At 36.7% G+C, this 223,510-nt stretch overlaps 4 protein-coding genes and 1 non-coding gene across 17 annotated transcripts; 1 reads left to right on the top strand and 4 right to left on the bottom strand.

The window, feature by feature from the left end:
* Nucleotides 1-5,115: 5,115 nt before the first annotated feature.
* On the bottom strand, nt 5,116-81,721 carry C2CD6 (C2 calcium dependent domain containing 6). The gene is made up of 16 exons (XM_014563680.2): nt 81,313-81,721; nt 72,251-72,337; nt 68,633-68,684; nt 66,900-67,045; nt 63,815-63,934; nt 60,670-60,714; nt 59,666-59,734; nt 57,872-57,951; nt 54,508-54,654; nt 48,035-48,140; nt 46,119-46,185; nt 41,645-41,688; nt 40,057-40,350; nt 12,807-12,881; nt 8,232-11,750; nt 5,116-5,600 (listed from the first exon to the last, which is right to left on the bottom strand). The coding sequence occupies exons 1-16, from the start codon at nt 81,547-81,549 to the stop codon at nt 5,310-5,312; spliced, it is 5,379 nt and encodes a 1,792-aa protein (XP_014419166.2). The 5' UTR covers nt 81,550-81,721; the 3' UTR covers nt 5,116-5,309.
* Nucleotides 81,722-85,457: 3,736 nt separating this feature from the next.
* TMEM237 (transmembrane protein 237) lies at nt 85,458-102,490 on the bottom strand. Of its 6 annotated transcripts, XM_014563718.2 has the most exons (14): nt 102,327-102,478; nt 101,548-101,775; nt 100,289-100,320; nt 99,671-99,681; nt 98,692-98,748; nt 96,356-96,493; nt 93,734-93,854; nt 92,796-92,953; nt 91,409-91,532; nt 90,924-91,115; nt 89,763-89,836; nt 89,038-89,131; nt 87,768-87,889; nt 85,458-85,979 (listed from the first exon to the last, which is right to left on the bottom strand). In XM_014563718.2, the coding sequence occupies exons 2-14, from the start codon at nt 101,563-101,565 to the stop codon at nt 85,918-85,920; spliced, it is 1,203 nt and encodes a 400-aa protein (XP_014419204.1). In that variant the 5' UTR covers nt 101,566-101,775; nt 102,327-102,478; the 3' UTR covers nt 85,458-85,917. The 6 variants fall into 6 exon arrangements, with proteins under 6 accessions (XP_014419204.1, XP_006190004.1, XP_006190005.1 ...); XM_006189942.2 differs by lacking the exon at nt 101,548-101,775 and having other exon boundaries at nt 102,327-102,488; XM_006189943.3 differs by lacking the exon at nt 102,327-102,478 and having other exon boundaries at nt 101,548-102,219.
* A 687-nt stretch (nt 102,491-103,177) lies between these two features.
* On the bottom strand, nt 103,178-143,285 carry MPP4 (membrane palmitoylated protein 4). Its single transcript, XM_032479171.1, has 23 exons — nt 143,095-143,285; nt 140,553-140,692; nt 137,636-137,815; nt 136,188-136,408; nt 133,928-134,005; nt 131,722-131,802; nt 130,433-130,564; nt 129,699-129,780; nt 128,434-128,519; nt 127,153-127,224; nt 126,353-126,549; nt 123,544-123,608; nt 121,742-121,759; nt 119,033-119,071; nt 117,069-117,089; nt 115,051-115,065; nt 113,870-113,911; nt 111,623-111,793; nt 110,305-110,385; nt 107,231-107,324; nt 106,722-106,830; nt 105,586-105,720; nt 103,178-103,784 (listed from the first exon to the last, which is right to left on the bottom strand). Exons 1-23 carry the CDS (start codon nt 143,283-143,285, stop codon nt 103,593-103,595), a joined length of 2,442 nt encoding a protein of 813 aa, XP_032335062.1. The 3' UTR covers nt 103,178-103,592.
* Nucleotides 104,702-104,803, top strand: LOC116663953. The gene has a single exon (XR_004320304.1). It is a non-coding gene; the product is annotated as a U6 spliceosomal RNA (small nuclear RNA).
* Nucleotides 143,286-144,196: 911 nt separating the features above from the next.
* Nucleotides 144,197-212,174, bottom strand: ALS2 (alsin Rho guanine nucleotide exchange factor ALS2). 8 transcript variants are annotated; one of them, XM_032480059.1, is made up of 34 exons: nt 212,033-212,171; nt 200,546-200,625; nt 198,974-199,128; nt 195,148-196,070; nt 191,816-192,173; nt 189,191-189,359; nt 188,180-188,276; nt 184,158-184,235; nt 180,999-181,181; nt 179,160-179,331; nt 177,058-177,238; nt 174,905-174,970; nt 170,469-170,631; nt 168,398-168,529; nt 167,876-168,004; nt 167,435-167,505; nt 166,995-167,061; nt 166,529-166,731; nt 166,345-166,410; nt 165,227-165,325; nt 164,489-164,653; nt 163,263-163,374; nt 162,970-163,047; nt 159,108-159,241; nt 158,037-158,204; nt 154,165-154,282; nt 153,205-153,362; nt 151,097-151,219; nt 149,627-149,803; nt 148,803-148,848; nt 148,518-148,579; nt 147,791-147,940; nt 147,539-147,635; nt 144,197-145,561 (listed from the first exon to the last, which is right to left on the bottom strand). In XM_032480059.1, the coding sequence occupies exons 2-34, from the start codon at nt 200,563-200,565 to the stop codon at nt 145,523-145,525; spliced, it is 4,959 nt and encodes a 1,652-aa protein (XP_032335950.1). In that variant the 5' UTR covers nt 200,566-200,625; nt 212,033-212,171; the 3' UTR covers nt 144,197-145,522. The 8 variants fall into 8 exon arrangements, 6 of the variants coding, with proteins under 6 accessions (XP_032335950.1, XP_032335951.1, XP_006190002.1 ...); XM_032480060.1 differs by having other exon boundaries at nt 158,037-158,201; XM_006189940.3 differs by lacking the exon at nt 212,033-212,171 and adding an exon at nt 211,623-212,025.
* Between the last annotated feature and the right edge of the window lie 11,336 nt (nt 212,175-223,510).

The raw sequence follows: 223,510 nt of genomic DNA, 5'->3' as shown, positions 1-223,510 counted from the left end.
AAATTTGTTTTGTATGTCTATGAGTCTGTTTCTGTTTTGTAAATAAGTTCATTTGTATCATTTGTTTTTAGATTCCACATATAAGTGGTATCATTTGATATTTGTCTTTATCTGTCTTACTTCACTTAGTATGGTAATCTCTAGGTCCAGCCATGTTGCTGAAAATGGCATAATTTCATTCCTTTTTTTTGTTTGAGTAGTATTCCATTTGTGTGTGTGTGTGTGTGTGTGTGTGTGTGTGTGTGTGTTTATCCAGTCATCTGTCGATGGCCATTTAGGTTGCTTCCATGTCTTGGCTGTTATAAATAGTGCTACTATGAACATTAAGGTGCATGTATCTTTTCGAATTAGAGTTTTTGTCTTTTCTGGATATATGCCCAGTAGTGGGATTGCTGGATCATATGGTAATTTTATTTTGTTTCTTTGTTAAAAATTTTTTTTTTAAAAAACAGCTTTACTGAAGTATAACTGATACACAAAAAACTGTACATATTTAATGTGTATATTTTGGTGAGTTTAGACATATGCAGACACCCATGATACCATCACCACAATTAAGAAAATAGACATATCCATCCCCTCCCAAAGTCTGCTTGTATCCCTTTGTGTGTATGTGTATGGTAATAACATTTAACATCAGATCTACCCTCTTAACAAATTTTGAAGTGATTTGTACAGCAGATGGGAGTTTTATAACACACAGTTTCAGTTATGCAGCTAGAATGTAAATTCTAATTTACATTCATTAGATTATGATTGAGGCTGATCATATCTTCAAATTTTAAAAGGCTTTGCAGTTTTTCCTCTAAATTCATGTCTTTACATAGTTTTTTTTATCATGTTGTTGATAGTTTCCCTATTGATCTGTGGGCAGTGCATATTTTAAGAAAATTAGCTTATTGGCATTATTTTTCTTCAATTTTTAAAAGTGACTTGATATTTGTATATATTGTGAAATGATCATTACAGTAAGTCTAGTTAATATCTGTCATCCTACATAGTTACAACACAGTTTTTGTTTGTTAACCTTTTTTTTTGAGGTATAGTCAGTTTACAGTGTTGTGTCAGTTTCTGGTATATAGAATAGTTTCCTTTTCATATTCTTTTCATTACAGGTTACTATAAGATATTGAATATAGTTCCCTGTGCTATATATAAGGACTTTGTGATTTATCTATTTTATATATAGTAGTTAGTATCTGCAGATCTCACACTCCCAATTTATCCCTTTACCCCCTGGTAACCGTAAGTTTGTTCTCTATGTCAGTGAGTCTGTTTCTGTTTTGTAAATAAGTTCATTTGTGTCTTTTTTAGATTCCACATATAAGTGATATCATATGGTATTTTCATTTCTCTTTCTGCCTTGCTTCACTTAGAATGACGATCTCCAGGTCCATCCATGTTGCTGCAAATGGCATTATTTTATTCCTTTTTATGACTGAGTAGTATTCCATGGTATATTTGTGCCACACCTTCTTTAATCCTTTCATCTGTCAGTGGATGTTTAGGTTGTTTCCATGTAAATTGTAAATAGTATGCTCCCCAGTTTTTGGAGCAGAAACCCCCAGTTCCAGTTCTAATCAGCGGTGTGAAGTAGGTGGGACTGGCATGCTCCCTTTGGGAAAGGAGCTGCTGTGTATTACTCCCCAGGAGCTGTCCACTGGGATGTGTGCTCCGTGATGTTGCTTGTCATCCAGTGTGCAAGCTCACAAAGTACACTGTTGTTGGCACTGCCCTCGACCCCGCCTCCATTGTGGAAATACTGGTAATCCACCCAGATTTCAGCCCACCTCTGCATATGGACAATCCACCAGTGCTTGTGTGCTTCCAGAGGGGAGCTGTGCCCACTGTGAGCATCAGAGAATAGACTGTTATGGTGAGGCCATGCCCCTCCCTTCTCATGCGCATTGACAGTGGGGCTCCTATGGTGGACCTGGGCTTCGTCCTGTGTGCACCCCCAGACCCCAGGTCCTTTGGAGTCTCCATGCAGCCCAACCAAGGCCTCTCCCTGGGTCTGTCTGCTGAAGCCCATGTTTCAGCACCCAGCCACTGCCCACACCAGTAGGTGTGGATCTCAGGCTGGGCAGTGCAACAGGGTGGCCAGTATAGTGTGTTCTGGTCTCTTTCTGTCTTGCTTGCTTCAAGCCAGCTGCTGCACTCTCCTCTGAACCTCTGAAGCTCCCAGTCTGTCTTGACTGACCCCCCCAGCTAGTGAAAGGGGTTTGCAGGGTGAGGGAACATTTCCCCTTTCACAGCTCCTTCCCAGGGGCACAGGTCTTGTCCTGATTCTTTTTTTTTTTTTTTTTTTTGTCCTACCTGGTTACTTGGTGATCTTTTTTTGCAGCTTTGGTTGTATGAGACCTTTTGCTGGTGTTCTGTTCATGTTCTGTGAGAACTGTTCTATATGAGATGTATTTTTGATGTATTCATAGGAGGGGTGAACTCCATGTCCTTTTATTCCGCCATCTTGAGCTCTGCCCTTCAGTGGATTTTTTTTTATAAGGAAGTGGCTCCCACGATTATAGAGGCTGACAAGCCCCAGCTCTGCAAGATGAGTGGGCAAGCTGGAGACCCAGAATAGCCAACGGTGCAGTTCCAACCCGACGGCTGGCAGGCTGTGGACCCAGGAAGAGCTGATGTTTCAGTTCGCGTCCAGAGTCAGGAAAAAACTGATATCCCCATTTGAAGGCAGTCAAGCAGGAGGAATTCTCTCTTACTCGGGGCAGGCGGGTGGGGTGGGGAGGATCAGCCTTTTTCTTCTATTCAGGGCCACCCACATCAAGGAGGTCAATCTGCTTTATGCAGTCTACAGATTTAGATGATAATTTCATTCAAAAATTCCCTCACAGAAAGAGCCAGAATAATTACTGGGCATCCTGTGGCCCAGTCAAATTGACACACAAAATTAACTATCGCAGACAGTAGATACTGTATGACATCCCCTCCCTGAAAGTCAGTGCATTTAATTTTGCAGCATGGGCTCCTGGCATGTTGTGTCAGTTTTCTATCACTGCTGTGACAGATTACTATAAATTTGGTGACTTAAAACATTACAAGTTTATCATCTTACAGTTTTGGAGGTCAGAACTGTAAAATACACTGGCAGGGCTATGGTCCTTCTGGAGGCTCTAGGGGAGAATTTGCTGCATTTTCCAGCTTCTGGAGGCAACCTGCCTGCCTTTGCTTCACAAGCCAGCGTTTCTTCAGCTTCTGTTGCAGTGGTCACACCTCCCTCTCTGACTAACCCTTCTTGAAAAAACTTGATAAAACTCTTGATTGTATTGGTCTTATCCAGATAATCCAGGATAGTCTCTCCATCTCAAGACCCTTCATTGAATCAAAGCTGCGAAAGTTCCTTTTGCCACATAAGGTAACATAGTCACAGCTTCCTGGGATTTGGACGTGAATGTATTGAGAGGGAAGGTCATCACTGTGCCTCCCACACATGTCTAATCTCACCTTGGTGTCTGCTTTCTGAAGGATTCAAACTAGCACAGCCACCTTAGCTAAAACGCCCTCCTGTGCACGTCTGCAGTACTTTCCCCCACAACGCTGACACAAACAACTCTGTTATAACGGCTTCTGTGTTTATGTTCCTGACAGACTGTGGACTCCTTGAGAATATTGTCTTATTCGTGAGTATATTCCTGGTATGCAGCAAAGTGTTTGGCATATTATAGACATTTAATAAATATTTAAGGAATTCTTCCTTGAATAAAGGGCATGGGTTTTTTCTTTTGTTCTTTTTTAAAAGCCTTTTGAAAAAATTTGAGAGATTTCTATAGTAGGAATATTGCCATTAAAAGTTTAATGAGGCAAAGTGACTTGAGATTTTCCATCCAGTAGATATTTCCTCCTTAACTGCAAGCCAGATCAGTGTTTTTCCACATAAATACTGTTGATCAGATTGCCTGTTAGCTCTCAAATCCATTTCTCCACTCTTCCCCTGCTCTGCTTCACAGGGAACTACATTTTGCATGCCCCCTCACTTTTTGGTTTCCAGAGAGGCAACAGCAGGAGATCAGAAGGCAAGAAGAGAGAGAAGAAACAGTTATTTCTCACCCCTTGACCCACTCCCCCATTTCTTGCGGTGTCTCTCTGGGTGGCTGTGTCTTCTTTGTCTTCTGGCTTTAGGACTCTGGTCACGCCCCTTCCTGCTGTCCCTTCTGTCTGAGGGGTGGTATCAATTTGTGCTCCTGCCAACCCCTGGATTGCCTAACCAACCATCCCTTATGGATTCTTGCCTTGGTTCCATCACCCGTGAAACCAATTCCCTGTGTTCTATTTGAAAGATCCAGAGGTATTTGTGATTTCCCAGTCACACTCTGACTGATACATGTACTAGCAACTTTGAGCAGTACTAGAAATTCTTGGTCTCAAACAACAAATGACTACCTTGGTTATACCGTGAAATGAATGTTCAGGAATTATGTTTCCCTCTGTCAATTCTATTTAAACTCCACAGACTTTATGACTTATGGTAGAAAATGGAAACTGGCAAAAATTCTATAAATTGAAGTTCTCACTTACCAAGTGAACCAAAGTTCAACAAGATCCAAATATTGTACTTGATAAGAATAGAACCAATTCTCAGAAGTCTGATTTAAATCCTATGCTGATTTAGCTAATTTTTTATGCAGTTTCTGTTTTATACAGTTTCTTCCTGAGTTTTGTGTTATTAAGAGGCTCTTTCCTAATTTTTCAAGTAAGTCAGAAAGTCACTCCAGCATAGAAGATGCCTCAGGAGTTAGTATTAAACTTGTTCTTTATTATCTTTATAGTGTAAGAAAATATAATATCAGATGATACTGAAGTTAGTAGACGTTCTGTAGGCCCAGAGAACTGCATACTTTTGAATCTGGAGCTGAAGAGTTAGAATAAATTCATAACAAAAGGCTAAGCATACACACATAAGTACAAGTAGAAACCCTGAAAACTGGGTGGCCAGGGATAATTTAGAGCATAGCAAAGATCTGGGACGTCAGAAAACTGACTTGGAGTGATAGTTATATGGTGAAAAAGGGGGAAAGCTGGAAAATAAAACTTCACTAATAAATATGTATTTCTGAGTTTGTTCCCCTAAGGTTCATAAACAAAAACACATTTACATCAAAAGTGTGTTTCTTTTTCATTTTAATTAAAACAAAATGGTTCTAACAGATGAAATTTGGTTACTGACTTCTATCACACAAAAGGACAGATCTCCAAACCATTTTGTTAATTGGAGAAATGATATTCTAACTGCTGGCCTCACATATCATTTTGAACTGTTTAACATTTGGATAATATCACAAATGAGCGAACGCTTTTCAATATGCTCTTTTAAATTTTTTTTTTGGCCTAATTTTATAGATATCAGAATCTGGGATTGGAGGATTTATATGAACTAAGCCTGCTGAAACCATTCGAGGGCTTGTCAGTTTCCCAGTGTAGCTTTCTCCTCGTTTGTTAACCTCTGGAGCAGTATACGGTCTTGCAGAGTGTTTTAACTGATTATGGCTATCATCTGGGCTGTTTCCTAAAAGCCTTGCTCTTGATTTTGCTTTTTCAAGATGCTTAAATGAAGTCTCGTGTAAATCCTCAAATCCATCCAAACAATCCTAAATATTAAAATAAAAGATCAGGTTGGTGAGTTAGTTTTCCTAAAGAGCACATTTTAGATTTATAAGGACTAAAATTTGTAATATCAACAAAGAAAATGAGAGCATTCAAATGTTTTATAGGAAGTCCCCAAATTTAGACCCTACACTCAATGCCTGTCATTAGATACCACAGAAATTATACTTTAAAAAATCTTTTTGTTTCAAAGGATATTACTTCAATAGGGATGGAAGACATGAAGCTGGAAACCAGGAAAACTTAGTAAGGGAGCTGACCCCAGGGATTAGACTCCTAAGCAAAGCCAGCACTCCTATAATTCTCCTCCTCCAAAATCTCTCTTCCTCAACCTCAAATATAAATTATGAATGCTTATATTTTACTTTTTATATCACCCAAAATTCCATTCTTTAAAAGTTAACAAACATCTTCTTTAATATATACTTAGACACACATACAGAGCCCAGCATCTAAGAATATGTTTATAATGTTTATATTAAAATATTTTTGTATATGGTCTGAGGCTAAGCAAGTAAAACATTTAGAAAAATTGCTGGAAAGATACACACCAAAATAATTTTTTTAAATGATGGTTGTGTTAGGATAGTGAGATTATGGGCTTGGTTTTCTTTCTGTATTTTTTTTTTCAGATTTGTATGACTGTATTTTATTTTAAAAAAATATAGTCATCTACAAGCACTCATAGGAGGGTATGGAGTTATTAGTCATTTCTCAAATTAATGTAAACTTGTTTCCTCTGCAGTTTGAGCAGCTTGTCCCTTAATGCTTTGCAGAGATGGCCACACCAAGGGAAAGGGCCTGCTTTGATTTGGAGAGGAGGTAAAAGTAGATTAATAGAATTGGAGGGTGGGAGGAATTTAGGCATGACCAAGAAGAATTAGGTCAGCAAGAGAGAAGACTTATCAAAAAGGAAGTATGAAGGGTCTACATTTTTGCCTGGATTTGCAAGTAAACATTCTTCTTCCCTCTTAAGTACATGGAAGCAATTAGGTAAGTCACAATATTAAGGGAATTTCTGCTACACTGGTGAGTAACATAATTTTTACTTCACAGCTGATATAAATGATTACTAGAGTGCTAGTGGAGGGGTGTGGAGAACCACACCACTGGTTATTTTTCTGGAAGCTCCTGCAACTCAGTTTCTCTGTCTTCTAACTTGATTGCTTTGGTAGACATCCTGGATTTTTAGAGAATCAGATAAGCAATTCTTTCTGATGATCTGAAATGTGTCCTTACCACTCAATTCTGTTAATTTCACTAGAGAGAATATAGTTTAGGTACTGTTGGTTTAAAAGAGGGAAATAAAGATTATCTCCCTTGACCACTCTTAGGATAAGGGTTCTAAGATCCTTTATGATCCCATACCATATAATATAAACGCAAATTTTTGTTTTGTTTGGAAAGTGATATTACAGACCATTTTCTGAAGAAACTTGGAGAAAATCTTTCCTTTCCAAAAACTATGAATCCATCTTCTACTTCCTTTTCCTTGTTTGTACACATGTGCACAAACACACACACTCACTCACTTACTAAATTACTGAATTTAGAAAAGAGAAATTGAAATTGAGACTATATGCTATATTCATATTTATCCTGCTACAAATCTGCTTTACTATTTACTAAAGCTAATAATTTCCTTTACTATGGAAAACAGTTCAAAGCAACTATTCTGAAATTAGATCTATTTTCTCGTTCAGAGGTAGAGTTCTACACATCAAATTATCAATATAATACCACTTCAGAATTTGTGACTTTTCCCAACTGTGGGTCATGCCTGTTTATATATACTAATAGAGAAGAGTAGTGATCCAGAAAATTAAAACAAGTCCCTTCCATTCCTAGATTTTAACTTTGTTTTAGAATGGTCTATATAAAGAAGTATGGTAGCAGATTTACCTCCCTAATTGTTTTATGTTAATATTAAAAACAGACATGAATCCCTATGTTTCTCAGCACAGGATATGGCAGAGGGGTGGTGGTGAAAGAAGAAAAGAGTAGAAGTTAAACTGAAATTTTGCAATTCTTAATTCAATAGATTGTGAATTTTGCATATCTCTAATGCTTAGCAGAATAACTGGCACATAATAAGAGCTTCATATTTGTTTACTGAAACAAAGGTAATTCAGCTATCTGAAAAAAAGACTTTCTACTTCTACTTGCATGAAAAGAAAACCCCTGTATACTTTTCATAGTATACAGCCACTGCAAGTGTTTGTACAGGTCGTGCCTGTGCAACAGCTCCAGCTGAGTCAGGGCTGGAAGTAGCCAGTTTTCCACAGACACAGCTGTGTGCCCTATCCAGGCTGTCTCAGCCTGCAGTCTGCCCGGAGCAAAGAGTGCTTTTTTCTAATTCATGTTCCAGAGGGGGTCCCCTTTATTTAATACAAAGGCACAGAATGTGTTAATAATCCTTTTGATTTTCTGATTGCATTTTGAATGAGGTGAAGTGATATTTGAATATCAGAAGAATTTTTAAAATCTGAAAATCTGTTTATCTTGGGGCAATTAAGGTTATACACACACTTGCATGCAGACACATATACTCTAAGTAGATTATCTATAGAAGTTTGCCAAATACAGAAATAGAAGACTTGGAAAAACAGTATTACATGTATGGTTCTTCTTGCAGTCCAATGAAGCAGTGTTCTTGGAACAGATTTTCTTAGAATTCTTGTGGTGGGCAGTGTGGTTGGTAGTATCTTAACTATCTTGTTAAATGATTTTTCTTGTTTGCTGCTGGCATGGACTTTTTCTTTTTGGACCCTGGGCTTTAGATGTTCTCTCTTTAATACTTCCGGGAAAAGGGATGGTTTTGAGTTTTTCTCAGCTACCACAACTTTATATTTAAGCAATCGTGATTCAGGGACCTTGGTACATCTTTCGTTGCAAAGTTTGTTTGGTTTTATATAAGGAGTTTGTGTTTCTTCTTTGTAATGTGCATATGTTACTAAATGTCGTTTTTTATTATTGTTATTATTTCCTTTCAATCTCTGACAATACTGGCCCTCTAATTCTGATTCCTCCCCAGCCTCTGAATTGAGACACATTAAAGTGTTATTCTGCCTGGAAGGAAAAGTGAGTTTGGTTATGTAGTCCTCATATTCATTCGGCATTTTGCAGTTAGGAATTCTTGGATACGGTGACAGCGCTGCTTCAGCTTTTTCCTCTACCATCAATTTATAGATGTTATCACACTCCTTTCTGTCAAGGGACTTCATTTTTAGTGTCCTTTCAAAGCAAGGATTTGATCGAGTTATTTTTGATTTACCACTCCAAATATGTGGGTCTTGAATCTCTGTTTTAAAATCAAAATTTTCTGCTCGAGGAAGTTGCACGAAACCATGTCCTTCCCTTTGTTTCCTAAGCAATGTATCTGTCAGTCTTTCTGATGATTTATTTAATGGAATCGCCTGGGTATTTTTGTTGGAAGAAGGTTGTGCTTTAGATAAACTCAGTGTTTTAGCTGCTTCAGGGCAATAATAAATTTTCTGTTCCCTAATTTTTGATGGATTTTCTTCAATATTCTGTAAAGAAAAATGTTCTTTTTCCTCCTTTCTGGTCAACTCTGTTTCTACAAGTCTATCTTCAAGAACTTTTTGTGAAGTGGTTTTTTGAACAGTTTTTGAATATTTATTTTGCTTTTCTGATTGCTTCTCCACAAATTGATTTTCATCTCTTAAAGACAAATCTGGCTTTATACATTTTAATGGTGTGGAACTAGAATTAATCAAATTTATGTGCTGGCTGATCCCCTCTAATTGCCTTTCTGTGATTAGTCCTGATTTTGACAGTTTCTCTATAAAAAGGCTCTGGAGGTGTTTGCTTAAATCAGCTTTTATATTTAAGAGTTCATTTTCTGATAAAGCTGTAAGATATTTTTGTAGGGATTTATTTAAGGGATATTTCATGTTTACTTCAAGCCTTTTACCAAAACTCCCCCTTGAAATATCTTGTCCTAATTTGTTAAAAGACATAGAGGGGCTTTTAGCTCTTAGAAAAGCTACGTTTGAGTGCATAGACTTAGATTCTGCTTCTTTAAATAAACTGTTTTCTGAAAAATTTTTTAGGAAATAGTTTTGGAGAATTTCATTTAAAAAAGACCTTAGCTTTATTTCCAAATGTTTATCTATGAAATGATGATTAAAATTGTTTACAAAAGATATGATTTCTTTTACAGTTCCTGAATATTTCTCTAGAAAAATATTTTGCTCTTTTGGTTCTGCTTTCTCATTCATCAAACACAGATTCTGGTAGATTTTTGGTAAGTCCTCCTTGGTGATATGTCCTGATTCTGAAAGTCTTTCTACAAGGTAATGCTGAATATGTTTACTTAATTCAGATTTTAAATGTTTTATTTCTGACTCTGAGAGTTCTTCTAGAAATACACGCAGGTTTGGACTTAAAATAGGTTTTCTATCTAGTTTGTCTATTTTATCAAAATCCTCTTTGATTTCTTCAAGGTCTTCAGTCTTGTTTGGAAAAGGATGCTCAATTAGTCTTTGTAATTCTTTGTCAGTTTGTCTGCTTTCAGACTTACTATATTTGAAAAAAACATTAAATATGTTTTTCAAAAAGGATTTTAACATTATTACATCAGAGTCATTGAGTTTACCTATTAACGAGTCACTTAAATTTTCTAAAGTAGAACTTAGATCATTTTCTTTTCTATCAAGTTTCTGACTACTACTTGGCAAATCTGTTTTTTTATCTGGTGTTGACTGATATTCTGAATCTCGTGGGGATGTATTTTGGCTTTTGTCTATGAATTCAACTCTATTAAAAGAAGAAGTGGCTTCTTTGGGAATGATGGGTATATTCGGCTCTGAAAGATGTTCTGTTTTGTTTTTGATTTCTGAACAATATTCTATGGACTCCTTTGGCTTTTCTTTAGCAAAGGCTGTCTCTGTATCCAGCAAAAAACTCTTCTGGTATTCTTTATCTAATTCTATTACTTTGATCACCCCAGAATCTAAAAGAGTATCTACAGGAAATGCTTGTATTATCTGGCTTATAACAGATTTGGCTGGAGGAAATTCTGTTTCATTATTGTTTTCTTCATAGTGAACTAGAACATTGGAAGACAAACTCTCCCAAGCTGTGGGTAACAGACCCTGTGAGTTCATCTGTGTCTCACTTGATTTTTTCACTCCTGTCCCCAATTCTGAGAAGATCGGTGCAGTGAATATTTGCTTTATAATATAATCATGTACAAAGCTATTCAAATCTGGTGTGGAGCTAGATACTTCACTATCTAAATGTTTCTTTTTGAAACTACACTTTTTTTTAATTGGAAAATCTATGTTACCAGCATCTAAGTGTTTTTCAGAGACAAATTCCCTTTCTACCTCTGGGGAATTTCCTGGTACACCTTCTGAATGTGAATCTGCAGGACTACCTTGACTTATTTGACTTAAAAGAGACTTTGAATTTAAAATGTCTCTTTCTGAAAGCCAGGTATTTAAATCTTGAATTTTTTCAAATACTTGGTCTTCCAAACTACTTGGTCGTTCATCACGAACACCCAGAAGTGGAAAACTATGACTCTTCTTTCTTGCTTCAGTGTCCATAGGAACTTCCGGTGTAGAAAATAATTTATCTGAAAGGTCTTGCAGATTTTCACTTAAAATTGACTTGAGCACCATTGACTGTTTTAAATTTTCTATGTGGGAAGTAAGACTTAATGATTTTGAGAGGCGACACTTATTTACATTTACTTTTCCAGTCGTCGATGATTCTCCCTCAAAGTTTGGCAAAGATACATTAGGTAGTCTTTCCGGTAACTTATTAGTATCTAAAGTCTTTGTTGTGGTGATACTGGGATGATGCGCTAGATTATTCTTAGTGTCTAATGTCTTTATTGTTATGATCCCAGGATCACGGGCTAACTTATTCTTAGTGTCTAAAGCCTTTACTGCGATGGTATCAAGATCACGAGGCCAGGTTTTGCCAGCAGGTCTCTCAGTTTTTGAATGTGTTGGGTAAGGAGGATCTTGGTCTTCATGCTCTATAACCTCTGCACTTAAAATATTTCTACATTTGAACATATCATGGTCTTTCCTTTTTCTGACTGACATTTTGTTGTTTATATTCCTTAGAAAGGGATCAAAACTGTTCTCGATGTTGAATTTCTGGAACTGTAACATTAAAAAAAAAAGGTAAGAAATTGTATAGCATTTATTTTGAATTTATAATAAAATTTCTAGCTAATTTTCTGTGAGCAATAAGTCAACTTATCTATTCATCTTCCTGCCTTTTACAAAGAGAAAACCAACTTTAATTATTTTACAACATTTGAAATTGGAATAATAATAAGAATTTTCATGCAAATTTAAAAAATTTCTAATTCTGGTACTATTTTGTGTTAAAGAGCTTTTTGCTACCTGGAATATTTTTAAATACCTAAAAGAGACTCAAAGTAGTTTTTTTTAAAGAACTCAATTTCCAGTGTTAGCTGCATTTGGTTAGACAACTGCTAACATCAGGATCTAAGTCCTACCCATATATTTTAGTAGCATGTAGGAAATTTTTAAAAATGCAAAGCAAGTAGTAGATACTCCATCAGAAGTATCATAAATATTCTCTCTTGACTGACTTGAGAGGATAGATCACCTGCCTTTATGTCTGAGAGTTCCAACAATGATGAGTTCCACCCAGTCCTTTGTATGTTACAGTAGAATCTTGCTTTCTGATAAATTTTATATATGCCTCAGAAACGGTAGAGAGCAGTACAAATATTTCTAGATTACAGTGAAATTTCAGTGTAATATCTAAAGGCAGTTTTGTGGCTCTGGGATCAGGCTATTCTATGATTGAAAGAGCCTTCAAACTGAAGTCTCTTATTCAAACTCTTTGTTAATACAACTTTTACATTATCCAACTGAAAAAAGCAAAATGTGAAATAATCAGCCTAGTGTTTTAGTTTATATGATTTTCAAATGTTAGTTGATGTCTCGGTGACAGCATAAGAATCCCTGGGTTTTTTCGGAAATACAGATTCCCAGGGTCCATTTCTAGACTGAGATTCACTTGATCAGAGATGGGACCTGGGAATATGTATTTTTGTAAAGATAAGTGAATGTTTCTAATAGGTAGTCTGGTTTTGGAACCACTGAATTACACAAAGTATTAGAGAACCCTAGTATTTGAGTATAACTGATATTGAGATAAGAAAATTCAGGACTCACCTGATATTTTGGTTTGAATTCTACATATTCTGGTCTGAAAGATGGTGAAATGTATTCTTTTGGTGAAAATACCACCTTGTAGAAAGAGAAATTTTAATTTTAGACTGCTTGTAATGAAAGGATATTTCCTAAGATAATTTTATTCATTCAATAGTTAATAAAGATATTAAATATTTTAAAAACTAAGTATTTTTCTCATAACTACTATAATTTGCCAATCATCAAAGAAATGTATATATGTAATCTTAGCTTCCTTGATACAATATTCACCCTATTGAATATGTAAAATCAAAATAATGCTCAGCAACTTCAAGCAGAAACAAAAGTAGAAAAGAATTGTTAGAACAAATGTAATCTAATTTTAAAAGGTTGTGAAACGCTTTAGATAATAAATGGTGTCTGGTATTATACTGAGATGGCATTTTCAGTAATTCTTCACCTGTAATCATTCAATGGGTACTTAATGCCTAAGGAAATATTTGGTGCTAAATCAAGGTGTGTAGGAAGAATTACAGAATCACAGAACCATTGAATTTTTAGAGATGGAAGACACTTTAGAGAAAATCAAATCCTACTCTTTGTTTTACACAAGAATCTGCAGTTGAAGTTACTGCCCTAAATTATCCAGATGATTACTAGCCTAAATCCTAGGCATCGTAAATTTTCATCTGGTGCTCCTACTACCGACACAAGACTGCAGTGGAGGAGACTGGTGCTTTGGAAGCATCATAATGTGCATCCACATTTCCAACTCATCTGAAGAAAATCTGACATCAACTTTTTGCAGAACACTTTTGGTACTATAAACCACTTTCCTATATATTATATCCTTTAGTCCGTAGAAGTTCTATTATATATCAAGTCAGTAAAAATAATGATTCAATGAATGACGCTTTCATAAGAAATATTTTTGGTTTAAGTGTTCATTAATATTAAGCAGTTAATAACATGACTTTATTCTTAAATCTTCAGCAGCTTTCCATGTTTTGTTATGCATTGTCCTCACATACTGACTATATTATTTCTGCAAGTATCTCAATATTCCCCACTATAGTTTCTCTCCTCCAGGTAAATGTGTCTAACTCTGAATTCTTGAAACACATCTCGTACTTTTCCACACTGGTTTTTTTTGCTCATTTTGTTTTTCTTTGCTTGAATTTCCTAAAATCTCCCTTTAAAAGTTTAAATTCTAACACTTGAAAATTCATTGGTTTAAATGAATTTAGTAGAAAATTAAAATTAAAAATAAATGAAATATGTATAACAAGGAAGTGGAAAAATAAATAGTAGAAAAAAATATACTCTCATTTTTGTGAAAAACACAAAACAAATAAAAACACCCCCCTAATATAGCCATGGAAAAATATATGAAAGGATACAAAATGCTAACATTGTTTTCTCAAAGGAAAGGAAAGAGGACACTGTTAACTTTTACTCTGTTTAATTCTGTATTATTGATTAGATGAACATAAAATACTTTTGTGAATAAAAAATCCAGAACAACTATATTAGAGGGAGATGCTCAGGATGCTAGGGAAAAAACAGTAAAACAAGCCAATACAGGAGATTCAAGATGGTAGGCTGAACATGTGGGTTTAGTTTCTCCTACCTCCCAAGGGTCCAGCAAATTAACAGGAAATAATACTTCAAAAAGACAAATATGATGACAAATTGTCATTATAATGGAGTAATCACAGTTCAGGCATATAAAAGCAGAGTCTGGCGGCCATTGAGGATCTGGTCTCAGACATGGCTCTGCACCACCCAAAATGTGAACTTTCTTTGTACTAGACCCAAGGACACCACCAGCCATATTCAGAACAACACTTGCCAGCTGCAAACTTATGGTCTTAAGGTCTCCTCTTGTTACTATGCAACCATATCAGACCCCAACCAATCCTTACTTTAACAAGCACCCTTACTTTTTGTCAATTCTAATCATAATTCTTGATAAACAACTCATGTAACTAGCTGTAACCTTGAAGTTTTTGCTTTTATAAGCCTCCCCCATCTTGCAGTCTCGCAGAATACAATTCAAGCACTTGAAACTGTGTCTTCCAGGCTGCAGTCCTAACGAACTCCAAATAAACAACTTTTTATTTCAATCAGGTCTCTGTTTCTAAAATTTTGGTTAACAAATCCCATGGCAATACTGGAAATCAGTAAGGTGAGGCACCAAGATCAAGAAAGCTGAGAAAATTCAGAAAATATGAAAGCAGATGAGACTGACTTTAAAAAAAAAAAAACCCATCAAGAAAAGCAGAGCTTTAAACAACAGAAATCAGGAAGACCTGAGAAGCAATAAATTCAAGGTCAGCATATACAAAGAAAATCAGATGATGCTGCAATCATCATAGTTATTAATTAAAAAGCTGCATTTGGAACAGCTGGATCACTTGGACCCTTCTTTATCACTGTTCTCTTTCTCAGTGCAAACAGAATACATTGCTGGCAGCATTGTCTTTCCCCAGTCACTCACCAAACACCAACAAAACACAACAAAATAAAATAAAAAACAACACCTGCTCTCTAAAGAAAATGTGTAATCTCCCTAGGTGGAGATCCTATATGGGTTCTGAGTCTTGGCAGAGAAGCTTGTTGGCACTCACATTTCCACATCAGATAACTGAAGGGGGATAAAAAGAAAGGAAGTTCTACCCAGGAGAGAAATACATTCATTCTTTGGAAATGTTTTAAGATCTCCAGCCATCCTGCCTGTCTTCTTCCATCCCCACACACCCTCAGGGAAGCCTGCCTGTCAAACAGAGCATACCTATACAACCAATGTATTCCTTTATTCACAAATATAAACTGAGCCAATAAAGCTCACCAGATATATGAGAAAAATCAGTACATGTAAGTGAAGGATCAATAAGAATAAACAGAACTAACCCCAGAGTAAACAAAGTTATTTCTGAGGAATGTGGGGGAAGGATGACCCTTGGAAAAGATTCTAAATAGTACCTTCAGAAATAATTCAAAAGGGTATTGATTTCCACTTAGGTGTATAATAGGCAGTTCAAATTTAATGTATGCATAATAGGACTCTAGATTACCACCCTACTCCACTCTACACTTAAAAAACCCACAAAACATTGGCTATTCTGTTTTCCCTCATTGTCAGTTAATGGTACCACCAGCTACTGTTAAGCCAGAAATCTGTGTCACTCTTTTCCTCCTCCTACTTTCCACATCTAACCCAGCATTAAGTCCTGTAGCTCCTGCCTTCAAAATATATCAAGTTTCCAAACACATCCTATCATCAACCCCTCCCTCTACGACTATAGCACAAGCCACCATCATCTCTCCCCAAATAACAGTCTCTTAACTAGTCGTCTTGCTCCTGGTGACTGATAGTTATTTTCCCAAAGTACATATTATCTCAAGAATCTTAATTTTTTTAGGGGCAGAAATGACCCTTACTCAAAAAGCTACATTTTCCAGCCTCCTTTAAAGACAGGAGTGGCTATATGACAAGGTTCTGGCCAACTGCATACAATTGGAAGTTGTTGGGAGAAGCTCCTGAGAGAGTATCTTAAAACAGGGGCAGAATTAAGGAAATAATCCCACTTACCATCACATTAAAAAGAATAAAATACCCAGTAATAAACTTACCTAGGGAGACAAAAGACCTGGACTCTGAAAACTATAAGATGCTGATGAAAGAAACTGAAGACAAAACAAACAGATGGAAAGATATACTATGTTCTTAGATTGGAAGAATCAATACTGTTAAAATGACCATACTCTCCAAGGCAACATACAGATTCAGTGCAATCCCTATCAAATACCAATAGCATTTTCCACAAAATGGGAACAAATAATTTTAAAATTTGTAAGGAAACACAAAAGACTCCAAATCTTGAGAAAGAAGAACAGAGGTAGAGGAATCAGGCCCTCCGATTAAGACTAGACTGCAAAGCTACAGTAATCAAAACAGAAAGGTACTGGTAAAAAAACAGACACATAGATCAATGAAACAGGGTAGAAAGCCTAGAAATAAACCCACACAATTGTGGCCAATTAATCTATGACAAAGAAGGCAAGATTATACAATGGAGAAAATAGTGTCTTCAATAGGTGGTGCTAGGAAAACTGGACAGCTACATGTAAAAGAATGAAATTAGAACATTCCCTAATACCACATACAAAAATAAACTCAAAATGGATTAAAGTTCTAAATGTAAGACCAAATATTCTAAAACTCCTAAAGGGAAAGACAGCCAGAACACTCTTGGACATAAATCACAGAAATATTTTTTTGGGTCAGTCTCTAGAGTAATAGAAATAAAAACAAAAATAAACAAGTGGGACCTAATTAAACTTAAAAGCTTTTGTACAGCAAAAGAAGTTATAAACAAAAAGAACAGACAAGCTACAGAATGGGAGAAAATACTTGCAAATGATGCTACTGACAGGGGCTTAATTTCCAGAATATTCAAACAGCTCATGCAACTTAATAACAACAACAACAAAAAAAACCCCTAAACAACTCAATCAAAAAATGGGCAGAAGACCTAAACAGACATTTCTCCAATGAAGACATACAGATGGCAAATAGGCACATGAAAAGAGGCTCAACATGGCTAATTATTAGAGAAATACAAATCAAAACTACAATGAGGTATCACCTCACATCAGTTAGAATGGTCATCATCAAAAAGTCTACAAATAGTAAATGCTGAATAGTGTGTGGGAAAAAAAGGAAACCTCCTACACTGTTGGTGGGAGTGTAAGTTGGTGTTCTCTATGGAGAACAGTATGGAGGTTCCTTAAAAAACTAAAAATAGAGTTACCATATGATCCAGTAATCCCACTCCTGGTCATAGATCTGGAAAAAACTCTAATTCAAAAAGATATGTGCACCCCAATGTTCATAGCAGCACTATTTACAATTGCTAAGATATGAAAGCAACCTAAATATTCATTGACAGATGAATGGATAAAGAAGATATGGTATATACATACAATGGAACACTACTCAGCCATATAAAGGAATGAAATAATGCCATTTGCAGCAACGTGGATGGATCTAGAGATTATCATACTAAGTTAAGTAAGTCAGACAGACAAAGAGAACTATCATGATATCACTTATATGTGGAATCTAAAAAAATGATAGAAATGAACTTATTTATAAAACAGAAATAGACTTATAGACATTGAAAACAAACTTATGGTAACCAAAGGGGAAAGGGGGAGAAGGGATAAATTAGGAGTTTCGGATTAACAGATACACACTACTGTATATAAAACAGATAAACAGCAAAGATCTACTGTATAACACAGGGAACTATATTCAATACCTTGTAATAACCTATAACAGAAAATATGTAATATGTATATGTATGTGTGTGTGTGTGTGTATATAACTGAATCACTTTGCTCTACACCTGAAACTAACACATTGTAAATCAACTATACATCAATTAAAAGACAAAACAAAATAGAACAGAGGCAGACTGAGCTGACAGGTACTTAATTGACCTTCATCCCTTTCCTTCTTCCTGTCTGGAACAGATTGTGATCTGAAGGTATAGAGTCCATTTTGTGTTACCCTGCAGTAACATGCACATACTGAAGATAGATTCCAGAAAGAAAGGAAACATGGGTCCATGATGACATCATGAAACCACTGCACTACTACTTAAGGCAGTGTTTCTAAGTTTTTGTTACTCATAGATAAACATAATCAGTTAAGACTGATCAAACAACTTCCACACATACTGACTCTATTCTTCCACAATGGAATCAAGCTACAAATCAGTAATAGAAGGAAACTGGAAAATCACAAATATACAGAAATTTAACACAGTAGCAACAAGGACACTCAGTGCCAAGAGCTTGGTTTCTAACTATCATTCTCCAGTAAAATAACTAGAACTACTTGTAGAAATGATTGATTCTAGGACTGGAGTAAGAAAAATACAAGATAAGCCTGGAACATCTTATATTACTAAAGAGTATGAAAGTGCTCACAAAACAAAAGGATGGGGGCATGTCAAAGGGACAAAGGACACACCAAAAGAGGTCCCACTGGCCAAAGCTGGAAAAATTTATAGACAAAATAAATAAAACCATATTGGATTATAACCCAAAATAGAAAATATGTAAGAGTTTATAGTCATAGAAATAAATGATATAAATAAATAGAGAAGAGACAAATCTTCACAGAAGAATTCCAAAAAATACATGTAGATTCTCCCCCATCCAAGAAGTGGAGCTTAATTCTCACCCGCCACCCACCACCACACACATATACACTTGAAAGTGGGCTACACTTATGGATTTGCTTCCAAAAATCAGAGTAGTGAGAGAAAAAACCAGTAACTTCACCATGGAGAAACCTGGCAACCACAACTTTAAACAGGTGGTGAAGGTGAATATCACTAGGGTCATCAAATAGAAATCATGAACCCCAGATGTGATGTGTTGAGGAGCATTTCATCATTGTGGTATTTTCCCCCAAATCTCATAACCCAAGTCAAATCATGAAGAAAAAAAAAAACAAAATCACCAGACAAGCACATATTGGGGGACAGTATACAGGATACCTAGCCAGTGCTCATCAAGATTATTGAAGTAATGAAAAGAAACAAAAACAAGGACAATCAGAGAAACCGTCACAGACCAGAGGAGTCTGGGAAGATATGACAACTAACTGTAATGTGGTGCTCTGTATTAAAACCTGGAACAGAAATAGGACATTAGTAGGAAAAATGGTGAGACTCAAAGTCTGGAGTTTAGTTATCAGTAGTGTACTAATGCTGGTTTCTTAGTTTTGGCAAATGTCACATGGTAATGTAAGATGTTAACACTGGCGGATAACAAGTGTTGATGAGATTGTGGAGAAAAGAGAATGCTGATGCACTGTTGGTGGGAATGCAAACTGGTACAGCCTCTACGGAAAACACTGTGGGTTAAGGGGCAGTAGTTCTGAAATTCCCCAGAATAAAGACTTCTCTTAATATTTTTATATCAAGTTATGTGGTCATCCTTGTAGCCACAGAGGCAGAGTGTCAAGTTTGCCAACTACACCAAGGATTGGAGTTGAGGCAGGGATAATATCCTCAAGAAGGGATATTGACAGACAAAAATATGTTAACTATATGAACAGTTAATAAATAGTATTGAGACAATTGTCGATCCCTTTCAGTAAAAATGCCAAGTCTTACCTCATACAAAGAAAATAAAGTATAGATGGATTAAGTATTTAAATATAAAAAGTATATATAGAAAAACATCTAGGAAAATGCTGACATAATCTTGGAGAGGGGAAGGATGTTCTAAAGAAGATATAAACTAAAAGCCACAAAGGAAAAGGTGCCAGATTTAACCACAGAAACATTACAAATTTCTATAAGGACCCCAAAGAAGTTAAAAAATGTGGTAACAAGCAACATAGATGATAAAGCATTGTTATTCCAAATACATAAAGCATTCTCACACATAAAACACACAACCTAACTAGTAAATATAAGCAGAGATTATAAAGTCAAATAACAAATAAAAATGGATAATACATGAAATTGTTTACTCATTAATTCTCAGGAAAATACAAACTAAAATATCAATGAAATATTTTGTGCATCAAACTGGAAAAACAAAAATGACCAGGCTGTGGGATAATGGGTATTTTCCTACATGTTGGGTGCAAATGCAAATGCAAATTAGTAAATCTGGTTTAAAGGACAATCTGGCAGTATCTATCAGAATTAAATATGCTCATACACTTTGATCCAACAATTCTACTTCTCATATTTATCCTGTAATATATATGTCCTGGTGAATAAAGATTATACTTACCACTTAGAAAGTGACTATTATGTTCCAAGCCCTTTAAAATTATTTGGGATAGATTGACAGTATACTCATTTCGCAGATGAGAAAACTGAAACTCAGATGTAAATTGCCCAGTTATACAACCGGTTAGTGGAAGAATCTCATATGAACCTAGATATTTCTGCTTGGTAAAACCCAAGCTCTTTTTTACTATATTGTACTAGTTCTCTACAATCACCAAACACTGCCTTTCACTGGTAGGTGAAAGTAAATTCCCCATCCCCATTCCTTTCTTGCATCCTGACCTTTAAGGAAATGATTTAGCATCCTGTCATTGTCAGGGTTTAAATAGAAACTTACTAAGCTATATCTTGAACATCTTAATTTATGAAGGGGCTCTAAAAATGTGAAGGAACTATTGAAAGACTGTCACCTGAATCAGCTATGAGTTAAAAGAGATGTTAGTCCTTTCCAATTCAGATTAACACTCCAGAAGTTTGTCTCAAAATACTGCATTTCTTTAACACACTGTCTACCCTGGCTCATAAAAAAACTCTTCTTTTAACTTCAAACTTCAAAGTTTATTTTACCATAGAATTCTGAAGAGTTTGTGACTTGTTTATGAAGCAATTAGCTTAGACTTTCAGGAATTTGTTCTAGAACTCTGATGTATCTTCAATTTACAAGCCTGTTACCCCAGGTGACAGATTCTTTCAACCTTCTAATTCTGTTGACTACATGTAAACTATGATTTATGGGTTACCTACTGAATTTATCTTGTTCAACTTAGTTTAATCTGTCATGTACAGGTCCAACTAACACCCTTAAGAAAAATATTTAAGGTAAATCTTCTTCCTTTTTTAAAAAATTAGATTCTTCGTTTTGAAATAATTGTAGACTTCTGTTCAGTTGAAAGGAATAACATAGAGACCATCCACCTCCTATTCAGTTTCCTATTCAAGAGTAACACCTTGTGAAACTTTCGTAAAACATCACAACCAGGATATAGACATTATACAGTTAAGATGTAGAATATTTCCACAAGGATCCCTAATGGCCCTTTATAGTCACACCCATTTCTTTCCTGCTTTCACCTCCTACTTAATGCTTCGCAACTACTAATCTGTTCTTCATTTTTATAATTTTGTAATTTCAAGAATGTTATATAAATGAAGTCATACAGTAATGTAGGACATTTTGGGATTGGGTTTTTTTTAACTCAGCATAATTCTCAGGAAATCCATCCAGGCTGTTGTATGTATCAGTGTTCCTTTGTATTTACTGTTAAGTATTATTCCATGCACAGTTTATTTAGCCATTCTCCAGTTAAAGAATATTTGAGTTGTTTCCATTTTTTTACTATTATAGTAAGGCTGCTATAAATATCTGTGTTCAGGGTTTTTTTGTGATCATAAGACTTACTTTGCCTGGGATAAATGCCTAAGAGTGTACCTGTTGGGTTATATGGCAGTTGCATATTTGGTATTTTGAAAAACTGCCAAACTGTTTTCAGGAGTGGTTATAAAATTTTACATTTCCATCAGCAATTTCTCCACATTTCATCAGTACTGAATTTTATTACTGTTTTTTTATTTTAGATATAAAACTTAGGTCAAGGTTTGGTTTTGTTTGCCCATCACGTCCAGTTGCTCCAGCACTACTTGAAAAAGCTATCATCCTCCATTAAATTGCTTTTGCATCATTGTCAAAAATCAGTTGGGTGTATTTTTGTGGGTCTATTTCTGTGATGTCTCTTCTGTTGTCTTGATCTGTGTGCCTCTCTCTCCTCTAATACCATACGCTATCTTGATTCTTGATTACTATAGTTACATAGTAGGCCTTCATATAGTAAAATGATTTCTCCTACTTTCTTCTTTTTAAATGTGATTTTAGCTATTCTAGGACTTGTGTCTTTCTATATACATTTTAGAATAATCTTGTCTATGTTTACAAAGAGCTGGAATTTAGATAGAAATTGCATTAAATCTATAGGTCAATCTGAGGAGAGTGGACATCTTTACTATGTTGAGTTTCCCCATTCATGAACATGGTATGTCTATTTATTTAGATCTTTGATTTCTTCCATCAACATTTTATAATTTTATCATCTGGATCCTTTATTTTGTTAGATTTATTATTTATTTGATTTTCTTTGGAATTACTGTAAATGTTATATTTAAAGTTTTTGCTTCCACATGTTAGTACATAGAAATTCTGCTGATTTTTCCATTTTGAATTTTTATCCTTCAATCTGCAGAACTCACTTATTAGTACTACTGATTTGTTTTGTTTTTTGTAGACTCCTTGGTATTTTACATAATTCTTTCATCTGAAAATAGAGACAGTTTATTCCATCTTTCCCTTTCCAATCTGTGTGACTTTTATTTCCTTTTCTTGCTCTATTACAATGGCGAAAACTTGAAGTACTATATTGAAAAAGAATAGTAAGAGCATACATCTTTGCCTTGTTCCTGATCTTGGAAGGAAAGCATTCAGTCTTTCACCATTAAAATAATGTAGTCTCAAGGTTTTTGTAGATGCTCTTTATTATGTTGAGGAAGCGACCCTCTAACACTAGTTTGCTGAGTTTTATATCATGATTGGGTGTTGATTTTGTGAAAAACTTTTTTGATATGTCAATTGATACAATCACATGATTTTTTTTCCTTTAGTCTGCTGATACGGTGCATTACATGGATTGATTTTCAAATGTTGAAACTAACTTGCATATCTGAAATAAATAACAAAGTTTGTCATGGTATATTATTCTTTTTATACAGTATAGTATTGGTGTGCTAATATTTTGTTGAGGATTTATGCATCTAAGTTAATGAGAGATATTAGTCTGTAGTGGGGTTTTTTGTACTTTTTTCCCCAGGATTTGGTCCATTTCTTCTAAATTGTCAAATTTATGAGCATAAAATTTTTTCATTATTCCTTTATTATCTTTTTATTGATTGTAATATATGTAGGGGTACACTAGGTTTCATTCCTGATTTTGATGATTTCTGTCTTCTTTCTTTTTACCTTTGTCAGTCTTGTTAGAGGTTTATCAATTTTATTGATTAAGAACCAGCTTTCTTCCTTGATTTTCTCTATTTTTTATTAGCTTTCCATTTCATTGATTTCTGTTCTTTATTATTTCCTTCCTTCCTTCTTGCTTTGGGTTTATTTTGCTCTTATTTTTCTAAGCTCTTGAGGTGGCAGCTTGGATTACTGATTTGAAAGTTTTCCTCTTCCAGTGTATGCATTTAGAGCTATACATTTCTCTCAGGGATGTTTTAACTGTGTCTTATCAATTTTGATATGTTGTATGTTCACTTTCATTCTGTTCTATTTTTCTTTATTTCATTTGAGATTTCCTCTTTTACCCGTGGATTATTTAGAACTGTGTTGTTTAATTCCCAAGTGTTTGGTTATTTTCCTGTTGTCTATTGTTGATTTCTAGTTTGATTCCATGTTATGTAAGCAAGATAAAGATGGCCTCTGTATATTGCCCTCTTGTTCACAGCAGGCTGAGACCTATTAGCTCAAAAGCCTGCCAGCACTTGACTAAAATTTGAACATACTCAATTATCTTAAATACAACCCAACTAAGCAGATTTTTAGCTCTTTAGTGACTGCCTTCTTTTCATACTCAAGAAATTGTGCCCAGCATATACTAGTCATAGGTAAAATAAACCCCAGGGGTATAAAGACACTAAGACTCTGCTGCACTTTGGAGTTCTCTGACCCAGAGGCTCCCTGACAGGCTGCTGAGTGAAATCACCTAAACATGTAACCCCCTCTCAGATACCCCTCTCCTCTAGGAAATTCCTTGTCCTTCTCTCCTTCTGAGTAGTAGCCTCTGTGCTGTAGCCCCTAGATGGTCTCATGCTGTGACTTGCCCCCACATGCAAACCTGTCAAGATGTCACTCAAATAAAGCTTACATGTACTATTGCCACCTCATGGTTACATATTTTTCCTTGATCAGCCCCCAAATCTCTTGAATCTCTTTTTTCCATTATGGTCAGAGGGCACCACTATATATGGTTTTAACTCTTTTAAATGTGTTGAACTTGGTTTTATGGTGCAGGATGTGGTCTAGGTGAATGTTCAACGTGTACTTGAAAACATGTACTCTGCTTTGTTGGATAGAATGTCAGTTAGATCCTGTTGGTTAATTGTGTTGTCAAGGTGTTCAATATTCTTGCTGATTTTCTGACTAGTAGTTCTATATATTACTGAGAGTAGGGTGTTGACATTCCCAACTATAATTGTGAATTTCATTCCTCTTTCAGCTGTATCACATTTTGCCTTGTGTATTTTCACGCTTTTTTACTTTAGGATTATTACGTCTTCCTGGTGGATTGATACTTTTATTATTATATAACGCCCCTACTTGGCTCTAGTAATTTTCTTTGCACTGAAGTCTATGTACTCTATCTGATATTAATACAGCTATTGCTGAATTTAATGATTACATTTTGCATGACATATCTTTTCCCATTCTTTTGCTTTTAATTTACATATGTTATTGTATTTGATGTTAATTTCTTGTAGGCAGCATATTGTTGGATAATGTTTTTTATTCACACTGCCAACTCTGTCTTCCAAATGGTGTATTTTGACCATTCACCATTTACTTAATGGTGTATTTACATCATTTACCATTTACTAAATTTCCACATCGGTTACTATTGACATATTGGGCTTAAGTCTGCCATTCTGTTATTATTTTCTGCTTGTTTCCTCTATTTCTCATTCCTTTGTTTTTCTTGACTTACCTTCCTGTGAGTTACTTGAATATTTTTTAGGATTCCACATTGATTTACTTACAGTTTTGGAGTATATTGTTTTTTACAGTTTTATTAGTGGTTGTGCCAGGTATTATAATATATTCAGTTAACTTACTATACTCTACTAGTACTGATATTTTACCTCTTCAAGTATAGCAATTTAATTCCAAGTAGGCCCTTTCACTCTCCCTACTTAAAAAAAATAACTGTCTTGAGTATTTCCTCTACTTAACATTGCACATCACAGCAGTAATCTGTGATGTTGTAATCTTTGTTTCAATCATCACATATTATTTAAAAATTCATGAAAAGTAAAATAGTCTATAATATTTGCCCATCTGATATTTCTTTCTTTCTGTAGTTCCAAACCTTCTTCTGTTAATGGTTTTCTTTCTTTTTAGAGACCTTCCTTTAGCCATTCATTAAGAGTATGTTTGCACCAACAAATTCTCTTCGTTTTCATTTGCCTGAGAATGCCTTTATTTCCTCTTCACTCCTGAAGGATATTTTTGCTGGGTGTAGAATTCACAGTTGCCAGTTCATTTCTTTTAGTACTTGAAAAAATGTTGTGCCACATCCTCTGGTTTTCACGATTTTAAGTGAGAAAATCACTGTTACTCAAGTAGGTATTCCCCTATAGGAAATGCAGTGTTTCTCCTGGATGCTTTCAAGATATTTTTTTCTTTAGTTTTTAGAAGTGTAAAAACGTTGTGCCTTGGTATAGATTTCTTTGGGTTTATCCTCTTTGGACTTTGCTCAGCTTCTTTAATCTATAAATTTATGTCTTCCACAAAAGTTGGGATGTTTTCAGCTATTATTTCTTCAAATAATTTCTCCTTCTCCTCCTCCCCTTCCACTTCTTTTTCCTCCTCCTCCTCCTTCTTCTTTTCTTTCTCCCTCTTCCCATTCTCCCTCCCATCTCCACTTCTTCTGGGATTCTAATAATATGAATATTAACTCTTCTGTTATTATTCCACAGGTCCCAGAAATAATGTGGTTTTTTTTTTTCAGCCTGTTTTCTTTCTGTTGTTCAGGTTGGGTAAATTCTATTGATTTCTATTGATAATTCCTCAAGTTCACTGCTTCTGTCCTCAGTCATCTCCACACCACTACTGAGCCCAATCAATGAGATTTTAATTTTGGTTATTATCTTTTTCAGTTCTATAATTTCCATTTGGTCTTTTTTATAACTTGTATTTCTCTGCTGATAATTTTTATTTTTTCATTTGTTTCAGGAGAATTTATGATTGCTTGATGAGGCATTTTTATGGTGGTTGTTTAAAGTCCTTAGATATTTTCAAATCTATTCCTCTTGGTATTGGCTTCTGTTCATTACCTTTTCTCATTGATGTTGTGGATTTCCTGGTTCTTGGTATGACAAGTGATTTTCAATCATATCCTGGACTCTTTGGATCTTACAAGACTCTGGATCTTTCAAAATATTTTTTAGCTGGCAGTCACCCTGTTGAGGTGCTGCGTGGGGGCCAGCCAGGTGGCTCTGCACGTTCAGCTTCCCACCAGGCTCCCCTGACACCGCCCTAGCAAACATGGGGCAATGACTCACACTACCTTGTTGCAGACAAGTAGGATGGACATTGAGCCCCTCCCTCTACCCTGCTGGCATCTTTCCAGGGAAGTGGGGCAGCCACTTGCACCACCTCTTGCTTCCACGTGTGGGTGTAAGGCCATTTCTCCACTAGGCCCCTTGACAACAGGCAGTACAAAGGGAGAAGCGAAGTGCCATGTAGCCTGCCTCTCACCACCTAGTTTTTACTCACTGACGTCAGGTGAGGGTGGAGGCTCAGTTCCCCACTGGATCCTGCTGACACAGTGAGGAGGATGAAGCCTAGTGATGACTAGGACCATACAGCACAGCCTCGTTAAATCTTATTGCCTCTAAGTGCAGATAGGGGCACAGCTGGCTACTGGACCCTGATGGGAGAATCAGAGCATTGCCTGCTTTCACCAGGCAGGGAATGAAAGATAAGCTCCCAGCCTAGCCACACCAACACTGTCCAAGCAGGGGGACTGGTACCATGTGTGGAAAGAGAAGGCATGTGGTTCTTGCATTGGTGTTTGGCTCAAGTAGGGCAGGTATTGCCAAAAGAATTTTCTGCTGTTAGCCCACCCTTTTCTCGGTCCCTTGGCTAGTGGGTAAAGGCTTTCCTTGGAACTCTTTTGTCTATTGGCAGCTTCTAGTTGGAGGCTTCTGCAACACCCTTTTCAGAGTATAGGGGATCCAAAAAAGGAAACTTAAGAGAACTCACCACCATGTCCTCCTCAACTCCTGAGATCCCCAGGCAGTCTACCTTCTTCTTTCCATATTTCAGACTTCTATGCCTGTTTGTTGTGTTATATGTACATTTTTTAGTTGTAAGGGAGAAGACCTGGGAGTAATGGGGCTATTCCATCTTGGCAGAACTGAAGTCTATTCATTTTAATGTAAAACTTCTAAAAATTTGTAGGTTTCTTTAGCATTGCTGTTTAATTTCTCTACACTCTTATAGTAACAATTTTGTACTTTGAACAACAGCAGTACTAGAGTAACAACTTGTAAAGATAAGTTGGGATGTCCTTACCTTAGGAATTAGGAGATCTCATCTTGATTCCTACCTAGTTGGTATATATGAAGGCTATCCTTTCTCCTGCTGTGTTAGCCATTGTGCTTCTCCCTAATGCCGTGATAAATCTTTTTCCTTATCCTCCATTTACCCTTTCTTTTCTTCTTCTGCATACATTTTAAAGTGGTGAACTTTTGTATACCAATTATATAAATTGTATGCATGTGTATGTGTCTGTATGTGTTTCTAACAAAGAAATATACCTATCATTTGCAGGGTTTTCATTGAGTTGAACACCCCTCTCCCCACCTAGGCTTTGACTGTCCCCAGTCTAGACCTTGAGGAGTTATAACATGCAGTTCCCCACATGCACTGGTGGACTTTGACGTTGGCTGCAGGTGATCTTATAGGAAGTGAGGAGTGCAGTATCCCTGAGAATAGGAAAACATATTTAGGGTATACTTGTGAGCATTTGCCTAACACTACCGACACCTTGAGGGGGAAGTTACAGAGCACCTGGTAGACAGAAACTATTAGTGGTAACAGTAATAAACCAAAACCCATATGGTAAATAAGTAAAATACAACATCCACCTGGTGACTACCTTGTACCACTGTGCTAGGTGCCAGAAGATAAAAGATGAGTGAGATAAATACCTTGCCCCAATCTAGTAAAGGCCATGGTCACATAATCAATTATAAAGGATGGGATATTGCTCTAGTGGTAATGTGCCAAATCACCATAGTTAATATGGAGTCAAGCCCAATCTTAACCCAACTGTCAGATCATCTTTATCTGTCAGTTTTACTTTGCTTATGCATACTGTGCTTTATAAATTTATCTCCTTTAGAACAATCGTGTTCCTGTAATGTAATGGTTTATTCCAAGTAAGTCTTTTCCTCTTTCTGGCTATAAAGTCTTTGAAGTCAAGAGCTACATTCTTTTCATTTTTATAGCCACAGTACCTGGCACATAGTAGGCACTTGTTGAAAAACTTGTTGTCAAGTTCCTAGGTTCCAGACATTGTTCTAGATGCTGGGAATACAAGACACAAATTCTTAGCTGTCACGATGCTTACATGCTGGTAAAGGAGATGAACCACTATGATTAAAGATCATAGTGCCCTGTCATTTAGCAGGTGGTTTGTACTTTGCTTAGGAGTCTCTAAGTGAATACTCTGAAGACCCTTAGGGCTGCATATTTCTGATAAAATTTGTCTTTGTTAAAATAGTCAGAGTTGGAATAGACATAAAATCTTTGTTTCTCTAGTTCATTGATCCTATCACAATATGAATTGCTTGAATGGTCCTGCGAATGCCATTCCATGAGGGTTCAGTTCAATTCAACCAACACAATGAAGCTGGCAAGGCACTGGAAAATATTTTACATATATTAATCACACTGAATCACACTTTTTGGTTAAAAAGGCCTTTCATTACCCCCATATCTACCCTCCCTCTCCTGCCCCAGTTCTGTTAGGTACATTCTTCACAGAATGCTCCCAAGGCATCCTATCCACTTATTCAGTATTACAGATGTATTATAATTCCCCTTTTCTGTCAGCTATATTCACTAATACATTTTTAGTTACTTAAGATCAGGGGGGCAGGAGAAGGTGGTTAATCATATGCATTCTAGGGTCAAATCCCAACTCCCTCATCTAAACTTACTGAGCCTCCATTTCCTCATCTGCAAAATGTATACAATAACAATGCCTACTTTGCTGTAAGGATTAAATAAAATAATGCACATAAAAAGCTTAATAGACACCCACCTATAGTATATTATTGTTAACTATTAATCAGCATGGTGCCTGCTATACAGTAGGTAGTCAATAAATGTTACATGAATTAATCTCTGTATAACCCCAGCTAATAGTGAAGAAACTGGTGCCAGAATCCAAATCTTGTGACTCAAAGTCTTGTACTCTTTCTGTAACAATAAGATATCTTGTAGATATTATGCAACTTTTTCCCTAAATAACACTTAGAACAGTAATCAAGTGGGATTTTTGTGCTCTTTTTAGAGCATGAGCCTGGAAAAAGTAGTTTGAAAACCAAAACATTCAATTTCCAGGATATTTTAATAGCTTATTGGGACAACTGGATGGAAGATTAGAATAAGTAATGTCCTGGACAATTGGGATTTCTGTCTTTAAAGTGACTAAGCCCTTTTGCACAGAGTCCAAGACATTCTTATATCAAATTCTACTCTCTACAAAAGAGAGTTAGCATGGTTCTAATGCTTGAATTAAGAAGTCAGTCATTAAAAATTACAAAGAGAAGCACTTACAGGTCTTTTAGGGCTTAGAATCTTTCCCCTGGTGTGAGCATGGTTCATTAACTACTGAGTGCAAAATATGAAGTAGACCAAGTTTTGCTTTCTCTTCTCACCTTTCATCTCTGTGGGTTTTTTTTTTTTTTTTTTTTTTTTTTGCCTGATCCTCACCCTAAGCCACATAACCCTTCTTCCATTTCTGAAATACTGCTGTTAGCCTGCCATGGCATTTAGACAGTTGAACGCTGAACAACTGAAAATTCTTAAGATGCAGAAAAAGGAATCCAGTATAGTTAATTTCAAGTATTAATGGAAAATTGGGATGAGGAGGATGGCTTCTTTAAAAGTGTTAATATCGCAGCAGCTGGGCAGAGATAGTCTATGTTTTCCTGGTACTACTGTGAGTTGCCTATTGAGCAACAGCCATTTGAGGAGAGGCAGAAGCAAAGAATTAAATAGTACATATTGCTAGAGTTAATTTTATATTTGTATTGCTTTATAATAATTTATACATTTATAATAAACTATGATAAAATAAATACAAGTAAAATTAATTTACAATAAATTAATAAGTTCACAATAATAAAGCATATGCTTTCTTGATGACAGAATACTGTCAGTAAATATTAATTAATTCAAAACAATGTAAAATGTTAACAATGGTTTTTAAAGGATATATCAATCTACTCACTGATTTTCCTTTTCTGTTTGTATTTTTCTGTCCAAAGTCTTTATCTTGCATTAACTCAACTGAAAAAGAATTTAAAAATAATATAATTAAGTTAGCATTTGTGGCATTTGACAAGGGTGCTCTATAGACATGTCTCTAACGTGTACAGCACAGCAGTTAAGAGCAGAGGGGGCTGGAACCTGACAGCCTAAGCTCGGTCTCTGCAACTAACTAACCATCTCACAGTGGACAAGTTATCTTCTTGCCTCTCTCTGTCTCAGTTTCATCTGTCAGAGGGTGAAATCCCCTCTCATAGGACTGTGTGGTTTAAAGAGCTAATGCATCTAACACTGTGTCTGGAACCTAATAAACACAACCAAATGTAAATTTCGCTGTTATTGCTACCGTCATTGCTACTCCCTCTCTTCTGACCCCTGACACACTGCCCCCTTGGATCTGTCATCGACTAACTCTGATTGTTAAAATGCATATGTTGTTACTAAAATTAAATGTCATCATGCACTGTATTTTATGTAAATAAAAGATTGTCTTTTAGTCAGATTATAGTCAATGTATTGAATACTTCTACTCTTCTGGTTCTTCCTGCCAGTTCGAAAAGTGAAGTAAAAACTTATAAAAAAAAAAAAAAAGGAAGTCTCATTACTGCACTCTAGGTGGTTCTGAATTGTCTGTGGCTGTTAAAGATTATGCACCTTATTCAAAGCTGAGCTTGACTTGACATTAAAAAGATTACTTTTACTCATCCTTCTCGGAGCCTCAGTTTAGCCTGTCCTCTAGCAGTCATGTGGGTAATCTTCCATCACACATTTGCTATACATAACCAACTCTGAAAGCTGTGTGGACCAACAGTCTACATCCTAGATACCTTTCATGAATAATTATGTATTTCCTCAATTCAATTCATAACCCTAGAGAGGAATCTTACATAATAAACTCAAGAGAATGTATAAAGTATGGAGAGGAGCGACCACGGTCTTCAATGAATTGTGCTGCTGGGCTAAGATAAATGTGCATAAACATCAGAGCCAGAGGGTGTCTATGAAAATAGCTCCCAAGTAACTGGGCGAGGCATATGCCTCTAATTTGCTTAAAGGTAATGCTAATTTAAGAAATTTAGCAAGAGTGCTGTATGAACCCTACTAAATGAACTCTTTAATGTACTGCATTTTATTTTATATAATGTATCTATAGAAGTATTAGGTTAATTATGTAAGACTAGTCTGCATAAGTAAACCGAAAAGTGTAATGCAAAATATAATAAAGCCATTTTAAAATAGATTTAGGAATCTTGAATAGTTTTTAAAAGACTCTGATCAGATATAAATTTAGGAATATAGATTTTTAGAGAAACTGGAGACCAAACAGTCTTAAAACCATCTCCCTCATTTTAAATAGGAGAAAAATCCAAAAAAGTTAATAACCTGACCAAGAGCAAATAGGAGTGAGCAATAAAAAAACCACTGTTTTTAACTCTAAGCATTAACTTTTTCAAAGGTACACCATTGATGTTTTTTCCAATTCTGATTTTGTTTTGACGCTGCTTATAAAGTGTCCTCTTTACTCTTCAGAGGAGAGTGGACCACTGGCTTGTCTCACAGACTTCTTTTATAGAATTTTCAAACTAGTTAGCCTTTCTATGCCTCAGTTGCCTCATCTATAAAACTAGGATAATAGTGTCAATTTCACAGGGTCGTATGACTATTAAATAAATTAATACATGTAAAATGTTTACAAAGCTATGAAGATTAAAGAAGGCAATGTAAGACAACCGCAAGGGAGTACTGAAATATTTTCTCAATATCTAGCTTCATTCTTTCATTTTTAAAATGGGAAAATCAAGGCTTTTGTAAGACAAATGGTTGCCTAAAGTCACAAGGCTAGTTAGTGGCAAGGCAGGGGTGAGATCCAATTTATCCCCTCATTAATATTTTCTATTACTTGATAGATAATTTCTCCTTTTCAAGGAATAGTCAGAAATAATAAAATAAGGAGTTTTCCTGCTATTCTATTAGATTTACTCCAAAAGTTCTTTTATGATTAGATTGCAAAGGATATTAGAATGAAAGTCTTGTAGGAATCATATCATGGGTACCCAAGTATCCTAGTCTTCCAGGATGTCTTATTATTCCTAAATGCTATTCCAAATGGTAACTTTTTCTTCTAGAATAAATTGTAAGTTAGGTGTACTTTAAATTTTTCCTGATATTTAAAGTATTCCTAAAACTAACATCCTATGTTTTCAAAAAGCTTCCTGCACCCAATATATGTTCTTAGAATTGTTAGTATTCTACAGAACAGATGTATAAATACATATACATATGTATGCATATGTATAAATACAAAGACATATATGGCTAAAGCATTAATTTGTAATCATTTTCATTTCACTACATTTAACTATTCAAGATAAGCCCAACCTCCCTTTTTGGGGGATTCTTCTAAAAGGATACTTCTCAGTCACACTTTCATCAGATATTTTCCCTGTATGTCCTTTTTAAAAATATATATATATATATTTTTTCCATCTTCTATTCCCCAGTAAGTTCTTAATTAGAGGACACTCTCTACAGCTCAAGGATGCTTTCAGATTACAAAGAAATGTGCTTGCTGCTCATCTTCCCTGTCAAGGGTTTTCATTATCTTATTTTCTCCTCATTTTAATTAGATTACTAATCTCCTCTGGATGAATATTCAGTTACTACACAGCCATGTTCCACTTGTTAAATATTAAACCAGCTCTGTACTAAACTGTAAAAAGTTGTTGCCTCAAGATGTCCAAGTGTCCATCTCACATTCATTGCCCTGGCTACCTTGAATCCCTTAGGAACCTCCCATTTCCTTCAACCCCAACATGGCACAGCAAGGGACCTCCAGAATCCTGGTCCAACAGCGTTGTCTGGTCTGGATGCTCCCTGCTTATACTATACTGGTTGTTAAGTAATTTGAATATCACCTTTGGCTTTATTGATATGTCAAATGTGTCTTCATTAATGATACCTCAGAACTCCTTAAATTTTTCATGCATGTAAAATAAATATCTAGGATCTTAAGGCCACCTGTATTTTGTTTTGCTTGATCTCCTACTAATATTATAATTCCATAGGTTTTCATGTCAGTAATCACAAATATCTTAGTGTAATTTGAAGGAATATCTTGATAATAATTATTTTACATGAGTTCATGTTCTTAATTCACTGAATATTTGAAAATTACAGCTATATATACAAACCATTACTTACCTACACTATTAGGGATATTTAAATTTTCATTCACTGAGCTAAAGGAACAATATGAACTCTGAAATAAAAACAGATGAGAGAAGGCAAATAGAAAAACAATTAAATATCAATATGATTTTTAAACTTGGCATTACTGATGGCTATAAATAATAATAAAGTGAGATCCAGTGTTACCATTTGGCTTTATTTTACATAAGGAAAATAATTCTCTTATTTATATAATATTAGTAGGCTGTTGAGGTAGGAAATGGCAAGCATCAAAAAAAAAAATGACATTACTTTGTATATAACTGACTTCTTATTCTCTCTAAGCCCTAGGGAACAAAAATAGTAACTTCAAAGATAAAATAAAAATAAGGTTAATATCAAAGAAAACATATCAAAAGTGAATGGAGAAGTGATATCATGAAAAATGGTAGGGTAAGGTGGTCAAAGAATTCATCTCTTCACTGAAACATATAAACTATCAAAGATTGACAGATAACTGTTTCAAACTCCATAATCTCATACAAAACTCATAGCAGCCAGGGATTGGTTAATTAAAAAAAAAAAGGACAGCTAAATTTTGGTGTTTTAAGAAATCTGTCAGGTCATTAGCTCACCACTGAGATAATGGAACAGAGATTTCAGTGACTGACCACAAATGACAAGGAATATAGCCTTTGTAAAAAAAAAAAATAGTTTGGATAGGTCACTAAAGAAATGTGACTGCAGCCCTTTAAAATCAACAACAGTAACTCTGGAGAAGAAGAAGAATTTAATTTCCAGAGTTAACATTATAATATTTAAAGTGCCAATTTCTAACAACAACAAAAAACAAGGCATACAAAGAAACAAGAAATATGGCCCATTCATAGGAAGAAAATTCATTGATAGAAATGTCCCATGAGGAAGCCCAGCTATTGGATTTACAAGACAAAGGTTTTAAAACAACTTTCTTTGGCCATCATTTAAAAAGTCCACAAACAATAAATGTTGGAGAAGATGTGGAGAAAGGGGAAACCTCCTATACTGTTTGTGGGAATGCAGTTTGGTGCAGCTATTATGGAAAACAGTATGGAGATTCCTTTAAAAACTAAAAATAGAGTTACCATATGATTCAGCAATCCTACTCCTGGGTATGTATCTGGATGAAACTCTAATTCAAAAAGATACATGCACCCCAATGTTCATAGCAGCACTACTTACAATAGCCAAGACATGGAAACAACCTAAATGTCCATCAACAGATGACTGGATAAAGAAGATGTGGTGTGTGTGTGTGTGTGTGTGTGTGTATATATAATGAAATATTACTCAGCCATAAAAAAGAATGAAATAATGCCATTTGTGGCAACATGGATAGACTTGGAGATTGTCATAGTAAGTGAAGTAAGCCATAAAGAGATATCACATGGTATTTTTCCATGTGAAATCTAAAAAAAATTAGACAAATGAATTTATGTACAGAACAGAAACAGACTCACAGGCATAGAAAACAAACTTTCAGTTACTGGGGTCTAGGCGTGGGGAATGAGGGATAAACTGGCAGTTCGAGTTTTGCAGATACTAACTACTATATAAAAAATAGATATACAGCAGGGTCCTACTGTATAGCACAGGGATCTATATTCAATATCTTGTAATAGCCTATAATGAAAAAGAATATGAAAAGGAATATATATATGTATAACTGAATCACTATGCTGTACACCAGAAATTAACATGATATTGTAAACCAACTATACTTCAATTAAAAAAAAACATTTTTAATAAAATAAAACAACTTTTTAAAATATGCTTAAAGAGCTAAAGGGACTCATGTACAAACAACTAAAGGAAACCAAGAAAACAATGAACAAAAAATATATATAATAAAGAAATAGAAATTAGAAAAAGGAACCAAATAGAAATTCATCAGAGAATATAATAATTGAAATAAAAAAATCTTGAGTTCAAAAGCATATTGAGCAGATAAAAGATGGAATCAGTAAATTGAAGATAGTACATTAAAGTTATCTAGTCTGAGGAGCAGGAAGAAAAAAGAATAAAGAAAAATGAACAGAGCCTAATGGACCTGGGGGACAACAATCAAATATACCAACGTACACATTATAGGAGTCAAAGGAAAAGAGAGAGAAATGGTCAGAAAGAATATTTAAAGAAATAATGGCCAAATACTTCCCAAATTTACTAAAAGGCATGAATCTACATACCCCCAAAGCTCAACAAACTCCAAGGAGGATAAACTCAAAGATATATACATCAAGACATATTATAATCAAACTCACAAAAGACAAAGAGAGAACTTAAAAGCAGCAAGAAAAAGGTGACTCATCACATACAAATTTCATCAATAAGATTAGTAGCCAATTTCTCATCACAAACCATAAGTTAGTAGACAGTGGAAAGAAAAAACTGTCAATCAAGAATCCTACAACAAGTAAAACCATTCTTCAAAAATGAAGAACTAAGATATTCCTGGATCAATAAAAGCTAGAGGGTTTTGTCACTATTATTTCTGCTTTACAAGAAATGATTAGGGAATCTCCCAGGCTGAAAAGAAAGGACACTAGACAATAATTCGAACCCATATTAACAAAGAACCCTGGAAAAAGTAACCATGTGGCTAAATATTATTATTATACTTTGGGCTGTAACTCTTAAAGTTTCCTACATGCTTAAAACATATTTATTTTTATTGAAATATAATTGACATACAATATTGTATTAATTTTAGGTTTATATAAAGATTATGTGTATATATATATGTATATATTGCAGCATGGTTACACAGTAAGTTTAGTTTATATCCATTGCCACACATTTATACTTTTTTTCTTGTGATGAGAACTTTAAAGATTTACTATATGCAACTTTCAAATATATGACACAGTATTGTTAACTACAGTTACTATGCTGTATATTATATCCCAAGGACTTATATCTTGTAACCAACAGGTTAATAATTTTGCCCCGCAAATAATTTTGCCCTGCAAAATGCACCTCTGGTAACCAACAGGTTAATAATTTTGCCCTGCAAAATGCACCTCTGGTAACCACAAATCTGGTCTCTGTATAAATGAGTTTGGTTTTTGTTATTTAAATTCCACATATAAGTGAAACTATGCAGCATTTGTCTTTCTCTGTCTGATTTATTTCACTTACCATAATGCCCTCAAGATCCTTCCATGTTGTTGCAAATCACAGGATTTCCTTCTTTTTTATGGCTGAGTAATACTGCATTGTGTATGTATACTACATTCCCTTTATCCATTCATCTATTGATGGACACTTAGGTTATTCCATATCTTGGCTATTGTAAATAATACTTCAGTCAACATGGGATGCAGATATCTTTTTGAGATAGTGATTCTGTTTTATTCAAATACATACCCAGAAGTGGAATTACTGTACCGTATGACAGTTCTATTTTTAATTTTTTGAGGAAACTTCATATTGTTTTCCATAGTGGCTGCACCAACTTACATTCCCACCTCTTATTTATTTTTAGTATTATTTTGTAATAAGAAAACTTAACATAGCAAAATTTTAAGTATACAACAGAGTATTGATAACTGCACACACTATGCGGTTCAGTAGATCTCCAGGATTTACTCATCTTGTATAATCCAAACCTTGTACCCTTTGACTAATATTTCCATTTCCCCCTCTCCCAAACCCTGCAACCACAATTTCACTCTCTGCTTCTGTGAGTTTGTCTATTTTAGATTCAACACATAAGCACCATCATGTAGTACTTGTTCTCTTTGTCTGGCTTATTTCACTTAACATAACATACTCCAGGTACATCCACATTGTTGCAAAAGGATTTCCCTCTTTCTTTTAACTGAATAATATTCCATTGTATGTTATATATCGTACTTTTAAAATCCATCTGTCAATGGACACTTAGGTAGCATTCATATCTTGGCTATTATGAATAATGCTGTGATGAACATGGGTAGGTAAATATATCTTCGAGATCCTGGTTTCAATTCCTTTGGATATATACCCAGAAGTGGGATTGCTGGATCATACGGTAGTCCTATTTTTAATTTTTTAATCAACTAATTGGGATGTCCATGCATCCCAACTGACCACAGAGCTTTAGCTGTTCCCATCAGGGTGTAGGACACATAAGTGAGCCATCATGAGTGTCCCAGCCCAATCAAGCTCCCAGATAGTTACAGGCAAGCCAAAATCAACTAAGCAAAACAACTGCCTAGCTAAGCACCACACAATCTTGAGAAATATATATAAATGGTAGTTTGTTATGCAGCAATAAATAACTCACTTACCAAATTAAAACTGAATATTTTGGAAGTCAGACTCAATAAAGAAATTAAAAGGCAAACCACAAACTATGAAAAAGTATGTGCCATGAATATACATGGTTAATATCCTTATAATAACCAAGAGAGCTCATTATAAAACCTAAACAACATCACCAGGTACTCAACAGAAAAAGAATGGACATAATCTGTCTACTCACAGGGAAAATCAAAATGGCTAATAAGCATGAAAAAGTTTTCATCATTATTTAAAGTATCAATACGCAAATATCATTGGTGAGAATATAAAGCGGTACAGTCTTTCAGGGAAGCAATTTGTCAACTTGCCATTTCTATAAATATATGAGGAGATAATCACAGGTAGAAATAAACAGGTAAAAGGATATTAATTTCAAGCTTAATGTCCAAAAATATAGAAAATGTTTAAAATTATTGAATATCTGTATTTAATAATAATCTACATCTTCTAAATTTTTTAAAAAATCCAGGTAACATGCTTATAATGTCAAGTTTAAAAAAGGATAATATAAAATTATATATACATATAGTTTAATCCAAGTTTTCAAAAATAAATAAGAGATATATATGTGCATAACAAAGACTGATAGGAAATAAAATTATTAAATGTGGCAGTACAATTATAACTACTTCTATTTTCTCCTTTATGCTTCTATTTTCTAAATTTCCTATGATGATTGTATATTACTTTCATATTCAGTAAAAACAAGAATGTTTTTCTTGTTAAGTTACATTGGTTAGGGTATTGCTCTAGGTAATTAAGAGTAATTCCCCAACTAGAGATATTTAATAAAATTGTATCTTTTGGAATTTGGAAAGGAATTTAGAAAGGACCTAGTATGATCTATACATTCAATAGATGAGAAAATAGAGATTTAGATGCCCAAGCTTGCTGAAGTATTCAGAGGTAGAAACTTACTTAGAACTCAGATGGTTTCCTCACTGACCAGTATATAATTTTAAACTGCTTTAAATAAGACATAAAGATCTAAGTAGAATAACCATCATTTTGAGAAATGCTTTACCCTGATATACCTTTAAATTTACATTCAGATCATTTTCATTTTAAACTATGAAATTATTTGTAACGGGGAGCACACATGCTACTTCCTATAGTTTCATTAAAAACTTCCACTGAAGTACCTTCCCAGACTTCCCTTTGAATTTCGATTTTGTTATGTTACATTTCCAGGTGAACTTCATACCAACCCGTGACACTGCTTTGTATTACTGGTATCTCAGCTCACTTTGCTTTTCCTTCAAGGGTTTTTCCTCCTAACTTGATGAGTAGGGTAGGAATGTTAGATATACTTAGACAGACTTCTGCTTGGAGATATTGAATGCATTTTCAATTTATTTGTATTTAATTTTTTAAATTTATGAATTATTTTGTTTTTCCTAGTCTCGTACTTCTAATATGAGGGCAGATACCTTTAAAGTTCAAGGTCTTCCTTTGGATCATGGCTTTGAAAGCTACCTCTTGATTCTGAATCTGGGGAACCTAAGCTTGTGTTCTTTCTTCAAGCTAAGCTTAGGTTGTTGCTTTGCTACCTAATTTCTATAGGAGATGAATCTAAGTTTCTCCTCTTTATTCTACCTGGATTTGTATTAATATTTTTCAATTTTACCTCTGATGGAGATGAGTCTGTTTTGAAAAGGCTTGGACGTCTATCCTTCAATTTTTCTTCTGATGTAAAGAATACATTTTTCACTTTTCTCTCTGGTATAGCTACTGGCTGGTATTCCTCTAAAGCTGGTATTAAGTCTTCTTCTGTTAATGTCAGGCTAGGAACAGTGGGCAACGGAGTATCTATTTGCTTTGTTGACGCACCACTTTTAGGAGCAACAACACTGGAATCATCTTCACCTGACTGGTTTAAAGTTGGTAGAATCAGGCTTTTCTTACCATCATTATCCAGTAACTAGAAAATATATCAAAAAAAAAAAAAGCCACTGATTAATCATTACCGACTAGGAAATATTTTAAACTAACAAACCAGACTTAAAATCATTTGTACTTTTATCTTTTATCATAACAAGTTACCATCAATATTTGTAAATTATTACATTCTTTATTAAAAGCATTGAGAAATTCTCAGCTTGCCTGAAACCATGGACTACAGAATATTATCCATAAAAATGATCACACTGCATTATAAAGTGGTGGTTCTCATATATTCATATTTTATAAATCAGCAATGTCTCAAAGAAGAAAATTGAGAGGTCTGACATTTTACTGTTACTATACTATCACCAATATATCATAAAAGACGAAAGTTTATTATAGCAAATTGGCACAAAGAACAGTATCATAAAAATCACAATTATGTCATAAAAGAAATTTTAACAGCAAAATAGTACAAAGAATAGTATCATAAGAGAAAGGACAGTCTGTTAAGCCAAGTACATTTAGCCATATGAAAAATTCTCTGTGTTATCTTTTTTTTCTCTCTCCTTGGACTGTGGAAAACAGTTTTAGTTGGAATTTTGGGAGCCCCTGACCCAGGAATAGAAATCATTGTCTTAATTGTCAAGTAGTACAGAAGAATCTTTTTATTTTTTATTAGTTTACATGGGAATCCACTGCCCTATGGAACGACTACCTTCTGTAAAATTAGCTAAAAAGCAAATAATATTATGTGAACTCTACTTAATTCTATTATAAAATATAACTATTATTATAGTTCTATTATAGAGAATATATAGTCCTGTTATAGAGAAAAAACTAAAGAACGTAATTAGGTCTGTGACAACCATTTCTAAGATCATTGTGCAGCACTTCATGCTTTAACTTGTTTCTCCCCTTCTGTTCGTGAATACCTTTTGTCTCCTATATTTGTATGTATTTTAAATGTTACATTTGATGCTGAAACTTCCCTTTTAACAGTGTGATTTAACTTAAATAAATTGTGTAAGTGTAAAGACATTCTTATAACAAAAATAAACATGAAAACGTGAATAACTTCTTTTTTTAATTTTTTAATTTTGAGGGGAAGGTAACCAGGTTTTTAATTATTTTGGTGGAGGTACTGGGGACTTCACCCAGGACCTTGTGCATACTAAGCAAGCGCTCTAACACTGAGCTGTACCCTCACGCCCCTTTAATAACTTCTTGAGTGCTTTTTTCTTTACATCTATAAATATTTCTCCATTTAAAACTATTTCATCCTTTTATAAAATAGTAACTATTAGAAATTCTCTCTCAAGTTCCCTTACCTCACTTGGAATAGTTTCAGCTCCCTTCTTTATAAGAGGGTTATCTGTTAAGAATTAATAGTGTTTTATTATATATAAAACAACCAACACATTATTTATATACACTAATAAAATATTATAATTTTCTCACCAAGAACAATTTAAATCAATGCAGCTATTCAAACATAAACACTACATATTTAGCAAAAATAGGCTGGCGAATCTCTGGAAAGATGAAGGAGTGGTAAATGAGTAAGTGCAGAGATAAAATGAAATGTATAAAATGTTAGGATTTCAGATCCATCAATATAGGACATAAAAACAGGTATATACTGCATTTCGCTAAAAGTCAAGAGGAAATAAAATAAATCCTAGATATTTAGTGACAGAGTTGGGACTGGAAAAAGAGATTAGAATAAAGTTGCATGTAACTGGAGAAAATAGGACCATTCAAGAGAGGCTAACTGAATGCTCCAATCAAAAGACATATGGTGGCTGAATAAACAATAAATAAGACTCATCTACATGTTGCCTACAAGAGACTCTATTCAGAGCTAAAGACAGAGAGAGACTGAAAGAGCAGGTGTTAAAATAATTTGAGTTTGGATAGTTTATGGTGCACATTATAGTTTGGTACAGTCAATCTAGTTTGTGAATCACAATACAGGTGGTTTTTTTTTTTTTGTTTCAATATAGATGTTTTGTTTGTTCCAAAAAAAAAAAAAAAAAAGAGGCTAACTGAAGTACTTGTAAAATTTTCCTAGAAATATAATACATATTTAACAGACAAAAAGGAAAAACCTAAAAGGGAGAGGGAATAAATAACTGAGACACAAAGGAATGCATAAGTCTAGTAAATAACAAAATTTATTAAGGTCACTGTTAGCTTCATGACTGCTCTCAGCTCATTTTTCTGAGCCTTCGTTTTCTCACATGTAAAAAAAGATCAAGATAGCTTATCTCATAGGTATGGTACAAGTTTATATAATATGAGAGCAATATGGTTAGATGTTTGACCTCTTGGGTCAAACAGACTAGGTTCAAATTAATGGCTGTGTGACCTCTGATTGATTTGCTCCTCAGTTTTTTCATCTGTAAAATGTGGATAAATAATAATAGCACCCTCAATTGACTGCTGTGAGGACTGATATATATAATATATATATAATCACACAGTGATCAACAAATGTTAGCTGTAACTATAGGAAGCTACTGGAATAAAAAAAGGAAAGAAGTCACTAAATGATCCAATAGGAGTTGAAATTAACTCTTTGAATAAGTGAAAAAAAGTAAAGAAAAAAAAAAACAGCCCATGGTAACCACCAGTGCAAAAGAGAGGTTAAACTCCAATCTTCAACAGTGATATTGAAGAGGGAAACTGTGATTCTCCTACAAACTAAAACTTGAATGTTTCATTTAAAGAGATTAAAGATGACTATATGTATGTATATGCATAACTGAGGCTCTGTGCTGTATACCAGAAATTGACACACTGTAACTGACTGTACTTCAATTAAAAAAAAAAAGGAGTATGTTAAAGATGCAATAGCTGGGGAAGTAGAATTAGAGAAGTAACCTGCGTCAAAACCCTTATAACAACAAATCATTAATCCATACCAGCAGAATCCAAGATTTTAAAGACAGAGTATTATGCATCTATTTTAACTTACTTTCTAAATGAATCTTTTAACAGAGAGATTTTATTTTCATTGAGTTACAGTCAGTTTACAATGTTGTGTCAATTTCCAGTGTAGAGCACAATTTTTCAGTCATACATGAATATACATCCATTCATTTTCACATTCCTTTTCCCCATGACTTACCACAAGATCTTGTATATATTTCCCTGTGCTATACAGTATAAACTTGTTTATCTATTCTATATATATCTGTCAATATCTACAAATTTCAAACTCCCAATCTGTCCCTTCCCACCCCACTCCCCCTGGCAATACAAGTTTGCATTCTATGTCTGTCAGTCTGTTTCTGTTTTATATTTAAGTTCATTTATTGTCTTCTTTTATTTTTTTAGATTCCACATGAGTGATATCATATGGTATTCTCCCTCTCTTTCTGGCTTACTTCACTTAGAAGGATACTCTTCAGGGACATCCATGTTGCTGTAAATGGCATTATGTTGTCATTTTTATGGCTGAATACTACTCCATTGTATAAATATACCACTTCTTCTTTATCCAGTCATCTGTCGAATGGACATTTAGGCTATTTCCATGACTTGGCTATTGTAAATAGTGCTGCTATGAACATTGGCATGCTGGTGTCTTTTTGAATCAGGGTTCCTTCTGGATATATGCCCAGGAGCAGGATTCCTGGGTCATATGGTAAGTCTATTCCTAGTCTTTTGAGGAGTCTCCATACTGTTTTCCACAATGGCTGCACCAAACTGCATTCCCACCAGCAGTGTAGGAGGGTTCCCTTTTCTCCACAGCTCTCCAGCATTTATCATTTGTGGACTTTTGAATGATGGCCATTCTGATTGGTGTAAGGTGATATCTCATTGTAGTTTTCATTTGCATTTCTCTGATAATTAGTGACATTGAGCATTTTTTCATGTGCCTATTGATCATTCATATGTCTTCAGTGGAGAAGACACTTGTTCTTGTTCAGCTCTTCTGCCCATTTTTGGATTGGGTTGTTTGCTTTTTTCTTATTAAGTTGCATGAGCTGCTCATATATTCTGAAGATCAAGCCTTTCACAGTTTCATATTTTGCAAAAACTTTCTCCCATTCTGTAGGTGGTTGTTTTGTTTTGCTTATGGTTTCCTTTTCTGTGCAAAAGCCTGAAAGTTTAATTAGGTCCCATTTGTTTATTCTTGCTTTTATTTCTATTGCTTGAGTAGACTGCCCTAGGAGAACATTGCTGAGATGTATCTGAGATAATGTTTTGCCTATGTTTTCTTCTAGGAGGTTTATTGTATCTTGTCTTAAGTCTTTGATCCATTTTGAATTTATTTTTGTGTATGATGTGAGTGAGTGTTCTAGCTTCACTGATTTACATGCTGCTGTCCAGTTTTCCCAACACCATTTGCTGAAGAGACTGTCTTTATTCCACTGTATGTTCTTGCCTCCTGTGTCAAAGATTAATTGACCAAAAGTTTGTGGGTTCATTTCTGGGCTCTCTATTCTGCTCCCTTGGTCCATATGTCTGTTTTTGTGCCAATACCACGCTGTTTTGATTACTGTAGCTCTGTAGTATTGTCTGAAGTCTGGGAGGGTTATTCCTCCAGCCTCATTCTTTTTCTTCAGTAACGCTTTGGCAATTCTGGGTCTTTTGTGATTCCATATAAATTTTAGTATGATTTGTTCTAGTTCTGTGAAATATGTCCTGGGTAATTTGATAGGGACTGCATTAAACCTGTAGATAGTCTTGGGCAGTATGACCATTTTAACAATATTGATTCTTCCAATCCAAGAGCATGGGGTATCTTTCCATTTTTTTAAGTCTTCTTTAATTTCTTAAATCAATGATTTATAGTTCTCCATGTATAAGTCTTTCACCTCCTTGGTTAGATTTATTCCTAGGTATTTTATTACTTTGGGTACTATTTTAAAAGGGACTGTTTCTTTACTTTCTTTTCCTGTTGATTTATTATTAGTGTAAAAACGCAACTGATTTTTGTACATTAATCTTGTAACCTGTTACCTTGCTGAATACTTTTATTAGTTCTAGTAGTTTTTGTGTGAAACTTTTAGGGTTTTCTATATATAGTATCATGTCATCTGTATATAGTGACAATTTTACCTCATCTTTTCCAATTTGGATCCCTTTTATTTCTTTCTCTTGCCTGACTGCTGTGGCTAACAGTTTTTTTTTTAAAAGACTGCATGAAGAGTATCTTTTATTAATTAAATATCTTACTGATAATTTGTATGAAGTTCTCAAATTTAATGCTAACTTAATTTCTTGTCCCTCTCTCCTCCTTTCTCTTACCTATACACACATAAACACACATACTCACACATACCATCTACATAAAAGAGACCAATAGTTCTACAGTTAACAATGTTGACCAAAAATATCTTTTCACAGATTACACTTAAGATTTAACTTTTTTCTTGCCTTTAAAAGAGGAAAGGAGTATTAAAAAATAAAAGTAACTCTTAACTGGATCTAAGTCTTTTCTTTGGAGTGTTACAAAATAAACAGTATATACCAAAACTATAATGAAATGTATTTTTTTAACCACTGGCAGGTTAGCACTTTATTGAGACTATTAACATCTTTAACAATGAAATAACACACTTTATTGCAAATAGAAAAAAGGCAGCTTCCCCCAGGAATCTCTGAGAGGCAACACAAGAACAAAAACTCATGCAATTAATGAAATGTATTTTTATTCCCTAAACAAACAAAAAAAAAACCAAAAACAAGCAAAAAAAGAAATCCACTTAAAAAGAAATTACTAGTTTTTTTGTTATTTGTAATTTTTAGTTATTTTTAATAATAAATACAGAAGTAAATTAATTTCTTAACCTGATGTTACAATATTGGCAGGTTTCTCTTCAAATTGGCTTTCAAGTACCTCACTGGTATTACTTTCCTAGATGAAAAAAAAGAAAGAAAACATATTAGAGACATATTTAAAGAGCTAAAAAAAAGTTTTCTTTGCCTTCACAGCTTCTTTCAATACTTTAAAAAAAACTTACAGAAGACAAGAACATGGATTTGTAAGAAAAGCAAATCAAACAGTACTATTTTAAAGAGAGGCACACCCTGGCTAGGAGTTGATGGTCCAGGGAGAGGAGACCCAAGAACTGATAGGGTATTTGAATGACAAATTTGAATGATGAGAGAAGAAGATTACAAGATAAATGACATAATGTTTACCTTCAAGGAGTATTAGAGGATGCCTCCAGGAAACAATCACTTTTTTACTGCAATACATTATGGTCCATCAGTTGCAAAGTGATATGGCTCTTTATAAAATTCCAAGAAGAATTATCAGGTGGGGTGACCACTGGCTCTTATAAAATACTGATTTTTCAATGAGAACCCCAAGTCCAGAGTTTAATGAAAGGCCCCCCAAGTTTTCCATAAAATACTAATTCTGTATTAGTAAATGCTAATCAATTTATCTTATAGCAGCACAACACTGCCCAATTATCTCAGAGGCACTGGAAAACATGAATACATCAATATGTTATGACTACCATTTCAAGGCTGTGATTCTAGTCAATGTTTTTATTTATTCACTGAAATCCCTATGAATCCTTTATTGCCAGGTCAGAATGTATATAGATTAGATCACATTTCTAAATATTAAACCTTACTTATATATCTGATAAGGGTCTCGTATCCAAAATATATAAAATCTCTTAGAACTCAACAATAAAAGTACAAATAACCTAATCAAAAATCAGCAAAAGATACAAATAAAAATTTATTCCAAGAAGATATACAAATGGCCAATAATCACCTAAAAAGATGTTCACATTATTGGTCATTAGAGAAATGCAAATCCAAACCATAATGAGCTATCATTTCAAATCCACTAAGATGACTATGATTGTTTTTTTTAAAAAGGAAAATAACAAATATTGGAGAAGATATGGAACCTTCATACATTGCTAGTTGAATGTAAAATTGTGCAGCTGCTGTGGAAAACAGTTTGGCAGTACCTGAAAAGGTTGAATGGGGAATTATGATGTAATCCAGCAATTCCACTCCCAGGTATATACCCAAGAGAATTAAAAACATACATTCACACAAAAACCTGCACATGAATGTTCACAGCAGCACTATTTGTAACAGCTGAAAAATGGAAACAACCAAATGTCCATCAGCTAATGAGTGGATTTTAAAAAAGCAGTATATCCATACAATGAAATACTTGGCAATGAAATGAAGTATTGATACATACTACAAAAGGGATGAACCTTGAACACACTACACTAAGTAAAGAAGCAAGTCATAAAGGACCATATATTGTATGGTTCCATTTATATGAAATATCTAGAATAAGCAAATCTATAGAGACAGAAAGTAATTAGTTGTTGTCTAGGGCTAGGAGGTCATGGGGCGTTTGAAGGGTATAGGCTAAGAGAAGTGGGGTTTATTTTGGGGGTAATGAGAATGTTCCAAATTGATTGTAGTGATGGATGCACAACTCTGCGAATATACTTAGGGCCACTGAATTGTGCACTTTAAATGGATAAATTGTATAGTATGTGAATTATATCTCAACAAAGCTGTTAAAAAATAAACCTTATAAATTATCAATCAGTATTTACTGAATGTCATATTATCAAAATAGGAAAGTACATGAACTATGAATAGCATTTTACACAGAGGGAACAAATAAGCATTATCTGATAATCATTTTAATTATTATAGTTCTTTAATAAAAAGTAAAAAAAACTATATATAGGCAAATGTATTATATTAATTACCTTAGGTTCTTTAAGTTCCAACTTTGGGTTAAGAACTCCTTCTAAATAGCTAGCTTTTTCTATCCATGTACTCAGATGTCTATATTCTTTTTTCATTTTTTCCAGCCTAAAGAAAGTTACAGATTTAAAAAGCAAGTGCCAAAAGAATATATATGGTATGAATCAAAGAAGAACACATACAATGTGACACACTAATAAGAAGTTCTTAAAGAAGAAAACCAACACTATATTGTTGAAGGATACAAAGGAAAAGGAATGATTACAACAAAAATCAGGGTAGTAGTTACCTGGGGAGAGTTAGGAAGAGGCATGTAATCTCATAAGAGCACATGAAACACATTTATAATATTGGTGGTATTGTATTTCTTAACCTGATTGTAAAATATCTAGGCAATGATCTTATTATCTTTATTTATGTTATAATACATGTTTTAGAAATTATCCTATATATAGGTCTCATTATTTAAACTATATATACATATTTTATAAATTATTCAATATATATGTGATATCTTCTGCAATAAAATAAATGAAAAGAAAGAAAAGAAAATAGGAGTAGTGAAGTAATTACTGTGGCAGGAGGGAGACAGGAGGGCTTAGAGAAGTGTAAGTGAGCTAAATTTTCATTTGCCACAGCAGGAAGTTGATAGACAATGTTTAAAATAGATAATACATAAGAACATGACTAATCTTATGTAGTTTAAAATCTAAAAATAGAAAAATAAAATCATATCAATAGTATCTCTTTTTATAAAATAATTTCCGCTGTCTCTTCACCTAGCTAAAGAAATGTATGAGGAGACATTTATAATAATATTTACTTGATATTTCCAAATGGTGGGATTCAAGGAGAGCTTTTATATTGTTCTTTGTATCTCTTTATTCCTTGAATAATTTATATCATTATATCACTTTTATGATAGTAACATCATTATTTTATTGAAGCCTGGCTGATTTACAATGTTGTATTAGTTCTAGTGTACAGCATAGTGATTCAGTTATGTATATATATTCTTTTTCATAATAGGTTATTACAAGATATTGATTATAGTTTCCTATGCTATACAGTAGAACCTTACTGTTTATCTATTTTATATATAGTAGTGTTTATCTGCTAATCTCAAACTCCTAATTTATCCCTCCCCACCACCTTTCCCCTTTGATAACCACAAGTTTGTTCTCTATGTATAAGTCTGTTTCTGTTTCGTAAATAAGATCATTTGTATCTCTGTTTTAGATTCCACATATAAATGATATCATATGATTAAAAAAAAAGTCCACACTACCCAAAGCAATCTACAGATTTAATGCAATCACTATAAAAATACCTATGATATTTTTCACAGAACTAAAACAAATAATCCTAACATTTATATGGAACCACAAAAGATTTCAAATTGCCAAAGCTATCTTGAGAAAAAAGAAAAAAAGCTAAATGTATCACACCTCCTAACTTCACACTTTACTACAAAGCTACAGTAACCAAAACAGCATGGTACTGGCACAAACACAGACATATATCAGTGGAACAGAATAGAGTGCCCAGAAATAAACCCATGCACTTATGGTCAATTAATCTATGACAAAAGAGGCAAGAATTTACAATGGAGAAAAGACAGCTTCTTCAATAAGTAGTGCTGGGAAAACTGGACAGCTATATGTAAAACAATGAGATTAGAACAGTTCCTTACACCATATAAAAAATAAACTCAAAATGGATTAAAGACCTAAATGTAAGACCTGAAATCATAAAACTCCTAGAAGAGAACCTAGGCAGAACACTCTTTGATGTAAATTGTATCAATATTTTTTTTTGGATCTGCTTCCTAAGGCAAAAGAAATAAAAGCAAAAATAAATAAATGGGACCTAATGAATGGGAGAAAATATTTGCAAATGATATGACCAACAAGGGATTAATATCCAAAATATATAAATAGTTCATACAATTCAACATCAGAAAAACAACCCAGTCAGAAAGTGGGTAGAAGACCAGAGTAGACATTTTTCCAAAGAAGATGTATAGATGGCTAACAGGCACATGAAAGATGCTCAACATTGCTAATTATTAGGGAAATATAAATCAAAACAACAGTGAGATATCACCTCACACCTGTCAGAATGGCTATCATCAAAAAGTCTACAAATAACAAATGTTGGCAAGGATGTGGAGAAAAGGGAATGCTTGCACACCATTGGTGAGAATATAAATTGGTGCAGCCACTATGGAAAAGAGCATAGAGGCTTTTCAAAAAACTAAAGATAGAACTACCATATGATCCAGCAATTCCACTTGAGTATATAACCAAAAAAATGAAAACACTAATTTGAAAAGATATATGAAATCTAATGTTCATAGCAGTACTATTTACGATAGCCAAGATATGAAAGCAACTCAACTGTCCATCAATAGATGAATGAATAAAGAGAATGTGGTATATACACACAATAGAATACTACTCAGCCATAAAAAGAATGAAACTCTGTCATTTGCAGTAACATGGATGGACCTACAGCATATTACGCTGAGTGAAGTCAGACAGAGAAAGATAAATACTGTGTGATATCACTTATTTGTGAAATCTAAACAATAAACGTATCTAGCAAAACAGAAACAGATTCACAGATATCTAGAAAACAAACTAGTGGCTGCCAGTGGGTAGAAGAAATAAAGGAGGAGCAAGATAGGAGTATGGGATTAAGAGATCCCATATACAAACAAAAATGTATAAAATAGATAAGCAACAAGGATATACTGCACTTCACAGGGAATTAGAGCCATTATTTTGTAATAACTTTTAATGGAGTATATTCTATCAAAATACTGAAACACTATGCTATAGACCTGAAGCTAATTCAATATAGTAAATCAACTATACGTCAATTAAAAAAAAAAAAAGAATTCACTGTCAAAGAGAAAAAAAGATAGAAAAAGAAATCTGTCATGATTTATACACTAATAATGAACTATCAGAATGGGAAATTAAGAAAACAATCACATCAAAAAGGATAAAATACCTAGGAAAAAATCTAACTAAGGAGGTCAATGACCTCCTTTGCAAAACAACGCAAACAAATAGAAAGATATACTGTGCTCATAGATTGGAAGAATTAATATTGTTAAAATGACTATACTACCCAAAGCGATCTACAGATTCAATGCAATCCTATCAAAGTAACAATGGCATTTTCCACAGAACTAGAACAAATTCTAAAATTTGTATAGAAACATAAAAGTTCCTAAATAGATAAACAATATTTAGAAAGAATAAAAAAGCTGGAAATATGCTCCCTAATTTCAAACTATATTACAAAGTTACAGTAATCAAAACAGTATGGTACTGGCACAAAAGAGACAAATCAATGGAACAGACTTGAGGGACCAGAAATGAACCCACATTTATATGGTCAATTAATTTATGACAAAGGAGGCAAGAATATACATTGGGGAAAAGACAGCCTCTTCAATAAATGGTGCTGGGAAAACTGGACAGCTACTTGCAAAAGAATCAAACAGGACTACTTCCTCATATCTACATACAAAAAACTTAACTCAGAATGGATTAAAGACTTAAATGTAAGACCTAAAACCATAAATCTCCTAGAAATAAATATAGGCAGTACATTCTCTGACATCGGTCTTAGCAATATTTTTTTGGATATGTCTCCTAATGAAACCTAATTAAACTTAAAAGCTTTTGCACAGCAAAGGAAACCATTAACAAAATGTAAAGACAACCTACTGAATGGGAGAAAATATTTGCAAATGATATGACTGATAAAGGGTTAATATACAAAGAAGTCATACGACTCAACAACAGCAACAAAAACCCAAACAACCTGATTAAAAAATGGGCCAAGGACCTGAGTATACACATTTCCAAAGGAGACGTACAGATGGCCAACAGGCATATTAAAAGATGCTCAGCATCAGTAATCATCAGGGAAATGTAAATCAAAACCACAATGAGATATCACCTCACAGAATGTCAGAATAGCTATTATAAAAATAGACAACAAATAACAAGTGTTGGTGAGGATGGGAGGAAAGGGAACCCCAGTGCACTGTTGATGAGAATGTAAATTGGTACAGCCACTATGGAAAACATCATGGAAGTTCCTCAAAAGATTAAAAACAGAACTACTCCAAGACCCAGCAATTCCACTTCTGGGTATTTTTCCAAAGAAAACAAAAACATTAATTTGAATAGGTATATGCTTCTCTCTGTTCATTGCAGCATTATTCACAATAGCCAAGATGGAAGCAACCTAAGTGTCCACTGATAGATGCATGGATAAAGAAGATGTGGTATATATACATGCAATACCACTCAGCCATAAAAAAAGAATGAAATCTTGCCATTTGCAACAATATGGATGGATCTAGAGTATGTAATGCTATGTGAAAAGAGTCAGACATAGAAAGACAAATACTGTAGGATTTTACTTATATGTGGAATCTAAAAAACAAAACAAATACAACAAATCAGAGACAGAGTCATAGATACAGAGAACAAACAGGTTGTTGCCAGGCTGATGGGGGATGGAGAGGTGAGTGAAATAGATGAGGGAAATTAAGAGGTAGAAGCCCCCAATTACAAAATAAGTCACAGGGATGAAATGTACAACTTGGGGAATATAGTCAACAATAATGTGATATCTCTGTAAGCTGACAGATGGTAACTAGACTTATCATGGTGATCATTTTGTAATGCATAGAAATACCGAATCACTATGTTGTGCACCAGGAACTAATATGGTGTTGTGGGTCAGTAATACTTCAAAACACAAACAAACTAATAGAAAAAGAGATCAGATTTGGGATTACCCAAGGCAGGAGGTGGTGGGACAGGGAATTGTATGAAGGTAGTCAAAAGCTATAAACTTTCCAGTTATAAAATAAATAAGTGCTAGGCATGTAATGTACACATGATTAATATAATTAACACTGCTATATGCTATATATGAAAGTTATTATGAAAGTAAATCCTAAGAGTTCTCCTCACAAGGAAAAATCTTTTTTCTTTTTATTTTATTTTGAGTCTATATGAGATTATGGATGTTCAGTAATCTTATTGTGGTAATCATTTTATGATGTATGTAAGTCAAATCATTGTGCTGTGTAGCTTAAACTAATACAATGCTGTATGTCAATTATATCTCAACAAAACTGGAAAAAAATAAATAAATGTTACTGAATGAATAAAACATAGGACTAGAGGAAAAAGAGGTTCCTTGGTCATCAGCTCAGTGTTTATGAATTAATTTATAACTCTGAGTAAAAAGTTGTTTAGTTATAATTGTTTATACACATAAACAATTATTTAAAAAATATTTGGGAGTTCTGTCTCTAGCAATGATGGAATAGGTTATTTCAGACAAACCATCTCACTGCTCATCTTAAAAAGCTAGAAAAAAGATTTAAAAATTTTTTGTTTGAGATAAGTATATAAGGATGGGGAACAAAAACCAGAATTCAGACCCCGTTAAGGATGAGAAGCCATGGTAAACACCTAGGCTTTCTAAAGCACCACACAAGAAAAAGTGCCTCCTTAAATATTGTACCCTAGTTGCCTCACACTAGTCCCAGTCTTGATGCTAGAAATAAGAGTAAACCAGAAAACGACTAATGCTCACAGGAACTAAAGCCCAAGTCATTTCAAACCATTTCAATCTCATCTCAGTTGAATTAAAATGATCTGGGATCGCTAGTGTTCCTAGGATACCTGGCTGCCATGTAGAAACAAATGTATATATTGTCTGTAAAAACATATAATCAAGAGCCTCAGATTAGTTCTACAGATTTTCAAATACAGTGTTTGGCACTCGATAAAATCAACTAGGCATATGAGAATATATGATTTGACTGAAAACTCTGAGAAAAAAAAACAATAAAAATAGACTTAACAGGAAATTCAAACAATCAAGTTATCAGAGATGAACTCTGAAATAATAATGATTAATATGTTCAAAGAATTAAAAAGTAATACTGAGGATTTTGGTAGACAAATGAGAACTATAAAATAAAGGAAAATTCCATAACTGAAAAGGAAATAACTGAAACTAAGAATTCAGTTGGCTTAACAGCAGGTTAGAAACAAAGAACAAAGAATAGGAATTATAAGACAGACCAGAAAAAAATATCTGGACTAAAACATAGGGAAAAAAGACGGAAAAATACAGAAAAAAGGATGAGACCGATAGAATATATTGTTGAGTGAAGAGGCAGAACAAATATTATACTTTCTCCCTTAAAAATGAGTTCTCATCTCTTTTCTTGACATAGCATTGACTTTTTTAAACAGACACTTAAATATGATAAGCAAAACTCTGAAAGAACCTCTGAAACCCATGAAATATCATGATGAAGGTTTCTGGACCAGTAGCAAGCCCACGTGTCAAAGGAAAAAATTAATCTAAAGAACATATAAGTAAGATGAATTTTTTTGTTTTGTTTTGTTTTGTTGATTTTTACCTTTCCCGAGGTTGTTGCTGAAGTTTTTCAAGTCGCACTACAGGTGACTGGTTGGATTGGGGCACTGTAGTGGATGCCCCAACAGTAACATTCAACTCTGGGGATAAGAATGCTGGATATTCTATTGGCTGTGGTATAATAACATTTCTGCAAAATGATAATAAAGTTAAATATTAAAATTATACAAAAGTACACTTCTAAAATCAGTGTTAGCTATCACTTTTTAAAAACTGAAGTATAGTCAGTTATAATGTGTCAATTTCTGGTGTTCAGCATAATGTTTCAGTCATACATATACATACATATATTCATCTTCATATTCTTTTTCATTAAAGGTTACTACGGGATATTGAATATAGTTCCCTGTGCTATACAGAAGAAATTTGTTTTTTAATCTATTTTTATATAAAGTAGTTAATATTTACAAATCTCAAACTCCCAATTTATCCCTTCCCACCCTCTTTCTCCCTGGTAACCATAAGATTGTTTGCTATGTCAGTGAGTCTGTTTCTGTTTTGTAGATGAGTTCATTAGTGTCTTCTTTTTTCTTTTTTTAGATTCCACATATGAGTGGCATCATACGGTATTTTTCTTTCTCTTTCTGGCTTACTTCACTTAGAATGACGATCTCCAGTTCATTTAGGTTTTCCAGTTCAGTGACTGTGCATCCTACTGTAAGGTCAGGCCTACAAAGAAGAGCAATCACAGGGTTCTACAAGGGTGGCTTCTTTCACAAACTTATTTCTCACAGTCGTGGTGAAAAATGTGTCTTCTGAAACCTCCCAGGGTGAATAAGTAGGTCTTAAGTGACAAATCCACTCTAACACTACAATCTCTCTAAAGTTTTGAATCCCTCCTCTACATTAAATCAAAGTAGGTCTGGCATTTTCAGTTCATTCACAGTGGCTATCTTTTGGTCCATGTTTCAGTAACCAAACTGTTGGGAGTCTTTTTTAACTTCCCAAGCTGCAAATCAAATGCAGAGGCTGACAAACTGCAAGATCTGCAGGATGAGTCAGCAAGCTGGAGACCCAGGGGAGCCAATGGTGTAGTCCCAGTCTAAAAGTCTGCAGACTTGAGATGCAGGAAGAGTTGATGCTTCCATTCAAGTCCAGAGGCAGGAAAAAGCCAATGTTCCAATCAAAGGCAGGAATTTTCTCTCATTCAGGGAAGGGTCAGATTTTTTGTTCTATTCACTTCTTCAACTGATTGGATGAAGCCCACCCACATTAGGGAGAACAATCTGCTTTACTCAGTCTACTTACTTAAATGTTAATCTCATCCAAGAACACCCTCACAGAAACACCCAGAATAATGTCTGACCAAATATCTAGGCACCCTATGGCCTAGTCAATTTGACAGAATTAACTGTCACACCCACCAAGTCATTGCCTTCATTCCAATTGTCAGTATCTCTCATGTACACTAATACAACAGCTACCTCCAATCTTAAACCATTCTGTCCATATTCAATCCTACTGACAGAATCATATAAAAATGCAACTTGATCATGGTATTTCCCCCACTAAAAATTCTTCAATGGCTCTACATCTGAAGCACTTCCAAAATTTTCCAATAAAGACTCCTGCGGGTAGAAGACAACGAAGGTCTTCAGGGGTGTAACTTAATGTAATCAGACACAAACCACATCATTTCTTGGAATCCTTTTGTTATCTTGAAAATGTATGTGACTTTTATATTCCAAGGCATAACATGTAGATGTTAATTTTAAGATAACATTTCCCTCTCAAAATCTCTGAGCAAAATAATGCTCCAGAAAGATGCACTGTATTTTCCAGTGCCTTTGTGTTGCTCTGCCACACTCCTGAGGACTCAGAGGAACAAAATTTACTCACATTTGAGAGCCCTAAACCTTCAATGATGATGATGGTGATGATAAGATATTTATTACTTTAATAAGTAGCCAACAACTAACTAGGAATTTTACCATTTGCTTTCATGTTCTAAGTCTTTATATGTAACTTACTGAATCATCACAGTAACTTAATTGGGTAGTTATTATTTTTATCCCACTTAATAGATAAAGCACAAAGAGTCTAAGTAAGTTGCCTAAGGTTGCACAGCTAGTACATGGCAGAGCCGAAATGGTAAGCCCTTGTAGTCTGGCTCTAGAGTCTGACCACCATATCTTGTCCCCACCTACTGCTCCAGGTCATCTCCCGTTATTCCCCTCCATGCTCCTATGCTCTTAGCAACCCACAACTAACTACTCACTGTTCTCCAATATAACATACCCTCTTGTGGATCCCACCTTTTACTTACGTGTCTTTTGGGGGCAGTGTGTCTCCTCACCCTTATAAAATCAACCCGATGCATTACTATTCATTTTTCAAGTCTTACTTCAAGACTTGAAGTGGAGCCTTACTTGATAATACTTTCCTCCTAACTCCCCTGAGAAGTATGAGAAGCTCCACGGCTGTGTCCCACAGTCCTTTATGTTTACCTCTAGGAAGGCTCTATCTCATCTGTATCATCACATTTCTTTTTACATGTTACCTTTGCTACTTGAGGGCAGGGACCATTTACCTTTGTATTATTACTGCCTCGTGAAGGTAGCAAACATTCAGTAAGTGTTGAATCAGTGGATGGATAAGGAAATAACAATCAATAAACATAAGAAAATCATTCAACTTTACTGTTCCAACAAATCACCAATATTAAGTGAATAAAATTTATTTTAACAATAATACCCAGTGTTGATGAGACTTCAGAACAATATGCACTTCAGAAAATAATTTCCCATTCTATACCTAATTCCCTCAATCTCATTTAAAGTATTTTCCATTCCTTATTCTTGGATAGCACTGTAGATTAAATATCTCTCCCTCAGGTGATCTATTTTTACTGTTGGCATTTCAACACTGTTTGACATACTATATTTTAAGCTTTGGTCTGCTAAAGACATTTTTTGACCATAGACTTTTTGCTGAAGATTTTAAAGTAACAATTGGAGTATGTGGAAGTGGAGGTAACACTACTATACTGCAGAGCAGAAAACTGACAACTATTAGGCACCTTGATCTTAAAAGTTCCTCATGTCTTTCTGCAAAAGGAATATCTCACTGGCCAACCTTCCTCATCAGGTTTCTCCTCTCTTCCCTCCATCAGCCATGAAGTTGGCAACTTCTCTCTTCTTCTTATCTCCAGACTTCCTCAACTCCTCTCTCCAGGGTTACCCCCAGAAACTCAAAATCTCTTCCATCTTAAGCAAAACAATTCACTTTCTTTACATTGGCGTCTAGCCCATTCAAGCCATGCCTTAAGACAACCAAAATGCTCCATCAATGGATTAAATATTTTAAATGCCACATGATATGATTGTGTTAGTAAGACTAACACTTACGTCACAGGGTCTGTTCTTTCTGGAGGCGGTGCAACATTCATAAACATACATGGCTCAATCATTCTCTGAAGAGGTTTTAACTGAAGAAGATAGTAAGTATATATTAACACTGTTTAGTTACCATTACAGTTCACCCTAATGCTACTATCCCCTGGGACTACAGAATAGGCCTTAAATGATACATATATGGAGAAAAGGAATTAAGAGAGGAAGAAAGAATGAACACTGAGCACCAAATATCTGCCAAGAATTTTACAATTTTAATATTATTTAATCCTTTCAATAATCCTGTAAGGTAGATAACTGCAACTATTTTACAGATAATACTGAAGACCAGTTCTTTGTTCAGGGTTACCCAATAGGCATGAGAGGCAGGATTTAAACGCAGCGCTCTCTCCCCCAGTGCAGTAGTCTTCACATGCTATCATGATAGGTAAGTAGGGGACTATATTACTGAAAGGTTCACAGAAATGAACTTTTATGAAGCTGAACTTATATGAAATTTCCCACTCTTTTCCTTACAATACCTTTGCTCTGAGTTTTAGTAGAGTCCACCTACATAAAACAATACAATACTTGCCCAGTCTTACTTGAAATGGATGTATCTCCCTAAGAATGGGATTGTCACATGATATACTTATATTCAGACAGAACACCTACTTCTGAAGTTGGTGCTCATAAACTACGACTGCCACAAAAAGGATTAAACAATTAGGAATCCCTATTAGGCCTAATTCATGACAAGAAAATAAAGAAAATAGGCAGAAAGAAAAGAAAAATAAAAGCAGAAAAAGAAAAGCTCATGCCTAGTATCAGTATATTACTCACTTGTGATTCAAAACGTGTTAAAAAAACATTATGATATATACCACAGGCAAAATTTAAAAACACATTTCACAGGGACTTCCCTGTTACCACAATGGCAGACATACTTAATAAGACTGCTGTATCAACTCTCAATTCATAATCAAAAAACAACCAAGAGAACAAAAAACAGCAAAAACTGAAAATTGAAGATTGTATGTAAAGTATAGGGGTCATTTCCCCTATATACCAGAAGTACTAATGGGACCAGATTTATAAATTCCCAAAAGCTGTGATAATACCCAGGGATAGCAAGAGTTTTTTCAAATGTGAGGTGAAAATATGTGTTGGTACTACTTTTCTAGGACAATTCCTTGGTCATTACTGACAATAACTTCAATTGTCATTACTGACAATTCCTTCTAGGTCATTACTGACAATAACTTCCATTCTAAGAATCCAGCCTAAGACATAATGGAAGAAAATGATATAGGTTAATGTACAAAAATTTTCACTGCAACATGGATATATGTCATAAATTTAAAGGGGCAGGCTAAAGCTAGGAAGGGATCTTCTTTGGGCATATTACTCTCTTGACGAATCAAGAAGGGCTGATGTTGGAATAGTCATGGGGAGAAAGGATTGTATGTGATCAGAGTACAAAATATTAACTGAACAACATCAAGGACTCCATTTCTAATAATTGCTTTTAGATATGAAAATCCACACTCACTTCTTAAATACTTAAATTTTGTTTTCAATGTACATACACACGCAAACAAGTTGTATAGTAAAGACATTTGAATAAAATATCATTATTTTTAAATGTATAAACAAATAATGGAACAGTTTCATTTTTCTTTAGGCCAGAAATGGCATTCCTTAAAAATATTTATTTTAAAGAATTTATCAAACTGGAAAGAACAAAGGCTGAGGAGGATGATTTGACTAAAGAGTTAGAGTAGAATTATTTTCAAAAAGGGAACTAACCTGATGTGAAAATCCATAACCAAAGTTTCCATAGGAGAACATAAATTCCACTACCACCCTGCAGATAAACTAAACATGTGCCAAGTTTATTTTATTGCTTGATCAGAAAGCTATTTTAACAGAGAAGTGATAGCAAGTTATATTTTTACTTCACAAATTTGTAAGTTAGAAAAACCAAAACATGAATCTGTTGATTAAAAAAAAAATTTACACAAGTAACACCTACAGAAGAATCCATGATGTTCCTGAAATGTTAAAAACCTTTTATGCTAAAATTAAGGAATATTATATGATTAAAATATGAAAAATATTCATTTATAATTGTTAATACAATTATGCTGAGACACACTTAAATATATCAGCATTCTTATCCATTATATATATTTAAAGTATTTATTCACACTTTTCCCATCTCCACTTCCATTTTCTGATAAAATTTTGATTTATACAAGTGATTCCTTCTCTCTGAACCCCAGCTTGCTCACATGTGAAATGAAGGAGGCTGTCAGAGGTTGTGACCTCAAATGTCCATCATTCTGTTTTTTATGTCCCTTGTCCCTGATTTAGTTATTGGCAGCAGAAGCTTCTCTGAGTAGAAGATCAATTAATCAAGATAGTAAGTTTTAAGTATTTAAAAAGAAATTCAAGTAAGAACTATAAACAACTCTTTAGAAACTCTTCAAGGAGAAAAACAATACTTCCTCAATTTAGCAAGTGAGGATCCTGAGGTCATGCAGTCAAAGAAGCAGCTGGAGGCATTTCACTCTCCCACCCAACAATTTCTAATTTTCTTGTTCACCATTTGGCAGTAAGATAGCAGCATTTTTAAAAAGGTGGAGATGAAGATTTTCGTGAGCAAATATTATACTCTCTATTTAATACATTTCTATTCATTCAAATAGTCACTGGTAGGGTAACAAAAGAATAAAAACAGTATCGGAGTAAAGTTAGATGAAATGTTAAATGTGTGCACAAAGCTTTGGAAGTTTCAGTAAAGTTCTTACCATGTGTTTATTCAACATTTGGAGTTCTTCAGTAAAGCATCCTTTCTAGAAAACAGTAAGAAATAATAAAATTCTTAAATATAGAATCACTGATGTTGGTCACTTGTATATTATCTAAACCATCTCATAAATTTTAAAAAATTAGGTAATGATTTTAATGTACATATTAATTTAATAGCTAAAATACAAATACAGTGAATGTTTAGAAGAAAATAAAAATTCCAGATTGTACCAGAAATAAATGTTAATATCTACATTTATGTTTTAAAGAAAAATGTTCCTGCTACTTACACTTCCCCTTTTTGGAAGTCTTAGAGGAAGAGCCATGCCTGCACTCCTTTGAGGGGTTACTTAAACATAAGTCTACCTGATAGGCTGACTCATGACAGAACTGTGTGCTTCTCTCATCCTTTGGGGACTGTTGGGATCTTTTTGACCAGGTAAACCTTTGGTATCCCTGGTCATCATTTCTGGTCATCATTTCTGGTCATCCCTGCTGTGCTAATCCAACATCCAATGGTTCCCTTTCTTCCCAGCATTTTCCACTGGGGCTCATGAAATCCCCATTCCACAGTTAACAAACAACTTTACATCTTCAACTGCTCCACTAAACATTCCCCCTTTGCTTTCCCCCAGACCTGACTCATCACTAAGGATGCTGCTCCCCTTTCAGACTCCTCAAGCAAAGGACCACATAGCTCAAGGTCAGGTGGTGGAGTAGGATCCTCCACACTCCCTTCTACTGCTTTCAGATCTTATTATTTTAGGTAGATAGAAAGCTTTCCTCTTTTATGCCTCATGCTATCTGGCATGTCTTTCAGACATTCTGGTCACTAATGCTCACTTGGCAAAAACTTCGGCACCTGGTCTACATGTCCTCTGTACCCGCAAACGTAACAATCCACAAGAAACTATTTATCACCTGCCCTCTCAGCTCCTGGTGAGGCATTATAATGAGGAAAATAACAGGTCTAGAAATTGAATTTGGTTCTTTTTATATTTCCTATTTTTCTGCTTATGTTTATGAAAAAAGAATTAGAAGAAATTTTTGAGAACTTAAATGTTATATTAGAACTGTAGAATAAGGATAATATTTTTCATTTAAAAAATTTACTCTTATAAAAATAAACACTGGAAAGTTTGCCATATAACTATAGTCCAAACATAGCTCCTTCAACAAAACTGTTACTAATAAATTATGTCACATTTTTCTGACACCTAAATTGCCATACAAAGTAAAAGGAATTTTAGTCATTTCCCAGATCTTCTCCCCAGATTCTTCTGAGAACCCTCAGTTGTTTACTCTTATTCATAGTCAATATGTTCTCCTCTGTGATCACCTGATGCCTCTTTGCTAATTTATTAGAAAGCTATCTGATTTCCTAAGCTCTTATCACAAAAGGTTTCAAACATATCAATCAGTTGAAACACTACACGTTCCATATACTTTCCATCTAGATCAAATGTAATTACTTATGCTAAGTTCAAGCTCTTGGTTAAGTGGTGACTATCACTTCTTCTTTTTTTTCACCATAAATTATGAATTTATTATTAGCTTTTAAATTTAGTTTAAAAATCAAAGTAATTCATATAAATAGTTTTAAAAGGAGTTAAATCATAAGTATAGCATTATATTTCCTTTCCTGTAAACTTTTTTCTTAGAGCTAACCTATTTTTTAAATTTTTATTGAAGTATAGTCAGTTAACAATGTGGTGTCAATTTCTGGTGTAAAACACAGTGCTTCAGCCATATAGGAACATACATATATTCATTTTCATATTCTTTTTCACCATAAGTTATAAGATATTGAATATAGTTCCCTCTGACATACAGTATAAACTTATTGTTTATCTATTTTATATATATTAGTTAGTATCTGCAAATCTTGAACTCCCAATTTATCCCTTCCCCCCAGTAACCATAAGTTTGTTTTCTATGTCTGTGAGTCTGTTTCTGTTTTGTAAACAAGTTCATTTGTCTTTTATTTTTTTTAGATTCTACATATAACCGATATCATATGGTATTTTTCTTTCTCTTTCTGGATTACTTCACTTAGAATGACATTCTCCAGGTCCATTCATGTTGCTGCAAATGGCATTATTTTATTCTTTTTTATAGCTGAGTAGTATTCCATTGTATAAATATACTACCAGTTCTATTATAGAGGAACATTTTCCCCTTTGCAAAAATTATTCTATGTGCTGTTACTTTGGTACCATGTAAATATCTTGTCCTCCAATAGCCTAAAATTTTTAGTACCATTACTAAGTCTTAACTGACTTAATCATTACTCACTATGAAGAGTTGCAAAAATGTTGAATTTGTAATTCTATCATCCCTGCCATATTTATTAACTGACATTCTTCTGTTAAAAATGTAAAACTTCCTTTTCTCTTCCCATGCTCTTTTTTTTTCTTTTTTGAAGTTCACCAAGGATTCATCGATTTTTCTTTAATCAGAATTTGTAATGATCTTTTTGGTGGTTAAATTATCCTCAAACAGGCCAGGAGGAACCCCTGCAATCTGGCTCCCATGTCTTTTGAAGGAACTCCATTACTCTTTGAGGGCTTCCTTGCTTTATGTCCTAACAAATACTTCTGAAAACCCTTCAAATTGTTTATACTTGTTCACTAATCAGTTAGTCCTCTTCCTCTGAGTTCAGGGCAACTATGGCTACTGGAAAGTGAAGCAGGGACTCCTAGAAAGGAAAAATCAAGAGGGAAGGTACCACAAAATCTATGTATAAACTCTGCCCCAAACTTTGGCTGACCCCTAAATGACACATGCCCAGGGCAGACCGCAAGCAGCCCAGCTAAGGATAAAGAACTGAAACTGGTGCTGCCAGTTAAGAGAGTTTGTGGTTTGAGTCTTGTTTTAAAACATTTCAGAAAACAAAACAAAACATGCTTAGTCTTTTAGGTTGTATCACTGCCCTTCTAGAAAATAAATTTTTAAAAACATTACGCTGTTACAAACCAACTCTTTTTTTTTTTTTTTGAACCAGAGGGAGATACTGTTTACTAAGCACATGAATTTGATGACAGATAATAAACAAAAGCAGTCCATCAGGTATAAAAAAATCATAACAACAAACATCAACTGGACAATGTGATATCAAGGTGAAAAAATGATTTTGATACATACCTGAATTACTTCATAAAGATGTACCTGAACACTCCCTAAAAAATTAGGCCTTTTTGTATCATCATATCGCATTAGTTCTAAGTAAATATTATTCTTCTCATCATCTTGACGTCTGGGAACCTTCATAAAAAATACATATGAAAAGAATTAAATTTTCAGCCTGAATTTCTGACAGAATTTCTGAATACATCTATAAACTACGTATATATATGTACACACCTAGTGATTAGTTTTTATGTTATTAGCCAATCTCACAGTCATACCCTAATGCCAACAAAAATAAGGTTCTTGTTTATGTCTAATGTCACTTATAGTCTTTTTGAAATATCCACTGCTAACACTCTCTTTTTAACTCTACACAAAAGTTTAGCCTCAATACTCTACTGAAACTACATTTTCAAAGGTAGTCCAATACCCAATATCCAATCCAAAAAATGTAGGTAATCCAAACATCTAATTTCAAAACACATCCAATATCCTTTCCAGTCTTTGCTCTTTAACTTTTCGATAAAATTCATATCATTGTCTCAACTTGAAACTCTCTTCTAACCTTGAACCCTGTAACACAATACCATCATTATGTGACCTTTAAAATTCATACACCCTTTTGCCAATTTGAGTAGTGGAATATTAGTGCCTTTAAATTTTTTAATTGAGATATAATTGACATATCACATTGCATTACTTTTAGGTGTATAACATAATGATTTGCTATTTGTATATAATATTAAGTGATTATCACCATAAGATTAGTTAACATCCATCATTACACAGTTACAATATTTTTCTTATGATGAGAACTTTTAAGATCTACTCTTTTAGCAACTTCCAATTACATAATACAGTATTGTTAACTATAGTCACCATGCTGTGCATTAGATCCCAAGGACTTATTTATCTCATAACTGGAAGTTTGTACCTTTTGACCACCTTCACCCATTTCACACCCCCACCTCGACCAAGCCCCAGCTTTGGCAAACACTAATCCATTCTCTGTGTCTATGAGTTTGGGCGGGGGTGGGGGGAGGAGCGGCTTTATTATACATACAAATGATCAAACAGTATATGTCTTCCTGTGTCCAACCCATTTCACTTAGCATAATACCCTCAAGGTCCAAACATGTTGTTGCAAATAGCAGGATTTTTTTCTTTTTATGGAACATGTTTCTAATCTATTCACTGTGGATGGACACTTAGGTTGTTTCCATGTCTTGGCTATTATAAATGCTGCGATGAACGTGGGGGTGTAGATATCTTTTTGAGATAGTGATTTTGTTTTCTTTGGATAAATACACAGAAGTGGAATTGCTAGGTCATCCGCTGGATGGTATAAGAATCCTCAAGCTTGACACAAAATGGTTAAAGTGATAAATTTTACATTATGTATATTTAACCATTAATACAAATGAACAAAAACTATTTTTTAAAGCCTTCAAGTATGGAATATAAAGTGTTCAAGTGGCACCAAACCGGCAGTGGCCTCAAGTCTCTTAGAGGCAAACACAAGTACTCCTCAGAGATGCTACTTTCATCCTAGGCCTCAAAGAAGGCCCAAAGACAATTTTCCAAGGAAAATGAGTACATAAGGAATGAATTTAATTACTAAGTCACTCCCAAACTTTCCATTAGAGTTTCACTAAAACTCTCCTCTTATTAGACTCAAACTAATGACTCCTATTAAAATAAATACAGGGAAAATATTTTGATTATTCTAATGAAAATAAGTACCCTGTTAATATATATTGTTTTCTGGTATTAATTTAAAGTTTTATTTAAGTGGACATATATCCACAAAATTCTTGAAAACTTTTCAATGAAGCTGAGGAAAATTATTTGCAAAGTAAAAGAAATAACACAGATTTCCCCTAGCAAAACAATGCCTTTTTTAACCTATGTTTAAAGAACTATCTTCAATACTCAATACTTAGGCAAAATGAAATATATATATGGCATAGAGGAAGTGTTTTAGGACTTCACTAAAATTCAACTAATGTAATAAAATTATTAGAAACAATTGGACTAATCAATGAATCCTATGGCTAAATGAAAGTGTTGCTCATTTAAAAGACAGTTCAGATACATTTAAGATTCTAAGAAGCTTAACTATAAACAGAAGCAAACTCAGCACAGCAAGCTCTGTGTGAGAGGGAGTTTAATGAAGTGAGCCTAAAGCCAGATTGCATTCCCGGCTCCACCAATTACTAGTTCTATGACCTTAAGAAAGTTCTTTAAACCTGACACTACCTGTTTCCTCATCTGCAAAACAAGGATGACAGTAAGTGTATAGATATTCTGAGGGTTTGTTATAAAGACTGAACAAGCTAATCCATGCAAAAATAATTAGAGAGAGTATATATAAGAAGAAAGGAGAGAGGGAAAGGAGCAGGAGGCAAAAAAAAAAAAAAAAAAAAGAAAAGGTGTGCTATGGACTGAATGTCTGTGTCACCTCAAAATTCATATGCTGAAGCCTAAATCCCCAATGCGACGGTATTTGTAGTGGGGGTGTTTGGGAGGTAACTAGTTCATAAGAGTGGAGCCCTCGTGAATCTGGTAAGTATCCTTATAAGAAGAGACGCAAGAAAGATGGTCTCTCTTTGCTCTCTGACATGCAATGAGAAGACAACCACTGGCAAACCAGGAAGCAGGTTCTTACCAGACTCCAGATAAGTCAGCACCTTGATCTTGAACTTCCCACCAACCAGAAAGGTGAGAAATAAAGGTCTGTTGTGTAAGTCACCCAATCTATGGTAATTTGCTTTAGCAGCCCAAGCTGACTAAGACAGAGTGGAAGAGGATAGATGGGAAGAGAAGAATATGACAGAGAAAAATGTGTGCCTGCATGATAAACACTCAGAATCACAGACAGCAGGATCTCAGAGAAGAACACCATGATGATGTATTCTAGAGTAAATTATAAAAACATCAACATAGTCTATAATATAGAAGTAGAATACTATAAAATATCAAATAAAAAAACATTGCTTTGGTTTCTTTCCTATCCCCTGGAAAAAAAGATACTGTAAGTGTAGAATATTTGAAACTATAAAAATGCATACTTATATCTAGAAGAGAACTTTAACATTACCTTTACAGAAAAATACTTCACATCATCAAATGTAATTATAGTGTTCTTTTCATTGTTTGAGGATAGCAAGCTATAAGTTTTTGTACATTTCACCATGTTGTTTATAGAGATGCGAATGAATAAATTATTACAATATTGTAAATGGACTGAAAATAGATATTTAGGAAGCAAATCTTGTTGTAACTGATTAATAACACATTACAAAATTAATCCATTAAACAATTGAGGAAGTATATTTTGTTGTTACTGAACAATAATACACTATAAAGTTAATCCATTAAACAATCCAGGCTAAAACCTAAGAATCAATCAAATAAATACATAAATAATAGAGCATATTAAACAATAAGGAAAGTCTTTTAAAAGAGTATTTTTGCCCATCAGTGGTAGGCACAATATAAGGAAAAGGTTGATTCTTCCTTAGATCACTTCTCATTATTATTATCCTCACATTTCCATTATAATTCCTTTGCAATTTTTCCTTTATATTATTTTTAAGGTGACTAAAACATTGGCAATATATACTTGAAAAATTTTTCCCAAGCATAATTATGTAGATATTTAAAAGATATGTCATTTCAGAGTAATTTATTCTTAATTTTAAGACAACAAAATTTAAAACAGCATTCTACTTTTTAACTCATTTCATTATATACTTATACCAGATTGGTCTATATTTTTATCTTTCATAGCACTTCATGCATTTAAAAATTTTGTTTTTATGATTGTCTTCAAAACTCTTTTTATATAGAATTCTCTTCAATAGTTCACTTTATATAAAAAAAAACACCAAGTCTTTATAATGAGACTGGTTTTATGCCATGATAAATCTAATAATAAGCATTCAGCTTATTTAAAGGCACTGAGAAAAATAAATCCTTTAAAGAACGTTTAAGAAAAGCATAGTTATTACTTAGAAATAAATTAGTATTGGGGGGAGGGTATAGCTCAAGTGGTGGAGTACATGCTTAGCATACACAAGGTACTGGGTTCAATCCTCAGCACCTCCTCTAAAAATTAATAAGTAAGTAAACCTGATTACCTACCCTCCAACGAAAAAAAAAAAAAAAAAAGGAAAGAAAGAAATTAGTATTATCATACAAGAAGATATATTTTTTTTAATTTATATGATGATTGGGATGGATTACAGACAGTTAAAAATGTCTTGTCACTCTCCACATCAAAAAGTGGAGTTTATTTTCCTCTGCTCTTGAATATGGCCTGGTCCTGTGACTCCCTTAACATGAGAGGGACATGATCACAGCTGAGACTAGGATAGGCTGAGAGAGGCACCAGCCAGGGTGCAAAATTTAAAGTCACATCAAAGTTTCAGTAATCAAGATCGTATTTCAATGTACTGTTTTTAAAATCAAAATTAATGCAGAATTTTTTTTTAATGATGACAGGTAAGACCCTGAGACTACATGGAAAGAAAGGTCTAACCCTTTCAGCATCCCAGCTAAGTCCAGTCTTTCAGGCATTCTCACCAAAGCACCAGACATGTAAATGAGCCATTTTAGATACTCCAGCCCCCCTGAACTGCCAGATGGCGCAGGCCCGTCTGTGATAACATGAAACAGAAGGACCACCCCGTGAAAGCACAGATAGTGACTGATAATAAAATGGTTAATGCTTTAAGCCACCAAGCTTTGGGTGTTTTTTAATGCAGCAAAATATAACTCAAACAGTCATATATAATCATAGTGTGGTTCTTAAATCAAAAGAAAGGATACTCCTAGGCGTAAAATTTCTGCAGTTCTTTATATTAATAGCCAGACAGCCAACCTGTAACAATCAAAAAAACCACAGTGAATGAATTTTTAAAAGTTAATTTTCCTTCCATTTTACTCTACACAAACTATATTTTTAAAAAGTTTCACTTAGTTTTTCTCATTAGAAATAATGCTTCTTAGGGGGAGAGTGTAGCTCAAGTAGTACAGCGCATGCTCAGCATGCATGAGGTCTTGGGTTCAATCCCCAGTACTTCCCCTAAAAATAAATAAGTAAACCTAATCAACTTCCCCACCAAAAGAAAAGAAAAGAAATATTTTTTTTTATTAGAAATAGCTAATTAATAGAAAACACCAGAAAGCAAAAATACATAAGAAAATAGGCAAGATTTGGTCCAAGTAAACCTAAAATAAACAAGAATACAAAGCAAAAAAAAAAAAAAGTCATTTATTAACTTCAGTCCAACTATCCCCCTTTGAATCATTTTTATTTTACATTAGGTGAGAACTGATAAAAACAATCTTGCATATAATAAGAAATATGACTTGCTTCAGATAAGCTCTTATCCAGCATCCTAAAACCACTTCATTCATTCAACAATCATTCATTGAGTATAATATGTGAAGGGCTATAAAATATTCATTCTCTCTTGTGTAAAGTGTTTGTAAATGTTAAAGAAAATTGTACCCTGTGTTTAACCATAAAATCAAGCACCAAATTAATACAGGAATACTTGAATACTAATATGCAGTATTAGCCAAATATAAGCCATTTGGTCTTCAGTGATGTTTGGTCTTAAAATCCAAGTAAAAACAACAGCAATATTATATTAAATACTGTGAAGCAAAATAAATGTCCCAATAGTAGTTTCAAATGTAATGTTAGTAATTATAAAGATTTGGTTTTAGAATAATACAGAAAAAGAAGTTAGCACTCAATACTTAAAACTACTGTATCTGAATGATGAAATTCTGAAGAAGAAAATATGGTAGTCTATTTCTTAAGGAGACATAAGTACGAAATGTTATGTTCTAATCCAGGTGGTACTTAAAATGGTATTGCCACAGATGAGTCCATGAATCATGGATTATTTCTTAAAATTGAGTGTACACAGGAGGGTAAAACAGAGAAATACAGTTACAATTTTGTACTGCATAGTTCTGTATATCAGCATTCTGTCATACATCACTTACCACTTGCCCAAGAATCTCAACATGAAGCCATTAATGACTACCCTAACTTTCCTTATATTTCAATAGCTTTTATACTTTTACATAAGAGATCCATATAATATAAAAATAGAATAAATTTCTATTGAAGTATAGAAAAAGATTTAACACTCAAAAATACAATGGTGACAAATGACAAATGCTGGAGAAGCTGTGGAGAAAGGGGAACCCTCCTACATTGCTGGTGGGAATGCAGTTTGGTGCAGCCACTATGGAAAACAGTATGGAGATTCCTCAAAAGACTAGGAATAGACTTACCATATGACCCAGGAATCCCGCTCCTGGGCTTATATCCAGAAGGAAGCCTACTTCAGGATGACACCTGCACCCCAATGTTCATAGCAGCACTATTTACAATAGCCAAGACATGGAAACAGCCTAAATGTCCATCAACGGATGACTGGATAAAGATGTGGTATATTTATACAATGGAATACTATTCAGCCATAAAAACCGACAACATAACGCCATTTGCAGCAACATGGATGCTCCTAGAGAATGTCATTCTAAGTGAAGTAAGCCAGAAAGAGAAAGAAAAATACCATATGAGATCGCTCATATGTGGAATCTAAAAAACTAAAACAAAAAAACAAAGCATAAATACAAAACAGAAATAGACTCATAGACATAGAATACAAACTTGTGGTTGCCAAGGAGGTGGAGGGTGGGAAGGGATAGACGGGACTTTAAAATTGTAGAATAGATAAACAAGATTATACTGCAAAGCACAGGGAAATATACACAAGATCTTACGGTAGCTCACAGAGTAAAAAATGTGACAATGAATATATATATGTTCATGTATGACTGAAAAATTGTGCTCTACACTGGAATTTGACACAACATTGTAAAATGATTATAAATCAATAAAAAAATGTTAAAAAAAAATACGATGGTGACCATTCACAGGCTGCGGATAACAGATTCTGAGACACGTCTGTGGCCCAAAGCAGTAACGGCATCAACACCTTCACCCCCAGATGCTCTCAAACGTGCACTTAAAACAGGAAAGCAACCAGAACCCTGTTCACAAAAACACTTCATGTGCCCAATTTTAAGACACGGCTTTTTCACATTTTTTTTTTCTGAAAATGGGATGTGACTTTTAGAAACAGGAGTAGTGGGTTGTGAGGCAGTTATCATGGCCTACATACATCCCAACCTCGCCAAATTGCTGAACGTTCAAAGAGGAGGTGATGTGGCTGAATCATGCACTGAGAGGAGCCATTAGTCACATACCAAACATCTCTCTGTCAAAACTTCCAGCTGGCTCTTAGGAGAAGCTTTTTAATATCTAGCAACATGTAATTCACATGAGGGAAATACAAACTATGAGGTTAGGAACTGTGGGTGAAGTAGAAGTATTCCTCAAAATGTGAGTTCTAAAGAGATGCAGAATCATATTCAAGAGTATGAATTATAGAAATTAGTACATCAACGTAACGACATGCACAATAGTTTATGGACAAAAGTGATTTCAAAGAGCCTTTCCTAAGTTTAGATTTAGACAGTGAAGGCTTATACTCCAGCTTTGATTGCGAAATAGGGAAGAAAGTGTTACATATGAATAAAGGTAGGCCATGGTCATTTAAAAAAAAAAAGTATACATTAATTATTCTTACTCACCCCCCAAAAGGTGGTGTTAAATTCATCATATATTTTTTACTCAAGAAAATGTATTAGTATATGATAAGAGAAGAGAAGAGGGACAAGAAAACTCTCACTTTATACCCATTAACTCTTCTCATGGTGTTCAGAAAGTACAGGTAACTGTAAAAGAATACAATACTTGACAGCCGTAAACGCACACAGATCCTCGTGGCCTGTACTCTTTCTATGGCAACCAAAAGAGAAAACAGGTTTTTCTGGTTCTCAGCCTGGATATTAGGTCCCAGCTGTGTGTTTGTGTGTACACGTATGACTGATAAGTGTGCTTGCTTTTGTTTCTGTGGTTTATTATTTTTGGATGAGGGAGAGTTGTGGGATCAATTTTCACTCAAACTTTCCTAAATCTGACAATATATATAATCATCTGAAGAGTTCAACAAAAATACTGATTCCCAGACTCCAGTCTCAGTTTCTAAGTTATCACATCTTAGGTGGGGCCCAAGAATCACTGTTTTTAAAAAGTATCCCAGGTAATTCTGATGTAACTAGAGTTTGGGAAATTCTAACACAGACAACATTTTTTCAGTGAATCAGGATGTTTTCCATAATTTCAGCAATTATTAGAATGCTTTTTTGACTCCTAAAAATGAAAAATTCATAAATATCTTTATCAGAGGACCATTTTCTATACATACTTTTTTGATGCCAAATAATAAACATTAACCAGTCATCATATGAAATAAGAAATAATTTATAGGTTATTGAGGCTTAATTCATACATACCACATCCCCAAACGGCACCAAGGCTGATGTTTCAGGTGTTACTGCCAGTTCTTTACTTTCAGACCCTTTAAGAGTTTTCCTTAGCATCTACAGTGTAAATAAATTAAGACTTTAGAAGGCAAAGAAGAATACAATTAAAGACTACTTCAATTCAACAAACATTTTATGAGTATCTAGTATGAGGTATTATATATTTTATAATATATATTCTATGACTTGAAAACTCATCCCTATCCTCACTAAGTTTATCAGTAAGTTATCAGAGAAACAAAATGTATACAATTAAATATAAAATCATTAAGGGCGTCACGAGAGAGAAGAGAAGTGCATAATAACATGAGCAATGTGTTCTCCTTGCGAACTACAAAAAATTGTCACTACCACATTCCAGACTCAATCTGATGTGAATTAGGTCCTGTATCCCACAAATGGCAGTAATCCTGCTTGGAAATTATCCCAGTATTCCTTCAGTTAATAGCCACTGAAGGAATGAGAATTTAACCCTTTGGAATATTAGGCACACTGGGAAGGAGCTATGAATAGATGGCTTTTGGTTTTTAGTTGTGTGATTTTGTCCAGAGCAACTTCACTAACTGATACTTGTGGGTTGATATTCAACTTTGTCCTTAAGGGCTCTGGTCACTACACATAATGGTGAGCCTTTAAAAATTACAAGACATTTTAATATACATTTTTAAAATAAAGTAAAGAGAAAGGGAAGGGAGGGGAAAGGTAAAGGGAATCGCAAATAAACTGCCTATTAAAAATCTAACCTGAAAAGAATTATATTTATCCCCAACCTTAGCTGAATTTGAATCAACATGGACTTATTTATGAGCAATAGTTTCTCAGGAATCTTTGTTGTTATATGTCTTTCAAGAATCACTTGTTTAATTTTTATAGTTATAATAAATCCTTAGTTATGCCGAAAACTGTTTTAAAGTATTCAACAAATATGTCAGTTGTACTGAAAACATTTGTTTTACATATCTTGGATCTTTTTGTTATTCTTGCAACTGATTGGTTTAATGTGTTTTACACATGATTAATTCATAGTTTAAGGTAACTGAATGACAATTACTGGACTGTTATTGTCACAAAAATATCAATCTGTATACAGTGTATGTATTTAATACGGAACCTCATACTTTCTAATGATTTAATAACCTTATTATGGAAGTCTACTTTGAATATGCAATTTTAATAGCTACAAAATAATTGGGGGAAAATCCTTTAGAATACTAATACTTAATTTACCCTTAACAACCTGGCATTTTGGTAACAACTCCTCATTTTATTGGCTTTTCACTTTTCCTACCTCATACCGGCAGAGCTCTCTTCAACAGCATCAGCTGAGCAAAACAACTCTGCCAAATTCTATTAGAACCCTGAACAAAATTTCCAAAGACTAGTCTCGTAAAGCCTCTGACACCACCTAGAATTTCTCCTGAACCCACAGAGAATTTTAATTTTAGTTAATCCCACTATGTCTTTCCGCCCTATTGCTTTTGGCCCCACCCTGAACAGAAGTTCCTGGTGGCACTTCTCTTAAAAGGCTGTACCCTCACTCACACTGATCTGTGCTTCCTCCCCAGTGACCTTTCTGGCCCACTCTCCTCCCCTCCACAGTTTTCTCTGAAAGCCCACTAGCCTACATGCCTACCTTGTCCTAGGACGCTCCCACTCCTCTTGCTAAGGGCGACCTCACTATCCTCACAGAGAATTAACATTCACTAATGTGCTGGCACGACTCCTTGCCTGGCACTGCACTGATTTCGGCTTCAAGCGTTCCTGCCCTTGGGAAGTTCAGCCTGGTGTTGAAGGCAGGTAAAAAGCAATGACAATGTGGGGTTTTGCCATCAGTTACTACAGTGTTTTATTTATATTTTGGCTGTATATTGAAATATACAAGAAGAAAGAGTTTTATCTTTACTCATTCTCTGCACAGAATCGTATACATGGAAAAAGAATAATTTATTTGTGATCAGTCAGACCTTGCCATTTATTATAAAAGCTACAGGTAAATGGAATTAAACTCTAAAAGAGATTTTTTCAATTCTTTTTCCCTGCCCGAGCTCAGGAGCAATGACTCCTTTTCACCCTCTGTGGTTCTCTGTCCCTATGAAACAAGGACATTCACAGCAGGGCCCAGGGGTTATCCTCTAGAGTAGTGGGAGAAAATATTAGAATTTTCCATTTTCTTTAACAAATAAGAAAGCAAGCACATACAGCCGACTATGTAAGTATAGAACAAAAATTCTGAGGAAAAGTGAGTTTCATGCTCAGAGAGGTTCATATCAGTGCTCTCCTGCTTTCAGGGTATTGTGTTTGCTAGTTCAGTGGGTTAGCCAATTATATTACCTTGAGTAGTAGAATATTTAGTCTGCTTTGCAAATAGAAAAGAACTGATCATACGAAATCTCACAGTAAGGCATTTTAAAAAGTTGGCAAAGATGCATCATGCACTTCAGTTTTACAAACAGAAAAATGTTCTGATTTGCTAAACTTTTGTGTGATGACTGTCAGTAGTATGTAAACTGGCAAATATTTAAAAATATGTATTTCTTAATCTGTCCTTTCACAGTAAGTAGGTGACCTTTTAATGAATGTGAATATGACTTTCTTTTTAAAATAAACTCATGTTAAGGTGAGAACATTATGAAAACTATTGGAAATATTTATAGTTAATGTTATTTTATGTGCAAAAATGTATTATGAGCAGCATAGAAGGTCATGGTATCTCATATAAAAATCTTAGAAACAATTTTATTATTTGTTTAAAAATCTCATGATGTTTCAGCAGGGTCAGAGACCATTTTTCCTTTGAAATATAAAAAATGCAACGCCCTCCAATTAGCTTACCAGAACTAATTAATCACAGAAGTAACATTTTACTCAAAAAATCTGGACTAAAAACTTTGAATAATATAAATGAAAAATCAGTACTGTAATTTACTAGGCTCACCCAAGATACATCTCTTCCATTTGGAACTTCAAATCTTTGAAGGTATCTTTTTCAATACAGCAGTATTAAAAATCAAATACTGGGTTACCAGGGAAATGAAAGGTTAACACCTCAAAGAGATACAACTACACATCTCTCAGACAGCTAAACATAAAGAGACTGACAATATCAAGTGGCAAGGACATGGAGTAACTAGAACTCTGATACACTGCCAGTGGGAATTTAAATTGCTATACCCTCTTCGAAAACTCTTTGGTATTTTGTACTGAAGTTGAGCATACACACAATAATGACCCAGAAATTCTATTCCTAGATATATCCCCAACAGAATGTAGGCATATGTGTATCAAAAGACATTGCATCATTCACTATAGCCAAAAAGTAGAAACAACCCAAATATCCATTATCAACAGAATGAATAAATACAATGTAATATAATCACACAATATTATAAAGCAAAGAAAATGAGTAACCACCCACACACAACACGAATGAATCTCACAGAAAAAAATATACTGAACAACAACAAAAAAACCAAAATACATATTTTTAAATGCATATAGGACATTCTGCAGGATATACAATATGCTAGACCATAAAATAAGTTTCAATAAATTTTGCAGAATTGAAATCATACAAAGAATGTTCTTCTATTTCAACAAAATAAAAGATAAAGAACACAAGGAAATTTGGGAAATACACAAATCTTGGAAATTAAAGACATATTTGCAAATAAGCCATGGGTCAAAGAAAAAGAAAAAAAACAGAAATCAGAAAGTATTGTGAGCTGAATAAAAATGAAAAAACAACATAAAATTCATGGAATGCAGCTTAAGTGGTACTTAAAAGAAAACTGATAGCATTAAACACCCATGCTTAAATAAGAGCAAGCTAAACCCAAAGTAAGCAGGAGGAAGAAAATAAAGATTAGAACAAAAATCATTGAGATTTTAAAAAATAGAAAATCAATGAAAATGAAGGTGAACTCTTGGAAAGATCACCAAAATTGAAAAACCTTTAGCTAGACTGATGAAGAAAAAAGAGGTCACAAATTACCAAAATCAAGAATGAAAGGGGGACATCACCACTGGCCTTATAAAAATTTATTCTTTCAGAGTTGTGAAGGACAGAAATTTAAAATCAGTACCCCTGGGCCAAAATTGAGGAGCCAGTGGGGCGATACACCCTCCAGAGGCTGTAGGGAAAAATCCATTCTTGCCTCTTCCAGCTTCTGGTAACTGCCAACATTCCTTGGCTTGTGGTCATATTACTCCAATCTCTACCTTTATGATCACATTGCCTTCTCTTCTGAGTGTGCCCAAATCTCCCTCTACCTCTCTGTTATACGGACATTTATGATTATAGGTAGGGTCCATCAGATAATCCAGTATAATCTTCCCACCTCAAAATCCTCAACTTCATTGCATCTGCAAAGTTTATTGCCATATAAGGTAACTACTATAACTATAAACAGTTTCATGCTAACAAGTTAGACAATTTAGATGAAATGGAAAAATTCCTATAAAGACATATATTACAAAAACTGAATCAAGAAGAAAGAATATCTGGAAAGACCTATAACAACTAAAGAAATTGAATTAGTAATTAAAGCTCTTTCTACAAAAACAAAAACAAAACAAACAAAAAAACGTAGGCCCAGATTGTTTCATTGGTGAATTCTATCAAACATGTAAAGAAGAAATAATAACAATCCTTCACAAATTCTTCCAAGGAAAAAAAGGAGAAGAGGAAGGAACACTTCCCAAGTTATTCTATGAAGTCAGTATTACATTAATACCAAAGCCAGGCAGACATCACAAGATGACAAAACAACAACAAATTTGTATCCCTCACAAATAGACGCAAAAATCCTCCACAAAATATTAGTAAACTAAACCCAACAACATATAAGAAGGACCATATACCACGACAAAGTGGGATTTTTCCATCTGAAAATCAATGTAATAAGATTAATGTAATAAGTCATATTAATAAATATGTCCAATAGAGGACAAAAATCACATGATCATTTCAATAGATACAGAAAACGTATTTGACAAAATCCAAAATGCATTCTTAATAAAAACTCTGAACAGACTAGGAATAAATGGGAAATTCTTCAACATCATACTCAAAGGTGAAAGACTAAATGCTTTCCCTCTAAGATTGGTAAGGCAAGAATGTCCACTCTCATTACCTTTAATTAACATTGTACTGAAGGTTCTATCCAGTGCAATCAGACAAGAAAAAGAAATCAAAAGGTATCTATATTTGAAAGAACTATCTCTATTTGCAGGTGACACAATCCTGTATATAGAAATTCCTAAGAAATCCACCAAAAAAAAAAAAAAAAAAAGGGAAGAAAGAAAGAAAAAAGAGAAACTACTAGAACTAATAAATGAGTTCCTCAAGGTCTCAGGGTACAAGAACAAAACGTAAAAACTGCATTTCTATATAATAGCAATGAACAATCTGGAAATGAAGAAAACAATTCTATTAGAAGTAGCATCAAAATAGTAAAATACTTAGGAGTAAATCTAACAGAAGAAATGTAAGTCTGGTACACTGAAAAATACAAAACATTCCTGAGTGAAATTAAAGATCTAAATGAATGGAAAACATTCCATGTTCATGGGTGGAAAGATTCAATACTGTTAAAATATCAGTTCCCAAACTGATCTAACCACTAGCTAGCTTAATCAGTAAATGGGGATAAAACATAAATAAGAAATGACAAGATTTTTAAAAAATCATAGAAGACCAGTTTGCAGAACTATGAATATATTTTAGAACCTAAATGAAATGTATCATTTCCTAAGGAAATACCATTTAACAAAACTGATTCTGCTAGTGTAAACAGCTTAAACAGACCATTTTCCATAAAAGAAATAGAGAAAGTTAGCAACTATCACCACAAAAAAGCACAAAACCTGGGTGGTTTCACAGGGAATTCCACCAAATTAAAAAATTAGATATCCCATGGCACCATTAAAGAAGACTTTCTTATTCTTTTTATGAAGCAAGCATAGCATTGATACCTAAACTCATAAAGAAAATTATAGATGAATATCCCATAAATATGGATACAAAAATACTAAATAGTAAAAACAGAATCTAGACAACTTAAAGAACATAACAACATAAAGAAATTAATATGCAATAACCAAGTGGGATTTATTCTAGGAATTATTAGTAAATTCATTAATATGAAACACCACATCAACAGATGTAAGGAGAAAAATTATATGATTATCTCCATACATGTTTAAATGGCCTCTGACAAAATTCAACACACTTTCCTGTTAAAACGCTCAAGAAAATAAGAATTAAGCCAGTCTTGAAGCTAGTTATTTCATTTGATGGGGAAACACTGAAGGCATTTACTAAGATCAGGAATAAGATTGCCTACTATCTCCATCACTACTCAACAATTAGATAGGAGAAATCAACTAAAGGAAAGTGAGTTGGAAAAATAGAAGTAAAACTATCTCTGTTTGAAGATGACCTAAGAATATACCTAAGACCCTAGAGAATTAATAACAACACTAACTCAAATGTTTTAAAAACTCAATAAGGAAGCAGGATATGAAATCAACACACAGAAATCAATAGTTTTAACATACATAAATAATAACTATAGTTAAGGTGAGGGATAGATTATCCACATTTTCACTACGGTCATCAACTACATATCCCTCGATCTCTGCACTATCTCTACTTAATCCTTCCAGTACTCTCAGTAATTTACATTTGATAAACCATTTTAAAATTCTCATTGAGATCTCCAGTCATTTACCTCTCCTTTTTCTTTCATCCAGTTCATCAGACTCTCCTGGTTCCACCTGCTTCCTTCTGCAGTCTACACCCACAATCTATAATCCTCACATCAGTGCCTAGCTTTTTCTTCTATATGTAGCGATTCTCAAGCATGAATCTAAGCATCACCTGGGATAGTTTGAGAATTGAGCATATTCACAGGGCCCCATCCTTCTGATTCAGCAGGTTTAAGGTGGAGGCCCAGGAATCAACCAGGTTATAAACAAGCACCCCCAGAATATTTGGATACTGGTGATCCAAAGATGAAGTAAACACTGGAAGAAGAGATGCCCTTCTTCCTATCTCAGGAGGATACCTCCACCTGTGCTCCAGAACTCATACTTTTCTACCCTCTCAGAGATCTTACTTTATCGGCCTCACTCTACTATTTCTCTAATCTCACCTTAAATCCTGATAACCAAAACAATTTTTTCAGCAAAGCATATCTGATCTATGTCATCCTCCTGCTTAAAATCCACCAGCTTTTCCTATGACCTGTAGCAGGTTCTCAACTTTGAATATCCTTGAAATCAAACATGTTCGAAGCATTATCTGCAAAGCGCTATTTTCCGAAATGTATTAAGAGATGTGAGACATCTCTGAGAGACATATTTGCCTTAGTTTTGAAAAATTTGTATTTTGTACAGAAAATACTAAACCTACTTATATAGCTGTTCTCATTACCCTATGATAATCCACTTTCAAAAACCATGTGCCATACACACACCAAAAAATTCCAAGAAGTCATAGAAGACATTATCTGTTGCCAAATATATAATGTTCCATCTGTGGTGTACTGATGCATAAACAGAATTTACTACATTGAAGAGGATCACCCATTCCATGTTCAATGATCTCCATCATGTATATTATAGTAGTTGTTATAATAATTTAAATAACATATACTTATCATATTTCTCTAAGTTTACTGTATAATAAACATTTGTACTACATAAACTCATTCCTCTGGGTCTGTTTGTCTGAAAAGAATTCATTTATTAGGTCATTATAACTAAATCCAAGTGCATATTTCCTAAGCTCTTTTTGTTGTTCCATCAAAATATTAAAATATTCTATGGTCAAATAATTTGGGAAATCAAACTTGGATAAACAATATACCTTGCATATATGTGCACTACTCTTTTTTGAATGTATGTAGATGTTATTTTGTCCAAATTTAAGCAAATTTCATTAACAACGCTGTGCCATGGGAGCTTTTTTATCATTATAGATTTTCCCAGTCAGTAGATAGTAAAGAGCCAGCTACTTTCATCGTGGAGAGATTTCTTTTTTCTTTTTTTTTTTTTTTTTACAACAAAAAGGGATCCTCATATTCAAAACAGTTGGAAGTCACCATTCTACAGAATAAAGTCCAAATTCCTTAATAGTACATACAACAAACACCTCCTAAGGCCTAGGTTTCCAAGCACATGTCTTTCAACACAAACTTCACAATTTTTCCTTGTATTATCCTAAAGCTAAAATCCTACTGTGCTCTCAATTTATTGTAACAATGAAGCAAGGGTATCCTAAGTTTTCAGAATTAAGAGGGTGCTTTACACATCAAGTAATTCAACCCCTAAATTTTACAGGAAAGGACATCATCTTTTTGTGTACCATTTGTTGCCTGATAAATATTATACTATTTTAAATAAATTAAAACTAACAGAGAATGTAAAATTTCTTAATAATCCTCTAACAAACTTTGAAAAAGTGAGTTTCAATGTGATTCCCCAATTCCATTTCCTCTATGCTCTGGCAGTACCACTAAATGGTAAACTCAAGAGTTTCCCACATTTCAAATATAAATTTACCTAATTAGGAACAGGAGACCAATAATTCACTCTGCATACATGATGCAGGTTTGGTCCTACAGGTTCATCTGTAAGAACCTCAGGAATTGAAAACACGGGTAACTAACGTTTCAGGAGTGTAGCCCTTTAACCACGTAAATGAAATCCCAATGATGGTGATGACGATAGTGACAACAGCTAACATTAACACTTTACTTGGTGCTTTGCACTGTGTTAAGTACTTTCTATCATTACCTCCTTTAGTTCTTCAGACAGCCCTCTAAAGTAGGTAGTAATTATTGCCTTCATTTAGCAGTTAATTGATAATTACCAGGGTCCCACAAGTAAACTCTTCCTCAGGTGCTACCTCCTCTCTCTCTTCCTCAGGTCTCCCTCCCTCCCATCTGCATGCACTGACCCTTTTGTCCTTTCCGATCTTCTAGGTGGTCGGGTAGAGAACAGACTCTGCCCTCCAGGCCTCAACTCACATTTAGTATCCGGTGCCCAGTGGGCTTCTTGCCCTCGTCCTTGGGCAAATCCGACGTCTTGCCATGCTCCTGGAAGCTAAGGGCTGCGGAAGAAAACTCCGACCCCCTGGTGTGCGTGTTTTCTAAGTTGGTAGGGGGAATCCTCTGAAGTACTGGCTCTGTGTATAGGGAATGGACCCGCCTGTTGTGGTTATCTGCTGTGCTGGAAACCTTAGCCATCTCTTGGGGCGGCTCCATCCCTCCATCCTCGGCTGGGCAGGTCTGCGCCTAACCGACGGCCCGCTACTGCGCAGGCGCAACCCTCTCCCCGCCTGTCCCACACTTTTCCTGCGCACGCGCGGACCCGCGTGACCCGCACGTTCAGGCCAGGCTCCTGGCCCCTGGCGGGCTCGGAGGGCAGACTAGTTAAGCGAGCCTGGGGGGTCAGCTGCAAGCACTTGGCCAGGACATTTCAGTCCCCCTTAGAAGGAAGTCAGAGCATGCTGGTGGACCAGAAACTTTCAGAGTTTCTTTACTGGCCACACAATTTTTGATTCCTTAATATGGAAACCAAGGGACTCCAAAGTGTCCTCTACTGCCTCAGGATCATTACTTGGCGGCAGTTCTGTATGGAATCTATTTTTCTTTTATGCAGAGGCCACCTCAGAGTTAAGCCTTCAGTTAAGTCTTATAACCCTGTACACGTACCCCCAAGCTGATTTAACTGCTGTCTCCAAGCTGCTGCTTGGCATGTCCCTACCAGTGGCCTAACACTATTAGAATTAGTTGAGTTTGGGTGGGGAGGGGTTCTTAATTTCTTATTTAAGTGTAGCTGAATTTTTAGAATTAGTTGTTTCAGAAGATAGAGTTCTTATGTGTCAGGAACCTGATCCTCACCTTTCATTCAGGGTGCATGGCACAATAGCTCCAAACCCTTGATACATGTCTGTGGTCACTTTGGGGTCTGTGATGTGTCGTGTTTAATCACTGTGCCAGAGACTTGCTGTCCATCAGCACAATGACTTCCTTAGGGTTCATGTGATGCAACATTTTAAAAAAAAAACCAAAAAACTAACCTAAATTTCATTAAATCCTCTAGACCTAACATTCTAGTCTACAGGAAATTCAGGAAACAGAGAAACAAATTGAATGATACTTTTAGGGGGGAAAAAAACAAACAAAAAATGGAGGTGGAGCATTTTTGAAAAAACTGGTTGGATTCTTCAAAAAAAAAAATCATGAGGGAAGTTACGGGGAAATGTAGAATGGTACAGCCACTCTAGAAACAGTTCGGCAATTTCTTTAAAAAACTAAACATGTAATTACCATACAATTCAGCAATTACACTCCTGGGTGTTTATCCAGAAAAATAAAAACTTAGATTCACTCAAAAACCTATATACAGATGTTCACAGCAGCTTTACTCATGATAGTCAAAAAGTGGAATCAGCTCAGATGTCCTTAAATAAGTAAACTGCATTATATACGTACCTCGGAATATGACTTAGCAGTAAAAAGGAATGGACTAGGCCATACAGCTTAGATGAATTTCCAGGGAATTATGCTGAGTGAAAAAAAGCTAATCCCCAAAGATTACATAATGAATGATTCAACTTATAACATTTTCAGTTACAAAATTTCACAAATAAAAAGACAGATTAGTGGTTGCCAGGGCTTAGAGTTAGGGGTGCAGGGAGCGGGATGTGGGAAGGAGGTACGTGTATTTGTAAAAGGGCAACATGAGAGATTCTAATGGTTTGGGGGCTTGTTTAGTATCTGGACTATAGTGGTAGATACACAAACCCATACAACTGATAAAATTGTATAGGCTTAATACACACCTACACACACACACCAGTGCATACAAGTATAACTGGAGGAACCTGAACAAGATTGGTGGGTCAAATCAATGTCAATATCCTGGTTGTGATATTACACTATCAATTTGTAAAATGTTATTTGGAGGCACTGGCAAAGTGTACAAAGGATCTCTCTGCATTATTTCTTAAGTTTGCATGAATCTACATTTATCTCAGTAAAATTTTCAATTAAAAATTGTCCTGGGGGAAAAAGATAAGGAGACCATTTTAAATTAAGAGATAACCAAACGAAATGTGTAAAACTTGACTAGATTTTTTTTTTTAACCTTGACTAGATCTTGAGAGACAACTGGGAAACTTTGAGAATGACTTGAAATCATTGTTTCCCAGCTATTTGAATGATGTTGTGCTATGTAGGCAAATTTTCTTTTTGGAGGATGCATACTTAAACATTTGGGTGAAGCAGCATGATGTCAGCAACTTACTTTCAAAAGATTTAGCAAGAAGAAAGGGGGATGTATAAAGAAGGCAAATGTGGCCAAATTTTAACAACTAATAATCTACATTGGTGTAGATTACAGTTGCTGTTACTAGTCTTTCAGCATTTTTACATTTGATAGTTTCCAAATAAAAATCTCTCAGAGCTCGCTCATGTGTATGGCCTTTTCCTTGCCCCCACCTCCTTAAAGGACCTGCACACACCCCTTACCCACAATACTTTCCTAGATCCTTCAACTCCTGTGCCCATCTATGTCTTCTGACCAGATTATGAGCCTCTAAAAAGGCAAGTACCACATTTTATTCATTTCTTCATCTTTTTTGTCCTCTCACAAACCTAGGAAATTTGGTCAAGATCAAATCATCTATCGCAATCCAAGCTTTGTTTCATAATGAATTACAAGTTCTACATGTAGGCCAAAGGTCCCAAATGCTGGCTAGTCTACTGGCTGTAACACAACCACCAGCATATCTTTTCTAAAAGGCAGTGTTCCAGGTACTACCTCAGACCTAATGAATCTGAATCTCTGGGAATGGGGCCTAGCAGTCTATATATGTTTTGTTCTATTTGGGGGGTATTAGTTACTGCATATTTTGTACCCAAAAAAACAATGACAAAAACCCCATGGGGCATCTTACCTTTTGACACTTCAGTAACTCTACTGAGCATATCGCTGTAACCAACATGTGATACATGGAGAAAGGCGAGAAAAATTACGACTTTGAGCCAAACATGGAGACACACATTAGCAGTGAACTTCCCCCAAGTTTCCCAGTCATCATGGCCAAAGGATTTTTGATAGACATCACTGTTCTCTTTGATGATAGATTTGTATGGCTCCACCAAATTCCAGGGACTGGGACATGGACATCTTTGGGGGACATTATTTAGCCTACCATAATCCCTTACATTGGTTCTTTTGGATTTCTCCTTGATGACACTATTCAGGTGTGGTAAGCCTCAGCTCTAATGAGCATGGCTTCCCTGAAGTTTGCTGACGGGGAGGATCACAAACTCCTGGGCTGCCAGCATAGGAACCACTGCTGATCACAGTGAAAGCTGGAACTGGCAGGGTGACTTCAGGATTGCCGGTTGGTTTACAATTCTATGACAGCGGGGGAGTTCCGTTTTCAGCAGATCCAGCCTCACATACACCAAGATGTTCCCTACTAAGGTGTGTGTACCAAATTTAGACCTATTCTCAGAACCAGCTATCTCCAGCATCAATTTCTCAGTCCTCTTCGGTTCCACAACATTCAGTGGCTTGCTGATCAGGAAGGCCCAACAGTTTTACTGAGGTGCTTCAGAGCCTTTGAGACAGATTTTCCCATGGTGAGTCTTATCACTGTCTTGAGCTCTAGGTCTCAGGCCATTTGAGGCACCACTGGGTACAGCTCTGAAGAGACGTCTTCCAGTGCAGGATCCACCTCAAGTGTGGAATTTCCATGAGAGCCAAAGATCTCTGACAAAGAGCTTAGGAATAGGCATGATGTATTTCTACTCATGCTTATTCTTGTGCAAAAAGAGACAAAGGAAAGGGTCTGCAGAGGTCAACTGAGTGTTAGCTTAATAAACTCAGAGGCCTCTGCTTTATTCTCCTGAGTTCTTGGCCTGCTCACCTTCTCTTTTGCTATATATGGTTTTTAATGCTCCCTATATGATTCTGATGTGCAACCAGATATGGGAACCACTGGTATAAGTTTTAGAGGGAAATAAACTTTTATGGTTATAAAATTTTTCAACCAAAAGTTACATTTCATTTTTATTAGCCATAAAGCATCTTTAAAGCTGCATAACATTACATTTATACTTATTACATGATACACAACCACTGGGCCAATTTCAGAAAAGACAAATTTCATATTTCAATTTATTCAGTAAGGAGACATTAAGTAAATAATGAAGATCTTTTCCCCCCTTCTTCCCTATTCCCTAAATTTATGTTGAAACCTGATATATATTTCATAACACTAAAGTTATGGCTTTTAAAAAAACACTGTATTAGTGCTTTTAAAGATAATGATTATAAATGAAACTAACTTGAGAAAACAGGAAAAAACACTTTCACCTGCTGGTTCCTAGTTCATTATCTTTGTCATTAAGACAATAATGCTATAGAAACTCATGTTTGGGTATAAATTACAGATATAGTTTTAACATTTTCCATAATCTTGAGAAATTTTTCAGTATCATGTAATCAAAAAATCAATTCCAAATACATCTGTACATAGCTTATAAAAATACGTTTAAAAACCAGAATGGAAAAAGTTCTAAATACTGGGTCATTCTTCTGAAGGTGAGTTGGCACTATGAAGAGGCTTTGATTCCTTTATCGGGGTAGTCTTCCACATCAGAGGAGAACATCAGCTCTGGGAGAGAAGATGAACAAATCATACTCAAAGTAGTTTCCCAGTATCTCAAAAAGAGTTGTACAGCTTAGTTATAATCAGTCTCTTAAAATACTGATATAATACATGGTAATAGAAAGCCCTCGAGTACAAGTGTAAGAATTACTGATATTGAAATCTGATTTAAAAGGTGAGCTAATGACAAATGTACAAGTTTTGCATTTTGAAATGTACAAGTTTTGAATGTACTGTCAACCCCCCAAAAATAAAACATATACAGTGGAGAAAATATAGTTACTCTTACCAGGAAATTTAAATCATTTAGAGAATCCAGGATCATTTAACAGCTAAGATGTCTAATTCTATAGTGATCATGAAAACTTAAAAAGTAAGAGGTAGATGTAGAGGAGGACCTGGAACTAACATGAGGTGTGTGTGAAATTATTTGTGTAACTTCTGCCAGCAGATAATCTAGTGCACTTATTCGGAGGTCATTATGAAAGGATATCTTAAATATGTTACCACATTTAATCACCATGACAACCCTAAAAGCAAGTACTATCATTCTCATTTTATATTTACTTTTTTTTAATCCACATGGAAATGTTATTTGACTCACATGGCCCTAAAAGAGAGCAGGATTCTGTCAATATTTAGTAAGTAACATACACTTTGTGATATAGACTGAATACTATACAAGCCAGCTGGGTGCACTTCAATCCCAACCACAGTGCAGAATGTTACTAGTTGACATTTCTACATTTAAACTATTACCTAGCATAGACACATAATTTATTAAAATCCCAAGAAATATAAAAAAAGAAAACCTTAGGAACCTAATAGAATAAAGTGCCCTGATGTATTAGGTAAAAAAATCTTTGAATGACTAAAAACTATACTGAGTGAAAGAAAAACAGTGAAATACATAAAGCCTAAGAAGATTTTTTTTAACATTTAAATATATCAAAAGGAATAATTAGTGAAACATCATGAGAAAAGGTACATTCATGAATGAAAATACATAATACAATTACATTTTTCTGTCTCGGTTTTTACAAATGGAAATGTTGGAAAGATTCTCAGTTCCAAGACTTCTGAGACATAGGTTATAATCAGTTGATCAAACTGCAGTTAAATGCTCAGGATGTTTAACAAATCAATAATAAAATAATAACCAAAGTCCAGGAAATATCAGAGTCAATGGTAAAATCGTGGAACACCTGCCCAGGAAATACCACTTACAATACAAATACTAAGCAGTCCCTAAAGCAGTGCTGAAGGACAAGGAGTTTGCTTGTGTGATTCTCCTCCTTCAGGTGTTCTGAGCAGGGTCTGGGGACTAGAGATTAGTAAATCTCACTTCACCCTGGGCACAGTGAAAGTAGGATTACTAAACACTTCATTAGATATTGAAGGGTTAAGAATTTGTGCCAGGTAGAGGAGGAGGTAAGAATAAACTGAATATGTGTCTAATAAAGGCTAATATATGAAGTGTGATTTATTTCAAATTAAGAGATCTTTGATCAGAAAGAGACTCAGAGAAGTGAAGACAGTTCCAAGAGAAGAACTACCTCCAAAATATGCAGGACCACAGAAGCCCCTCGATAAGTACTTTGAGGCTCCAGCTCTCCCACACACTCCTCCCTGCTTCTCTTGACGTTCTGTTTCACTACTTTACTGTTACTCTTCTTGTGTTATTTTATTTTAAATATACCTTTGTTATTGGACTATTATAAGCTCTACTCATTAAAATAAGATTTATAAAGTCATTATAGAAGATTTCATGATACACTATTTTTTCTTTAATACCTTCACTAAGATCCATGCCTGGCCTGTAAGACAAAAATAGCCAAGATAATCCAACCAGAAGGGTCACCACCAGATTCACCACAATCCATGGCTGGAGAACCTGTTCCTCAATTCCTTCTGCCCTAAAGGTACAGAAATAATAATTAGAAATGTCTTCATTTTGGTCCATATATCCAAATACATCTATTTTATAAACTTAAAAAAAAAGTAGGAGGTTCCTCATCTAGAGGAGTAACAAGCATAAAATAAAACTTCTGCTATCAAATACACCATATACACCACGAGAACAAAGGCACAAAGGTTACTGAATTCTAAACAGATTTGCTTTGTACACTGTTGTGAATAGAAATTCAGTGTTGCTAAAAGTTTTCAAGTTTCCTTTCCAACTACTGTAGTGCTACTTGTCAATCTTTTCTTTCTCTCTTTATCTCATGCCCCAGCCACTTTCTCAAAAAAGAATGCCCCTCTGAGTTCTGCGAACTGGAACCTCAGCCGTCCTGTCACCCTCATGCTTGACCACTGATCTGCGGAGGCTGGCTGTCCCTGGTCTGCTTTCCTTCTAGCACCGCTTGGTTTTCTGACTCCGTCTCAGGTACCCACTCCCATCACTATTCTGGGGTATCGGGCTCCCTGATTGTGGGTAACGGGGTAGAGCTCCTCCAGTTCATATGTAATGGTTTATTTTAAAGCCATAACTTGAGATTTTCTCTCTTTTTTTAAAATTGAAGTATAGTTGCTTTACAATGTTGCGTTAATTTCTGGTGTACAGCATAGTGATTTAGTTATGCATATATATTTTTTCCTTTTCATATTCTTTTTCATTATAGGCTATTACAAGGTAGTGAATATAGTTCCCTATGCTATATAATAGGACCCTGCTGTTTATCTATTTTATTTACAGTAGTTAGTATCCGCAAAGCCCGAACTCCCAATTTATCCCTCCCTAACCCATTCCCGCACCCCTACCCCATAATCACAAGTTTGTTTTCTGTGTCTGTGAGTCTGTTTTGTAAATAAGTTTATAACTTGAGATTTAAAAAACAGATTTATAAAAAGCAGACATTTCATTAAAAATGCAGGAGTAAATAACAATAGTTACCCATTAACCAATGGAATAAGGCTTTTTTTGCTATAATTTTGAAAATGAAAAAGGACCTTCATTATTATTTATAGATGAAAAGAAGTAAAAGAGAGGATAAGGACAGTATCATTACTCCCACTGTTGCTGTTATTACCATCAACAGTGACTAATGCTACTGCGAATTCTTACCAGAGGCTGCCGTTAACAGAAGAAGGTGTGTAAAGGTGGATTCTGTCACTTGTCATTTGCTGACTCAGAGATAATATAAGAGCAGTAAAGTACACTGAGAAAAAGACAAATGAATTACTAATAACATATTTTTAACAACCCAGTTTATTTTTTATTTACAGACTAAGGTCAAAAATAATCTGTACTTTGGGGAATGATGATACAAAAGTATTTCACTTGGTCAATCTCAATAGGCTGGATAGTCTTACATTATTTTTTAAGAATACAGGTAAAGAAGGGTCTTTTGATATGCTTACTATTTCATCATTAGACTGACAAGAGTCTAGATCTTTTAAGAAATTAAATGATCTACTCAAGGTCCTAAAATTAGTTTTATTAATATTTTCATAATTAGAACAAAATTTATTGCAAATTATCAAAAAGATATAAAATAGTATTTGTTACTGAAATGCCGTATCAGCTTAATCTGTATAATGTCAAGTAGAAAACACAAAAGTTAAATATTAAGCAATACAGATAGCAAACTTTTAAAAGTTATTTAGATAACCTCTATTGAAAAATAATTCTAACAAAAGTATGCCGACCATGGTTTTTTAATTAAAAATTCCACTGAATATCTATAAGTCATATTTATAAGTAGCAATAATATATAATCATTTTAAAAATAAATTTATACTTTTCCTGATCCAAAGTTACACAGTTATCAAATTAGACTATTTACTTACAGAAAGATGCTAAAGCTGTTGGATCCAGGGCAAGAAAATTTCTGATTGCTACTGATGTTTTAGCAAAGTCGATCCTAGAAAATATAAAAGCCTCCTGTCACAGTGTAACTGTACACTTCTTACAAAACTGCACTCTCTGGACTATATTTTCTTCCTTCTCTATTTTAATGCTACCATATATATTGTCGATTACTGAGCTTTAGCTACAGTTTATTCTTAATACTAAATACTTAATACACAAGAAAGAATCTTATTTACAAAGGCCACATAAAACATTTAACTAGAAGACTATTGTAGCCACCATTCCTTTAGAGTTAAAAAGGAACAATTTAAACTTGACCTGCAAATTTCATCAGATTCTACCTCATCCTATTACCCATATCATTACGGTATAAGTTGTTTTTCTTAATAGGTTGAATTGTGTTCCCAAAAAGATATATTGAACTTCTAGACCCTGTGAACGTGACCTTATTTGGAAACAGGGTCTTTGCAGATGTGATCAAGTTCAGGTGAGACCATTACAATGGGCCCTAATCCAGTATGACTGGTGTCCTTATAACAAAAGACACAGACCCAGAGACACACAGGAAGACTGTCATGTGACAACAGAGGCAGAGAATGGAGTAAAGCATATACAAGCCAAGGAACACCAAGGATTGCCAGCAACCACTGGAAGCCAGGGGAAAGGCACGGAATAAACTCTCCCTTGGAGCCCTGCAAAACCAAATCGACCTTGCTGACACCTTGATCTTAGAGTTCTAGACTCCAGAACTGTGAGAGAATAAATTCTTGTTTCAAGCCACTGAGTTTACAGTACTTTATCACAGCAGCCCTGGGAAACTAGCACAGTACCCAGAGTCCTGTCTATACCTGATCCAGTTTGTTTGGAAGATATCTGGGACTTTTTCAGTTGATTATATCTGGATGAAATTCTCGACTTAGAGTTGATGCAGAAAGGCTTAAGACTTTAGGGGATGTTTTCATCCACAGTAGCCCCATCTCCACCAAAAAGCACAGAAACAGAATGGCTTTTTTAAAAAGTCAAAATAATATTAAATCCTATCATTCTATTTTGAAAATATCATAGTTAGTCAGGGACACATTTTGCTCAACACTTCCTCCTGAAGAAAAGTTAGAGGGATCTGCAGTCACAAGTCTTACCTGTCAAAAGCCGAAATTGTACTCAGAGCCAAAAGCAAGTAGAGAAGACTCTGGAATGGATATGCTAAGGTCTTGTATTGTTGCAGAAGGTTTGAGAGGTTAGAAAGCTGATCTCCTGCTAGAACATATATCACAACAATATTCCACACAGCACAGCCAGCCAAGAAGCCGTGAGAAAAGAGACCGATCATCCTGAATGGAAAAGGGTTTCATCATTATGCGTGCATTACTAAAGTGAAAAGCTAAAATACTCTTTAAAGCTCTTCACATATAAGAATAAAATTCAAGACTTCACAAAAAGTAAAAACAAATTTTTCTTTTTACTACACTGATAGGCAGATCATTTAACTCTAATTGAAAGCTTAAAAAAATATACCCACCCACCATTTCAAGTTTCCAATTTTGTTAAGAGTATTGAACAATCAACACTTTTTTTTTTTTTCACAGAACACTTGTTTTAAGAAAAGCCCAACAAAAAAAGCCACCTGAAAGCACGGTGCACTGACAATGCAACATCTCTAGTAGTCCAGGAAGGCTTCACATCCATGGACACATCTATCTTTTCTGTGGTCTTTATCAGCTCTGAACGATCAGCAGCCTGGAATCGCCCTAAGGACACAAAACACAATTACAAACAACTAGCAAGGGGGAATGCTGGTGGTCTTTTTCATTATTCCACACTTCAGAACCCAAAGACTAAGACTGAAATTTTGCTGTTTTCCTATGTAAAAATTATCCCTGATTCAGTCCCTGTTTCAGAAAGCTCTTTTCTTTTGGTTGCTAAAACATTTTATTTTTTAATCTTTAAGAAAAATAAACAATGTCCATGTACTTTCTCCTCAATCCAAAATAGATATTAAAGTAACAGTCTTAGAAATCAATCACATTTAATGAAATACAATAGTGAACTTGCAACTCAGAAAAAGTCTAGAAACCTTTAACATGACATAGTCTAAAAAAATCCTAATTTATAGACTTTAAAAATATTAAAGTTTAAATTTCAACACTATAAATGTAAGTCAATATTTGAAAACACTTTAAATGTCTTAAGAAAAGATGCCAGTGTGCACAGCACAGTGTTCCGTGATGACAGAAGAGAAATGGGCTGTTTCATACACTTCTCTTAAGAACATTCCCATGCAAAGTATCAGGTCAAGTGCCAGCACTGCAACACTGGGAGCAGAGCTTTATGCTTTTACTGCTGGTGAGGAGGCGCCTTCTCATTTAACTACCGATCCACAAATGGACCTCAGGAAGCAGAAAAGGTTCCACTTCAATTATTCTAGCCAAAGCTGGCTGTTAGATATTTTGGAGAAGAAAAGACAAAGATGCGATACCTAATTTTCCCAAAGAAAAGGCAACTTCTGGGCAGACAACTGGTAACTTTTATGGTCAGTTACTCTAGTGGGTAGATTTCTATGATAAGGGAAGCAAGAATATAAATGAGGATTGTGTGATACTGCTTGAAAATAGACAGAAGTAAATTAAATGGCCTTATGGTATACTAATAAAAGCCCTTAACCAGAAGTCATGAAACCTTAGTTGAGTCCCAGTTCTGCACTAATCAACCGCCAGACCCTGGGTAAGTCAGCCTCTCTGGTTTCTCACTGGCCAACAACTCCAAGATTCCACAGGTGGGCTCTTAAGGAATCAGAGTTCTAAAACAATTTACATAAAATCTTAATTGTAAATTTTAAGGCCTAATCTTTCTACTCTCACGAATAACAATGTGATGATTAGCTTTCTGTACAAATTTGTATCCATATTTTTGTATATTTACTTAGTTTAGATTTCCAGAAGTATAACTTCTAGGTCAAAGGCTATCCCTGCATGATTCTTAAAGAACATGTTCCCAAACAAGGAACTACTTACGGCTTTTTTCCACAAACACTTTGCCCACAGGCTGGCTAACGCCAGTGGGCGCAGTGAACACAGACTGCTGTTCCAGACTGCTCTGCTCATCAGTGATGATGTCTTCATCTTCCACCCCTAGCTCATTGGCGTAATGTAATTCTGCTGGCCGTGTTTTCCTGTACTCCGAGAGAAGATAAGAAAAATGAATGATTATTGACTTTTTACAGACCCAAATAAAGAGGTACCTGTGAGTCTAATGGAAAGAGCCCTGGACTTGGAGTCAAGAAATTTGTTTTTTACTCAAATGGATCCATTATTAACTGCTATGTACAGCAAATCATCTATATTTCTGTGGGCCTCAGCTTTCTCATCTGAAAAATGAAGTGACAACTAGATTTGTCAGGTTCTTCACAGATTCTTCACATAATTCTTAAAATTATGTGATTCTATAATAATACTGATCACTACTTGTAGGGTCATTTCCAAATACAAACAACAGTGTTATAAAACTTCCAGTGTACTTCTTTAAAGAATGCCATTCTATTTTATCTGAGACTTAATTTCCTATGCTAAAATGGACATTTTTATTTACTGCTAAAGTAATCATAAGTTGAATTCTGTTAACATGAGAAAATAAATAGCCTATTTTATTAATACAACCTTTAATTTTTAGTATCTTTTACATGTATTTTTTCTACTTATATAAAATCTTCTATTTGTGTTTCTCTTTTTTAGAGGCAGCGCCTATAATTTTTAATTTAAATACAATATTTTACTTTTCTCAGTGGTTTACTCTTTCCAAATTTATCCTTAGATTGGTTTAATTGATATTTTTGTAATATTCCTTATCCTAGAGATATACAACCACAAGTATTTAATAAGACTTAGTTAGAAGCTACCAAATTAAGCATCAGAGTACCTCTGGAGAAGATTTAGGAGGACAAATAAATTCTTACTTTGTCTTCCTTCGAGGTTTTTGAATAACTGGCTCCTCAGCTGGCTCCACGTTGATACCATTTTCATTTGGTAATAACGATGGACTAGACGTCGTCTTCTGGGTAAAGGCAGTCTCCAATTCTGAAGATAAGGTAGATTAAATTTTCAAATTACTACAGTGTAAAAAGAAAAGTAATGTACAAGACTTCTGTAAAATAACAGAACTCTAAGAATTTTAATTGGCCTCCAAATTTTTAATCACCTTACAAAATTTTTAATTTTTTAAATTTTATACCTCTAAAACACTTAACAGAAAACTTGAAATTGCAATGCCAAACAATATGGAAAAAAATTAAGTAATCCAACACCCAGGGTATGTCAAGAGATCTCCAAGATTACCTCCAGGTTCTGTGATTCACTCAAAGGACTCACAGGACTCAGTCATTACACTCACCATTATGGTTTATTACAGAGGAAAGACATAAAGCAAAATCTGCAAAAGGAAAAAGCTTTGGAGCGTGAATCCAAGTCCAAAAGAAACCAGGTACAAGCCTCCAAGAGTCCTCTATCAATGGAGTCACACAGAATGTGCTAATTCCTCCAGCAGCAAGTGGTGACAACACACGTGGGGCTCTCCCTTCCCGGGAAGCTCATCAGACACTCAGCGCCCAGGGTTTTTATTGGGGGCTGATCACACAGGCATCCTATGCTGAGTGCATAACAAAATTCCAGACTCCCAGAAGGAAAGCAGGTGCTCAGCATAAATCATACTGTGTGCACCCTTATAATTTAGAGAAAGTTTTCTATCAGATGCCAGTCAAGAGGCACCCTTACAAGTGGGCCTTTCCAAGGAGAGCAATCTCAGTCCCACTGTCTTAACTCTTTCCTGCACACAAGGTATTAAGTTCAAGTGAGTCAGTGGAGCCTTCTAGCCCACTAGCAACTCTTCCTACCTCGAAATACAGACAATGGTTCCTGGAATGCCCTCCTAGATTCTATTTTAAAAAACATATTACTAGAAGCAGTAGAATCCACCACAGTTGTTCTGAACAAAACAAAACTCAAGATCCTGCTATCTTCTAAGAGGGCAACGAATTAGTCAGGAAATTATTTTGTAAAAAATTATTCATAGGGGTTGATGTTAACAGGAGAGCTAATCTCTCACTCCTCGTTCTTTACTTTGTTTTACTCTATCAAAACCTGCTGTCTTTTTTCTAATTATTATAAAAACTATACACACATAATATATGAAAATTAGTAAAGTATAAATGAAGAAAGAAAATTTTTTTAAATCCTCCCTAATTCTTCCTCCTAAAACAACTACCACTGTTATTACTTTGCTATATTCCTCTAATCTTTTTACTATATGTGTCTGTACATACGTATGCTCTGGATTGAATTGTGTCTTCCCAAAAGATATGTTCAAGTCCTAACCCCCGATACTGTCAATGAGATTTTAGAAATAGGGGCTGTGCAGATGTAATCAAGTTAAGATGAGGTCATGCTGCATTAGGATGGGCTCTAAATCCAATGACTGGTATCCTTATAAAAAGTGAAACCTGGACACAGAAACACAGGGAAAATGTGAAGACAAAGGCACAGAATGAGTTATGCTATCACAAGCCAAAGGTGCCAAAGATTGCCAACAACTAAAAGGTAGAAGAGGCCAGGATGGGTTCTTTCCTAGAGCCTTCAGAGGGAGCTTGGCTCCACAGATACCTTGATTTTGAACTTCTATCCTCCAGAAATGTCAGAGACTAAATTTCTGTTGTTTTAAGTCAACCACTTTATGGTAATCTGTTATGGCAGCCCTAGGACATTAATAAAACATATTTTACAAAAATGGGATCCCTTGATACATTCTATTTTATAATCTTTGTTCTTAACAATATATCACTGATGGTTTTCCAGGTTACTATTTCACTTTAACAGTCTTTTAATGGGTACTTGGTTTCTATTAAATGGATAAAACATGGTTTGTTTAGCTAGTATCACATTGTTAAATACTTGGTTATTCTCAGTTTCTACTCTTACGCTGCAGTTAGCATCCTTTAATTACTATAGCTATTGTAGTTACTTCTATTCCTAGAGGCTCCGGCAGGCTATGTCAATTTATACTTTCTATCAGCAGTGTACTAGTGTCTGTACCCAATTCTCGTCAATTCTTTCATATCTAACAACAGTTTTGGATTTTATAATTTTTAAAAGCACTGCCAATTTGATAAGCAAAATAAATGATATAATATTGTTTACCTTGCGAATAGTGCCTGGCACACAGCAAGACAAAAAATGTTGGCTGTTGTTTCATTACATTATTGTTAATATAGAATTTATCCTTTCTCCAGTAATTTCAATGTCCATTTCATAATATACTACATTTGCGTACATACCCAGATCTAAGCTTTGTGTTTTGGTTCTGAATTTGTACCCCTTCTCTCATAATCTGTACACATAACGATGAAAAGAGATCCTCTAAAAAAAAAAAAAAAAGAGAGATCCTCTAAAGTATTCTTGACTTAACCCATTGGAGTTACTCTAGTGATTAAAAATTTTAAGCAAAAAAGAAAAAATGGGATATGGATGGGGAAAACTAGGAACAGACAGGTTTTTAAAAATACCCCCCAGTCACAATCTGTACGTACCAAGAGAGAGCCTCGGCTTCCTCTGTCTCTTTTGAACTGGAGCTTCCAGATGTTCTACAGGTTCTTTAGCTGGTGGCTCACTGCCCTCAGATGGCTTATGAATGGCCGTCTGAGCGAGACCTTCTAAAGAAGCGCTAGCTACACAAAAACAGAGTGGAAAAAAATGGGATAACCTGAGCAGGGATGACTGAATCTTAAAAACATGGGGGAAGAGGGAACTGGAATGTTTCCTCCGCAACAACCCCTTCTCTTCCAGAATTAACTGTGCCCCAAATCTTGATTTCCTTCCTCCTCACTTGTAACTTTGGGCTTTAAGCTGAGAAAAGAAATAAATGAGGGGACAAGGAAGACTGAGGAAGAAAAAAAAAAAACAGGGGGCTAGAAAGAAGAACAAAAGGAGAGGAAGCAGAAAACTGCTTAAGACTTTCAAAAAGGTGAAAACATAATGGAAACTGTCACCATAGGAAACTCTCTTACTTGCCGTATGCCTTGAGAATGATCAGCTTCTATATAATTTACCTGTCACTAATACATTAACACATGACAACATCATTATGGATAACTGGAGTTAACAGAACTTATCCTTCCATTTGATCATACATTTCAGTGTCTCCCCTAATCAAATCTTTGAACAGATTTCAACACATTTTGGCAGATTTGAATTTTACTTAACTAAATTAAATTCCCTCGCCCATTTCTTCACAAAAGAAGAAATACAAATAAATGAATAAACAAATGAAAGGATGCTTAACTTCATTAGTATTCAGAGAAATGGAAATTAAAATAAGCTGTTTTTTGCCCACTGGGTTGACAAAAAAATTTTAAAGGTTAATATTGTTCAGTGTTGTCAAGGATTTAGCAAACGTAACACTCGAACTCTGTTGGTGGCAAGAAAATAACCAAAACTCCCTTGATGGCAATTTAGCAGAAGTCAATCATATTAATACTACACAGGTCCTCTGCCTAGTAGTTTCACTGCTAGCAATCCACCCTACAGAAAGATCTCTTCTTCCCCTCCACCTGCTACACTATGCAGAAAAACTGCAAATTGTAGGAGTGAAAATTTTGAAATAACCTAACTGAACAACAATTTTAATAAAAGCCTCAGGATAAATCCCCTTTTTTTGTCTGGAGCTTTGATTTTTTTTTTCTCTTTCTTACAAGGAAAAAAAAACTGGTAGCTGGGATAGAGCCATACCTCCACTCCCTCAACTCTGTCTTTATTGCATCCTTCACTTGTGACCATTCTAAGTCCATATGTACATGTCTCTGTGTATCTGTGAGTAATTTTAGAGCCTAGCATTTCAGTGAGCATCTTTGTGAATCTAAGTCTCTTTGCCTCTCTTTTCTTTTTGACTGTATGTCTTTCCTGCTCTATGCTTCCATCTCCATTTCTCTCTTTTTCTCCACCCACCATCTATTCCTCCATTTGTTAGGCAATGATAAGCTAATACAAGTTTCTGACCAGGTGGAAGGTATGATCAGCTATGAGCTTTAGGAAACTCATACAGCAGTGGTGGGCAGGACCAACTGGAGCAGAAAAAATTCGAATTACAGAGCAATGTCAGAGGCTGCCCCCAGCAGCTCAGGTGAGAAGAGGAAAGGAGCTAAACTAACTACAGCTGTGACAGTGGAAATGAAAGGCAAAAAGAGACACAAAAGATACTATAGAAGAAGCAAGCTTGTGAGAGGCAGCAAGGAGGTGACTTTGAGGTTTCCAGCCTGAGTCACTGGGAGAGTGAGGGTCCATTAACATAAATTTTAAGTGAGAAGTAAAACTTGACTTGTTGAAAGTGATGATAAATTCTGGACATGCTGGGTCTGAGTCACTGACAGAACATCCAGGATTATTAGCAAATAACTAGGATAAAAAGCAGTTCATAGAACTTGGTCATTTTTGGAGCTTTAATACCAGGATGATAATGGCCCTGCCTTCAGATTCATGCTCTAATGTAGAGATTCTCTGGCTGAAATGAGGGATCCAAGAATCTTGTGCCTCTAAATCCAGTATCCTGTTCAAGGGTCTGGAACCAATCACCAACTTATATTACCTAGGGATAAAAGACCTCAAAGAGTCAAAGAATGCTGCAGAAGTAAGATTTGGGGTGGCACAGCTCTTTATAACATGAATGCTTCAGACATTCTTCAGGCTACCCACTGCCTTATCCCTCACTACCACCAAGAATCCCACTGCTTCAAAGTGAATTTGATTCCATCCTCAACACAGCAGTGACGTGGAAATGCGGGAGTCTTGCCTCTTCCTGATCTGTGATGTTTACCATGCTCAAGGTCCTGGAAAAACTTGTGATCCCACAGAACAAAGAACAACTTCTTACCTAGTGTGGTTTTTGTTCTGGGCTTCTTTTTCTTAGGACGACTAAGTGGAATATCATCTATAAAACAGAAAGAACAACAGAAAAGGCTGCCCAAAAGTCAATGCAGGGAACAGTCCAAAGGGAACTTTTAGTAGGGAAGACCTTTCCCTCTCTTCCTTGGGTCCAGCCAACTTCTATACATTAGAGGAAGAAGGCAAGAAATTGACAAAGTCAAAGAGAGCCAACAGTGTGGTACTAGTAGCTCCCTGCTGGTCAGTAATGTTAGAAACTGACAGAAAGTGGGCTCACCAAATATTCATCTGATCCCCTACATTTCCCAGCCCCCTTGCACTCAGGTGGCTTATGACTGGTTCTGGCCAACAGGCTGTGAGCAGAAGTGAGTGGTATGTGTCATCTGGAGGCCAAAAGCTTGAAAGAGCTAGTGAGTTACCCTCCAGCTTTCTCTTCCCTTGCTGTGGCAACTGAGGAGGCCTCATGTTAAGATGGCAGAAACAAAAGAATCAGTAAAAAAAAAAAGATGGTAGAACCACAGCAGGGAAGTAGCCTGAATCACTAGATGATTAGTAAAGAGATAGTGAAAGGTAACTATCCTGGACTGTTGCTACAGTGGACTTTGCATTAACCAGAAAAACCCTGTATGATATTAAGTCATATTAACTGGGATTAGTGTGACATAATCCAGTCTATCCTGATGAAACGAGGCAAAGGAAGATGCAGTCCCTGTTATGAAACCATAAACTAGCCAACAGTAATGATCTGGGGACTCAGTTCAGGGATGAGTGCTTTTATATCTGTAAGGTCAAATAGCAACCATCATTTTTAAATGGCAGTCATAAGAGATTATTATAATTTTTAAAAAGCCCATAGCATTATAAAGTATACTATTCAGATTCAATTTTAAGAGAAAATTAAGGAATCTAACTTTCAAACACCAAATACTGTATTTAGAAAGTTTTACATTAACAGTGAACTAACTCACCTTGATTAGCACTTTACATGACACCGACCAAATTTAATCAGGACAAAGACAAAAAGAGAAATTGTATTAATTAGAAATCTATTATATTCTCAGACTGAAAATTGACTTAAGTCCTTAGAAATTTAAAATAAAATTAGCTTTCACACAAAGTCAGCTAGTTTACAAACCTAGCTTAATATTTATAAGTCATAAGCTGTTAGATAAGATTCCTAACAAAATAACCCCAATATATTCTGAACCTACATATACATATTCTCTACTGTCTATTAATAAAGTGGATTAAACAGATTAAGAACTCTTATTTTGTCACTGATTAAAATCAGCTTAAACTCTGAGGAAACTATTCTAGCAAACAAGAGAGGATCAGAATTCTGATAAACAAGGAACTAAAACATGCAGAATGGATCCATTATCCTACCATGTGGACACTTGGTCTTTGAAATCGAACATTTAATTATAACTGTTACCTTAATGATTCAAGGATTTTTCATCTTTAAACTTTTAGGAAGCCTTTTCTGAATTATTATAGTTGTGTAATGGTACTAGTCAATTTTTTTTCACTTTATTCATTTTGCATTTTTAAAACTCAATAATAAAAGTACTGTAAAGTATTTTTACCTTGGCACAGGTGGAAGGGCTCGTGGAGGACGCTACCAGGATGGGGAAAAAAAAAGAAAACAGCTTGTAAATACAAGTCGTAGAGCATTTTTACTTCAAGGATTTCAAATGTTTGATAACCCTGTTCCTCAAGTGAAACCCAGGAGGTAATGATGGGAATCAGATGGACAATTTTAAGTTTGTTCTATCATTTCTGAATTTCATATAAAATTCCTTCCTTCCTATATTCCCTATCCTCTACAGGCCAGGCCCTGTTCTAAGCATTATGGATACATTAATGAACAAAACAGAGAAATCCTTGCTTTTATGGAACCTACATTCTAGTAGTTATATATTAGAATATTAAAAAAATATATATAATCATATGTATTATTATATATATTATATATATACATATATATATATCATGGCTATAAAATATAAATATAAATAAATGAGGGAGAGTGAGAAGTGCTACTTTAGTTAGGAAAAGTCTCTCTATGAGCTGAGACCTGGAAAAGAAAAGAGCAAAAAGGGGGCAAATATAAAGGCTTTTGGGAAGACTGGGCTTAGAGAGTTCCAGATAAAAGATCAGTAAGAATGAAGCAAGTTATCAAGGCATGAGCAGATCAATTAGGAAAACCAAGGTAAGGAGCCTAGATTTTGTTTTAATTCAATGGGAAGGCAATGGAGGTTTTAAACCATACAGTAACATACTTTTTAAAAACATACTCTGAATACAGCCTGAAGAACGCAATTTAGGGCAGAAAGAATTTATTTAAAACGTAGAAATGCTACTTTACATGAACAAGAAAAGCGTAGTTCAGAGAAATTACAGCTAAGTAGCATTCCGGAAGCTTTCAAAATAAAATACTAACAGAAATGCCTAGAAATGAGTTTAATGTTCCAAGTACCTCAAGCTGCTTGCAGAGGACATTGATTTAAAAGGGATAAATTTTAAACACTCTTGTAGTTTGTTCCACAGCTGTCCCATTTAGTTATCCATTCACTCAAAAAGTGTATTAATACAAATGGTACAAGATTAGGACAAGGCCGGCGGTCTTAACACCATCCAGTAGTCAAAATTCAACTGGAAAAGGAGTTACATGAAAGCGCTATTGTTCTAAAGATGCTATGGACAGCGTTCTAGCCAATTACTCAGTTCACTTATTTTAAAAGTCCCGCAAAAACGACGTGTCATCCATCCAGAAAGCCAACCTCCACACTCCTCAAAAGTAGGACAGCTCAACTGAACTCACAAGTATCTAAGGCTCGCTTACCACCTGCTTCTTCCCCATTCAGTGTAACGCGGACTCCCGGAGGCTGCCGGCTCCCAGGCGCTAGCGGCTCACACCCGGCGGGGGTTCACACCGGCCCGCCCCGCCGCGCGCGCAGGCGCAATGCGTCATCGGGCTGCGCTGCACAGGCCGCTCCCGCCTGCAGCCTCCTCCTAGCGAGGTGGGACCCAGGGGTAGCAGGGGATTTGGTCTGGCCTTTCCAGTCTACGCCTGCAGGAAAGGGGGCGTTGGAGTCGGGGCTGACGTGTCCCGTCAGCTGGAGGAGAGACGCCGGCGGGTGCGGGGCGGCAATCACGATTTTTCAAATGGTTTCCCTAGTGGTTGCGGTGATTTGTTCCCAGGGACGTGAGAAAAGACGAGGATTAAAAGTCCCCGCTGACAAACGGCGATCTCTTTCCCGGGCGGCTAAATGCCCTCCGGGAGGAGTCGATAGGAAGGGCCTCGCTGGCAGCCTCGGTGGCAGCCTCGGAACCCGCAGAAGCCGGGGCCGCAGAGGAGGGAAGTGTCGTCATGGCAACAGGCGCACTCAGGCCCCCGGAAACTCACGCCTGGCTCCTCTGCCCGCTCCTGCTGTTCCGGTCCGGCCTTGGGAGAAACTTCCAGCCCCCACCCCAACCCTACCCTGTGAGCACCCAAGGGGCCGATGCGCGCGCTCCGGGAACTGGGCTCCCGGGTTCTGATCCCCGGAGCTTCGGCGTCCACCCCGCCCCAGGCGTAGCGGCTGCGTTAGAGCAGCGGCCGGCGCGCCCCTCACCGCTCACCGGATGGTCCTCCTCCACCCGAAGTCCCGAGTCGGCCCTCATGGCCCTGTCCCCCCGGGGCTTCCTCGGCGCAACCGCGGCCTGCCCGAGCCTAGTTCACCGCGACGCCGCGGCCTCCAGGACCTGCGGGAGGCGGGGGTTTCCCGGGGCCTGTCTAGGTCGCCGCCCCGGGGCCGGGTCTCCGCCCTGCCAAGATCCTCGATGCCTGGCGTCAGAGTCAGAGACGCACGCGTTTAGCCACCAGGCCCAGCGTTTAGGTTCGGGTGTGTGCGTGTGGGTATGTGTGTATACAGGCAATTCTCAGATTTTCTCCAGTTACTTACTCTCCATCCAAGAAGCGCCACAAAAAATAATCAAATCCGGGCTCACATAAGTGTTTAAAATGACTTAATTCTCTTTGTTTTGTTTCGTTGGATTTCTTAGAAAAATAATACTACAGATACTTTGAAGCTTACGCTCAATCTGTTTTACAGTTAAGACAGAGCAGGGAGATGGCGTGCATCTGGAGAAAGTTAGGGAATGATGTAGAAGAGGAACAGATCGGGGCAGGAAGGGCGCCTGGGTTAGGGAAGAAAGAAAAACAAGACTTCCTGGACTAACATCCTCACCCCATGGTTTTCTCACATATTGGTCTCTAGCACTAAAATCTATTGCTCTTTCCCAATTTAGGCATAAATGTAGATATTGGCTTTGGGGAAAATTAATGATTGTTACAGTTCTGATCAAAAGAAGCATTTTTCCTCGTAGCCTAATGTGTAACATGACGATAACAGTGCTGTTTCTGATGTTAGATGTGAAATGTGTGTATTAACCCTTCTTTCTTGCAGAGTTAGTCAAGTGGGCACTTTATGTAAAACCCATATTCATAAAACAAGTTTCATAAGGTAAATACAGTTTCTGAAATTAAATACTAATTTTATTTCGGGAAGCTCTTTTAATCTGAATCATACAAAGACCATATGAAATCTATGAAAAGTTCTCATAGTCAGGGGCCTTAACATTATTCATATTCCTACCAATTGCTGCATATGAGGTAAAGGAAAACATTTTTTTCTAAAAGCCGAAAAGCCAAACTCTACATAACCATGCAATACACGGTTTTTTTTTTTTTTCAAATAAGATTAATTAACAAACTGCAGCACTTTTGAAGTTGCACGTATTATAATAGGGCAAATACAATACTGCTGTTTTAGTTTACAGCTGTTTTGCCAGCTCTCTGTAACAGATGAACATTCTTAAAACTCCTCTATTAAACAGAAGGCCTCCTTAAGACTCAGTATCAGAGGAAACCCATGTTGCTGGTACCCACTGAGGCTCTTCCTGAGCCTTCTGAACTGCAGACAACAGCTGGGCACGTGCATCATGCAGGTTGTCGTTCACAATCACATGATCAAAAAACTGACCAAACTGAGTCTCCATTTTTTGGGCTAAATCCTCCATCTCTTCTAGATCTTCATCCTTTAGGAGAAATAGAAAAACACGCATAGCACCAACTTAAAGAGATGAATAGACTTAATATGCAGTTTGTTACGCTATTACGTTCCGTTGTATGGCTATTCATAAAAACAATTAGGTCATATCGATGTCTTCCATTCTAAACCACATAACTTATGTTTCTATCATTAGTCTTACTTAATGTCTCCCAGGTCACGTTTTTTCCAAAATTGAGTAACAGTTTGTAGACAGACCAATCCTCTCAGCCTCCTAATTGGACTTAAATTATATTCTATTATCATAACACTTGAAGCTTTCAAACCATATACTACATAAAACCAAAGAAATTTTACCAGTTGAATATAAATAAAACTTAAATTTCAAGTGAACGTTAATCTGATAAGAATGACGTTATTTTGCAGATACAAAATGGCCACTTTGACAATGAGGATGGTATGACCTGGTTCTTTGAAATCAGGTATATAATTAAATTACTGTTTGCTTCACGATGACCGAATTCACCTATTGTCTATTTCTACTATTGTGAAAAGTTCGTTTAGTCGAGGTCATTTGGCCTTCAGTTAGCACTAATACATTAAATTCATTGCTGTTATTTTCTTATTTGTCCACATTAATTAAAATAGTACAACTTGTTGCCAATGCAATCATAAACACAAATACAAATGCAGGCACTGAGATCTTGTGGTAGTGCTCCTTTAAAAGGTGACCATACACATGATCCAGAAACAATTCTGTTAATTTGTTTAGATTGCCATAAAAATGAGAACAGAATTTTAAATGCCCATAAGATTCAGAGAATATATCCATAGACTCCACACTGTCTGAAATGCAAACTGGAGAATCAAACTGTCATACAGTAATCATTGAAAAAGTAATGAAGATAAAAATAAGAGATAAAGGATAATATAAAAATACCCCATGGTCACTTCAGCAGCTCATATACTAAAATTGGAACAATGTAGAGATTAGCATGGCCCCTGTGTAAGGATGACATGTAAATGTGTGTAACAGTCCATATGTTTAATTTCAGTTTTGCAAGATGAAAAAGTTCTGGAGATCCGTTTCACAATATAAATAGGCTTAACACTACTGAACTGTACACTTAAAATGGTTAAGATGGTAAGTTTTGTGTTTTATGTTTTTTTTACCACACACAAAAATAAGAGAATGTAATATCTTGATCTAGGTAATGGTTACCTGGGTGCATACACATGTAAAAATTCAGTGAGCTGTACACTTACGATTTATACACCTTGCTGAATGTATGTTTGACTTAAAATATTTAAAGTGGATTTAATGGGGGAGGGGGAAATATATATATGGGGGAAAAAATCACCTAGGAAGAGTTCACTGATTAATCCCACCTGGATTGGCCCCCTATTTTTTTCACCAAAATCATGAATAAACATTTTTTGTGTTTTTAATATATATACTTGGATATTTCATATTACAGATGAGATAATTGGAGCATTTTTAATGTAAACTCAAATGCTTTTATAAAATAAATAACCCATTTTAAATACAAACACCCAATTTTTGTGTGTCTTTGCAAATTGGGGGCTTTTTTTAAAAACTAGACCCAGAAAGAGGAGAAAGAAAATAAAAGTAGCATCATAATAGGTATTAAATTTTATTTTAACATATATAAATGATGTCCAGTAAAAAGGATAAATCATAAGGGCATTATTCATTAGAAACAAAAATTATATTCCTTAACATAGGGATGCTGTGGAAACAGTACAGTGATTTTTTGACTGGGAAAAAAAGAAAAAAAACACTTTCATCCTTTTCCTCTGTATCTTACCTTGAACTTCATGTCCACAAAGTAGTCTGTAATGATCTTGGCATTTTTCCGAGATCGCTTCATACAACTCATGCTAGATGGCTTTATAAATATGACATAAGGCTTCAGTTCATGGGTTCGAGCCACTTGAATACCCTAAACAGAAAAATTAAGTGCACATTTAATATCAGAATTCCTAGTGGCCAAAACACCTCTGTTGGAAGAGTATTAGACTGACAGATCTAAAAACAGAAGGCCTAATTTCCTAGAGTCAACATGAATGTTCTCGAAATTTCTAAGACTAGAAATTAGCGGTTATTTTTAGCCAGAGTATACTCTCATGGGCTCCCAAGTGCTAAAAAAAACATTTTAATAATTAAGAGATGGAGCTCTAGAATCAAAACTAATTTCAAATCCTGGCTCTTCCTTTTACTAGCCATTGACACCCTTATTGAAATCTGAGAACAGGATCCTATACATGATCTCTTAGGGAGAGACAAAGACAGCCTCTCAAGGCTGATAAGCTCTGTTTCACCCTCCTTCCCTTTTTTCTTGCCATTGTTTCACATTGGCTGCTACTGACACCTTCACACTGACCACCAGCTTCGACCCAAATAAGAACAGTAAGAACAAATCTCATCCCCCGATTCTCTTTGGCACACAAGATATATCTTTAAATGACTACAGAAAACACAAAGAAAATACAAGGATTATAAAAATTTGGACTACACATTGTATGTTCTTTATCTTTCCTTAACTCACTCACTCCTGCCCTATTCCACATATGGTCTCAGGGAGGCAGCTAGCGATACAATAACATAGGAACTTTACCTCCTTGGGTAAAGCAACGTATTCCCTCCACAAGAAGTTACCTTCATGCCTTTTGATCAAGGTCAAAGCAAGATTCTCAGTTTTCTCTATGGCTACCCACTTCTGTTTTTGTGTCTGAGAGTCTAGATTGTTCCCCCCAACTAAAGACAAGATATTCACAATTGATCTTTCATTTAAGGTCCTGGTCCTTAGATATGGGAAGTGGTCTCATCTTTAAAAGGCTAACAGAATAAAGTGTCTCAACTACAACCTACAGCACGTACACAAAACGGATGACATGCACTCATTACTTTCGGGAGGGGGGAAATTTTCCACCACAGACCTACCTGAGGCTCTAAGTCCATGACACAGATCTTTCCTCCATCAAGGACTGCTTGAACAGCATCCACACTGGTGCCGTACAGGTGGCCTTTGTACTCACCATACTCAAGCATCCTGCAAGGGTGGGATGAAGAAAACAAGAACTCTTTCTATGAATAAAAGATTATTAGTAATAACATGAACATAAACTCCAAGAGAAGAGAATAAAATATGTGGATCTTGCTAGCATGAAAGGAATTAGTGGATATTGGACAGGAAAAAATATGTATATTAGGAGATTTAGGTCTTAACTACTTCAACTACTTCAAATTCTCTAATAATTCATAACAATTCTGTTCCCTCTCCAAATTCAAAACATTGGTGTATCAGTATATCAACATCCATTCCCTTGCTTAAATTTTCAGAAACAAAAAGAAATTACCTCAGAAGTTTTGGACAGTGCATAAAAATAAGGAATCTATTTTGAATGTAAAACAACCAGAAAGGAGAATCAGATTCTGAATGTCCAGCTTACCTATGACTGTACATAAGGCTTTCAAATGTTTCCTTCGACACATAGTGATACTCACGGCCATCCATTTCATAACTCTTTTTGGAACGAGTAGTATCTATCAAAAAAGAGCATTTTTAAAAGGCTTTATGATCTTCAAAATGTTTTGATTTATTACCAGTTTGCATCTGGATAAAGATGTCTAATCAAAATAAATAAATGAATGCATAAACAGATGGATAAATGAATAAAAATGCTGGAACCAAAAGGAGGGAGACTCAATTGGTGATAAGGAAGTCGACATTCTCACATCAAAATCAGTTAATCTATTAACTTTTGTTAAATGCTCACAGTGTAGACTAGACAAGAAGGTATTGTGTATTAAGCCAGGATAGGGAGGCCCTAAAGGAACTCCTGCTATTACTTCAAAACAAGAAGTAGTGAACTACATGTGAGCCCTAAGATGCCTAAGGCCCCAGGTAGCAAAACCAGCAATATCTTATGTTTATATAGTACATTTCCCAGGCTCTCATTTCATCCCTATACTCCTAGCTAAGTGAAATGTTACTATCCATGATGTACTGATAACTGAAGATTTTAGAGAGTAACTAACTTGATCACATTCAGAAGATGAATGAAAAGCAAAGTTAAAAACAAGAACCTAGGTGTCCTGATTCCTCCTAATGTCTTCTACTAAAGCAGCCTATCTCAGATATGAAATGGAGAAAGCCCACGACCATCTGCAGTCTTGCACAGATGCATTAATATCCAAGTAAGACGGTGATTAGTTTCAGGGATCTCCCGAAAGGAAGGATTGGTGGAGTCTGGATTCAATCTGATTCTTTGTTATAGTTACTTTGACTATAGATTCTTCAACTTAAATAGTACCTGGTGTAGAACACAGGAGTTCATTGAATACCTGCAAGTGATTCATTGTCTGCTCAGCCATTTCTTCAGCTAACGTCTACTGAGTGTTTATGTCCCAGCTGTCATGTTAGGTTTGTAGAAAGACACAGTTCCAACTCTGAGTCTTGTATATACTGCAAAGCTGCTAGTCCCTTAACCTGCATTTCAACAAATTCTCTTTATTCAGGAAAAAAATTGTGTATTCACATTTGAAAAAGTTTAAGAATGAAATTTTAAGAATTAAAAATTAAAAAATACTTAAAAAATATAATGAAATAGATCAATGCCTGATGATATCAACACATGGAAACGACCAAGTAGGAACTTGAAATAGGCCCTAAGTGATAAAAGGAGTTATAGACATTCAAGAAGCTCAAGAAGAAAATGTTATCTGGGGGTCATTTTTGTTTTATGTTTATTCAAGCCTCTCTAGATCCTTAGAATTCCTATAGTTATGTTATTTCTCCTATAACTTTGTACTGAAAAAAAATTCTACTAAACATAATTCTCAGATGATAGTAAATTATGTTAATGTAAACCTAAGATGACCCTTTCTCCTTGACTTGTGTTGGACTGTATTTTATACAGTAGGTGAAAGTCTGTGAACTGGTACATAATTTCAGTGTAAAACTGTTCACTCATCTTAAAAAAGCAAAACATGGGCCACATTTTCTCTTTGAATGATGGTTATCCATACTCCTTACAATTTTCCTATGTTCTATGGGCATTTTATTTTTATCCAGATTATTGAAAAAAGGTGGATGCTTTTCTAGTTTTTGTTTTCGAGATTAATGCCCATTCTGACAGATGTAGACAGTACTCAGAAAGGACAACCTGTGGCTTATGATCATAAAGCAACTTCATTTGTTTGTTCCGGGCCCTGGAGGAAAATCTAGCATTTCCCGTAACTCTCCTGATGACTCTTAGGTTTATTAAAAAAGTTCATTATCACTCATAGCAAAAACTCAGTATCAATCTAATCATTAAAATTCCATTCCCATGTAATAGTTGAAATTATGAACTTCATTTGTATTTTTGGCTTCTTCTCCCCACATCTGGCTCAGACTTGCTTCACCCAGCGAAGCCTGCAGTCAGAGAAGCCAGAGGTCAGGAAAAGGAGTTTGATTCATTTCTTCTCCTCCCTTTCATTGCATTTCTACTGCTCCTCCTGCAGTTTTATAACTCTCCACGGCTAGCGTGCAGAGAGAGGAGAGACCAGCAGGGCAGGAAAATTCTTACTTAATTGATGCTGATGCTGGCTGCGTTGGCTCCTTTTAAAACTAGCCGATATTTAAATCTGGCTCTTTACCTACTAGAGGATGTAGTGGGCTATTTTGCAAACCCTACCACCACCACCTCTGGGTATCTTAAGTCCATCTCTAGTCCACCTAGTCATTTGTGAATTCTTCCCCACTCTCAGGTATCTGGGCATTTGCTTTTGACCTCCTTTTACTGAAGCTTCCTCTTGGGCAGGAACCAAGATAGCCCCAGCCTGACTTCCTCTCCCATTATCCATCCAGATCTGGTCCTTGGGAAAAATCACAGCCCTTTTGCTGTAACAGACTCTAAAAGGGCAGCTACCTCCCCAAATACAGCCATTGGCCACTTCCTCTAAGCTCTCATTCTTTAGATTTTTCAGACATAATTCTGACACCAGGTTTCTGTGTCACCCAAACAGCAGGGAACACATAGTATGCTCTTTAAGTTCTTTCCCTAAGATCCTCTCTCTTGTCCTGAAGTGAAGGGGAAGCACCTACACCCACACGCTCCTCCCACCATGGATGGTCTAATACTTAATAGATTTATATAAAATTATACATGCATATATTAAAATTTTTAAATAAATAAAATGAAGCATTTAAAGAGCCAAGTACACTGCTGGGAAGATAGTAAGTACTCAATGAATGTTAAATAGTATTGCTAAATATTTAGTTTTCCTTAAAGGTTATCTATATGATTGCTAAGAAACGGGGAGGGGGGGGGAACCTTTTAAAAGCCTAGCTAACTACATGCTAGTAAATCAATTTTCTCTATTAAAATAAACGTAGTTAGAAATATTGAGGACTCTCTTGTGTTTTATATTTTTATATCAAAGATGGTATAACATAGTTAAGTTTGAGATCAGTACATCTGCGGAGGCAAAGAAAGTTTTACCAAAACATGAACATCTATGAAAGCAAAAGTAAACGTACGTGGCACAGCACTTTGGAAACGGTTAGGATCAAGTTCAATAAGTTGTCTTCTCAGTTCATTTACTCCAACACCAGAAGGTCCTAAACACAAAACGTCACATACAGAAATTATTAGAGGTGGATAAATATAGTTATGTGGTGAAATCATCATTTTAGTCCTTCTGCTGAAGACAACACTTGAGAGCACATGTCTTTAGGGAAATAACATAGCTTCCATTCTCATAAATTATAACAACCCCAGAGAACTCAGGGATTTTCCTGGTGACCCGTGGAGTAACCCACACTTCTTCAACATCCAGAAATGAGACAAAGAATTGCAGAAGCCTGTCACGTGAGCAAACTTTGTCTAATATTGATTGCTGTGAAAATTCTCTGGCCTCATTTCAGATCATTTCAGACAAGTTGCCTTTTCTCTTCCAATGAAGCTTCAGTCACATCACAGCCCAGAAACCAGCCTCCACAATTACAGAATTCAGGGGCACATTTCTTGACAGATAGAGTCAACACCGCCATGTGCAGCTGGAGGCAGGGCAGACGTTGTGGTCAGAGGACTACGCAGTACACAAGCCCATGCTTAGGATACTGTGCTTGGCTTAATGCTCTTCTTTTGCTGCATTCTTAATTATTTTTGAGTAAGGGGCTTTTGTATTTTTATTTTGCTCTGCAGCCTGCAAATTCTGTAGCTGGCCCTGGCTGTAAGGCATGTTGTTCTGCCCTAAAGGGACCTGCCTTGATCACAGCTGGCATAGAGAAGACAGCATTAAGAGGTAGGTTCCCACTGCTGCGGGAACCAGCTTTGCAGAGATCTTGGTCACAAAGCAGGTCGTCCCAGCACTTAATTTGCCCTGTTCTTTAGCATCAAAGATACAGTCAAGACTTTCAGACACTCTTCTAAAGGAGATGGTTACAAATTTCTTAGGAAAATGAATCTAGGATTTTTATTTCTAATATAGACTAATGATTCAGGCTAGGGGAACACTCATCTATGCTTATGGAACAAATTCTAAACCGGAGCGGGGGGGGGGGCGGGGTGTGTGGGGGTGTGTGTGACATCTCAGTTATAACCTCATCATGTTATATCTTGTTATTATACTGGTTCATATACAGCATGGCATACCGCATTCAACTGTAGATAATGAAAGCACGATCAATAATGTTTTATTTATAAACACATGAAAATTAGGCTTTATTATATTTTAAAAGGTGTTTATACGGAGGCCCCTAAAGAGCCCTGCTTTTACCACTGCTCCCAGCGCAAGACTGAATCCAGAAGGAGACCTGCGCTATGGAGGAGGAGCCACTGCCTGCGGGGACCTACCCACGAGCACGATGAGACGGTGCTTGTCTTCAGGGCGTCGCTGGTACCGCACCACCTCCTCGTACGGGGCACCCGCCGCGCCGAGGCCGCCGCTGGCGCCGCACACCTTGGCGCGCAGCTGGCTGAGGTGGGACTTGCGGCGACAGAGGCGCATGCTGCGGCGGAACCCGGCTGCGAGGGTGGAAACGCACAGAACGTGAGCTCCAGGGCAAGGGGATCGCCTCCTTCTGCACACCTGACGGAGCATGCGGTGACTGTGATCCAGAAGTGTGCTTTTGTACCTGTCTGTCTGAAGGTGGAAGATCGGAAGCAGTATAAAAGGAAAACAGCAGAATGCCCCCAACGCTAGCTCCACGTTGCGTGCAGCGCCCCCTGTGTGCCCGGCATTGGACCCCGCGCTGGGGATATCATAGTCAACTAAACCAAGTCCATTTCCTCGTGAAACTTACGTTGTATGGGGGAGGAGAAATCAAAAACAAGTGCTTAGAAGGAAGGGTAAATGGATAGAGAGTGACGGGATGCTTTTTCAAGTGAGTGGTTCAGAGCGTCTCTGTAAAGCTGATGTTGAGCAGGGGTCTGAATGAAGTAATGGAGCCCGGTGAGGCGGCATCTGCGGGGAAGCGCAATCCAGGCGGAGGGAACAGCAACGCAAAGGTGCAGAGAAAGGACCGTGTCTGGAGTGCTTGAGGAAGAGCAAGGAGGCCCGTACAGCTGCGGGGCAGTAAGCGGTAGGGAGAGTGGTAGGAAATGGGGCTGGAGAGGAAGCCGGGATGTCACACAGAGACTCAGTCAAGTGCAGGATTGTGGTAAAAGTGGGATGGGACGGCACTGGACGGTGGAGAGTTGGGTGTGACATGATTTGATTTCTGAAGAATTTCTGGTTGCTGTGGGGAGGGTATAAGCAGTAGGGACAGTGAGTGTCTGCTCAGGGGAGGGCAGTTAGGAGGTACCGCAGTGTCCCGGGTGAGGGAGGACAGCGGCTTGGGCCAGGGTGCAAACAGTGGAGCAGGCTTATTACTCACATTTCTCAGATGGATAGACTAAGACACGAATAGGTTAAGTGGTTGCCCAGAAGTGGGTGGTGATTTTTGGTAGAGCTGGACACCTTAGCCGTGATTTCTGAACTCCTAGACCCCTGCTTTATCTGCCTACTGAATCACAGGGCTTCTTCTCAGAGCTGTTCCCAGGTCCTCTCAGAAGACAGAGTTAGGGACTCCCTCCCTCCCTCCCTCTGTCTCTCTATGCACATTTACATTGCTTGTATCTGTATAAGTTGAACATCGTGAGTTCACACCAATACCTCCAATGCCAATTCAACAACACAGTTTTCATGCTAGCCTTCCCCCTTTCCATATGCACAACTCCTCTCTCTGAGTGGAAATCTGGCTCTTATTCTCCTCAATATGTCTACTTATTGTATCAATCAAAAGCACCTGTGCCAGATGGGGGATGCACGGTCTCAGTAGCCTTGCAGAAAGCTCCAGCCCACGCTGGATGAAAAGGGCATCTTTGTAGAGGCTGTGAAGTATCAGGGCCCAGGTGATGACAGCTGCCCTGCTCATTTCACTCTGGCTCCAACCACCTGCTCCCGGCTGCATCACCCTGCAGAATTGCCCTCCCCACCCTGCTCAGGCTCTGATGCTCCACCTTTGTGCAGATGCCTATCCTGCTCAGCCTGCCTAATGGCTTTTGCACTGAATTATTCTGGAAGGGATGCAGAAAAGTGGCTCCATGTTTGTTTTAAAGCTCGCTGATGATTCCAGTGTGCATCCAGGTCTGGGAACCAACATTCTATTTTATGTACTCTGCAGCCCTGTTGTTCTCCCACTGTCTCCCTTAAGGAGGGAGCCCAGCATGGTTTTAAATGAGTGGTGAATGTGCCTGGTCCTTCAGGAAGCTCTGCCCAGTTGACGGATTATGGAAATGGGGCTATAAAAACTAAGTTTAGTAGTCAGAGAATTGATTTCTTTAGAGTAAGAGAAATACAGTATGGAACAGTCTGGAAGAAAACAAAAGATTTGTGTTTGATAAATAATTGAGCTATCCAGTGTAAACCAGATGAACTATAATAAATGATCAACACATTACAATATTGACTTTAGAAAGAGAGAGAGAAACCAGAACAAGGTACTAGTTTGGGAACGTCCATTAGCAAAAGAAGCTTTCAGAAGAGTCAGGCTCATTCATAATGGTATGAATGTAACTTAGCAAGTGACAAAGACCCACCTCTTATTAATCATTACCTACCAATAAAGAACTTCTGACCATAGCCAACAAATTCTTCCTTGTCTGGAACACAGCAAGTGGCAGGAACAGAATATGTGGAGAAGAGGGAGACGTTTACTTAGAACAGATGCATGAAATTGTCTGCAAATCTTCAAGTGACAGTATTTCAGTAGATGGCAGCACCGCTGAGTCTATCCTCGGGTGGCTATTGAAGAGCGTCCTGAGCACTTTCCATCCTATCACACACACCAGACTATACAGAGACGCTCTTCAGAAATTTAGCAAGGGTTGGGGGGAAAAAAGCTATGCTAGGCTTATTTAAAGTTATAAGAAAGATATTGAGTCATAGTAAAGACAAAAATTGGGGTACACATTTTTAAATATGTTCAAAGAAAACTGATTTTTAAAAAAGGAAACAGATAAACTGGTGTTGGCTTTAACTTGTAGATATGAGGTCCTGTAGATTCTACAATTAATCTCTTTGTTAGAGATGGGTTTTTATCTTCTCCCTTATGAAATGGTTCATTCTGTATAGAATTGGTATTTGCTCTATGGCTACCAATTGCTTTTGACTGTCCAGGACTCTGAGAGATGAAAGTAAGGAAAACTGTGCCCAGTGGCTCTGAAACATCTAGAGCTGATTGCTCTGGTCTCTGCTTCCACTGGGATCTCAGAAAAATTGTTATAAACTCCAGGAATAAATGTTACAAAAATATCCTTTGCAAATTACTTTTTACAACACTACTTTGAGGAACACACTTGGTTTTACTAACGTGTTCTTTTTCACTTAATACAATTCTGTTCTGATCATTAAAATAATATAGAAAGAACATTTGTTCATAGAAGGAACAGTCACGTACCTTTTTTCTTAACCTTTGTGTTTAAACACACATTTGAAGATATAAAGAAAACGCACCAATATCAATTCCATCTTCTGGGAAGTAAGCACATTTTTTCTAACTGAAAATTGTCAATAAGTTTAAAGGAAATGTTTACTTAAGGACTAGAGTCACAAAGCTTAATTACTTTCATGTTCATTTTACAGTATTTTCTGTGAAGTTGAATATTTTATCACTGATTTCACCCTTAAAATATCATTTCTTATCTTAAAGTGTATCTCATCAAGTATTCATGTTGAGGAACTGAAAGACCTCAAACATAGCTCTATTTGCCTTACCAAGGACATAAAAATGAGCAATTACCTTCTGAAAGTTCCTCTGGATATTTGGGTAAATGAAGAAACAGAGCATTAAAAAGTTAAGCTGAGAAGATCAAGTTGGCAAAATAAAGACAAATAAGAGTAAAGACAAATGACACAAGTGAGGCATTCATGTCACCCTTACAGAAAGGTGTGAGCTGGGTAGGAGCCACCAAGGCGTACAAACAACGCGCAACTGGAGACTCAGAAACTCATTGGACCTGCCGCTCCTGCTCAGTGGACAATAACTTTTCCTGCAAGCTGCTTATCTAGACTCTTTCTGAGGCTTTCTCTCCATGTAGACTCCTCTCCACTTGGTTGGCACAGAATGGGGCTTGAAAGAGAGAAATCATAGAAAGGCAGCTGATTCAAGCCTTCGCTGCCCTGCTCTCCGAGGGGCCATCTGGCTGCAGGCCTGTGAAGTGAAGTGGTGGATGGGGTGGAAGGGGCACTGGGCCAGGCGCTGCAGCAGCCTCTGGCCCAGGCATCCTCATTCCTGACCCGTCCCACATTTCCACTCTTGGAGACCGCTGCAAATGAACTCAAGAGTGTACTGTTTTCTAGATATTTTGAGACATCCACTGTCCCTAGTTTTGTTTATTTGGGGGCTTTTTTTGGCTTTTGTTTTTGTTTATTTTTCAAATGGCATTCTTAATTAGGCAATATCATCACCTCCAGGGAAATTCAAGGAGGTCACATGGTACTTCATTCAGAGAAGACTTTGGACCAAAACTGAAGAAGCTTAACTGCCTACTAAGTGCTCTAAGGAACAGAATTAAACATCATGAATGAATGTCAAGGGTTATTTAACTAGAAAAAAATGCCAGCTGGGTGCCAGTTGTTCCTTAATTGAGCTCTTAAGTGAGCTGGGTTCAGAATGCACTGGAGCATTCTCACTCTTCTAACTCTTTTAAGAGGAGTCTGCAAGGTGTGCTCTGCGGTAACTAAGGGCATCTGCATTCCTTGGCAGAGCTGTTATCAGAGGACCATGCCGACTGCCCCTGTTGTTTTTTCATAATAGTGCTAGCTAACACTTATTCACTTACATTCTAAGCACTTTACTTATATACATTATTTTTCCCGCTTTAGACATGGGGCAACTGAGGGACACGGAGGATAAGTGATGGGGACCCCCAGTTAGCAAGTAATGGACCAGGATCCATACTTGGACAATCTGACTCCAGCCCATGACTTTGACCACTTCTCAACACTGCCTCTCCTTTCACAGACACCACAGAGACCTCTGAGTCTCAACCACGGCTTTAGCATGTGGACTGTCTTTCAGCAAAATGATGAGTTTGCAAAACAGAGCAAAGGAGAATGACTATAATCCAGAGGAATTGAAACGAAACCAAATCCAAACACTGAGTTAAATGCAGACCATTCAGTTACCCCTAACAGGCCAACTATCTAATTGGAAACAGGAAATTTAGAAACAACATACACAGTAAGTAAATAACTTAGCTGAGTAGTTCCCAGCTCCATCTGTCTCAATGCCATCTTTTTTATAAGTAATATCTGAAATGATCTCTACTCTGACAAAATGAAAGTCATAGATATAATCTAACAAACATACTTTAAAAACCAATGCAATGCTCTAAATGTAACATAAAGGAAAAATTAAAAGGAAGTAATTTATGTTTTAAAAGTATTTATTTCAAAAAGTATATATTTCAAAATATAAAGCTTTGGGCATGACTTCTTTAGAAGTCAGAAGAAACTATTAAATACTTATACCAGTTATACTGAAGACGCATAGATTTAAAGGAAGTAGGAAGATCATAAAATATTCCTTCTATGAAGTATAGAAAAATAGAAGAGCAAAGTAACAAGTGGGCACTGGAATAAAAAGTATTCTGATAAGTAATAACAGGCCAGATTTATTTGTATATACAGGAAACTGGCCTAGTTGAAGTAGGCGTATATATGTCTATTGTATCATATCCCTAAAAAGTATTTTAATTATACAAAATTTGGAATATAGATTTAAAAATCAGTACCAAATACTTATTTTTTACTTACCAGATTCAAATGTTTCTTCATCTAAGGTTTTCCATGGAGGCAAAAAACCAAAAGTGTCATTGCATTACTATCCATACTGAGTCTATATTTCAGCAGTCTGATTCCCTGATCCTGTGATTCTGCACACACACCACCTTTAAAATGTTTTTCCTAAATCAAGGCCAACTCAGAGGTGTCTCTATGGCACATAAAGCCTTAAATGAGATATGGGTCCTAAGCAATTGGGCTGTGATGACAAGAGGGATCGAGTAAGAGCTGAAAATAAACAAATAAAGTAATAGAAGAGAATAAGAAAAATAAAATTAAACAGAGGCTCAGTGGGAAGGGAAAGGTGGAATGTCATGGTAAACTCCAGTAGGTTGTTGGATATTGTACAGCTTTGCTGCTGGAGGCTTGCCTGAAGATGTGGGGGTCCAAAAGCAAGGGGAATGTGACAAGGAGAGTGAGTATATGAATGTCTCACTTGGGTAGGCTTGTTTAGATGACAGAAAGACCTGAGATAAACCAACTTCCTCATAAGTTAAAACAAGTCTTGTTAGGGTTTTAAAGATACATTAAGCATAAAGAACCTAGAATTTATATGGAGAGCAATTTGAAATATATAGCAATATTACCATGGCATACATCCCTGGATCAGGCAATGATGCAGCTAAAGTTTACTCACGTGTGTAACAATGTATTTATAAAGCTATTCATTGTAGCACTGTTTATAATAGAAAAATGGACATAACTCAAATGTCTACTAATAAGTGATTGTATAAAAGCACAATAACTTATTTAACTAATAAGCTATTTTAAAAAAATATATGAGGAAGCTCTTTATGCACTATAATGGGATCATCTCCAAGATACATAATATTAAGTAAAAGAGACAGGAATAGAACAGTGTAAGTAGCGTACCATCAAAGAGTACATGCCTGTGTGTTTTAAAAAGATGTGAGAATGAGGGTGTCAGAGAGGAGGAAAAAAATTTACATCATTGCACAGAATACATCTGGAGGGATGCCCAAGAAACTGAGCATATTTATTGCCTCAAGAAAGAAACTGAGTAGGGGAACAGGAAGAGAGATGGAATTTTACTGAATATACTTTTGAAGTTTTTGAATTTTAAACATGTGAATGTGTTACCTAAAAGCAAATTTTAATTAAAATTATGGAAAGGAAATGAATATTACTGCAAATTGAAAAAAATAAAACCAGGATGTGTACTTGGTAAAAGAAATAAATAAGTATCAGTATTTTTCTGTAGTTTTTCTGGGAAATACATGTAAATGTTTGAAATACCAAGAATTTAAAATTTCATATCATTCTTTAATTTCTAAAAACTAGATTAACCTATAACGCCAAGATAAACTCTTCCATCAGACTAGAGACTCTCCAGCTAGTCTCCCAACAAAACCCTAGTGATTCTTGGGCCAATCTTGGCTGTGCCACTAAATTTGAAAAATCTTTTCCCAATTTACAAAAAGACTTAAGAATAGAAATGTGAAACGTTTTTATGTATTTCTCAAAAATTTGGAACCCATGATTACTTCTCTATACAAAAATCTACCAGAAGATGATACCAGGCAATAACAAAATAGACATTTTGATTTTTAAAAATGTGGTATCTCAATATTTTATAGTATTTCACAAAGAGCACTGGTGGTCTCCAGATGTTCCTCCTGAATGTTACTAAACGTTAACACCTAACGTTACTATGTGTTCCTGTGATCATTTTCAAAACACTGCTTTCTAGAACACTGTCAAAAATGTTGGCCTGGAGTTGGGAGATATTCCTAGAGCTGTGCTTCCCTTCCAAGAGTCAGAACCACAGATAAAGGCTGCGGTGGGAGGATTTATTTTACACATTTCTTCCAGAAAAAGGGGACTATGGCCCCTCTGCCTGACTCTGCTTCAGAAAATCTATAGATGAGCTGCTTCGTATTTCTCCTGGCAGTAAATCTATCAAGAGGAAGTGCTACCTGCTTCCACACATTTCTCGTCAATCTTCATGTCATCTCCTATAAAAGAGCATAGAAAAGGAAAGACTGGACTTAAAATGTGTTAGTATCACAAACAAAATTCCATGTGCATACACTTATGTCAATAAAATCGAGACCACTCTATAATTGTGTTACTCTTTACAACTATTGCTTCCTTGGAGAGATGAAAAGGACTCTACTGAACTAAATGAAAACGTATGATAGGGGAGGCTACAGGACAAAAAATGGTTAAAAATTTTAAAGCATAGGCTTTTGAATGCTGGACAAATTAGTTTACCTCTAAGCCTCAGTTTTCTATCTATAAATGGGGGTAGTAATAATACCTACCATATAGGATAGGATTGAGATAATGCGGGAAAAGCTCAGGCATGTGGTAAGTCCTCAATAATTATTTTTACCTTTAGCTTGGGTGTATATAAGAGAATAAAAGAATATCACTTTTAAAACCATTCATCCTAATACTCAAAACTCATTACAGTGTGACCCAAACTCAGCTTTGAAAGCTCATCTCTTTCATATTTCTTACACACTGGTTCAAGCAGACACCATTGGTTCTTCCTCTGTGCCTTTGCGTATGCTGTTCCCTTTGCCTGCAATCCTTCAAAATCCATCTCCAACGCTGATCAAAATGCATATCCCTGCCATCGACTGCACAGCATTTTCTTCCTACCACCTTGAATTCTCTGCTACTGCACATCTACTCTGCCTTGTAATATAGTCATTTGGGTGTTTGCCTTATTCACCCTCCTGGACAGCTCCTTGAAAGTGGAAACTGTCTTAACTGTTTTTTACATGTTTTATAGAGCTTAGCACAGTGTCTTCCATGTAGTAGGTACATGATAAATTATTGATTAAACTGAATCAAATTTTCCTTTTAATATCAAAATAGTTGATTTGAAAATACGTTCTAGAAAAAAAATTTTTTTCCTTTCAGCATTGTACATCTTGTGCCTAGCTCAGTACCCTGCAATTCCCAGGCAATCAATAAACAGTAGTTTAATAAATAAGTCTCATACAAACGTACAAATTACAGTTGTATAATAAGCTGTAATATTTAAAGTAATATAATAAGTTTATTACCACCTCCTTAAAGACCATATCATTAATTAATGTTTTTAAGTAAAATATGCAATATGAAAACTTTTATGAAATAATACTGTTTTACAGAGGCAGGAGCACAGATAAACAAGTGACATAGCTAAGATTTTCAACACTGTCATTCAATTCCTATATTCATTGATTATTTTCCAGATCAGTTATTTATAACAATAGTGAATTCATTAGTTTCTAGGATGTAACTGGAGGATTTTGCTTTAAAATGCAGACAAAAACTACAATTGTCATTCCTATTTTACAGAAGCCAGGAGAGCTTCTCTAAGAACAGCACAAGCAGCCCCGATTTTTCTAGCATGGAACTCTGCGAGATAAGAGAGCCACTGACTTTGGTCTCTTAGAATGAACAATTCCACACTGTCAGCTGGGGGAACTGATTTGTATCCCCCACAAAATGCATACATATGTCGAAGTCCTAGCCCCTGTATGACTGTGTTTGGGGATGGGGCCTTTAAGGAGATAATTGAGGTTAAGTGAGGGCATAAAGTTGGGAACATAATCCAAAAGAGCTTGTAGCCTTGTAAGAAGAGGGAAAGAAATCACATCGCTCTCACCCTCTCTCTCTCCCTCCTCCCTCTCCCCCACCATCCCCCCACCACCCGGCCTGCATTCACAGGGGAAAGGCCCTGTGAGCACAGAGAGAAGGCAGCCGTCTGTGAGCCAGCAAGAAATGTCTCACCAGAAACCAGCCCTCTCATAGCCCTGATCTTAGACTTTGAGGCTCCAGAGCTGTGAGAAAGAAAGCCACCCCGTCTGTGGTATCTTACAATGGCAGCCTAAGACAGTGGGCTGGTTACCCAGCAAGACCACGGAGACCAGCCGTCTCCCAAGGCCTGCCGTGGTCCTCCCCTTCCCCTCTCCAGTGTCGGGGATGAATGCGGGTGTTGTGGGTGGTGTGGGTGGAGGCTGAGGGGACTGCTCTTCTCTCTTCTCTCCTCTCCACAAGCAGACAGCATCTTGCTTTCTTGCTCTGTGTGTGTGTGTGTGTTTGTGTGTGTGTGTGTGTGTGTGTGTGTGTGTGTGTGTGTGTGTTTGACACCACAGAATCATCTGGGTATCTGAGCATGGAGAAGGGGGGAGGTAATAACTGGAGGCCCCATTTGCCCCTGGCGTAGGGGCCTACAGACAGACAGACACGTCAGTCCAGACCACATGGCTTGCAACTTCTGACAATGTTCTTACATTAACAGTCTTTTCATCCATACCCTGGGAACAATAACAGTTTCTTTATAGGGTTATTTTTAGACATTGCATATAAAGCAATTGAAGCAAAACAGTGGAACAGTTTCACAACTTTCATTGAGTTCTTATCATGTGCTAGCTGTGTTAGACTCTGGCGCAGCATGTAAACCCTGGTTCTCTTCTTTCATTCCTCTCGGTGCTAAGGACAATTACACTGTGTGTGCATTCTTTTGAACAACATGTTTTTATAAATTAGGGCATTAGTGATTAGCACACCACTAGGCACAGGAAGAACTTAATAAATAGCTGAACTGAAGTGAAGTGCATTGAGAAAAATACAGGAAATCTTTAGGAGACTTTGGAGATGAGTTTTTCCCCAAATACTGTTCTTACCTTCTTCCATAGAAATCGCTGGGTGCAGACAAATGATAGCAGCGGGGAAAAAAGAGAGAGAGAGCAAGCCTGATAGCTTATGCTGTAGTTTCTTAGATTAATTAACAGTAAGAAAATCAAAGTGCCAATATTATTCTCTAAAACTTCAGTAGAGATTTAATAACAAAATGATAAGTGAATATTCTGTAGAAACCAGTACATTTATGAGCCTCGTTAGAAATGGGATCTCTTTGCTTTTGGCAAATCTTGCCCCATCTGTCCCAATAAGTGATGTGAGTTGCATTCTACGCATGTCCGAAATAATGCTCCTGTTACTTATTCATTATATTTTAGGAACTCAAATCTTGAGGGAAGGAAAGGAGGAAAAAGAGAAAGAGAAGGGAGGGACAGAAAAAGGGATGAAAACTACAAGTGCATCTTCAGTAAATGACTATTTAACAACCTGTAAATTAACAGCCCTGGGATTTTTCAGTAACTCTTGATTAATAAAGTTGCCTATACCTCCAGAGTCAGTAAGCCACTTCTGAGATTTTTTTTTCCTATGGTAACATTCAAGCAGAACCGAAAGATACAAAATAATATTTATTTGCAGCATCATCTACAACAGCTAAAAACAAATGCCCTAATCGTTTAGAAAATGATGTGCTCCATCAGAAACATCCCCGTAAGAGGTGTCCCTTTAAGTCAGTGGCTCCAAACCTGGGGTTCCTGGACTTAGAGATTTGTGAGGATAATAATACGGGCTGCAAACACTTTTCAGGATGGACTTTGCAAAAAGTCTAATATAAATGGCATGTTGGCTATGCAAGCAAATTAAAGGTCAACCAGTGGTCCTCCTAGTTATCAGATACTGATTGGAAGCTTAGTTAGCAGTTCCAGGTGTCTTGGAAATAGGAAAATGAGTTAAAGAAGTACTTCCATACGGTTTGGTCTGGCAAACAAACTTTGCAATGCACAGGGGAAATAACCAAAATATTACTATGTACCATGACAGATGTTCCTGATAACAGCTGTTACTGTTGACCATGTGAAATATGTTTCCATAACTGGAAGGCAGTATGAAAACATTGTCAGTGTAAAGGAGTGTCAGTGTAAGAGGGTCTTCTTTCAGAGATGTCTCTATAGTTGTCATCATGTCTTTTCAAACGAATTAATAATAATTTTCAACTTAGAGAAGTGCAAAGTAAAGTGGGTGAGGAATTTCCATGGGCCAAACTATGTCTGCCTTAGTGCCCTCCCAGTCCCCTGGCCGTGTCCCTCTCCCTCGTCCGGTGCCTCTTCCCCTCCTCTAACTCCTACATAAGCCCTGATCAGCAAGTTCCTGATGGGCACCCTTCAATCAGGCAGTGAGTCATTCACAAGCATTCACCACTGTGGATCTCTTTGCTGACCATTCTTCCCCTGCCATTTGAAAACACTGTATGGTGGACAAACTACACTCATTAAATAATAATTCGGGCCCACCTTTATTCATCAAAGGTACACACAAGTGTGCCACTAGGCAGCTTTGCTTGCCAGTATGTATAGACTAGCTGTAGAAATCTTGGGGGACTTCAAGCCAGGGAGCGTGATCACTGAAGTTGTTACTGACACAAGAATGTTTGCATTTTCACAAACAAAAGGCTCTTGTAAATCTAAAGGAATGAATGTCTTTGGTAGGATTTCAGATGGCTGCCCAGACGTTATTGGGGGGGGGGGGGATCTTTAAAGCTCCTCTGCTGGGCAGGAAGCCAGCCCCAGGGGAGAGGGGGCAGGCTCCCCCCCCCCCTCACACGTTGGGTCCAAGGCAACAGCACACTTACATATGGTGGACTGGAGGTGGTTGTGAGGCTGGTATGGCTGAGACCACCAGAACTCCCGTTGCTTCCTATGCAAAAAGAAATACACTGTGAGAAGAGAAACTAAATTAACCCAGGTTAACCCAGGTGAAATAGATCCGGGACAGAACGTTTCCTAGAATCCTGTTGCCTCTACCCAGGTGAAAAAGGAGATTTTACCTCCAAACACATTGTCAAATACATTTCCAAATGCACAGCCTTTCTTATCATTTTTCCTGCCTCACAGCATCTTTTTCAGAGCCGTGCTGGCTTAGAGTGAAAGTCTGGCCCATGACCACTAGTTCGCATCTCACAGGGCTTTTGCACAGGAGCCATGGCTCATGCCTCTCCGGCAGGTTAGCCTGTTCCAGCAGGTCTCGGAATTTTCACCGCATGCTCTGGTTTCCCTCCCTGGCTGTGATGCTCTCTACAGTCCCTTTAGAGCCACATGAATTTCTGCTCCTTCAATTGCCCTCTGTTTGTGTGCTAATCCAAAAACCTGTCATTTCTGTGTGCTTCTCGCAGGACCCCCATGGGAGCCACTCTCTGCTCTGAGACCAGGAGGACTAATCTCATTAGGCCTTTATCCCTGTGTGTGTCCTTAGCCCCCAAAACTCAGGTCATCCCTTATCCTCTGCACTTTAATCCCTACAAGGCTCCGTCCACCACCCGCCCCTCCCTGAAGCCCTTTCACACACCCTCTGGATCTGGTAGTAAATCTTCAGCAAAATCTCTCAGACGTCTGCCTCTATTTTGAGGGAGCCCTTCACCTTCCTGCTCTAAAATCCAGGTCCCCCTGAGTTTGCTGCTCCCCTGCCCCTTTCAATAGGTGGCTCCTTCCTCTCCTAACCCCCGTGGTGAACCAGCTCTGGGGGAGGGGGACCCTGACATGCAGCTTGGTTGATTCCCTTCGTGTCAATATTCCCACTGTGGCTGATTTCAAGCTGCCACCCTGCCGTCACCCACGGTGGGTGTGAGAAGAGGTGCACATGGGCTCTGGGAGCTGGCGTCTGTGCGCCACTGCACGAGGCCCTCACTCCATGGGGCTTGGAGGTGGGGGTCTGTGTCCTGCTTCGCAGGACCATCTCCAGACCATTCTCCCTTTTCCCTAGAATCTGTCGCTTTGAGTACCATTCCCCTCACTCTGCTGGTAGCATTCTCAGGTTATTCCTGCTCACGCCACGCTCTCAACATTGTTCTGTCACAATGTGATGATTTTATTAGGCACATAAATGCCCCTTCCAAAACCTGGCCTTTTGGTTCCTTTATCTCCTCTTTTTCAATGACCTCCCCCTCATTCCGCCTCATTCTGCCTCCCACTGTCATACCCTAGATCTTTCCGTTCCAGTAACTACAGTCTCTCCACAATTTCGATTTCCAGCATCTCTTTCTTCTACCAACGCCTCCTATCTTCCCAACCCCAGTAGTCTGCTGACCTCATCGGGACCTACAGTCCATTGATCACACTTGTTTCCACTGACCCTTCCCCTGTCACCTCCCTCCCTAACAAGCTTAAGTGTCATGGTCCTTCACTAAAACCACTCCTTCGGCCCTCTCTTGATTTACTGTTAAATCTAACTCTCTGTCTAATCTAGACCTACCCACCCAGGAAGCTGACAAGAATCACTTCAAATTTATGGCCTTTAACCTTGTGTGGGCCCTTAATGCTGATGCCACTGTATTTAATCAATTTGCTCTCCTGTTCTCATAGAAAGTTTTGAAGGTTTCTCCTCTCTCCTTCCCAGTTCCTCCTTACCCACCCTTACTCTCAGCTTAGGCCACTGCTTATTTCACCAAGAAAATACGAGCGAATGGAAGAGAATGGCCACAAGCCCCACCGTGTCCCCTCCCTCCACTGTGCCACACTCCGGGTTCCCCACTGTTACTATTGCTGTGGATGAACTGTTCGTGACCCTATATAAGGCCAACCCCTCTGCTTGCAGATGCCACCACATCTGCTTCCGCCTGCTCAGGTACGTCCACAGCAGCAACTCAGTCATCTTTTCTCTTGTACCATAAAGTTTCCCTCTCACTGGGTTGTTCCCGTGAGCAGTATCCACCCAACCACAGAAGTCCTCTCACCACTTCACTTTCCCCTCTAGATGCTTTTCTGTTGCTCTGCTCTGCTCTATACAAAATGTCTCAAAGAACTTTCCATGCTCCTTGGTGCCATCAATTTCTTCAAACCCCGTTTTATGAAGATTTTGGCCCCACCCCTCCACTGAAATTGCTTTTATCCAGATCACCAGTGGCCTCCAGTGCTAAATCCAACAGTCAGTTGTCAGTCCCTCAGCAGCGGCTGACACAGCTGATCGAGACACTGCACCGACCTGATTTTCATCCTGACCCACTGGTCATTCCTTCTCAGTCTCCTCTGCTAGTTCCTGTTCCTCTTCCTGATCTCTTATCACTGGCCGAGCCTTGGGCCCCTTTCTGTCTTCTGTCTAACCTTACTTCCTTGGACTTCAGTAGCACAAAGGTGAGGATGGTGGGTTGAGATTCAGTAACTAAGTCTTTAACTCAGCCTTGAAAGATGAATAGAGGGAGTCAGAACTACTTTCTAAAGTTTAATTTAGTTTCCCAAGTTCTTTTAGCTCTATTCTAGTTGATATGACTAGTCTGGCCTCTTTGGTATGTAAGATGCTTAGGGCACATTAACAAGTTGACATTTGGATTTATAAACCACCGTGTGTGAGTTCGTCTGTCTGTTTGTCTCTGTCTCATCTTAACTGCACTAACAGAAGCCTGAGAGAATGTTTTTATTTCCTGAGTCCAGCAGTGATAATTTTCTTACCTCTTCAGAAGGTGGTTAGAAGGGATCAGGCCAGCACAGGTACCAAGGTCCGAGATTTTCCGGGCCTGCCACCAGAGGGCATCATTCTGGTCCACAATCTGGAGGATGTCCCCCTTCTGGAAAGGCAACCCCGCATCTATGCAGGGGATGGCGGGATCCTCCTGGGGCCAGTATTCGGTCATGGCACGGACGTACATCTGACAGTAGGTGCATAATGGCGCCATCAGAAGAATGCTTACCCATGGGCTGCTGAGACTTCACACCATTTCTCCCGTTCCTCTGCCTACTGGGGCTGTCTTCCTCTCCATCCTCAACAAAATAAACTTCCTTCCTGAAGTTTAAGTTCTTAGGCTTTCTGAGTCTAAGAGCCACAAAAAAAAAAAAGTGACTCTGGGAATAGAATCTTTTAGCTCTGAGAGGATTTTGCTCAAACGTTCACTATTCTTTTTTGGGGGGTGGGTGGGTAATAAGACCGATTGATTGATTTTAATGGAGGTACCGGGGTGAGCCAAGGACCTCACGCATGCCAAGCACACACTCTACCACTGAGCTATACCCTCCTCTCCCAAAGTTCACCATTCTTGTTGTTACTTCTTAACTTCTTGGTACCCCGTCTCCTTTTATTGTGTTCATTTCCTGACTTGCCTTTCCTGTCATCAGTATTGAAAAACATGCAACACGGTATTGAAAAAAGTTCAACACGTTATAGACGCTAGTAATAAGATGCAAAGTATTTTTTCACTGTTATTGTTATTGGAGGATTTACTCAGGGTGGGTGTGAAGGCTCAGCCGGTTCTTACCATCTTCTGGCTGTTAACAGGAGGGTCAGAAACTGGAACCACCTTGAACATGATTGTGCCACGAGACATGGCCTAGAAAATGTCAGGGGGAAGAATGACAAATTGCAGAGTTTGCTGGGTTTGGCAGATGGAGTTACAACTCATTGTGTGCAGGTCAGATGCTGACATCTCCCGCAGGGGCTTTGACAAGGGTTCAACAGATGAATATCACTGCCCAGAAACAGACATTAGGATGAAACTGAGCTCCGCTTCTGCCCCACTGTGGGGCTTCCAGGATCACCGGTCTGTTAAACCCACACTAAGGCCTGGCCTCTTGCTGCCCCCAGGACACCCCACTTAGCAAGGCCTTCTTCCCACAGGCTCTGTGGGAAGGAGAGAAGCTCGCGGTCTGACTTCCCCTCCTGGAATCTCAGTCAGCCTGTCTTTCCTGAACACTTGTTTCTGCACCAGGCAGCCCAGTCTGATGGGGAAGATGATGAGGGGCTCCCAAGTCTTCTGGGGGGAATGACAAGCTTCCAAGCTAATCATGGAGGAGACAGAGAGCCTCTTAGCCTGAAGGGGAAGTTAAGAATCCTCTGTTACAACACTGTGACAGGCATGGGAGATCCAGACATTAACAAGAAAGATCTCGGTCTCACTCAGGAATTCCACGATCTCACTCCGCTGGCAACCCCACAGCTGGCACCGGAAGGGCTAAGGTGGAGGCACATGGTCTGTGGTTGACAGACCCCAAGCTCCTGCTGCAGTATCTTGTGTGCCACACAGAACCTTGCACCCGCGGTTTGCAAAATATTTAGGTGCTTGTTATACTCCTTATAATAATACCAACCTCTCATCTCAGTCCCCAGGGGACATCTATGAAAATCTAGCACTCCCCACAAGAGCCCAGTCTGGTGTATGTGGCATATAGTAAACGACCCTGGGCCCCACATGGGGGTGTATTGGGGGGGTGCTGCTATGACTGATGACAGCTGGACTGTGACTCAGGCAATGGTTTGAAGGATGGGAATGGTGACCAAAAAGAGACCAAAGGCTCATATAATGGGGTCATAAATCCCCATTCCAACCACGAGGACAATGGAGGAGCGACCAGCAAGGATGTCCCCCTCCCTGTATGCTGCCCTCTGGTGACTTCTCTTCTACCACAGAGCTTCCTCAAGGAAACCATATTCAAATGTTAGGGGAGCAAGGATTTTTTGCTCAAGTTCAGAATCTCCTCCGCAGTCTCACTGCACAGAAACAGCTGAATGTGCGTGAAGAAGGCCAGGAGGAGACTCTTACCAAAATATGGATCACTTGCTCAGGGTCCAGTCCTTCAACCGAAACTCCATTCACTTCCACCAGTTTGTCTCCAGCATACAACAGCCCTAGGCAAACAGGAACACAAAACAAAGAAGGGTACAAAGGAATTCACAAAAAATGGGGGTAGCTACCCCAAAGCTACTTAACAAGTTCACTAACCCAAGCATTGACATTTTAAATCTTTTTGTAAAATAATAATAATAAAGCACACTGGTTATTCCAATTTACAGCATCAGCAAAGTGCATGCGAACTGCATTTTCCACCTCTTCACCGACATTGGGTATTAGCTGATGGTGATACTTTCATTTTTGCTAGTCTGATGTTGTGAAAGGGAACTGGAACACCGGTAAGAAGACAATACTAAAAATAAAGATGTCAGAGTTGTGAGTAAAATGGTGAATGAAATGCAAATGGGGTAGGGGAGGGTATTCTCCAAAAGAGAAAATGTGGAGACACTTGGGGGTTAAGGCTGAGAAATATGAGGTAAGACAGTGGGGACAAGAAGCAGGCCAATATCAGGGAACAAAACCCAAGAATGATGAAAATTTCAAGAAAGGTACTGTCAGCAACATCAAATGTGCTAGAGAAGCAAAAATAAAACCGAGGCTGAAGGAAGGGCCAGTGGACTTAGGGACTAGGACGTCCCTGGGTGGTTTTTTTAAGAATGTTCGGCTACAAATCCTGCAGCAGGTTTCTGGGGCGGTGAGCAGTGAGGACACGGGACAGCAGGCACAGAACAAGTCATTTCAGAAGCACAGCGGTGAAAGGAAGGGAATTCGATTTCCTGGTAGAAAAGGCAAGTGCAAAAGGCATTTGAAGACGGGGAAGAGCTATGCCTGTTTGAAAGCAGAAGGACAAGTGAAGAGTGAAAATTGAGAGTATAGAGTGAGGCAGACCTGGACTTGAATTCTGACTCAAATTGTGTAACCTTGAGCAGATGAGTCATTCAATCTCTTTGAGCCTCAGCTTCCTCATCCATAAAATGGCATAATACTTAGCTTGTTAGGTTGCCATGGGAATGTAAAGTGAAAGAACAGTGATATGGTGCCTAGAACAGAGGGTCTCAATGCAGAAGGTAAAATGGGGCTTCTCTGGGATGTTTCTTTCTTTCTTCTTAGTGAACGAGCAATAGAACTCATTAAAGCCTCGACCATAGTTAGGAAAGGGGTTTCCCTGGGAATATTAAACAGGCAAGGGTTTCCTACTTTCCTGATCACGCTCGCACCCTGCTACTCCAGCTCACCACTCCTGTCGGCCAGCCCGCCGTGGATGACTCTGGCCACCAGGATGTCCCCTGTCATCTCGTGGCGTTTGATGGTAGCTCCCTGGGGAGAGAGCACAGTGGAACCCCTTTGTACCTAACATGACCACTTTTCTGGGGCTTCCCTCAGTGTCACCCTGCTCTTTCAGATGAGGGTATTCATACCAACCAGCGCCATACCACGCCACCGTCAAAAATGACAGGCCATTCCACCTTCGCCCGCCAAAGTCTCTACCCAGCCAAATAAACATCAAAGAATATTTAGATGCTTCCAAAGACAGAGAAAACTCCCACAATTACAACCTAATCAGAGGGACTATTCTTAGAAAATTAAATTACTGCCTTCCTCAGCTTCCCTCCAATAAAGGAAAAGACTTAGGCCAATGCCTTAGAACTGAGTGAAATATGTGTGGGTGTCAGAGAGCCAAATAATGAAATAAAATAAAAAGTCTTCTTTCTCACAGCTCTTTCAAAAAGAAAAACACTAAGCAGAAATCTTTCCTAGTGCAAACATTACAACATGTGATGTGTTTGAAACCACAGGCAAAATTCATTAAGATACAATTTAGTCATTATTACCATGGGTTTCCTCTCACATTTTCTGAGTGTCTCAAACTATATCTGTGCCCATGGACAAGAATATTGCCCAAGTAACCCTGGAGTTCATAATTAGCCCTGGTATAATTCTAAATGAAAAGACAAAATGATTTCCTTACCAGGGGCTGTTGGTTTTTCACCAAACAAACAATCCTCATTGCCTCCTCGCTCTCAGGGATGTTGTCTGGCAGTGGGGGGAGGAGGGGTTCAAAGTCTTTCTGGGCCACAGTGTCGTGGGCGCTGAGCAAGGCCTGGGGACAGAGAAGGAAAAGGTGAATTAACGTCACACACAGCACACACCCATCTAGGAGATGGTGACTCAGTCTGTGCAAGACACACAACAACCACCAACACATGCGTGCCAGGCATACTTCTCAGCATTTTATGTGGATTAACTCAGTCTTCACAATAACCCTGAGGCGAGTATGTGTATTGTCCCCAGTTTACAGGTAAGGAAACAAGGGACAGAGAGGTTAAGCAACACATAATATATTCTTTCATTTCTGATAAAATGTATACTGTCACGTTCTCATTCCCTGGAAACCCATGTCATCCATGGTGCTCCTATGAACTCGAACCACAAAACAACTTTTGTAATAGTTTTCCTAATTAAGGTGGAATGAGGGATCAAAACATCTTGTTGGTTTGATTTGTCAGTGACACCCATGGACTCATGTGAAACAGAATGAGGAACAGCAGTTCCCTGCATTAGGACATGATAGTGCCTTCCAGCAGACCGCTAGGTTACACATCATTTCATGGAGTGGGGGAGTAGTCATTCTACAGCTCTGTCTGAGATTCGTGGACAGAGCTTCATTGGCACTCAGAGTAAGTTCTCTAGGTTTATCTTGTGGACTAAAACTTTTGACTCATAAATTCCATTGCTCCCAATACAGACATTCTCTTAAAGTTCTAACGTGTTGATAAACTGATCTCAAATCAATAAATACTGAGAGATAGGTTTCTGTTCTGCAGTCAGATATTCTTCATAGACCCCCTCACAGAGCTAGTCATCATTATAGTGTATTTTCCAAATACCTTCACACACTTTTTCCAAAATTTAAAATATTCCACAGTTGGAAGGGACATATACTACCCTGATCGCCCACCCCTGATATTGGATTTTAGAGGAACAATAGCTTAGCTTTGTGGTGGGGGGGGGGGCAGGGGGCGGGTGGGACGGACAAGACACCATGAGAAGTTCTGGGTGCCTCCTCATATATACGTCAGGCTTGGCTCCGTGACAACATTAAGCCAGTCACATCTGAGTCCCACATCTTTAGGTACACTCTGTTGGTCACCCACATACAGTAATAGAACATCTATTCAGAGAGCACATTTTCTAGCACATTTACTTCTTTCCAACTTTGTCTATGTGCCAGATATGTCCATTTTAGCAAGCACTTGCCTTAAAGTGTGGAGACTGGAGGATCTGTCTCAGCTCTTGGATCTCAGGACACTTGGGGGTTTCACGTAATATCTTCACTACCTGGTTGATGGAAAAACATACATTGTGAATTTTTAAAAAAATCTTCATCACCCAGTTACCATCACCTAGGTTGGATAACAGATATACTGGTGAGCATGGTATTGACCTAAGAAAAGCTGTTACTGAAGACTTCTTTTTCATCTGTAAAGTCAGGGCTTAGAATCTTTCCTTATTCATTAATATTTATGACAGCTGGTAGAATCCAAGATTTGAGGTATATCTAAACCACAGTGCCCCAGTCCTGGCACATCCCAGGCTTGGAAGAGGAATTAACATAATTTTGTAATATCTTATATACTAAGGCAAAAGCCCTCTAGTGGCTCTAAAATGGCTGTTTGCTAATATGAATGCTCTACGGGCAGGTTAAGGTATCTGAGTTCTCCAAGGACAGGCTCAATTGCCTGGAGAACTCAGGGAGTTTAATTCTATGAGATGCTCTATTCTTCTACTGGAAAATGGGAACAGTAATTTATATTTTAGGGCTTATGATTTGAGTAGCAATTTTAATGTTTGTTTCAACAAAAAAAAGTGCTAAACAGCATAAACTCCGATCTCTTTGCTGTAGTTTCAGTGTAGACCTGCTTCCTGACAGGGCGTAGACCTTCCAAGGCTTTCTCCAGCTCCATGAATCTTCAGCAGTCAAGCACCATTACACACAGGGAAATGAAAACAAGCAGTTCACCAAGTTCTCCTCAACCCACTAGGGTTGCAACTGAATAAAATTCAAGTGTGTGTTTTCCTGTGAAAAACTGAAAATAATCCAAGTTATTAGTTACTGGAGTTGAGGTTAAAAGTTTTTTCTTTTTTCCTTTTTTTTTTCCTATTTCTTTTATTACAGTTTAGGCAATAAACAAAGACAAAATGGATTGCATTTATTCAACCACTCAGCAACTACAGATTGACCATCTATGATGTGCTAGACACTGTTTAGAGTGATGTAAATACAGCAGTGAAAAGGCAGACAAAAATCTCCATTCTCACAGAGTTTATAGTGTCATGAAGAAACACAGACAATAAATAAAATATATAAGGAAAAGAAATAGTTTTATTTGATGGTGAAAAGAGTTAAGAAGAAAAGTAAAACAGGGAAGGTGGACAGGGAATGCTGGGGGGGGGGGGGACTGCAATTTTAGATGAAGTGACCAGGGAAAGCCTCAGTAAGAAGGTGACATTTGGGTGGAGACCAGAAGGAGATGCGGAAGCAAATAGCATGAATAGATGGGCAAGAGCATTTCTGACTTAGTGAGTAGCAAGTGCAAAGGGCCTGTGGCAGGAGCACATCTGATTCAAACAACCACAAGTAGTTCATCTGGCTGGAGCAGAGGGAACAAGGGAGAGACTGGTGAGGGTCATGTCAAAGGGGAACAGGGGCTACATTGTTTGGCTGTGTGAGAACTTTGATGTGACTCATCTTCAAAGAGCATCTTTTTGGCTACTGTGTTAGGATACAGGATACGCCACAGGGGAGCAAGAGCAGAAGCAGGAGTCCGGGGAGGAGGCTAAATCACAATTATCCCTGTGAGACGACGATGGCTTATATAATTTGGCACAGCAGAGGTGGTGAGATTCTCGACAGATTTTGAAACTAGAGCTGACAGGATTGGGTGTGAGTATGAGAGAAAGAGAAAATCAAAGGTGACCCCAAAGATTCTGGCTTCAGTACTCCAAGAAAAAAGATGTCCTTACTGAGATAGAAAAGGCTGGGACATGAGTGGCTTTGGGGGTGGGGACGATTAGGATCTCAGTTTGGGACATGTTAAGTTTGAGGACACCTGAGTAAGACGGGAAGCAGGCAGTTGGAGGAAAGAGTCTGCAGTTCAGGGCAGGAGCCCAGCCTCGAGAAGTAAATTTGAAGATCATTAACAGAACAACATTACCATTTCCATAGGGTCCACGGTTTAGGGAGAAAGAGAAATGGACACATGCTAAAAATATGTTTTGTTTTGTTTCACTTTAATTTGGGGAGACAGCATGCCAATTCTCTTCTATTAAAGCTCAGTTAGAAACACTTACTCGATGCACAATCACCAATTAGACTTTTCTGTTGGAGCCTTTAAACTAGCACTGTGAGTGAAAAGACATCACATTAAAGCTCTCCTATTCTCTGGATGAAAAATCACCTCACCTCCGAGGACAACGCCTGTGCGTGGGGTGCGGCAGGAACGAGCTTCTTTTCTTTGAATTCCTGGAGGGAGTCATAAACCTGCAGAGGGCAACGAGGAGAGAATGAACGCCACACCAAGGGAAGGTCGCCGAGGGGAGAAGCAGCCCACGCAATGGCACAAGCAGCTGAGTTAGCATGTGCTGGGCCTTTCATGGGGTGTCTCTAGGTGTCCAAGAGAAATGAGCTCAAGGTTGGTGGCTCTAATGCTTCAGAGGCTTAATTACTGGCTGCCGCCAGAAATTGATCTTCCCCAACCAATATCACTGATAAAAAGAAACTCAAACTCTTGCTCTTGTTAAACTAAATTAGAGTGGGGTATCTAAGCTTGAGACCAATAGAGATCTGGGGCCAGAGACCTCTGGGAACTTCCAGGCTGGGCAGCGGCACAGGGCAGGAGCTATGGGATCAGGGTTCCCCGGGGAACTGAATGAAAGGTTGGACACACAGTACCTGCTTAATGCTCTATGCTCATCTTGTGTTTGTTTCCTTTCCTCCCTTAATTCTCCAATTATAAAAATTCCAACTTTGTCTCTGGTGACCCTTAGGAATTGTCTTCCGTACCAGGATCCAGGGTTGAGCCTCTGCAGTGCAGCCCTTCATCCTATTTTAGGAATCCAGTTTCTCTTACAGATGGACAAATGAGGCCCAGGAGGCCAGCTCAGCCCCATCTTTCTGACCCAGATCTGGTGCTTCCTTGCTCTACCTCAGTGCCCACGCTCAAGTTTACCTGGACAGGATTAAGGCTGATGGATGGATTCAGGGAGCACAAAGCACAAGCTGCCTACCCATGGTAGCAAGGGCAACGTCTTGAGTGACATTTAAACTCCTGTTTTAGCCAATCCCAGGAGGAGAAAGTGCCTGGTAGAAATCAGGTCATTTCCCCCTCAGGTTTATTGAGATATAATTGACATAGAACACTGCGTAAATCTAAGGTGTACAATATGTTGATTTGATACACGTGTATGTTGCAAAATGATAAGAACAATAAGTTTAGTTAATACGTCTACCAATTCACATAATTACTATATTGTGTGTGTGTCATGATAACATTTAAGATCTACTCTCTTAGCATATAAAACAATATTGTTAAATATAGTCACCATGCTGTATGTTAGATCCCAGAACTTTTTCATCTTATAACTGGAAGTTTGTACCTTTTGACCAAAATCCTCCCTTCATCCCCAGCTCCAGCCCTTGGCAACCGCTACTCTACTCTCTGCTTCTATGAGCTCCACATTTTCAGATTCCACATGCAATGAGATCACACAGTATTTGTCTTTCTCTGGCTTATTTCATTTAGCATAATGCCCTGAGGTCCATCCAAGCTGTTGCGAAAGGGAGGATTTCCTTCTCTTTTACGGCTGAATAATATCTCATTGGCCATCCCACTTCTGAGTATATAGTGAGAGTGAAATGAAATCACTGTCTCAGAAAGATATCTGCACCCCATGTTTACAAAAGCCAAGACATGGGGAAAAAACTCTGTGTCCAGCAATGGAAGGATGAATGGATAAAGAAATTAGGTGTTTTAAAACCAGTGCTGTGAGGAGTACATCTTTGCTTATGCTAAATATGTTGACCCTGTTCTCTTATTTTAAAAAATATAAATATAAATATAAATATTAACATGCATTATAAGGCTGTCCACATTTCACACTTAACTGAAGGAAACATATCCCCCCAAAATAACTTCAAAAGTATCTTTCTTGATAATAACATTTGTTCAGAAGAACAAAATTATAGTCAGATGCTGTTGTATCTGTATATGAAGTTTTAGCCAAATTTTTAAAAAAAGAAGAAATCTTCAGAGTAAGAAAACTTGAAATACCTAAACAGAACAGTAGATATCTCATTTTGTAATTTGTAAAAACCAAGAGGAATAACTTTTAAAAGCATTTTTATTTGTCCTGAGTTGTCCTCAAGGACAGAGGGTTGTAGACAGCTGTAAAGACACTGCCGATAGTCATTTGTGGCAGCTGCTTTGTGATCCAGGGGCCTCTGGAAGAAGAGGAGTTGGGGGCAGCAGAGAGAGGACACTGCCTTATTATTTTCCATTCAAGTAAATCCCTTTCCAAGCTAAGGGGGTTTGTAGCTCTTATCTGAGGATTGCCTCCTGGGAACTTTTTCTAAGCTGAAATTTCCTGCCAACAGACAAGTGACCCTGTCGGATGAGTAGGTTCTGTTCCCAAGGCTAAGGGCTTCTGTGAGACAGATCGCTCACCTTGAGCAGGGCCCGCAGCCATGGGGAGTGGAGGAGGTCGTACAGGAGACACACTCCGTTCACATCTCGGCTGTAGAACAGATTCAGCTCCTGTAGCACAAGCCTCAGGATTTGGGAGATACCTAGAGATGGGAGAGGGCAGGGATGGGGTGGCAAGTGGGGTGGAGAGAAAGGCAGGTATAAATATGAAGACAATTTGAACAGCTGGGACGTTCCAGGGGCTCACGAGGAGAGGAGGGGACACTGAATTTGAGGCCCCAAACTCTGCCTTCCAGCCCCGTTCTCTCACTTATTGTGTGAACCTCAGAAAGCCACCCAATTCTCTGGAACCTGGTTCCCTTGTGGCAAAATGAGAATATTCTAGCTTTCCCACACGCTTGATGCTAATATTAGATGAAGTAATAGACCATAGCATACAGATGTAAGATTTTATGGGAGCAGTAGTGTTTTCCCTTCCCCAATCTTACCAGCTTCTGGTTTATGCCAAAATTATCTAGCTGTTTTCCGAGTCTCCTCCTCTAATTCAAACATAGAGTCATTTGTCTTTACCCTTTCTGAAAATTCTTATAGAGCTCTCCTAACAGGTTTTTTAAAATTTATTTAAAAATTTTAAATTTGCATTCCTTTTATTGAAGTTTAGTTAGTTTACAATGCTGTGTCAATTTCTGGTGCACAGTGTAATGTTTCAGTCATACATATACATACATATATTCCTTCTCATATTCGTTTTCATTATAGGTTAACCACAAGATATTGAATATAGTTGCCTGTGCTATACAGTAGAAATTTGTTTATCTCTAATAGGTTTTTAATACAAATCTCAGGATTCCACTGACTAAAGGGACTTAACAGATTTTAGTGAATGCTGGATTGTTTTTACAAGTATTTTCATAGAAATTCTATTTGTTGCAGTGATATTTTGAATGTGAACAAGTTGTGAAGTTTTAAGTTGAAGTAAAACATTATAGGGTAGGGGAAAAAAGTTTCTGAATCCGCTGTGTCCATTTCTTTCTTTCCTGCCTTGAAAATTGCTTAGACTTAAAAAAATTTTTTTAAGTATAGTCAGTTACAATGTGTCAACTTCTGGTGTACAGCATAATGTCCCAGTCACACACACACACACACACACACATATATATATATATATGTATATATATATATACACACATATATTCATTTTCATTAAGGGTTATTACAATATATTGAATATTATTCCATGTGCTATACAGAATAAATTTGGTTTTTATCTATTTTTATATACAGTAGTTAGTATTTGCAAATCTAGACTTATCACTAATAGATGCAATAGCACAGTTCAAAGTATATGACAAGTTCCTTATAGAAATCACAGTAAATCTAACAGAGTTTCTACCCCTAAATTTGATCACATATTTAGAGTGCTATTATACTGCCTTTCCGGCCTGGAAAAGGAATCTGGCACCACATACCATTCTCTGGATTGGCTGCCGCAGAAAGTGCCTTGTCCTTCTCATCCTTTTTGTCCGGCGAATCTGCTCCTTTGTCTGACTGTATCATCCTCTCTGCCCAAGCTTTCAGAAGGAATTCAGAGCTAGGGAGCAGATTGACAAACAGCATATAGCCCGTTCCATCACGCTGGCCCCACAGCTCTTAATACATACATGGGAATATATTTCCAACAGCATTTATTGAGCAAGTCAAGCTCTGTGCTACATACGCATCAGAATCCACACCAAGTAAAACAGATTTGCCCTGTGGTGCTTCCTCTTTAAATGAACCATCCCCAGCTGGGTGAGCAAGAATTTACTGTTTCATAAAACATTCCTCTACTCCCCTCTTTTTTTTTTTTTTAAACAAGTGACAGATAATGTTATATTTGTTTATTTTCCACCTCTTTGCCTAGTTGACTTAATCATCATTAGAGCCCGATTCCATTTAGGTCCCTGTTCCCTCTCGTTGGACCTATAGTTCTTCATGGCACTGATCTGATCACAGTCACCAATGTTTTGGGTTACTGCTGAGGAGATTCTTAGGGTTTATTTTATCTATTGCTTTATGTAGATTTAGTTTTAAAAAAAAAATCAGAAACCCAAAATAATAGTGGCTTAACAGAGTAGGAGTTTATATTTTGCTCATGTAAAAGTCCAGAGACAGAGACAGTCCAGGGCTAGAAAGGCAGCCTTGCTCTATGAAATTCTAAGAGAATGGGCTCCCTGCAGCTACTGTTCTGCCATTCTGGGGTGTGATGTGGTCTTTATCTTCCTGCTTCCAAGCTCCAGCCACCACTTCTACATTTCAGCCAGCAGGATGGGAATTAAGAAAACAAGAGCAAAGGGAACATGCTCACTCCTTTTTGAGGAAGTTTGACAGAAGTTGCTCTACAAAATAGGAAATCACCTCAGGCCCTGTATGACTTTCACATGTCCCATTGGACTTTCATGCTGCTGGAAAAAGAAAAAAAAAAAAAAACCTTATAATTATCTGAGCCTAAAACCCAACTTCTCTTTACATGTAAACTTGAAGTATTTTTGCACAGTTTTAATAGACATTCAATTTTCTGGAATTCTACTACCATAATTGAAGAATGAATTTGTTTTACATGGACTTTATCAAGTTTACTGTTTCAGAAAATCATGTCATTAATGGCAAAGCTGCTCACAGTATATAACACATCATTGCAACACAACACTATCAGCCTATGGCTGTATCTGTGTCTGCATTCAAAGTTGCTGCATTCCTGATGGATTCTTTTACAGGTACAAACGTGTTACTTCATTGTATCTTTTGGTTCAGTGATATCTCTTATCTACATATTGAAATAATGTCTTATCAGCTACATTTAATTTATCTCTATTATTATTATGAGGGTGCTATGTATATGGATTTTTTTAAGTTGTGTGCAAATAAATGTTTTAGTTTGAGTTCTCCCAGAATCAGACACAGAGCAAGGATTCTAGAGAGGTGATTTGTTTTGAAAGTGATCCTAGAACACTAGTAGGGGAACAGGGTAATAAGGCAAGGCAAAGGGAAAAAGTCAGTAAAATGTGTTATCAAGCAAGTAACCACTGTGGACAGTGTGGAGCTTAATCCTATGGAGGAACAAGGGACAAGCGCATGGGGATATTTATATTCCAGTGCTGCCAGACATTGGTTAAGGGTTTTTCCCAGAGAGCATTACTTCTGGCCCTTCCAGCGTGCTACATGCATACTTTCCGATAGAATGTGCAGGTGTTGGGAGTTGGAAATTGGTCCAGAGTGCACCAAAAGTGGTAAGGACCAAGGAGATATGGATCAGGCACTGACAGCATGTTACAGCAAGAAAATAAAGGATAAATCAGGATTTTTTTTAAAGGAGCATTTCATACTAATTATTAAAGATTTGGGTATTGAATCTGATATGGTTGAGAACCACCGTCTGGAATGTAGACAGATTGTGGGGTTGAGTCAGGGAGGCTATCTAGAAAAAGACTGATCATTATTATGTTGTCTCTAAATTCTAAGGCAGTGAGAAGAGCAACACAGAAAGCTGTTGTGGAGTTTTAGACAGCCTTCCCATACACATTCTTTTCCAGTCACACTGCAGGATCCTACTCGGCTAGATTCTACCCAAGCTTGGCATCCTATGCTTTTGCCTTGCCCACCACCACCCACCCTACTCAGCCCAACTGAGTCAGTTAAACCCAGCCTTTTTCCTGCATTCCAGTTCTGGGGCTTCTATTGAATCATTTAGCACAACAACTGCATACATGACTCATCTTCCTCCCTGGAGGGGAGCACTTCCAAGGTTGAGTTTGAAAAGGGAGATGCAGTATCTGCCAGACAGACAAAAATCAGAGCTAGCAGATGGGTCTGACACCAAGCCATCATATTCAGGCAACTTCTTACAATGCTACCGAAGGTTTCTCACAAGTCACATGCCCTTGGGGAGGCAGCACGAGCTAAACAAGCCAACTGCTATGTGTGCACCGTCAGGTGGACACAGCTCCTCCGCATCTGGTGCTCAGAGGACAGTGTGCCGACCAGGCCTGCCCACGCAGCAGACGAGGGGGCTAGGGACATTATTGACCCCTGAGATGAAATTGTGAGAGGAATTCACAGTTAGACTGTGGTTCCTAAAGTGAATTTTAATTACTAAAATAGCTTCTACTAAATCTATAGCCAACTCCAGGCTACACAGACATCTAATTCATATATTCTAAAAGGCTCATTTTGACTAAAAGTTTCTCAGCCATAGAGGCATACACTAATTTTCATCTCCACAATTCAGGTGAAATTCTAAGAACTGTGCTTACCAGGTCATCCTCAGGTTCCTCAGACAAATTTGCTATGGACTGAATTTTGTCCCCGACCCCATTCAGATATTGAAGCCCTAACCAGCCCCCCTACCCAACTCCAGTGTGATGGTGTTTGGAGGTGGGGCCTCTGGGACATAATTAGGCTGGATTAGGTCATCCTGTGAGGCCCTCACGATGGCACTGGCGCCCTTGTAAGAAGAGGCACCAGAGAGCTTGTTGTATTTCTCTGCCCTGTAAGGATGCAGTGAGGAGGAAGCCACCTTCAAGCCACGAGGAGGGACCTCACCAGAACCCCACCAGGCTGGTACCCTGATCTGAGATTTCTAGCCTCCAGAATGGTGAGAAATAGATTTCTGTTGTTTAAGCCACTCGATCCCTGGTGTTCGCCTAAGCTAAGACAAAAATTCATAGAAGGAAATCTCAGAAAATGGCTTTCCCTCCTTCCAGGGGGCTAAGAAGACTGTTGCGTTTTGTCCTGTGGCACTCATCAAGTTTCATGAGTCTCCTCCACATAAACTTGTTCAGTGTCTGGCTCCCGGGTGCATCAGGTCTGTAGAGGGTCTGAGGGCAGACACCTTGCTTGTCCTGTTCACTGCTGAAGCCTCGGCATCCGTAATGGTGCTCGGGTCACAGCAAGCACTTAGTATTTCCAGTTATTTCAGGAAGGGGCAGAAAAGCAGGAGGCCAGACATGGAAGTAAAAGGCTGATACCTCCCCAAGTAACCTCGCCTCAGCCTGGTTATATTGACTTCAGCCTTCTTCTCCATCAAACTTTGAAATTGGTACCTGACAGATCTTGGAGGCAATCAAATGCAGCCTTCATTTTACAGACAATGAATCTGACACTCAATGGGGTGTTCAGTAGATTTCACAAGTAATAAAATCAAAAAGTTTCCATTTAGTCCTGAAACATGCCAGTTCCTGGCAAGAGACTGATGTCTCCCCCTTGCCTGCCTTTTCATGACTCCTGGACCAGCTGTCACTTGAGGCATATTTCTGCTGTCTTGAGAGTGAGAATTCTAGATGGAGACTGTAAATAAGCAAATACCCAACCACATACAACCCTGAACTGATTAAGTAACACAGGAAGGACGGCCAGTTCTTACCACTAACTTAGAAGCTGCATTAGTGTTACCGAGCCCTAAGAATTCATCCTAAGCATTACTTTAAAATCAGTATTTCCATGGCCTTTTAAAACGGTCATATTAATACAGTGATTATTCTTAAATGCCACACTCCTTACCCCTATTATGCTCATTTGTCAAAACAATGCTCTCTACTAGACAAAGCCTGAAAAAGCACTTGAAAATTCACCAATAAGAAAGGCCTGTACAGAAATAGCTGGCTTCCCTTAGGTCAAAATGCTATTGATTTAGGACTAAAACAAATGTTCCATTTTACCCAGTCTCCATGACAAATCATTATTCCATACTTAATGGTTTTTCAAAGCAAAACCTACTCTTTTAAAATCACAAAATTCTCCATATAATATGTAATACGATGAAACTAAACCATTTGAATAAGATTACCAAGAGTTTTGTTTTTAGCTCTTAAAAACTGACAGAAGGGCAGACATTTATAGGAGATCTCTTCTGGGAACTGGGAATCACTTGGCAGGGTCTCTTACCTGCAAGACTGCAAACATACAACGTCGCTCCCATGCAGAGAAAAGCTTTAGTAGAAAATACCAATGGGCTATTAGGTAGCAAAGTCACCTCACTGTTCTAGATAAAATCTCTGCACATCCTCTTCATTTAATCCACAGAAGCCTAACCCAGACTAACCACTAAATTACTCATAAGCCTCCCCTGTGACAAATCTTCCCAAGTATTCTGTGCACTGAAAAGTCTAATTTATATCATTTGCAACCTTCACTTTAGTATTTTCCAGTTGCCAGCACATAGTTAATATAAAAAAAAAAAAAAGAGTATTTTGTTAACTATTGCAGGATAATGGACACCCTACAATAGACAACAAACAGCATTTTTATCTAAGGGAAAACTAGAGGCAACTGAGAGTAAGCTGACTTACTAACCTTATTAATTTTCTCACATTATGGTGAGGAAACAATGGAAGACTCTTCAGCCAATATAGTAATGAGGCCTGCTACTGAAAAAAGTCCCTTCTGGAAGGTCCCCTACCAACTGGCTGTTCTGAACCTCATGGTCCATTCAATCTCATATTGGGGCTACTTCTTTTTTGAAAATTTTGTGTTGCAGGAAGGGCTCAGTGGGAAGAACGTTTGGAAGCAGAATGACAGAAAGGCAAAAGGTAAAGACCAAATGGCAACTGTCAGAGGCTTATCAGCCCTTTTATCCTAAAAGGACATATGGTTTTCCTTTGTTCTCTGTTGTAGATGAAAACACAAACCGGGAATGTGATACATTCGTGACTGCTTTGAGCATAATGTATTTTATCAAAAACACTTAATTTTGTTTAAAAATCTTGAACTTATTTTTTACTTTATGAACTTTTAACGCATAACCCAGGTATGAAATGACAGCTCTGGCAGCTGCCAGAGGAAAGATCACTGAAACAGGAGCAGGGAAGTTCTTTTCTTTTTAATTTTTAAAATTATTTTTAAATAAAACATTTTTTTTAATTAAAAAAAATTTTTTAATTAATTTCTTTACTGAAGGTACTGGGCATTGAATCCAGGACGTTGTGCATGTTGAGCAGGCACTCGACTACTGAGCTGCACCCTCCCCTCAGAGCAGGGAAGTTCTAGGAGGGAGCCCCAACTCTGACAGTGGGCAAATCGCAGCCTCTCCTTGTCTACAAAATCAGTGGGGTTAGTACCTGCCCCACAGGCTGCCGTGATCATTGACCTGCATGTGCAAGGTCTACGTAAGCTGAGGCATGAGTGCTAAGTATTCTATTTACAGACAGTGGCCTGGTGACTGAGGGGTTTTTTCCCCCAAGGGAATTGAAATTTTAGTTTTAATATGCTTTCTGAAAAGTATAAATCTAGTATGAAGAATCTTAAGTAACAGGGCAGTTTCATATAAGACATCAATAAAAGGATGAATTACAACATGTTTCTCTTAGAATTGAGCCATCCTACCATCATTTGAGAACTCCTCAGTGAGTTTCAAGTTTCACTTTGTCCATTCCCACAATTATCCTTGTCTTTCTCTCTTAAGGAGTCATAGACATTCAGGAAACTTGCTCTTACAAGCCAAATGCAGAATTTTGTGTTTTATTCCAAAGTCAAAATAATCCTGAGTGGAAATGTGTTTAACATAAATTAAACTTTAAGTGTTGGTCCCTTTCCAATAATGGGCAGGCCCGTCCTGGTTGAAAGCAGCAGTGAGATGTAAACGCTCACTGAGAAGACATCACACCTGGCAGGTAATTAACAAATGCTTAATATTTCTAGGCAGATTTTTAAATCCTCCCTTTTCCCTTCCCTGAATCTATCTAGGAGAAGAAGGGAAAAAAAAAAACAACTAACCTGTAACTATCACAATGTCTTTTATTCACATAAGTCATGGTAGTATTTAAGACCCCTGTGCTTGGTTTATTAAGGTCAGAAAGTTAATTTGTTCTTTGTCAGCAAAGGTGCTGTAAGTTCATTATTTATTTTATAGAGAGATCTCCAAAACCCCAGCAGGGATCTCTGAGGCCTATAAAAGAGGCATGGATTAAAAAGTGGGGGGTGGGGGGGTACCTAAAGTTGAGCTTAAGTTTCTAGGCTGCCCTGTATCATTTCTTTTGCAATCATAAACAACCTCATAAAGATGAATGTCTTTTATTATGAAAATTGCTGTTACATCACAGCCAACATTCCGAAACAGTATTTTATTAAACACTTGTCTTGATTATAAAGTAGAGCAAAAACCATGATCCTTTCTCAAAACTGATTACCGTCTGCTGATGTTAACACAAAGCAGGAGGAGGACACTCCGTGTGCTCACCCTGGTGAGGAGATGAGATGAGCTGGGGAAGAGCACCTATGTTATCCAAAACAGCTAGTGTTACTTGTGCAGTGTAAACCAACCACTTACAATAGGACATAAAAAAAAAAACAAAACAAAGGCGAAAAGCAAACACTAAGAGGTTGAGGTGTCACAACACTTCTGAGATGGGAAAAGCCAAAGCGTGTTTCCTTTTCCTTCCCCTCTGTGAGTTCAGCGCGAGGTGAGGGGAAGAACCACAACACTAGGTCAAGGATGGCGCAGATCTTCGCTTCCGTATTTCCCAGTCTCTAGTCCTGCTCCAGAAAACAGCCCACGTGCAAGAGCTCTTCAGGCTCTCATTCACAGGCCTCAGAACACAGCGTTTACACGCGGACAAATGAGGTCCTGCAGCAGTTCAGAGTCAGTCAGTGTCTGAATTCCAGTGTATTCACTCCACAGCGTTGTAAGCAATCCAAGAACAAAATTCCTATGATCTTTCTAGTCAGGAAGCAGAAGACTCCTATTTGGATGCGTTCCATGTTTGGGGTCAGGGTGTGGTAGTAACTGCACAGAACCTCTTCCATCATGAATACCCTGGTAGAAAAGCTTAGAAAAAGTTAAAACTGCAGTTTGAAAGTTCCTCTTTCCGCCCCCCAGCAAAGAAGCATGGTGCACACATGATTGCAAGGGATTTAGGAAGGCATAGTGTGGCCAGGGTAGTTTCAAGTACAATCTGCTCCTTGCAAAGGGGTCTGGGGTAACTGCAGGGGAACCAGAAACTCAAAAATATTCATCAACTTCTTTAACTTAAGAAGCTATACTGAGAACTTTTTCTTACAACTTCAGGAGCCGGCATACTATTTACCATAGGAAGGAATACCCCTCTTTTTTCCAACAGTAGATGTATGATATTTGGGGAACTTGACATAGCCCACAGACTGGTCTACTCTGATTTCTACCTCCTTTCCAATCCTCCCTTTAAATTATTCAGTCCTTTTTTTCTGCGCTCAGGGCTCTGATCATTAGTAAGGCTCAGAAATAACAACTGAAATAATACAACGTCCTAATTTCAACACTGCTCTTTTTTTGCCACTACAGGAAGACGCCAGATGGTGCTAAAACACTCTGTATAGATAATCCAGTTGTCAAGCTGTTATGCAGCCTAGTTAAGCTTCTCACGCTGGATCTGGTAGTAACATGCCTGAAAAAAAAAAAGTTCAAAACCATTTAAAATTTACTTTGAAAGAAACTACATAAACATAGCAATGCACATGGGACTAAGAAAGGAGAGCCCTTATTAAAATACTGATAGCTCAACAAAATCAGTTGCTTTCATTTTCCCCCAGCTTCTTCCAGTCCCCCTACCCAATGTCTATTTTGCTTAGCTGTAATTAATAGAGATAAAATTTCATAAATTTTCCTCTAATGCTCAAATGAACAAACTTTTTTATAAGCTGTACAATAGTCTTCACCAAGTAGAAATACCTTAATTTGCTAAGCCACTATCGATTGGATACTTAGAATATCCTGATCATTATAAGGTCCATGAATAACTGTAATCAGAATCACCTAGTATATTTGATAAACACACAGACTGAGATTAAGCCTTATCCTGGACCCAGTCAATCAGCATTTCCAGGAATGCATTCCAAGGTGATTCTGAAAATAGCGTTTTGAGAGTTACTCTCACTACAAAGAACACCTCATAAAAATAATGTATAATGTTTTCCACTCTTTAATTTCTTGGGATAAATCTCCAGGAGTAGGACTAGGCAAACTCCACAAACATTTTTGATGTTGCTGATACCATCATTAATCTCTGTTTTCCAAAGGGGTGACTGCTACTTAATCCAGGATCAGCAATGTAGGAATAATTCTGATTTCACTATAACCTCACCAGCACTGGGTATAATTTTATAACATTTTTTGTTAATTTAGCAGGAACAAATGGCACCTTTTAAAAATCTGCAGTGAAACTGAGCATTTTCCTACATATAAATGTATTTATTCAGTTTCTTCCTTGGTGATACGTTAAAGATGCTCTTCATATAACATAAATACTAATAATGTAAGTCACTCGGTGACCAATATTTTCCCCAGTTGTCTCCACACTTTTCAGATTACTTAATATAAATGTTAATGGTATTTAAGCTGAAAAGTTTAAACAATTAGCTCAAGTCAGAAACCTGACATTAAATTCTAGTGGATTTTTTTTTCATTTTAATTTGCTTGTCTTTCATTCTCTCTTCCTTTTTCTATCTTTAAACCCTAAGGTGTCTATAATTTGCTACATGACTGATTCCACCCTGATTCTACCCTCCCTTCAAAACTGCTAATATGCTAACTCAACACTTTGACCATTTATTAAATAATTCTTCTCTTTTTCCATTTTTGTGCCTGATGTTTCCATTTTCGTATGTGAATTTTTTATTATAATACTGCCCATGTGGGGGCCATTCCTTCCACTTAGGAATCTGCCTGTTCCTGTAACAGTGACATACAATCTTAATTACCGTGATTTCATAATACTTTACTAACCGGCAGAATGGGTCTACTTTCTGTCTTTTTTCAGAAGTGTTTTTCCCATTTTCTATTTGTTATTCTTCCAAGAAACTTCAGAATGATTGTATCAAATTCTAAGAAAAATTAAGGTTGGGAAACTGAAATGACTTCCAACAATCCCTAGAGAGCACCTGGATCAGAGAACCTCATTTGTAACCTACTGGTTACAGTAAACACATGGGAAAGAAAGGAAATGCCACACATATTCATTACATACATCCTGCCTTTGGTGTTTTACCTTAATTCCAATAAATAGCTCTATGGCTGGATACTTTTTTTGGACATTAAGAATTCTTTCTTTTTTTTTTTTTTTTTTTTACAGTTACATGTATATAGCTGGTCTACATCTATAAGGATTTGTTAACGATTTGAATGATCAATTTACAGGGAAGACTGGGTGGTGAATAATTTGCTTTAGTATTTTGAAGAATAACTGACTGATTCTACTTTTCTTTACCTTATCATATTTTAAAATTTAACAATATGTGCTCTAAAGGCACTTAATGTTTGCAATTAAACTTTTTTTAAAGAAGAAGGTGGTAAATGACAGATTCATAATATGGTAAATGAAAGAAATTTTTAACATAAAAAAAATTAAGTAATACCTATACTTTACCTTCAAGGTGGTGAACATTATACCCTGTTCCCCATGCTGAAGATATGGGTCCATCAGATCCTCAATGAGGTGCACCTCAGAGCCTAAATTCCTAATCCTGCCCCAACGAGAAAAAGATATTGAGTTATTTCCACCTTAACAAAAGAGGGTTTTTCCAGTGGGAAAGCATATGCCTGTCATCAGCTCAGAAAAGCAAGGGGCTGACTGGTTAAAAGAATGCCACTAATACTAAAGGCAGAAGAGACTGGTCACCTGGCCCGTAGCACCACGTATAAGAAAACAGGAAACAAGTCATCCATGGACCACAAGAAGTCTTCCTGAAGTGATGCCAGGACACTCTGAGAGATTTCTTCAAAAGTCTGCTGGATGACTTTAAGTTTGTCTGATGGGGTAAATGTTGTGCTGTTGTTTAAAAAAAAAAAAAAGACAAAAGACAAAAAGATATCCTATAGCTTAACTGTTTGACATTATACCCCTAGGGCTCATGTGCCTTAAGTTGGACACATCAGGTAAAATGAGTAGCTAGAAGGGAAGACCACTGTAGTCCTACAGTTCTCTGAGAAAAGAAGCCTTAAACTATCAATGGTTCCCATGGAAGAATCCACTGAGTCATAGATTATCTCCTTTTACCCAAGTGGAATCTTATTTTCCTAACACATGCTTTTCTCTGAGTAAGAAGTTGGTTAATTTCCATTTGGCTAAAGATGTGATTATGTAGATAAATTTCTGGATAGATTCTCCACCACTTTTGAAAATGCAAGGGCCCTGTGGAGTAAAAGGTAACCCAAATGTCTCAAAAGAGCCTTTCTGATCTCTAGCCTGAGTTTGACACCATGTTTTGTGTTTTGTTTTTTTTTTGCTGGGGGAAGGGGGTGGGGTGGAGTGTGCTTAGAGTTTAGGTAAAGATAAGATCTCATTAATATCTTAATAGCCTAACCACTTCTTTGATTTATGTGATTTTCAACAAATCAGAGATTACCTGATCTGCTGTAGACATTCTACAGCTGAGGCAAAACAAGCATCTTTTGTGGTTGGCAAAACCTGCAAAAAAGAGAATTTATAAAGGTCAAAAGAGGAAAGGTGCCTTTTGCAGCAACAATAAACATAAATGAAACCGATGGCAGGATGCAGGTCTTCAGTGAAGAACTCATGCAACTCATGCTTGGGTACTATTCTACCAAAGTGAAATGGAAATTTTTTGCTATCTCGAATACTCCTCACCAAAGAAAAGCATATTTGCTGAGGAAACTAAAATCTACTATACCTTTTTAGTCTCTCCAAGGATTGACAAGGTCACTGGCCAAAATTTCCTACAATAGAATACATACATTGTTAACACGAGTTGTTATTTATGGTAGATTAATCCCCATATAAACAGTTAAATATATATTGGCTTCCCAGTCCCCATTTAAAATAACTATTCCACAGATAGGTTAAGTTGTAATAAACATTCCAGAAGTAACATAACCCTATACATTACAAATATTACCAAATATTGGCCAAAACTTTCCTTCACTCAATTTTATCTCATTTTCACTATTAAACTATTCCACTGAAAATATTTACTTTCCAATTAAGGCTTATTCCTTTTTTTTGATAGCACAAATATTTAATTATTGGATGTTGGGGTGATCAGCTTTATCATAGCACTAGAAAGAAAGCATAATCCCTTGGTATTCCCTTGGAATAACAAGAAAAAATGCCTTACAACAAAAAGACCACTTCTAAAGTTTTAAATTAGAAATTGTAGATGAGGAGGGAGGGAAGAGAAGAAGGGAATGTATATTGCTTTAAAGTACCACAAAATATCAGGCAAGATAACTCTAACTATACATCTACATCTACATATATATATAAATCCAGAATATATATATTCAGAAGAATAATCAAATTTCATACTTATCTCCAAAAATTCTCAGAAACTTTATGGTTATTAAATATCATTATTTTGCTGAAGACAGATGTGCAATAGATAAATAAACAGCAAATTATATAGAAAATTCAAAAATCAAAGTACCAAATTCCTGATAATGCTGTTTGCATTTTAAGTTAAAACCATTCGATTCCATTCATAAGTGCTGCACTTACCTCTGCACCCCGAGGAAGCCCAAAAGAGCAATATCTGGCTGCTTGTTTAGTCGCAGAACACATTCCCAGTAAACGTCCTCCTCACGATCATTCTCCAGGGCATAGAGCATGAACAGCGGTGGGTAGAGCCGAGGTAGGAGCACAGGAAGCAGCAACCCAGACCCTGTTACCACATAACTACAAAACATCAGAGGGAGAGGGAGAGGGAGAGGGAGAAGAGTTAATCTTAAAATTGGATACAGAATCAAAGATGGAGCTTCATTTTCTAAAAGCTGGAAGTAAAGATGGGACATTTTGAGTAAAAAAGCAGTTAAATCATAGCAGCACTATATACAATAGCCTGAGACATGGAAACAACCTAAATGTCCATTGACAGATGACTGGATAAAGAAGCTGTGGTATATTTATACAACAGAATACTATTCAGCGATGAAAAAGAATAATAAAATAATGCCATTTGCAGCAACATGGATGTAACTGGAGACTGTCATTCTAAGTGAAGTAAGCCAGAAAGAGAAAGAAAAATAACATATGATATTACTCATATGTGGAATCTAAAAATAGAGAAAGAAAGAGAAAGAGAGAAAGAGAGAAGAAGAAAGAAAGGAAGGAAGGAAGGAAGGAAGGAAGGAAGGAAGGAAGGAAGGAAGGAAGGAAGAAAGAAAGAAAGAAAGAAAGAAAGAAAGAAAGAAAGAAAGAAAAGAAGGAAGAAGAAGAAAGAAAGGAAGAAAGAAAGGAAGAAAGAAAGAAAGACACTAACGAACTCATCTACAAAAGAAAAAGACTTGCAGACATAGTAAACAATCTTATGGTTGCCAGGGAAAAGGGGTGGGAAAGGATAAATTTGGGAGTTTGAGATTTGAAAATATTAAACACTATATATAAAAATAGGTGAAAAACAAATTTCTTCTGTATAGCACAGGGAACTATATTCAATATCTTGTAATAACCTTTAATGAAAAAGAGTATGAAAACAAATATATGTATATATATGCATGACTGGGACATTATGCTGTACACCAGAAATTGACACAATATAACTGACTATACTTCAATTAAAGAAAAAAAAAAGGAAGCAGTTATAATATTACTCTTCTTTTATGTAAGGAGTTTACATGAGAAGTGTGCCTATGGCCTCAGAGTTTTGTCTTAGGCCAACTGTGAATTCTTTTCGTAAACTCAAAATCTAACAGAAAGTCCACTTTGTTTCTATTTTAAGGCTAATTTTTCTGTTGTCCTAGGGCAGATTTACTTTGCCTTTGTGCCCAGTCATCTGTGGTTATACTTTTATGGGGTTTGCCAAGTAGAACTCGAGACATAAAAGGAACCTGAGATCACCTCGTCCAAACACATCATTTTAGAAAGAAGGAAACAGATCTAGGGAAAAAAATAACTTCTCCTGGGATTCTTTGCATAAGATCATCTAGTCTCCACCCTCTTTCTTCACAATTTCCACCCAGCTCTACTCACCCTGGCTCTGGTGATTCAGATCTGGAATCTGACTTCGCAGTGCAAAAGGATTTCCTTTCAGTTGGCAGAGGAGCAGAAAGAGGAATTGTGCTGCCCTCCTCAGGAAGCTCAGGAAATAAGAATCTAAGGAAGAATAAAAAATATACAATTACACCTCTAGAGCAGCTAGAAAGAGTACAAACACGTTGCTATTATTTAATCTATTTAAGGCCTGATGAAATCAAACTTTATATCAACTAAATATTTTAGTTTCCTGAGATTCTTTTTTCTTTTTAGTTTTTTATTGAAATGTAGTTGATTTACAATGTTAGTTTCAGATGTACAGCAGAGTGATTCAGTTATACATATATATACACATATATACATATTCTTTTCAGATTCTTTTCCATTTTACATTATTACAAGAAATTGAAATATCTTCCCCATGCTACAAAGCAGGTCCTTGTTGTTTATCGATTTTATATATAGTAACATGTGTCTGTTAAACCCCAACCCCTAGTTCCCTGAGATTCTTAACTGATGGTTCTTACAGGATAAAATTAAGAATGTAGCTAATGAATAACACTACTTAAATCTTTTTTTTTTCTGTCCTAGTTACTGAAGAATGAAGAATTCTAATCTATATGAAATATGTTTTCTTACTGGCAAATCTCATCTTGAGGTCAATGTGCCCTGACTCTTCAAGGAGAGACCACTGTTTTCAGAGTATTAAAAAAAATCACTGGAAATACTTAAATGTCCAACATTAAGAAAAAAATGAAAACTCAATTAATGTAAAAATTAAAAAAAATTTTTTTATAGTCAAGTTATTGAAAACATTTTCCAAATGATCAAGCTACTAAGTTGCTGAGGATTTTTCCCTAAGCTCTGAATTTGCCCTAGATTTTATTTTCCACCTCTGGTATGCAAATGATGGGTTCTAACCATAAACAAAGTTTATTGTCCTCTTTATTTTCACAGGCTTAAATCTTGATCCTTAAAGGCAACCTTCTGTATTTTTGTAGATTTATACCATGCCCCCGTCCCTAATTTTATAGTTGAGAAAACTAAAAAAGTTCAGGAAACTTATCTTCATTTTACCCAGCTAATGTCAATGCTGAAACAATTCGAGTCCAGCAGTATTTTTAGTGGATATATTGTCCCCTCAAAACCTGAAACACTTTGAAATGCATTTATCAGTTTTGAGGCTAATAATAGAGAAAGATTTCTGAGACAAAATCCATAAAATTCTGTACAACTATCTCAGTATAGTATTTACTTGCCCGCTTAAACCCAGTAAAATATCTTGAATTTCAAAAGTTCCTAATTTGCTTGCTGCCTGAAACCTTCCTTTGAAAAATGCCTGCTTGCTTTCTAACTTCCTTCAAAGCCTGTGCTCAGATATTACCTTATTAGTTAGGCCTCCTTGACCTTCTGTTTGAAACAGCAGCATCTCACCTCCAGACTCGTCTCTTTCCCTCTGTCATGTTTATCATTATCTCACATATTTTGATTACTCTGTGCCCACTTAATTGTCAGCCGCATTAGAGTACAGATTCTTTTTTTTTTTTTTTTTAGTTTGTTCACTGATAAATTCCTCCAGGGGCTAGAATGGTGGCTGACACACTCAATAAATATTTGCTGAATAAGTGAATAACTGAATATGCTGTTGTCAACGGACAGGACATAAATATTCAGGGATAAAACTTCATATTAGATTTTACCTTCTCTGTGCTTAGGTTTTAGAGACATGATTTTTGTCTAGAGATTAAATCCAAATAAGACTACTGTATTTCATACCAAAATTGGTATTAAAAAAAAACATTCATTTTAGCCTTCTATTGTACTTAATGAGTAAGGAAGATACAAAGGAAATAATTAACAATGGCTAAGGTCCAACTTTTTTATAGTTACAGCATAAACACAAAGTAAAAACATGTTTTCGTTATTTAATCTAAGGATCTGTGGCATAAAACCATTTTCTTGGTGAATAATTTAATTTCTGTGACAAAGGGGACAATTCATGACTCTTTACAAAGTTGTATCTCTAGATTCAGGGTGAAGATACCCAAGCGTAAGGATAAACTAGTATTCCACAGCTTCCAGACTTCGATGAAAAGATCTCTTACCTCACCAGCTGGAAAATTCGCTTAAGGTAGGACTTAATCTCCTTCACGGCCTCCTGCAGTAACCGGCGGTTGGCTCCCACACCCACATATGTCATTCTATACACTGCAACCAGTGTCTCCACAAGCCTGCCCAGAGGGTGCAGAGGAGTGTCACAGGCCTGGGCAGGAAGAGAACAATGCAGTCAATCAATGCACACTAATAGCAGAAACAATCAATCAAAAATAAACAATTTCATAAATGATAATTTTCAAAATGAAAGTAATCAAGAGTCTACTTTTAGACCAGGAAAATTCAAATCCTTTAACTTTTCTGAAACTGTTGAGTCTACCCAACTTTTCTGAAAATGTTGAGTCTCTGAAAGCAGAGTAGGAGTTCCTAATCTTAATCAAAGAATCCTTTTAATACTTTGGGAAAATAGTTTTGGATACATTGATATAGAATATCATTGAAAGAAAGGTTCTGATACTTTAAATGTCATAAAAAATATATGAAATGTTACCTTGGAGAAAATTTATGATAGCTGATTATGCTCTGAAACAGTAACTCTTCACTTCCCTTGATTTCTCCTAATATTCCTTCCTGTACCCCCCATACAATGCATGTCATACTTTAAATTGTAACTGATCTTATAGGGTTTGGGAAGAAGCAAAGAGAGCATAACTATGAGGTGAGGGCAGCATTCTTTATTTATACAATCTCTGGTTTGCTAATGTTACTAACAAAAAGTCATTTTAAACATGGACCCTAGATCTCCAGAACCCCCTTGAACACTTCACAAAACTTAGAAGATTCCATCATCATAATAGGTCAATCTCCATGTAGAAATGTGTTTTTAGTAGCCAGATAATTAACAAAAGAAATACTTAGAAAGCAAAAACAGGATTAAAGTATCAATAAGCTGTGAGTACATCTGAATGATATATTGTTGTACCTGCATCATGGTTTTGACTCTTGTTTACCTTTATTAAATATTTCCTGATGTCATCATATTTCTCGACAGAGAAGGCACCAACATGCTGAGGAATGAATTCCAAACTCTCTAGCGTTTGAGTCTGTGAACGACTTAATATCTCTGGACTACAAAAAGGGAAAAGAATGCCTATTATATATTTCAAGAAAGCAAGATAACTGTAATGTGCACAAGAAACACAGTCTCCAACTAAGGATGAAATGGAGTATTCAGCACAGTGTTCATACCAAATGTGCTCATAATTGGTAACTAACCTATTAGGTTTATGTAACAGTCATTCCAAACAGCATTTAATGTTACTCCACACCAACTACAATAAATTAATGAAGATGTTGCTCCAATCTAAACCATGGTGTTGGGAAATGCTGTTATAACATTAGCTTGAAGAGAAAACTGGCGACAGGCTTGTTAGTGATGAGAAAAAAATGGAATTAAGGGGAGAGAGTGCTAAGGGAAAAGGAAAACAAGTCAAACAGCAAAGAAAGAAATGCAAATGAGCTCAAAAAGTAAGGAGATGATGAGGAAGTTACTATAGGTGGTGAGGTAAGCAAACAATGGGTAAAGGGAAGCTTTTGATGAAGCAGCTAAGACAGAACACATACTTGTAATCACATGAAATTTTTACTAGACCCACTAGATTACAACCAATTAGAAATCAGAAACAGTGAACAATGTCGGGGCAGGGCAGGGTATAGCTCAGTGGTAGAATGCAGTGCTTGGAAACAGTGCACAATTATTATAATACTATTTTAGATAACACATAAGATTTTTGTGATAGCAACATGGTTTTATATAAAGTTCATTCATTCTCACTCCTTGGAAATACCCACCAAGAGTTATCCAAAGTTACCTAGAGGATATTATATTCAGTGAAGTCAGGCAGAGAAAGACAAATACTATATGATCATTTATATGTAAAATCTAAAAAATAATACAAATGAATCTATATACAAAACAGAAACAGACTCACAGACATAGAAAACAAACTTACAGTTGCCAAAGGGGAAAGAGAGGGTAGAGGGACAAATTAAGAGTGTGGGATTAACAGATCCAAACTACTATACACAAAATAGATAAGCAACAAGGATTTACCATATAGTACAGGGAATTAAGTAAATATCTTGTAATATCTACAATGGAGAATAATCAGAAAATAAAACAACTGAATCACTATGCTGTACACTTGCAACTAAGACAATATTGTAAATCAACTACGCTTCAATTTAAAAAGGAGTCAACCAAGGTTAACTGGAGGTCTCAAGTCTCAATGGTAATGCCTACCGGCTCTATCAGTGAAGGCTGACCATCTGTATCAAACACAAGAGCAAGTTCACATCAGTAATAAATTCTGGGAGTTTCCATTTCTTCTACTGATAGACACAGTAGAAGGTAAAAAACCATTAACTTCACAAAGCACTATAATCAATTCCTATTTATCTCAAATACAGGGGGAAAAAATTTCTTTCTACATTGCAGAACTTAGCGAGTTCTTTCAAAGGCTAAGCAATGCTTGTGGGAATTACTGGCCAACTTAAAGAATAAGGAAATACGAAGAAAGGCAGGTGGAGAAAAGAAAAGCAAGAGAAAAGGGAAGAAAATAAGATAAAGAAGAGAAGAAATAAAAAAGTACATCTGTAATTTTTCTTTCAGCACTTAAAACCTGCGGTGCCACTTCCTTCTGGCCTCCAAGGTTTCTGATGACAAATATGCAGCCATTAGAATCGCTAATTTAGATGCATAATTTTTCTTTAGCCGCTTTCAAGATTTTTTTTCTTTCAATTTGAATATTACGTGTCATCTGTATATGGATATCCCCACTCCCACCCAGGATGCAGTTTGTTCAGCTTGTTGAATGTATAGGTTTATGTCTTTCACCAAACTTGGGAACCGTTCAAGCATTATTTAGTCAAGTATTTATTCAGCCCCGTAATTCTTCTCCTTTCCTTCTGGGATTCCAAGGACACAAATATTGGACTCCTTAGTTCCTTAGAGCTCTATTCACTATTTTTCCCCACATGCTTTTATTATTTAGTTTGAATAACTTCTATTAATCTATTTGCAAGTTCACTGACTCTCCTGCTGTCATCTCTATCCTGCTACTGAGTCCACCCAGTGATTTTTAAAATTTTGGTTATATTTTTCAGTTCAAAAAATTTGACTTAGTTCTTCTTAATGTCTTCTATTTCTTTGCTCATACTTTTGGTTTTAATATTTGTTTCAAGATGTTTGCAATTTCTCATTTGAGTATTTTTATAATAGCTACTTTAAAGTTCTCGTCAGATAATTCCAAAATCTATGTTAGGGCATCGGTGATGTCTATTGATTGTCTTTCCCCAAATGAGTTGAGATTTTCATGATTCTTTGATTGCCAAGTAACTCTGGTTTATTTCCTGGACATTTTCAGTATTACATTAATGAGATCTAGGGTCTTGTTTTACATCCTATGGAGAACTTTGACATGCCTAACGTTGTAAAACACAGCAGAACTGAAACTGTTATCTTTACAAGGACCTGCTTGTAAAGCTGGCCCTTGGCTGGTACCCAGGAACTAAGCTTTCTAAAAGTTCCCTATACTAACATGAACCATTTCCTAAACAATAAAGGTATTTTGCTGTCAGACTGTACTAACAAAGTGATTTACGGTGAACATCTGCTTTCCTTCTGGGACTGTGGAATTTTGGTAGTTGCTAAGCACAGGGTGCCTATGAGACCAGCACCCAATAAAAACCTGGGGCACTGAATCTCTAAGGGGCTTCTTTGCAGAAACACTGTACATGTGCAGTGCATTTTACTGCTCCAGAGTATGTGTGCTTTGTGCAACCCCACACAGGGATTCCTCCAGACACAGCCCATGTCTCCTTCCCTTAGGACAGGGCTGTGGATCCTTACTGCGTTGCTGAAATAACTCTTACCAGCAAATACAACTATCTGTTGAGCCTTATCAGACCCTCTAGTGAATCACTGAATGTGTAGGTGATTTTGGGAAATCTCTGAAACAGCTGATATTTTTGTTTTAGCCTTCTGTGGGTTACAGTTCCAATGTGAGTTCACTTTATAGCTTTCCAGAGCTCCTCTCTTTCCGTTACCTCCACAGTATTTTCTGGTTCCCCTTTTAGGTCCCCCAGCAAAAAAATGCCCACTTCCATGAATGTGCCACATCCAGGGCCAAGTGGTGGGAGGATAGAGAGGTCAAAAAAGCAGTGAGGTCTGGCCATGACTCTTGGACCTAAGGATCCATCAACAGAGAAAAAGGGTCCACTCTCACCGGAATGCTGGCTCCTGGAAGCATCCTGTCTCTTGCCTGCTCCAGCTGCTGCCATCGCTGTCCCTGCCACAGAAGTGGCTGCAGGCAGGGGCATGCAGAAAGTGGAGGAAAAGGAGAGAGAGAAAACCCAGGGTATCTCCTCCACTCTATGAGCTTTAGAAGCCTCTTTTTCATATCTTGAGCCAGAAACAGCAGGCTTTTTCTGCGTCTCTGTCTGCACCACAGTGCTTACTTCCAGTTTCAGGTTATACTGAGTTCAGGCGGGGGACACTGTAGTTCAGGCTGGGGGACACAACCCAATAAACTCACCATTGGTTGGATGGTACTCTGAAGTCAGATGTTCCCCAATACACCTGCTGATATTTGTTTTTCAGGGTTTCAAATAGCTGTCCGTGTATTCTGCTTGGGTTTTAAAGTTGAGCTCAGTAGAAGATATGGGAGGTGTGTTTTACCCTATCCTTACCCAGAAACAGAAGTACATCATTGACTTTTAAATTATATTTAAAAACTAAATGTAAGAAGCCTTGACAACTTACTGGTTTTAAGTTTTGTCTTCCTACCAGGCTCTGCCCTATGCCGGGTGGGCATTCACTCACCTGTCTCTGTGTTGGCGCCGGTTGGTGGTCAGGGCCACAGCAATGTTGTCCCATGCTTTCCAAACTTCTCCTTGGCCTGGGTTCTCACAGCCGAGCTGATGCCAACACTCATCAAACACTGCTTTCCACTTCTCATCAGCCGGCACTGCCAGGTTTCCTAGCTTCCTGCTAATAAGGTCATGTTAGCCTTTTACCATTCACTTCTTTAGTGTAAAAATCCTGAAGAACAGAAACTTTCTAATGTACAACTGGGAATACATCTGTGACAAAAACTGCTTGGATGATGGTGGTTGTATTGTTTAAAAACTGAATGAAAGTTTAAAGGAATGGTTTTTAGCTACTTAGTGTTTATAGACAGTGAAGTACATGAGCTGTTAAGTGTGAAGCACATCAGAATTCTTGTTTGCTTTCTACATTTCCACAGAATTGATTTTGCAAAATTGATTCCTGCTAAAACAAGAACATTCTGTGCCTTGCACATCTCATAATGAGAATTGTGAAATGCATTACCCATTGGGTTCTAAAAATACTCTAATAAAAATGCTACACAAAGTATATCAAGTTCCCACAAGAAACAAGAACCTGAGATGCCATCACAATATAAAAACAGCTAAAGCTGCAGTCAATAAAGGAAAATAAACATATGCCAAAACCTTGGAGGAAGAACACAATACACCCAGAGACTCTGAGTTTTCCCCATATATGTAACGTATTCTTTTCCACCTAGTGTATATATAGGGTTGATCTTTACTTTTCAAAAATCAAGTTGTGTAGGCTTCCATTTAAAAATGCTCTTTCAGTCAACTTGGATACCTGCACCATTAACAATAAGATTATTCCCACACACAGAACTTTCATATTAAACATTTATGCTCTGAAGGCTATAATCTAAGCCAAGACTATAGATTTAGCAACCTATAGCAATGTCAGTTTACAATTCAAGATCATACTTTGTTAGAAAAAAAAGACTTTAAAAACTTGTTCTACATTTGAAATATTAACCAGCTTTGATAAAAGCAAGACAACTCAAAACATTCAATAATTAATCTAGAATTAACACTAGTTACTCACAAAACTTTGGGTCTGTCTTTATCACTCTCATACAGACTAGGCTTGAAGTAGGTCCCAGTGATTTTTATCCCAGATCCCCATTCTCCACTAAAATAACCTTCAATGTAATCTCCATTTGGCATAGTCAATGTTCCCTAGGGAAAGTCAGAGAAAATGTGGAATTAGAGAAACCAAGTATTTTCCATTTAAAAACTCAAGGGGAAAAAAGGCACTAAATGGTTAATATTTTCCTTTTTAACTTACTCTAGCCCCGAATTGTTAAAAAAAAGTGTATGCACACGCATGAGTAAAAAGTGTATGAAAATAATCCATGAGTTAAAGAAAAAAAAAGTAACAGGAAAAATTGGTAAAATATTTTTAGCTAAATGAAATGAACAAACAACTTATCTAAACTGATAGGATGCTAATAAAGCAGTGCTCAGAGACAAATTTAAAACTGTAAACATCTGTATTATAAAATAAGGGAGATTTCAAATCAGTAATCTAAAATTCCACCTTATAAAGTTAGAAAAGAGAAACAAACTAAACCCAGAACAAGGAGATAATAAAGATTAGAGCAAAAACCAATGAGATAGAAAATAAATAATGTAGAGAAAAAAATCAATGAAACCAAAAGCTGCTTCTTTAAAAAGATAAACTTGACAAATGCTTAAATAGGTTGATCAAGGGAGAAAAAAAAAGACATAAAATTACAAAATCAAGAAACGGGATATTACACCAACCTTACAGAAATTTACAAGATTAGAAGAGAATACTAAGAGAATAACTTTATGCCAACAAATTAGACAACTTAGATGAAACAGAGAAATTCCTAGAAAGACATAAATTCCCAAAACTAAGGAAGAAATGGAAAATCTGATCAATTATATGTAAGGAAATTGAATCAGAAAATTTAAAACCTCACAAAGAATGCTCAGGCCCAGGTGATTTCACTCGTGAATTCTCCAAAGCATTCAAAGAAACAATACCAAGGCTTCACAAATTCTTTCAGAAAATGGAGAAGGAGAAAATCTTTCTCAACTTACTTTATGAGGCCAGTATCACCTCAATACCAAAGATAGATATCATGAGAAAGAAAACTATAAACACAAATAAATATCTCTGATGTAAAAATCTTAACCAAAATTTTAGCATTAAATCCAGCAATATATAAAAAGGATTATACACTAGAACCAAGTATGACTTGTCACAGGAAAGCAAGGTTGGTTTAGCATCAGAAACGCAACCAATATAATACACCATAATAGCATAAAGAACAAAAAACACACAATCATCTCAACAGACACAGAAAAAGCCCATTCATAATAAAAACTCTCAACAATTATTAGGAAGAGAAGGGAGCTATCTCAATCTGATGAATCTATGAAAAACCCTTAGCTAACATCATACTAAAGGTGAACAATGCTTTACCCTTAAAAAAAGGCAAAAGTCAAGGATGTCCACTCTTACGACTTCTATTCAACATTCTTCCAGGGAGGCTAGCCAGTGCAATCAGACAAGGAACAAAAATAATAATAAAAACACTTTCAGATTGCAAAACAAGAAGTAAAAACTATCTTTATTTGTAAATAATATGATCCTGTATGCAAGAACTCCTAAGAAATCCACACATAAAAAAAAAAAAAAAGCCCATAACAAAACAAACAAAAAACCCTACTAAAACTAATAAATGAATTCAATAAGGTTTCAGGATACAAGAACAAAATACAAAAATCAATTGTATTTATATAATAGCAATGAAAAATCCAAAAATATAATTAAGAAAACAATTTTATTTACAATAGCATTAAAAAGAATACTTAGGAATAAATTTAACCAAAGATATTCAAAAGATGCACACTTAAAACTACAAAACATTGCTGATAGAAATCAAAGATGATCTAAATAAACAGAGAGACATTCCAGATTCATGCACTGGAAAATTCAGTATTATCAAGATGGTAATTCTCCCCAAATTGATCTGTAGATTCAACACAATCCTTATCAAAATCTCAGCAGGCTTTATTGCAGATTTTGATAAGTCAGTCCTAAAATCTACATGGAAAGGCAAAGGATCCAGAATAGCCACAAGAATTATTAAAAAGAACAAAGTTGGAAAGCTTATACTTCATGATTTCATGACTTACTGTAAATCTACAGTAGTCAAGACAGGGTGGTACTAGTTTAAGGAGAGACATATAGATTAATGAAATATAATTCAGAATCCAGAAATAAACATATTTTATGATGAGTTCATTTCAACAAGATGTCAAGAATATACAATTGGCAAAATTGCTGGGGCAGCTAGATAATGCACATGTAAAAAGATCAACTCAGACTTTAAATCACACCCTACACAAATCACCTCAAAATGAATCATAGACCTAAACATATGAGCTAAAACTATAAAACTTTTTGAAGAAAACACAGAAGAAAATCTTAATAACCTTGAGTTAGGCAAAGATTTCTTAGTTATGACATCAAAAGCATGATTCATAAAAAACTTTTTTGATAAGCTAGACTTTATTAAAATTAAAAACTTCTGTGCTTCAAAAGGCACTATTAAGAAAACAAAAAGACAAGCCACAGACTATAAGAAAATATTCATGAATCCTATATTTGATAAAAGATTTGTATCCAGAATATATAAAGAATCCTTACAGTTCAATAGTAAGACTATAAACAAATTCTTGAAATGTCAAGACATTTGAATATACATTTCACCAAAGAAGACAGATGAATCACTAGTAAGTACAAAATGATATGCTGTATAATGACATTATTAATCATTAGGGAAATGTCAATTAAAACCATGAGATATCATCTCACATCCACTAAAACGACAAAAAGAAAAGAACCAGAAAAAAAAAATATTGGCAAAGATGTGGAGAAGTCAGAATCCTCAAATATTGATCATGAGAATGTAAAATGATGCAGCCACTTTGGAAAACAGTTTGGCAGTTTCTTAATATGTTAAACATCAATTTTCCATACAACCCAGAAATTATATTCCTAGGTATCTACCCAAGAGAAATGAAAACATGCTCACACATGAAGTTGTAAATGGAAATGGAAAAAAGAAACAGACTCACAGACATAGAAAACAAACTGTGATTACCAAATGGGAGAGGGAAGGGAGCAAGGACAAATAGGGGCTATGGGATTAACAGATACAAACTACTATATATAAAATAGATAAGCAACAAGAATATACTGTTTAGCACCATTATCTTATAATAACCTATAATGGAATATAATTTGCAAAAAAACTGAATTACTATGCTGTATACCTGAAACTAACAACATATTATAAATCAACTATTCTGTTAAAAAAAAAGAAAAAGGAAAAAGAAAAAAAGAAGTTGTAGTCAATTTCATTATTCATAGTAGCTTAAAGTTGGAAACAGTCTAAAGTTGGAAACAATCCAATGCCTGTCAACTGGTGAAGGGATAAACAAAATGTGGCTTTGGAATACTATTCAGCAATAAAAAGGACTGAAGTACTGCACGTGTCACAATATGGAGAAACCTCAAAAACATGCTAACTGTGAGAAGTCACACAGAAAGGAACACTTGTCATAAGAGTCCATTTATGTGAAAGGAGCTGAAAAGGCAAATCTAGTTATAAAGCTCATTAAAGGTTGCCTGGGACTGGAGGGAGAACCAGGGAATGACTGCATATGGGCAGGAGATGGCGAAGGAAATCTTTTTGGGTGACAGAAATGATCTCAAATTGGATTGTGGTAATGGTTGTACAACTCTGCATATTTACTAAAAATCATTGAAATGTACCCTTAAAACAGGTGAATTTTATTTTAGGCTAGCTTTTTTAAAGGTCAAGAAAAAATTAGTGAATGATTATTAGAGAGAAAGAATTTCCAACCTTCCCACTCAGGGTCCAGTCATCCGAAAACTCTCCCTCATAGATAGTATCGTCTTCGGAAAGTAAAACCCCATTTCCCTATGTGAAGAAACAAAGCAAAAATCACAACACAGAAAATGCACAGTAAGTTGGGGTACCTGCAGCCACATCCTCCAAAGCCTTACATAATCTTGAGACAAGAAAAATAGTACTAGGGAAGACAGAATATTAAAAAAAAGATGACTAAACAGTTAACTGAGGACATAGGAGTTTTAAAAAGTCAACAGCAACTATATGCAAACTATCCCACTCACCATCATTTTATTAAGTTGGAAGTTGCCTTCATAGTATAATCCAAACTGAGTAACTACCACTCCATTCCCTTGACATACATCATCTTGCCACATTCCCATATACTTCTCCCCCCTACAAAAGTAAATAGAACAGGAAAAAAAAAATCAAACTCGATGATGAGGTGGGGAGCAAACAATGATCACGTAGGAGATACCAAGAATCACCCTCAGGTTGGTTTCTAGTTAAAGTGGTTAACTCTGTCTCCTTAAACACGGGACAACGTGATTGCAAAACACTTCCTACTCAGAGCAATGTTCTCTTAAAAATTTAATATAGTCTTCCAGACACAGATCTGTGTATCCTCCAAGTATTCCTTGGCAACTTTAAAATATATGATTGAAAAATTTAATGCCAAGAATTCAACTCTAAATAACTTTGTCTAAAATGTAATAGATAAACTCAAATCTATGTACAATTTTTTCTTACCCAAAAGTTTACTAATTAAAAAAAAAAGAAATGGGGTTTATCATAAATGAGGGCTCATTCTTCACTTACTCAAACTCAGAGAAATCTTACTAATTTCCACTAAAAAGATAAAATTAGTACAAACTGGTTAAATTAATCGTAGATTTTAGTGATAATAGCAAAAAATTTAAAATTCCACATTATGACAATAACATGAGGGAGAAAAGAGTATATATTAAGTCCAAAAACAAATCAGGCCAAACCAAACACAGAGGCAAAAGAACTACATTTCTCCCCAATGTTTAGTTAACTGAATTTATCTAAGCTTGATTCCTGGGCTGCTGGCATGGTAACAAGTCTCCAACCTAACAGGAAGATCTGTTTAGATATCATTCACTAACTTCAAAAGGGAATTTCAATCGATCCTTCCCCCTCTTCTCCCTTTTCCTCTTATTATCTATTGATGGCATTAAAGAGTTTTTTTATGTAATAGTCAAAGATTCGGTAGCCTCTCTGAGACACTAAAAGCTTTGTATGTGTGAAGTTTTAAGGAAAATGGCACCAATGTTAATTCTGAATGATTCTGATCTTGTAACAAAGTAAACTTGTTTGGTTCACAAGCAAATGCATAAAATAATGCCTGATAACTATATTCTTATTAAAAATGTTCTCAGTACTATCTAATCAAGACACTTAGCCTTCATAAAATCATCACTTTTTGGAGAAGTATAGGAACCTTATCCTCTCCCACTAAACTGCGATTAGAAGCAGAATACTGTACCTAGTGATATCATCAAAGACACCATATCCTGCTTTTTTATCCATCACCCACTGGCCAATGAACATACTGGGAGAAGAGGAAGTCAATTTTCCGCTTCGTAGGAGACCATGACCATGACGCATGTTGTCTTGGAAACAGCCTTCAAACACTTCACCAGAGGCGTAACTGGTTAGAAAGAATAGATACAGATCACAAGCACATTGAATTCTGATGCTTATTTTTACAAAGTTCAGGAAATTCAAAATTATGCTTATGTCTCACTGATAGCTATAATTATTTATTTGTTTATATGACTATTTTTCACCAATCAAAAATCTTAATGATTGAGTCTAAGAAGTTGAAGATATTATGGGTGATATTCTGTGTTAAAATCGGGAAAAAAGTGTATATATAGTCCTTTATGGGAAAATAAAATGAGTGATCTCTGAGATAATGACAGGTGTTGTCCATATTAGTCATGTAATCAACATAAGATAAATTTACAGATGTCCAGGAGATTCTGTGAGAAAGTTATGGTTTACAAAGTTTGCACAGTTTTGTTAAGAACTAAATAAGAATCTAATGTTTTCATTTTGTCATAGATAAAAAGGTTGATCTTTAAAAGAAGACTCTATACAGTTTCAGTTATAAGAATAAATAAAATTTACTCCTTGGAAATTTTGGCTACATAAACATTTAGGTTTACATGATTCTTTGAAAAAGCAACAACCAGTCTAACAACCTTTCCAATGTTATTACCTAAAGACTCCTTGACCACACATTTTTCCTTCTTTCCAATGGCCCACATAATGGTCTTCTTTGTTCAATGCTTTATTTGGGATTCTGTATTCTCCATACCTACCAAGGAGAATAAAAACATCAGAAGATGCATTTATGACATATCCACCTTTTGTATGCATACATTGGTATAATGAGACTAGAGAAAAGATTTGGCTAGAGGAGGAAAGCGGTAAATGGGGTCTTGATTTAAGCTGTTATCGACCACCTAAGCTATTCGGCAAGTCTTAGAGGGCATTAACCCCACTACACAAAGCGAATAGGTGTTTTATGCCAAGTATTAAGGAGAAACAGAAAACCTGCGCCCAAGGCCTATTTCTGCCACTAATTAGCTGTATCACCTTGGTTAAGTCCAGGTACCCAGCTCCCCCATCTGTGTAATAAGAGGGGTAAATTATCTACATTTCTTCTCATTCTAGAATTTTATTAAAAGATTAAAAGACATCATAAAAATTTACACTATCACACACACACAAAATCACCTACCTAATTCATACAATAATCTTTCTTATACAATAAGATAAATTATTTCTCTAACATGATACAAAATACTTCACTGTCATAAATTTTCTTGTAAATTTATGTTAGAAAACGTGACAAGCTAATATAAAAATAATGTCATTTGAGTACTATTAGGATAATACATCATTTAGAAGACTTTCCCTTCAATAGATCACAGAAATTAAAGATAATTTAAAACTAACTGAAAGGAAAACTTCTCTAAGTCCTTTGTATAAAGGAGGCACTTCTACCTTGATAGTCTCAACATCAACATTACCCAAGGTTCTCAGTCTTCACAACTGAGAAATGGATCAAAAACAGGCCCATATCAACAGGTGGAAGGCTGTGAGGTCACACAGCTATCAAGGTAAATAATTCATTCTAGGTAAATCAAGGCTGCCCCCTAGATTCCTAGCTCCCTTCATGTTCACACATGTGCACTGTAAATCCTAATACACTGGATGCATCTCTGAAAAACCAAAAATCTACTAATCATCTTGAAAATAACTCTGAACACAAAATAACACAGTTTAAGACTGCAGTTGCATTTACCCTCATGTTTTACACAATTTTCTTACCCATCTTCCAAGCCATTCCTGAACATACCAGAATACATCTTTCCATCTGGCCACTTCAAAACCCCTCTGGAATGCATAAGCAAAGAATAATACATGTCAATTAATGTTTCAGATAATCAATACTTCTTGGTAATTAGACTATCATCCTCACTCCAGGCATAAACCAAATCTTATACATTTTCACCTGCCATGAGGTTTCCCGGAAAGCCAGCGGCCATCATAGGTTGCATCTTTTAGACGAGGATCCTTGTAGAAAGTATATTTGGCACTGCGTGATATGGGTGGTTCCTGTCTCTGAATATTGCTGCCACTTCCATAAGGTGGCAGATCAGACATCCCCCTTAAAGCCTGATCCACAGCTTGGCTTATGGCCCGGAGCCACTTTGTCTAGGAGCAAAAAGTAAATGTCAGTAAGTTTAAGGCAACAACTTATCAAGCATTGCTGATTGGCTTTTGAAATTCACTGCTTTATGTTTTAAACTGTCACATGAAAACAACAACAAAAATCTACAACCTTGTTTTACTGAAGATTCATCAGGCATAATTATGGATCGCAGGCAAGCAAGAACAATTTTTATTTCTTCCTCATTAGCATAAGAGAGAGAGATAGCCAGGCCAAAGATGGAAAGAAAATACCATGAGGGACTAACCTTCTCCTGGGGTGTTGAGGAAATGAGAGTGAACTGCTCCTCAGGTGTAGTTATCTTTAAGCCATTCCTAAAATGTTCACAAGCATAAATGCCAATAGGTATGACAACCTGTCATTACATCAACCCTCAAATACAAAAAGCAACTTGTTTATCTCAAGGGGAACAGAAGTCAATTAAATGTAAATACAGTCATGCCCCTGGTTTGGTTCCCGCAGTTACTCTGCTGCGTGCCGAACAACGGGGAGGTGAGTAGTGGAGAAGCCCTTTTAGCGCATGGCATGATCTGTCCTGACCTCCACAACAGGCCACTTACTATCAGTGTGCTGGGAGGGTGAGCCTTCTTATGCAGACCAGGGAGGCCTCCTGAGCTTTTATTCATGTCTAAGAAAACAACCCGGGTAACAGAGGAGGGGCATGGGGGTGGGGTGGGGGACACTCACACACCACCAGCTTCTTCAGAAAGCGGCTCTGCCCACAGTGTGGCCAAAGGGAAAACGTGGTGTGTGGAGAACTGAAACAAAGAACATGGAGACACTTCTGAGCAAGCTGTGTGGGCCCTGGGGTTGCTGCTGCATAACACCTTCTACATGGTTAAATTATGCAGGTGCCACTACCTCAGCTACATGTAGTCAGTCCCAATGCGTCTCACCTTCTCTGCTGCAAGGACTCCTTCATGTGGCTGATACTCATTTTCAGGCTAGAAACTGAAAAAGCTCTCTGAAATCTGGCCTGTACCACAAATTCAAGCTAAACATTCTCTTTTACTCAATAGTTTGAGTAAAACCACAATAGTCTGGAACACAAACTGATGGCACAATAAATCAAATGAGTATAGTACTCCACTTTCCAGTGTCTCTTTTAAGGCTAGGAATCCAGCCTACCTGGGCATGGACTAGGGCATCATTAAAGAGAATAAACCAATTCACAGAAAACCTCCCCGCGTGCTGCAGAGACAGGGCTCGGTTACTGCTCTCACACAGCAGTCGACGCTCTGGCTTCCTCAAGGAATCCTGGGATTAAAAACAAATACGAAATCAAAGTATCAAGATTATTTCATGTGAAGAGAAAATAAAAAAGATACAAATCACATTTAGGGGAATTTGTTGGTCCTAGCGTAGCTTGGTGTTAATGCTAAATTCAGATGGGATCCAAACATTTCACAAAATCAGTGCTCAAAGGGAAATAAAAAGACAGGAACAAACAAAAAAAGATGAGACGTTTATTTAGAAAGGATTCCTAGAAATAACGTTTCGAGCACCCATTGCCGTTGTCCTCCGATCACCCTTGGAAAAGGTGTCATGAAAGCATTATTATCGTAAAGAAGTGAGGCACGGAGAGGACTGTGGCAGTTGTTACGGATATGCCTGCTCTTTGCTGGGATAATGACAATTGGCATGGCTTACCGTCATTTTTCCAGGAAAGGTCTTCCAGAAGCCCAGTGTGTATTCTGCTTCCTTCCTTTTCCTGCCGAGATGGAGAGCAAGAGACTCATAACAAGAACTGGAATCCTGCAGTTTCTGGTATTCTGGAGATGTCTAGAGGCCAATAATTAAGGGGGGAAAAAAAGAATATAAAACAATTGTCCAGAATCTGTAGCCTCAGTGTGGTTTAGATATGTAGTAGTAAAGTGAGGGAAGAAATCCGGCCAAAGAACAGACCTGGTACACTAAAGGGAGCTGAGTAAAAACAAGATCGGTTCCAGAAAATTCTACCACATACAGGTACATATGAAGTAGGGGAAGAAATCAAGGGGAAAAGAAACAAACACTGGCAGTTATCACTGAGGAGAGCAGCAGAGAACTCATGATAGGGCCCGAATTCCACAGGATTTTAGTCTCGGGATCCCCCTATTTTGCTCATGTGGGTTATATTACTGATACCATATTAGAAAATAAAGCTTTAAAAATGTTATCTTTACAGTAACATTTTAAGTGAAAAAAAAAAAACCCTAAATTTTCCAAAACAAAAAAATGTTTAGTGGGAAAAGTAGCATTGTTCTTCATTTTTTTTCAAATCTCTTCCTTATCTGGCTTAAAAGACAAGAACTGGATTTTCCGATCTGCTCCTGCATTTAATCTGTTGCATGCTGTTTGGCTGAAATGAAGAAAACGCTGCTTTATAAAGATATATAGTTGGAAAAGGGAGGAGTATTTTAGTAGCCATTTCATATAATTGTGGATATTCTCTTTCAAAACTATACTAAAACTTCAATGGTAGTTTCTTACAGTGTAGCTGAAATGTAGAATCTGAAACTACATCAAACTTTTTGTACTGTTACATTAAAATCCACTGGTCTATTTTACACTTTGAATAGATTTTTTTTTAACCTACACATGATTTTATAACATGTGACTTGGACATTTGGAAAATACTGGTTCAGTGAATTACACAGATCTTCCAAATGCTGATACATTTTATTATACAACATCAAAAATCACATGTTAAATTATCACCAATCTCATCAGAAAAAGTCTTTAAATACTGGGAAAAGCTTGCAATGATAGATACATGTTTCTAACATTTAATTTTTGCTTAAAAATTCAGGTTTTATCATTGGCAACAAATACTGCTAGTTGTTCTCTTTGAAGTGACAGGCTCATTTACTCATTTGGGGGGGAAAATATCTCAAATATCCAAGTATGAACAACCAGACAAAAGAAAAGAGCTACAAGACCACAAAAGGACGAAACGTAGAACACCATATCGGTTCCTAGATCACTATGGAGACAAGTCTGTCTAGATAAGGAGATAGAGCCCAAGATTTTTAAAAATCCAGAACTATAATAAACCCTAGAATCATTACGGATTCTCTAGAGCCCTTCAGAATGGAAACAAGATGAAACTACATATTTCAGCAGAATTTCAAAGGTGAATGTCTTAGGACCAGTTTTAGCATACACTTATATACTAGAGCAGTGCTAATTTTCTAGGACTCTATCTACCTAATTTTATACAGAAAGTGAACTAGTTAACAATTGAGAAAATCCTGTAGCACTGTGATTTCTCATAGCATATGCCAAGGTGACCCAAATACCTGGCATAAGTCTATCATGAGTCCAGGCCAGGTGCTAACTCCACTGCCTTACAGGTGTGTGTCATTACACAAAAAGTCAGGGTTTTAAAGAGCTCTGTGTAACTGGTACTCAGTATGCACTCAGTAAACTCAGACACTATTGAATAAATAGCATGACTGGGTCTCAACTTTATACACAGTTTCATAAAATGAATACAATTAATCTTGTTAAGGTCCTGAGAGGAACCTGAATCAATCCACAGCAAAGAAAACCAGATTTATCTACAGATATACTTTCTTTTTTAATTTCCCTGAAGAAAAATAAATTTAATTAGACACATACAAACATTAAATTAGTGGAGTTCTAGATCTTGGGGTGGTATAATGCAAACAAACAAATAAACAACAACTATGATCCTTGGCTTCCCAAGTGTCCAAAGAGGGTATACATGTAAGCTTACCACTTCAAAACAAGTAGCAAGCTTTAGCAATACTTTTGCATAATTATGAAGTCGTCTGATTGGCAAGAAAAATAAAGTATTCAATATTTCCATCAACTGGGTGTTTTCATCATTCACGTCTGCTAAATCTTGCAACAGTTCCTGGTTTTTATTTAGGAAATCACTGAAGGTAGAGAAAAAAAGAAATTCAGTTAATCATTTTGGTATTGACAATATGCATGATACTGAATATAGAAATAATTCACTAGATACTACTTTTTTCAAAATGTACATTTTTAGGTGCTATGAAAGTAAGAGAAGATTAATACAATGAATTAAGCCAGGTGTAAGTAAAAGAGTTTCCCTGCCTAGAAAATAGGTTTTTTGAGTATAAAAAGTAGCAAGTGGTAGCATTAGTAACTCTGTAATAGAGATGGTTAATCGCAGACTTGTGCCTAAAGTTCTAGGAAATGTATCATACATTCCAGTTTCAGGGAATAACTGACCAGCTGACACAGTTACCTGTTAATTTCCAAGCCAGCAGTCACAATAATACACAGCAAGACTAACTGCTATAATCAGTTGTACTAAACAGAAATACTGGGGGAGAAACAAAACGCTTTGCGCCAACAGAATTGGCATGGAGTATTAAAATACTTCTAATTTCTTCTTTTTTTTCTTCAACTGTTGATAATCTAGTAAGAGTTTATTACAGGAAGGTAATAAAAAGCTGTGGTATCAGTACAACAATTAACAGGAAATAGTAAAGCAAATTATATATGCAAAATTTAATGCTGAGATCCTCAAAAGCATTTAAAACTGAAGCCAACATTTAGTTTTTATATTCAATTTTATGTAAGTTCATTATTAAAATTTTACTGCAAATCTTAAAGCTGATCAGAAGCCCACTAAGACCATGCTCACCAGACCCGAATACTTTATAAAGAAGTAAAGATTTAGTGGAACAGAATAATAATTAATATCTGCTACTTAATGAGCAATAATTATGTGCTAGGTACTACCCTGAGTGCTTTACAAGCACTATACTACAAGTCTTAGCTACAAGGCTTCAAATAAAAGTTATCATACAAGATCACAAGGCAAAAATGAATCATTTTATAATCTCTTAGAGAACTATGGAATAGAGATGTTTAACTCAGAAATGCAATAATTTCCAGGAACCCAAAAGTTCAATGGCACAAATTGGACTGTTCTACAAATGCAATTAAGAGATCTGAAAGAGTGTGCCCTGGGGAACATGGCCTAGTTTTTGTTTATATTTGGCTTGTATATATGTTCCTACTTCCTCCTCCATGCTTTGCTGCTGAGATCAGCTGGGGAAACTCATTTAGCCCCATAGAAGTATTCTGCTTTGACTTGCTCTGAGAGATGGAGGTAGTACATGGTGAATACATACTCCCTCTGACCACATTTCTCCTGGATGCCCAATAACAAGCCAAGAATGTTCCAACTCTTGTGAATCCTATTACTTTTCTGGACTCACTCATATCCTTGCCTATAGACTTCCCCAAAAGGGGCCCTAGTATGTGCTCAGAAAACCTGAACTACTCTGCTTAGCTTATCTTCCCTTGGGAATTTTTAATCTAATAGTGGCAATATCGCTGTTTCCTTATATGGCTAGGTTTGCACTTGTTAATCAAAAAATTAAAGGTAGAAACAATTCAAGTGTCCATCAATAGATGAATGGACAAACAAAATGTGGTATATACATACAATGGAATATTATTCAGACATACAATGAAATGAAATTTCAATATATGCTACCACATGGATAGGCCTTGAAAACATTGTGCTTAGGGAAATAAGCCAGACACAGAATGACAACTACTGCATGACTCCATTTATATGAAATTACCCACAGTAGGTAAATTCATAGAGACAGGAAGTAGAACAGAGGTTGCCAAGGGCTGTGGGGAGGGAGAAAGGGGGAGCTATTGTTTAATGGGTACAGGATTTTTGTTGGGGATGATAAAAAGTTTTGTATACAGACAGTGGTGATGGTCTACATAACATGTGAATGTACTTGATGTCACTGAATTATACACTTAGGAATGGTTAAAATGATAAATGTTATGTACATTTTACCACAATACTAAAAAAAAAAAACAAAAAAACAAAAAAACTATATGACGATCAAACCACCAGGCTAGCCTGAGGTTAAATGGTTAAGTGATACACCAGCTGATTAATGAAAGCTTGGGCAGACTCACTAACTGCCAGGGAGCTCACTACCTATGCTCTAGAAAGTCTCAAACTGTTCTCTTTTTAAATGAATACCTTAAAAAAATTTTAAATATTGACTTCATAAATAGAAGTTTAAAAAAAGATGTTATTATTGACTTTAATTATGTAAAACCCTGGGGTTCATGAATCACTGTTTCAGAAATGCTGCCCAAATCCAAACTTAGTATCTGCTTCCACAGCTCAGAGTCACCCACAGTTCACTAATTGCTTTCCACCTGTCCAGGCTCTAGTAAGAGGCTTTCACTTATATCATTTGCTTTAGCTGCTCTAACAAGGAGTTTGGCCAACCCTTGAGAGCCGTGAACTCGATTCTGAAATACTAGAGGAAGGTTTTATCGCAGAAATCTAAAAGTAAAAGAATAGAAAGTGGTGTTATATTAATATTTAACAAAATAGCAAGATCAAGGAGATCAAAGATTTAAAAATTACTACATAAGTTTAAAATATAAAACTTTTTAACCTGTCATTTAAAAAATGAAGGCCAAACCCCTATATTTCAAAATAAATGAGCACATGACATAAGTCAAATCATGATGGAAAGCAGAAAAATATTTAGAACTGAATGACCACAAAAACAAAATGTATCAAAAAATTTTAGATACAGCTAAAGCAACACTAAGAGGGAAATTCAGAGCCTTCAACGAGTACATTAGAAAAATTAAAAGACTGAAAAATTAATAAACTAAATGCTAACTCATGAAGTTGGAAGACATGAACAGGTGAACACAAAGAAAGTAGCAGGAAACAAAAAGTAGAAATTAGTGAAATAGAAAACAAAGGAAGGAAAGGATTAACTATAGCTTAATCTTTGAAAAGAGTATAAAAAAAGGTAAACTGCTGACAAGACTGACCAAGATAAACAGATAAAAGGCTCAAATAAATAAGAAGAATGGAAAACAGGGACTATGACTACAGTTATTACAGAGGTGAAAACATCTTAAGACAATGATAGAAATATACCAATAAATTTGAAAACAAGGATGCAGTGAACAATTTTCCAGAAAAAATATGAACAATCAGAGCTGAAAGAAGAAATAAAGACCTGAGCAGACCTATTCACGAAAAAAACTAAATCAGTAATTTTAAAATGCCCTATAGGAAATGACCACATGAAGACCATACGTAACAGATGATTTCTACCAAACCTTCAAATTTCTACCAAATCTACAGATAATCCTGATCTCATGCAAACTATTCCAAAAAAGAGAGGAAGTTTCCTCAGCTCATTTTATAATTGCTACTACAATCCTCTTACCAAAATTGGGGAAGTTCAGAAGAGAAGGAAAACCTCATATTCACAGATACAAAAATCTTACATATCAGCAAACTGAATCCAGCGATGCATTAAAAAACTAATCCATAAAGACCACTGAATTTTTCTTGGGAACTCAAGGATATTTAACGTTTTTAAAAAATCAATTGCTCTTCAAGTTTTAGAAGGGAGCTCTTTAACCCTATAAATAATACTTACCAAAAACCTAAGGCAATCATGTTAAATGGTGAAATATTAAAAGTATTCCCTTTAAAAAATCAGACATGAGACAAGGATGTTATTACTCTTTCTATTAGGATATAAGATCAAAACTAAACATGGCAAAACACTGATGTCTGGGTTTACTTAAATCTGGGTTGTGAGTATAAATTTGAAATGTCTACTATTAAAATATAACTGATTTTTTAAAACCTTCGTTTCTTGCTAGGTCAACAGTTGTTCAGAAATTACACTAGTTTAGAATGATTAGCCTCATGTAAGAGGCTTTTATATTTATTACTTATCCAGAAGCTAAATGCAAAAGGTTTGCATTTGTGCAACACTCTGCACTTTTCTCTGTAGCATCACATACAATATTTGCTTCTCACAAGTGGGGAGAGAACATTCCCATTTTTCAGAGAAAAAAATTAGGCTCACTTTGGTGAAGAGAGTTCTCCAAAGTCTTAGGGATAAAAATGGTAGCACTGAAAAAAAAAAAAAAAAAAAAAGTCCAGATCTTGTGGCTTTTTCAATACCATACTCCTTCCAATCAAGGGCTAATAACACCTGTTTCTTGTAAGAGTTAGTAAGAGTCTACATTTTAATTTTTTTGGTAAAAGCACCAAGTCAAAGCTTTTCCCACGCACTCAAAACCACAGAACGCTATAAACCATGGTCTTTTGTTGTTAGAATAATAACTGGAATGTATATACTTGCTTACATGGCAGGCTTAGCAAGAAGCTGGAATCCTCCCATAACCAGAAAATTTGTCATAGATGTACAATACCTTGAGTAAAAGAGAAAACATATGTAAGTTAGTGTTAAAAAGTAAATATGCTCTTCAGAGTTTTCAAACAAGCATCTGGAACAGATACTTCTTGGTATCTCAACAACAGTTTCAGAACTTTTGTGAGAAAGGCAGATTATGTGATAATCACAATAGTCAGGGGAAAAAAAGAAATTTTAGTAAAGATGTTAATAGGAATTTTTTAAAAAACTTAAAGTTATGTAGAAGATGCTAGAATTTACTTGGTAGATTTCACATTGGTAACTTAACAAACTTGGAAACTATGATTCAAATTGTTAGGTTTTTAATAAAAATTTTCTCTCATTTTCACTTTAAGTTTCCCAATTACGTCTTTGGAAGTACAGAAGCAGGGGGAGGGTATCTCTCAGTGGTAGAGTGCATGCTTAGCAAGCATGAGGTCCTGGGTTCAAGTCCCAGTACCTCCATGAAGATAAATAAATAAATAAACCAAATTATCTCCCCCCAAAAAGAACAACAAAAGAAATAAACAATAGAGAAGGTAAGAAAATAATGCTAAAAGAGCTTAAGTGAAAAAGTGTTAGAAAATGTTGGTTAAGTACTGATGTTCTGTTAAAGAGTTTTTAGTAAGTCTTGATATACTGCTTTGTGCTGTGTACACTTCTTCCACGCTCTCAGGCTGGCCAATGGAATCAACTGACTTTGAGAGAGAAGGTAAATTCCCACTAAAAACAGCCCAAAGCATACTGTACATTTAAAAATGGTTACAATGGTAAGTTTTATGTGTTTTTACCACAATTTAAAGTAATTTTTAAAAATCCATAAACAAATCGAGTTTTTTTTACTTGCGTGGTCTATGTGAATACATTATGTTAGAAAAAAAGCCCAAGTTATCAAAATGAAAGTGCTTCCAATCATAAGTCCTGAAGTATCAGAGCAGAAAAAGTGAAATAGATTATGAGTACAAGTCACACACACACACAAAATTATACTGGTAAAAGCTGAAACTTTCACACACAAAAAATCTAATTTAAAAAAGTAAATTGGTATCAAATTATGCCATTTTTCATGCCTGAAAGATGATGATGAGACGAAAGACTCTAACCAGAGTATTTCCTCTCAGACAAAAGCTTCAAATATAATCAATTCTGTTTAGAACTAAAATCACATACATCTATCTGCACATATATGCCTAAGTCTAAAAGAAAATACACTAAAATTATTAACAGTGGTTATTTCTGGTGGTAGGCTTATGCACAACTTTAAATATCTTTTTGATTATCTTTATTTGTATAGTTTTCTATAATAAGTACGCATTACTTATATTACTAATAATCTAAACAGAATACAGTGAGGCAGATGCTTTCTATTGGAGCTCCACACAGTACCTGGCACTCAGTGGGTATTCAGTCAGTATTTGTTGGATAGATAAGGTATGAACAAATAAAGAATAAAATCTACACTTCAGCTATACAACAGCATAATCTAATAACACTAAAATAACACAAGTTATGCCTCACATCATAACATCAAAATACAAATTAAGAAAAATTGAGAAATGTTTAGATTTTCAAACATAGTTGGGATATTTTACTTGAAAAACATGAAAAGAACCTTGGACCACTATCCTAGGTTTTATTAAGAAAATATCTTTATTTTAAAAATAGCTTGGTCTTTAAACCCTCCATTTACATTAACAGTGAAAAGTAGACACTGGAACAGCTCTATTTGCAACCAGCGGCAGGTATCAAAATAATTTGTTTAGTTATTTATTTCCTCCAATTTCAGTATATTTTACTTAAGTAAACAAGATTATTCTCTAAAGAACCATATTTATTATTTTTTTGTAAATTAAGTACACTGTCAATCATTCTGCTACTGCTAGAATACAGGAGGAAATTTGAGAATTCATTATTTTTAAATCTTTTTTTTCCCCTCTTAGAGCAAACTGAAATTTAAGCAATGCAGAATTATAATTAAAACACTGCTTTGCAATTTCTGTTACCTTATATCACTCTCCCTAATCTAGTCTCTTCTGATTAAGGAGCTGTTCTCCTTGGCAGAATAGCCCTGCAGAGACTGAATATGACATGGGACTGGATACTTGCTCTGTATAACTATCCAAGAAGAGACTTGCATGCTTCAGGATGACCAAACTCCTGGCTTCCTTTATCCCATGAAGGAAGATGCCCAGTGAGGTTCCATGCTGACCAATTAGGTAACACAGCTTGCTGAACCGGCTTGCCACCTCCTGCAACAGCTGGACTGTACTTGCAGTGCCCAAATTTTCTGTAACAAAATAATGATGATAACATAACCTAAAGATTCATTATCTGAATACTTTCTTATGATCAAGATTATGAATTTCCCTTTTCTAAAAAATATTTAATATGTTGAGATGTACTCTCAACTATGGAACCTAAATAACCAAGTGATTCTGAAATCACAGAATCCAGTCATTTGAGGAACTTGTTAAAAACATTCACAGGACCCTATACATTCTGAATCAACAGGCCAGTTAAGATCCAAGATGGATATAGTAAAAAGAAAAGCTTTCCACGTAGTTCTGAAGACCAGTCAAATTTGAGAACCACTGAGCTAATCCAGCTCTCCTCTAATTTTAAGCTAAGTAATCTAAAACCAAGAGAAGGGAAGTGAATTATCTAATTTCACACTACTGGTTAGGAATTAAACTCACTTCTGTAGTTACATCTTGGTTAACATTTCCCACTTTTGTACTGACTTCTGCTCTACTTGCCCTTTGGACAAGTGCAACCCTTCAGTGCAGAGGGCAATCCAAAAATCAGACTGCCTAGGTCACTCTTAACTTTAGAGGGCAGCAGGAGAGTATTGCTTTTTCCCAGTCCACAGCTCCCAATTTGCAGGACTTCTCTCCAAGCAGCGAGGCTGATGACCAGACCAGATAAGACCAACATAGAAATCGGGAAGTCAGAACAGGAAAAGGGCAGGTTTCACCTTCCTTTCAGAGCAATCCAGGAAGCTTCCAGCTTAGATTGCTTGCCATTCCTTGCCAAAGTCCAAGGAGCCCACCCACTGGAGGGGAATTTATAGAACAGGAACACTTAAAAAAGCAAAACATATTAAAAAACAAACAAATATATATGTTGATATATAACTGAAAAATTGTGCGCTACACTGGAAATTGACACAACATTGTAAACTGACTATAACTCAATTTAAAAAAAAAAGAAAGAAATTTAGACAGGCCCAACTTACAAAGGGATTGAATTCAGAAAGACTGTTTAAGTTGGTTGTTTGAAAAGTAGACAGTTTCCCACCAAAAACAATGAGCTGACCTACACAAGCCAATGTCACCTTAATGTGGAAAAACTGATGTAGTAACAAGGCAGGATTTAAGTACTAGAGTATTGGTCTGAATTCTGCATCCTCACAGAGGGTAAAGGAGTTCAGGAGAAAGAGGAAAAAAACCATCCTCTCCATTTTCTGAGTGCAGGGCCAAACGTGGTAAAATATTTGAACTAGAAGTTAATCTTTAATAGCTCACCCTTCCATCTCCATTTTGCATTCCCTTCTGACCTCCTAGAGACCCCAGGTACCTAGTATATCTGGACAATAGTACCTCATCTAGGACTATCATAATCCATTTCCTCTGTATTATCCACTTATCTTCATCCCTCTTATAACTGATTACAGCTACTAAGAAAGCAGATCAGACCTAATCAATTCCTGTTAATGTGGGTTAAGATCCGTAACACTCTTACAGCTATCCACATTTTGAGAGACTGCTTGTAAATCCAAATGAATCTCTCCTTAATAAAATTCTAAGAACCAGAACAAAGAAAATGAAAAATTCAAGTAGTGTAACGTAAGATATTTTAGGACTAATGGGGCTAGAAGTGTTGTTCAGAAGTCTGGCTCCTAGAATCAACTTTCCCAAAGTTGTTCTGCTTCTCTACCATCAATCTTCTGAAAGCTCCATTTTTCTACTTCCACAAGTAAAAGGAGCTCGGGGTGGTAGGATGGGGCAGGAGCAGCTTGGCTGCTATTGACAAAGTGGAAGTCGTTTGTAAGTTGTTGACAACCTATATACAAAAAGAAGAGACTGGAAAGAAAGGAGTAAACTACAACTCAAACAAAAAGTTTTATTTGTGATACAGGAAGAACTGATAAAACAAGAGTCCCAATAATTGAGTGGGTGGGGAGCTGGGAAGGGGGAGGTTCTACTTACCTAAACTGAGAAGAGGCCTGAGAATCTGAGATTTGATATCACTTAGTTTTGAATAGAACCGTCTTTCGGTAGTAGCCAACTCATGGAGACTGGCAATATATCCCATAATATTTTTGTCCACCAAGGCTAGATAGCTGTCTTTTCCTGCTGCCACTCTGCTTATATATCCAAGCTAAAACAGAGGAGAAGAAAAAGATTAAATATAAAATATAATTTACAGGGAGAAATTTGGGTGCTCAAGTTGGCTCATATCAGCTGGTGACAGCCAACTGGTAAATACTAAGGAATTTTGCAAGTTGGTTATCAAACCATTAGCAGCTTGAAACTGGCAATAGTATAATTAACAAGAACGACAAAAAAAAGGCGAACACTACAGATCAGGGATTTTGGTTTTGTTTTATTTTGATTTTTAGGGCTGGTTTACTAGTATACCATTGTTATATACATATATCTCACAATCTATATAGAACTATACACACCTGTACTTTTATTTATTGCCACAATACCTGTTATTTCATTATACATGGTTAGAACCACAGACACCCTAAGTATACAAAGACCCAAATGACCCAGATATGTCTCAGGACCCCTTTCTGCATGAAACAGATGAGAGCAGAGAGGATGCCTATGCTATATAGCAAAATCTCAAGGATCTAGGAGCTACCTTTTAAAAGTACAACCCAAAGGGACTTTCTTTAAAAGGGGACTTTGTCATTTATTCATGGCATTACTGAACAAAAACATTCAACATCTTTTGTCACATATTCCTATTAAACTAGGAAACCAAGCTGAAGGCCCAATTGACCATTAACAGCCCATGGTAACTAAAGACACATATTGAGCCTCATCCCTTTCATCGGCCTATTTCATCCTTTATCTGGACTGTGGAATCATTAATGAGGAATGTGGAGCCAGGGCCAACAACTACAAAGAGTCAATTAGAATGTCTGGAGTAACAGGCTATATATAGGTCAAGAGCCAAATCTTGGCCAGTGTCACCTTTAACAAGAAAGACCTCACCCTATATACATCCATAGCTTACATATTTAGCCAGAAAAACAAACACAAAGGATTAAAAAAAACAGCCCATAGGCTACATTATTCAATAAGAATGAGAAATCCAGAATGTATTAGCTTTGAGGGTTAATCTCCTTGCAGAACATCATTTTGAGGATGTGGGTTACTGCAGTGGGGAAAAGAAAACCAGAAACAGGCTAACGATCTTAAGTTTATGAAAAAGAGATAAGAAGTAGAAAAGCAAAGAAATTCAGATCAACAAATGAAACAAGGAGTAAACAGTAGTAAATAAAATGAAAAGCTAAGAGAAGAGGGGAAGCGATGGGAAACAGCACTGTCAGTGGCCTGTCAGGTCTGCCACGAGCCCATCTCAGGCCCCTGCAACTTTTAATTTCCATTTATAGTTAAAAATTCGTCTATACTATTTCTATTCAGATTCACCTCTGAGGGTTCCGGGAACATAGTCAGAAAACTCCACTGGGAAATATACTTTTTCATATTCCTACATGAGGGCGTTAATTCAACAAATATTCAAAAAGTATTTACCACGAGGATACAGACATAAATGAGAAAGTCTAAAACCCCTACTTTTATGACTCTTATAGTTGAGGAGGACAGACAATAGACCAAAAAAAAACACACTGTGGAGAGAAATAATTTAGGAAAAAGAGATAGGGAGTAAAGACAGGTGGGAAATGGCTTGCAATTATAAAGACATTAGTCAGAGAAACTTAATGACAGACATACATACAAATAGAAACAAAAACAAAAGAGTTCTCGTGTGTTATAGGATGTGGGCCTTAGGATCCAATTCCTGTTCACCTTACTACAGGAGAGAAGTACTGGAGCCTTAGTACCACTGTGATTCTCTGCAAGGCTGTCACCTTCTGTCGGGTCCTGTCGGCCACTGTAATATAACCCAGGCTGGAAGTCTTCTGTATCCACTAAAAACAGGGAATAATCCAGGCCTGCAGCTATACTCCAGACTCCATGTTCACTGTTTATCTGCAACGACAAGAAGATATTGTCTGCCCAAGATGAAGGAGTCAGATGGAACTTCAAATCCACAGGAACTGAAATGTTACGTTACTTAAACAGGCGGAGGACAAAGTCAGTCATATCTCAGATGGCAAAACTTACCCAACAACACACCTGATCAACTGCAGACAGATGCAGGAGTGAGAAGGAACCCTTGTTCAGCATATGTAAATTTAGAACTGGTTTGTTTTATAAAAACTGAAAAATTGGAATGTAAAAAGGAAAAATCATAGATCTGATTTTTTAATTGTTATTTTTGGAAGTTGCCACAGGACGTAGACTGTACTACAATCAAAAGGCCTAGAAACTTCTAGAGCCCTATTCTGACAGCTAGGACATACCTCTGTCTATTTATATTTTGCTATGTGCACAAAATTCAAGGTAAAAAGAAAATCTAACAAAGCGAAATTCCATTCTGGCCAACTAAACCCTTGGGCGCCAAAAATCAATTTTCCCACTTGGAACTCACAATCTCTCTGATGTGACTTCACTGTGCCAACTCCCAGGATGTTGAAATGGGCAGGACCCCTTAGAAGCCCATCTACATGGATCCCTAGACCAGTGGTTCTCAATGAGTAGCCTCTGCAGCAGGAGCAGCAGCAATCACCTAGGAGCATGTTAGAAATGCATACTCAGGCCACAGAGCTACTGGGGGGTGGGGCCTGGCAATCTGCTTGCACAAGCTCTCCAGGTGATTCTGATGTATGCGAAAGTTTGAGAACCACTGCCTTAAACCAATGGTTTTCAAAACCTAGGATTCCACACAGTGATTCAGGAACCACCATGAAAAGGTAGGTGCCAGGGTTCTGCCCCCATCCACTTCCATCTTTCAACTAAAATAGTTCCACAGTCACAGTTCATGTGGGGGCTCTGCACAAGGTTTCATCTGAAAAGTGCTCTGCTTTGGAAACTACTGCCCCAACCTCCAGACCCAACTTCAGTCGTGATTCCTACACCAAAAGCAAAAAACTTCTAATTTGTTAGAGCCTCTGTGTCGAGAAGGGTCCAAATCCTAGGTGATTAGGTGACTGTGTATGTGTGTGAGTATGTATGTGTGTGTGTGTGTGTGTGTTGTGTATTTGTGCGTTTACACATGTCTCTAGAACTTTATAGCTATCCTCTTCCACCATGACACCATCTTCTCAGATTCAGGCTATCCAAGTAATTGACTTGTCAGTTTTGCAAAAAATGAATCAAAATTCTTGCAGGATGAAAGTCGTGTCTCTTAGTCTCTAATCAAAAATAATTCAGATCTCCCTCTGCTTTGACTTTATTATTTTTTTCTGCCTTGACTTTGATTCACAGATTTAAACGACTTCAAAATGTTTTTCTCACCTTTTCCTCAAATAAAAACCAAAATTCTGATGCTGTATTTTCATCTGTACAGTTAAAGAGTAATGAAACTAAAACCTTATAACAAATTCTATTCTCTCTTGTCTGACTCAAAAATGTTAAATAAAAATTTTATTCCCAGAGTTTCCATGCTGTATTACAAAACTTTCCCTAGTATATAAATGCATGTTCTACTTTAGTCAAATAAATAGAAAATAAGTAACAATGATTTACCATCTCTATTTGTGATAAAATACCAGAAATTGAAGTTTATCACTAAAATGTTTTGTGCTGAAACTATTTAAGATTGGAGCTAGTTCACTAGATGGAAAGGCAGTATGTAAAGGTCTTATATAGTGATGGCTGTACCGTGTACACTGAATACCTGAATCACTGGAATATGTATTCAAGTTAGCTTACATTTGAATCATGTTCCTGAAATTGAAATAATCATCCTTTTTCAGTCTCTCTTACCCTCAGTGGAGAGAGCATGTATTGGAATAGGAGGGGTATCAGAATCAAATCACAAATACATGAGCTCCATATTCCATTCTGTTCGGCTATCAGGCTATCACCATGCATACTCCCCACCCACAAAACCCTGAAACAAATGAATCTTATATAAGAAGTCAGTACTACAGATGAATTTTGTATTTCTGCTAGATATTGGGGTAGGAAAAATGGTTGAGAAACAGTCCTCTAACTTGCATCAAAGGGACCAGAAGTTACCAATTTCTGGATAGCATTACAGAAACTAAAACCAATTCACGCAACAGTGAGGAAATCATCTATACTTTTAGCTTCACTATAGAAATTAAAAGGGTTACAAAAAGGTTTTACTACTATGATTATGTATGTAAAAACAAAACAAACAAAACAAAATAGACCACCAGCTAATGTTATTTAAGTCAAACTTAACTGAGAAGTCAAAGACTAGGCATTATTTGGTAGCATTAAAGCTCAGAAGTCAACACGATAGTCCTAGAAACATTTGCTTTAATAAAGTGGAATTCAAAAAAAAAAGACAAATGAACTTATTTACAAAAGAGAAACAGACTCACAGACACAGAAGACAAACTTATGGTTACCAGGGGTGGAAGAGGGTGGGAATGGATAAATTGGGAGTTTGAGATTTGCAGATACTAATATATATAAAATAAACAACAAGTTCATACTGTGTAGCACAGGGAACTATACTCAATATCTTAAAATAACCTATGGTGAAAAAGAATATGAAAACAAATATATGTATGTTCATGGATGGCTGAAGCATTATGCTGTACTCCAGAAACTGACACATTGTGAATTGACTATACTTAAATAAAATATATATACAAAAAGAACTTCATTTTTACTTAAAAAAAAACTACGAATACTCAATGAACAGTGTAAGTTAATAAGAAAAGAAATATAAACTAACACATCAAAAAAAGAACATTTAGCTTGAAAATAAGTGGCTTCACATTTTTTTAATCTTAAAGTATGTCATAACAAATTTAGCTTACAAGTATATAATTCTCCTAATTTTATAAAATGTGAAATGGAGAAATATATTAAGTGTTAGAATTGTGCAGTAAGTTGCTATAAAAGTTATCAAATTCACAAAAGTACCTTTGCAAGACGAGGAACTGTTGTTGGAAAATCAGAATGCCCAAGTTGACCAAAGGTATTGCTACCCCATGAGTAAACCTATTAGAAAACCACAGGAAAGTAGGTAAGAGATGTGAATCTGATTTTGTATGTCAATTCCAAACTTTTATAATAACATATATATACCAACAGTTACACACAAGTTACTTATACTAGTCTTTCTACCCTTTAAAATAACAGATACTAAGAAACTACATTTTGTTTGTGAGGGCGGTGCTAATTAGGTTTATTTATTTACTTATTTTAAGGACGGTACTGGGGATTGAATCCAGGACCTTGTGCATGCAAAGCATACACTCTACCACTGAGCTACACCCTCCCTGCTAAGAAAATACATTTTTAAACAAGACCGAGATAATTGGCAGACAGAATACATAGGGAAAACACAGGTTCCAAGGGGTAACAATAACAATAACTAAAATTTTTCAGGTGTTTATTATCTGCCAGGCATTATTCTTAATATACTTTCTGTTTTATTCTCACAACAATCTTTTTTTTTTTTTACAGTAAGGAAACTGGCACAGAGAGGTCACAAATTTGTAAGTGGCAGAGACAGGATTTAATCCCAGGAACTATCCTATACTGCCTCTTACAAAGAAAATGATTCAGGGAAAAAAAAAAAACAAAACGTATGTACTATGAAGAAAAAGTAATCATGATTTGTAATTCTGTGGATAGAAGTACTACAGAATGACTAGAAAGCTTTTTTATATTTGAAGAGTCGCTATAGGAGAAACCCAAGTACCTATGCTCCACTTTAGACAAAAGACAACCAGATTACAATGACTATGTTTAATGAAAATTTTTTTGCTTATTCTGACTATAAAATCAATTCGTTACTGTACAAGATTGTGACAGTACAAAGAAATAAAAAGAGTGAAAACCACTGATGTATCACCCACTTAAAAATAACTACTACCTTGTTTTAGGGACTTACACATATATGCTTCCAGAAATTTTAATATCTACTAGATACAACGGTTATACAAAATGTAAAGTGCAAAACGGGACTCTACTATCAATGCTGTTTCTGTGACCCGATGCTTTTTTGCATAATGCTCTGCACTGACATTTTTCTAGGTCAGTAACTACAGAGCTATAACATCACTTATAATAACTACATAAAACTCTGCTGTGGATGTAGTTTAATCAATTACTTAATGAAGTAAGCAATTTATTAATAGTTTTTCCAGTTATTTAACATAAAAATTGCATTAAAAATCCTGGAATATACATACTTATATATCTATTTCCTCAGGACAAATTCCTAGGCAAAGAACTCTGAGCCAGTTAATACGCCCATTCTGATTTTTGATACATACTGAAAAACTTTCTTCCAGCAAGGTTCAATGTACATTCCTGCCAGCACTGTGTGTACCATTTCCCCAAACCCTCACCAACACTTAGTACTAAATGCAACCCTTGCTCATCTGATAGGTGAGACAATTTTGCTTTAAATTTGTTCACTGAGTAGTTGACTATCTTTTCATTTGTTGCTGGTCGTTTCTATTTATTTATGAATGCAATATAAATATCCTTTGACAATTTTTCTCTATGTATCAGAATGTATTTATCTTTTTATCAGAATATACAGAATGTATGTACAGATACATATTTATCTTTCTGTATGTATCTTTATGTATTTGTGATAATTTTTCATATGTATTTTGTCATACATGTTACAAATGTTTTTTCTCAGTTACATATTTTAATTTTGTTTGTGTGGGTTTTTGGTCTGTTTTTTGTTTTTGGCTGTGCAGGATTGTTAAATATTATGTAGACAAATATATCACCTTTTCCTTTTTTTTTCTTTACTTTTTTTAAACTTTTTTTGAGGGGGGATAATTAGGTTTATTTTTTTACTTATTTTAACAGAGGTACTGGGAATTGAACCCAAGACCTCATGCATGCTAAGCATGCACCCTATCACTTAGCTATACCCTCACCCCCATCTTAACTTTCTAATTTCTGGTTTTTTATTCTCATTTTAATTTTTTATTATTGGGGGGTAACTAGGTTTGTTTGTTTGTTTATTCAATAGAGGGACTGGGGATTGAACCCAGGACCTTGTGCATGCTAAGCACATGCTCTACCACTGAGCTATACCCGCCCCACCTTCTAATTTCTGGTTTTGATGTCATGTCTTTTTCTACTCTTAAGATAACTGAAAAAAAATCACCTACATTTATTCTTATACATGTAAGGTTTTACTTTTTAACATCTACATCTTTAATCCATTGAGAATTAGAATATGTAAAGTTATCTTAATTTTCTTCTGCAAATGAGAAGCCAGTGGTTCCAACATTATTTATTGAATAGTTTTATTCCCCCAATTGATTTGAAATGCCTACTTTTAATCGTATACTAAATTCTCATTTATACTTGGGCCTATTTCTGGTCTACAGGTGTATTTCTGTTCCAATGATCTGTTTGTAGTTTTACATTTTATAAGGCTAGTTCTTACTCTTCCTTTCTGTTCTTCATAATTTATGTGGCTCACCTCCTATATTTATTCTCCTAGAATTATTTTGGGGTCATTTTATTAAGTTGTAAATATTATACTGGAATATTTTAGGGATGGTACTGAACTGACACTCTACTGATTTAATAATTTAGGGAGAAATGGCATTTTTGCAACATTGATTCCTCCCATCTAGAAATAAAATTTCTCTCTCTTTACTATTTTCTTTTATAACTTAGAAGAGTTCTTATTCTAAGTGAAGTAAACCAGAAAGAGAAAGAAAAATACCATGAGATCGCTCATATGCAGAATCTAAAAAAATAAAACAAAAACAAACAAACAAAAACAAAGCGCAAATACAGGACAGAAATAGACTCATAGACAGAGAATACAGACTTGTGGTTGCCAGGGGGGCAGAGGGTGGGAAGGGATAGACTGGGATTTCAAAATTGTAGAATAGATAAACAAGATTATACTGTATAGCACAAAGAAACATACACAAAATGTTATGGTAGCTCACAGAGAAAAAAATGTGACAATGAGTATGTATATGTCCATGTATGACTGAAAAATTGTGCTGAACACTGGAATTTGACACAACATTGTAAAATGATTATAAATCAATAAAAAATGTTAAAAAAAAAAGAAGAGTTCTTGAGTTTGTATCATATGGGATCTACACTTTCATATTAAGAATATCCTATTTCCTTAATACTTCTGTTGTAATTGCGAACAGCTGTTTTTTCCCCTAAGATATTTCTGCTATACCTTACAAATATAAGAAAGCTAGCAATTTTTATGTTTATTTTGTAACTTACCACATTCCTAATTTCTTATTTTTAAGTTTTTTGATGATTCATCATGTTAATAACAATAAAATATCCTTTTCTTTCCTAATATTTATATTTATTGATACGAGCTATATTAGCTTTTTGGCTAGCCTATTATGTGATATTTACAGTATTTAAATGATTTAGAATCTTTTATGGACTTTTTCCTAAAAAGACAAAGGGACTGATGAAGAATCATTACATGAATATATTTAAGAATAACTTCAAACAACTACTTTCCTTAGGAGGGTTTATATATACGGGCATGGTTTTAAATGATTTTGGAGGTCACTTTCAGGTCTCACAATTTTAAGAGAAATGTCTTTTGCTTTCTTAGTGTCTCACTTACAGATTTTCTTCATTAAAGAACAAATAAAAATTCACCAATACCCTAGAAAATTTTGAGTTCTATTTTTCAGTTATAGAAAGCTTCTTTGTCAAGTAGACCAGTGTTGAATCCAAAGTCTACAGTTAACGTGTGTGACTCTAGTTGAATTACATGATTGCTCTAAACCTCTCTTTCCTCATCTGTAAAATGGAAATAATATGGTGCAACGTAAAACACTGAAAAGATCAAATGAGATATGGGATTGTTGACTGACACATAATAGATACTTAATAAATGATGGTCCAATCTTGTCATGTTGGCCTTCCATGAAATTAAGCTCAGTTTTTAATAGTTTGCTTCCTACCTGGGATTTCGCAGTAAGTGCAAGAGAATGGTAACCACCTGCCTCCAGATGGATTACTTCTTTACCATCCAGACATTTTACACACAATGGTTGAAGCCTTTGAAAGAAAAACATACACATACACATAAAAAAACTTAAAGTAAGAAGTATTCTCATCAAGAATCATGGCCTTTTTCAAATTATAGAGTAGATGCTTTCAAGTAAAAATAAACATTTCAAAAGAAAATATTAACATAAAAATACTGGATTTACATTCTACTTCTAAAATATTATAAGTAGTTTTGAATGGTTTTAATCTAATCCTAATCACCAATTAACCACCATAATTCAGAATGGTTAATAATCATAAAGCAACTAAAGGATTCATATGGCAGAGAGTATACGTAGGATAATGAAGTAAGACCAATAGAGGGGAGTTGTCATTTTTTTTTAATGCATTAGTTGCCTTCATTCTGTTAAGAATACAGGAGACATTCATATTAACTGGCTGTTTTAGATTCAACTCTATTTACACATCTTGCAAATATCTATTGTTAATATCTTAAGAGTTCCTCTTAAACCAAATAGTTTTTCTGTGATGTACGTGAACAGATACGGTTTAATGCTGTGGTCATAGTTATTCTGACAGCAACAGAGAGTTTCAGGTAAAACAAAGCAAAATAAAAGTTGGTTCTATTTATATGTTAAAAATTTGAACCATTCAAGTGTTCCAATGAAATACACTCTATTCCAAACACCCCTTCCTGTATTCCAAAATTAACATACACCAAAGAAGATAGGGAAAGATATACCGTGGACACTTAAGTACTTTATTTTTAGGAACAAATTCAAGGCTTATATGATAGGGTTTGTTGTTGTTGTTGTTCTGTTTTTTATCAGAGTTAAAGATGTATAATAATCTAGGGCTAGAAGGGACCAGATCTCCCCCAGGAGGAAATGGAGACAGAACTTCACAGGAGAGAGGTGATTTGTTCGAGCCAATTCCTAACAGTACAGACTGGCAGCACTCACCTAGGCAGAACATCACCATGTCCCAGCTGTCCTTCCTTCCCTTTCCCCCACGTCCACACCTCTGTCCTCAGGGAAGGGAGGAGTGCATCTGCTTCTCCACTGTACGTAGGGGTCAGAACTACTGTCCGTGTTTTCACTCGGGCAGCTTTTCGCAAAAGCCTGGGGGAGACTGAAAACAAACCAGAAATATCATGAGGGAATAGGTGGGTGGGGAAAAAAGGTATTACTTTGATAAACTGTTGATTTTCAAAGAAATACACTAACATGGTATTTGTAAAGCATATTCTATAGGTTCTCTGCAAAAAAACAGAGATTAAGTAGTCGAACAAGTTTGGTAAATACTGCCTACTACATTCTTTCCTCCCACCACCTGCCCTGTAGAGATTCACACACGCATTAGCATGCTAAAGATGCTGACAAGTCCTGCAATTAAAAGCCCTGTTTAAATCTGTTTAACCCTGCCCTACTTCCAAATATTTGGCCATAGAATCCTTTTCTGTGTAACACTGGTTATATAGTATATCTGTGCGACATCCTGTCACACAGAATGGAACTTGTATTCTAACGAATAGGCTTAACAAAATAACTACACTAAGGCTGACAAGTATTTTTCCCATTTCAGAGTTAAAAGTTGAGCCTTTCCTTGGGGGAGGGTATAGCTCAAGTGATAGAGCACATGCTTAGCATGCAGGAGATCCTGGGCTCAATCCCCTAACTACCTTCCTGACAAAAATAAATAAATAAAAATTTTTTAAAAAATTAAGCCTTTCCAAATTAAGGTCTAAATTTAAACACATTATAAATATTATAATCGAAGATTTATTTTAGACATAAAATTTGAAAGTTTCTACAGTGAGAAAAAGATTATGAATGGGAACTACTAAAAAGCTCCTATAGTTTGCCTGCCTACTTTAAGTTATTTTATAGAGAATGTAATCTTTTAAAAAAGAGTGCTGACATCTTTTAGACTGTTCAAAATTATAACAAAGGAATATAACACCATTTAAGTCTTATATACCAATTTGGTGACAGGGTATGTTTTGAAGAAAATTATCAAATGTCACTAAGTGTAGACTTAGTCACTTGGTCATTAAGTTGTGGGACACCAAAAAGTGATCATCACTGGCTAAGATCAAAATCTTTTCTAGTAAGTGTACCATCCATTTGTACAGAGATTCAAATATACTACTTCAAGTTTCCTCAAAGATGTATTCCAGGTCATTTTAAAACAGAGAGAAAAAGAATACATGGAAAAATTTTCTAAAAATACTTCAGGTTACTAAGGAAATTTTAACCTAAGGAAATAAGTATATTAGTAGAATTGCTTATTTCACATGATCTAATGACATGACAGAAATCAATATTCCACATTTGTGGTTCAAGGAGATCTCAAATACTTTATTTACACTGAAAATGCTGAAAGACATTTCAGAATAAGAAAATTTTGGCCCAAGATTCTCCTTCAAACCTAACAGAATTCATGGGATACACACACACACACACACACACACACACACACACATTAACCAGGACTAGGATTTTATTTGCACAGATGAATCTAGTGATAAAGAGAATAGCAGGATAGCAGAAGTGCTCAGAGGCACAAGAGAGAGCAGTTAGTAAGTAGAACAAGTGTAGGGAACGGGGCAGAGCAGAAAAAGGTAAGTTTTAGTCTAGTCTAGGATTCCAAATTTCCTCATCACTGGTTTACATCATTTTGTGCAAAGCTCTAAACTATAGCCCATGGGTCAAATACAGTCCACTGTCCATTTCTGTAAATAAAGTTCTACTGGAATACAGCTCATTTATTGATGTTGGTTGTCTATGGCTGCTTTTGAACAAAGCTGAGTGGCTGTAACAGAGACCACATGGCCTACAAGCCATGAAATATTTCTCTGTAGCTCTTCACAGAAAAGGTTCACCAACACCTAGTCAAATCTAGTGTTTCTCAAACTTTAACAAGCACACTAACCACCTGGGGATCTTGTTATAGCGTACATTCTGACTCAGTAAGTCTGGAGTCAATAAGAAAGGAGCCTGAGAGCCTGCCTTTCCAACAAATTCCCAGATGCTGTTGATGTTGCCAATCCTCAGGCCGCATTTTGGGAAAGCAAAGGTCTCGTGACTGAGATTCCTGAACTGACTGAGAAATGCAGAAGAACCAACTGTGTAACAGCCTCATTATTCTAAGAAGTTTATTGCTAATGGTTTCAGAAAATGAAGTTTTCTCTTACTGAAGCTGAAAGTCATCTTCATTTTCAGGTTAAGTACATTAACTTCTCATTTATCCAGTGATCACATCTGAAAATTCATCTATCTGAGCACAGGCCTCAACTAGGAAGTAAGGAGGCTACTGCTACATTCCAGAACAATAAAATAAGATTCATAGTCAGATTCATAAGTAGAAATCATGAAAAATTAAGGGTCTAAAGTTACTTATAAAAAAGAGAAATATATAAGTCTCTTTTAAAACAATCTAAAATGACCAAAATTAAATAAATTTTGACATTTGAATATGTCAGCTTTAGCAATTAGGAAAGCGAAGTTATTATAACACAACATGTGCTGTTAGGAGCATCTTGGAGTCATCAAAAGTCAGATCATAAAACCTGGTTATTTCCTTACCTTGTGACAACAGTCCAGGGAGGGAGAGTCTTCGGCTGCCTCCCTCTGACTCTTCTTCTCTGATATCCACAAGACTCGAACTCTTCTTTCCTTGCATTGATTCCTGTTTAACCTGTTCTTCTCTGCTATCTTTCAGACCTTCTGGGCCTATGGGACCACTGCCTGCCTGAGCTCCAGGTTCACAAGGGACTGTACTATAAAAGTTCATAACTTTTTTAAGAGACAAGGCCCCAGCTTCATAGGTAGCAGCCACTCTCACACCAACAGCAGATGCACAAGAGACCACTAGGCTGTTTAGGGCTGAAGTGCTTGTGGTTGGTAGGCTGTGAAGATTAGGAATTGCTTCTTCTATAAGAGGCTAAAATATACACACACAAAAAAGTATGTAAAAATAAAATCTCTCATACAGCAAGCAATCAGTAAAAAGAAAGTGTAACATCTATCACTATTTGCAAATATATGAATCCAAAAGAACAGAAAAGGTCTCTTCATCTCCAACCTAAATATATCCCTTCTTGGTCACTGATTTAACAGTTCCTTATCAAAAGTACTTCCTTTTGTTTGAGTGGTATTTTATCACGGTATTTAAAAACAGGTCCCAGCTGCTTTTATAAAATTAAACACAGTAGAGGGGAGAAGGGAGGGAAGGTATTGAAAACATAGCCTTTAATATGAGGTAATTGCCCTGGATAGAAGGCTAAAAAAAAAATGCAAATTTTATTATTGATTACTTCTAGGAAAATTTACACAGATCACTACTAAGAAATAATCAGAAAAATACATATATTTTTTAAGAAGAAAAAGCTTTTCCTACTTATCCTAAAATTCTTTATAAACAGGAATTTATATATGGCATACACAGGCAGGAAAAATAAGTTATACCTCTGAATTAACAGCCCCCAAATTATGTTCTGAAATTCAAGTTCATCTACTGTCTCATCAGTGAGTTCTTTTCCATGACTCAGGGGCAAGGTAAACTGAAGAGTTACCTTTGCTCTCACTACCACTGAGTAAATGTGGTAGATTAATAATTAAACACTTGGACCAATGTTCTTAGTGTTATTAGTCATAGCTGTATTAGAAAGCCAACTAAAATTTTATAATATCTTAGTGAAAAATCAGTTAGAACTTACTCTGAGCTGTCAAGCATCATAGTTTACTAAAGAAGAAAGTCATCAGATGTACCCACTAAACATACAAAAAAGCTTTAGGCTTATGAGCATAGGTCACAATGAAAAGTTTGTTTTCTATGCTACCCAAAGATCCCAGGGTATTATATATATTTCTTAATTTGTTCTGAATTGAAAACTAAAAACTTTTTTTAATTAAAAATAAAAAAATTAAAAAAAATTTTTTTGTGGGGGGAGGCAATTAGGTTCATTTATTTATTTTTTTAATAGAGGTATTAGGGATTGAACCCAGGACCTTGTGCATGCTAAGCATACGCTCTACCACCAGGAGGGAGCATACCTTTTCCCGCAAAAAAAGTTTTTTTAACATTGGTTTCTGATTTTCTTAAAGGAAATAATTCCTGTTCCCTGTACAGTGCCTGACATGTAGTAGGCGCGCGATACATTTTGCTGAATTAAATATTAAATCCAAAAGAGCTATTTCTGTGTGAGTCTCTAATTAAATATCCAACAAAATAAACAAATAAACCATATAAAACAAAAGACAAATATAAAGCCTGCTACTTCTGTGGTGACACAGCTTCCACGATAACTTGTTCAGAAAAACTAGTGTCCATATTTCCACAATCTGTTTACAAAGGCTCCTAAGAGAAGCAGCGATAGTATTTAGGGGTGACCAATTCAGGGAGTTCTTACCATTAGGTGAAGGAAAGTCATAAAACTCTAAACTATTGTTCTAACTGGCTCCTCTACGTAATTATACTTAACAATACATAAAATAAACAAAACAAAAACACATAACCAGTAGTTTTGATGAAAGACATAATTTTAGGAGTCCCAATCAACCAATAATAAAATTCAGTAATGCTTCACTGTCAAATATTTTGGTTTATTTCACAAAAGTGAAATAGTCTCTCAGTTACACTTGGCCAGAAGAAAAAAAAATTTGTCCTAAGCCACATAAACTCCTAATGGTTAGCTGTATGATTGAGATACTATTTACAAAGACAGAACTAAATTTAGTGGAACAAACACTGCTAAAACTAGCATAGGTAACAAAAACTTTAATGTTTAACCAAGTAAGTCTAAAGGAAAATACATTTTCAATGATGATAATCTATTAATCAAATAAACTATATATAATAAACTTTGGCATCAAAATTAATAAATCAGAGGAAAGGCTTTTGAAAAGTCAGAGTTTAACATTTCTAAAAACATGTACAAGTCCTGTTAAATTATTACTTTTGCCTTGTTTAGTTTTTTCTTTCTTTCTCCAAACAACTTCCTCCTACTTAAAAAAAAAATCAGATTTCTACAAGGTTCAGTGATTACCATGAAATAAAAAGTGTTTCTAAAAACACCTCTAAGCCATGTTCTTATCCTGAGCAAGGAAACAACAGTAATGAAGAATCAAGAGGCTCCCAGGTTTCAAAAACCTGAAAACGCCGTAGGGTAGTTCTTTGATAACTGGATGTTTTTGTTTAGATTTGTTCTCTTGCAGTTTTGGTAAAAGCAAAAGCAAAGGACTTCTTCTAAGAGTAAAAAAATCGAGTATCCTTTAGGACAATTTGCCTTAAGGAGGGAGACAAACTTTACTGTATGCCCTGTTTAAATAGCTTTTCTCCATTTACTACAAACTTCCAAATTGAGAGTAGTTTAAATAAGATGAAGAAAATATTAAACCCTCCCCCTAATGACACCCAGTAGGGACCACTGGTATTCAAGAATTCAAACAATATGTACTGCTAGTAAGTTTTAAATCTGCCTACAGTTGAGGGATCTTCCACATAGCAACCTTTCCTGATAAAGAAGGAAAGGATTCTGAAGAATGCTACAAATATAGATCAGATAATTCTTTGTGAATACATAGCCATGACAGATTAAACTCTTTAGGGGCCCACCACAATTCAGTACTTTAACCATGGGGGAAAAAGTACTAAGGAAAAAAAAAGGGATTTTGTTACTTATAAAACAAGCCCAGAATGACATCTTTCAATATCATAAAGGACTAGAATTTGAAACTAACAGTAATTTTGAACTAATTCAGTTGTGCTTATCTAGGTTTGCATGGTAAGACAGACTTATAGTCAAACTCAAAAAATAAAAAATGATACCAACCCTTAGGCATTTTAATGTTTCTCAAGAAAAAGTCATATGGTTCAACTCCAGAAATACCTTTACATTATAAAGTTTAGCAGGTACCTGAGATGGCACTGGCTTTTCACCATTCTCTGAGTTCTCTCTTATTAAATGATCTGACAGTTTCTGCACGTATTCATTTACTGCCTGAGTGTCAGGGTACGATGGTATATTTCTTGCAGAAGAAATTTCAGCTGTTCCCATGACGTCTTGTGGGGAGGAAGTGGTCTGAACATTTCCAACATTCAGTTCAGTAGCAACAGGCAGCTCATTTTGTACGAGAGTGTTCTCAAATACTTCTCCCTGGCTGTCAAGGGTTTCAGTGGAGGGGCTGATGGCAGTGCTGGCCTGGTTTTCTGCCTGGGATTCTGACAGCGTCACGCCTAATGGACAACAATGGCTGTCTGATATAATCACATGGTCTTCCTTGTCAGTCATTGTAATTAAGAGCTGGCTGCACTGGTTGCATCTTTCTGGTACTGGCTTCAGATCCTGGGAAGGGAGGCACTGTACCAGCGCTAAGCTGTGGAATGCACCACAGGCGACTTGGAGCACTACTCGCCCCGCAAGATGTTCCACCTTTTGTGGCTTCGTCACTGGAAAGGTAGTGGTAATGAGACCCAACTGACAACCAGTACCCCATGCCCAAATCTCTCTGCTTATGGACAGTGCCAGAGTGTGCTCCTCTCCGCATGCCAACTGCAAGATCCTGACTGCTAACAAAGGACTGGTCTCAGAATCAGAAATGCTGACAGGATTCGGTTCCGGAACATACTGCTGGTTAGCTACCGCACACTGGCCAGCAGAGTTCTCCCCCCACATGTACACTACACCACTTTCTGTCACTGCTCCGTTGTGGAAACTCCCTGCCGCCACAGTAACAACATATTGCCCAACCAGGGCATTTTCTAGAATAGGGCTACTCAGACAAATCTCTGCTGGTTCACTTCTCCAGGGGAGAGTCCCAAAGCTGTAGACCTCACCATCTGAAGGTCAAAACAAAACAAAACAAAAACACAAGGGAGGGAGTTAGTGATCAACTAAAAATTTTATCAGCTAACTTAGGTTTAACTAAATAGAATTTTTTTTCTTTTTTTAATTTTCAAAAGCACAATTGTAGCGATCTATTTCAAGTATATGATATTCCACATTTATTCATCTTTTAACAAGTAACATTTTTCAACATTCTGAAATATAGTGACAATCTCTACAAACTGTAGGATCTTGCTCCTCTCCTTCAGCTTATCCTACAAACACTGAGCATGGATCTGTTAATGTCAGCTATTGTCATAGGCTATTACAGAAACAGATTCCAAGAGTCCAAAGACAAATAATGATTGTGACAAGATAAAATAAGCAGAAGATAAAATATACACATTCACTAATACCTATAACATTCACTACTACTGAGTAAGTCAGAGCAGAAGAAAATTATGTTATTGCATAAAAACATTAGAGATTCATTTTGGCCAAAACTATGAAATTAGCTTTATACCTCCAGGTTGGACTGAAATCACTAATGTTAACAAGACCTGACTGTCTTCATGCTGTGTATACTATGTATAATTTTTAAATGCTGTATATAATTATATATTGCTTACTAGATAGACTTTTTGAGGTGCCATTTGTTTAAAAAGCAAATCACAACAAAAAAAAAAGCAAAAAATAAATGAAGCTATGACTGGATAGCTTTAGAATGAAGGGTAACTGGTTAGCTTTAGAATTAAAATGGAAGGTACCAGTGAGTTGGGTACATGAAAGATGATAACCTGTTTGTGTTCAGTTGTGCTACTAAGTCATAGTTTTACTGCAGGTATTACAGGAATTCGGGGGCATGTGCATATAATCTATGCTAGCTAATAAACTCAAATGGAACAAAGACTTGGCAATGGGTTTTGAAAAATATTAAACCAAGAACACTATCCTTTCTTCCCTATGTGACCAGAGACTCATTCTTTTTTTAATAAATGACTAAATAAGTACTATTTTCCCTCTACAAAGCAGTAATTGATGGGGGAAAAAAAAAAGGATACTTTATCTTTGGCCTATATACACAGCAGATACATTTATATACTCAAATTAGCTGACTACAACATCTACGTAAGGAAAGATACAACAGCAGCTAGAGGGAAGATACAGCTTTTATTAGGGACTTGCTAATTTGGATAGAGTACTGAGAAAATAAGCTCACTGGTTAAGATCTTTCCAATTTTTCTTCCCAAGTGATATGACACACTTGCAAAGGCTCACCAACACTTTCAATTATTCTATTAGAATAATATTCTCTCTAGAGCAAAATTGCAAAAAAAGTGAGTATTTAGACAGCATTAGTTTTTAATCTGGAGTACCTCAAAAACAGTGAGTCAGTGAGGTGTCCTCATTGAATGATGACTTAATGGTTAAATTGAATAGAGACAAAGAAGCTTGAAAAGTTCTAATATTCACTCAGTGCCATTTCCTCACTTTCAAAAGAAAGCACTGGATATCTTTGTGCCATTTCAAGTTACACACTTGTGTGAGACGGGATTTTTTTTGTAACTTTGACACTTAAACCAGGACACTGTTTAAACATAAATAGTGATAGGTAACTGTTCATATATTTTTTTAAAGTTTTCACTCAGTTGTCCCAGGCTTTTAGGTTTGATTCTAGATGATTAAAGATATCATGCTCATGAAAAGGTCCTAAATACCTTACTGAAGGGCTAATAAAACAGTAACAATAACAGAATTCCATTTATGTACGCTTGAGAACTATAGATTTTAAAGCTCCTAGGACAGGTATTGAACATAGTTCACATTTTAAAAATAAGGCTTTTTCCAATTCTGGCCTAATATAATAATAGTACTATGTATTAATATAATAAAAGCAACATAATAATAAAGAGGTTAGAAAGAAATCCATATTTATCCCATAAAACCACCACGATCAGATTTTTTTTTCCTTTTTTTTCCCCCTGCACCATGATCAGATTTAAGCTTTGCTTCCTACAATTTGCCTTCCCTTAGTTCCTACAAGGAAAATACCAAATCATTTCTAAATACTTAACAAAGGCTTACATTTATTTATAAATGTATATATTCATATAATTTATAAAACAGTAATAGAAATTTATAAAATAGTAAAGTTGATGGCAGTCCTGACCTAAATTAAATTTCCCATGAATGAGCTGATACACTGTTATCAAAATTAAAGGCAGCTCTCTATATAAATTATAGCCTGTTTTCTGTCTATTGTAGATTCATAGATTTTATTCTAATTTCTTATAAGCTGCTATTTATGCCTGAGAAAAGCAGTACAGCCAAGTGATTTTTTTAAAAAAAGGGCTTTGAGATCAGGCTTTCTCAGTTCTCATCCTGACTCCAGCCCTTTAAATAGCTATGTGTGCTTGGGGAAATTATTTAACCTCCCTGAACTTCAGCTTCCTCATCTGCGAAGTGGGGATAATGACAGTAGCCACCTCATAAGGTGGCTGTGAGGACTCTATGACATACCGTATATAAAGTGCTTAGGGCCATGCCTGGCACATGTAATTGTTTACTAACATTAGCTATTATTAGCATTATTATTCTGATACATTTAATGAACAAAGGTATAGCAAAAGGGTCTCTGAATAAGTAATCTTTTAAAAAATCAATTTTTTTCACATACTTATCACTATAAAATTTTTTAAACCATAGTTCTCCCTTTTATTCTAGGTGTGGTACATCTGAAATTTAAGAACTAATTTGATTTCTGATAAGGGAGTAAGAACATATTTTGGAAACAAAAAGAGCATAAGCTCCAGCCAAATTCATTCAGAACCCCAGGTACCTAGTAACTCTCTTACCTGTGCTTACGCATTCAGACATTTGTAAGTTTCAGTATTTGCTAAGCCACTCTTTTCAATACCTTCAGTCAGAAGAACTCCATGTTTCACTCCAAGGGCTGCTTGAAGAACAGTCTTTCCTCCCCAGCCTGGCAATCTCTCTGGTGTTACCAAACAGGATCCTGCCTGCCAGATGTGGACCAGGCCTCTTTCTTTGGATCCTTCAGCTTCTGTTGAGCTATAAACATCAAGAAAAATAGCTTAATTTGTTCCTGTAGTTCAGAATTGTTATCTTTTTTTCTTAAAACTTTCATGAGATTTGTACATTTTCCCAGTACATGGGTGAGTGAGTTAGATAGTTTAGCACTTATTTTATGATTTGGTTATGACACAGAACAGAGAGAAAACAACTATTTATGTTAAAAACTTAAGAATAAACTCACAAATTACTATACCCACAAATTACTTATCTCTAAGAAGCAAAAAAACTTGGGCTATTTTCTGAAGTTTTCTGATTAGTAACATAAAATTTCAAGATTCTAATTTCTTGACACATTAACTCCTTGTTTAGATACTAAAGTTATAACATGTCCTCAGTTGGAGTCTTATTTTAAAATTTTAACTCTTAATTTGGTTAAAAAAAACTATTTGATGAGAAAGACAGATGGAATAGGGATCCATATTTCACTTTACACTGAATTTAAGCTCTATAATTCCAATTTAAATTTTTAAGAATTAAATTTATAACAAGTACCAGTAAAATCCTTTGTGCTTTACTCATGTTCCAGCTAAAGAATTCTATCCATTTGATGGCTCTGGTTCAAAGAACATAAAACACACAGCTGCATAATAATGGCCATATCTTAACTGTTTCCTTTACTAAGAAAGGGCCACATTAACATACTCTGGGTTTGCTTTATATAAAATTATCCTTTGTGTTGCCACTCAAGGGACTTTTTTTTTTCATATTCTTTTTTCTAGAACACTGACACCAATATTTTAATGAGGCACAAAAACTTTTTTTGGTTTTATTTTATAATATCTAGAATTTTCTCTACTTTTGCTAAATGATATTCCTCTAAATTGTAATTAGGCATAACCATGGTTTTATGAAAGGGAAGCCAAACATAACCCTCCTTTCAAAATATCATTCATGACTAGGTTTCTAAGGATAGAAGGTGATTACAATTAATAAGGCTACCTTTGAAAACCTGAAACTATGTGTGAGAAAAATGGCTTCAAAGCTTTAAAATGATGAAATGAAGACAGTGTGTGCCTTTTATAAGCATTTTAAAAAGGAACTAGCAAGGGAGAGGATATAGCTCAAGTGGTAGAGTACATGCTTAGCATGCACAAGGTCCTGGGTTCAAGTCCCAGTACCTCCTCTAAAAATAAATAAATAAACCTAATTACCCCCCCACAGAAAAAGTAAAAAAATAAATTTAAAAAAACTTTAAAAAAAGGAACTAGCAACAAAGTATCACTAATTAGCTTTATTGTAATTATCTTCATCTCTTTACCAATCAACACAAATGTCACTATTACTACTTAGTAACTATCATCAAGAAAATTAAACTGAAGAGAAGCTACATGGAAGTGGAACTGTTTGTTCTGTTTTCCTAGAAGGATAGGGGACAAGGAAGAAATGGCTTTACTTTCTCTTCTTTGAGTCCATCGGTCAGTGGGAGCACTCCATCACCAAATCACTCCCTCTTTGCAAAAGGTTTATGAAGACCTAAATGGCAAAACACAGGTAAGCACAAAGAGCAGTGTAAGAGTACCTTGCTATTTTACTTGTCAGATTTTTAAAAAGAAGAAAAAAAAAAGGCAGTCCTCCAACAAGTGCACATTCATTGGGCAACAAATACGCAACAAAACTATTTAAACTATTTCATATCCCGCCTGCCAAAGTTGAATCTCTAAACTGAGCCTGCCCACTGAGCTTATAAAAATGTCTGTTGATCGTCAAATGTAATGTCAAAGCAAGAAAAGACTACCTACAATTTAGCTGTACTTTGTCAGGCAACAGATTTTTTTGGCTTGTTTTTCATTATAAAGAAGGAAGTTCAATCTGAAAATTCAGTACGTTAAGTATTATACACACACATTAAGGTTACTTTTTAAACGCTTCTGGAACATACAAACAAATATGTAAATATCAATTAAATAAACAAGAATTTCTAAAATCTCCTCAGTAATGTATCAGATTCACATAGTTTTAATTTACATTTTTAATTTAATTTACACACACACACAAAACATCATTAAAACAGAAAGTTTTCCAGTTACTGGAACTAGTATTATCTTTCCCAAATCAACTTCAATTCAAAAACCATAATCCAAAGGGCTAGAAGAAAAGAGTTTGAATTTTAAAATATCTGCTTTAAAATCTACCATTTAATAAAAAAAGAGCCATATAAAAATTACAGTACAAATATCACGACCCATCAGTTCAGAAACTCAATGTTTAATAAAGTTAAGAGCTAGAAATATAAACAAGCAGACAGAAATGCTCAATACATTTCAACTAAAAATTTCACATCTTTAAAGACACCAAAACCCATGAAAATAAGGGCAATGAGGTTTTAGATGTGTGCACAACAAAAATATTGGGGCCAAATTTGTTATTTTCCTGCAAAAGGATATGGCATGATCACTGTTCTCTGAAAACAGTCCATATCAGCAGGAGTGATGTAAGACCCATCTGTTTACTCCAGGTTGCCTGTGAATTCTTACTGTTTTCCATCTGTATATCTGGAGGGAGTTACTCTATACCTAATGCTTATTTTAGAAAGATTCTGAATCATTCAAAGTTGGATGAAGAGTACTATATAAATGAAAGATATACCTGAATAGATTGAATAAATGCCATTCATTTAATAAACATGATAAATACTAAGTGGTACCATGCTTTGTGTGACAGTAATTAACTTCTAGTAAAATGTACAGTATATGGTGTACAGAGAAGTTCCAAAGTGAGGTCTAACCTGTGCTTATCTATCAGAGATCAAGGAGTAACCAGTCCCTTAATTAAAGTTAAACAATGCCCAATGGAAACCAGAGAACTCCTCTGGGAGCATGTGGAATTGAATTGTGGCCTATTGCCTGACAATCAAAAAATGTTGAGAATCTTTTGGTAAAGTGAATAAAGCAGCTGACCTTTCTTCTCTTTTGGTCAGACTTTTCTTAAAATGGATTACACCTTATGCCATATGATTTCTCACCATCGCTCATCTTTTTAAATCCAAATGGAATTAAAACACTACAAACTGTTTTGCAACATCTTTTGTTACTTACTGTATACAGTGGGCAGAACAATGATTCCCAAGATGCCCATGTCCTAATGCCCAGAATCTGTAACTATGTTAGGTTACACGGCAAAGGGGAATTAAGGCTGCCAATCAGCTGGCTTTAAATTGGGGGGATTATAACCTTGTTATCCAGATGGACCCAGTGCAATCACAGAGTCCTTAAGAGTGGAAGGAGGCAGAAGAGTCCAAGAGAGAGATGTGATGATGCAAGCAAGTTAGAGAGATGCTGAACTGCTGGCTTTAAAGATAGCAGGGAGCAGCCATGGCCAAGGAATGTAGGTGGCCTCTACAAGCTGCAACAGACAAGGAAACGGATTCTGTCCTAGAGCCTCCAGAAAAAAAATGCTGACATTTTGATTTTAGCCCAGCAAGCCCAGCAAAACTTGTGTCAGATTTTTAACCTAAAGAACTCTAGGATAATAAATTTGTGTTATTTTAAGCCACTAAGTTTGCAGAAATGTTACTGCAGCAGCAACAGAAAACTAATATATTATTTCATAGACATCTTTCTTGATCAGTATTTACAGATCTAATTTCATCTTAATGTTGTTTAATATATCTGACTTCTTCTGAGACATGTTTGCCTGGCATTCAAATAAGACAATGAGAAAAAAAGAAATGACTGCTAAGGAAAAAGGAACATTGCACCTAAATGTGGGAAGCTTATGTTAAAAAAGTTTTACCTCAGATATTTTATGTGACATTTACCAACTCCAGTTAATCTAACATTCTTTCTCTGTATCAGCACAGAAAAAGTAAACCAAAAATTTTTGTTTTTCTAGTATTTTTATGATCCCCTCTCTGGGAAATCTATTAAGACTTGCCTTGACCATTCAAATAGCATTGAAACTTCCTTACATTCTTTCACTGCTTAACATTTTAAATTGTTCTAAAATTGCCTAATCTTAGGGCTTCTTCTGGGGATATTTCTTCCCAGGTGAGCTTTCAGGTCCTTACTCTACATTCCTTTGGGGGTCAAGATCCCTGTACTCTGCTTCTTTTCTTCTGTTACAGTAACTTTCCCTCAGAGGACTTTATTATATTAACCAGCGCTGAAATAGAAGCTGTGTGATATATACAGAGTTAGAAAATGTGGGCTCCTCTTTTGCCTCACATGGCCTTCCCAGAGATCAATGGCGTCTGTAAAAGGAATAAGCTAGACTCTAGCATCCCCTTCAGCTGTTAAGTACTATGAGCCACAGAACAAAGCGACATTCATTTTAAAGTAGAACACTCTATACTTTGTCTCTTTTACAGTGAAATGTAAAGTAATTAAACTTTCAGGTGATCCTTTAAGGGGCAAAAAGCAAACCTTGGTTCTTAATGAATTGATTCCACTTTTAGATCCCACTGGATGCACACACCCTCCTGCTATTTAACAGAGAATTAGGCTATATTGTACATGCAGAGTGTATGGTTAACACCATGCTCTGGGAGTGCCCTAAAGAAGAAAAAAAAATCCAATCTAGATGTTCTAATTATTCCTAGGAAGAAAAGCTATAAACTATCAATGGGTCCATAATACTTTAACCGAAGTCCAAACATCTCTGAAAACTAAGTTTCTTCATCTAAGTCTTTTGGTGGCAAAATCTAACCTGACCTGAACTCATCCAACAGCAAAATCTGACCTGAACTAACATGATGCTTTTAGTTTTTACCCCTTTAGTGTGCATATCCATACATTTTGTCACAGAAACATTAATATGACTGTAGGGTGGTACCAAAGGTCTCATGGGAAGTGTTATATAACATGGTTTATGCATCTTATTTTAAAGATCAGAAAAACTCTGAATTTCAAAACATGCCTTACCCCAAGGGTTTCAAGTAAAGGACTAGGGATGTGTGTCCTAAAACAACTATCATTTTGGGTAGGGGTCCTCAATTTTTAATGGCAATGATTTACATCATTTGTTTCAAAAGTTTCAAGTCAATTTTATGGTGATCATACTCACATACAGTGCCCAAATTAATTTTGTAAGGACTATCCTGCCTGCAAATACTCACTTGGCTCATCTTAGTGGAGGAAGGAGTTCCTGGGCTCTTTAATTTCTTATGAGAATGCCAATTTGGTGGAAAGAGGTAAATAATGAGAATAGTTAGTGCTCTGTCTCAGGACAACTAGGACTTAGTGATGTACTGGATGTAAGTAGGGGATAAAGGAGAAGGAGGTATCAAAAATGACCTCAACTTATTCCCTGAACAATTGTGTAGTGGTGGTACCATTCACTGAAATGAGGAAGGTGAGGGGAAAGGATTCTGAAGTGAAAGATAAAAAAATTCTGGTAAGACAACATTTTTTAATAAGTTCAAGATACCTGTGAGAAATCCAAGAGTACATATCAAGTGAGTAACTGAACATATAAGTATGCGGTTCAGAAGAAAGGACTCAGCTATTGATATAAACTTGGGACAGCAAATGGACAGTATCTGGAATCAGGGCAATGGATAATACCACTAGAGTGTGTATTAAGAGAAAGGGAAGACACAGGATCAAACTGTAAGGAGCCTAGATAGGATGAGGAATAAGCAAAGATGACTGAAATGAGAAGTGGCCTGAGAGGCAAGAAACATGAGCCTGATGTGTGGGTACACAGAGCAAAGCAGAGAGTGTTTCCAGCAGAAAGGACTGGTCAACACAGCTGGGGTTTCAGAGGATGAGAACTGAAAAGTGTCCACAGGATATCACTGCTGAGAAGTTGCCACAGTCTCAGTGGTGTGGCTGGGGACTGAAAACCACATTGTAGTAGGCTGACTATAAATGGGAGGTGAGGACATGAAAATAAAGTTCATGTAAATGATTCTCTTTAAAGATGCTAAAATAGCAAATAGGGAGTAGCAGCTGGAGAGAAACGTGAAGATCAGGGTATGTTTTGTGGAGGGCTGGGGATAAGAGACAGTTGAACATGTTTGCAGGACAATGACACTGATCCTAGATGCAAGGGAGACAAGAGGAGAGGGGAGAACCAAAGGCCTAAACAAAGTGAGAAGAAAGCATCCAGAACACACGTGTGGTGGGACTGGTCTTTCCAAAGAGGCAGGGTCTACATTTTAAAAAGAAAGAAAATGACAGGCTCAGATACAGGCAGGATTACAGATTTTGTGGTGGGAGGATGAGTCCCACATGATGGCACCCGTAAGTGACTAGGACTTCACCGTAGGTGTGCTATGTATTCTAATCTCACTCCTGGCCCCATTCATTCTGTTCTTTATTTTACTTTGGCATATTTACACATCTTTGTATACTGCCTTAAATCCTTTTAGTAACAAGGTACAATATAAATTTAAAAAATTTAAATGTGGAACAGAAATGTCTTAGTGAACTATTATCCCAAATGCAAAGAGAAAATTAAATCACATAGGATTCTATATATTCATCTCTAGGAAAGTTATTCTCTGGATAAAGTCCTTTTGCCTTACTAATTTAGTGAAAGGTAAATTTGCAAGTCATAAGTGTACTAACTTTAAAATGCTTAAATTTCAACAACTAAAACAACATGTATTTTTCTCACCCACTAAATCTCAGGTATGGAACTAACCTAAAACTTCCATGGAAGCCAAAAATATCTTACGCTCTATTATATCCCAGCTGTTTAACATAGTCCTGATATACAATAAGTACTCAATAAATATCTGTAGACAGACAAGGCCTATATAAATAAACAAGTTCCCGCCTTAAAGGAGTTCATATACTAGTATGTTCTGTCTGACTATAATGATGGCTGTCTCTAAGTAGACAGTACCCTCAAGGCATAAGAAAGCTAACTTAGCAATAGCAAAGCTGTCTAATTCTCCTGTCTCACTTACTAGTTGAAAATAACTGTATAGATTAAAACAGTAAAATAATAGCAATAATTATAGTGAACAAGAGTAATGATATTACTGTCTAGAATGACACGACATTAAGGTAGGAAGACAATAAAAATAATAATAAAGGAGCAAACTGTATCATAATGCCTTGAAAAGATTTTGGATAAGAGTGAATCTGATATAAAATTACTACAGATTTCATGCAGTCATTTACTCTTTCTTTTTAAAGTTTGAGTTGCTTGTGTTTTATTACAGTGTAGGAAATCAGTTTATATTGTGAATGAAGTAAACAATAACTGAAGACACTATGGCATTTTATACATGGTAAATGATTAACAAATGTTTGCTTTTAGAGGCTCAGTCAATATGTTTACACATGGATTAAGGCAACTTCTGACTTAAACCCCTGATTTACAAAACTAATCTATACACCAATAACCACTGCTTTCTGGATATCCTGCCACCCAAGCCTTCATCCACCACCACTGAAAGTTGAGGAACACTCACCTTGCACTGAATCCTTGACAAACCAACCACTATCAAAGGTGGAGGCCACTTCAAATTCCAGCCCTCTCAGCCTGAATTGCTGCACCCGAGGCATTGCCTGACACCACTATGGGAGGTATTGGCCCCTTAAATCCTGACTCAGGGTTCAGGAATTCAGTAAATTAATGCATTAAATAAAGTCAGTAGGCTGGCCTAGACAGTACTTATTATTTATAAGTACTAATGGGATAATGCACTTACTAAGTCATTGATTCAAAACATACTATAAACTCCTGGAGGTCAGAAACTATGACTTATTCATCAGTACACTCTTGTACCCATAGTAACCACCAGGTATAAGCTGGCTACACATTAAATGAATACTCAGTGGAAGACAGCCCTTGGTCTTAAGTTCCAGCCCATGGACTTCCAAATGATTAGAAGGTTTCCAGTGCCTGTTATAAAAGTCAGTATCAAACACAAAAGCAAAGAGTCTTCTCATAACAGAAACTCTCACACATAATTCCTAATGGTACTTCCTAACAAGGAAGATGCTTTTATTTCATGTCACTTCACAAATGTTAGATAATCCAAGAAAGAACAGTCCACTTTTCCTTAGTACGTGGAGACAGTTTTTGGTGCAACCAGGGACACAAAGGTGTCACAGTCTCGCTTTTTCTTTTTTATTTTTTTACGGCGTGCTAATTTCACCATGAAACCTATTAAAACTACACTCTTCTGATTGTGAGAATCCTCTAAAATGAATGCTACTCATGAGGGAGGAAAAAAAATGGTAAAATAAACGTCTAGAATACCTATTAAGCTCCTTTTTGCACCCACTACATATTTTTAAAATGCATTTTTCAGAAATACTAAAATTCCCATGAAACAGTCTGATGAATATTATAATACTAGCAACTGACTTTCAAATTCCCAGGTACAATTTGTGCCTATTATTACATGATACCTTATAATTTCTGATATAAAACGTTTATTCCTTCAATATTTTGCTACTATTCTTTTACTAAAATGGTCACTGAAGAAAAAAGGCCAATATTACAGAAATACAGTTCAAAGTATGTTGGTTTATTTTACCAATCAATAATATCTAGTGCTTAAGGTCATCAAGGGGCCACATAACTGAACATGGAGTACACACAAGCCTAAATATACTGCTTTGGAGATAAAGGTTTCACTTAGAGTATTTTAAAAGTGCTAATAACAGGTATTCTTGATTAGGAATAAAAATATTACTTAACACACAAGTTTTTAAACTTGTGTTTAAAAAATACTAAGGATCAGCTTTTAAATTGACTATTCATTACTCAACCATTTAACACATTGTCATTATGTTTATATATTATCACGTAGAGAAAGAGAATTATTTTGTTTGAGCAATATCTAGGACACTTACATTCACAATATAAAACTCAGGTTTACTACACTGTAATAAAATGTAACCTACCCAAACTTTAGAAAAGAAATGTTAATGGTAGATACTGACAGGCATATGTAGAACAGATAAACAAGATTATACTGTATAGCGCAGGGAAATATATACAAGATCTTATGGTAGCTCACAGAGAAAAAAATATGACAATGAATATATGTATGTTCATGTATAACTGAAAAATTGTGCTCTACACTGGAATTTGACATGACATTGTAAAATGACTATAACTCAATAAAAAAGTGTTTGAAAAAAAAAAAGAAAGTGTTAATGACTACAGGATATATGCAGTAATTTCGTATCTGAGTCACTCTGTCCAAATTCCTTTATGATACAATGTACTCCCCTCTACTTTGAGAGTTCATGATCAGTATATGCCTGCACTTCTTAAGAGTCTCTAGAATTTAAATTCCCCTACAGCCTTTCAGGAAGGATCATTCCTCATATAATAAGGAAAGCATTTTCCCAGGAGCACAAGTCAAACATCAAAGTAAAATTAACTAAATAAATAGATGGTCTGTTTGTTCTCTTCAGAAAAGCTTTACACAGTGGAGCTGACTGGCACATCCTTTTCTTACTGCAGGGAGAGAATAATTATTTTTTTCAGAGTCTACTTTGATGCTACAGAGTAAAATAAAGTATATGGGGAGAGAGTCCTGGTTGTAAATAAAAATTATAGGGTGCTAGTTTCACAAACTATCTTAATCATACACAAATCTGTTTTTAAAAATTATATAATAATAATATACAAGTCTACATACCCATCACTCATATTTTAACAAATAACATTTTCATATTTCCTTCAGCTCTCTTTAAAACAGAAGAAAAAGTTATACATAGATCTGAAGGCACTCTACCCATCTTCCTGCTCCAGAGTTACCCACTATTCTTAATGTGTCTTATTTCCATGTATGTTCTTATACTTCTAATTACTTTCATTAGATACACACATATCAATAAGCAGTATATGCTATATTGTTTTAAAACTCTACATAAATGCACAATACTGTACGCACACATCCTTTGTCAACTTGCTTTTTTATTCAATATTATGTACTTGAGATTATTCATGTTGATAAGCAAAGATCTAGTTCATTTTTACTAGAGGGCAGTATTCCACTGCATGAATAAACCATAGTTTATCCATTTCCTTATGAAAGTACAGCTGGATTTTCTACTTTATTACTATTTTAAAAGGTACTATAATCATCTTTGTTAGATGTTAGCCTGGGCAATTGTCCCAAGTTTAGTTAAGAATTTGGCTCAACAAAAATTTAGGTTGTGGAAGAAAAGAACCTTGGAATGAAAGTTACCCATCCAGCTCCCACTGTCTCATCTTTTTCTCATAGGAGTTGAGAAAACTACATTTTCTTCATAAAGTAACTCTACAATAAAAAAAAAAAAAAGATAACTCTACAAGAGCCCAAAGAAGTACTCATTACATTGCTGATTTGAATATTTTTGCTCTATCCATGTGGATCAATTAGTTCAGCTACTTTACCAGTTGTTCAGCTATTTTACCAATTGTGTGATACAGGCAAACATCAAGACATAATGTAAAAACAGCGCCATTACATCTACAAAGTAATAGGAGATGGGGATAGGAAAATCAATGCAACACTAGAAAGAATCAAGTGATAGTTTGTTGCTATTTTACTTGTGGTTACCGTGGATTTTCTTAAGGACTGATATCCTACTAAATCTACTACTTTCTTATTACTGATGACTGAGTTATTTGGTCATCAACGAAGAGTTAAAAGAAAAAAAACATAAAAACAAAACAAAAAAACTCTACCAGAAAAATTCCTAATACAGTTGGAATATGCAGTAGGTTTAATTCCACAAAGTTATTAAAATCCTCACAGCGTTCCTCTGAGTGTCTGAGAAGAGGGCTCAACCTCACACTACACCCAAGCAACCCTTCTTTTACACCAGCTCAAAACTCACCTCTACCTTCCCTCCTAGTTTTTCAAATTGTACCTTACCTAATCTCATACTAATCCAGAATTATAAAAGTTTTTTTACAAGTCAGTCATATTCTCTGGAAATACCCTGAGAATGGGCCCAGCAATACTGCATGTTTTTCATGAAAACATAGATTAACAGTATTCTTTCCACCTGATCACATGAAAACTAAAATCAGGTCTCAGTGAGGTTCTTACCATGCCTTTCTTTCTTAAACAGTCAAAATGCCCTAAGTCAGTCAATGACAACCTAAATTCTGAAAGGTTGAAATCTGAAGAGAAGGGATTCCAGTCCACATTGTGTAAATCAATTTAAAAAATAAGAGCCTTATATAATGTCACTCAAATTTTCCTCCCAAAATTATGTTTGGTACTTTACTTTCTGCATCATTATCTGTTCAAATTTTAATATTGTGAAACAGCTTGTAACGTTTCTTGCTATAGGATGAATCTTGAATCTGCCAATACTAGTCATAGTTTGGGAACCAAGTAATAAATTTAAACTAAGTATAGATTCCACCATAATTTTCCACATTAAAGGCTCTAATGGAACACCAAAGTTACTAAAGACTAACCTGAAATCATGTTTTCTCTAAATACACTCCTATATCATAAAATTATCTGGATACTATCCCTTGATTTTAAAAAGTGAACTATAGTTCTTTTCTAAAAATACTCAGTTCTCTTTCACATCATCTGGAAAACAATGAGTCAGTGGGTCAACATGTAGTGGAAAAGTAAACTAATTATAAAAATAGCTAATATGTATTGAATCTTTATATACAGTGCCAGGCACTGTAATAAGTACATGAACCATTACATATAAAGGTACTGTTATAAGGAAGGTACTTTTATCCCTAATTTAGAGATAAGGAAACTGAGGCAGGTAAGTTAAGTAACTTGTAAGTAACTTGCCCAAACTCAAAGATGTAAGTGTATGTGATTCCAGGTATGCCCAGGCCTAAAGCCTAGGATCTTCACCACTATGCTTGTATTATTAAGATTAAAATACTGTAATTTACTGCAAAAGCCAATTTTTCACTCCTTTAAATTTTTAAAGTATTCATTAACTCAAAGGTCAAGGGGTCACTCCAAATCACTTATATTTATGATAAATTTAAATAATATTGAGCAAACAAGTTTGCTGAATTTCTGTACCTGTTCAGAATAAACACATATCACACAATTTTATTCTCTGAAGCCTTTTAAAGAACATTTATAGCCACCAACAAATCCAAAAGGCTATAGACTAAGGATTGACGTTTTTGTTCAACAGTTACTTCCTTTTCCATTCTAAACCAGAAAGAGAATACTTGAATAAGTCACTTTAACCCGTGTTTTTTTGTTTTTGTTTTTGTTTTTTTCCCTTCCCTCATCAACAAAGCCCTAAGCAGTACACCACCACTTAGGCCAACCTACGGTTGGTCAACCTATAGGGCTACTGTCTCCAAAGTAGCCCTATTACCCAGAGGACCAATACCAGCGTCAAGACCATTATCTCACGATAGCCTCTATGTTATTTTCGTATCTTCACTTCTCAAAAGAACTTACCACCCTCTGCTGGCTCACTTGACACGCCAAAGGACTTAGCTAAACTACTAATTCTTAATAAAATCATTTTCTTCATTCGCAACCGCTTTTTCAAGTCACCGAAACCATCGGTCTACTCTCCACCGCGATCTGCATCCAGGGGCAAACCCACCAGGACACTCACCAAGGTTCGCGGCCAGAGACCCCAGTTTATCTGCTCTGCGCCTAAAGTGGGTAATCAATAAATCCTCCTGAATGAATGGGTGGAAGGCAGCGTGGGTGGAGGCGGGAAGGGGGGCGTGAAGGAATTTCACAAGGCTGCGTCTCTGCTGCGGCGCCCCGACTCCGGAGGGAGAAACGGGGGCGGGTGGGAGAACCTGGGGCCGTCGGGTGCTGCTTCACAGGCAGGCGCAGTGGGTCGGACGCTGGCTTGGGAAGACGCGGGCGCCGTCTACGTGGGTCCCCACAGCTCTCTCCCGGGCCTCGGCCTGCGCCTCCGCCTTTCTCCCGGACCCCGGCCTCAGGCACACTGGAGGCCCCGGCCAGTCAGCCCCGAGAAGCCGCGGGGCCAACCCAAGACCCGCGCTCGCTCACCTGACGCTCCACCGGCAGCACCGCGGTCTGCATCCGGCGCGAGCCCGGCAGCTCCGCGGGTTCGCGAGATCAGCTGATTCACGGGGGGCGGGGCCTCCGAGCAGGGGCGGGGCTGCGAGGCTGTGAACGAGAGTGAAGGCGGGAGGGAATCACCCCCGAAGTAGGTGGGGTTAGATACCAACGGCGTCTGGTAGGGGTCAAAATTAGTCCACGGGCGTCAGGCACCGCGGGTGGTGTTCCCAGTAGTCCTGTCCTCCCTTAGATCAGGGCGGAGCCCCCCTCCGGAGATACACTTGGGCAATGACGTAACATGTGCGTCGCCGGGCCGAACTACCAGAGTGCTTCCATGGTAACAGATGGTGATGCGAGTGGTTGGAAGCTGCAGTCTTTTTGTTGCTACCTCAAACTGCCGGAGTCCGAAGGGAAAATTCGCTACTCTTGACAGTGAAAAGGCTAAAATGTCTTCAGACTGCCTCTATGGATTATACCCTGACGGTAGTCGCTTCCTCCCCCAAGAATGACGTCATCGCCGCGCGGCGCTGGTTGGCCCTAGTATCCACACTGTGTTCTTTAATGTTTAGTTGCAACCCTGAAGGATGGAGTGTGGTAGGAAGGAATGGGTTGGCCTCTCCTATGATCCTCACTGGGCTCCCCAATATACAGTCTGAGTAAAACCAGTTTGTTTGCCCAGCACACAGTTTCAGTCTAGTTTTGTTGCAGCCACAGCCCCATTCTGACTCAGCTCGCACCTCCGAAGTTTCCTCAAGAAAGTATTCCGGAGCCGCTACTCTTGGCACACAGAGTGTGCAAACTCTACTGATAGGCAATGTGCCGTCGTTGAACCTACAAGCGTGCATTCAGGCCATCAACGACAGATGTGCAGTCAGGGTCTGAAGCTCCTGAGCATAAATTGTCTATTACGTTCACCAACATCCTTAACTCAGTTGCCTCCTTGATCTTCCATCACCTGCAAAACCGTTAGTATGCAACAATTCAACTAACCTTGTACACTCTTGCACCAGTGCTGGAAATTACTTAACACTGAAGATTAGCACCACTGCAAACAAAAGGTGTCCAACTTCAGTCAGCCCCTCCATGTGGCCAGGCAATTTTGCTAAGCCCAAAACTGTCGTTAACACATTGCTACTCAGAATTTCTCCTATCCCCAACCTCAGTTATTCCCAACCCACACACTCTTCTAACTTCTTACTGAACTCTACCCACGTACCCTCTTTGGTTAAAAAATAATAAATAAATAAACAAATAAATAAATAAACAAACAAACTTTACCTTCTACATTTCTGAGGAAAATGACACCATCACGGATTAATTTTCTTAATTCCCATCAGTCACTCTTACAAAGCCTATCTGCAGCCTCAGCCTTACTTTCTTTCTCCTTTCTCCTTAGAAGAAGTGTTCTGCTGTCTCAAGGTTAATCCCTTTCAATCTCCTTAAAGGCTTGCTCCATTACTTACCCCTTCTCTGTGTATTTTCAATCTCCCTGTCTCTTGTTACTCTTACTCTTAAGGATATAAGCCTGTTCCTGCCTATCCTATCTTTAATTTGCTTTTCCTCTGTCCTCCTTTCTTTTGCAACCTACATTTTCACCTCTACTTTTAAGATCTCCCAATCTTCCTCATCCCAATCTGCAATCTCTACTTTTTCAGGTCTACTGAAACCAGTAGTCACCTTCTGATTTTGGAATCTAATGATACAGTCTGAGAATGGGACCATTCTATCAACCAACTAAAAGAAAGAAGATGATCTATATTTATTGATGTGGAATGATCTGGAAGTTAGGTTAAGAGGACAAAAGCTAGATGCTGAATCATGTGTATTGTATTCTACCAATTTTGTGTGTCTTTTCACAGGAGGAAGAGAGAGAAAGAGAGAATATATATCCTTGTCTTTGTATGTGCACATCTTAGTTCTGAAAGGATGCATTAAAAAGCGACTGACACTGGGGAGGAGAACTGGGAACAAAGGTGGGAAGAAGACTCACTTTTCACTCCATGCTATATTGCACTGTTTGAATTTGTAACTTTACGAATATAGTTTGAATATGCTTTTTAAAATTTAAATTATTTTTAAAGCTTTTAGATGTAAATAAAAACATATCAATCAATCAATCAATCAATCCAAAAAAAAAGCATATAATTTTCAGATTTATCTTCCTTTCCCTCTTTTCCTCCTTGAATTCTGGGACATATTCCTTCTGGTTTTCCTCCTGCTCCTCAGACCTTTCCTCTACCTTTTCAGACTCTTTCTCTCACTTGTCCCTTAAATATGAGGACTAAATAAATATTTATTGAACACTTATTGTGTGCCAGGCACTGTTCTAGGCATGAGAGAGGCACAACAATGAACAAAACAGGCAAGAGTCCCTGCTCTCGTGGAGCCTGCACTCTGCTGGCATGGAAGATGGTCTCCAGAAATGGCAGCCATCAGTTCCTCCCTTCAAGTGTACAAATGCCACTGTGGACAGCAAGAGATGGAGTCTATTTCCTCTTCCTCTGAATATGGTCTAGCCTTTTTTTTTTTTTCCAATGAATAAAATGTGACAGAAATGAAGCTCTGAGACTTCTGAATCAAGACGTTAAAAAGAACTAGCAGCTTCCGCGTTTCCCTCTAAGAAGCCGGCTGCCATGCTCTAAAGAAGTTTCAACGACACCACAGATTGGTAAGAGACAATGTGAAGGATAGGCCACATGGAGAAGCATTAAGGTGCCAGCCTTCTGGGACCTTCCAGGCCAGCCCAGTTCTTAGTTAAATGCAGCTGAGTGATACCAGCCAAAGTAAAGGCTAGCAAAGAGGGAGGGTATAGCTCAGTGGTAGAGCATATGGTTAGAATGCCCAAGGTCCTGGGTTCAATCCCTAGTACCGCCACTAAAATAAATAAATAAGCATAATTACCCCCTTAAAAAAAAATAAGTTGAAGTTTAAAGTATAGCTTGAATGGTAGAGCACATGATTAGCATGCACGAGGTCCTAGGTTCAATCTCCAGTACCTCTATTGAAAAACCAAATAAATAAATAAACCTATTACCTATCCCCTAAATAAATCAGTCAAGCAAGCAAGCATAACAGCATAGTCAATCCCTGCCTGAATTCCTGACCCAAGTTCCCAAGAAATAATAAACTGTTGCTTGAAGGCATTAAGTTTGGGGATGGTTGGTTATGCAGCAATAACTGAAGCAAGTGGAATGGGTGAAAGATAATGAACAAATTCAGCAGTGACTAGGGCTACAAAGAGGCAAAACAAGAATAGCTCAAAGCCCATGACAGACAGCCTAGGTTCATACCTCAGCTCTAGCACTTACTAGCTTTATGACCTTGGCACAAGTTATTTAACCTCTATACCTCTGTTTCTTCATCAACAAAACTGATAGTAAAGTTCCCTACTTTGTAGGGTGATATGAGAATTAAATATAAGGTGCTTAGAATAGTACATGGCACATATACACACACACATATAGGAGTTGTTGTTTTTGTTGTTATGAACAATTTTTTAAAAGGTAAGGGAATAGACAGGGAAGAGTTCAATTTTATATAAGGTGGGCAGGGCAAGCCTCTCTTCTAAGAACATGTCTGAACAGAGATCTGAAAGAAAGTGAGGGCATAAGCCATGTGAATGTCTGACACTCTAGGTGAGGAACAAGTCACTGTGAAGGCTAGGAGGGTGGTGTGGCTGAATGAGAAGTTGAAAGAGAAGATAAGATAACATCAGGTAGATATTGTTCTGGTAGTGAGGACAGGCCACGGAAAGGAGTTTGGGTTTATCTGAGTGATATGAGCAACCATTGAGGCTTTGAGCAAAGGGTGTTGTAATCTAACTTCTGTTTTAAAGGGATGACTCTTCTGATCTGTGGAGAGTGATCAGAGTGTGAGAGTTTAAAAGGGGAAGCAGGGAGATCCATAGGAGGCTATTGTAGCACAACTGAGTCATCCCTCAGTCTCCACAGGGGATTGGTTCCAGGACCCCTGTGGATACCAAAATCTGCAGGTGCTCAAGTCCCTTGAGCATCAGTATTTGCTCATGGATAAGTCATGAGTGTTGAGAGGTAAAAAGGAATTAAGGCCTGAATTATCGGTAAAAATGCTCTGTCATTTACTGAGATGGAAAAGACTAGGAAAGAGAATACGTCTGGGGAAATGGGGCGGAAGTACCAAGTATTCAGGTTTGAACATGTCATAGTTTATATGGCCAGTAAGCATCTGAATGGAAATGGCAAGTAAGCAGTTGGACATCCAAGATATAGTCTTGTGTTGAGCGGAAGGATCAGGGCTGGAGATAAAATTTAGGAAGTTGTCCATGGAAAAGATAGGCAGCCTGAAGCCTGAAGGCTGGGCAACTACTCTATTTAGAGATTAAGAAGATCTAGCCCAGAACGCTCCTAGGTTCTCTAAGAGGAGAAATAACTTGTGTTTGAGAAATAGAAGGGAAAATTATCTAGCAGAGAGGAAAGAGTGGTAGAAAATGAGGTTGTAGTGATCATGTAGGCATTGGTAGGCCAAGATATGGCTTTGTTTTTTATTCTAACTGTAAGGAGAATCATCAGAAAGTTTTAAGTGTGGGAGTGTCCTGGTCTGATTTATATTTTTGAAAGTTCATTCCGTCAGGTGCTTTATGTATACCTCCTACTTTACTACACAGAATATTAAAAAGAATTTTATGTAAGAGTTGAGATTTAGTAGCACTGGTATTTTTAAAGTTCACTCTGACTGAATAGATTACAGGAGAGTAAGAACAGAAACAAGGAGACCACATAGAAGGTATTTCATTAGGCCAGAGGAGAGATGATGATGACTTGGACTTGGGTGATAGCAGTACAAACTGAGAATTAGATAGATTTGAGATAGTCTCTGGAGGTAGAATTAACATTATTTAATGATGGATTAGATTTCATTCATATGCTGCCTGGGTTTTTTTACCTTGAGCAACTGATTAATGGGCATTCCACTTTCTAAATTGGAGAAGATTGAGGAGGTCTGTTTTTGATATATTGACTTTGGGATACCTTTTTGGCATCCAAGTGGAAATATCAATTTTGCAGCTGGTGTTCTAGGGAGAAGCCAGGGCTAAAGATAGAGATTTGAGTAATTTGTTCATAGGTGCCATTTCAATCTGAAAGAACTAGGTGAAATTACCTGCGAGGAAAGTGTAATCAGAAGGTATACATAGCTCAAACTTGGAAGTTGAGCAAAGGAGCAGGAGCCAGGAAGGATGATTGCAGAGGCGTCCCCAAGAGGGAGGAGGAAAGCTAAGAAAGTGCCCACTTCACAGAAATCAAAGAGTCTTTCATGAAGGATAGCATGATAAATAGTGTTGAATGACACTAAATGGTAATGTAAGACAAGATTTGAGAAGTGATTTGATAGGATGGAATCTCTGTGACTTTGTGTGAAGGAAAAAATGTTACCTGCCATTTTGGTTCTACAAGAATCAAGTCTTTAGCCACAGCAATTGCCCACTGACAAAGCATCCTGAGGTACATCCATTCAGAAATGGATAGAGAAAACCAGGAAACATTCTGTGCTTTGGGTATACTGGCCCTTAGATAGTTAAGATGCATATCTAAGGAAAATTTTCAAAAGATCCCAGATTATTGTGTCTTCTCATACATAGAAAAGCACTAAAATCATTAACTTGAGATGTCTGTTCTTGTGATTAGCAGTAATCTTCTGATGCTTGACTATATGTTTTTCCCAGTGAAAAACTTTACATATATCCTGGCTCCTTCCTTACCTCCTCAGAGCAGTTCCTCAGGGCTATCAGAGAGGCTGCCTCCTGGGCTATCATCCTCAGAAAGCTCCCGAATGAAACTTAACTCACAAGTTTTATGTTGTGCATTTTTCTTTCAGTAGACATTGACAAGAGCAGGTTCAGTAGAGCAATAGACAGAGAAGCTTTATTGGGTGTGACTTAAAGAATAGTAGGGTAGGGAGTAAGGACGTTTTCAAGAAGTTTTGCTGTGACATAGAATAGAAAACTGGAGCAGTAGCTGAAAGAGATGTGAAATCAAGTTATAGAATAGCTACCCCAAACCCAAGCATTGAAAACATATATAGTTGATATAATAACAAACCTAGATTTCCTATTGTAAAGAAACTGACTTTGTAAGGAAAAAAAAGAAAAGATATCCAAATTTGTCTTCCTATATGTTGTCATAGACTCAATACTGTTAGCGTACAACCTGAGTTGAATCTACATATAAATAAAAGCTCTTTTGATATGGCATGTATGGCACTAATTTGCAGACCAACGTGTCTCCTTTGTTAGAATCAAAGCTCCCAGACAGTGTTTTTCTCATTTTTCAATTCTTTAGAGACTAGCAACAGTGCCTTGAACTTAATAATTGTTCATTAAAGTTGTTTATTGAAATCTAGCAGTTTAACAATTTGTTGAAATGTAGTTCATTGAAATAGACATAAGTGCTTGCCTCTTCCACCAGCTACCCTGACTCACATTGGCTCTCATTCCTATAATCTGATTGATTGCCCACACTGGGAGGAATTGAAGCATGATTCTCCCACTTTCCCATCCTTAAAAGTGATGAAATAAAATTCATATTTTATGCCAAGATTAGAAAAATTAAAACGTAAAATGAGCTATGACAATCCATGACCCACTAATCACTTTGTATATGTAGATCTGGATTGTGTAAACTGTCAACAACATGCCATTTGACATATAACCCTCTGTCTTAAAGACTTATATAACTGTGCTTTGACCTGTCTAATGGGTGGAACAGTCCTCAGAGCTTTTTGAAAGACTGTCTCCTGGCTTATAATTCTCAGGTTGGCTTGAATAATATTTTCCATTTCTTTCTTAGATTGACTGCTGAATAATTTTTCCTTTGACATGTATGTTGTAGCCTGCAGGATATCAGAAATACCCATCAGAGGACACCTGGAGTCTACCCTGAACTGGTGCTCAGTACCAGCATGGGCCCACTGAGCCCCACTAGCTTCTCGGTTCTCCTCAGGTGTTCTGGTGAGTTCTCTTGATATCTGGATCTCATTGCTTTTAAGTGATGATCCCCCCAAATTTTATTCAACGTGGTTTTACTGAAGAGTTGGAGTCTTAAGGAGCACTGGTGCATTTCCTAGGCAGAGACCTAGGGCAATCTGGGCAGGAGGTCCAAGGAAGCATAGGTGGCTGGGTTTCTGTTAAATTTGGCTTAGACTGAAATTTTTAAAAAGTTGATATATGGTCTGAACAAAACTTTTGCTAGTGAAATTTTAAGCAGATAGGGTAGGAGAGACCCTGGAGAAAAAGAACCAGGCTGTCTTGATAGAATAGAAGCATTTTTGGCCTAAGCCATTTTGTGATCTAAGCCTGGCCATAATGCTTGCCCCGTAACAAGTCTTAGTAATAGTGATCTCAAGGGAACAAAAGAATGCATTAATAAACAAGTGCGTCAGTTATAAAGACTCCCGTATCTGTTTCAGTGGCAAAGATTAGCCTGAAACGCCGAGCCACCAGATCAACTAGAACATAAGGGACGATACCATTAACCTTTTCTGATCCTCCTGATTTCAATCAACTAAAGCTTGGATTCTGTCTGTCCCCCACCCCAAGCCCCTTCTTGAATATGCATGTATCCTTAGCTTAAAATGTCCCCAACTTTCCAGTTCAGGGAGACACTGCTTTGGGAAAGGTCCCCAGTGTTCTCCTTACTTGCTGCAAGTAATAAATCCTTCCTTCCCCTATTTTTGGCTTGGTTGTGTCTTTGGCTCAACATCAACCAAGAGGAAAATCAGTTTTCAGGTAACAAATTAAGAGACTGAATTAATTCAGCTCCAAAGAACAAGGGACATCTGCTCCTTCCAGCCACAAGGTGTTCTCAGATGACTGAGAGCCTAGTGGTAGTGTCTGAGGATCAGTCCTCAAGAGGTGTAGGGATCCTACAGTGGAACCCCACTACAACTATTGAGTAAATACTGCTCTTCCAGGGACATGTGATATAAAGACTGACCATCTTGTGCTTTTGCTTTGAGCACCCATGGAGGTTTTAGACTGTCAGAGGGGAAACTGAGACAGGTAAAAGAGTGGAACGGATCCAAGGGTAATTCCTTAAGGAGACAGACTCAGAAGCAGCACATGTCCAGTTCACTACACCATTCTCAGGAAGTTGTTCAGATCATATCTCATATCTGAATTAGGCTATCAAATTGTAATGGAAAATTGTGCCTTAAAGGCCAAAGAGCTCCCATGCAGACAGCCACCCTTCAGGGTACCAGCTGGATTTATGTATTCTTGAAAGTACTTAGTTTTGGAATTAAAGGAAATCAGGCCCCAAAATGGCCAAGACAGTGTTCTTTTGGCACTCCAAAACTGAATTTTGCTCTCACAGTTGAAGCCAGAAGTCTACTGGAAACAAGAACAGTAAGAGTTTATCTCTTTTATAAATTAGATTAGCAGGAGAAAATATTTGTAGGGCTAGCTCCTTGAATCTTTTGAAATTGTTAAAGTTTCTTCTAAATAGTTAAAATTTTAGAGAGCTCTCATCTTAAACTATTGTACTTATTTTAATTGGTATGCAGAAGCCCCAAAAGATTTCACAATTCCAAAGTAGCCTCATTGAAAGATCTACTGTGCTAGGGGGCGGGGGGTGGGAAGAGATAGACTGGGATTTCAAAATTGTAAAATAGATAAACAAGATTATACTGTATAGCACAGGGTAATATATAAAAGATCTTATGGTAGCTCACAGAGAAAAAAATGTGACGATGAATATACACATGTTCATGTATAACTGAAAAATTGTGCTGTACACTGGAATTTGACACAACATTGTAAAATGATTATAAATCAATAAAAAAAGTTAAAAAAAAAAAAAGAAAGAAAGATCTGCTGTAGAAGGCTAATGAAAGATTAATGATATGAAAGTTACCTAAAACAAAAAACTTGAAGATTGATGTAACTACTGCTCCCCTCTGTCCTCCTTTATTTGAGCACTCATTCTAGTCATCCTCTGTCTGAATTGTCTTTGCACTCTGAAGACACTATTAAAGGGTCACTTTAGAAATGAGACCATCCGGGACTGTAGGTGAGCCTCTTCAGATCAAAGGTTGAACTGAGGGCCATAGTTAGACAATTTTTAAACCCAGCGAGTATCCTCAGAAGTTTTTGTAAATGGATTACCAAGCTGGGAGGCCACTGGTCTGACTAAACTGACCATTACTGATACTCAGAGCCTGATAGGAATTTTTTCCTTTTTTTGGCCTTCTCCCGTAAGCTAAATGAGAGAAAGTAAAACATTCTAACAAAGAATTGTTGCAGGCGAAGGGGGCACAAGAGGATGGTCACATCCCTGGTCTTAGGCGAATTCCTCGGATGAGCCACCAATGAGGGTCCTTGACTTTGCACAGGAAAGAATTCAAGAGCAAGCCATAGTAGTAAAGTCTATTTAGAGAGATACACGTTCCATAGGTAGAATGCAGTCTGTCTCAGAAGGTGACAGTGGCCCTGGGGTGTGGAGGGCATTTACTTTTTAATGGGCTGGGTAATTTCACATGCTAATGAGTGGGATGAATATTCCAACTATTTTGGGGAAGGGGAAGAGATTTCCAGGAATTGGGTCACTGCCTACTTTTTGACATTTTATGGTCAACCTGAGAACTGTCATGGTGCTTGTGGGTATGTCATTTAGCATGCTAACATATTACAATGAGTGTGTAATGAGGCTCAAGTTCTACTGTAAGTCAAATATCTGCCATCTTGGGCCTAATTAATTCTAATTAGTTTTTGTCTCATCCTCAAGGATTGTGTCATTCTTTTAATGATGTACCCTGCCCCCTTTCCTCTTGTCTCAAGTAGGACTTTCAGTCCTTTGATATCATAGAAATGGCCACCCAATTCTTTGAGGAATTATAAATAGCTGGCCTTGTTTTATAAATCTAGTCTTTACAGAACCAGGGGTGTGGCTCCAGAAACAATCCAAAGCCCATCAATCCTCTTCCCTCTCCCCAAACCTCACTTGTTTATCTTATGAGGCTTGTAAGTATTGAGGGGGGGGAAAAAATCTGGCCTTAAGGGAACAAAGTCTTCCTAGAAGGAACTTGCATTTCTCCTCCTATGCCTTTGAGATGCAAATATTCTACTTGGTCTTCTCCGGGAACTCTTATCTCAGCCATCTTTTAAAATGCAAATTTCAGGAAGGTAACTACTATCCAAAGGAAAAAACAAAAGGGAAATAGATAATTTAGAACTTCACTTGTCAAGGACGAATACATATCTTAAGTCTTCTCTATAAATATTAATAAAAGGGGTTTAGCCATCTAGGCAGGTGACCTTGATTTGTTCCATCTGCCAGAAACTCAGTTTGTATCCAACCTCTTTTGTGACTGATGGGCTTTATATTATTGTACCTGATTCATGGCTGAGATTTTGGAATAGGAACTATGTGGTCTCTGTGTTTGTGTTTTGTATGTATCTATATATGTATGTTGTAGATGTGTAGTATTGCCAAAATTATTTTGTAAAAGAGCTCTATTTAATTGGCTTAAAGGAAATTAAGTGCCTTATGTAAATACTCAGAAATATAAAAGAAACTATCCCAAATGAATATCAGGATCATATGATCTAGGATTAATTTTAATTAATGAAAACAAGTTTAAGTTTGGTTGGTTTAACAACATGTCTTTAGAGTCATCAACAATAAGTGCAATACTTCTATTGTTTCTAGGTTTACTAGAAATCAAACAAGATCTTATTATTTCTGGAACAAAATTTGTCAAGAAAAATAACTTGGTATTGAGATAGGATGGAAGAGGGCAGGGCACAGCCACTCAAGGAATGACAGCAATTTAACACCAAATGGTGGAAGATTCAACTCCCAGTTGGCCTTGAGAATTAAATTGGCAGGAGGTTTGACTTCTAGTAGACCTTGAGCTTCATTATATGCTCATTGTAACAGCGTGATAAATAACATGCCTGCAGGCGCCATGACAATCCCAAGGCTAACCGCAAAGGGCCGAAGAATGGGCGGTGGCTCAGTTCCTGGGAATCCCAGCCCCTTCCCCAGGGTAGTTGGAATGGTCCCACCTGTAGGCATGTGAAGCTACTGAGCCCATAAAAACTGGCAACACCATGCCTAGCCACTCTTTTTTTCCCCGCTCCCTCCTCTTTGGACGGCCTGCACTCTGTCTATGGAGTGTGTACCTACTTTTACTTTAACCTGACCATCCAACTCCCACACCTCTTTCCTTGCCTTTCTCTTGCCTTACCCTCTGTGTGGTATATATCTTTCTAAATAAATCTGCCTTTACTCAACTGTGGCTTGCACTTGAATTCTTTCCTGCGCGACCCACACTTGGCGGGGCATGTCCCAGGGGCTCAACCGAGACCTGGGACATGACCCTCCTCATGCCCCACAACCATTTTCCTGCATCAGTATGATGAAACTTTAAGATGAATAAAATATAGAGCTAAATAAGATAAGAGCTTTCAGGTAAATTCTTTAGGAATAATTA

The sequence above is a fragment of the Camelus ferus genome, chromosome 5 (assembly GCF_009834535.1).
Source record: "Camelus ferus isolate YT-003-E chromosome 5, BCGSAC_Cfer_1.0, whole genome shotgun sequence".
NCBI lineage: Eukaryota > Metazoa > Chordata > Mammalia > Artiodactyla > Camelidae > Camelus > Camelus ferus.
Note: the sequence above shows the minus strand (reverse complement) of the source record. Positions and strands in the feature narration are given on the sequence as shown.

What these genes read in the sequence shown, in the direction of transcription:
- C2CD6 (XM_014563680.2), bottom strand. Translation starts at nt 81,549, where the DNA reads ATGGAGCCGCCCCAAGAGATGGCTAAGGTTTCCAGCACAGCAGATAAC. An exon ending in TGGTGCCGTTTGGGGATGTG is followed by an intron (nt 68,685 to 72,250) that starts GTATGTATGAAT and finishes TGATTGTTACAG; the next exon opens with GTTGGCTGTCTGGCTATTAA. An exon ending in CAGAAATTTTACGCCTAGGA is followed by an intron (nt 67,046 to 68,632) that starts GTATCCTTTCTT and finishes ATCTATTTTCAG; the next exon opens with TCCATTTACAATATTGTAAT.
- TMEM237 (XM_006189942.2), bottom strand. Translation starts at nt 102,368, where the DNA reads ATGAGGGCCGACTCGGGACTTCGGGTGGAGGAGGACCATCCG. An exon ending in GGGTGGAGGAGGACCATCCG is followed by an intron (nt 100,321 to 102,326) that starts GTGAGCGGTGAG and finishes CCATCCTGGTAG; the next exon opens with CGTCCTCCACGAGCCCTTCC. An exon ending in AGGCATGGATCTTAGTGAAG is followed by an intron (nt 85,980 to 87,767) that starts GTATTAAAGAAA and finishes CTTCTCTCCCAG; the next exon opens with AGCTGATGTTCTCCTCTGAT.
- MPP4 (XM_032479171.1), bottom strand. Translation starts at nt 143,285, where the DNA reads ATGATCACGGCAGCCTGTGGGGCAGGTACTAACCCCACTGATTTTGTA. An exon ending in TCCAGTCTCCACACTTTAAG is followed by an intron (nt 130,565 to 131,721) that starts GCAAGTGCTTGC and finishes CTCTGTCCCCAG; the next exon opens with GCCTTGCTCAGCGCCCACGA. An exon ending in TCTAACCACCTTCTGAAGAG is followed by an intron (nt 123,609 to 126,352) that starts GTAAGAAAATTA and finishes CTTTTTGCATAG; the next exon opens with GAAGCAACGGGAGTTCTGGT.
- ALS2 (XM_032480059.1), bottom strand. Translation starts at nt 200,565, where the DNA reads ATGGACTCAAAGAAGAGAAA. An exon ending in CATGGTGATGTTCTGCCTAG is followed by an intron (nt 188,277 to 189,190) that starts GTGAGTGCTGCC and finishes TTTCTTTCAAAG; the next exon opens with GCTTCAACCATTGTGTGTAA. An exon ending in CAGTTCCTCGTCTTGCAAAG is followed by an intron (nt 181,182 to 184,157) that starts GTACTTTTGTGA and finishes TTGTCGTTGCAG; the next exon opens with ATAAACAGTGAACATGGAGT.